The sequence below is a fragment of the Saimiri boliviensis genome, chromosome 3, assembly GCF_048565385.1.
Source record: "Saimiri boliviensis isolate mSaiBol1 chromosome 3, mSaiBol1.pri, whole genome shotgun sequence".
Taxonomy (NCBI): domain Eukaryota; kingdom Metazoa; phylum Chordata; class Mammalia; order Primates; family Cebidae; genus Saimiri; species Saimiri boliviensis.
Genome location: NC_133451.1, coordinates 165,967,568 through 166,255,925, shown reverse-complemented (window position 1 = coordinate 166,255,925; position 288,358 = coordinate 165,967,568). Strand labels below are relative to the sequence as shown.

Sequence of the window (288,358 nt, the reverse complement as noted above, 5' to 3'; positions counted from 1 at the left end):
TTAAAAAAATTAAAATTGAAATTGCATATATTTAAGATGTACAGTGTGGTGTTCTGATACACACATAGCAAACTGCTCAATGCAGTTAAACTAATACACTCAACTTTTTACGTAGTTACTGTACCTGGTTTTGTGTATGATAAGAACACTAAAGATCTATGTGTTAGCAAATTTTAAGTATACATACAGTGTTATTAACTAGAATCCCCATGCTGTATGTTAGATCTCTGGAACTAATCCATCCTGCATAACTGAAACTTTGTTCCCTATGACCAACATCTCTCTATTTCCCTGTATTTTTATTTCAGATAGGCAGTGAATAATTTTTTAAGACATGCAATATTTAGGACATACTAAAAATGTGTTAGTTAACAGGAATTCCAATTAAGCTGAGCAACCTGAATTATTTTACCCAGTACCCCTAAGGCTGCTCCAAGGTTTTAAATTTTGCATTGTGTGTCTCTGAAGGTTTGGCTAGCCATTAGAATGAAGACTGTTCAATACCAAGTTTTCCTGACTTGTGTAAGTTTCAGCTATAAGTTCCATTTACACAGCAAATCTGAGATATCTGCTTTGTAGCAGTCTTATATATGAATATAAGTTCTTACATATGAATATTGTATAATTAAACTTTATTTGATTCCTATCTACCAACCAAAGAAAATACGAATCTGTAAATGTTTAGCTAGAACAAGTAGACAAATGGTGTTTTCTAGAGGCATTCCTTACTAAAAAAGAATTGCAGTGGAAGCATTGATGTACACCAAAAACAGGGCCCCAAAGAGCAAGACATACTACTTTTCATAATACCCATTGAAAATAAAATTAGAAAATGTGCCCTCGAGTAGTACAAAATGTTTATGTTATAATCATCAAATTTTAAAGGGTTGAGTTTCCTTGGGCTCATATTTAGAAATTTTAATAACACTGATTTGAAAAGAAGTGTTCTTTTTGTACATGAACTAGTTCTGCAAATACATATTGTGAGATTTGAGTGAAACATAAGTTTTCATTACATAAAAACCTAAATTCAAACCCAGATTCCACTACTTACTAGCAGTATGATTTTAAAATAAAGATCATATACATTTTTGATTTTGAAATATTTTAAACTCACAGAAAAGTTGAAAGAAAAAAACTCATATACTTATCCTCCAGATTCACGAAGTATCATCATCTTGACACATGCACACATACATACACACACTGTCCTTTTGCCAAATCACTTTACTGTAGACCACAGACATCATGATATTTCATCTCTAGGTACCATGGTATGCATCTCCCGAAAACAAGAACACTCTTGTAAGCAATCATAATACTATTATTGCACCCAAGAGAATTAACATTAATTCAAGCCGGGCGCGGTGGCTCAAGCCTGTAATCCCAGCACTTTGGGAGGCTGAGGCGGGTGGATCACGAGGTCAAGAGATCGAGACCGTCCTGGTCAACATAGTGAAACCCCGTCTCTACTAAAAATACAAAAATTAGCTGGGCATGGTGGCGCGTGCCTATAATCCCAGCTACTCAGGAGGCTGAGGCAGGAGAATTGCCTGAACCCAGGAGGCGGAGGTTGCGGTGAGCCGAGATCGTGCCATTGCACTCCAGCCTGGGTAACAAGAGCGAAACTCCGTCTCAAAAAAAAAAAAAAAAAAAAAAAAAAAAAAAAAAAAAAAAAAAAAAAATTCAATGACATCATTCAACCTATGAATCATACTTGAATTTTTCTAATTATCTGAAAAAAATATCAATTACAGCTCCCTATCCCAGCCTCATACAATATCAATCAAGAATCATGCATTCAATTGGCTCTTTTTTATTTTTGGGGTCTCATTATGCTCTCTCAGTCCAGAACCACTCTCCTCTTCCCTTGTTTTTTCTTTTCACAACATTGAATTCTTTGAAGAGTCCATACCAATTGCCTTGGAAGATGGTACCACATTCTGAATTCTTCTGATTCTTTCTTTATGAAAATTTTCCAGCATGAACAGCACCATGCTAATATCTTACATCTCCCACGGCATCACATCAGGAGGCACAGAATGCTACGATGTCACGCTGTTCCACTACTGGCACTTCTTTATTATAGAGACACACTTTCCCTTTGGTAATTACTAAGTAATTTGTGGAGTGATCATTTGAGGTCATGTAAACATTATTTACCTCAATATATCCTCACCCCATGGTTTAACCATTTATTAATAATTTATGCCTGTATCAGTTATTATATTGCATGTTACAAAATGAGGATTTTCTAATCTTATCATTTCTTTGTACACTTATTAGCTGTCATTATACTGTAAAGAAGAGCCTTCTCTTTCTCCTCCTTCTCTCTTCTGATAGCACCATGAGTTTATGATTCATTTTTAAAAATTCAATGTGTTATAATTCATTACCATCATTTTTCTTTTTGATGTTGAAATTGTCCCAGATTTGGTCAGCAGGTAACACTTCATGCTGGCTCCTGGGACCTTTTGACATGACCTCATTAATCTTTCAGTACATCGTTGCTTATGGCACAAGATGTTCCCAGCTCACTTCGTACTTGTACTTTATTTGCCTCAGACCTAGAATCTTCCATTTCTCCTAGGATTCCTGGGTCCTTTTAATGGGAAATAATTTCTGCATATCAAGATCTGGATTCCAAGTACAATTACTACTGGGGTGTAATGCCTTTCTCTCTCTCTCTGTCTCTCTGTCTCTCTCTGTCTCCCCCGACCCCATCTCCTCTCTCTCATATATATATATATATATATATATATATATATATATATATATATGTATCTTAAAATCATGAGTTAATATGAATAGGCACAATTGGAATCCAATACTATAGGACTCTTTCTCATCATCTCCTTCTCTTCAGTGAATTGAAATCAACTGAGATTTCCAACAAAATTAAAATATTTACTCACTAATTTTATCCTAACAAACAAAAAATAGTCCCAGAACTACAACAGCAATACTACCACCAATGGCAAACCTAGTAAGTAAAACTGTAAAGTTACCTGCAACATCCTTATATTTCCTACCAAGCATACAGTCTAGAGAGTGTGCTTAAAAGACACTTGAATTAATTCTTTTCTGTGTGAATAGTTTGTTAATTTTACATACTGCTAAAATCATTTATTTCTGTTTAAATTCCATTTTAGCGCTTGATTTGTCATACTTTTTATTTAGTTTTATTTTTTGTATATCTATAAAATATTGATATATTTCACAAGTCGAAACTATATAAAAGGGTATACTCAGTGAAGTCTCATTCAAACCCTTCTAGCATCTTCTCACCATGGATAAGATTGTGTCTATCTGTTGATATGTATTCTTATCTCTCTATGTCTATCTATTGATACATATCCTAGTTTACATTCTTTCTTGCACAAAAGTAGTATACAATATATATATTCTTTTGTTTCTTACTTTTTTCACTTAACAATATATTCTAGATATAACACCATATTAATTCACAGAGAGCTGTAGATCATTGTTTATTCAACCAGTCAATCTTTTAAAAATGGGCATTTAGGTTGTTACAATATTTTACCATTACAAATAGTGCCGTAATAAATAAATTTGTGTCTATGTTGTTTTGAATTTGTGGAGCTGTATATTAAGGGTGAATTTTTAGGGATGGAATTCCTGAATCATAAAGTAAACACCTATACAGTTTTGTTAGATATTGCCAAATTCTCCTTCATAGGGGTTAAAACATTTTGCATTCCCACCAGCAGTGGATGACAGTTTCTTTTTCCCTAGCACCTGGTCGATAGAGCACGTGATCAAGTTGCCAAGCTTATAGGTAAGAAATGATCAATTTAAAAACACTTTAAATTTAGAAGTGTAATCACAGGCAAGTTACTGAGGCTGTCTGAGCCTTAGCTTTCAGTTAAGATAAATATGTCCATCTTAAAAGGTTGCTCAGATGACCAAATCTGTAACATATCAATTTATGGATACATAAAAATCTATGATTTGGCCCATAATAAATATTCAATATGTGATATTTTAGAATTAATATTATTATGTATTTAGTAGGTAATAAATTTCTATTGTATTTTCATAAAGAAGACTTGCTAACATGGAAAACTCTCATACCTATAATTGTAGAGAATAAGAGTCAGAGACCTTAAAGATCATTAAAGGCAAAATGTTTTGATCTATATTCCATTTTTAATTACTTGGTAGTAACTTCCAGGGTGCTATGTTAATAATGTTTCAATGACAAATTTTTGTTTAGCAGCAAGAGATTGACCAGTTATACCCACTACAGGCATGAATATAAATTTTACATACATGTTTCCTATCACTGATTTGGTTCAATCCATTTCCATTGTTTTTATAGTTAAGGAACTGAGGGCAAAGAGATTGTAATATTCTATAGATGATACAGCAAATTAATATCAAATTCAAGGTTAAAAATTAGAATTTCGAACAGTGTCATGTTTTTTCTATTATACCATAGCACATCCACTCTTTAACACACTCTCTCATAGCTCACTTTCTCTCTAACTTGGTCACTTGTTCACTCGCGCATGCATGTACACACACGTACTCTCATTTTTTTCTCTTAGTTAATTGTAACACAATTTAGCCCGCTCTTTCTGGAAGGAAACTCTACCCTAATAATGCATATGGATTTTACACCTGTAAAATTTAACTAAAATATGAATTAAGGTAAGGATTGCTTTATAATATTTAAGTTGCAAAAAATAGCATTTGAGCAAGAGAGATTCTTTTATGCAGACTATGATCACTTACCAATTAAGTTCCTTTTCATGGAAGAATGGTAAGCATCAAAGAAATGGAAAGGGTCCTCAAATTTAGGTCTGGCTGATTTAATGTGACTGAAAAACTGAAGAGTAAACAGTTTTTAAGTGGATAAAATATTGATCATTACAAGCATCTTATCATTGATTCTGTTGTTCATTTTTATTTTTCTAAAGTATGAGATAAGCAAAAGCAATAAGCCATCACTGACAGTGTGAGAGCCACATGGTCAGGGGAGGTAAAGGGTTACTTGAAGAACAATCTGGTTGCAGAGACAGAAAGTGAAAAAATGACAAGCATTCGTACAAAGCAATACATCAAGTGCAGTTTAATACACGGTTACACCTTATCAAGCCACCACTTATCTAACCATCTCAACTCTGGAACACAGCCTTAAATCCTGAATATGCAAAACAGCTGCTGAACAATAAAAATACAAGTTAGAAAATGTCTTCAATTTACCAGAAACAAGTAATTTAATACCAATATTGAATATTCTAAGCACTTTGTCTTTTATTCTTAAGAAAAGAAAGAAGGCATTGCAGGGTTTTGAGCAGAGGAGTGGCACTAACTAACTCCTTTTGGTGGGATCATTTTCTCTGCCATGTTGTGAGCAGACTGGTCGGGGAGGTGAGGGTCAAAGGTAGAAGCAGGGAGACCAGTTGGGAGGTTATTGCAACAATCCAGGCAGGAGATGACAGAGGACTGCCCTGAATGCAGAGTGTAGTCAGTAAAAATTGGTCAGATTCTGGGTACGTGTTAGTGGTAACTCCAACAGGATTTACTCTTGGAATAGATTTGGGGATTGAGAGATACAGAGGACAGAAGGATGACTCCAAATTTTTTTTTGCTGGGCAATGGTAAATATAGTATTGCCAATAAATGAAATGGGAAAGACTGTGGGAGGAGCAGTTTGGATCATTTGACCGTTAGGAAAAAGTTATATTCAATAGACTTGGCTATAAAAGGCAGAACAAATAGGTGACATATCATCACAGAAAATTTGCCTTTAAAATTAGTTTACTAACGATTAAGGAATAAACTTAAGCCTTTCAAATTTTCCCTTCTGTAGAATAGAGCATTCCTTCAAAAAACCTGAAAAATGAAGCAGTACGCTTTCATTACTAAGAACTGAGGGGACACAAAGTACAGGAATAATGAAACTTAACTGGGCTAATTTGGAGAAAGTCTTCAGGGGTAGTTAAGGTTTAATCCAGAAGAAAGATTTCCTAGAAGAAAGACAGACAGAAAGAGCAGGCAGCTCTGGGATCTTGTCAGGTATCTTAGAGACAAGTGGCTCTCCTACTTGCAGAATTCAAGAAGCCTCCTGCTAGAACCAAAGTCTATTGATTTAGAGACATAGGAGACAAAATTGATCTGTGAGACGCTCTGAGAGAAAGAGGAGGTTGAGACAAGGAGTCACAAAGCAAGAAAAAGAATAAATGGTTAGGCATTGGAAGTTTTGAGGCCCCACTCACTTGATGGGCAAGTGTTCATTTCATCTCCAGAGGGGTTGGCCAAATTGTGCCAAAAGCACTTTTACACCCCAATTAAAATTCTCAGATTTTAAATGAGACTTCCTCTTTAAGCCTGGGAAGGGGTTATTATTCAGAAGATATTAACCAACTGTTCATCACCTACAATAAGCACAGGATGTGAGGGAAAAGAAGGATAGGTTAATTCTAACAGAATTTATTGCTTTTTATTAAATCCCAGAATGAGGTCCTGAGAACAATCTGCCACCAGATTAATCTTAAGTATCACTTTGATTATGTCATTGGCCTTTGCCAAACTCCCATGGCTTTTTGTTGCTACCAACTCCAGTCTCACTTGCTCAGATTTTGGTGGTCTGGCCCCACTGTGTCTGGGCAGACTCATTACCCACACTTCCTGTCCCCATGCCTTAAGGTCCAGTCAATCTGGTTGCCCACCAGTCTTCAAATATGTAGTGTGCACAGTAGTAGCACCTCTCCTGGAATGTCTCCCACCTTGCTTCTCCTTGCCTGTTTCCTTCTGAAACCTAGTGTCTTCATCCATTTTCTGTTGCTTATAACATAATACTTGAAACTGGGTAATTTATAAAGGAAAGGAATTTATTTCTCAGTTATGGAGGCTGAAAAGTCAGAAGTCAAGGGGACACATGTGGTGAGGACCTTCTTGCAGGGAGGAAGTCCTAGTGGGGACAGGGCATTACATGGAAGGGAACTGAGCATGCTCACGGAGGCTTCTCTTCCTCTTCTCATAATGCCAGCAGTTCCACTCCCATGACAACCCATAAATCCATTAACCCCTTAATCCATGAAAGAATTAATCCATTTATGTACATAGAGCCCTCACGAACCAATCATCTCTTAAAGGCCCCACCTTATAATACTGCCACATTGGGTATTAAGTTTCAATATGAATTTCAGAGGAGACAAACATTTAAATTATAGCACCTAGTAATGCTTAGATCACCCAAGGCAAAGTGATCAACTTATGTTACTACTTATCTAACACTTATATCCTGCCTTGTGGCTTCATTAACTGTACACATTCATCGATCATTTCTGGTATCCTTAACATATCCCTCACAGTATCTTATTACAGCTTAGTGAGCTATGAACAAGGGAATGGGTATTCCGTTGATCCTTTTAGAAAATAAGACAGAATGATTTCATATCAGTCTTGGATAACAAAGTCCTGATTAAAAAGCAGGGAAGAGATTAAGAATATGCCTAATTAATGTTCACAAGTTTCCAGTTTGATATGCATATTAACTCTTCTTGTTGGGATATCTAACAAGACCAGTATTATGCTGTGATACATGCTGGTTAATTCTAGATACTGACTTTGATGAAGTCTGTTTTTGTTTATAGAACAGAAAATGAGCAACAATTTTAAAAAATCAAAAGCACAAAGTATGCTATTTTAGGGTATACATTTTTAATATATCCAACAAACGAGAATCATATGTATTAGCTAAAATTAGGAGTTGAGAGTGAGGAGGAAAAAGAAGAGAATAGGGAAGGAATGAAGAGAGAGGCAAAAACAATATGAAGTTCCTGAAAGACAGAAGAATAAATGATTTAGTGCCAATAATGAACTGAATCGGAAGTTTGCTCCTTTAAAAACCATGATTTAAAGTATGAATATATTCCTCAAACTTTGAGAAACATTTGATTAAAATTTGAGAAAGTACTCTTATTTCACTCTGGGAAGTAAAAAAAAAAAGAAAGAAAGAAAAAGAAAGAAAGATGGAGATCTTTGTAGTGAGGGCAAGGAAGCTATGTCAGGGAATAGTAGCAAAACACAAAGAATTTCAAATCTGTTCTGTAGGCAAAGTGATTGGGTTTATTGATTGTACCAATATATGCCTAAATCTGCATGGCAGTACGTATATTAAATTAAATTCAATTGGCCTGCAGCTAAGAATCCCTACACCAAAACACATCCAATCCCTGGAACATTTTGCATTTCCTCAGCACTGGATGTTTTATAAATCTCTGTGTTACTCTGGTCATTTACATTTGTGTTTCATTTATGATAATTCGCTGAGGATAGATGGTCACTCAGTAAAATCATCATGTTGGAAAAAACACTGATATTAATAACCTGATTTAATGTAGGAGAAAACAATGCCATCATAACATATCTCAGTGTTCCTTTCAAGTTTTGAATTCCTAACTCTATGTATGGAATTAAAAGAAAAAAAAAGGAAAGCTTTTAAAAGAAAAAAAAAAAGAGGAAAAAGCACTCACATATGACAATTGTTTTAAAAACTGTGAATTTCCAGCATTTATCTCTTGAAACTAGTCCAAAAATATTCTCATCACTTTTAGGAAGCTCTAAATCCCTAATTAAGTAAATGGTTCCATTCTTTATCTTCTTCTTTTCTTTCCATAAAGAAAAATCTCACTTGCTCAGACTTCTGTGGTCTGGCCCCACTGTGTCTAGGCAGACTCATCGCCCACCCTACCTGTCCCATGCCTAAAGGTCCAGTCAAGCTGGCTGCCCAGAAGTCTTCAGATATTTCTTCCAGAAAAAGAAGGTGAAGAGTTTTTTTTTTTTAATTTAATAAACTTTATTCTTATTGGTAGAAGAGGAAGGAGAAATAAAAGCCACCTACTCCACTCCTCTCAATAAATTAAATAACACATGACCAATTCCTGAAGTAGGAATGCATTTCTCTCTCACTCTTCCTGTACCCACAAGGAGGGAGGAAGAGACAGCCACAACTCTCCTTCAGAACTGTCCTCTCTGCTCCAATCTTTGAGGAACAGCATCCCCTTCTTCCTTTCCCTGGCCACTGCTACTGCACCCAACATCCTCTCTGGGCCTGGGACCCTCTCCACAAAGGGGATGTGGTCTGTGGTCATGACACAACCTGGTGGCAATAGAAAAAACTCCCTTTTGTGGGCCAGGCGCAGTGGCTCAAGCCTGTAATCCCAGCACTTTGGGAGGCTGAGGTGGGTGGATCACGAGGTCAACAGATCGAGACCATCCTGGTCAACATGGTGAAACCCTGTCTCTACTAAAAATACAAAACATTAGCTGGGTATGGTGGCGTGTACCTGTAATCCCAGCTACTCAGAAGGCTGAGGCAGGAGAATTGCCTGAATCCAGGAGGAGGAGGTTGCAGCGAGCTGAGATCACGCCATTGCACTCCAGCCTGGGTAACAAGAGCAAAACTCCATCTCAAAAAAAAAAAAAACTCCCTTTTGTGAAAGGGAAGTAGACTGGGCCATAAGGAAACAGCAGGACTGGCTCAAGTGCCCATGTTGCCCAGGCCAGTCTAGAACTTCTGAGCTCAAGTGATCAGCTTCACCTGCCTCAACCTCCCAAAGTGCTGGGATTTCTGGTGTGAGCCACTGCACCCAGCCTAGGTTGTTATTCTTAAAAGGATTTTTTTTTATGTCCTTGTGAGATACCATGTGTGTGTTTAAATTGATTTTTTGAGTTTTTGATGGTGGTGGTGTTCAATCTGCAGCCTAGATACTTTTCCTTGTTATCTGATGGAATAATGATAGAACTGTTAGATGCTTATGATATAGATACTGGATCATAAATATTATGCTAATCTCATAAGAGTGTGGTTTTATGTAAATAACATGTACAATTAAGTACACACAGTGCTTTACTGGATTTTATATGAATGAAAACGGTTTAGTGTCAGATCCCCCATCAGAATTAACTTTTCTCCCCAGTAAATTCCTGTGACACTTGAGTGTCTGATATGGTTTGGCTCTATGTTCCCAACTAAATCTCATGTGGAATTGTAATCCCCACATGTTGAAGGTGTGGCCTCGTGGGATGTGCCTGGAATGTGGGGATGGTTTCTAATGGTTTAGCACCGTCCCTCTAGTGCTGTCTTGTGATAGAGTTCTCACAAGATGCGGTTCTTTAAAATTGTGTGGCACTTCCTCCTTCAGTCTCTCTCTTTCCTGCTCCACCATCGTGGAGATGTGCATGCTTTTCCTTCACCTTCTGCCATGATTGTAAGTTCCCTGAGGCCTCCCAGTGATGCTTCCTGTTAAGCATCTTTTCTTTATTGTTACCCAGTTTTGGGTAGTTCTTTATAGCAGTGTGAGAATGGACTAATACAGTGTTCATCCAGTTTATATTACAGACTCCCTCATTTCCCAGTAATCTGTAAAGGCAAGGGAAAGGTGGGAAGCCCAAGTGGTAAGTAAGCCAACTCAACAGCTACTCAACCCAGAGACACTAAGCTGGGTTAGGAGTTTGATGCAACCTAGGTTATGTTTTCCTAATAAAAAGAAGAAAGATAAATAGAAATTTTTGTTCAGCCACAGCAGCTGACAGGCGTCATGCCAACTCAGAGGGGCCAGTAAAATTGCCTTTGCAAAGGGGAAAGAAGACAGAGGAAGGAGGGCAATGCTTAGAGGAAAGTTCAGCAAAGATGTTAAGAGAAAAGGGATGGGGAACAATGAGAAGAGGGCCTGGAGAAAGCCATTCTTTTCATGCACGTTTAAGGGGCATGCATTAACGGGGCCAATGCAAGTCAAATTAGATATGTATTCATTAATGTTAATTCTATAAATAAGATAAAAATGATCAAAGAATGAAAGAAAAAATTCTGGGAAGTGATGACTATTTTGTCGTTTAGATAATTTTATATGATTTAAGACTACTCCTTAGACAAACAGTATAGTTTTGGGAGAACCAAATTAGAAAGCTCCATGTTCCACCCATTTAAAAGCCTGATATTTATGGTGCTGGCTCAGCTCAGCCCTTAATTAGTAAGCCTGAATATTTGGTTCCCTCAGTGGAATGTGTCACTTTCATCTATTGATTCTGGCTTTGAAGCTAGAATACCAGATCCTGGGACGGATGTGCCTTTAAGTATCAAGGCTTTCAATCTTCTACATTATTATGACTGGGCTCTGTTGACTTAGTCTATTTAGGGAGATTCCTATTACTGATTTTTGCTCTCTCTACCTACATTTTAATTAATAGAGTGAACACCTTCTGCTTAGTAAGAACAGTCCTCACAGTAAAACCTAATTCTACTTCTCTTAATGAAAGTTTAATGTATATTCTATTACATCCTGTGACCCAACAGGGACAGAAACATTAAGAGTAGCAGGATGAGATAGAATGTGAAATACTGCAAGATGGGAATCAAGGAGTCATGCTGCAACTAGGGACTCAGATCCGACTCCAAACGACAGGAAATTCAGTCAAGAGATGGTGCACTGTATCCAGAGAAAATGGTTCTGGCAGGCACTGGTTATCATCAGAAGAAAGAAAAAATAGGGAAAGGAGAGTATTACAATCATTTGTATCATAACATTTTATTTCTTGCAAAAGAAAAAAGATTAATGCAAATACAGCAAAATACAAAAATTTGTTAAATCTGGAGAGTGGGAGGATGTACACATGTAATCAATCAGTAGTCCTCAAGATGAGATCCCCATATCAGCCTCATCAGCATCACCTGGAAACTTGTTAGAAATGCAAATCTCAGGCCTCACTCTAGACCTACTGAATCAGAAGTTCTGGGTATGAAACCCAACCATCTGTGTTTTAACAAGCCCTCCAGGTGATTATCATGCACACTAAAGTTCAAGAACCACTGTAATCAAGTATTCTCCGTACTTTTCTATATGTTTCTTTACAAAAAAAAAAAAAAATCACAGTAGTGATGAGAAAGTCCTGACAAGGGGAGTTTGTGGAGGGCAGCTATGGAGAGAGGTTCAATTGGTCTGGCTATCAGCAGAGTTTCAGAAATAGGACTTTGGTAACCTGCAGAGTGAGGCATGGGGTGGGCAAGGGCTGGGTTAGAACAAGTCAGTGAAAGGCAAGACTGTCGTCTAAAAGGAATGGTGCTGGACAAGTTAACCAAGACAGTCTCAAATACAGGATAATAAGGCAAGGACCTTGTTAGCAAAGGACATGCTGGTGTTACCAAGTGGGGTCTCACTTCAGCGCTGGACTAATAGCACAGCAAGGCTGACTTGGCGCTGAAATGCTTGGGCTACAGAACTCCCTTTCTTTTCTCCCTCCTTCTCCTCCTACTCACGGAACTCCCTTCCTTCTCTTTCTCCCTCCTTCCCTTTCCACCCAGGGCAAACCAAAGGCAAAACTGCAGGTAGGGCAAAGGTGTTTTGCAGCAACTGGCAGGTCAGACCAGCCAAGAGTAAGGTAAGCTGATGCCTTTAAGACAACACTTCTTCCTGTAACAAAGTTGCCCCTTTGCTTGTCTATTTCAGACCTAATCAACAAGAACAAAGCTAATATTTAACATAATTTCAACTGTATAAAACATAGTATATAGTTTCAAATGCACAGAGTAGGTTTTCCAACAATCATAACCATGAATTATATTTCACAAAACCTTCAAGTCTTCAGATTTGGCCTGAATTAACCCAGATGTTTTTCTCATATTTTGAGTTTCTCTTATGTTGCTATTCTTTAATGTACATCCTCTTTCATCACCGCAAGTTCTTAAAGCTCCTGGAGATTTAATGTGCTGACGCAGAGCTCCCTGCCAAGACATTAGTACTAATGGCCCAGGCTGAAGAGGTTGCTGTATTAAGACATCGGTGCCTGATGCTTGAGTCACATTTACCTTGCTCAAGGATCCCTTATTATTTCGCCTCAGCAGTGGTTGCTGAGAAGGAAAAAAACATGCAGAAATGCAGAGAGCCTGAACTCTAACTTTTTAAGATTGCTTTTGAATTTGGTATAAATAGCACATCATAAACAACACACTTACTGTTTCAACACACTCAAGTTTATAGAAACTAATTGCATTAAGTGTTTTGTGTCCTCTAAGAGTTACTTGGCACACCCTGGGAATGTTTGCATTGAAATTCTGTCATTTACAAAAATGTAGGAAAAACACCATATCTCCTCACAGGGATATCTAAAATCTCTAAGCTCTACTAAAAGGCAAATTAATATCATTATACAGTGTTTACATTATAATTGAGGTACTCATTTCAGTTTATTTCCTCTAATTCAGCAGTAAAATTCCCCAGGAAGCATGCCATGTGGAATTAGAGGATCTAGGGAAAGTGAAAATATTCCAGAGTGAAAATTCCAATTTTGTAATAATAAAAATTATTATTCTGAACACAAACAGCGATAGCAGGTGTGGTAAGCAGAATTAATGCTCCTGAGAAGATAGCCACATCCAGATCCTCAGATCCTGTAAATATGTTAGGTCACCGGAAAAGAGGCACGAAGGTTGTTAATAGGGAAACTTTAAAACAGGGAGAGTATCATAGATTAACCAGGTGGGCCCAATGTAATCACAAGGTTTCTTAAAGGGGAAGCTCTGGGAGGGCAGCAGAGTGAGATGGCAGGAGGAAGACTCAGCCCTAGGCTGCTGGCTTTGAAGGTGGGAAGGGCTATGAGCTAACGACAGTGGGTAGCCTCAAAAAGCTGGAAAAGGTGAGGAAATAGATTTACTCTTAGAACCTGCAGAAGGAACACAGTCTTGCCAACACCTCAGTTTTCGACCAAATGAGACCCATTTCAGACTTCTGACTTTCAGAACGGTAAGATAATAAATTCGTGTTGTCTTAGGTCACTGTTTGTGGTAATTCATAGAGTTGGTTACCCTACAAGAGAGAATTCTGGGGGAGAGTAGAGCTGGGTTATGGGGTAAAGTCTGAATACTGACTTCTTAATTTATAAACGAGACGTTTAGGTTACATCATTTCAAGAGAAAACCAGGTCTGTCTCTGAAGTGCCAGGTGGTATAATAAGAACTATATTGGGTTTGTCCCTGGTTCCTGGCGCAGAGCCCCTAAAACCTTTTAGAAGTTCCTGAGCGATAGGAGTGTCCTTTATTATTCACAATGAGTTCCTTTGGATCACCAGTGAATGTATGCTAATGAGATGACTTAGGGTGGGGCCTCTAGTTAGCCTCAACATGGAAATGGTTACCAGAAAGACCAAGCATTTAGAAGATTGGAATTTTCAGCCCTATTTACCTACCTCCAGGAAGGCACTGGAGATCAAGCTCCATAAAAGCTCTTTTTTTCTCTTTCTTTCTTTTGAAATGGAGTCTTGCTCTATTGCCCAGGCTGGAGTGCAGGGGTGGGATCCCAGCTGACTGCAACCTCCACCTCCCAGGTTCAAACAATTCTCTGCCTCAGCCTACCACCTAGCTGGGATTACAGGCATCCGCCACTATGCCCAGCTTATTTTTATATTTTTAGTAGAGACAGAGTTTCACCATCTTGGCTACACTGATCTTGAACTCCTGACCTTGTGATCCACCCACCTCAGCTTCCCAGAGTGCTGGGATTACTGGTGTGAGCCACTGCACCTGGCCTAAAAACTCTTGAAAAAGAGGCTTTGATGAGTTTTTACTTTGGTAAACTGATCAAGATGCTGGGAGGATGGCATGCCTGGAGAGGGCACAGAAGCTCCATGTCCCTTCCCCATACATTATACCATGTACCTGTTCATCTGGCTGTGTTCATTTGTATCCGTTATAATATCATTTATTACTGGTAAGTGTAAGAAAGTGTCTCCCTGAGTTCTGTGAGCTGTTATATCAAGTTACTGAATATGTGGGGTTGTGGGAACCCAAAATTCATAGCCAAGTCAGTCAGGAGTGTAGGTAACCTAGGGATGCACTACTTGTGATTGGCATCTAAAGCGGGGAGGGATGCCACTTCAGATGGGAGGGAGCACTGTACAACGTGTGGAGTCTACACAAACTTGGGGTAGTCAGTGTCCAAATTAAGTCAAATTCTAGGACAGCTAGTTGGTGTCCAACGAGAAATGGAAAATTCCTCAGTGCAGAAAACCTACACATTTGGTGGGTATCAGAAGTATGAGTAGAAAAACCATTTTCCTTTTATACCTTAATTCCATCAGTGAGATAAGGTTATGTACAACATGGATAGACTCAGTTACATTCAGGTTTTAAAAAGCCTCAAAAACATAAATCTGTATGTTGGTTAAAGAGTGAGGATTTTGGATATTCAACACCATTTTATTGTTTAAAAGGCCTATATTTTCCATATGAGAAAACATCTGAACTTGATTCATAATTCCTCAAACGTGGGGCTAAATTACAACCAAGAAAGAATCCAGGTGGTCAGTATATGGGTGTTTACTATACACTTAGGAAATTTGTATAATAAAACATTAAAAAAAGTATAACCAAGGAAGTTACAGTAGCATGCCTGGTTTTATGACTATGAAATGACTGGAGGAACAATAACTGCTAACGTAGAATAGGAGCTAAGGTTATATGTCAAGGTGAAGCTCAGCAGGATGGGATATCTTCCTAGAGTGGAGCACCGGTCTCTAGCTGCCCCTCACATGATTCTGCTTCTGAGAATCCACAGTGTTCTAGCTACTGAACTTACCGAAGAATGAACAAATGAGTGGATTCATATGCCAGCTTTTGACTGCTTGTATTCATTTATTCCGTGCTGTATAGAACCCAGCAAGGAAGTGGGAAAAGACAGTGGCTGTTGACGCTCAGCACATACCTGATTTGTGTTACTCCATCCATGTTTGTCCTATCATATAGAGAAGATAAAGCTGTCTCTTTGGAAAAACTGAAAATGTTGCTTTGACAAACATTCTCATACTAATGAGATGAAGTAGAGAGAATTCCTTCAGCATCTAACAACTAAAATCCGTTAACGTTTCTAAGGAATAATAAAGATTTTTAAAAGTCAATCCAATGAAAGTGAGTTTCTGCCTTACACTGAGTTGTAACAACATGAAAAACTGACTCATGATCTGCACGTGTCATCCTTGCATTTTTCTCTCTCTCTCCTTTCATTAACTCATTTTCCACTTAATTTTCTATCTGTGCAATTACCCAAGTTCTGATATCAGCTCATGTGTTATGAGTTTCTCCCAGTGGCCTTGTGTTTGAATGAATTAGGATTGGCTATCTAAAATACATCAACTAATTCTCTAAAGCATGAATGAGTTAGTTAATGGTTCAATGTATCCTCTACCATCTGAAACTAATATTACAGTAGCGATTGACCTGATGGAGTATCAGAAATAATAAGAGAAGAATATAGAGAACTAGTTTCCAGATAATAACTGCTAGCATATTTTTCCCCAAAGTACTAAGGAATTTTAAATAATTAGCTGAAATATTTCTTAAACAGAATAAGTTATTCATGGAATGTGCCTAACAACCTATAGTATTTAAAAGTACCTATTAGAAAGTTTTGGCCAAGTTGAGTGAAATAATACATTTCTTACTTTCTATTTCCCATGATGCTGGAATATTACCCAGGAAATAAACATGATTGAATCTGTTTGTTTCCTAAAGCCATGAGAAAAATGTGGACCACTTGGAAAGTTTTACTCAAGGGAAAAGGCTCATGCTGAGATCATTGATGCTGTGAACGTGTTTGGTTACTTTTCTCAAGAGTCCACTTCTGATCACTGGGTTAGGAAGCCTGTGGCCCATAGAGAAACAGCCTCATGTCCAAGGTCAACAGAGTTGGGAAAAAGGACTAAGCTTAAAAGATCTTCCAATGTCCTAGGATGTTGACAGTAGCAGAAATATTACACTCAGCCTTCTACATGTGTCAGCTCCTTTGAAAGGCATGAATTTTATATTTGAAGTATAATTTGTTTGATGCCTTCAGTCTAATAAAAAATTCACATTACATGTCTTTTTCCTACTCCCCAAGCTGCCTTTGTTTACAGTTCTGGCCTCAGCTTTCATAGAGTTAATTCTTTGTTTAGCTTGCTTACAGTCAAATTTATAAATAAAGTGGCAGGCCGTAAAGGATTTTTTTGGACAATTGCCATCATGAGAATAGGGAGTAGTAGACAGAGTCGGAAAATAATGGTGGAGGAAAACAGAAGGAGGAGAAAGGAAAGGGGAGACTCAGTGGCTGAGAGGTGTCATGAGGAACACAAGCAAATGAAAAACCCAAGACCGGTTAGGGGAATCAACAAGCAAAACAGGATATGGATCTTTTGCAAGGCACAGCAGAAGAGAGAGGGTATTGAGTTTGATTATTTTCTAAATATAGCTCCCATGGCCAAAAGGTCAGGAAACTGGCTGAGAAGTTAACTGGCTGAGAAGGCAGAACCTACAGAGGATAGTGAAAATTCAAATGAGATGTTTGCATTCTATTTTAGCATAGATGCTATAAACTTTGAATTTAAAAACTAGTGATGATGGAGTTAAAATGAATACTTACAATGCTTTCTTGAAAAAAAGAAAACCCTCAAAATCCTTCTTTTGAGAAAGCTGTGTTAGCTCCTTCATTAATTTCCTTGCTCCACATGAGACTGCTCTCTGAGTTTGGCTTTGTTTATTTGGAGCTTTTCACCTAGCTAGGACTGCGTTTGCTTTTTGGGGTCTAGGATCTTTCTCTTTAAAATTTTCTGGGAGCATGGGATCTTGATATGTCGCCCAGGCCAAAGTGCAGTGGCTATTTCACTGACAAGATCCCACTGCTGATCAGCATGGGAGTTTTGACCTGCTATTTCTGACCTGGGCCAGTTCACCCCTCTTTAGAAAACCTGGTAGTCCTGGGAGGTTACCGTATTGATGCTGAACTTAGTGCAGACATACCATTGGCATAGTGTACTATAGCCCGGAATGCCTGGGTTGAGATGATCCTCCCTCCTCAGCCTCCTGAATCCCTGGAAGTACAGGTGTGTGCCACCACACCCAGCAAGGCTCTTTCTATTGCACATTTCACACTTCATCTCCTATCTCCCTGTCTTCTTGCTCAGGTACTCTCTGCTTGCTACTGACTTTTTCATCCATAAAACATTTTTAATAACAAAGGCAAAATCGTGGCAAATCATGTTCTCTTAACAGCTCATAATGTTCAATAGCTCTAGAACTCAATTTAAATGTCATTATTTTTCCTAAGAGCCATTTGTTTTCCCTTAGGTGCCCTTTCTGCCCCTCCCCTCCAGCTATTAAAAAGCCCCTGAGTTTATAGGCCTCCTTGAGTTATATTTTTCTATGAGCTTCTGTATGTATTGAAATCAAATTTTGTCTCTTCTCTTGCTAACCTGTCAGTTTAACTCATATGCCCCCACACACAAAACTTAAGAGGGTTAAGTTTCTCCCCTCTAGCATGAAGCATTCAGTATGAGCTTTTTGTATGTCCTACTACCACACAGCCTCAAGACAGCTGTCTCTGCTCATCCACTGCTCCGTTCTCCACTGGTCTTGGCCCTCCTCCTCACCACTTCGCATGGGCCTCCCTGTATGCTTATCAACCTCTATTTAGGAAATATTTAAGATTTAGTCCTGAATTCTCTTTGTTTTTCCTTCATGGGTTAGCAAATTCTAACAGTGGCAATAGCTAACATCTCACTGAACACTTAAAGTTACCAGCCAGGCAGTGTTCCTAGTACCCATAGAGCTTAAAAAACTTGCCAGTGTGAAACCTCCAGAGCATGAAGGGCAAGTTTTCCTTTTACCCTACTGCAGAAATTAATACAGGCTGAAAATAAATGTGTGCGAAACAATCCAGAAAATACTACACAAGAAAAGTCCATTAGAAACCAAAGTGAAGGCAGCTCTGAGACCCAGCTGGTCTCTTCAGGGCTTCTTTCTCCCCTGGCCTCTCTGCTTCTCTCTATTATTAGCCACCTCATCCCCTTGCCCTCCAACAGCTGGTTCTATTTGCTTATTCATAGTCTGAGCCTATCTCATGCCAGGACCACCTCTGCATGACCTCTCAGGTTTCAGGGGTCACCAACACCTGGAACAGCGTCTCAGTCCCACAATTTGAAAGTCCCTGAAAAGCAAGCTGACTTGCCTATTCATCATTTCTTGCCCAGCTTTTAGGAGAAAAACCTATATTTTTTTCTTATGTTCCTTTGGAATAGTTTGCTATGTGTCCCTCTGAGGTGGAAAAGTACAGGAGTGACTATTTTCAGCTTTTTTCTACCCTTTAAATGTCCATTGCTGCAGGAGGTCCAATGTCTTAACTCATTGGTGAGATTATAAAGGACTTGGCTTCCTTGGGCTGATTAATAAGACCGTGCTGTGTCCCTCAAACCACCAGCTCTCTGACTCTATCCCTCTCTTTCCTTCTCCTGCCCCCTCATAAAACTGCCTTTTTTTCTCTTTTCTTTTCCCCTCGCCTTTATTCTTTTCTTCCCTCCCTCTTTTCCTCTCATACTCTCTTCCTTCTTTCTTCCTCCCTGTCTTCTCCTCCTTCCCCTCAGCTGCACTTAGGGAAGTAGACTTACCTTGTATATCCAATCTCCATGAAGTAGGCATACCAACGCACTTAGCTAGGGCTCCACTTTTTGGCTCCACTTTTCTGCCTACACCTGAGTCTAATAGATCTACCCTTTCTTAGGAGTGGATAATCTGCAAGGCTCCATTTTGGTTTCAGAGCCAAATTCTCTAGTTCACCTTTACCAGGAAGCCTGTGCTTTGAGAATTACTGAATCTATATAATAAAACTTGATCTCCATTGTATCTATTCTTAATTTGTTAGAATACAGAGAAAAGAAAGAGTATGATCTTTTTTCCTTTGGACTCCAACACAGACCACAGACCAGCTTATGCTTGGGATGGCCAGGAGTCAGGTGTGGCCAGGAGTCTGGGTCAGGTAGTCTTACTGCTGGGTTAACTCCACCTCCTGGTTTGCCAGCGACAATCCCAGTTTACAACTCAGGACCCTACATATTTATTATTACAGCCGTCTTTCTCTCAAAATAGTGTGCTAGTAAGGTCAATAAGTTATGTAGTCACCCTATCTTTTGCTCCCCTAACAAGAACTCTTCATCAGTCAAGTTCCTTCAGAAGGGAGCATTTGTGCAGCTATCACTGTAAAATATGTCAGTACAAGCCATAGGTTTCTCAATTTGGCATTACGGACCCTTCACAATCCTTTTCCTGATTACAGGCTTCCATGCTTCTGACACTTCAGCTAGACTAATATGCCTGGTAATTTTTATGATTACAAAATATACAAATTGTAGCATAGTCATACAATAGTGTAATACATTCAGCAATATAAAAAAACTACTAGTACATACAACATCATAGATTTATTTACATATTTAGATTCCACTTATATGAAGTTCTTGACCTGGTAAATCTATTCTATGGTGATCAAAATCAGAACAGGATTTGTCTATGTGGGATATAGATTGATACTTTTGGGGAAGAAGGGAATAATTAATACCTTGGTTTGGGTGGTCTTATTTGGGTATATATATTTCTCTACACTCATTGAACTGCACATTCAAAATACATGCATTTTGCTCTATGCAAATTTTAACTCAATTTAAAAACGGGAAAAAATGAGCGCTTTTAAAAGATAAAATATTTTCTTTTAAAACTTAAATCATATTATTACTTTCAGCCAAAAATACATCAAGTCTTCAATGAACTTTTTCTTTTTTTGCCATGCTGTCAAACTGAGAAAGTATGTTTGTTTGTTTTTTTAAATTTATTGCCATAGGTTATTGGGGAACAGGTGGTGTTTGGTTACATGAGTGAATGCTTTAGAGGTAATTTGTGAGATTTTGGTGCACCCATCATGCAAGCAGTATACACTGCACCTGATTTGTAGTCTTTTATCCCTCACTCCCTTCCCACTCTTTCACCCTGAGTTCCCAAAATCCATTGTGTCATTCTTATGCCTTTGCATCCTTATAGCTTAGCTCCCACTTACGTGTGAGAACATACAATGTTTGTTTTTCCATTCCTGGTTACTTGCTGCTTTCACACTATAGCAGCATAGTTGAGTAGTTGCAACAGAGACTCTATATCCTATAAAGCTGAAAGTGTTTGCCCACTGACCCTTTACAGAAAAAGTTTACTGCCCCCTGCTCTAAGAGATTAAATGACTTGCCCAAAATTATACAGCTTGTAGGACAAGATTCTGCAACTTGAATCCAGATCTATTGATTATCTCAGGCTTACTAATTAGAAGTCTCTTTGCTTTGTAGATATATATATATATATATATATGTATATATATATATATGTGTGTGTGTGTGTGTGTGTGTGTGTGTGCATATATATATATGCACACACACACACACACACACACACACACACACATATATGTAGACATATAGACCTATATATATGGAAAGGGAGTGAGGGTTAAAAGACTACATATTGGGTGCGATGCATAGTGCTTGCATGATGGGTGCACTAAAATTTCATCATCATTATTACTAATAAAAGCATTATTACTAATATATATATATGTCTACAAATCAAAGATACTTTAAATGATTCAAAAGCATAAAATCATTTAATGCTTTTGAATCATTCTGGGGACAGCCAAGATTCTTAACTTAAACTTCAATTGTAAAAATCTTTAATTATGGAGGAATAGTAAATGCAAAATCCACAAATGGAGCCTCTTGAGTGCAGCTGACATGAGTATCTCCTTCTCACAACTAATCAGAGAGCGTCACTCTTCTGTCCCAAGCTACACTCCAGCTGAAGTGTGTCACCTGCAGGATACTCATCTCTCCCAACAGTGCCATGATGGGACTTATTCGCAGCCTGACCCCAGCCATAATACTTGTCAAGAGTATTATACCCCTTGGTGCTCTTGTGACTAAGGAAAACCAATATAATATACTATCAGATGAAGAAAAAAATCATCACCCTCACATTATACCTTATTAGTGGCTTCTCAAAAGATTTTGGTAATGTTTACTGACAATATCTGTTCTGCATACTGTATATACAAGGAATGCATTGGAAACTCAAATATTTACCTCTTTTGCTTCAAAGCAGTTTTGTCAGATGGCAAGCTTACAATAACTTGGAAGATAGCCACCTGTTCTCAATAGGAAGTAAGTTGCTCAAAGGATTCGAAAAGGAGCAAGATGGCCAATTTGCGCAGTTTCCCAAATATTACTGTTGGTTTATGGTTATCTATTGTTTTCTTTTTCTGTATAAATTCACAGAAAGTTAATCACATCCATATCTAAAATTAAATATATACACATATTTCAAAAGTGAACTAATTTTTGCAACACTCTAAGTTTTGGAATAAAGCCCATTCTCTCTTCCCTGGTTGAGGGCTGATAGCCTAGAATTGAACAAGCTGTTTCTTACATGTTAGAAAACATGTGGATTTCACTCTATGTAATTTCTTTCCCAAATATTACATGGAGTACTAAGACCAATGATCCATTAGGTCTTCATGTACTAATAGCTCATGTAGATTACAGTTATTAATGGATTTGTCAAGAAAGAAGGCAAAACACACGTATACTACAATAAGAAAATCTCTATTAGATACGGTTATAAGGCAGTTTGTTTCATCATCATCATCATCATCATCATCATCATTGTTACTAATAAAAGCCAATTGGTCTTCCACTGGATGAGGATTGAAAAATAAAAAAATAAAAGCCAATAGGAATTAAACTGGGCTTGACTCTCTTCTGAGCTGTCAGGGAAACCTTTAGCAATGTAGCAATGTAGTAATCTAGAGTAGAGAGAATGAGTAGGGCATAAAATGCTTTATGTGCCAACCTAAAATGCAATAAAAAAAAAATGTCATCAGGTCATGGAGCCCTCCTAATGCTATGCAAACCAGTTTGCAATGTAGACTTCCACTGCAGGTTTTGTATCTTAGGTTTTTATTTGAAATACAGAAAAGTTGTAATAATTTCCATATATCCTTCACCCAGATTCTCCTAAAGTTAATATTTTATATTTGCTTTATTGTTGTTGTGTAATATAGAGATGGATAGACATAATTATGATTTTGCATCACTTGAGAGTAAGTTAGAGACACAATGCTCCTTTATCACTAAACATTTCAGTGTGCATTTCCTGAAACCAAGGACATTCTCTTGTATAATCACAATACAGTTATCAAAACCAGGAAATTAACTTTGATACAATTAAATCAGGAGACTAACTTTGATCTACAGATCTACAGACTATCTGTGATCTACAGATCTTTTAAATTTTGCTAATTGTCTCACAAATATCCTTTATAGAAAAAGAAAAACATTCTCCTCCAAGATTTCATCTAGGAGCACAAATTGCATTTAGTTTTCTTCTTTCTTTAGTCTCCTTTAATCTAGAATCTCCAGTCTGATGACCTTGATGCTTTTGAAGAGTCCAGACCATTTATTTTAAAGAATATCTCTCAATTTGTAGATCCTGATATTTCCTCATGGTTAGATTCTTACTATATGTTTTGGGCAGGAATATGGAGTGATGTTTGGCTCTTTCTCAGTGCATCAAATCAGAGGTACATGATATCTATCTGTCCAGTTACAGGTGCTATTAATGAACCTTGTACCTTGGTTAAGGTAGTATCTGCTGGGTTTCTTCATTGTAAAATATCTATATTTCCCCTTTGTCATTAATAAATATCTTGTGTGAGGTTACATTAAGACTATTTAGTAGCTTCTTTCTCATCAAACTTTCAGCCAGTAATTGTATCATATATTGGTGGTTTTTGCATGAAACAATTATCAATATGGAGATTACCAAATGTGATTTTAAAAATTTAATCATTTTTCTACACCAATTACTATATGGAGGGGCTTTTCCTTCCTGCCCATTTATTTATGTGTTCATTTATGTCAGAATAGATTCATTAATTCTAATTTGGTTAAATACATTTTAAAGTAGTACTGTCCTTTTTTCTTTTGATGCACAAATGGTGGAAGCCTTGCTGCCAGTCTCTGACGTGGGCAGTCGGTTAATCTGAACTGTGTCTTATGTAATAGTGCTGGCAGCACTGTAGAGGGTGCTTTAGAAACACAAGAGATAAGCGGTGGAGAAAACCATTAGGGATGAGCACTAGGTACAGAAAGGACAAAATGGATTTTAGTGATCTGGGGAAGCAGAAGCAGAGGATTGAAACCTGCATGTAGAGGTAAAGGAGAAATGAGTTTTGGCCTAAGTACCTGTGATGCCACAGGTAGAAGCAGAGGATAAAGAACCAGAGGCAAGTGTGCAAATGAAGACAGTGAGTTTTGTTTTAGAGTGTGAGTTAAAGTCTCCAAGTATACATCCATGTGTAAATGCCTAGCACAAGTAAAGGCCTGGAACTCAGAAAAGAAATACAGTAGTTCCCCCTTTATCCACAGGGGAGGTGTTCAAAGATTCTCTCATAGATGCCTGAAATTCTATGTGTGCTATGTTTTTTTGATCTGATAGCCAATCCGACTACAACGTGACTAGCAGGTAGGCAGTGTACTGAGTGTAGATATTCTGGACAAAGAGATGATTCACATCTGGAAAAGAATGGAGCTAGATGACATGAGGTTTCATCATACTACTCAAAAGAGTATGCAATTTAAAATTTATGAATTATTTATTTCATTCAGTATTTTTGGACCATGGTTGACCATGGATGACTGAAACTGTGCAAAGTGAAGCCACAGATAAGAGGAGACTAATTTAATGGTAAAGAAGTAGATTGATTTAGGAATTGTCAAAAACTGAGGCTTTGGAAGTAAATGAGCTCAGTTAGCAGGAGTGTGAGGCCAAAATAAAAGAAAAGATGACCTTCATTCTATTCAAATTTGACTCCATTTACTACTCCTTCCATTTGGAAATTATCTTTTATCTAGATTTTGATAATACATTAAAAAGCTCTTTGTGACATTCTTACTTTCTATAGTGCCTTTCCCTTACTCCACCGATCACATTTTAATTGTAGGTGTTCCCTAAGACTAACACTCTTTCCTTGTATTTTGCCTTCACGAGCCTGCTAAATGAGCTCATTTACTTCCAAAACCTTAGTCTTTGGCAATTCCCAAATTCACTTCTTTACTATTACAGTAGTCCCCTCTTATCTGTGGTTTCACTTTGCACAGTTTCGGTCACTCACGGTCAACCACAGTCCAAAAATATTAAATAGAAAATTCCAGAAACAAAGGATGGGATGAGGCCATGAACTTGACAATTAGAAAGCCAGTGTTATCTTTGAAAGAACTATCTCCATAGAACAGTGTGAACAGAAACCGACATATAGGTGAGTATGGTGAGTCGAGGAAGTGATAATAGTGAATATGATCCACACTTTGGGAAAGTTTGGCAGTGTGAGGAAAATAGAGAGTGCCTTTCGATGAAGCAGGAGCAAGAGGATTTTTCTTTGATTGGCAGGCCTAACCACTGCTTCATCCTAAGGGACGTAACACTGGACAACATCAAGAATGCAAGGGTTACTTTTGCAAAGCAGAAAGTGTTACCTTACCTGGACTGTAGAGAGAAGAATGAATGCAAGTATAAAGGAGTGAGGAGGCTTGAAGTGAAAGGAAAAGCTTTTGAGGGAAGATGCTGTTTGTGCTAAGTAACCCTGATTTTCTCAGTGTACTCAGAGTAAAAGGAAAAGAATAAGTTCAGAGATTTTTTTAAGAGTGAAAATGATTTTGGAGCAGCCATGGGGGGGAAATATACCTAAGAATAATATGGCAGCATTCTTTTTTATATAAGGACCCCTTTACATATAACACCGTGTCAGTGATGGTTGTGTACATGAACACCACAAATCCTCTATAGATTAGAGAATATGAATATCATAAATGTGTTAGGCTACACAAGAAGATGACGTCAATTCAGGATTAAAGATGCAACAGATTTATTTTGGGTTGGGGGAGGCTGTTGGGGGTAATGCCTGTGTATTAGTCTGTTTTCACACTGCTCATAAAGACATACCTGAGAGTGGGTAATTTATAAAGAAAAACAGGTCTAATGGACTCACACTTTCATGTAGCTGGGGAGCCCTCACAATCACGGCAGAAGGCAAAATGCACATCTTACTTGGCAGCAGGCAAGAGAGAGAATGGGAACCAAGCAAAAAGGGTTTCCTCTTATAAAACCATCATATCTCGTGAGACTTATTTACTACCACAAGGACAGGATGGGGGAAACCGTCCCCGTGATTCAGTTATCTCCCTCCAGGTCCCTTCTACAACATGTGGAAATTATGGGATCTACAATTCAAGATGAGATTTGGGTGGGGACACAGCCAAACCATACAGCCTGTGAAAGATAGAAGAGAGGGAGTCATGGGCAGGAGTGTGATGTGGATCTGACCCCTGTGAAGGAGAAGGGGAATTCTGAAAGCAGGATTAGGCAGGAAGAGCCTCAGTCTACAGTGCCATTCTAGAGTTTGACCGAGCCATAGGGGAATCTTTGAGCCAAAGTCATCTGTTAATGGAGGATTGTATCTTGCAAGAAAGGACCAGCTTTACTACTTCTACCGTGGGCAGTCACTGGCTGGAAGCAGCCTGTGGGAAGCATGCAGTGAGCCTGAGTCTTGATCCATGGGAAAAGCGGCAGTTTGCTCTGCAGCAGAGGATTTGAGTGCCACATTTCCATGGCTGTACAGTGGGCATGTAATAAATACATGTTGTGCAAGAAATATATATTTCTTTCTGGAAGAAAGAAAGTGACCTGAAAGAGTGTCCAATGGAAGTTCCAAGGATGGACCAAGCTGAAAACGGCCTGGGGGTGTGTGTTACTCTCTAATCAGTTGTGACACAGGACTAAAAATTCAACCATTCAAGTGCATAGATGAATTCAGGGAGTTACGGAAGGTTTGAAACGCTGGCTCAGAGTGGGGGAGTATAACCTAGACAACATTCGGCACATTGACTTATAGAGGCTCTGAAGACCTGACCTAACCACATTCGAATAGGCAGGCATGGAGTCGGGAAGGAAGTAAGCAAAGGTGCCTGAACAGTTGTACTCCTTAAACAGTAGTAAGAGTGCTGTTACACTGCGATGAAAAAACCGGATTTCAGTAAAGGTCTTTGCTGCTTTCCTGGAAAGTTTAACATTTTAAAAAAAAAAAAAAAGCTGTCATTTGCAAAGGCATTTCTAGGATTTCCAACTGCTGAAATTAGGGTGAGGTGAGTAAGGAAGGGTTGTCAGAATGAAGGGCTGGATCCTGTCTTTAAGATTTTGATACTTGGTGCATCATAGATTTTGTTTATCTACATTACTGAGGTTTTGGCGCCCCCTTAAATATTATGCCTAAAGTAAGCGCCTCACCCCAATGCCAACCCTGTTTCAATTTTGTAATCATTGTTTTTCTGTTTTTGATGCTGGAATATCTATCTCATGTGATGACAAAAGGTATTAGAAAGAGAAAACACCACTGGGGATGCATTTGGGGGAAGATACAAGGATCTCTCTTTCCCTCTCTCAATAGGCTTTGCTTTTTAGAGTAGTTTTAGGTTCACAGCAAAATTTAGAGGAAGGTACAGAGATTTCCCGTATCCCCATTGCTCTTACATGCATGGACTCCCCCATTAACAACATCCCCCACCAGAGCGGTACCTTTGTTATAGTTGATGAACCTATTGCCAAAACATTACCACCCAAGACCACTGTTTGCATTAGGCTTCCCTCTTGGTGTTGTACATTCTATGGGTTTGAACAAATGTTTAATGTCATGTGTCTGCCATTATGGTTTCATGCAGAGTAGTTTCACTGTCCTAAAAATCCTCCCTACTGTACATAATTTTAAAAAATTCTTCCGCATTTCTTAATGCTTCCTGACCAAATTTTGGATCATTTTGTGCTCTACATTAATAAGAGAAGCCATTTCCTGATAGATGAATAAAAAAATTGACTACAGCATTCAGGGTTCAACTGGGGTTGGATAAATTGGATTTTTAATAGTACCAGATAACATAATTATAGTAGCATTGTCAGAAACCTAAAGGCTATGAAGAAGAAGCAAGGAGGAGGTAACCTAGGATGTTGGTCATAGCCTCCATTTATCACTTCTCCTTTTATTCTTCTAGAAAGCCCTTGCTAATCCTTAACTTTGGGTTAATGTTTTAAAAAATTATTTTATTATTTACATGCTCCTGAACATTATAGCCAAGATGCATACTACAGTGTAGAACATTGCTTGGAACATACTAGGCACTCCAAAAGTATTTGTTGCATAAATAAAAATGTGTTCACTGAGATTTCATGAGACATCAAAGGTCATTTTGGAGAACAAACAAGAAAACCAATAAATGAAAACCTTTTTTTTTTTTCCTGGGTATTACAACTATAGAAAGCATCAGGTCACTTTCATTAATGTGTCACCTCTATTATATATCTTTGTTACCTGCACATGTCTTGTTGCTGTTATTACTATCTATTATAGATAACAGATGCCTCTACCTTGAAAGTTGCTAATTGAAAATATAAGGAAATAAAGTTATGTGACTAAAATAATTAAGTAAGTGACACTTCCTTAAACTATTCCTATGAAGATAACTTCCTCCTGGGTGGCTTCAATATATACAAAAATAAAAATCAGACTTCATTAATTTCCACATTTTCAGAATGACAATGTTGCATAAATGAGAACATTAATAAAGGCAAGACTGTTAAAAAGAGACTACTCCCGGCCGGGCGCGGTGGCTCAAGCCTGTAATCCCAGCACTTTGGGAGGCCGAGGCGGGTGGATCACGAGATCGAGAGATCGAGACTATCCTGGTCAATGTGGTGAAACCCCGTCTCTACTAAAAATACAAAAAAATTAGCTGGGCATGGTGGCGTGTGCCTGTAATCCCAGCTACTCAGGAGGCTGAGGCAGGAGAATTGCTTGAACCCAGGAGGCGGAGGTTGCAGTGAGCCGAGATGGCGCCATTGCACTCCAGCCTGGGTAACAAGAGCGACACTCTGTCTCAAAAAAAAAAAAAAAAAAAGAGACTACTCCCATTTTAATACGCAGTGTCCATAGTGCATGTAAAAGACACAGAGTTCAGTGGCAGACTGCAGCCTCCTGGGTCAAAACAATCTCTGCTCTGGTGATGCTTCCTCATCTTCTAAGATGTGAGCAAGAAGGCAGAGTCAGAAGACTTCCAATTTTAACTAGTGGGTTATGTGATTTTAGAATAAAGTCGGTTATTTTTCTAACTCAGTGTTAGACTTTACAAAGCAATTGCTCTGGACTCAGTTGTTCCGTTGTGTAATTTTTATGTGCTCAGCATTGAGAAGCAAATAAGCTGAATCCATAGAACTGCTATCGGTATGGCCTTGATCACACTCTGTAAAGGGTCACATTCAAAGAAGTGTTCTCCTATCAGTGCCCCCTCTCATCACTCCCCAGATGTTGGATTTTTGTTTTCAACAAGTGGGTACAGAACTCATTCGAAACTCATTTGTCAACTTGAATAAATATGATTAAAAAGAAAAAAAGCAGAAACTCTTCATTTAGAACACATCTAATCATCATTTAGAAAATTCTGTTTCCAAGTTTTTTCAGTAGACAGTTATAACATTTTTAAATGGGGGTCACAGTTACATCATTTTTGGTTGTAAAAATAAGTAACAATGGCAGCATTTCTGTATTTTCTTTATATCCATTTTCAAAATGCCTTCTCTTTCAAAAAAGATTTTTTTTTCTATTTCATTTTTTCAAACATCATCCTTGCTTTAATGGCGAAGACAAATCTTTTAAAAGATTTTTCAAAATAAATGCTTGTTAGGTATGATTAGATATAATAGTTTCAACCTCTTCAAATAACCTAAAAGCCTTGTAGTGCAAGGAAAAAAAGATTTGTCTCTGCCATATCCTTTTATTTACCTGTGCTTGCTATATGATTTCTATCTCTGATCTGAGATATCTTTGCAGGAACACTTTTGAGGTCACTTGTTCATTTTCTGAAAATTAGTTTTGTTAAAGTTAGACGATTGGGGCACATGTAAACTGAACTTTGCATGTGCTAAAAGCAAGCAAGTATGTGAGACTGTCATGTTAACCACTCCCAACTAATCCTATCCTCTCCTCAGGACATGTACTGTACCAGAACTGATATGACCATCTGACAGGCAGATGACATTAGAGTACCAGTCAATCTTCCTGTTAAGTAGCAGTAAAGCTTATTTTTTTCACTCTACCCACTGGGGATCTAGATTCTTCATGGAGTCATTTGTGGATCCAACCCTGTGAGGCCAAGGAAATTCCAAATATGAATCACTACAGGAACATTTAGGTCCTTCCAATCGTTCAGTATGAAGCATTATCAAGACAAACAAGCTTTCCTTTCCCTATACCAATATGCTCTCATAATATAACTTTGGTGCATTACTTTGCTAATGGAACTTCTACCTTTTCATTCTTACTTACTCTAAATACTCTGACTATGTAGGATCAGGTGGTAAGAAAAAATAAGGACTCTTTTTTTTCTGTGATTCCATTGGATGTCAGGTCCCACTTAGTCTGTGGCATGCATGAACCAAACTCAGCCTGGAAGGCCCCCTCTAACACTGACATCCCATGAATCTTCTCCTTGGTGAAAGCTACCTGTATTGTCTGGCATTGCCATTCCTGGGTGATGTGTTCATTTTCCAAGTCCTCACTTGCCCCCATGTGAACATGTCCCACTCTCTTTGTTGAAACACAATGATAGCTTCAAAAGATGAGACTGAAAAAGGATATTCATGAGAATTAGAAACAAATCACTGCAGGGAGCTAACAACATAGAAATGCTTCAAACTGTGAGGAACTGCAGCAACAGTTCCTGTTGTGATGTACACAATGGACACAGCATGTGGGAAGCTATAAAAAAAACACTGGAAGAAAAAGTGTGTCTGTGAAAAACAACTTAAAAAAAAAAAAAACTACAGAGAGCTCAAATTTCTCATGTGCAGAGTGTAACTACCAAAGAAAAGTCTCTGGGGCCAAGAGGGTAAATCTGTAGGCTAAGTTTAAAGTTTGAATCCCAAAGTTAGTCTTTACCAGACCTCATCTATCTTGTGGTGCCTATAAATGTCCTCTCAGTGCAACCAAAGGTCCTCCTGCTTCTATCAGCCCCCAGGAGCTTGTTTACAAACAAGATGAACAAGGTTACCATGTCCATTTTAAAAATCACTTAATTATATAAAACTATAGAGGAAGAAAAGTAATCCAGATTGAGTCCTCAATCTACAACAAGGTGTTTATTTCTAAACACATGTTTTAACACAGCTCAAAGTAGCTTGTGACTTGTTATTCATAGATGTGATAAATAAAATTAAATCGTCACCATATTACTTTTAAATATAAACCTACCCTAGCATCTCAAGGAAAAATTACTCTGACTTGAACAAAGAGTAAAAATAAAAGTATAAGTCCCAAAAATCATCATGTAATATTATATGTGACAAAAGTTATTTTCATATAAGGACGGCATTCCTCTGAAAAACTAAAAATAAAAGAATTTTTAGAAAATCATACTTAACAGATAGAGAGATCTATCTGATGGTGACCCAGAAATCCTCTTCAATCTGAAAGGAATAGCTTTTCCTTGCTGGGTAACTGAAGTTTATTACACTCAATCTGTTTTTACAATCATTATCTCTCGATTGTAAAGTCCAAAGGGCAATGACTGAACGTTTTGTTGAGTGATTTAAAGACCTTTCCCAGTTGGTATAGTATTAAAAAAGCAAGGAAATTTTGTATCACTTAGGATGCTTTCAGCTGGAATGAACAGAAAACACATCTCAAGCATTTGAGATACGTATTACTTTACATAACAAGTAGTCCAGAGTTAGGAGAAGTTATCAAGTGGCTTAATCACATTGTCAAACACCCAAGGTCTTTCCATCTTTCCATTATTCTACCCTGAGAGTGTCAACTTTTGCTTAGAGGCCAGCTCCCCTCATGATTGTGACATGGCCTCCAGTTCCTGGCATCATAGGCAGAAATGTCAAAACTTGGATAGAGTGGCCATGTCTTCCCATGTATCTCTTTCGAAAAGCAACATTTTCCAGGAGCCCTCTGCATTCCTTTCTTTAGGAACTGGGTCACATGACTACTATTAAATCATCACTGGTAAGACAGTATAACCCAATGATTAACATAGACTAATAAAAATTTAATTCTGAGACTCATGAAGGAAAGATGGACAACGATACCAGGTAATAATAAGTTTGGTTGTATGTAGCAGAGATCTAAAATAATTGAAGCTTAAATAAGAAAGGATATTACCTACAGGTAAATGTAAGTTATAGGCTAGGCATGGTAGCTCATGCCTGTAATCCCAGAACTTTGGGAGGCCAAGGCAGGCAGATCACTTGAGGTGGTTCAAGACCAGTGTGGCCAACATAATGAAACCCTGTCTCTACTAAAAATACAAAAATTAGCCAGCTGTGGTGGCATGCACCTATAATCCCAGCTACTCAGAAGGCTAAGGTGGGAGAATCCCTTGAACCTAGGAGATGGAGATTGCAGTGAGCCAAGATCATGCCACTGCACTTCAGCCTGGGTGACAGAGCTAGACTCCATCTCAAAAAAAACAACAAAAAAAATTTAACTAATAATATATTATTAATACTATTAATATGATAGATAATAAGTTATCTATCACCACCCAATGTCTTAACATAATAAGCCTAAATTTAGCTTATGAATTTGAGGGTCGACTGAGTGGTTCTTCTGATCTTGGCTGGACTTCCTCTGTGCATTGCAATCAGTGGTTGAGGCAGCTTCAGGTTAGATCTGTGGGTGGTGGATAGGTTTCTTCATATGTGAACTGAGAGAAGTAGGCTGACTCCACTCTATTCCACATTGTCTTTAAATCTGAAGTAGACTAGTTTGAGCTTATTCCTATGACTGAGGCAAGCATTCCCGAAAACAACCCAAAATATGCAAAGTTTTCTATTATGACATAACAAATCTCCCCAAAATGTATGGCCTAAAATGACAACCATTTACTTAGCATGTAAGTTTGCAAGTTGGTAATTTATGTTGGTCTCTTCTGGGTTCCTCCATCTGTTTATGTGCAGCTATGTCATGACAAGGTAACTGTGCAATCAGGCCTGGCTGGCCATCAGCTAGGACTCCTCAGCTCTCTTTCACATGGTCTCTGATCCACCAGCAGGCTAGCCAGAGCTTGTGCTAAGGGTGGGCGTAGGGGTCCAAGAGAGAAAGTGGGTGCATGTAAGGGTGCTTGAGATCAAGGCCTGAAACTGGCACATGGCCACTTCTGCTGCGTTCTCTTGGCCAGATGCAAGGTGTGAGGAAATAGACTTCGCATCTTGATGAGCATAGCAGCAAAGTCAAGTTGCAGGGATTATGGATTCAGCGAGGGAAATAGTTGGGGTCAATTTTGCAAACCATCTACCACAGCAGTGGCTCTGCTTCTTTCAGCTCACCACTCTGCTATGTTGAGGGTGAGTCGCCTTGTCCTTCTGGTCCAAGATAGCAGGCACTGTATCCACAATCCAGGCTGCAGACTGAGAAAAGGAATAAAGAAAAGTGGTGAATGGCATACGAGCTGTCTTTAAAGAACACTCTTAGAGGCTACAAAGTCAGTCTTTTGTTTACATTCCATTGGCCAGAACTTAGTCACGTGGCCACACATGGGAGGGTGGGAAATGCGGTCTTCATTCTGAGTGTCCAAGGGTGTTGAAAAAAAAAATCCTATTCATACGAAGGAAGAGGATAAGCATTTTGTCAGTAAACTGTCAATCTGCCACAACACTCAAAATATGTCAAGCAAGGAAGGGGAAAGGGATTAGATATAGATAGCCCAACCAGCAGTTATCTGATACAATTTCCCATAAAAGTTTTCAATTTATAAAAACAAAACCCTTTAAATAAAATGCTTTTCTTTTTAACAAACTACCACCGTGATTAGAAAAAAACAATCCACATTAATTTTATGACTGTCATTTTTCTTTCTCTATAGAGGTGGAAACTGCTCTGAGCTAAACTAGGAACAATAAAGAATCCCTTTGTACTCTGCTCCCAGCTCAGCTTGCACCCGAACGAACTGATGAATCTCCCAAATACCACTCGTAGCCACCCTGAAGAAGAGTGTTATTACATTACTTCTAAGCCAGGATGATAAAATTTGTCAAGAATCACATGAGAATTTGTTCCTATACTCTCTCATTCATCCTAGATTATTGACCCACATACGTCTTTGGGGGATAGAGAGAAGCTATGAAATTAGAGGATGTACTGGTCACAATTTTTCATTGAATCAGAAATCAACTTTGGTTAAACAGCAAAGGAATTTATTGAAAGAGATAAGATATATTCAGAGAATTAGTGAGAAGGCTAGAAACCAAGGATTAAGCAGGACTCAAAGGCGATAAGGCAAAGCTGAGATAAGCCTCAGTTATGGCTGCTTAGGAGTTGGCCTCTGTGCTAATTCCCCTGGACACTCTCCACCACAGAACTGGCTTCTAGACGTCATGGCAGCCACCTGAAAACCCTGTGACTGAGCCTGCTTCTCCAAGTCAGTTGTTTAAGATCCAGAGTTCCAGGAGAAGAATCTGATTGGCCACTTTTAGGTCAGATGCCATGCTGTGGTTGCCAGGGCAATGAAGAGAGAAATATCTCTCCCTCAGTTTTTATAAGAATAATTTAAGCTGTTTCTTTCCACCTGCCTTTAGATTTTCCACAAATAAGAATGATGTTTGGAAGCCAGTCAGCGCCCACAGAGGCCAAGGGTTAGTGCTAGAGAGGGAAGGAACTTCACTCAGCTGTGCAGGACATTGGGATGGTGGAGTGGAGACACAGTGAGCTAACATGGAGAAGATGAAATTCATTTTATGTGTATTTGAATATATGCTGATTATCAGAATTCCATGGGGGATATGTAAATCAGCTCAAATGATTTAAATATTTTGTATTTCAATATTGGAAACAAACACTCAGTTAAATGAGTAGTGCAAACATAATAGCATATTCTCACTGAATCTTTACATCTTTACATTTGGACATCATAGAAATGTTAAAATAGGGTAGAAAAGAATTGAAACTGAGGGCCCCTCACCAACAGAAAAGATTAGAAGATTAAAATGGAAATTTTCAGACACGCAAGCTCTCAAAATATGTTCATTTTTTCTACGCTTTTCAGGAAACCACTAGGGCATATATGACACTCAAACGAGGAAATAAACCAAGAAAGAGAAAGGCATGGGAACCAAGAATTAAGGTATTCAGTGTAGGAAAGCACTGTGAAGAACTCCTAGGATGAGGAAAAGAAGACCCCAGGTCACAGCTCTGCAACAGACGTAGCCAGCTACCAGCTCCTAGTGAGAAAAAGGATGGAGGACTGCAGGACTGAAGGCTCCAAAGAGTGGGGGAAATGGATACATAGGGGTAAGTGTATGCAGATATTTGATGGATAGATTGGTGATAGATACGTAAAATACAAAGCAAGTAGAAAATATGTTAATTATTAACTCCAGGGGAGATATAAAATTATATAAGAAAGAAAATAGAATCATAATCTTCTAGAAAGGTCTGTTGTAAATAATACACAGGGATAAAAATACCGACATTGAATATTGACCTCATAAGAAATCATGCTAAAAACCAGATGTCTGCGATTTGCTTTGAATTAGCATGAGATGGTGGGGAAAGGGGTTGGGGTGTGGATGGGGCAGGATTACCCATAGGTTAATGGCTATCAGGGCTGGGCGAGTACATGAGACTTCATTATATAATATCCTTCTGTGAGTATGTTCAAAATTCCCTGTAATAAAAATTTTTTTTAAATTCCATTTTATTTTATTAGATTTCTGCATCATGGCTGGGGTCCCTGCATTTAAAATTTTTAAGTTTTAAAATGACAATATAACCATATTGGAAGACATGGGGAGAAAAGGAGTAGGGGTATGAATGTAATAGAGTTAATCTTCGTCTTCCATAGCAGGAAATCCATAAATAGTGTCTGAAACTAAAAATTCAGGTAGTAGCTAAGCACACATGTGACTTAGAATTATGGATATAAAAACCAGATGGTTTTTATAAAATAAATTTAGAGAGATAAAAGAGACAAAATCAGGTTCCCTAGGGAGAAGGAACCAAAAATGAGGAGAGTGAGCCTGCTGTTTTCCATTGTTGACCTCATAGAACAACTTGGCTTTTAAAGCTATGTGTCTGCACATCCTTAAAATAAAAATTAAATCATTAACGTTCAAATAAAATAATTTTTTAAATAAAAGAAAAAGAAGTGTGTAGTGGCTGGGAGCAATGGTTCACGCCTGTAACCCTAAGCATTTTGGGAAGCCAAGATGGGTGGATCACTTGAGCCCAGGAGTTCAAGATCAGCTCAGGCAACATGGCAAAAACTATATTTTTTCTTCAAAAATTAGCAGGGCATAATGATGCACACCCATAGTCCCAGCTACTCAGGAGGCTGAGGTGGGAGGATCACTTGAGCCTGGGAGGTCGAGGCTGCAGTGAGCCGTACTTGTGCCACTGTGCTTAGACCTGGAAAAGAGAGTGAGACCCTGTCTCAGAAAAAAAAAAAAAAAGAAAAGAAAAGAAAGAAAGAAAGATAGAAATAAAGCAATGAAACTAGTTTGAAAAAGAAACATCTTGCTGTGTACCACCTCTCTAGGCTGAATAGCCAGAGCACCTGGAGGGAGCAGAGGGCAAGATTGAAATCAGGCATGAGGTAAACTCAGCCCACAGGGGAATTTCCCAGTGGCTACCCAAAGCATACATTAAAGGTAACAAGATGATTAGGTAATCACAAATATGCTCCTGGAATGCCAATTACACAAAACCACAAACTGTCCAGCTACTCATAAGCTGAATTTCTAGCTTTGAGATGAGCAGTGCTAAAGACTCCTGAGAGCTGTGTCAATGATTTTCTTCTGCCTAAAAGCAGGAAGTTGACACTGAAGCTGCCGTTCTTGCAACACGTCTTTGGGCTCTAGTCTGTCCTTTTCCTTGTGGCTTCTGCAGAAAATTTTAGCTTCAGCTGTTATCAAATATATTTAATAACTGATAAAGTATATGCCTTGATCAATTAGAAGGGACCCCAGCCATGATGCAGAAATAGAGTCTCTAGGCTGCCTGCCAGACCAGGCATTAATCCTTTATTTGCCAGACTGTAGGGAGATCCTGAGGGTCCCAAGGGCCATGGCAATGTTAGGGGACATACCTGAGGCTTGGGACATTAGCTCCTTACCAACTCTTACCAACATGTTTCAACATTTTTAGCAACCTTATCTGTTGTACTACAAATCAGCTGAATACTAGCCCTATTTCAGGATTCCCATCATTTGGCAGCTGGGCTGAGATGGGAATGATTATATTTTGTGCAGGTCTGAAGTTTGGATCTGCTTGAGAACAGATTTTAGCACTGTTACTAGGACGTAGCCTTGGGAGAAAGGGATAATGAACTCTGTTTAACACCCTATCTTTGATGTTTACTAGGTAACTGAGGCACAGTATCTTTTTTGTTTTTACTAGTTTGACATTTTTCTCCATCCTACTATCTCCTTAATGCTTACTTTTCATCTAATACCCATTATCCAGTTGTCTTGGTTTGTTCACTCTTGTATCCCCATTGCTTAGAATGGTGCCAGGCATGTAGAAGCCATCAATGAATGAACTGATGGCTTCTAGAAAAGAGGAAAGGTACCATGCACAGAGAAAAGAAGTGAAAGGAGATCTGAAGATCACTGGAACTTTGATAATATCCTGAGAGAGGGCAATTCATGTAAGGAAACTGTGCTAGGGAACAGCACCAAAGAGTCCCATTCTCTTCTCAAATGGCAAGACTATGCAAGAGTTAACAACCAAGTGTGTTAAGAAAAGGACAGTGAGTGATTAATGCTTTTGCATGCTTCTCAGTCCTATCTGCCAACAGGTCAGTTCACTTTGACAGGAAAAGGAAATTGCTTTGCTCTTAGATAAGCAGGACTGCCTTATTCTTACCCCTAACTGCTTCCTCAAAACCTGTCCAATTTGAAGGAGAACTTCTCCCTTACAATCTGAACATGCATTTCTCTTACTTTGCCCTCTTCAAATGCACTTGTCCTTGGATTTACAACTTGTTGAGTCATGTCGTGATTTAATGCTTTTTTTCTGCTTTATGTCCACATCCAACTGTCTTGTATTCTAAATTCCGGGAAAGCAGGGAATGAATCTATGTAACTGTAACATTAAACACACATGCAGTGAGAACGGCCCTCTGGTTTGCATGGGAGCTGGGTGACCGCCAGCTTCCCCCCACTTCCCTGACAACCTGTATGACTCAGCAGAGGCAGCCATAATCCTCCTAGGTAGATAACTCCAGTGACCTGGGAATCTCACCCCCATCCGCCACAGCAGCCACATAAAGACTCGCCCAAGGAGAGTCTGAGCTCAGCCACACCTAGCCCCACCCCCACCTTATGGTCCTTCCCTGGCTACCCTGGTAGCAGAAGACAAAGGGCATTTAATGTTGGGAGTTCTAGGGCCTTACCCACTGCCAGTCCCTCTCCACACTACTACAGCTGGTGCTATCTAGAAAGCACCACCTCCCGGCAGGATGCCAACCAGCACAAAAATAAACCATTAAACCACAAAAGCTAAGAACCCTCATGGAGTCCATTGCATTCTCTGCCACCTCCACTAGAACAGGCACTAGTATCCATGGCTGAGAGACCCATAGACAGTTTATATCATAGGACTCCATGCAGACAACCCCCAGTACCAGCCTGGAGCCAGGTAGACTCACTAAGTGGCTAGACCCAGAAGAGAGACAGCAATCACTGCAGTTCGGCTCACAGAAAGCCACATTCACAGGAAAAGGGGGAGAGTGCTATACCAAGGGAACACACTGTGGGACAAAAAAATCTGAACCACAGCCTTCAGCCTTAGACCTTCCCTCTGACAGAGGCTACCCAAATGAGAAGAAACCAGAAAACCAACCCTGGTGATATGGCTCTTCAACACCCCCCAAAAATCACGCTAGTTGACCAGCAATGGATCCAAAGCCAAAGTGTGGAACCCAGAATTACCTGAAAAAAGAATTCAGGAGGTTAGTTATTAAGCTAATTAGGGAGGGACCAGAGAAGGGTAAAGCCCAATGCGAGAAAACCCCCAAAAATGATACAAGAAGTGAATGGAGAAATATTTAAGGAAATAACTAGCTTAAAGAAAAAACAATAAAAAATTTAGGAAACTTTGGACACACTTTTAGAAATGAGAAATGCTCTGGAAAATCTCAGGAATAGAACTGAACAAGTAGGAGAAAGAAATGCAGAGTTTGAAGATAAGCTCTTCAAATTAACCCAATCCAACAAAGACAAAGAACAAAGAATAAGAAAATATGAACAAAGCCTCCAAGAAGCCTGGGATTATATTAAATGACAAAACCTAAAAATAATTGGTGTTCCTGAGGAAGAAGACAATTCTAAAAGCTTGAAAAATGTATTTGGGGGAAACATCAAGAAAAACTTTCCTGACCTTGCTAGAGATCTAGACATGCAAATACAAGAAGCACAAATAATATCAGGGAAATTCATCAGGAAAAGATCTTTGTCTAGGCACATTGTCATCAGGTTATCCTAAGTTAAGACAAAGGAAAGAATCTAAAGAGCTGTGAGACAGAAGCACCAGGTAACCTATAAAGGAAAACCTATCAGATTAACAGAAGATTTCTCAGCAGAAACCCTACAAGCTAGAAAGGACTGGGCCCTGTCTTCAGCCTCTTCAAACAAAACAATTATCAGCCAAGAATTTTGTATCCAGCAAAACTAAGCATCATATATGGAGGAAAGACACAGTCATTTTCAGACAAACAAATGCTGGGAGAATTTGCCATTACCAAGCCACCACTACAAGAGCTGCTAAAAGGAGCATTAAATCTTGAAACAAATCCTGGAAACACATCAAAACAGAATCTCTTTAAAGCATAAATCACACAGGTCCTATAAAATAAAAACAGAAGTTAAAAAGAAAAAAAAAAGTTCACAACAAAAAGCATGATGAATGTCATGGGATCTCACATTTCAATACTAACATTGAATCTAAGTGGCCTAAATGCTCTACTTTAAAAAATAAGAACTCACCAACCAACTCTCTGCTACCTTCAGGAGACTGACCTAACACATAAGGCCTCACATAAACTTAAAGTAAAGGAGTAGAAAAAGGCATTTTATGCAAATAGACACCAAAAGTAAGCAGGGGTAGCTATTCTTTATATATATATTTTTTTTTCTTTCTTTCTTTCCTTCTTTTTTTTTGAGATGGAGTTTCACTTGTTACCCAGGCTGGAGTGCAATGGCGTGATCTCGGCTCACTGCAACTTCTACCTCCTAGGTTCAAGCAATTCTCCTGCCTCAGCTTCCTGAGTAGCTGGGACTATAGGCGTGTGCCACCATGCCCAGCTAATTTTTAGTAGAGATGGGGTTTCACCATGTTGACCAGGATGGTCTCAATCTCTTGACCTCGTGATCCACCTGCCTTGGCCTCCCAAAGTGCTGGGATTATAGGTGTGAGCCACTGCGCCTAGACTTTTATTTATTATGATACTCTAAGTTCTGGGGTACATGTGCAGATCGCATAGGATTGTTACTTAGGTATACACACATGCTATTGTGGTTTACTGCATCTATCCCCCCATCATCTACATTAGGCATTTCTTCTAATGCTTAATCCCTCCCCAATCCCCCCACCCCCTGCTATTCCTCCCCTAGCTCTCCTATCCCCCAACGGGCCCAAGTGTGTGATGTTCCCCTCCCTGTGTCCATGTGTTCTCATTGTTCAACAACCACTTACGAGTGAGAACATGCAGTGTTTGGTTTTCTATTCTTGTGTTAGTTTGCTGAGGATGATGGTTTCCAGCTTCATCCATGTCCCTGCAAAGGACATGAACTCATCCTTTTTTATGGCTGCATAGTATTCCATGGTACATATGTGCCACATTTTTTTTATCCAGTCTATCATTGATGGGCATTTGGGTTGCTTTCTAGTGTTTGCTCTCATAAACAGTGCCACAATGAACATACCTGTGCATGTGTCTTTATAATAGAATCATTTATAATCCTTTGGGTATATACCCAGTAATGGGATTGTTTGACATGTCAGCTTGGCTAGGCTGTATTATTCAATTATTTAATCAAACACTAATATAAGTGTTGCTGTATTTTGATTTTTTTATAGATGTATGTGATTAACATCTACAATCAATTGACTTTCATAAAATAAATCACTTTCTATATGTGAGTGACTGCGCCTCATTCAATCAGTTTAAAGTCCTTAAGAGCAGAACAGGTTTCCCAGAGAAGATACATTGCCTCCTGACTGCAGCATTAACAACTATTTGTTGTTTCTAGCTTGCCAGCCTGCCCTATGGCTTTTGAACTTGTCAGCTTCACAATTGCATAAAGTAGTTCCTTAAAATAAATCTCTCTCTCGTCCTTCTTTCTCTCTATTGATCAATCAATCAACAGAGAGAGATATACAGAAAGATATCTATATATAAATATACCTGGATATCTAGATAAATATCTAGAAATAGATATACAGAGATACAAAGATGCCTATATTTATTTATGATTTACTAATATAAATATATAACTTTTATATTCATTTAAATATATAAATATAAAGGCCTTTATATAAATATAAAATTTATACAAATTTATGTTTATACAGAGACCTCTCCAGACAAAGAGAAAGTGAGAAAAATCTCTTTCCGCGCTATTTTTATATTTCATTTTCTTTTTTTTCTTTTTTTTTTTTAAAGACAAGATCTTGCTCTATCACACAGGCTGGGGTGTAGTGGTACAATTATAATTCACTATAACCTCAAACTCCTGGGCTCAAGTGATCCTTCCACCTCAGCCCCTTGAGTAGCTGGAACTACAGGCATGAACCACTGCACCCAGCTCAGCATCTTATTTCAAATCTCACTGCAGCATCTGCTTCTGAAGTTCCAGCCTGAAATAGTCGCTACAAAATATGTATCATATGGATTCTGTTTCTCCGGAGAATTGTAACTGAGGCAGAGTGCTTGAGGAACAGAAAGAAGGCCAGAATTACTGGAGCAAAATGGAAGTAGAGCAAGGAAGGGTAGACTGGTGGGAGAGTGATGTTCAATGAGAGCAAAGAGATAGGGAATGGCCAGGTTATCTTAGGTCTTGTAATTCCACAAAACAAGAATCTACAGATGTAATGACAAGTAACAGGTTAAGTGAAGAAGAACATCAAACTTTTACAGATCTGAAAATTGGATTAGGTGTCTTACCTATCAGAATATCAAATATCCCAAAGATTGATAACCCACTTTGTTGGTGAGGCTATAGGGAAACAAACACTCTCAAATATCTCTGATGGGAGGATAAAAGGGCATAACCTTATGGAGGGGGATTTGGCAATATCTAACAAAACTACATATGCATTTATCAGTTGATTAAGCATTCGCAATTCAAGGAATTTACGTTAAAGATGTGGAAGCATGGAAAACATTAAAGGTTATTTTTTGCAGCGTTGTTTGTACTAGCACAATATTGGAAATGACCTAAATGTCCATCCATAGGCAATTGGTCAATGAACTCTAGTGTGTGCACATTGTAGAGTTCCGTGCAGCTGTTGGAAAAACAAAAAAGAAGAAGATCCTTTTGTACTAATATGGAGTGCCTTCTAGGATGTTTGTTAAGTAAAAAGCAAGGAGCAAATGAATATAAGGAGAATGCTAATTTTAACATACGAAGGAAAGAGAAGTGTGTGTGTGTGTGTGTGTGTGTGCACGTGTGCACACGCACGCATGTTTATTTTTGGAAAAACAAAACTTCAGGCCAAAAAAAAAAAGGCAGGAATAAGACAATGGTTTCCTATGGAATGGAAATGAGACTTCCTTGAGGATAACTTTTTACACGGTTTTGACTTTACATAAATATTTCAAGTAATCTAAAAGTGAAAGTAAAACAATGTGGTCGATACAGAAATGTGCCCCCTGGATTCCCTTCAAGGAAGCACCAGCTGCCCAGATGTGGGGAGTGCAGACAGCAGACAATCCCCAGCTGTCAGCAGTTTCAGAGTGGCCTGGGCTGTAGAACTGTCTCATGCAAAGTCATATCCTTCCTGGAGACAACCACAAGCTATGACTAAGAGAAGCAGAGGCATGAGGCCCAATGCAGGACAACTCTGTTGGACAATATTCCAGAGCTCTCCACCAGGTCGGCCAAGGTTTTGTGTTGCCTACATCACAGTTGTCATCTCTCTTTTCCTAAATTGTGTATCCTCTGTCTTCTCTTCACAGGTGTTGATCTTTAATCTTGCACCCCAAAGTCCATTTCAGCATCTGCTTCTGAAGAACCTAGTCTGCAACATTTGCAGTGAAGAATAGGATTTCCAACCACCTGGCTGGCAATAAGGAACCCTTCGCTGATGGTTAGGGGGAAGATACACAGCCCCTGAAACAAGATGGTGGTCCAATTTTTCACTGGCTATGAGTTTGTTGGAAAGGTTCACCAGTGAAAGTAAATACACTAAAGAGTGCCTTGTATCTCCTGTCTTGAGAAGTACAAAGAAATAGTAGCTCTAAGGATAACAATATTGGATGGCTATCCTCAAGTGCCACTGATGCCTTAAAGAAAGATAGTGAACAGCTGAGGGCCAGTAACAGATAATTTAAAAGGTCTCTGGTAGCCAGAAGCCTTCTTTGTTTACATACAAATAAGCTTATCTCTTACAGCCAGGAGGGCAGAGAAAGTTAAAGTTAAAAGACTTAATAGTTGGTGGATGAATTTTAAAGAAAGTTAATGTTCAATAATGACAGGTCTGTTATACCAAGGTTAGAGTGGTGGTGGGGAAAATCCGGACATGGAAACATTTGAACCTATATCTTAAGGGTGCAAAAGAAATTGTGGTTTACTTTTGCATCAACCTAATATATATATATATATATATATATATATATATATATATATAGAGAGAGAGAGAGAGAGAGAGAGAGAGAGAGAGAGAGAGAGAGAGATACATAGTCAGGAAGGTCTCTGCAACACCATGGCAAGTAAACATGGTGATTTCTCCAGTCTCTCCATAAAGAGACATATGGCCATTTATTTCGGTAACTGTGCACCAGGGAAAGGAAATATCCAGACGTTTAAAGGACTAGTGAACCCATGATCTAGGCTGACATTGATATCTAGAGTGCTGATGCATCATTTTGGTTCCCTTTCAGAGTGGAAATATGTTAAGGCCCAGTGATAGAGTCCTGATGAGCAACATGCTTTCACTCAGATCTTTGAGTCCATATTCACACCCACTTGCCATTTCCCCAGTCTTGGAATTAGAATAGATATACTTGGTAGTTAGCATAATTACACATTGGCTTCTTAGCCTGTAGAGTAAGAGTGAAGACCAAATGGAAACCTCTGCAATGACCACCCCTTGCCAAGATAATAGATACAAAACACAGTACTGCTTCCCAGCAGAAATTAGTGTTGCCCTTAAGAATCTAACGGACACAGCAGTGGTGGTTCCAACCATTTAATTCACTAGTCTGACCTCTGCAGAAACTGGATAAATCCTGGAGAACAACAAAACTACCATAAGCTTAACCAGCTAGAACCCCTGATCACAGCCACCATGCCAGACATATCTTCCCTAGAGATGATTAATATGATGCCATATTGTATGGTATGTAACCACTGATTTAATGAATATGTATTTTTTTCTGCCCAAATCAGGATTACCTGGAACAGTTTTGCCCCAAGATCTCTGTTAACTTTCCCATTCTCTGTCATAAAATTCTCTCAAAGAGATCTGGACCATCTGGACATTATAGAACATCACTCAATCCACTACATTAATGGCATTATGTTGACACGCTACATAAGCAAGAATTGGCCGGCATACTGGAGGCCTTAGTAAGACACATGTGTTTGGAAGGGTGGAAGAGACACCCCGCAGAGTTTCAGAGGCCTGCCACATCCATAAAACATTTAAAGTTTCAGTGATCAGGGTTGTGTTGGGACATTTCCTTAAAAGTAAAAGAAAACTTATTGCCTCTGGTACCTTCTTCCACAAAACAGGAAGTATATCAGCTAGTAGGCTTTGGGTCATAGAGGCAACACATTCCATATCTAGTGTATATCTCAGTATATCTGGCTCATGAAATATTGTTATGTGCATTTGTAGTATTTATTTTTACTCTATTTTTAAGGTGCTTAAGAGGCAGAGTAGGGTTTCCAGCTCACCAAGATCAGTAACAATGCCACTGGGAATATTTTTAACAATTTCCCATCAGGTATCTATAATAACATTCCTTTGGGAGACACCCAGGATGTGATCACTGGGTCATAGGGCAAACACACACCTAAGTTACTATGAGCAAAGTGAGTTTCCAGAATGAAACTCCCACCAGCAGTGCAGTACTTACCAAAACTTGGTGTCATTCATCTTTGTAATTTTTTCCACTTGACAGCTTCATATGGCATCTCATTAAAAATGTCAGTTTCTTTGGTTATTAGTGAATTCAAGAATCTTTTAGTATGCATACTGGACACTGGGCTTCCTTGCCTGTGAGTGGTTATTTATGTCCTATGCCTATTTTTAAAATTATATCCTCACTTCAATTCTAACCTTCACTTCATTTTAAATTTGTTTATTGTTGATACTGATGATTTGTTGGTTTCAAATCTTGCAAATAACTTTCCTTAGTCAGTTACCTGTCTATTAATGTTAACTATGGTGTCTCATCCTGAACAGAAGCTGTTAATTTTTTCTTAATTTTGAAGTAATCAATATCCATTTTTCATCTTATTTTTTGTCTTTAGAGTCTTGTTTAGGAAGCTTTTCTCCAGTCATATATCACAAATATATTCTTTTGTATTTTCTTCCATTATCTCTATTGTTTACCTATTGTCTGTCTGTCTATTTAGATGGTGTAAGGTAGAGACCAATTATATATTTCTAATGAAGTAGTTAATTCACCACTGACAATAGGCACTTTCATTTCTCCATTGTTTTAGGGTGTAAATTTTGCATATCAATTTTTAATAGACACAAACATACAAATGTTATGTGTTCTGTTTCACTGGCCTACTTACTCATTCCTGTTCCAGCATCATATTGTCTTTTGCTAGTAAAGCTTTGATTCTGTCTTAATAACTGATAAGACATGCTTCTTCTCTTTCCTCTTATTTATTAAAATTGACAGTATAAATTTCTATTCATAAGTATAAAATTTATGAGTTTATCGGGTTTTTCTCAAAATGTCAGCAGAATTTATAGGAGGAATTGCCTTTAATTTATATATTAAATATGAGTCATACTATTCTAAACTGAACCATCATAAGCATACCTGTCTCTCCATTTACTCACATCTTCTATATTCTTTCAAGAAGGTTTACATTTTTGGTTAATGATTAGTTTTTGTTGGTTTTGTTAATGATATCCTATTTTCAATTACATTTAAAGCTGGAAGTGGTTAATAATAGCATTTTGAAAGGAAATTCATTTGGTAGTAAGTTGATGTTTGTAAAATGAAGACTTTTTTTTTTTTTTTTTTTTTTTTTTTTTAGACAGAGTCTTGCTCTGTCTCTCAGGCTGGAGTGCAGTGGTGCAATCTTGGCTCAATGCAACCTCCTCCTACTGGGTTCAAGCAATTATCCTGCCTCAGCCTCCCAAGTAGCTGGTATTACAGGCATGCACCACTATGCCTGGCTAAATTTTTTTTTGTATTTTTAGTAGAGACAGGGTTTCACCATGTTGGCCAGTCTGGTCTCGATCTCCTAACCTTGTGATCTGCCCTCCTTGGCCTTCCAAAGTGCAGGGATTACAGGCATGAGCCACCACACCTGGGCATGAAGACACTTTAAACCACTGTCTGCGTGTCTGTCTCCTTCCATGAGGAATCTCATACCCAATTGTATTTACTCACTTCCACCCTGCTTGGGACCACCATTCTAGCTTCTTTTTCCCCATTATTAAAAATATAATGTTTAATGAAATCAAAATATTATGGAGTCTGGTATAACCTCTATGTTTACATGCGTTTAAGATTTTTCTTTCATTCAAATCCTTTTCAACTTTGATTTTTCTTAACTCAGAAGATAAGTGCTTTCAAGGTGTTTTCAGACCCAGAAGTGACCAGCCTGATTCTAATATCTTACCAACGTTTGTATCAGCTGCTAGGGAAGTGATCCATTTATATAAACTAAGATGATTCATGCTATAATCTCTTGGTTTTTTGTAAGAATTACCATAATAATTTAGAAAAAAAATGGCTGTGGACTGCTTATGATAGCTGCATGAATGGGGGAATAATATAATTACATGTTATTGCAGTGGGAATTTATGGAGGAGAAAATATGATTATAGAATTTTTTTAAAGTATACACTAGAGTATTATATCTTTATATGTAGTTACAAAGATATTACTATATTTTGTTTTGATAAAGATGCTAATATTTTGAATTATGACTGACATTACTTAGTGTGAGCTCTAAAACTGCTGCTGATCTTAGATAAATTTGCATAAGGCAGAAAATAAGTTTTTTAGGTAGGAAAAAAATCCTCCTGTTGCTGAGAATTATATCTATTACTAAGATGTTTTAGTAATAATTCTATTGTAGAATGTCCCAATGTGAACCTGATAGTAACAGAAAAAGGTTTAGTTCCAGAATAATAAACTTGACCTTATGTGTAACTTACTGAAATATATTTTTCCTGTGCATTTGTAGAATAAAGAAGGTTAGGAACCTTTGCTGTCACTCAAGATATTTTGATTCTGATAAGCAGAAATGATGAGAAAATTAAGTAAAATTTAAGAAATTTGTAATTTTAGTTTACATACTTATTAACTTGTCAAAATTAGAATCAATGCTACAGGTTTTTTTTTGTTTTGTTTTGTTTGGTTTGGTTTGTTTGTTTTTGTCTAGATAAGCCCTCTCCTAAGTTCTCTATTTTTATTTTATTTTCCCTTTTTTTAAAATTGCATTTTAGGTTTTGGGGTACATGTGAAGAACATGCAAGATTGTTGCATAAGTACACACGTGGCAGTGTGATTTGCTGCCTTCCTCCCCTTCACCTATATCTGGCATTTCTCCCCATGCTGTCTCTCCCAACTCCCCACCCCACACTGTCCCTCCCCTATTTCCTCACAACTGATGCTAGTGTGTAGTGCTCCCCTCCCTGTGCCCATGTGTTCTCATTGTTCAACACTCGCCTATAAGTGAGAACATGCGGTGTTTGATTTCCTGCTCTTGTGTCAGTTTGCTGAGAATGATGGTTTCCAGGTTCATCCATGTCCCTACAAAGGACACGAACTCATCGTTTTTTATGGTTGCATAGTATTCCATGGTGTATATGTGCCACATTTTTCCTGTCCAGTCTATCATCGATGGGCATTTGGGTTGGTTCCAAGTCTTTGCTATTGTAAACGGTGCTGCAATGAACATTCGTGTGCATGTGTCCTTATAGTAGAACAATTTATAATCCTTTGGATATATACCCAGTAATGGGATTGCTGGGTGAAATGGAATTTCTATTTCTAGGTCCTTAAGGAATCGCCACACTGTATTCCACAATGGTTGAACTAATTTACACTCCCACCAACAGTGTAAAAGTGTTCCTATTTCTCCACATCCTCTCCAGCTTCTGTTGTCTCCAGATTTTTTAATGATCACCATTCTAACTGGCGTGAGACGGTATCTCAATATAGTTTTGATTTGCATTTCTCTAATGACCAGTGATGATGAGCATTTTTTCATGTTTGTGGGCCTCATGTATGTCTTCTTTGGTAAAGTGTCTGTTCATATCCTTTGCCCACTTTTGAATGGGCTTGTTTGCTTTTTTCTTGTAAATCTGTTTTAGTTCTTTGTAAATTCTGGATATCAGCCCTTTGTCAGATGGGTAGACTGCAAAAATTTTTTCCCATTCTGTTGGTTGCTGATTCACTCAAATAACTGTTTCTTTTGCTGTGCAGAAGCTGTGGAGTTTCATTTGGTCCCAATTGTTTGTTTTGGCTTTTGTTGCCAATGCTTTTGGTGTTTTCGTCATGAAATCCTTGCCTACGCCTATGTCCTGAATGGTTTTGCCTAGATTTTCTTCGAGGGTTTTTATGGTGTTAGGTCTTATGTTTAAGTCTTTAATCCATCTGGAGTTAATTTTAGTGTAAGGTGTCAGGAAGGAATCCAGTTTCTGCTTTCTGCATGTGGCTAGCCAGTTTTCCCAACACCATTTATTAAACAGGAAATCCGTTCCCCATTGCTTGTTTTTGTCAGGTTTGTCAAAGATCGGATGGTTGTAGATATGTTGTGTTGCCTCTGAGGCCTCTGTTCTGTTCCATTGGTCTATATCTCTGTTTTAGTACCAGTACCATGCTGTTTTTGTTACTGTAGCCTTGTAGTATAGTTTGAAGTCTGGTAGTGTGATGTCTCCAGCTTTGTTCTTTTTGCTTAGAATTGACTTGGCTATGCAGGCTCTCTTTTGGTTCCATATGAAGTTTAAGGTGTTTTTTTCCAGTTTTGTGAAGAAGGTCATTGGTAGCTTAATGGGGATAGTGTTGAATCTGTACATTACTTTGGGCAGTATGGACATTTTCACAATGTTTATTCTTCCTGAACATGAACATGGAATGTTTCTCCATCTGTTTTTGTCCTCTCTTATTTCGTTAAGCAGTGGTTTGTAGTTCTCCTTGAAGAGGTCCTTTGCGTTCCTTGTTAGTTGTATTCCTAGGTATTTTATTCTCTTTGTAGCAACTGTGAATGACAGTTCATTCTTGATTTGGCTCTCTTTATGTCTGTTATTGGTGTACAGGAATGCTTGTGATTTTTGCACATTGATTTTGTATCCTGAGACTTTGCTGAAGTTGCTTATCAGTTTCAGGAGATTTGGGGCTGAGGCAATGGGGTCTTCTAGATATACAATCATGTCATCTGCAAATAGAGACAGTTTGACTTCCTCCTTTCCTATTTGAATGCCCTTTATTTCTTTTTCTTGCCTGATTGCCCTGGCTAGAACTTCCAGTACTATATTGAATAGGAGTGGTGAGAGAGGGCATCCTTGTCTAGTGCCAGATTTCAAAGGGAATGCTTCCAGTTCTTGCCCATTCAGTATGATATTGGCTGTTGGTTTGTTGTAAATAGCTTTTATTATTTTGAGATATGTTCCATCAGTGCCTAGTTTATTGAGGGTTTTTAGCATAAAGGACTGTTGAATTTTGTCAAAGGCCTTCTCTGCATCAATTGAGATAATCATGCGGTTTTTGTCTTTGGTTCTGTTTATGTAGTGAATTACGTTTATAGACTTGCGTATGTTGAACCAGCCTTGCATCCCTGGGATGAATCCTACTTGATCATGATGGATAAGCTTTTTGATATGCTGTTGCAATCGGCTTGCCAGTATTTTATTGAAGATTTTTGCATCTATGTTCATCACGGATAGAAGTTTTCTTTTCTTGTTGAGTCTCTGCCAGGCTTTGGTATCAGGATGATGTTTGTCTCGTAAAATGATTTGGAAAGGATTCCCTCTTTTTGGATTATTTGGAATAGTTTCAGAAGGAATAGTACCAGCTCCTCTTTGTATGTTTGGTAGAATTTGGCTATGAACCCATCTGGACCTGGGCTTTTTTTGGATGGTAGGCTCTTAATTGCTGCCTCAACTTCAGACCTTGTTATTGGTCTGTTCACGGTTTTGACTTTTTCCTGGTTTAGGCTTGGGAGGAGGCAAACGTCCAGGAATTTATCAATTTCTTCCAGATTTACTAGTTTATGTGCATAGAGTTGTTTGTAATAATCTCTCATGATGGTTTGAATTTCTGTGGAGTTTGTGGTGATATCCCCTTTATGGTTTTTTATTGCATCTCTTTGGTTATTCTCTCTTTTCTTTTTTATTAATCTGCCTAGTGGTCTGTCTATTTTGTTGATCTTTTTGAAAAACCAGCTTCTGGATTTATTGATTTTTTTTGAAGGGTTTTTTGTGTCTCTGTCTCCTTCTGTTCTGCTCTGATCTTAGTTATTTCTTGTCTTCTGCTAGGTTTTGAGTTTTTTTGATCTTGCTCCTCTAGCTCTTTCAATTTTGATGCTGGGGTGTCAGTTTTCGATCTCTCCTTGCTTCTCATGTGAGGACCTATTGCTATATATTTTCCTCTAGAGACTGCTTTAAATGTATCCCAGAGATTCTGGTATTTTGCGTCTTTGTTCTCGTTGGTTTCGAAGAACATCTTTATTTCTGCCTTCATTTCATTGTTTATCCAGTCAACATTCAAGAGCAAGATTGTTCAGTTTCCATGAAGCTGTGCGGTTCTGTGTTAGTTTTTGAATTCTGAGTTCTAACTTGATTGCACTGTGGTCTGAGAGACTGTTTGTTATAATTTCCATTCTTTTGCATTTGCTCAGGAGTGATTTGCTTCCAATTACATGGTCAATTTTAGAGTAGCACCAGTTTTAGAGTAGTACTGAGAAGAATGTATATTCTGTGGATTTGGAGTGGAGAGTTCTGTAAATGACTATTAGATTTGCTTGTTCCAGGTCTGAGTTCAAGTCCTGGATATCCTTATTAATTATTTGGATAAAATTATTAATAATTTTCTGTCTTGTTGATCTGTCTAATATTGACGATGGGGTGTTAAAGTCTTCCACTATTATTGTGTGGGAGTCTAAGTCTCTTTGTAAGTCATTAAGAACTTGCCTTATATATATGGGTGCTCCTGTATTGGATGCGTATATATTTAGGATCATTAGCTCTTCTTGTTGCAGTGATCATTTTACCATTATGTAATGCCTTTCTTTGTCTCTTTTGATCTTTGTTGCTTTAAAGTCTATTCTATCAGAATGGAGAATTGTGACTCCTGCTTTTTTGTTGTTCTCCATTTGCTTGGTAAATCTTCTTCCATCCCTTTATTTTGAGCCTTTGTGTATCCTTGCATGTGAGATGGGTTTCCTGGATACAGCACAACAATGCATTTTGGCTTTTTATCCAATTTGCCAGTCTGTGTCTTTTGATTAGGGCATTTAGTCCATTTACATTTAGGGTTAATATTGTTATGTGTGAATTTGATAGTGCCATTTTGTTGCTAGCTGGCTGTTTTGCCCTTTAGTTGATGCAGATTCTTGATTGTGTCGATGCTCTTTACCATTTTGTACGTTTTCGGAATGGCTGGTACTGGTTGTCCTTTATATGTGTAGAGCCTCTTTCAGGAGCTCTTGTAAAGCAGGCCTGGTGGTGATGAAATCTCTGAGTAGTTGCTTGTTTGCAAAGAATTTTATTTTTCCTTCACTTATGAAGCTTAGTTTGGCTGGATAGGAGATTCTGGGTTGAAAGTTCTTTTCTTTAAGGATGTTGAATATTGGCTTGCAGGGTTTCTGCTGAGAGATCTGCTGTGAGTCTAATGGGCTTCCCTTTGTGGGTAACCCGACCTTTCTCTCTGGCTGCCTGTAGCATTTTCTCTTTCATTTCAACCCTGGTGAATCTGATGATTATGTGCCTTGGGGTTGCTCTTCTTGAGGAGTATCTTTGTGGTGTTCTCTGTATTTCCTGGATTTGAATATTGGCCTGCCTTGCTAGGTTGGGGAAGTTTTCCTGGATAACATCCTGAAGAGTATTTTCCAGCTTGGATTCATTCTCTTTCTCACATTCAGGTACACCTATCAAACGTAAATTAGGTCTTTTCACATAGTCCCACATTTCTTGTAGTCTTTGTTCATTCCTTTTTACCCTTTTTTCTCTATTCTTGCCTTCTTGTTTTATTTTATTGAGTTGATCTTCAACCTCTGATATCCTTTCTTCTGCTTGGTCAATTCAGCTGTTGAAACTTGTGCATGCTTCGCGAAGTTCTCGTGTTGTGTTTTTCAGCTTCATCAGTTCACTTATATTCCTCTCTATGTTGTCTATTCTCATTAGCATTTCGCCAAATTTTTTTTCAAGGTTCTTAGTTTCTTTGCATTGGTTTAGAACATGTTCTTTCATCTCTCAGAAGTTTCTTATTACCCACCTTCTGAAGTCTGATTCTGTCATTTCATCACACTCATTCTCCATCCAGCCTTGTTCCCTTGCTGGTGAGGAGTTGTGATCCCTTGTAGGAGAAGAGATGTTCTGGTTAAGGGTGTTTTCATCCTTTTTGTGCTATTTTCTTCCCATCTTTGTGGATTTATCCACCTGTTGTCTTTGTAGTTGCTGACTTTCAGATTGGGTCTCTGGGTGAACTTCCAATTTGTAGATGATGAAGTTATTTCTGTTTCTTAGTTTTCTTTCTAACAGTCTGGCCTGTCTGCTGTAGGACTGCTGTGGTCCATTCCTGGCCTTGCTTGCCTGGGTATCACCTGCAGCAGATGCAGAACAGTAAGGGTCGCTACCAGTTTCTTTTTCTGCTATGTTTGTCCCGGAAGGATACCCACCAAATGTTAGTCTGTTCTCTCCTTTATGAGGTGACTCCTTGAACATACGGGGGTTAGGGAGCTGCTTGAGGAGACAGTCTGTCCTTTATTGAAGCTCAAGTGCTAAGCTGTGAGCTCTGTTGTTCATTCAGAGTTGCTGGGCAGGTACGTTTAGGTCTGCTGCAGCAGAACTCATAAACTCCTTTCTTTTTTTCCCAGGTGCTGTGTCCCAGGGAGTTAGAGCTTTATTTATGAGTTTCCGTTGTGCTGCTGCTTTTTTTTTTCAGAGTTGCCCTGCCCAGCGAGGAGGCAGCCTAGTCACTGTCTGCCTGCAGAGACTTTGCTGAGCTGTTTTGGGCTCTGCCCAGCTGCCGTGTGATCTTCCCTGCAGTCCTGTTTATATGGGTATAGTTAGAACTGCCTCAGCAATGGTGGACCACCTCTGTAATGGTGGACTCTCTCTGTAATGGCAGGTTGCCTCAGCAACGGCGGGTTGCCTTGGCAATGGCAGGCTGCCTCTGCAGTGGTGGACTACCTCCGTAGTGGTGGAGTGTCTCGGTAATGGTGGACACCCCTCCCCCACAGAGCTGGACCATCCTGGGTTCAGCTGTGCTTGCTGTGAAACTCTCAACCCAGAGCGTTTTTAATTGCTGTTTTGTTTTTTTGTGTGTGTCGGGGTGGGTTCAGCTGAGCCTGATCATTGGACTCCCTGACTCAGTCTGTTTTTTTTTTTTTTTTTTTTTTTAGTTGAATGGTTGACTCTCTCCCAGGTGTTCCAGTCACCTGTTGAAAACGCGCCAGGATCTGTGTGATTTCCCATGCGGCGACTCACTGAACCAGCTGAAACAGTGGTGCTGAGATTTGTGGTGGTTTTTTTGCCCAGGATTCTCATGGCCTGGCTCCCTGTTTCAGTTCCTTTTTAAATCAGATGAATGGGCAATCTGCCTTCCTGGGTCTCCAATCGCCAGCTGAAAGGGCACCCAGACCAGTGTATTTTGTATGGAGAACCACCATGCCAGGGCACTGGCAAAACAGCCGCGCTGGCCAAAACAGCCATGCTGGTGACCCGTGGGGCTCCTCTGCCTGGGAATCTCCTGGTCTGTGGGCAATAAAAATCTGTCTGGAAATGTGGCGTCCACTTACCCTCTCTGCTTTCACTGGGAGCTGCAATCCTGAGCCGTTCCTAGTTGGCCATCTTGGGTCCTCTCCAGTTCTCTCTTTAAAATGTCTATCTCCTCAGTCACTTACACTCTTCCAGAAATAAATCACACTCACTTCCCCTACCTCATTTTATTGTGTATGAAAATTTCATCTTTCAGTTGTAATTGCATTTTTTAGTTCTCACTATGGAACATAGCTTCATTTTGAATTATAAATCTCCTTCGGTTTCCTTGCCATCATCCTGTTGTGGTTTCCTTCCAGAATTCCTCCTTGTTCAGCCTCCTGAGTAGCTGAGACTATGGACCTGCACTACTACGCCCAGCTCCTCTTTCATTTCTAATACAGGTAACTTGTTTCTTTTCTCTTTCCCCCCTTGGTTAATCTAGTAGAAGTTTAACAAATTTACTGATCTTTTCAAAGAGCCAATTTTTTATCTTGTTTATTTTCTCTGTTGTTTTCCTTTTTTCAATTTTATTGATCTCTGCTCTAATTTTTAGTGTTTTTTTCTAGTTGCATTTTAGGTTTGGGGGTACATTAGTGTTTCTTTACTTCTGCTTTCTTTCAGATTAAATTGATCTTCTTTGTCTAATGTCCTAAGATGAGGGATTAGAGTATTAATTCTAGATATTTCTTTTTTACTAATATATTTTGTTTAAATCTCTCAAAAGAGATTTTATTTTATTATCTATGTACAAAGTTGACTAATATATTACTTTAACATATTATAAATCTCCTTTTAATTATTGCTTTTACTGCATGTTACAAATTCAATAAGTTGTATTTTAATTTGCCTTTAATTCAGAATATTTTAAAATTTCTCTTGAGGCTTTTTCTTTGGCCCATGTATTATTTAGAAGTGTGTTGCTCATTTTTCAAATACTTAAGGAGTTTTTCAACGATCTTATTGATTTCTAGTTTAATTCTCTTCTTGTCGGACAGCACTCATTGTATAATTTTTATTCTTTTAAATTTGTTAAGGTATGCTTTATGTCTCAGAATGTGGTCTAGCTTGATAAATATTCTATGTGAGCTTGAGAAGAATGTGTGTTTTGCTGTTGTTGGATAGCGTGTTCTGAAAATGTCAATTAGATCAAATTGATTGAGCATGTTGTTCAGTCAACTATATCCTTACTAATTTTTGCCTGCTTAATCTATCAATTACTGAGAGAGGAATTCCAACTATTAGTTAATTTGTCTATTTCTCCTTTGACTTCTATCATCTTTTTTTCTTTTTATTTTTGAGTCAGGGTCTTGCTGTGTTGCCCTGGCTGGAGTCCAGTGGTGTGATCATAGCTCACTGTAGCCTCTATGAGTTCCATCACTTTTTGCCTCACATATTCGGATGCCTCCTTTAACCTTGATAATTTTTCTCATTCCGAAGTCTGCTTTGTCTGAAATTATTACAGTTATTTGAGCTTTCTTTTGATTTGTGTTAGCATAGTATAGCTTTCTCTCTTTACTTTTAACTATTTGAATCTTCATACTTAAAGAGAGTTTTGGCCAAGTGTCATGGTGCATACCATAGTCCTAGCTACTCAGGAAGCTGAGACAGGAGTATCACTTGAGACTAGGAGTTCAAGGATACAGTGGGAAGAAAGACCTTGTCTGCTACTTCTGCCTGTAATAGAGCTCCCATAACACAGGGCTTGGGGAAATGAAAAACAGCAGTTACCTGTCCATCTTTGGTCATCATAGTCCTAGACTGGGAGCAGGGTGGTGTGAAATAGATGGGATAGTAGGGAAGGAGAGAGGAATCCCATTCTTTTTGGTACCAATACCTGAAGTAAAGCTTTTATCATGTGTAGCTGAGGAAGGCCATGATGGAATAGTTTGTGGCTTAAATGTTCCAGCCTCTCACTTTTCTTACTCAAGATTTAGTAAATTCTCTTGAATGAATGTTTCTTCTTTTGCTGGGTGTCCTTAGTACAGTTCCAAAGATGGGAATGATTTTTTAAATTATTTTCATTAGTTAAATTGTTATTTTGCTGGGGAGAGGGCCCACTGAGCTCCTTAATTTATCATTCTAAAAGTCCTTCCCCAAACACATTTTTTAGCAGGTGCAAGGTCTGGTATGGTGAATTGGAATGTGGAGGAACAAGGTAGGACAGAGTGCAACAACGCAAGATCTTATCACACTATTCGGAATGGAACAAAATTTAAACTTATGAATTGTTTATTTCTGGAATTTTCCATTTAACATTTTCAGACTGGCTGACCACAAGTAACTGAAATTGCAGAAGGCAAAATCATGCATAGGGAAGGACTACTGTTTTCTCTTATCATGTCAATTATTCTTTAAAAGTGTTTTAGTGGTTACCCTAGAGTTTCCATTAGGAATCTCAAAAACTTTATGAAAAATGAGTATTATGAGAAAACTCTACATGGATTTAAAAAATTTCAGGCATTGAGATAAACTTGATAAAACATTTCTAAACAGGATCTGGCATGAGGGACAAAGATAAATAAGACATCAGTTTGAAACGAGCCCCTATCAAAACAACATAAATTTGTTAAAAATGAAGCAAGAAAAAGCATCAAATTTATGCTTAAGCTTGGGTGGGAAAATGGTGAAATCATTGATGCTTTACAGAAAGTTCATAGGCATAATGCCCTAAAGCAATTAGCAGTTTACAGATGGATAATTCATTTTAAGAAGGGATGAGACAATGTTGAAGAGAAGCCCATAGCAGCAGGACAACCACATCAATTTGCAAGGGAAAAGTTCATCTTGTTGTGCCCTAATCGAAGGGGACTAATGATTAACACTAGCCAATACCATTGGTTCCGCTTATAGAATTCTGACTAAAAATTAAAGTTGAGTAAACTTTCCACTCAATTGGTGCCAAAACCATTCATCCCAGAGGAACTGCAGAAAAGAGCAGAGCTTTCGATGGAAATTTTAAACAAGCGCAGTTGAAGCCCTGAAGCATTTCTTCAAAGAATCATAACAGAAGATGAAATGTGTCTTACCAGTACAATCTTGAAGACAAAGCACAATCAAAGCAATGGCTACCAAGAGGAGGAAGTGGTCCAGGCAAGGCAAAAGTGGGCAAATCAAGAGCAAAGGTTATGGCAACAGTTTATTGAGGATGCTCAAGGCATTTTGCTTGTTGATTTTTTGGAAGGCCAAAAAATAATAATACATGTTTATTATGAGAGAGTTTTAAGAAAGTTAGCCAAAGCTTCAGCAGAAAAAAAGCTTTAGCAGAAAAACGTCCAGGAAATCTTCACCAGAGAATTCTCTACCACAACAATCTTCCTTCTTATTCCTCTCATCAAACGAGGGCAGTTTTGTGAGTATTTTGATGGGAAATCATTAGGCATTCACTTTGCCATCTTAATTTGGCTTTTTCTGACTTCTTTTTGTTTCTTGATCTCAAAACGGTCTTTAAAGGGCACGTATTTCTCTTCAGTTAATAATGAAAAAAAGACTGCATTGACTTGGTTGAATTCCCAGGACCCTCAGTTCTTTAGGGATGGACTAAATGGCTGACATAGTGCTTACAAAAGTGTCAAACTTGATGGAGCTTACATTAAGAAATAAAGTTTTTATTTTTACTTTTATCTATTAATTTCATTTTCCATGAACTTTTTGTCTCCTCATCTGAACTATTTTAAGTCTACCTTTAAATAACACTATGCCACTTCACACATAGTATAGATACCTTATTACAGTATTAGTAATTCTTCTATCTCATTCTTTATGACATTGTTAACCAAAAAGGAAAAAACTGAGGTGAAATTAATATAAGTGGGGAGTTTGTTTGGACCAAACTTGAGGACTGTAACCTGGGAGCATATATTCAAGTTGCCCTAAATATATGCTCCAATTAGTGGTAGTTACAAGTGGATTTTCAGAGAAAAAGAAGAAGCAATTTCTGAGTTGCTTACCAAGAATTTTACATTAAAATAATGCAAGCGATTGATTGCTACGTATTGCTCTTTTTCTTACAAATTTCAGAATTTCCAGAAGCTAACAAGAAAAGCAGCTCATCAAGAACAAATGACTGTAAACAATTGCTCTCAGGCATAGGAGGGTGAGGTTGGGTAACTGAAGTCTCACAGTCTCTCTGGGCCTGATGAAGTTTGCATACCTCACATAACTAAGACTGCTCTGAGTTATAGTTCTTTTCTCAACATTACTGTCATTCTTTTTGTTTGTCTTATACTGTAATCACCTAGTACTATTATTAAAATTGTTGCTTTAAACAAAGTTATTCTTTAAATCAATTAAGAAGAAAAATATGATAAACACAAGCTTAACCAAGAAAAGAGAAAAATATAATTTCTTTTACCTCATTTATTCTCCAATGCTCTGTGTTTTTTTAATGTAAATCCAAGTTTCTGACTGATGTCGTTTTCCTTTTTAAATAATTTATTTTACTGCTTCTTTTAGGGTATGTCTGTTGGCAATGAATTCCCAGTTTTTATTTGTCTGAGAAAAAATATGTTTTTTACTTTTGAACTTTAATTTCTTTTGGATATAAAATTCTACATTTGTGAGATTTTTCTTTTATTAAGTATTTTATTCTATTCTTTTCTTGTTTATATGATTTCTGATGAGAAGTCTACTGTTATTCTTATCCTCTTACTTCTAAAGGCAAGTTGGGTTTTTTTCCTCTGACTTTTTTCAAGATTTTCTCTTTGTCTTTGATTTTCTGTAGCTTGAATAAAACAAACCTAAATGTAGTTTTTTGGTATTTGTTTTACTTGTTGTGCTCTGAACTTCCTGGACCTGTGGTTTGGTGTCTGTTATTAATTTTGAAAGATTCTCAGTCATTATAAATTTTAATATTTCTTCTGTTCTTTCTTCTTGTGTTCCAAATGCGTATATTTTACACCTTTTGAAAATGTCTCAGAGTTCTTTTTTTTTTCTTTAATTTTTTTATTGCATTTTAGGTTTTGGGGTACATGTGAAGAACCTGCAAGATTGTTGCATAGGTACACACATGGCAGTGTGATTTGCTGCCTTCCTGCCCCTCACCTATATCTGTCGTTTCTCCCTAGGCATCTCAGAGTTCTTGAATATTCTGTTCTGTCCTGTTTCATTCCTTTTTCTCTCTCTCTTTGTATTTCAGCTTGGGAAGTTTCTATTTACATATCTTCAAGCTCAGTGATTCTTTCTGTGGCTACCTGATGAGCTCATTTAAGGAATTCTTCATTTCTTTTACAGCATTTTGGGATTCTAAATCTTCCTTGTGACTCTTTCTTAGAATTACCATCTTTCTGCTTACCTGACCCATATGTTCTAGCATGTTGTCTAATTGACCTGCTAGAACTTTAAGATATTAATATACTTACTTAAAATTTCCCATCTGATAATTTCATCTTCTGGGTCAGCCCTGTGTTGAGAGTCTACATACAGCTTGGAGAATGATTTCAAGTCTGCTTCATGTCTTTCTCTGATTGCTCCTGAGTAGGTGCAGACTACTATGTGCATGTGCCTTTCAGACCCCGGAATTGTCTGTGATCTCAAAAAGGCTCTTGTTGGCCTTTATTTCTGGTTCTTTCTATTATGGTTGCTAGGCGATTTTGCTTCTACAAGAGTACCAGCCTCCTTTTAACTGTTCTCCACCAAGATAAAACCCCTAGGCATGGATGTTAGTCCCTTCATGTAGATCTGCAAAGTTCCTTGTCTTTATGGTCTGCCTTACCTGCTGGGCAGAACTCCTGCACCACTGCACTAAAGCTTCCTCCCCTCTCTACTTCTAATGACCACCCACTGCAGGGAGGGGGAACAGGCCTGGTGTTCTCAGCTTGTTCTTACTAGTGCAGAACCTTCTGCCTACTAGCCAGTAAGGGCTGAGGTAAATCGGAGTCCTAATATCTTCAGCTTGCCATACTGGGGTAAGGTTTTAGCCCTTGAGAGGAGGTTGTTTGTGAAGAGAGACCTTGTCTGCTATTCCTGCCTGCAATAGAGCTTCCATAACACAGGGCTTGGTGAGGGTAGGAGAAACACCAGCTACCTACCCATCATTTTTCATAGCCCTGGACTGGGAGCAGGGGTTGGTGTGAGGTGGATGCGGTAGTAGGGAGGGGGAGAAGAATCCCATTCTTTTTAGTACACATACCTGAAGTAGAGCTTCCATCATGTGGAACTGATGGGATCTGTAATGGAGTAGTGTGTGGCTTAAATGTCCCAGCCTTTTACTTTTCTTACCCAAGATTTAGTAAATTCTCTTGAATGAATGATTTCTCTTTTGCTGTATGTCCTTAGTACAGTTCCAGAGATGGGAATGATTTTTTTAAATGATTTTCATTAGTTAAATGTTGTTTTTCTGGGGAGAGGGCCTACTGAGCTCCTTAATTCATTACTCTAAAAGTCCTTCTCCACACATTTTTAACAGGTGTGGGAGTTTGGTATGGTAAATTGGAAGGTGGAGGAACCACAGGAAATAATTAGTCCTCACCATCTGCCAGGAGCCAGAGAAAAATGCTTTCCCATTTCTTTCCCAGATAGATGGTCTGGAGACACATTTTTTATAGTGTACAGTCAAGGAACCAGTCATACACAGAGGCAGCCAACTTCTACAAGTGCTGTGTTTCTTTCCTTGCTTTTCTTATTTACTTCCTGATCAAGCACTTGCTCTTAAGCCTATGCCTTAGGTTCTGCTTTCTGGTGAACTCAGAATAAACCCTATTCCATGCCTTTAATTATACTCCTTGCTTTTAAATAAATAAGCTTATTCTGCAGTTCTACAGTTTGTCAAAAACATATTTAAAACTTTTTGGGGGGGTGTGGGGACAGGGTCTCATTAAGTTGCCTAGACTGGAGTGCAGTGGCACAATCTCGGTCGACTGCAACCTCTGTCTCCTGGGCTCAATCAATCCTCCTGCCTCAGTCTCCCAAATAGCTGGGACTACAGGTGCACAGCACCAGGCCTGGCTAATATTCTGTAGTTTTTTTGTAGAAATGGGGTTTTACCATTTTGCCCAGGCTAACATTTTAATCAAACATATATGAAAAAATATGCTGCAATTAACAATACAGTTGTTTCTTGAACAACACAGGTTTTGTGGAAATTTTTTGTTTGGGTTTCTTTTTTTTTTTTTTGGTGCTATTAATTGTATTTATTCCTACAATCATTGTACCCAGTCAACTATGCCAAGCAATTGCATTTTTTAAAACTTCAAAACAATGTCAACATTCTTGTCTTTCTCATCAGTGTCAATATGTTTCCTATGTTGATACATATGCAATGGGTGCACATTTCTTTTTAAACAAAATTCCCATGAGTCCAGCAAATAAATACATTAATATTTTTAAAATACATTGGGTGGGAAAGTAATAATAAAATAATCATGAGTTGCTGGTTTATCAAATGTTTACTGTCTCAGAAATATGGGCCACTCACCTTTACTTTCACCCCATTTTAACTAGTTCTTAAAGACTGCTTATTATGAAAGATGATATGAAGTAAGCTGAGAGTTTTTTTATCCAGTTTTTCAAGTCTAGAAAATCTAGTATAAAGAGGACCTGGTAGCTTGAATGACACAAGTTTGAACTGTGTGGGTGCACTTATGTGAGAATTTTCTTCTGCCTCTTCCATTTCCTTGTCTTCAAGTAGAGTTGGCTGAGGAGGAGGAAGAGCAAGACCAACTCCTGTTTTTCCTCCCCTTCCTCAGCCTACTCAACTAGAAGACGATGAGAAGAAAGACCTTTATATTGATCCACTTCCACTTAATGAATAGTAAATATATTTTTTCTCCCTTATGATTTTCTTTTTTCTTTTTAATTATGCTTTAAGTTCTGGGGTACATGTGCAGATCATGCAGGTTTGTTACACAGTTATACACATGCCATAGTGGTTTGCTGTATCCATTCTCCTGTCATCTGAATTAGGTATTTCTCCTAATATTATCCCTCCTCAATCCTCCCATCCCTTGCTATCCCCCCGCTAGCCCTCTTACCCCCAATAGGCCCCGTTGTGTGATGTTCCCTTCCCTGTGTCCATGTGTTCTCATTGTTTAGCAGCCACTTATGAGTGAGAACATGTGGTGTTTGGTTTTCTATTCTTGTGTCAGTTTGCTGAGAATGATGGTTACATTTTCTTTCTCCTAGCTTACTTTATTTTAAGAATACAGTATATTCTCATATAACATAACATATGTATTAGTCGACTGTTTATCTTATCAGTAAGACTTCTAGCCAACAGTTAGCCTATCTTATCAGTAAGACTTCTAGCCAACAGTTAGGCTATTAGTAGGTAGTTTTGGGGGAGACAAAATTTATACATGGATTTTTGACTGTATGCCATCAGCACCCCTAACCCCTGTGTTGTTCAAGGGCCAGATGTATTTCAACTTTCCCAACTCTTTCTGATTACAATGGGTTAAACAAGGTACTTCTAAGTGAAAAGAATAATAAACATAATTCCTAGGCTGGTGCTGTGGCTCATACCTGCAACCCCAGCACTTTGGGAGGCCGAGGCAGGCAACTCCTTGACTTTAGGAGTTTGAGACCAGTCTGGGCAACATAGCAAAACCCCATCTCTACAAAAATAACAAAATGTGACTGGGCATGGTGGCCCACACCTGTAGTCCCAGCTACTGGGGAAGCTGAGGCAGGAGAATTATCTGAGCCTGGGAGTTTGAGGCTGCAGTGAGCTGTGATCATGCCACTGCACTCCAATACGGCTGATGAGTGAGACCCTGTCTCAAAAAAACAAAAACAAAAGACAAACAACAACAAAAACACGCCACAAACAAAACCCCCAAAACCAAAAACATAATTATTATCATTTGTGAAGTTTTGGTAAGTTTCTTTAAAATTAAATGACTAATAACTAGGCATAATCATTTGCAAGCAAAACTTCTGATTGATTTCTTTCTTTATTTTTTCTTTTTGAGATAGTCTCACTCTGTCACCCATGCTGAAATGCAGTAGCGCAATCTTGGCTCACTTGAACCTCTGCCTCCGGGGTTCAGGCAATCGTCCTGGCTCAGCCTCCTAGGTAGCAGGGATTACAGGCATGCACCACCAAACCTGGCTAATTATTGTACATATATATACATATATGTATATATATATAATTATATATGTATGTGTATGTATATATATATATGTGTGTGTGTGTGTGTGTGTGTGTGTGTGTGTGTGTATTTTAGTAGAGATGGGGTTTGACCATTTTGGCCAGGCTGATTTTGAACTCCTGACTTCAAGCAATCCATTCACCTTGGCCTCCCAAAGGGCTGGGATTACAGGCGTGAGCCTGGCCTGGTTATGATTGGGTTCTAATTCTTAGTGTTACAAGGTCCTAATCAAAAAAATAATTTTGATAATTTTGACATAATACGATTTTTAGCATGTAACTCTGAGGGAGTTTAGAGAATTAAGTAATATAATATTAGGTCCTATGCCAGACCTTGAATCAGAATCTGTATTTTAAAAGGATCTCTAGGTGATTTTTATGCATATCAAAGTGTGAGGAGCACTAGTGTACATAATAATCTCAAATGAATAATTTAGATGATGCAGTGGTAGTTAAGGTGTTTATTTTTGCTTAGAAAAAGTTGCCATTTGCTGACTTTGAGGCTTAAAATTAAAAAGTGCTGTCTAACTAGTACAAAGCCTCAAAAACACCGAATTCTTTACCTACCTTCTCCTTAACCTTGTCCTTCTGTCCCAATTTCTGCTGTGCCCTGGCCAAACAGATCTGTCAATTCCTTGTGCATGACAAGCTTTTGTTTCCTTAGGGCTTCTACACGTGTGGTTCCTGGAATGCTACTCCTCTCCCTCTTCACACAACCAATCTTAACCTAATCTTTCTCCTGCCTTTTTTTTTTTTTTTTTTTTTTTTTTTTTTTTTTTTAAGACAGAGTCTTGCTCTGTCACCTGACTAGAGTACAGTGGCATGATCTGGGCTCACTGCAACCTCTGCCTCCAGAGTTCAAGCAACTCCCCTGCCTCAGCCTCCCAAGTAGTTGGAACTACAGCCATGCGCCACCATACCTGGCTAATTTTTTGTATCTTAGTAGAGATGGAGTTTCACCATGTTGGCCAGGATGGTCTTGATCTCCTGAGCTCATGATCCACCTGCCTTGCCCTCCCAAAGTGCTGGGATTACAGGCATGAGCCACCATGCCTGGCCTCTCTCCCTTTTATAAAAAGATATATTTCAACTTTTATTTTAGGTTTGGGGGTACATGTGCAGTTTTATTATAGGAGCATATTGCATGATGCTGAGGTTTGGGGTATGAATGATCCAGTCACCTAGGTACTAAGCATAATATCTACTAGGTAGTTTTTCAGCCCTTGCCCATCATCCTGTCTTTCCCTCTCCAGCCTCTAGAAATGCCTAGTATCTATTGTAACCATCTTTGTGTCCATTGGTACTCAATGTTTAGCTCCCACTTATAAGTAAGAACATACAATATTTAGTTTTCTGTTGCTGCATTAATTTGCTTAGGATAATGGCCTCAATCTGCATCCTTGTTGCTATAAAGGACATGATTTCATTCTTTATTGTGGCTGCATAGTATTCCATGGTGTATATGTACCACATTTTCTTTATCAAATCCACCATTGAAGAGCACCTGGGTAGATTCCATGTCATTGCTATTGTGAATAGTGCTGTGCTGAGTATATGTATGCATACCTTCTTGGTGGAATGATTTTCCTTTTTTGTAAATATCCAGTAATGAGATTCCTGGGTCAAATGGTAATTCTGTTTTAAATTCTTAGAGAAATCTCCAGCTGCTTTCCATGGTGGGTGAACTAATTTACAATCCCACCAACAGGGTATTAGGGTTTCCTTTTCTCCACATCCTTGCCAGTGCTCATTATTGCCTGGATTTTGAATAAAAGCCATTTTAACTGGGATATCTCATTATAGTTTTGATTTGCATTTCTTTGATGGTCAATGATGTTGAGCACCTTTTCATATACCTGTTTGCCATTTGATATGGTTTAGCTGTGTCCCCACCCAAATCTCATCTTCAACTGTAAGTCCCCAAATTCCCACAGTTGTGGGAGGAACCTGGTAGGAAGTGATTGAATTATGGGGGCAGGTCTTTCCTATGCTGTTCTTGTGATAGTGAATGAGTCTCACAAGATCTGATGGTTTTAAAAATGGAAGTTTCCTTGCACAGCTCTCTCTTTGCCTGCCGACATTCATGTAAGACGTGATTTGCTCCCCCTAGCCTTCCACCATGATTGTGACCCCTTCTCAGCCATGTGGAACTGTAAGTCTGTTAAACCCTTTTTCCCGTATAAATTACCCAGCCTTGGGTATTTTTTTATCAGCAGCATGAAAATGAACTAATATACCATTTATATGTCTTCTTTTGAGAAATGTCTATTCCAACCTTTTGTCCAATTTTTAATTGGATTATTAGATATTTTTCATGTAGAGTTGTTTGCACTCCTTATATGTTCTGGTTTTTAATCTCTTGTCAGATGGGTAGTTTGAAAACATTTTCTCCCATTTTGTGGGTGCTTCACTGTTGATTATTTCCTTTGCTGTGCAGGAGTTTTTTTTTTTTTTTTTTTTTTTTTTTAACTTGATGTGTTTCCATTTGCCCATTTTTGCTTTGGTTGCCTAGGCTTGTGGGTTATTACTCAAGAAATCTTTGCCCAGATCAGTGTCCTGTAGAGTTTCCCCAATGTTTTCTTTTACCAGTTTCATAGTTTAAGGTCTTAGATTTGTCTTTAAACCATTTTGACGTTTTTCTTGTATACAGTGAGAAAAAAGAATCTAGTTTCATTCTTCTATATATAAATATCCAGTTTTCCCAGCACCATTTATTGAAAACACTGTCCTTTCCTCAATGCATGTTCTTGGCACCTTTGTAAAAACTGAGTTTACTGTATATTTATGGATTTGTTTCTAGGTTCTCAATTATGGTCCATTGGTCTGTGTGTCTGTTTTTATACCAGTAACATGCCATTTTTGTCACTATAGCTCTGTAGTATGCTTAAAATCAGCTGGTGTGATTCTTCTTCTTCTTCTTTTTTTTCTTTCTCAGAATGGCCTGGCTATTCTGGGTCTCTTGTGTTTCCATATAAATTTTAGGATTTTTTTTTTTTATTTCTGAGAAGACTGTCATTATTATTTTGATAGGTATTGCATTGAATCTGTAGATTGCATTGGGTAGTATAGATATTGTAACAATATTGATTCTTTCTAATTCATGAACGTGGAGTATCTTTTCATTTTTAAATGTCTTCTTTTTATATGCAACAATGTTTTATAATTTCCATTGTAGAGATCCTTCACTTCTTTGGTTAAAGTTTATTCCTAGGTATCTTATTTTATTTGTAGCTATTGTAAACAGGATTGTTTTCTTGATTTCTTTTTCAGATTATTCACTTTTGATGTATAGAAATGCTACTGATTTTTGTAAGTTAATTTTGTATCCTCCTTTACAAAATGTATGAGTTCTAAAAGTTGTTTTTGTGGAGTCTTTAGTTTTTTTCCAAATAAAAGATTTTGTCATTTCAAACAAGAATAATTTTACTTCTTCCTTTCCAATTTGGATGTACTTTTGCCACAGTAGAATACCCACATTGCTTGGGTCCAAACCCTGAGCCTCTAGCAAGTTATTTAACCTGTGTTTTAGTTTTTCAATTTGCGAAATGGAGATAAATGGGGATAATGAGAATAGCCTTCACAGGATTTGAGGAAGATTAGTCAAGAACCCCTGCTAAACACTGTTTACTATTGCTAGTATACTAGTGTTTTCCACTTTTCTCTCCGATAGTTTGTACATAACAGGTGCGCAGATAAATATCTGCGACATGCCTCTAATTCCAAGAAGTCTTTGCCTTGGTTCACTCGCTAAATAATATTAAGAGCCTTTCTCTTTAAAAATAGAGATCAGCACGTTACTTTTCATTAATATCATCCACATAATAATAGATTTAGTTGAGAGATTCAGCAGGCAGCATTTCACACCATCGAGACTCCTTTATTGATCATATCATAAAAGCATTTCCCTCGATTTCGTAAGGCCTCAGTTAACGTCCTACACCCATCTGATCCTCGTTTTTCGTTAGCCTTCTTCTCCTAAGTGGGCTTATCTGTCTCCTGGTATCAGGAAGGAACTAACTTTTCCTTCGGGTTGGTAGAGTAGCAAAACGATTTCCAAATTCACAGTTCTGGTTCGATCTCCAGCTCAGGGAGGAGAAAACGGGGCGAGGCGCCGCCGGATTCCTGGGCGGAGCTTGAGTGGCGTGCCTCGAGGCGCCGGCGACGCTGGCGTGTGACGTTGCCGCCTGACGCAGGCGCAGTGCCGCCCGGCCTCGGTTGGGACCCCACCCCTCCTCCTCCGCCCACCTGGGTGTCGGTGGCTGCGGCAGGGGTCTGGACCTGGGCGGCGGGCCCGGGCGGCGGGGCTGGAGAGTGTGGGCACTGGCAGAGCTCCGCAGGCTGCATCCGGCTCGGTGCTGCTGCCGCCGCCGCCGCCGCCCCTACCGCCGCCCAAGGCCCTCGGCGTTCCCCAGAGAGAGGCCAGAGCGATTCCGGGCTGCCTCGGCGCTCGCCCAGGTGAGGGGATGGGCCGGGCCAGACACGGTTGAGGTTGTCCGCACCTTTTTCCGGTGTCTCTGGAACTCAGCCTGGTCGGAGTCCGAGAGTTTTGGCTTCGTCGCGGCTGCCTCCTGCGGCGACGACTCATTTCTTTGCCATCCTTACCTGCGGCGCGGGCATCTATAGACCGGGTGTTGGAGGTTAGTGGGAAGGTCTGGAAGGGCCATGGCAGTCGGATGGCTGGGGACTCGGATGCAGGAGCGGTTCCTGCGGGTGATGGTAAGGCGCTCCACTTGCTGGCGTGTAGACTCGGCGGAAAGGACCGTGCATCCGCGGGCTCGGACTTCAGCTTTGCCCGCAGCACTGGGTTGTGGTAGACAAGATGCTGCTTAGGATAGGGTTGGTTGACTGGGGACGGGGAAGCCTTGGAACAACCCCCGCTTTCTTCTCCAGGATGGATGTGTTTTGTGTTCTGAATTGGTGCTTGCTGCACTGCCCTCTGGAAGAGTACATTTCAGCACAATTTCCTATTGGTCAAAGGAAGGTGAAGAGAAGTTGACTTTCTATCTGGAGAGTATTAGTTGTTGTCGTTTTTTTTTTTTTTTTAACCTTCCTGTTGGCCTTAGTGTTGACGTTAGTTAAAGGTAAAAAGTTCATGTAAATTTTCTCTTTAAGGAAATCGTGGGCTTTATAACTGTCTAAGCACTTGTGTCAACCGGTTTAGTGTTGCTACTTTCACCCTGGGCCGTAGCAATAAAGTTGTTATATTCCAAGTTAAATATACAAAATATAAAAATAGGTGAATAACCAGAATACTTTTTTTGTAACTATTGAGTGGTACATATAATTATGTGCATATATTATCAAATTTAATAATCCTAACAATGCTATAAAGTCTATTATTCCCATTTTCTGGATGAAAGAACAAAAAGTCCACAGACCTAGAAAATAACATGTTCGAAGTCAGATCTGTGATTCAAACCAGGTAATCTGACTTGTTTGCGGTCCCTTGGTCAGTAGGCCATACAGACTCCCAAGCACCCTGTGATTTTCCAAGATTTTAATTTGATTAAAAAGTATGCCAAGAAGGACATTTTGGCCCTGTTCTTGCCAGCAAGGACCCAACAGTTTGAGAGAAAAACTTTTTCAAGGTCACAGTTTGAATATGTTTTAAACATAGGATTTGATCTCTAGGACCTTTGATTACCAAACTCATGCTCTTGTACAGTGGTTTTGGAACCTTTAGAAAGCTTTAGTTTGGAAGTTGTAGTCTTATTGTAGACTTAGGAGCATTTCTTGTTTGGAAACTTTAAACAGGGAAATGTAATGTAATGTTTCCTCCTGTTTGTGCATGAGTAAGTAACCAAATCATGTAATCAGAAATGGTTATGCTGCTCAGAAAGCTAGAATACCTTGTATGATTGGTTAAAGTGCCATTCTTTTCAGATTTGTTAAGATGAAACACTGCAGAAGGGCCGTCTGAAAAAAGGGAGAAGGAAAAACAACATTGCAAACTCTGGAAAAAAAGTTGGGTACGTATTTTTGACTAAGTTTTAAAAAGATCAAATTTTCAGTTAAAGCTCAGAGAAAAATCTTCTGACTTTCTGCTTCACTTGTGGTTTAATCTGCCTGTATTGCTAGGGAATGGGGGTGGGGTGGTGGCGGCGATATGTAATGTAACCTGTTAATCATTTTGCCTGGCGTTTGAACTATTGATATCTGATTGACAATTAAGTCATGTGCTTAGTCTGTGCATTGGCAGGAGAAAGTAGGGAAATCCTTTGCTTATCAGGTGTCAAAATTCTTTTCTCTTTTGCTTGCTCTTTAATCTACCTATGTTTGTAAAGTGTTTTAATAAGAAATTAAGGAAATGAAGAAAAGTAGTTGACTTTTGGTTTGTTCATAGAATGTTGTGTATGGCTGAACTCAAGTATAGTTTTTATTGTGAGTTCTACAGAGAATAATAGAAGACATCATCAAAGGTGATTAAGAAGCAGTGTAATTCACTTTATAATCACAGATAATAGATACATAGTAGATACATAATAGATAGATACTCTATCTATTGAGTATCATATGTTCACGTTATTCCAGGCTTCTGGTAATAGAGTAATGGTCTTCATGGCGCTGGAGAGCACTACAGTAGTGCATTTTCTCTTAGAAGGTAACATTTTTGTGAACTAATTATTTTCTTTATTTTATAAGCAAGTATGTTTTTGGTTTATGTAAAAGACCAGGAAGTAACCATTACTCGTATAGTAAGTGTATTTGTAATAAAAAATTTCATATTGTTTTGGTGATAAAGTAGGATTCTCTGTGAGTGCTGCATTAATGTACAGTGGGAAACCAGGAAATTTTTTTTTTTTTTTTTTTTTTTTGAGACATTGTTTCACTCTGTGTCCCAGGCTTGAGTGCAGTGGCGCAACTGGGCCCATTGCAATCTCTGCTGCCCAGGCTCAAGTAATTCTTGTGCCTCAACCTCCTGAGTATCTGGATTACAGGCGTGTGTCACCACACCCAGCTAATTTTTGTATTTTTAGTAGAGACAGGGTTTTACCATGTTGGCCAGGCTGTTCTCAAACTCCTGACCTCAAGTGATCCGCCCACCTCGTCTTCCCAAAGTGCTGGGATTACAAGTGTGAGCCACTGTGCCTGGTGAAACTGGGATTTTTGTAGACTTTGTTTTAGTATACTACATTTCATATTAAAGATAGTGACAGAATTTTAAAATTTTATGGGAGCTTAGCAAAATTAATTTTTTAATTGAGAAAATTTGGGGGAAATTATGTAGAAGATATATGGTCAGATAGGCAACTGTTTAGGTGATGAATTGGAGGGAGGTGAGTTTTGAAGATTGGTGGTCAGTCAGAGGCTATCATAATTCTCCAGATGGGAAATGAGAACTACAGTGCAAATTGTAATTAAGAAATGGAGATGGACTTAATAGATGCAGAGAAGGTTGATGGATAGGATTTAGTGAGCTTGAGGGAAAATGAAGTCAGAGTAGTTTCTAGTCACCATCATCTTCATGCATGTATTAATGTTTAACAAATACTTTTGGGATGCTTATAATGAATTATCTGGCTTGGGAAACTGAGTAGATTCCTGGGCCATTTACTGAGGGAGAAGTATAGGAAGAGCAGTAGATCAGGGAGCATGAATCAGGGAGATGAGTTCAGTTTGGTCCGTTAAATATGAGGCATCTGTGACTTTTAAGAAATGTCATTAGGCAGTTGTATATATGGATCTGAGTTAAGAAGAAGACCCAGCTTGAGCTGTAAATTTTGGAGTCACAGTTTAAAGATGATAGTTACAAGCAATGGCAATGGATGAGATCACTCACAGGAAAATGTAGAGTGAGAATAGAAGAGAAGAGGATGGAGAACAACAGCATTTAAGGGTAAGGCTGAGGAAAAACATACCTCAGAGGAGTAGGCCGGGATGTAGGGTTTGTCAAGAGAGTCACAAAAGTCAGTGGCAGAACTGAGTTTAGAGAAAAGGAGTATTAGACATCTATAGACATCAAATAGGATGAGGGCAACTAAAGCATCCATTGGATATATCACTTAAGAAATCCTTGATGATCTGAGCAAGAGCAGTTTTACAACTGAGGCTAATTCACGCTGGGTAAGAGATTATGAATATTGAAATAGCTAACGTGATTTACTATTCCAGAAAGTTTAGTAGTAAATGGAATAGAGAAGGATGTAGCTAAAGCTGTGAGTTTGAGAGAAGATTTTTGTTTTTTAAGGTATAAGAGATGTAAGCACATGTTTATTTGCTGAGGATAGAGAGTCGTCAGAATGAAAATCTGAAGATATAGGGATGAGGCAAAATAATTGGTGAAGCACTGAAAAAACTGGAAAGGATGTAATACAAGGGTTCAGGTCAAGGGTACTTCAGGTAGACTTCTACGGAGACAGGGTGGAAGGAGATTATGATTATGTATACAGGTAAATTTGTAGGAGGCAGAGTAGAGGGCTACTCTACAAAGTTTATGCAGGAGACTCCAGTTTATGGTGGAAAGAGGAAATGGTTCACCCTTGTCATCACTAGCTTTTTTGGTGTGGTTTTGCTGACTCGTGATCTTATAGTAGGGAGGAGGAGAGTAAAGTAGTTTAGCTTAAGATGACGTATATGAATCATCAAGTTATAGATACCTTGAAGATCTCTTGCAGAGTTACCCTTCTCATACTTCGTATTAATATCTATGACTAAACAACAAATGATCCCAGAACTTAGGGGTTTAAACCAATAAACGTTTATTAACTCAATTTCTGTGGATCAAAAATTTGGGAATGACTAAACTGGGGCTCAGGGTCTTTCAGGAGAACGCAGCAAAGATGTAGGCTGGAACTTTAGTTATCTAGGATAGTGTTCCTCTACCGTTTTGGCACTAGGGACTGGTTTTGTGGAGGACAATTGTCCATGCACCTGATGGGGCTGGGGTGGGTGGGGGGATAGTTTTCAGGATGAAACTGTTTCACTTCAGATCATCAGGCATTAGATTCTCTTAAGAAGTACACCACCTAAATCCCTTGCAGGTGCAGTTCACAATTGGGTTTGTGCTCCTGTGAGAATAATGCCACTGCTGATCTGACAGGAGGCAGAGCTCAGGCAGTAATGCTCCCTTACCACCTGCTGAGCGGCGTAATTCCTAACAGGGTACAGACCAGTACCAGTCTGCAGCCTGTGGGTTGTGGACCTCTGATCTAGGGGCTCGATTGGGGCTGGAGGGTTTACTTCTGTGATGGCTCACTAGTTAAGCTGTTGAATAGAGGCCAACAGCTTTTTTTGTCATAGTCACATAAAAGTTCAATTTCAATTATAGTAATATTCTTGGTTCACAGGAATTGGCTGTTATATGGATCCCCTGGGCTCTCTCCTTAGCAGCACCCTAATTAAAAAAAATATTTCCTTTGACCTTGATATGATGAGAATATTGGTAAACACATGTGACCATTTTCCTCCTCCTTTTCTTCCAAGTTCTTGTTTTGTTGGATGGGTAGTTTGAGTATGTATCAAGACTGGAAGATGTGAGAAAAGCCTAATTGCTACATTGGAGAAAAGAAATAGATTTATTTCAAAAACCTTCAGAATTTTACTTTACTGATGCTAGCATTTTAGTGTTATTATTTAGTGTTTTAGAGTATTTTAAAGAAAAATGGAAGTGAGAAATTTAATTGTTGATTAAAAGAAACTTGCAGAATATGTTTTTCAGACAATATGAAAAGCATAAATGAAGCTCCATAACTAATTAATTTATGGTATGAAGACTAACCCTTTCATTCATGGTAATTTCTATTGATCTCTTTGTATTGCTCGTCAAGGAGTATTCTGAAGGTAGTAATTACCACTAAAGTATTACCATTAACAGTAGATAATGTTTAAAAGTCATGGTTTCTTCTAGATTTTGAGAGATTGTAGTTAGCTCTTTTTACCCTATTAGTTGATATGTTTTCTACAGCTTTTTAAGAGTTTTTGAAAAAAAATTATTTTGGTAAGTATTTAGGTGAACCAGCATAAATTTCTGGCTGAGAAGGTGAGGTTTGCTAAAATACAGCATTTTTGGTTGTATGATATGACTTCTTAGATGTTCAAAATTCTTCCATATATAAACATGAAGAACTATTATTATAGCCTAGATTATAATATTAAAAATTACCTTTGTTTAGTTTGCTGATTTATAGTGTTTGAATCATCAGTCACCATACCTGAATATTTCTTCTGCCTGGTATTTGATTTTCTTCTAACAATCATGCTCACTAGTACTTGTGGAACTATATCATTCATATTGATACTTTCTTGTTATTTGTGGTAACTAATTTCATTTGGTTATAAATATAAATTGTTATTAAATATGTTTTTCTTTTACGTATTGTAAGGAGTGAAATACATGTTAATCATTGTTTACTGTCATGCATTTTCTTGTTTTTTAGCTTTCATTTTTTTTGTTGTTGAATTGATTTTTTTCTTAAAGAATATTAATAGGCTGGGCGTGGTGGCTCATACCTATAATCCCAGCACTTTGGAATGCTGAGGCAGACAGATCACAAGGTCAAGAGATTGAGACCATCCTGGTCAACATGGTCAAACCTTGTCTCTACTAAAAATAGGAAAATTAGCTGGGCATGGTGGTGTACACCTGCAGTCCTAGGCACTTGGGAGGCTGAAGCAGGAGAGAGAGTTCCTTGAAGCCAGGGAGTCCGAGGTTGCAGTGAGCCAAGATTGAGCATTGGACTCCAGCCTGGTGACAGAGTAAGATTCTGTCTCAAAAAAAAAAAAAAAAAAGAGTATTAATAAAAGTAGCTAAGCTACTACTGTGAAAATGTTTTTTGTCAAGTGCTGTGCTATGAGTTTTATGTTTGCTTTATGTTTTTAATGCCTTCAGCATCTCTTCAAAGAAGAGATGGCCATTCTACTACTTGGAAACAGGCTCAAAAGCTAACAAAAGTATAGAAGGGACAAAGCCAGCTTTCCATTTCAAATCTAGTTTTAAAGCCTACTTTATTTCTAAGATAACAGAAAATTTTGTTATTTCTGATTGAATGTTATTTTACCACATAATTCTGTTGGGCTTTAGAATTAGTTAACAGGTGAAGCTGTGTTTGTTGTATAGAATCCTGGGGTTGAAAAGGACCTGGAGTGACCCTTCCTAGGTAGCAAAGATTACACCTAATCTATTTGACCTAAGAGGATAATTGTTTATTTTGTTTGCTTAAATAAACAGAATGGGACATTGTATAATTTCGGTTTATGTGCACAAAGATGCTGGCCCTAGCCAGAATTGTGAAGGAGGCTAAGTTTGCATTATTGACCATTTCTTTTTGAAGATTTTTCCCCGTCTTCAGGAATCTTAGGCTTTTTGCAATATTCATAGGTCCTGCTTGCTAATGAGAAAAGCACTCTACTGAATCATTTTACACTAATATTACATGGTAGTCATGAATGGTAGGTATTTTTGAAATCCCATAAAGTTATTGTTGAATTCTTAAAACGATTAGTTAGCATTCTATTTAAATAAATGGATGGTATAATTTTAGGCCTTGTTCTTTCATGGTGGGAGCAATTTTTAGGCAGAGAGGGCCCTACCAATCATTGTACATGTAATAGGTAATGCCAACATTTTTATACATTCCAATACTATCTTAAATATATAAAGTTTACGTAATTATTTTAAGTGAGATATTCAGTTGCATTAAACACATACTTTGTATACTTCATCTGTGTAGCATTATAGACTTGGGAGGAACTTCACAAAGTTGTTTCAGGCCACCTACCTGAGGCTTGGTTAGTGCTCAGACCATTTTTGTCACTTTATAAACAGTTTACATAAATTAAACACTTCTTGAAACTTTGGATAAAAATGTTGTATGATGTTACTTTTGTTTTGGGATCTCCTTATGCCATGGGAAAGATAAACAATCTGTCCAGGCAGATCTTTTGTTTTAGTATTCACTGTGATATTTGGATCAATGACTTGGTGTTTTAATTGTTAACTAAATGTCTTTAAAATTGGTAACCCTACACATAGTATCTGACGATAATTTGTTACATATGTACAGAAACCAATCAGTTAAAAGTTTTAAATTTTTCAGTTTAAGCGTTTGCTGTTTAACAATATTGACCAGTAAAGTTTGGTCTATGGGTAAGCAATGTAGAAATGTGATTTTATAGAGTACGTAATTCACAGAACTTCTAGTATACAGTAATGGTGCTATGTGCTAATAGGTACTTAATCTCACTTGGTGATGAAGTTAGTGTATGTTGGTGGCGTTCAAAGGAGAGCTATAAAGTTGGTTTATTTTCCAACCCTTAAGGAACTGTGATTAAGTTCAGAAGACTTCAGTATAATGGTCTGAAGATTTGTGAATGGCTTATGTACAGTGATTTTGATTTCATTGTTGCATGAGGGATTTGGGTATGATTAAAATTTTTTTTTCATTTTTATTCTATTTGGAATTGGATTGTTGAAATAGTGAGTATTCTGTTTCTTTTTTTTTTTTTTTTTTTTTTTTGGTGGGCCAGTTGTGGGGGGCGGGTGAGGAATACTATATTGAGATCTCTTTACTTCTTAGCTCCAGCAAACGAGAACCAATTTTTCATGTTGTTTTGTTTTGTTTTGTTTTGTTTTGTTTTGTTTTGTTTTGTTTTGTTTTTGAGACAGGGACTTGCTCTGTCACCCAGGCTGGTATGCAGTGATGCAGTCACAGCTCACTGTATCCTTGAGCTCCCAGGCTCTAACATCCTTCCTACCTCAGCCTCTCCAGTAGGTGGGACTACAGGTGCTTGCCACCACACCCAGCTAATTTTTGTATTTTTTTTTTTGTAGAGATGGGGTTTCACCATGTTGCCCTGGCTGGTCTCCTGGGCTCAGGTGATCTGCCCACCTGAGCCTTCCAAAGTGCTGGGATTATTGGCATGAGCCACAACACCCAACCAGAGAACCAAATGTTATTGTGGTAAAAAAGATAATTTGGGAGTGTCTTTGGCCCTGAATACATTGGATATACTTATGTATCTTTGACAATAGCTCATAATGATGTATTTTTTATAGTGATGCATTTATTTTATTCATTTATGAAGCAAATATTTATTGAAAGACTGCTCAATACCAGGAACTTTGTTGGATATTGCATACCCAAATGAGCAGGGCAACCTTATCCTTAAGGAGCAGCCATTAGTGGGGGAGATAAATTTTGAAGCTGATAGTTACAATATAGTGTGATAAGTACTAAGATACAGTAGTCATTCAAGCAGGATTTATTTAGCATTATCTATATTGTCAGACATTCTACTAAAGATTATAAATATTCTAAGTCTTAATATTTAGAATTTCTGAGCCGTATGGTAGAATTTTTAAGCCCTATAAATATTTATTGAATGGATAAGCAAAAACACATAAAAAAGTTATTTTGCATTTTCTATGTTGCTCTAAATAATCAAAATTAAATATACTTTCCCATGACAGTGCTAGGGTAAGCTATAGCTCTTCCCAGCCTGGTCTTTTCAGGTGATAAGTAATCTTATATAGACATATTCCAGCTTAAGCCTGATAAAGGAAACCCTTATTTCACACAATTCTGTTCAATGTATGGGATATTTGTTTTAGAGGAACAATCCCCTGGAAGGGGATTAACCAGTGCACTGAGCTTTCTTGAGGAACTGTGGGCAGGTGCGCAGATGGGAATTGGGAAAATTGTAATGAACCAGTTCTTTCCAACTCTCCTTCTTTGAGTTAATCAAATCTTGCTGCGATGGGATCGAGTTGGGGGATTTGAGTCAAGCTGTGGTGACAAAAGTCCTCTCATCCATAATTCCTTTCAGCTATTATCCTAGGGCCATCCTTCTGCTAGCTGTTATTAACACAAATTAAATGTTAAGAAAAATAGAAGAGGAAAAGGGATAGTAGAAGGCAAGGGGGTTACAACTAAAAAAAAAAAGTAATAAGAAAAAGGATGAAATAAAAAAGTTTTTAAATAAATATGAACTTGACTCATACTTTAAAAATGTATAGAAGCAATCAGAGTCTGTCATTTTTTTTTTTTTTTTTTTTTTTCTTTTGAGACGGAGTTTCGCTCTTGTTACCCAGGCTGGAGTGCAATGGCGCGATCTCGGCTCACCACAACCTCCGCCTCCTGGGTTCAGGCAATTCTCCTGCCTCAGCCTCCTGAGTAGCTGGGATTACAGGCACACGCCACCATGCCCAGCTAAGTTTTTGTATTTTTAGTAGAGACGGGGTTTCACCATGTTGACCAGGTAGGTCTCGATCTCTCGACCTTGTGATCCACCCGCCTCGGCCTCCCAAAGTGCTGGGATTACAGGCTTGAGCCACCGCGCCCTGCTGAGTCTGTCATTTTTTTCTCTACAGAATCTCCTTACATTTGGATTCATTCTTTCCTCTGTTCTTCCTGTTATGATAGAGGAAATGTTCTTCTTTCTGTCAGAAGCTAGTTCCTAGACATACGTGTGCTGTGGATTGAGATTTCAAAAATCTTACATATTAAATATTGTGTGCTCTAAATCATATGGTTTCATGGTATCTTCTAAAGCACACAGTCATGTTTCTTGTGAAGAAAATTTTCCTTAGATTTGATAGGCCTAGTTATAAATAATAAAAACACAGTATCTTGTTTTGGATTTCCTGAGAAATCTGAGATAAAGATTCAAGGAAATATAGTTGATCTGGGAAACGATCATAGGAAACACTGGTAGGAGTGGGGAAGTAAGAAAAGGGATAGAAGTGAATAAAGGGCATTATTCTGGCAGTTACCACTCTGGACATCTGGAGCTCATTCACACTGGGGACTCTGTGGACATCTGGAGCTCACTCACACTGGGGACTCTCGAAGATCAAGTAAACTATCCCTCAGAGTTATCTCAAGCCAAGAAAGAGCAAGGACAGTTTGAGTGTTTAATCCACCAGCTTCTTACCCATCGACATTAACCCTCTGGCATTTCTGGCTTGTCTCTGGAGTGCAAGCTGAGCATGTCCTTACAGTTAGAAGCGGCCTCAGCAGGGTATCACAGGTGTTCATAACAGTTTTCCTGTGTTGAGTTGAGTGCCAACAGTATATGGGCAAGACACCAATAGCATTGGCTGCCAATAGCAAACATTTATAAAATGCAGTATCTGTGATGTGCTGGAAGTTCTAATGCTTTACATATATCAACTTAACAATTTTCGCAATATAACTCTATGAGACAGCTACTAGTAGTGTCCTCATTTTACGTATGAGGAAACAGAGTACAGCAAGGTTAGGTACTTTGCCCGCAATCACACAGCTGTAATTTCAGAACTGACGTTTAAACCCAGATGAAGCATGGTATAGAGTCTGCTTTTAATCCATATAGTGATCTGCTTTTTTAACAATATATAGTCTGAAGCAGCATCTTTTGATTCCTCTGTTTTTCCATAACTGCCTTCTCTTTTTCCCTTCCTCTAATCTCCTTTGTTTTAGTGTTCTGTACCCATTCCCTAGTTGGTAGCTGTCTCCTCCCCTCCCTGCAATTCTAGAACATTGTAGGCATTCCTCCTTCCATTTTACACTCAAGGCTGTCATATCAAATAATTCTTGCTAAGGTATTAACTGATATTTCTGAGTTTATGTGAAGGCCTCAGAGTTTGATATTGCTTAGTATCTACATTATAATTAAAAAATTCAAATGTTTAAGAACCATGCAAAGAAAGATGTGACTATAGAGTGACAGATGACCAGGTTAGAATTTTAGGATTGGGAGACACCTACAACCTTGGCCATGGTTATAAGGAGAGGCCAAGAAATGTGTGCTTAGACCAGAAAAAAAAAGCCCTTTTCCCAACTGCAGCATCCTGTCCTCCAGATATCACTTCGTCTTTTTCTTCTTAAATTATGGAAATATTACATGCCAGGTGTAAAACAAACAATATGTGAGTGCCCAGAATAAAAGTGAAAGTCTGGTTTTGCTGCTGCTTCATTTTCCTCCAGAATCTCCTTCCACTGATTAGATTAGATTCAAGCTATATGCATCTTTGGCAGGACTATCACAGAAGCGAGACTGTATTCTTCTGTTAGGAGGCTCACAGTTTTGACTCACCCTCTCGCTGCTGGTATTTACATTGATCACTTAACTTGCCTTTCTCTAAGTCCCTCTTTTCCCCTTTGTCATTCGTAAGTATTTTTCGGGGGGTGGGGGAAGTGTTATTTTGATGGGACTATTTTATTATCCGTCAAAATTTGATTATATTGGTATGGACTCAGATACCTGTTTTATTAAATGGGTAGTAATCCATTACTATTAATTATTTTTATGCTTAGTCTGTCCTGGGTTTTTCCAGTGGGAGCCTCTTTAAGCTGGCTTAAGTGTCCTTTTGACATGTTTGTGTCATTCTTTGAGTTTGTCTTTCCCTTCTTGGAAAATAAGTTTTATCTTTACTTTCTCTCCCTTAGTTGTGGAATCAGCCAGTTTTTCAAGGGGCCCTGTTTCCTCTTAGTATAAAATGGTTTTTAGAAGCAAAGTTTTCTGCTCCTTTTTATTGAGGTGTTGTTGCTTAGCATCTGTTAGTGAACATACGCATGCACATATATAGTACATAAACACATTTACAGCCATATTTGTTTTTATAGCCATTTATATTGAAAACCATAGCTCTGGTACCTACCTGCCATTTTAGGTTTCATTCTAATTTTCTTCCTTTACGTATCTCCAACAGTGAGACATTGTAATAATGGCTCCCGTTATTCTTAGTATGTTTATTTGCTTGGTTAGCCTCCCTCCCTAATACTGTGCATGGACCATCTGCCAGGTGTGTCCTCCTTATCCTACTTCTGCTCCAACATATTTTTCAGCTTGTTCTCCTGCATGGAAGCCCTACTTAGCTCTTTTGGGTATGGCACCTTTCTCTTGGGCTCTGACTCCCTATGCCACGCAGTCTTCCTGAGTACGTTCTCTTTTCTCTCTGCTCAGGCTCTCCCTCTCAGCCTCTGAAACCTTAAGCTGAGTGCTTTTCCTGTGCCACCTCCAGCTCCTACTGGCCATGGCTGCTTTTCTCCTTCCACCTAGGTTCCCGCATCCTATGCCTGACTTCTCCCCTACAAGTGTATGCCCCTCATCTCACTTTGGTTTTGATACCCTTAAGTGCTGCCACTGCTCCATAAGCCTGTCCATCATGCCAGTGGATACTTCATTTATTCATATCAGGCTCCAACATCCTGCTCTAGGCTGCTGAGACTCCTCTCTCTTCTCCATGTGCAGATGCATGTTTTACTCTGCTTCACTTTACAGCTTTTAGATTGAATTGTTCAGGAAGTTTAGAGGAAGAGGAAACAACCACTTTGTATCTTGTTCCACCATTTGCTGCATGAGGATTTTCTGATAGGTTACCATGAGTCTCCAGTCTGTCACTGTTAAGAAATTGGTGATATGCTACTTCATGTGGCTGAGCATGTAACAACATTTTCATTTTGATTCTGTGTCCAGTGTTGCCTTCTTTTGTTTATAACAGAATATCTACTTCTTACTTTAGGGGTTTTATTAAATCTTAGCCTTTGTTTCTGTACTTGCTCAAAATATGTTCTTTTAAATATTGAGCCTTTATCTGTTGATTTCTCTTAAAGGCTTTGCATTACTCTAATATTTGGAAAATATTGATTGAAACTTGTTTGATACTGTAGGGTTCTGTCTTTACAGCTTTAATAACCTCTTTCCACATTCTTTTTACCTATGGTTTGTTACAGTAGTGGGTCATGATTATTTTAGATGAGGTCCTTTTGGTGGATAGCTCATTTCCCCTTGGATTTGATTAGAAACAGATTTCCTTTTTAATATGGAGACCTGAATGCTGGGACATACCTCTCATGGAACTTCTCCTCAGAGTCTTTTCCTCCTTAGTGTTGTAATGGCTAGCAATCTGTAGAATGGTAAAAATGTATGAAATAGAAGCATATGCTATTTTATGATATGTAAACCATTATATAATAAGTGAATATTTGGTTTTAGATTGTTTTTAGATAGTTTTTTTCAAAGTATTTGCTTCCTTAGGAAAGAAAGAGGAAGATCATGTTGTAAAATGAGCCCCCAAATTTTAAGGTGCTGCTGGTTGTCAGGGATTTTTCAAAGCTTTGAAAAATATGAGAGCATTTTTTTCTCAGTTTCTATACTATGGGGAAAAAGGATTATTGAAAACCGAAAACATTTTCTTAATCTTCTGTAGCTCTTTTGCCTTTAGGTTTTCATATCACTATTAATAATAAACCTTCTGTTATTGAGCTCTTTATTATTTTCTTGAGATGTTTAATTTGCCTCTATAAATTATAAGATTTCAACAGTGTAGAAATATGAAACATAATGTGTTATAGATTGTGTCTGGCAATGCTGTCCCATCCAATTTTTGTTTATTTATTTATGAATAAATGAAAGAATGAATGAATTAAGAGATCTCTCTCTCTCTCTCTCTGTCTCTCTCATCCAGCCTGGAGTGCAGTAGCATGATCATAGCTCCCTGTAACTTTGAGCTTCTGGGCTCAAGCAGTCCTCCTGTTTCAGTCCCCTGGTTAGCTAGGACTACAGGTGCACACCACCATGCCTGGCTAGTTTTTTATTTTAATTTTTTTGGCAGAGTTGGGATCTCACTATGCTTCCCAGGCTGGACTCTAACTTCTAGCCTCAAGAGTTCTTCCCACCTTTGCCAACCAAAGCGCTGTGATTATAGGTTCCCAGCCTCACTCAATTTTTACACTTGTTTTGTGATCTCCAAAGATAAGATTTTTGGTGAATAAACAGAAAACAGATTTAGAAAGTTAAGTCAGCTGTACCAAATTTCATTTAGAAAGTTATCCTTCTGTATTCTTTCCTGCAGAAAAAATGTGCTGTTTTTGTAGTTTGTAAAAATCTCCTCTGCTGTTTAGTCTTAAAGTATTATTAACTATGTAACTCTCTTTGTGATTGAATCTAACTTTTTTTGCTCTTTCTGGTTTACTATGAGATAATTTCATTATAGGTAGGTTGGGTTAGTCATATGTTACTATGATATTGAAGGAATATTTTTCTTGTTTTTTGGATCATAAAATGTGAACATTTATTCCTTTTTATTCTTGGTACATATAAATATTCATATTCATCCTACTACTGTGTGTTTGCATATATACACACATATCTATGTACATACGTATGTATATGCACACATAATGGGTATGCATACAAATAATTTTCAGAAGTTGGGTCACAGTTTGACAGTAAATTGTTCTTAATCCTAAGCATCTGATAGGAGGTCTCTTTACTGTTCAAGCTACCTGGAGTGAGTCTGAACTAGGAAGATTGTTTCTCCATGGGATAGTGGAGAATATATAGATGTGATGGAGGTTAAGAGGGATTTTTCTAACTTAAGGTACAAATATAACAATATTAAGTGGTGGCTTTGGGGGCAAGTCTAGATGAATTTGTTTAATGTGGATGGCTAATACTTCTGATTGTTGAGATGTTTTTGATTAAAGAATAATCACATTCCTCTTATTTTGAGCCAGGGTATATAATTGAACCTTAGTCAGTCCTTATATTTAGAATAGTGACATCAGGACATCACAGATATGATCCATTCTCTTACATGTTAGTAGACATGTGGGTATTTTTGTTGTCATATTTTTGCATTTTCCTCATTGAAGGAAACAGGAAAGTGATTTAATTAACTTGGTTTATTAAATTCAACCTTTTTTTCTCCTTACATGATTTCTGTTGCAATTTTATAAATCTCCGATTCTAAATTTAGCCTTCTACCTCTTTTAGGCCTTTAGATGCTGTTCTGGAAAAACTTTAGTAATGGATCAAAGGAAGAATGAAAGTATTGTCCCTAGTATTACTCAATTAGAAGATTTTCTTACAGAACACAATTCCAATGTTGTTTGGCTCCTTGTTGGTAAGTGGAATATTTGTCTTCTACTTTATTGTATGTTAAGTATGGATTAACAGTTGCCAGATTTTAAACAGTGGTTGACTGAAGTTGGAGCACTAATGCTACCATTTATTTATTTTTAGGAAGGAAGATTGTTATTTATATTTCTTGAACATTTGTTCTGGAAACAGCTCTGAAATGCTCTACTTTTTCTTAGGCTGCCTTCTCATCTGACTTAGGGGAAGTGGAAAGAGAAGAAAAACATTGCACTTAGCTTATTCTTTCCGGTTTCAGGTCACCTCCCCTACTTCTTAACTCAGCACACACACACACACACACACACACACACACACACACACACACACAGATACTTTTATTACAGAAATAATAAATCCTTAAATACAATTTTACTGTAAAAATAATTCTATTTTTATAGTAAAATACAATTATATGCCTAATCTTTTAATCTCTTTCCTCACTCTCTGTGCACTTGGCAGTGAGCTCTGCTATTAATAATTTTTTGTCATAATCTAGCAGTTTTCTAGGTATATACAAATAGTTCAAACTAAATAACAGAGGGAGATAGGAAATATGAGTGAATGCATGAATGAATATGAATGAATGAGAGGGAGAAATACAAAAATAAAACAAGGGAAGGGAGAAATTATTGTAGGCTGTTTCTGCTCAGCATGTTTTCATGGGAGAATGGTGTTTGACTTTAATTTTGGCATAAGAATAGGAAACAGAGAGAGGAAATTAGAAAGGGTTAAGAGAGGAAAGGAAGGGTAATGATAATTTGCTGAGCATCTTCTGTATGCTAGATACCAGTTTGTACTTATGTTGTCTCACTTAATGCTTAGAGCAGCTTTATGAAGGTAAGTTTTTATTCTTTTCTTTTTAATTCCCTGTTAGGGAATTGAGGCCCATAAAGATTAAGTATTTTATATGGGTTACACAGGTGTTTTTTTTTCTGAGGGTATACTTATGCTTCTTTCATGACACCCAAGGATGTGGGTAGGAGTACGCATGAGTAGAGGTGAAGTGTCTGTTCCCTTTCCTGTCACCTAGAATTTTTCAGACTTTTTCCTTTCTAAATACCTCCTTTAAGAAAAAAACAGCAATGGTAACAAGCAGTAAAACACTGAGCAATTGTTTAAACCCTATGTTTTACTATGAGGGTAGAAGGGCATGATATAATTAAAAGACTACAATTCCTGGCTTGTTTAATACTAAAAGCATATTTTCTCAGCAAATGCCTATCGCCATTCTGAAGGACTCACATAACAAACTACTGTTAATACAATGATTTATAGTAAAAATTTATACAAAATGACTTTAAACTTGAGATATAATGGCATATCATCAAATTAACTTTTCAAAATATTTTTTCTAGAAATTTTTTGTTTATGGGCAAATCATAGCACTTGGCATGTCAAAGCTATTACCATCAATCTAAGCTACCCTGGGAATAGTATTTTATGTTGACTCTCAATGATCGCTTTGCTTTATCTATGATACGTAATGGTTTAAAAGTTAAGGGCTTAACGTGATGTTACTAAAGGGTTATACAGGTTAAGTTGCTTTACATAACTTTCTCATAATTTAGAAGTATTTATACTTTTGAAAAGGTAAGTAAGAGTGAATTTATTATCAAAACAATGTTTTTCTGTGTTTTGCGTTTTGTATATTCATGGACTATATTTTTTGAGAATATGAATTTTATAAGTAACTAGACACTTTAATTGAAGAAAAAACCAAATTTAGAATATCAGTTCCTGTAACATATTCAATGACATTCATCATAACTTACTGTTTTACCTTTAACAGCAAAATACCTAGTTACAGGTGGCCTATTTAATATGCCTTTATACTGAATGTCGTCTTCTTTTATTTGTTTAAAACACAGCTTTAAAAAGCAGAAGGTTTTTTTAAATCAGAGATTTAAAAAATCATTATTTTTCTTTCTTTACAAATGGCTATAGCTTGTTTCAGAAAATAGCTTGGGAATGAACTTGTGTATAAGATGAGATTTTGGCCTAATAAAGGTGGATGTGTTTCAGAATATTCAGAAATACTGGCTTTCTTCTCCCAGAACGTTTTTACATAATGTTTGATAACTAAAACAGTACAAAGCAGTAATAAGTAAACAGAAAGGAAAGCAGCCATACTTGAAACATTGCTCTAATGGCTCTGATTGGAATTTATGCTTTTCTGGATAATGAATGATGAAGAGGAAGAAAGTTGGATAAAGTATAATCAGCCTCTGGTTTTAAAATTCCACGTACTAAATTGTAAGAGGACACATTGCTACGTAGAAGTAAATCCTATTATTTCTGATTTATTTTCCTCCCAACAGCTACCATTTTGTCCTGTGGATGGATTATTTACCTCACGTATTATAATTCCCGGAATGTTGGTCTTATTTTAACACTAGTTCTTAACAGATTATACAAGCATGGCTATATCCATATTGGTGAGTTTGAGTTACACTGAATTTTTTTCTTCCTTATAATCTTGATACGTTGTCTTACCATTTTCTGTTGCTATAACTGAATACCTGAGACTAGGTCATTTATAAAGAGAAGTAATTTATTTCTTACAGTTCTGGAGGCTGGGAAGTCCAAAGTTGAGGGGGTGTATCTGGTGAGGACCTTCTTGCCAGTGGGAACTCTGCAGAGTCTTGAGGTGGCACAGGGTGCCACATGGTGAGGGGGCTGAGCTTGCTTGTTCAGGTCTCTTTTTCCTCTTGTAAAGCCACTGATGCTTCAACATCATGGCCTCATTTAATCTTGATTACTTCCCAAAGGTCTGACATCTCAAATACTGTAGTCGGATTCCCCACTCTTCTAACACTGTCATAATGAGAATTAAGTTTCATCATGAGTTTTGGAGAGACAAACATTCAAACCATAGCAGATGTATATTATAAATTTATATTTCATGAACAGATAGTAGCATTAGAAATTTACCTTGGTTTCTTAATAGTTAGAAATAATCTAACTGGAATTTCTCTGACATAGCACTCCATGACTCTATGATAATATCCACTTGGTTATGTTCTTTACCCCATTATTTATTATTCTTTAAGTGTTTCTAGTAACCTTTTTTTTTAACTTATAAAAGATGCTCATTAAAAGAATTTGAAAAACTTGGATATGTATAAAATATAGAAATAGAAATTTCTTAAGAGTCCACCTTTCAAAGAAAATGTTTAATGTTCATTGTAGTTTTTATTATTATTAAAACCCATACTTTAAAAATCTGTAAGTTGGAATAATCTTGAATGTTTCATTTTATGGACTGCTTTATTCAATTTTTTGAGTACTTAAAAGTGGGAAGTTTGAGTTGGGTATGGTGGCTCATGCCTGTAATCCCAGCACTTTGGGAGGCTGAGGCGGTCAAATCACAAGGTCAAGAGATTGAGACCATCCTGGCCAACATGGTGAAACCCCGTCTCTACTAAAAATACAAAGATTAGCTAGGCATGTTGGTGGATGCCTGTAGTCCTAGCTACTCAGGAGGCTGAGGCAGGAGAATTGCTTGAACTTGGGAGGCAGAGGTTGCAGTGAGCCAAGATCGCGTCACTACACTCCAGCCTGGTGACAGAGTGAGACTCCATCTCAAAAAAAAAAAAAAAAAGAAAGACAAGGAAGAAATGAAAAAAGTGGGACGTTTGCAAGTAGGTAGAAGGGTGTATTAGGAGGCTTGGGTACTTTGAAAGCCCTAAACTAGTGGGAGAAAGGGGTTGGGAGAGATGACTAGAGAGAACCATTCTAACCCTGCCTAATAGTTGAGTACCTCTTAATTGACACAAAACTTCCCTCAAACATAAATAGTCTTTCATTAATTTTAGGCAATGGCTGGTTCCTGCAGTCACTCAAATTACTAAAGAAAAGTGGTGAATTAGTCACTACTTTGGGTTTATTTAATGGCTGTGCATAATTAAGGGAATTATTCATACAAAGCAGTTACTTAAACTAATATCCTCTTCTGGTTATTTAGTAGCTTACTTCATAGTGTTGATATGTGTATAGCACTTTTTGTTTTATTGGGGAAAGAATAATGGAAAATCAGTAAGGCTATGAGGATATCAGGAAGGGAGTGAGAAGAGATGCTTATTGAATAAATTGAGTGCTAATGTTATTTTAAACTTTAAGGGCTCTACTGTCTGTTAAAACAGTTACATTAATTGCTGTTTTTTCCTTCCTGTAACAGGTTCCTTCTCTTTCTCTGTTCTTTCTGGAAAAGTCATGGTTCGTGAAATCTATTACATTACAGAAGACATGTCTATTAGGTAACAAAATTAAAAAATTAAAAAGGACCCATCTTAAACATACTTAATACAAAATATATTGTTAAATATATACAAAAATATTGTTAAAATGTTATATTACATTTTATTTAATGTTACTTGCTTCTTCAAATAAAACTATAAATTTTTTTTCCAGCAAATCATACTTGGTGAATTGATGTTTTAAAATATTTTTGTCAATGGATTAATTTAGAAAAGAATTAATTTATTACATAGCAGTTTATAGAAATGAATAAATCATTCATTTCTAGATGAAAAAGCGAACCATTAAGTTGCTTGACCATTTTATATCATAGAGTTTATAGTAGTTGTTTGTTATATATAGCAAGGTTTAGAGATGTTAGTAGCTGTCATCCATTAGCTCCTTATTAGAGATAATAAGTTTACAGAATTGTTTAGCATTTGGTAGCAACTCTAATTTTATTCTAATAAGGAAACACAACTGTGAATATAATAAGAAAGGATATGATTGAATTGTTCTTTCTTCTGTGAAGTCTTGAAAGAAAAGCCTATTCTATTTTTGTGATTTTCTTAAAATTTGTGACTTAAGTAGAATTCAAAGTTTTGAATTAATTGAGAGGTGCTAGAATTTGGCGATACTCACACCTCACTTAAACCTATAGAAGACAAGTTCTATGCTAGTCTAAAATTATTTCCAAATCAAAAGTGAAAAATTAAAAACTAAGAGACTATAAGTCCATCCTTTTGGGGCACAAGATAATAGGTTCTTTATGAGAAATGAAGGAACATCTTTAAAAGTTTCCCCTCAGTGTGCTAACTTCCCCCTTTCAAGATTTGGCTATTTACATATTTTTTTTCCTCTCTCCTGTAGACCTAGGTATTTGTAATTTTTATACTTTTAGAAAATACCACTTAAAAAGGAATGCATTTCTGTTAGTACTTCATTTTCCTGTTACCATTAATTAGAAGATTATAATATTTCAAAACATGTTGTATATGGTAAATACATACAATTTTTATTTGTCAAGAATTTTTAGCTATGCAGAGTTTCTTTTCCTTTTTTATCTAGAAGATCTAAACATACTTCATAAGTCTTTGTTCACGAAAAGATGTGTGTTTATATATGCCAACATTCCTTTGAGGATTTTCTGTATTTCCTTACTCATTATGAATTGCCTGCTTTTTGCAGTAGCTAAGAAGTAATTGTTACTTAAATTCTAATTTTTTAATCTGCCTTTCCTAGAATTCAAGATGGGTTTATTATTTTTCGGTGGTGGAAAATGTATAACCCAAAACAGAAGCAACATGGTGAGTTTTCATTTTTTATGTGTTTAAAATGTTCAATCATATAATCAGGATTTTATGAAAACTAATTAAAATTAGACACGACCAGTAGGAAAAGTTTAATTTTTAGGCCAGGAATGGTGGCTCATGTCTGTAATCTCAGCACTTTGGGAGGCTGAGGCATGTGGATTAACTGAGGTCAGGAGTTTTGAGACCAGCCTGGCCAAAATGATGAAACCCCATCTTTGCTAAAAATACAAAAAATTAGCTGGGCATGATGGCAGGCGCCTGTAATCCCAGCTATTCAGGAGGCTGAGGCAGGAGAATCACTTGAACCCGGGAGGTGGAGTTTGCAGTGATCCCAGATCGTGCCACTGCACTCCAGCCTGAGCAACAAGTGGAAAACTCCATCTCAAAAAAAAAAGAAAAGAAAAAAGAAAAGTTTAATTTTTAAAAATGAGTGAAGAGAATTATTACTAACTTTTAGTAGCATTAGCTGTGATTTAAATGAGAGGTATATACCTTCAGTAAGGTATCACGTTTTACCAAAGTTAATAATTTGAATTATTTGCAAGAATATATCTGAAATGCAAAATACTCCAAACAAAGGTAAATTTTAAACCAACACATTAAAAGTATACTACCAGTCATATTTTAAAAATAAACTAAGGAAAATGAATCAGCAACATTTACTTTCACTTTGTAGTATCTTTCACATAGTAATACCTTAATGAGTGATTTACTTGTTAAACAATTTTTCAGACAAATTCTTTTACTTCTACTCCAGTCTAGGTTTTTTCTCTTATTACTTCCTAGGATAATTGGGGAAAAAAATTATAAAGGCCCAATCCTTAAAAAAACCAGATATTTAGAAGATATAATTTTCCTGATATTTTATGGTAGTTCTCTGGCCTATGTTCTTTCCTATTTCCTCCTATTTATCACATGACTAATAGCTAAAATAATCCCTAAGCTGTTATATCAAGCATTTCATTGCCTTTTCTTGCTGTAGTTTAACTTTTAAAATAAACAGATTAGGAAACACAGCGGTGTTTTAATGTGTATGAAGCATTCTAGGACTTGATAGTAATAAACCAGTTTTAAACACATTAAACTCTGTCATTCACTAGCGTTAAACCTTTCCTCAGTAATCATCCACGTTCACTCCTCAGATCGCTAGGGCCAAATATCCAGCAGTCTACTCAGCATCTCCAATTTTATGTGTAACAGGTTTCTTACACTTGAAGTATCCAACCAAACACCTGATCTTCCCACCCAAACCTACCCCACAGTTAATTTCCATCTTATCAAGAGCAAGTCTATCTTTTCTATTGCTCTGGCCAAAAATCTTGACTGCTGTCTTTTGTGTCCCAGAGGTCATCATCGAATTCTGTCAGCTTTCCTTTCAGCCTGCAACCAGAATCCAACTACTTCTCACCACACTGGCAAAAGTCACCATCATCTTCCACCTGTTTTATCACATAGTCTCCTAACTAGTCTCCCTGCTTCTGTGCACTTGTTCCTCAACCTACTCTTAGTACACTGGCCAGGTCTTTTAAAAATCTAAGATCATGTTATTACTCTCTGTTCCCAAATTTTCCAGTGGCTTCTCTTGTCATCTCACTCAGAACAACACCAAGATCTTGTAAGTGACCTGTAGAATCCTAGAAAATTCCTAAAAATAGCGTATAAAATTCTTTATTCCTATAAATTTTCTGTATAATTATTTCTACCTCCTGATCATCTATCTTCCACCCCACTCCAAATAAACTGGCCTGTTGGTGTTGATAATGAAAGTGCAACAGAGCCACCATGAAATAATGGCCCCTGGATATTCACAGTAGTCATTCCCATATTTGCTTGGTGGTTCTGTTGAGCTATCCTTTATCAGTGAAGCTTTTCCTGAGTAGTTTTGTAAAGCAGTACCCTCCCCACAAAGTAGCACTTTCTGTTTCACTAACCTTGCTTTTTCTTTAGTGTTGTATTTTCCTCATGTATGCCTTGATGCTATATATATATTTACTTGCTTATTAATGGAATCTCCCCAACTTGAATGAAGCAAGCTGTAAGGGATGGTACTTGTTTTATACTCTATTATATACCTGGCATCTAGAAAAATGTTTAGTACATAGAAGAACTCATTTGTATAAAAGAGTAACAGAGCATCTTTCTACTAGTCATACTCCTAAGTAAAACAGAACACTGAGAACACTGAGAAACAGAACATCTTTGAAAACCTAACATGGAGGCATATAAATCTAAAATAGAATAATTTTTTTCCCAGATCTATACATGTAGAAATTAATTCTTTTTTTTAAAAATATATTTTATTGCACTTTAGGTTCTGGGGTACATGTGCAGAAAATGCAGGATTGTTGCATAGGTACATTTATGGCAATGCAGTTTGCTGCCTCCATCCCTGTTACCTCTATCTGGCATTTCTCTCCATGTTATCCCTCCCCAAATCCCTATGCCCTGCTTTCCCTCTTGTAGTCCCCTGCCAAAAGACCCCAGTGTGTCAGGCTCCCCTCCCTGTGTCCATGTGTTCTCATTGTTCAATACTCGCATATGAGTGAGAACATGTGGTGTTTGGTTTTCTGTTTGTGTGTCAGTTTGCTGAGAATGATGGTTTCTAGATTCATCCATGTCCCTACAAAGGAAACAAACTAATCGATTTTTATGGCTACATAGCATTCCATGGTGTATATGTGCCACATTTTCCTTGTCCAGTCTATTATTGATGGGCATTTGGGTTGATTCCAGTCTTTGCTATTGTAAACAGTGCCACAGTGAACATACATGTGCATGTGTCTTTATAATAGAACAATTTATAATCCTTTGGATATATACCCAGTAATGGGATTGCTGGGTCAAATGGAATTTCTATTTCTAGGTTCTTGAGGAATCTCCATACTGTCTTCCACAATGGTTGAAGTAATTTACACTCCCACCAACAGTGCAAAAGTGTTCCTATTTCTCCACATCCTCTCCAGCGTCTGTTGTCTCTGGATTATTTAATGATCGCCATTCTAACTGGCCTGAGATGGTATCTCAGTGTGGTTTTGATTTGCATTTCTCTAATGACCAGTGATGATGAGCATTTTTTCATATGTTTGTTGGCCTCATATATGTCTTCTTTTGAAAAGTGTCTGTTCATATCCTTCGCCCACTTTTGAATGGGTTTGTTTGTTTTTTTCTTGTAAATCTGTTTTAGTTCTTTGTAGATTCGGGATATTAGCCCTTTGTCAGATGGGTAGAATGCAAAAATTTTTTCCCATTCTGTTGGCTGCTGGTTCACTCTAATGATTGTTTCTTTTGCTGTACAGAAGCTCTGGAGTTTAATTAGATCCCATTTTTCTATTTTGGCTTTTGTTGCCAGTGCTTTTTGGTGTTTTAGTTGTGAAGTTGTTGCCTATGCCTATGTCCTGAAGGGTTTTGCCTCGGTTTTCTTCTAGGGATTTTATGGTGTTAGGTCTTATGTTTAAGTCGTGAATCCATCTGTAGTTAATTTTAGTGTAAGGTATCAGGAAGGGGTCCAGTTTCTGTACATGACTAGTCAGTTTCTCCAAAACTGTTTATTAAACAGGGAATCCTTTCCCCATTGCTTGTTTTTGTCAGGTTTGTCAAGGATCAGATGGTTGTAGATGAGTGGTGTTGCCTCTGAGGCCTCTGTTCTGTTCCATTGGTCTGTATCTCTCTTTTAGTATCGGTACCATGCTGTTTTGATTACTGTAGCCTTGTAGTATAGTTTGAGGTCAGGTAGCATGATGCCTCCAGCTTTGTTCTTTTTGCTTAGAATTGACTTGGCTGTGCGGGCCCTCATTTGGTTCCATATGAAGTTTACGGTATTTTTTTTTTCCAGTTCTGTAAAGAGGGTCATAGGTAGCTTAATGGGAATAGCATTGAATCTATAAATTACTTTGGGCAATATGGCCATTTTCACAATATTGATTCTTCCTAATCATGAGCATGGAATGTTTTTCCATCTGTTTGTGTCCTCTCTTATTTTCTTGAGCAGTGGTTTGTAATTCTCCTTGAAGAGGTCCTTTACATTCTTTGTTAGTTGTATTCCTAGGTATTTTATTCTCTTTGTTGCAATTGTGAATGGCAATTCATTCTTGATTTGGCTCTCTTTAAATCTGTCATTGGTGTATAGGAAGGCTTGTGATTTCTGCACATTGATTTTGTATCCTGAGACTTTGCTGAAGTTTCTTATCGGTTTCAGAAGATTTTGGACTGAGATGATGGGGTCTTCTAAATATACAATCATGTCGTCTGTAAATAGATACAATTTGGCTTCCTCCTTTCCTAATTGAATACCCTTTATTTCTTTTTCTTGCCTGCTTGCTCTGGCTAGAACTTCCAGTACTATATTGAATAGGAGTGGTGAGAGAGGGCATCCTTGTCTAGTGCCAGATTTCAAAGGGAATACTTCCAGTTTTTGCCCATTCAGTATGATACTGGCTGTGGGTTTGTTGTAAATAGCTTTTATTATTTTGAGATACGTTCTGTCAATACCTAGTTTATCGAGAGTTTTTAGCATAAAGGGCTGTTGAATTTTGTCAAAGGCCTTCATTGCATCTATTGAGATAATCATGTTGTTTTGGTCTTTGGTTTGGTTTATGTGGTGAATTACATTTATAGACTTGCTTATGTTGAACCAGCCTTGTATCCCTGGGATGAAGCCTACTTGATCGTGATAAATAAGCTTTTTGATGTGCTGTTGCAATTGGTTTGCCACTATTTTATTGAAAATTTTTGCATCTATGTTCATCATGGATATTGGCCTGAATTTTTCTTTTCTTGTTGAGTCTGCTGGGTTTTGGTATCAGGATGATGTTGGTCTCATAAAATGATTTGGGAAGAATACCCCCTTTTTGGATTGTTTGGAATATTTTCAGAAGGAGTGGTACAAATTCCTCTTTGTATGTCTTGTAGAATTCAGCTGTGAACCCATCTGGACCTGGGTTTTTTTTAGTTGGTAGGCTATTAATTGATGCCTCAACTTCAGCCCTTGTTATTGGTCTATTCAGGGTTTCAACTTCTTCCTGGTTGAGTCTTGGGAGAGTGCAAGTGTCCAGGGATTTATACATTTCTTCCAGGTTTACTGGTGTATGTGCATAAAGTTGTTTGTAGTAATCTCTGATGGTAGTTTGTATTTCTGTGGAATTGGTGGTGATATCCTCTTTTTCATTTTTTATTGCATCTATTTGATTCTTCTCTCTTCTTTTTTATTAATCTGGCTAATGGGTCTATTTTGTTGATCTTTTCAAAAACCAGCTCCTGGATTTATTAATTTTTTGAAGGGTTTTTTTTGTGTCTCTATCTCCTTCAGTTCTGCTCTGATCTTAGTTATTTCTTGTATTCTACTAGCTTTTGAGTTTTTTTTGATCTTGCTCCTCTAGCTCTTTTAATTTTGATGATAGGGTGTTGATTTTAGATCTTTCCTTGTTTTTAATGTGGGCATTTATTGCTATAAATTTTCCTCTAGCCACTGCTTTAAATGTGTCCCAGAGATTTTGGTACGTTCTGTCTTCATTCTCATTGGTTTTGAAGAACATCTTTATTTCTGCCTTCATTTCATTGTTTGTACAGTCAACATTCAAGAACCAGATGTTTAGTTTCTATGAAGTTGTGTGGTTCTGAGTTAGTTTCTTAATCCTGAGCTCTAATTTGATTGCACTGTGGTCTGAGAGACTGTTTGTTATGATTTCCTTTCTTTTTGCATTTGCTTAGGAGTGATTTACTTCCAAGTATCTGGTGAATTTTAGAGTAGGTGTGATGTGGTGCTGGGAAGAATGTATATTCTGTGTATTTGGTGTGGAGAGTTCTGTAAATGTCTATTAGGTTTGCTTGGTCCAGATCTGAGTTCACGTCCTGGATATCCTTGTTGATTTTCTGTCTTGTTGATCTGTCTAATATTGACAGTGGGGTGTTAAAGTCTCCCACTATTATTGTGTGGGAGTCTAAGTCTCTTTGTAAGTCATTAAGAACTTACCTTATGTATCTGGGTGCTCCTGTATTGGGTGCATATATATTTAGGATTGTTAGCTCTTCTTGTTGCATTGATCCTTTTACCATTATGTAATGCCCTTCTTTGTCTCTTTTGATCTTTGTTGGTTTAAAGTCTATTTTATCAGAGACGAGAATTGTACCTCCTGCTTTTTTGCTCTCCATTTGCTTGGTAAATCTTCCTCAATCCCTTTATTTTGAGCCTATGTGTATCCTTGCATGTGAGATGGGCTTCCTGGATACAGCACACCGATGGGTTTTGACTTTTTATTCAATTTGCCATTCTTTGTCTTTTGACTGAGGCATTTAGCCCATTTATATTTTAGGTTAATAATTGTTATGTGTGAATTTGATACTGCCATTTTGTTGCTAGCTGGTTGTTTTTCCCATTAGTTCGCTGTTTCTTTATTGTTTCGATGTTCTAATAATTTGGTACGTTTTTGGAGTGGCTGGTACTGGTTGTTCCTTTCTATATTTAGTGCTTCTTTCAGGAGCTCTTCTAAGGCAGACCTGGTGGTGACGAAATCTCTGAGCAATTGCTTGTTTGTAAAGGATTTTATTTTTCCTTCACTTATGAAGCTTAGTTTGGCTGGATATGAAATTCTGAGTTGAAAGTTCTTTTCTTTAAGGATGTTGAATGTTGGCCCCCATTCTCTTCTGGTTTGCAGGGTTTCTTTCGAGCAATCTGCTGTGAGTCTCATGGGCTTCCCCATGTGGGTAACCTGACGTTTCTCTGGCTGCCCTTAGCATTTTGTCCTTCCTTTCAACCCTGGTGAATCTGATGATTATGTGCCTTGGGGTTGTTCTCCTTGAGGAATATCTTTGTGGTGTTCTCTGTATTTCCTGGACTTGAATATTGGCCTGCCTTGCTAGGTTGGGGAAGTTTTCCTGGATAATATCCTGAAGAGTGTTTTCCAGCTTGGATTCATTCTCTCTATCACATTCAGGTACACCTGTCAAACATAGGGTAGGTCTTTTAACATAATCCCATATTTCTTGGAGGCTTTGTTCATTTATTTGCACTCTTTTTTCTCTAATCTTGCCTTTTCATTTTATTTCATTGAGTTGATCTTCAGTCTCTGATATCCTTTCTTCTGCTTGGTAGATTTGGCTATGGAAACTTGTGTATGCTTCATGAAGTTCTCATGCTGTGTTTTTCAGCTCCATCAATTCATTTATATTCTTTTCTAAGCTGTTTATTCTCATTAACATTTCGTCAAACCTTTTTTCAAGGTTCTTAGTTTCTTTGAATTGTGTTAGCACATGTTCTTTTAGCTCTGAGAAGTTTGTTATTACCCACCTTCTGCAGCCTGTTTCTGTCGGTTAATCATAGTCACTCTCCATCCAGCCTTGTTCCCTTTCCGGTGAGGAGTTGTGATCCCTTAGAGGAGGAGAGACCTTCTGGTTTTGGGTGTTTTCATCCTTTTGCACTGGTTTCTTCCCATCTTTGTTGATTTATCTACCTGTGGCCTTTGTAGTTGTTGACTTTCGAATGGGGTCTCTGAGTGGATGTCCTTTTTGTTGATGATGAATTTATTTCATTCTGTTTCTTAGTTTTCCTTCTAACAGTCAGGCCCCTCTGCTGTAGGACTGCTGGACTTCTACTCTAGACCCTGCTTGCCCTGGGATCACCTTAGGTGGCTGTAGAACAGTAAGGATTGCTGCCAGGTTCTTCTTCTGTTATCTTTGTCCCAGAAGGATACCCGCCAGATGTCATCCTGAGCTCTCCTTTGTGAGGTGTCTCTTTGGGTATATGGGGGTTGGAGAGCTGCTTGAGGAGATAGTCTGTCCCTTATAGGTGCTCAAGTGCTGAGCTGTGGGTTTTGTTGTTCCATTCAGAGCTGCTGGGCAGGTATGTTTAAGTCTGCTGCAGCAGAACTCATAACCACCTTTTTTTCCCCCAGGTGCTCTGTCCTGGGAAGGTAGGGTTTTATTTATAAGTTCCTGACATGCTAATGCCTTTTTTCAGAGATGTCCTGCCCAGTGAGGAGGTAACCTAGTCACAGTCTGCCAGCAGAGGTGTTGGTGAGCTGCCCTGGGCTGTGCCCAGTTGCTGTGTGAACCTCCTTGTGATTTTGTTTATGGAGGTATAGTTAGAACTGCCTCAGTAATGGCAGACTGTCTCTGTAATGGCGGACTGCCTTGGTAATGGTGGATTGCCTTGGTAATGGTGGATTGCCTCGGTCGTGGTGGACTGCCTTGGTAATGGTGGACGCTCTTCCCCCCATGAGCTGAACCATCCCAGGTCCAGCTGTGCTTGCTATGAAACTCTCAATCCAGAGTGTTTCAGATTGCTGGTATTTGTTGGGGCCTGAGCCACATCACCTGGCTCCCTGTTTCAGCCCCCTTTTTTCAGTTGAATGGGTGACTCTGTCTCCCAGGCGTTCCAGGTACCAGTTAAAATGGCTGCCCTGATTTGTGTGACTTTCTGTGCGGAGACCCGCTGCACTGGCTGAAACAGCTGTGCTGGAGACTCGTGACACTTTTCCGCCTGGGAATCGCCTGGTCTGTGGGAGTAAAAACTCGTTTGGAAATACAATGATCACTCACCCTCTGCATTCTCACTGGGAACTGCACTCCAGAGCTGTTCCTATTCAGCCATCTTGGATTGTCCCTATTTCAAAATTAATTCTTACGAGATTCTTCAAGGCCATCAAAATTTACCAGAAAACTCATTTAAATTATTAGTTTTCGAATTTACATAAGCAGTAGTTTAATCATGATACCTGAATACAAATGTCCTGATTATTAGGCATATGCTTTAAAGGCCAGTGAGTGAGCTGCAGACCTGGACCTGCCCCTAATTGGATCAGCTGTGATGAATAAACAAATGGTGACTATATAAAAATGAAAACAGGAGTACTCTCAAATCCATCTCTAACTTGCTGGACATGTACAACAGATTCTCTCCTTTTAATATTACAACTATGATAAGATACGGTTTCATTAATCGAAGACACCAAGACATAAAGATAAACGTATTAATTTCTGAATGTATGTTGACAGCACTGATAAACACTAAATACTGAATACTAAAATATTTTCAAGCTCCCTCAACATTCCTATTTTTCAGCTTTTATTCTTCCATTATCTCATTTATTTTATTAATTATTGTCGCCTCTGCAACCAGAATGCACTCTTCTGCACTAGTGAAGAATTTTTCCTATATTCACTGCTGTATCTCTGGTGCCTAAAACAGTGACTAGTACATAGAAGATGGTGAATAAATAATTCTTAAATTATTAAATAAGAATAATAAATAGGTTTTAAAATTTTAAGTAAGATTAAACAAAATACCTAAATCACTTTTTTCCTTCCAAAAATCGCTTTAGAGAAGTATTGAACAAATAGCAAGTCTATAAGCATTTAAAAAGCACCTTTTGAGACCAGGCATGTTGGCTCATGCCTGTAATCCCAGTGCTTTGGGAGGCTGAGGTCGGGGATCACTTGAGCCAGGAGTTTGAGACCAGCTTGTACAATATAGCAGGACCATGTCTCTACAAAAATTTTAAAAATGAGTTGGGTGTGGTGGTGTATGCTGGTAGGCTTAATTACTTGGCCTGAGGTGGGAACGTGCCTCAGCCTGAGTTACAGTAAGCTATGATCACTCCACTGTGTTCCAGCCTGGGTAGCAGAGGAAGACCTTGTGCCTAAAAAGAAAAAATAAAATAAAAAACACCGCTTGGTCTCATATTTTAAAAGAGAAACATTGTAGCTCAGTTCACACCCCACCTTTATTATCTTGTTTCTATTTATTTCACCCGCATTAATAGTATTACAGCTAGAGACCTATATGATTAAACAGTAAATCAGATCTCTAAGCTTGGGTTGACCTCCAAGCTTACATGGCCTGTATTTCGTCAAGGCTTCTGTCCAGGATCTTTTCGTTTTCAATATTCCTAGCCTTCTACCATCCTAAGGAATATTTTATGTGGCAACACTCCTTTCATCCTCTGTGCCTGTATCGCAGTGTTATACACTTAGATACAAAGAGATAGATTGCCTAAAAGCATACCCGTAGAACAGAAACACAGGGAAAAGCACACATACAGAGAGGCATATATGTGCACACAGAAATGGGCCTGCACATATAGGTACACTTATGTACAGAGAAACATTTTCAAAGATGAGTGCATACATGCACACACACTCACACAGCCATATATACATGCACACAAGTGCTAATACACTCATTGTATTCCCCTCACAGAGATAAATACACACACAGAGGCTGCTTGCAAAGGTATCCTCCCTGCCCCCAACATATAGACAGGGGTACCATCCCAGTTCAGCAGAGGCATATCCCCAACAGAGAGCATGTCCCCTCATAAACAAGTATCCTTCCAAATGATAGGCACTTATTCCAAAGGCATTCATCTCTCATATACACATGCACACATGCGTGTACACACACACACACGAACACATGGCTTCTTTTTAAAAAAAAGTAATACATTGAGAATGGCTGCATTGGATTCTTCAGGAACTGGACAAAGTAGGTAAATAAATAGTAGAAAGGATATAGGATATGATCCCTGTAACATTATTTACTAATATTGCGACTTAAGAATTTTAACTATTCTGAGCTTCATTTTTTAAATGTATAAAATGAGAACTCCTCCACTTACCTGTAGGATTGCTGTACAAAATAAATACTAGTTTTTTTGGCTTTGAAATCAGATTCTTACTAGTCACATATATATCTGTTTTCAAGTTATTCTCTTTAGATAATCTTTCATTTCAGAATGTGATACAATGTTCAGAATGATAATAAAGACAGCTCAGCTCTATTGCACTCTTGCTGTGTTCCAGGCACTCTTTTAGGCACTCTGTATACACACTTTTATTTAATCCTCACAACAACCCTAGTGATTGTAGCCCAAGATTTCACAACCAGCAAGAAGTAGATTGAAACCCAGATTTCTAAATACTAACCTCTTCACCACAAAATAAAAGTATTTATCAATTATGTTAATGAATAATTACTATTTCAAAGCAAAAATGTTATTTCCGAAAATATTAAAAAAATTATTTCTTCATGAGAAATTAATCAATATTCAAAGCTTACATGCAATATTTAAAATCACTAGGTTCTTTTAACACTAGATTTCTCACTGACTTTTCCCTCTGCAGGGCATTTTGAAAGCAGTTATTTTTGTTTCATTCACGATGATAGTACTGAGAGTAAAAGTAAAAACTTCATATATAATTTAAGAAAAGAGTAATCAATCGACTCTTCTAAATGTATTCTCTACCTTGATTCCTCTGTCTTTGAAAGCAGAGATCTTTCCATCCTCCTTATCACTGAACATGGTAGCATTCACATAGTGGGCTCCTTCCCTAAATATTTGTTAATGAAATACCCAGTAGATAAAAGCTATAGCCAGGTACAGTGGCACGTGCCTTTTGCCCTAGCTTAGGATGCTGAGGTGGGAGGATGGTTTGAGCCCAGAAATTTGAGGCCAACCTGGGCAGCTTAGTGAGACCCCATCTCTAAAATAAAAATTTAAAACTTATAGACATAAAAAAGTCTTAACAAGCAGTTAATTTATGGAGAAAAAAGTAAAAGTAAATGCATGTTGTGGAACTGCTTAAGCCTTCTCAACAAGCAGCTAATTGAGACTCCTTGTTTTCCAAAGAGAAATTAGAAAAAAGATACTTATTTAATTTTGTAATTGGGAACATGCTATTTGTAGTAAAAAAAGGTAAGGTGCAGAAGTGCTGCCAAGGCCTTGTAATTCTTAGAATCAATACTTGATACAAAGACAAAACAGTCCACTGACCTTTTAAAAACTGCTCAGGGTTTTCTATGTATGTAATTTATTTAACTCACAAGATTTAGATGTAACAAGTTTTAAATTATTATAATATAGTAGGCTAAAACCTCTAAATAATAAAATAACAGAAAGGGACATGCTTTACCATCATTCTTTCATTTCTTGTTGTAAGACTTTCTTATGGTTAAGAAGAAAGCATGACTATTTAGATCCGTATTTATTTAAACACTGTGATATATCATTGCCTGTTAAGAGTCAACTGGTCCTACAGTTTAATTATTTTCCAAAAGACAGTCTTTCTCCTAAAAACAAAATAAAGATTTTTGACAGATACAATTGTTCTTTAGCTGACAATCATCTATAGCAGATCACTAATTTTATAACCTAGGGAGTATTTACAAACATTCTATCGTAAACAAATTAGATGTGTTTTCTCGCTTGTTTTAAAGGACTGTACTGGATAACTGACAGATCTAAATGTGCTCCTGGTATAGAATTTGGGCACTTGAACACCCCTCTTTTATCCTAATAGAGCAATTCAAAAACTTACTAATAAAAATCTTGGCCCTACCTGCAGACAGACTTTGGTCCATCTTCTTGGAACTCTGAATGGACATCCGTCTATCCAGGCATGTGCCCCAATTAGGCTTCTAATTTTTCCATCAAGAAACATCAACTTCCTTCTTGGTTAACTGTGGAAGCATATGGATTTGCCCTTAATCAGCAAGAAATACTGATTATAAGGTCTTGTTAGTGAACATAATCTGTTTTAATATTATATATAATGATTATATACTCTACTAATTTTGTTAGACTTTTACCAAAAAAAAGCTTAGTTTCCAGCCTATTCAATTCCTCTGTCTACTATAGTCCAAATTCTTCCTGAGTAATGGTAGACAAATAATGTACTTAAACCATATTGTTTATTCCTACGTTACTATTTGACATTATGTCTTTACTTTTGAAGGATATGACAGTGAGCATGTTTTTAAGAATGTCATTCTTCATGCTAGAGAATTTCCTTTAAAAAAGCACAGGGAAGAAAAACTTAATTGACTTTTCACCAAAGTTGTGCTCCTCTTGATGAGAATTAAATGTCACACTTTAGGTAAAATTATGGGCAAATTATTAGTAATTGCAAAAGTAGTAATTGATAACATCTATCAACCTCTAATATCCCTGTAAAATAGAGGTGTGGAATCTTTTTTTCTATTGAAAATTGTCGCCATACAAAAAATTGAAAAAGAACATTCAAGCCAAAAACAATTTAAATATTCTTAAATGTTAAGAAGAACACAGAATATCCAAAAATTATAATATTTCTGTTCTAGATTATGGGCAATTACAAAGAGCAAACAGAGACACAGCAATTCAAGACACTGAAAGAAATTATGGGAGAGAGCCATTCAAGGGAAGGCCAATATTTAAGCTCTTCCTATTAACCTGAGGTGTATGAATCTAAAGTAGTGGCTACATTTTGCTATGTTTTTCAAATAAGTTAAATTTATGGCACTCTCCAGCCCAATAACCTTTATTGGCCATGCCTGCTAGGTCTTCGGGATCCTCCATACACAGTTTCCAAATCATGCCCTATTACCCTGTTACTTTAAATTTATCACCAGATTGAATTTCTAAACACACTGCTTTTTATTTTAAACTGTACTTTAAATTCTGAGGTACTTTAAATTCTATGCAGGATTGTTGCATAGGTATACACATGCCATCGTGGTTTGCTGCCTCCGTCACCAACACCAGGCATTTCTCCCACTTTTAACCCTCCACAACCTCCCTATCCCCCAGCTGTCCCTCCCCTAGCTCCCCAGCCCCCAACAGACCCCAGTGAACATACCCATTTTCTAACCTCAGTGCCCTCCATCTGCCATTCATTCTGCTTTCTGAGAAATGGGCAGAACTCTAAATATTGTCAAACCATGACCCTATTGGGACCACACCAAATGGTCTATATCAAAGTTAGAAGTTCTCAGTGTTTTTCCTCCAATCACATTCACTGCTCCCTTTCTCCTTTAATTGTAATTGTTTATATGCATCTGCTCCACCAAATAGATTCAAGTAGCACTCATTTCCCTCTTTCTTTTTTAAATTGCCTTCCCAGCTTAGCACAATGATTAATAAAGGCAATGCCCCAAATAACTGTTAAGGATTTTTATCAAAAACCGCCTCTTTCATGAAAGACATTTGGATCAGTTATTCTTGACTTAATACATGTATTCTGGTGAATAGCAATTTCATTTTAAAGAGATGTAATATTTCATGATCAAATGAAGTAACTGCTTTCCTCAAAAAGAAAAAATGCTGGATTGGGTGAAGTGGCTCATATTGGTAATCCCAGCACTTTGGAAGGCCTGGGTGGGAGGATTGCTTGAGCTCAGATTTGAGACCAACCTGGGCAACATAGTGAAACCCTGTTTATACAAAAAATACAAAAATTAGCCAAACATGGAAACATGCATCTGTGGTCCCAGCTACTTGGGAGGTTGAGGTGGGAGGATCACTTGAGCTATGGAGGTTGAGGCTGCAGTGAGCCATGATCACATCACTTGCATGCCACCCTGGGGGACAGAGCTCAAAAAAAACTGTAAACAGTTTATGATTGTAGTCTTCATTCTGTACTCTAGAAATTATTTAATCAGAGAATTTCTGAAATCGGAAAATTCTAAAGTGGTCAAAGTCTTCAGGCTTACCTTTAAACTGTCAGTTCCTTCTGAATACTGCAGGTGTCTTCATCCTTTCGACACGCTGCAATCAGTATTTATGATAAGAATTTCCAAGGACTTATTTGGGCCCCAGTTGATAAGGCTGTTTTATAATACAAGGAGCACTGGACTGGAAGTTAGTAGATTAGGTTTTTGCTCTGACTCTACAAGTTAAAATTAGAGGAATTTCTCTTTCTTAATCAGTAAAATGAGAGGTTTTGAAAGTATTAGTTATTTCCAAATCGATGAGGGGTTTTGAAAAGATCAATTATTTCCAAATTTTGTTGTTTGGAACAAAATTCTAGGGCAAATAGCATGGGATGTTAGTTCAAATGGACCTCCTCTACTTTCTAACATCACTGTCGCCCTATCGCTTTATTTGTTCATACTAATATCCTAAACACTGAAAATAATTTAAGAATAAAATATCTAATATAAATATATAAAGAGGTATATTTTTCTTTCAAAATCATAAACCAACTATATAAACAAAGACTTTGTTTCAGCTCCACTGTAATCTTGTTAACAGTATGGCTTATGTTAACTAAATATGTCAAAAAGAAAAAGTTTATTCAAGAGCAAATCATCTAACAAATAGACTGCAAGATTAATAGAAGCATGACATGTAGGGGAAAATATGGACCTAAAGTAAATCTCTCTAAGGAACAAACTAGATAGATTTTACAAATGAAATGAAAGGCAGAAATATTGGACCTGTTCAAACTTAAGTGAATGTATCAAAAGCCAAGACTGAAAAGAACGTGGCTGTAAGGAATACGTTTAGCCATCTCTGCAGTATTAGTTAATAAGATAACTTAAATGCCACCCAAAGTTATTCTTCAGATAGTTGATAGCAATTGTTAAGGAAAATAGTAGGGCTGGGCATGGTGGCTCATGCCTGTAATCCCAACACTTTGGGATGTCAAGGTGGGCTGATCACCTGAGGTCAGGAGTTTGAGACCAGCCTGGACAACATGGTGAAACCTCATCTCTACTAAAAATACAAAAATTAGCCAGGCATGATGGCGGGTGCCTGTAATCTCAGCTACTTGGGAGCTGAGGCAAGACAATCGCTTGAACCAAGGCAGCGGATGTTACAGTGAGCCAAGATCATGTCGTTATACTCCAGCATGGGTGACAGAGGGAGACTCCATCTCAAAAGAAAGAAAGAAAAAAAATTTTTGCAGCAGTTGCTAGGAACAAAAGGTAAAAATGCTAGTTTAACAACTGGTACTGTAAAATCACAGTCTAGAGACTCATTAACATACTGCCATTCTAAGTCACACATGAGAAACTCCAAAATACCCATTTCAAACTCTCAGGATATATTGTATGACAAAACTTAGCCATTGTTCAAACTTACCTAATGAACAGCTGCTCTAGCTGTTGGAATACATTTTCTAGACATGAAGTCTACCCCTAATATTCTACAGATGCCAAATACTAGCCCATTTATGCTAGTCCCATCAGGGAAGAGTGTATCATATAGCACATAAGGTGGGGGAAAGCTATGTGCGGCAAGAGAATGATAGCAAAACAATAGAAGACTAAATATTAGTGAACTAATAGTGAAATCTAAAGAAATTTTGGCTGGCTCAAACTTGTAAGTTTAAACCTATTTTCCTGTAGGAATAAAGTTATAAATGACAGTAGATTACTAGGTGAAAAGAAAGGATTTTTCAACCAAGTGATGATAAAATCAGTTTTGTAAACTCCATAATAGTTTTCAAAAACATCTATTATAAAGTGAAAAACATTTAAATATCCATAAATGTTTGAATTTGTTCAATAGAGATACAAATGGATAAAGGGTATAAAAAAGAGGTGTCAGAAAACACAGGGAATTCATTTGATAACAAAAGAAAGCATTGACTGTGGTACCTTTGGATACAAATGGATAAAGGTTATAAAAAAGAGGTCTCAGAAAACATGGTGAATTCATTTGATAACAAAGCATTGACCGTGGTACCTTTCTTCTATGGCACTCTTTGGTTGACATGTGGTGCGTTGTTTTAGATTATTTCCTCAGTAGAAACAAGTACCTCATCCATCACTTTATAGATGGATTCATTAATCACTATTGCCATTTCTACTTAATGTAATTATGTCTTTTATTTGAGAAGATTGAAGTCCACAGTTCATAAAACCTATGTTTTAGTAGCATGTATGTTTGAATAAATAAGTATTTATGAAAAATTCTAGTTTCTTTGATGCAAAAGTTCAAATACCAATATGATAGTTAAATAAAGCATCATACTTTAAACATTTTACTGCATATATTTTGGTATAAAATTATGGCTATATTAGGGTAAAGGTGTACTTTAAATGTTACTTTACTGCTCTTAACATAAAAATCTTTTAAATTTTTTTCAGTATAGAGCCAGAATTTAGAAAATAAAGTTGTTTTTAGAATGCTAAATTAAAATATAAGACTAACATCAACTTTTTTCTTTTTTTGGCCTGTGTTTTGTATTTATTTTATTAATATGCTTCTCTATATCATAGAATTCTATTTTAAAATAAATTGAATTACTTTAGCTGTGTAAAAATGTTTGAGTAAAAACTTTGAAGTTCTTAAAAAGTTGACTAAAAACTTGTTTTGTAATTGGTGTCTTTAGATCCAAAGGCAGAAACCAGGTTATACATCACAGTCAATGACTTTGAATTTCATGTCTATAATCGTTCGGATCTTTATGGACGCCTTCAAGAGCTGTTTGGTTTGGAGCCAACAATAATTCCACCCAAGAAAGAAGATGATAAAACACGGGAAAATGGAAGAACAAGAACCCAATCGAAAATTGAAAGGTTCTGTGTCATACTTGAATTTTATTAATCTCTAGCATTTAAACATTTGCCTTTATTAGAGTATCATTGAGGCTCTGCACCTAAACAGAGTATAATGTTACTTTGCAAATTAACTCAAACTTTTAGTAACATAAATAATTATGTAAGTATTTTGGAAATTGAGATAATATAGAATGTGTAATCAAAAAAAGTCCTGTTCTATTCGCTGCACACCAATCCTACTTTTCTCCATATTAATACTGTTACCAATTTAACTTTTATCCTTTTGAATGTATGTACATAAACATACACATACATATTTCAGGTACATATATAAATATATGATTTTGTTCTGTGTGTTTCTAAACATTTATGTTTAGAATATGTGCTTCATATAGTGTGTATTCCGTAATTTGCTTTTCATTCAGCAGTTTGTCTGTAAGATCGTTTTGTATTTGTGTATGTAGGTCTGCTTTTAAAAGCACATATCTGTTGTATATGTAGGTCTACCAACAAAAATATTCTAGAACAGGATCGGCAAACTTAGACCTGTAACACAAGTCTGTCTGTTTTGTAAATAGAGTTTGATTGGGCCAGAGCCACACCCACTTATTTGTATATTATTTATCTATTTGGTGAATTGCTGTGAACTTTTTATTTCTTAATATTTTTGTACTTTGTATATGGCCAGTTTTCTTAGTCTTGGCTTACCGTTTTCATTTCATTAAGGGAAAATTAATTGGCACAAGGCATTTGGGTGAAGGAAGGAAGAGGAACAACTGGATTATTTTCAGAAGTGCTTAAAACAGTAGAAAATCACCAAAGGGACTTGTACCTTAATCGTTTATGTTTTAAAAACAACTTTGCCTGTAATCCCAGCACTTTGGGAGGCCGAGGCGGGTGGATCACGAGGTCAAGAGAGCGAGACCATCCTGGTCAACATAGTGAAACCCCATCTCTACTAAAAATACAAAAAATTAGCTGGGCATGGTGGCGCGTGCCTGTAATCCCAGCTACTCAGGAGGCCGAGACAGGAGAATTGCCTGAGCCCAGGAGGCGGAGGTTGCGGTGAGCCGAGATCGCGCCATTGCACTCCAGCCTGGGTAACAAGAGCGAAACTCCGTCTCTAAAAAAAAAAAAAAAAAAAAAAAAAACAACTTTGGCTGTCTTATAAAATGTCATATAGTTTTATAATGGACAAAATGGTAGATGTAATGATAGCATATCATCCCTTATAGTTTTGTCATTCTGAAAATATAGATTTGTTATTATAGCTTGTCCATCTAAAATTTGATATGATAGAGTGCTCCAGTAGACAGCTTTAGGAACGTTAGTATTCCTTCAGATGATCATTGTTCTGTTTACTTGAAGTAGTCGTTATATGCATTTGGAAAGGTACAGCTGATATTAATAATACATGTTGTGAGGAAGTGAACTATGTCCTCCTCAGTTATTTTTTTTCTTATTCATGTCAGTTTTATTGTTTTCTTGTTAGAGTTAAAGTAAAAACAGAATCTCAAGATCCCACATCTTCATGGAGATCACTTATTCCAGTCATAAAGGTCAATGTGAGCACAGTAAGTAAATTCTGCTATAATTACTGTTACATGGGGTAGTAATATAGAACTTTTAATTTTTGCAAATGTGATTTTAATGTAAGAAAATTAAATAATTTTGTTGGTTTTTTTTTAGTTCCTATTTCTGTAAAGTGTGAGTGAAATAATTATTTTAACATCAATACTGTTTTCTGACAAATTCGTGTTTAAATTTAAGTACTTACATTTTCTTTTAAGTACTGGTTTAAATTGACCAATGGAATAATTTAAATAGCACCAGTCCTAATGTAGAATCATTTAGCCATTGTTTGAACATGTTATAGTTTATAAAACAGATTTACAAGAAAAAAGCCCATTCGAAAGTGGGCAAAGGATATGAACAGACACTTTACAAAAGAAGACATACATGAGGCCAACAAACATATGAGAAAAATGCTCATCATCACTGGTCATTAGAGAAATGCAAATCAAAACTACATTGAGATACCATCTCATGCCAGTTAGAATAGTGATCCTTAAAAAATCTGGAAACAACAGATGCTGGAGAGGATGTGGAGAAATAGGAACACTTTTACACTGTTGGTGGGAGCGTAAATTAGTTCAACCATTGTGGAAGACAGTGTGGCGATTCCTTAAGGACCTAGACATAGAAATTCCATTTGACCCAGCAATCCCATTAATGGGTATATATCCAAAGGATTATAAATCGTTCTACTATAGGGACACATGCACACGAATGTTCATTGCAGCACTGTTTACAACAGCAAAGACCTGGAACCAACTCAAATGCCCATCGATGATAGACTGGACAGGGAAAATGTGGCACATATACACCATAAAATATGCAGCCATCAAAAACGATGAGTTGGTGTCCTTTGTAGGGACATGGTTGAACCTGGAAAGCATCATTCTCAGCAAACTTACACAAGAGCAGAAAATCACACACCGCATGTTGTCACTCATAGACGGGTGTTGAACAATGGGAACACATGGACATGGAGGGGAGCACTACACACTGGGGTCTGTTGGGGGGAAATAGGGGAGGGACAGCAGGCGGTGGGGAGTTGGGGAGAGATAGCAGGGGGAGAAACGCCAGGTATAGGTGATGGAGAGGAAGGCAGCAAATCACACTGCCATGTGTGTACCTAAGCAACAATCTTGCATGTTCTTCACATGTACCACAAAACCTAAAATACAATAAAAAGAAAAGAAAAGAAAATGTTATAGTTTAGCTAAAGAAAGAAATATGGCCAGAATAGCATGATATAATACCTTTTATCTGGTTTTTTTTTTTTTTAAGGGACGTTTGGCCTTTGGAAATCATTACCAACCACAAACTCTGTGCATCAATTTTGATGATGCTTTCTTAACTTATACTACAAAACCACCTTCAAGTCATCTTGACCAGTTCATGCATATTGTGAAAGGAAAGCTTGAAAATGTTCGAGTCATGCTTGTTCCTAGTCCAAGATACGTTGGTCTTCAAAACGATGAGTAAGAAAATCTTATAAAAATAATAAAAAACTTATTATAGCTAATATAGATACATCTAGAACCTTTAACATCTTTTTAATTTTTTTGCTACAAGTTGTACAAAAATTAGTATATTTCTGTATTTAAGCAGTTAACCGTGTAGTCCTTGTTTATAGGATAAATGGATATGCTATCCAGTGATTAATTTTAAATATTTTTTTCTGCATGATTATAACTATAATTTTTTTACCGTTTTCTCTTAATTGTATTTTGGAAACTTATTTTGGGCAGTTAGCTTCTGTTTGTATGTTAGGAGATACATATTACAGGTACGTTTTTGTTTCTAGAAGACATGAATAAAGAATAAATTGAGGCTGGGCGCAGTGGCTCATGCCTGTAATCTTAGTACTTTGGGAGGCTGAGGTGGGTAGAGTGCCTGTGCTCAGGAGTTCGAGACCAGCCTGGGCAATATGGTGAAACCCCATCTCTGCTAAAACGTACAAAAGAAATTAGCTGGGTGTGGCGGTGTGTGCCTGTAGTCCCAGCTACTTGGGAGGCTGAGGCAGGAGAATTGCTTGAACCCTAGAGGTGGAGGTTGCAGTGAGCCGAGATCGCACCACTGCACTCCAGCCTGGGCAACAGAGTGAGACTCTGTCTCTAAAAAAAGAGTAAGCTGAATAGTTTCATTATGGTGGAATACCATTTTGAGTTAGTAAAAGTTGAAAATTGAATTGAAATTACTCTTGAAAAATTTGGTGAAGTTCAGATGGTACAGTTTTGAGACCCACGTGACATTTCTTTAAGTTACAAACTGTCAGTTTTCCATCTAACTTTGCAGATTTTTTTTTCCTTCAGTGAAGTAGCTGTTTGTATTTATAAGACTCATTATAGAAATGATGTACACTAGACTGACTCAGTGTGGTGGGGTGCTAAGTGGGAGAATGATGGGCTCTGTGATTTTTATGTTTTTTCTCAATTTTTTTTTTTTTTGTGTGTGTAACTGATACTCTGGTTGAATTTATATAGTTTTAGTGTTCATATGGAGAGTTTTCAGTACGGTGTCTCAGCTTTTTTCTTTGTGTATAGGCATCTTACGAGGTTATATTTGAAACATGATTATTTCTTTTTAGTTCTAACTCTTGGCTGGCCTGATGTTAGATTTTCCAGGACTTGGCTAGAAATAGAGAGAGGGTTTTTACTTTATGAGTATCATGATGACTATGGGTCAACTTGGCCTTAGATCATGGACTTGGTTAAGCATCTTCTGGAATGTGGACTGTGTACACAAATCTGTACGAGTAAAGGAATAATACTGAATACGTTGGGATTTTTGGGGGAAAGTTATGGAGAGTAAGACGGAAAACTGTCTTGCTATTAATAATTTGTGTAAAAAAATTTAAAATTGTATTTTTCACTCATTAAAAGTAAGTGTGGAGATTACATGATGAGATTAAACATTAACCTTTGTGATTTAATACCTATTTAGAAAAAAATTGCTGAGGTTTTGCATTTAATATTATCTAATGATTGAGAAGTTAATTTTGATATGCAAGAAGATGTGTGACAAAGAGAAACGTTGTTTAATCAAAGCAAGCAAAGATTGATGGTTTGTGGGAAATTATTGATGGTAGAAAAATGTTCATTCCAGAGTCAAGAGTTCATGATGTTTGCTTTAGATTTATTTCAAGTTGATTAAATATTTGTGAAAATACATAATACGAAGATAAAAATGACAACATTTTTTCTTGATGTGTTTGAATGGTTATAGTTTATTATACAGATAGATAAAATGATACTTATTTAGTTTTTTAGTGTTATTAATATAAAATCATCAAATTTTATTTTAGTTTTGTTGTAGAATGTAGAATATTATTTTATTCCAGTGATCATCTATTGTATTTAAACTTTGTTTTAAATCAATTTTTCTTATTCAAAACTGAAAAGGAAAAACATAAAACCAAATTTTTTCTTCCCCAATTTTTTTCTTCTTGAACTAATTTACTGATAAATTTTCAGTATCATTTTATTATTGAGTCTAATATAGAATAGAACTGTGGAACAATTTGGTAGGATGGTTATTCATGTGAAAGATGTTTTTCTCTCTTTTCAGGATGCTACTTGTTATATACTTTTTAGTTTTTTTTTTTTCTTTTTATTTTCACCTATTGCAACCATTAACTAGTATACTGTACATTTTATATTCTGGAGATTTGTTTAGTTTGCTTTCCCCTCCACCTTTTTATAGACCACCGAGATTAATGGGAGAAGGTTTTGTGGTGATGCAGTCAAATGATGTTGACATCTACTACTACATGGATGAGCCAGGTATTGTTGTTTTTGTTGCTATTTTTTTTAATGTGACAGAGTCTCATTCTGTCACACAGGCTGGAATGCAGTGGTATGATCATAGCTCACTACACCCTTGACCTTCCAGGCTCAAGCAATCCTTCTGCCTCAGCCTCTTGAGTTACTAGGATGACAGAAATAATGCCATCATGCCTGACTAATTTTTAAGGTTTTTGAAGAGATGGTATTTCGCTATGTTATCCAGGCTGATGTCAGATTCCTGGCCGAGATCCTCCTGCCTCATTCTCCCACAGTGCTGGGATTGTAGGCATGAGCCCACAGTACCTGGCCTGTTTTTTTTTTAAAAAGTATGTTTCATAGCTACAATTCTGTTTCTTCTATGAAATGCTGATATCTAGTAATATTTTAAATCTTGCTTAGGCATCAGGAAATGGTAAATGTAGATATGAGTGAAAATATCTGAAAAATATCTGTGTCATTTCTCAAAACTTGAATATTAATTTAGTATTATAGACTAAAAGAGAACATTGTTTTTTTCAAATTCGGTTTTCATAGATATACCTCAAAAATTGAGAATGCAGATGATCATGAGTGAAAATTAAAGAACAGAGTGATAGTTAAGGTAGTTTATCTTAGCTTAGATACTTAGTATGTTAGATTTGAGACTTAAAGTTTAAAGATTGAAATCCATTTAGTTAAAATTCTTGACAGGTGACTTCCATTTTATCAAAGTATCTAAGCATTGGATTTTAAGCTCTTTTTTCATACTTCTCTTTTTATACGTTTCAGAGTATAAAAGTATTTAAGGTCAAAGTATTTTGAAAGTAAAGCTAGGTTGTTATTTGCCTTTTCACCCTGTTGACATTTGCGCTAATGGTGCAGTGCAATGGTGGGTAAAACTGTTGTTGCTTTAACACTAATCAAGGCAGTGTTTCCTAATTGTACTAGTAGTCATTGAATTTTTCAACTGCCACATTCACAGTAAGACAAAATGTCAATGTCACATAAAAATTTCCTTGATTAAACAGTAGAAATTACTTATTTTATCAAATGTTGACCTTTGAGTAAAATGTTTCTAATATCTGGTGTGAGAAAATGGGAATTACACATAAAGCACTTTTGTTGCATACCAAAATATTCTGGTGTCTTGAGGAAAAGCACTTGTGTGATTGAGTTTCAAGCTGTACTAATTGCTTTTTTTTTTTTTTTTCCCCATGGAGTACCAGTTTTATTTGAAAGAGAAATTAGAGACAAACTGTGATTCTGAGCTTTCTTGTGAAAATTAGAACTTTGGAAAATTTGAGTCTGCTGTTACGAGCTTGACAGCATCCCAATAGTTAACAGCTTTTATGATGAGACTACCAGTGATAAAGCAAGTGTGATGTTTTTAAATGTTTAGTAATGAAACATTTCCAAACATTGATCAATGTTTGGAAAAAAATCTGCATTACTCAGTGAACCGGTATTTCCCGAATGAGCAGTGCATGATGTTATAAAAGTCATGCGTAGATTAAAAAATGTATTCAAAGTGCAAGATAGACCAGTAGATTTTAAGATAACAGGGTATGAAAGGTTTAGTGATATAGCTTCGGATTCCACGTTGCAATTAACCTTTAAGAAATTTCCACATGTTGAATTTTGAGGTAGTATCAAAGAAGAGTATCAAATTATCTGAAAAAGCTATTAAAATACTTTCCGCTTTTCTGTCTACATATACGTATGAGGCCAGATCTTTTCCAAATCCTTCAATAACAGATTGAATGCTGAAACAGCTATGAGAATCCACTTGTTTCCTATTAAGCTAGATATTGGAGATTTGCCAAAAAAAGGTCTAATATGTCTCACTTAAATTACTTTGTTTTAGAAAATAGTTATTTTTCATTAAAAATGAGATTAAAATTTCATTTATTTTTTATATATTACATGCTATATTTAATTACATTAAATATTTTATGATGTCAACATGAATTTATTTTAAAAATAATATTTTTAAAAATTACTAAATTTTAATTTTGAACACAGTATTTTTAATAGACATAATACAATATGAGAAAAACCTCTTTTGGGTTCTCAGTAATTTTTAAGAGTGTGAAGGTTTTCTGAGGCCAAAAAATGTTGGAACTGCTGATCTAAGGAAACTTTTTAATGGTCATTTAAAATAACTGCCTTTATATTGTATGTTTTGGAATATAGGACTTGTTCCGGAAGAAACAGAAGAAAATATTGAAGGAGAAATGAGCAGTGAGGATTGCAAATTACAAGACTTGCCTCCATGTTGGGGTCTGGATATAGTTTGTGGTAAAGGAACAGATTTTAATTATGGACCATGGGCTGATAGGCAGAGGTACTTGAATATATTATATTTCTAATAAGTCTTCTAGATGTCTTGAAATGCCTGTAATTTTAAGTAAAGACTAGCTTAAAATTTTTATAAACTGTTTTATAATGACAGAGGAAGATGTTACTGAACACTTTGATCCATATAATAACCTGCTTGTGGTTTCTCCACAAGCAAGTTCATGCCAAAGGTGGAGCTGATTCATTAGAAATATAGTGAATGAGGAGCATATTTGTTGGTTCATTTGTTTTTACAACAATGATTTCTTTTTTTAAAATTTTTTTTATTTTTTTTTTAATCTTTTTTTTTTCTTTTTTGAGACGGAGTTTCACTCTTGTTACCCAGGCTGGAGTGCAATGGCGTGATCTTGGCTCATCGCAACCTCCGCCTCCTGGGTTCAGGCAATTCTCCTGCCTCAGCCTCCTGAGTAGCTGGGATTACAGGCACGCACCACCATGCCCAGCTAATTTTCTGTATTTTTAGTAGAGACGGGATTTCACCATGTTGACCAGGATGGTCTTGATCTCTTGACCTCATGATCCACCCATCTCAGCCTCCCAAAGTGCTGGGATTACAGGCTTGAGCCACCACACCCTGCCAACAATGATTTCTTTATTGATCCCCTACTATATGCCAGATATTGTTGGCACTATGGGAATTCAGAAATAAAAGACGTGTATCTTTCAGTTTTAGTGGGAAGGAAAAAACCAAAAGACTAGTATTAGGTGCTATAATGGAGGTAAATAAAGGGTCTTGATGAAGAACTTAGAAAAGTACCGTGCTAATTTGCTAGTGCTGCCATAATAAAGTTTCACTAATAATGTGGCTTAAGCAACAGAAATTTATTTTTTCACAATTCTAGAGTCTAAGAAGTCCTCCAACAAGATGGTGGCATGGTTGGTTCCTTCTGAGGGCTATGAGGGAAGGATGTGTTCTAGGCCTCTCTCCTTGGCTTTTGATGGCTGCTGTTTTCCAGTGTCTTCATGTGGTCCTTTCCTTGTACAGTTCTGTGTTTAGATCATACTGTCCAGGCATATTAGATTAGGAGAGCATACTCTAATGACCTCATTGTAACTTAATTACCCTTCTGAAGGACCCCATCTCCAAATATAGTCACATTCAGAGGTACTGGGAATTAGGACTTCAACATTTAAATTTTAGGGGTTAGGACTTCAACATATGAATTTTTAGGTTACTTGGTATTCCTAGTATATAGTATACAGTATATAATATATATTAAAGTTTAGGGGAGAGAAGAATTGGGAAAGACTTTTTGGTTGAGGTAACACGTAAATTAAGTTTTGAAAGATAAGTGAGAATTAGCTAGGGAAAGAGGAGGGTGAATCATTGAGGCAAAGGAAGTGTCTTATAAATTCATGAGGACAGTGGAGAATTGTCCTATATAGTCTATAGTAGTTATGAAGTATAGATTTTATAATGGCGGTTATATCTGTTAGTCATTTTATTAATTTTAAGGTAGTTTTAATTTTTAATATATTATGAACATTTTTCTACTTCTTGAATTTTAAACAAAGGGGACATTTACCATTGATTATGAGGGAGCATCTCAGTTTTTATGTACAAAATTAGACATTGCCTAAAGTTAGTTTAGTTTTTCTATTTCTTAACAAGCTTTTTTGAATAGAGAAATACAAGCCAAGTCATTTACATGAGCAGATATTATAAGGCCATTGATAGATTAATGAAAGAGTGCTGATACTGACTTGATGTATTGACTTTTTAAATGCTTTTTAAGAAAGTGCTGTCTAGCTAGACTTATTAGAATAATTATGTATTTGTCAAGTAGTATATTGTATTAATCTTGGTTTATTTGTAGTATATAGGAATACCTGCCTCATTAAGTAGCTAACTAACAATTACATGGTAAATGAATAAGCTTGCTATTTGAAAATTTTTGCATTAGGCTAAAACAATACTTCATTAAATTCTGCGTTAGGTCATCTGTTAACCTTTAAAGTAAACAGACCATAAAATTTCAGGTTAGAAAGAAAGTACTTTTCACATTATTGGAATTAAATTTTCCTCTTGTAAGTCATGCCATATTTGACCTGCTGGAGTTGAAAATGAGAGATTTTACATTTCATTAATTAATAGAGCTATGTCTATTTAAACTCTATTCGGAAATCTCAAGAAAAGTATTTTGTTTGGTTGGCAGAACATTTATATATTGTTTGAGGAAAAAAATAATGCTTTAACATAGGCCCATGAAGTATTTTTGCATTTTTTAGCACTTGAGTAAGGTGTGATTCTTCTTAAACTATTTTTAATTTTACTGTATATTTTTAATAAGTATTGGGGTATATTTACACAAAAACCCAAACTAAAATGCAATGGAAAAATGACACTGAAGATGGAAATTTGCTTTAACAACTCCTTTCAAGTAGATTTTTTTACTGCCAGGAGAGAAGAGCAAAGCATTTCTAACCTGGACTTTAAAAAACCACTCAGGTTTATTTAAAAAGAAAAAAAAATGAATTTTTCACGTGTATTTAATTCACTAATGTGAGCAGTATTGTCTTTTCATTTACATGTTCAAATGGTCTTATGTAGCTATTTCTTCTTCTTCCCTGTATTGAATTTCTGCACAACGATTAGCTGTAATCAGCAATGAATAGTAAGGTCAGTTTTCTTAGCAGCCATCTATTAACATAAGACATAAAGGAAGAAATCTCAGCTGTTTTGATACTGGTTAATTCACTCAGCATTGTGAGAAGTTACTGATTTCTGACATAGCATGGTTTTAGCCTATAAATTTTATAATCATAACATGATTTTAGTTTCTAGGTTTTGATGTCATTTCTACTACCTTTACGTGATTGAATATTTAAGATATTATTCAGTTTTTACTTCTTATTTTCTTTTTATGAATTAGAATACTGATTTTGGTCCCTTATCAGAGGGAATAACATGTCATTATGCTTTCTACCTCCTTATGTAGAGATTGTTATTGTTTGAATAACATGTCATTATTGCTTTCTACCTTCTTATGTAGAGATTGTTTATGGAAGTTTTTCTTTCCACCTGATTATCAAGTTCTGAAAGTTTCTGAAATTGCACAGCCTGGGAGACCAAGACAGATCCTTGCTTTTGAATTACGAATGAATATTATTGCAGATGCTACAATTGACTTGCTGTTTACCAAAAATAGGGTAATTATCATAATAATATAGTAGAAAATAGTGTTTAAAATTTGAACATTATTTTTCAGAGTTTTTTTTTCTGATGACTAGTCTCATACTAGGATTAATTTATATGAGCTATTTTCCTTTCAAATAATTGTACGTATTTTACTTTCATTGTAATTTTATTAAATGTCAAATAATGGAAAGAAGTTAATAGTAATAGACCTTAGGCTATATTTTGGCTCATTTTCTCTTTTATATCTGGCTAATTTGTTTTAGTATATTTTTGGTAAAAATTTCAACTTTTGTTCTTAGAACTTTTAATACTTATTTAACATCATCAATAATTTCTTCTGTGATAATAACTGAAAATTAAAGATGGGAGATATAATTAATGTTTTATATGAATTAATTTTTTCTTTTGGTAGGAAACAAATGCTGTACATGTAAATGTAGGAGCTGGCTCATACTTAGAAATTAATATTCCAATGACAGTTGAAGAAAATGGTAAGCTGCAACTGTTACTTTTTTAAATGATTAAAGAAATAATAATACAGTTTGTTATCATTTTAGATTAACAATAATAAAGTTTTCTATTTCAGTTTTTTATTATATTTTGATGTGCCTGTAGTCATTAAGGGGAAATATTATGTAATTGAGCATTTAGAGAGAAGGGAAACATTTTCTAATCAAGTTCAGTCTTACAATTATATGCTTTTATTATATTCTATGCATCTATTTTGTAGGATTGAGCATAATTTACTTAATGTGTAGTTTTCCAGTTAGACTGGTGTACTATGAGAGTAGGAGCTGTTTTGTTCTTTAGTGTATTCTTAGTGCTGAACCCTGTACCTGATATTTGGGCAGTACTTGATTGGTTGAATACAAGGCTTGGTTTTAGGTTATATTGTTAGTAGATTTTGTCAGGGAGTAAGCTGTGTACTTTGAGTTGCAGAACTTTAATAAATCAGAGCATTTCACAATAAAAGTGTTAGTTTCATCAGAGCTGAGATGGTCTAAGTTCATTATGCATTTGAAATATGGGCACTGACACAGTTAATAATTTGAATAAATACTGTTAAATGTATCAAATTCTTATAACTTCATTTTGCTTTCTTTCTATTTTCTTACTACATTTGTAATTGAGAGCAGTTAAGATGAAATTCTGCTTTATTTACTTTATTGAGAGTAAAGAGTAGCAACTTGCCAACATTTTAAATCAGTTATCATCAGTGTTTCTGTTGCTAAGTTTACTTCATTTTTGTGTAATTCTTAGCTCTTATTTTTTGGTTCTGTCACTTATTTTGCTGCTGTAAGAGGTACCATTCAGGACTGCCTACTTAGATAATCAGTGAATTGCATAGTGTATCTTTTTACCATAACATTGGGACTATTTTAATGTAGAACTAACCCTTATCTACTTTATAAAAAACAATCTTATTAAGACTTGAAGGAGATGCTTGAGATTGCCTAGGACTGCTGATTCAGAGTATGTAGTTGGAAAGAAGCATCTTTTAGAAAAGCCTTACTTACAAGGTGTATGTTGGGATATAAAGGTAGTTGGGAGTTGTACAAAACTGATAATATTTCAGTTAAGGAAGTGTTTCCAGCTTTTCACAATCGATGATACACGTAGGAAATAGCATTTTTACTGTTTTATGCTGTATTATACAAATATGGGTACACTGGAGTAAAGGGATCACCTGAGGACTGAGGGATCAATATCTTGAGCATATCTATTATAAAGTTGTGGCAAGTACCACAGAATACTTTTTGTGTAACTCTTGAGTTAAGGGTTTAAGGAAAGCCCAGTTAGGGTTTGAGTATAGAGGTTAGGTGGCTTTTAAGATGACTGTCAATGGGAAGATGGACTTAGGTTTCAGGCAAGAACAATATATAACAAATAAATTTAAAACTTTTTAGAGATTCAGGTATTTGAAAAAAAAATGCCCAGAGCAGGATGCAGGATGCATGTGGAACTAGGCATATAATAGTGACCACAGAAGTAGTATTCATAGAAAGATTTCTTCAAGAAAGGAAATGCAATACTCTAAACCAGGCGTTTTTTTTTTTACACAGGGGGCCAGTTCACTGTCCCTCAGACCGTTGGAGGGCCGCCACATACTGTGCTCCTCTCACTGACCACCAATGAAAGGGGTGCCCCTTCCTGAAATGCAGCGGGGGGCAGGATAAATGGCCTCACGGGGCCGCATGCGGCCTGCGGGCTGTAGTTTGGGGACGCCTGCTCTAAACGATTCAGCTTTTGTTGAGAATGGGCTATATTGCTGAGAAACTGTCATTACCTGAGGGGAATAGCTGTTATTTAGTAACTGTCATTATATAGGAGTAGTTGAGAATGATGAAAATATGTACCCTTAAGTCAGTGGAAGAAGAAAAGGAGTTGTCTTCTGTAACCAAAAACTATTGTTTAAAGAATAAACTCGTAGTTTTTCAAACTACAAAGGAAAGAAAAATGAGAATAGATATTATATGGAGTTGGAACTTTGTTCCTTTAGAGCAGCCCATATGAGAACGATCACCTATTAAGTTAGCAAGCCCCCTCTCACTGAGGTGTGTTTAATAGTGGCTACCAATTTTCAAGGATTCCTAATTTGGGTGGTAGTAGGAGTTGGTTCCAGTCCAAATATGTTTCAGTTTGTAATTTTTTTTCCTGGTTCTTAATTTTTATGTTTGTATTATTAGGTTATACTCCTGCTATTAAAGGACAACTCTTACATGTGGATGCCACTACCAGCATGCAGTATCGGACTCTTTTGGAAGCAGAAATGTTAGCAGTAAGTCTGTATATGAGGATATACATACTTGTATGAAAAACAAATTTGATTTTAATTTACTTATATAAAGTTTAAGTAATCAGGAAATCATCAAATGACTCATCTTCTAGTTTAAGAATAGCCAGATGCTCTTGACCCTGTCCTAGGGAAGAGTAGTGGATTCCCAGTGCTATGGACTCCTGGTGGCACCTCTCTCTTGCTCTGCTTCTAGTATGAGGGAAGTGAATAAAAGGCAATGATACATATGTTTTTGTCCTGTAAAATATGAGAAATTGTTAGAATATTGTTTTTAAAGTTCATTAGGTGGCTGTACTAAATCTCTTCTAAGTTGTAAGTAAGATAATTCTTTAATATATGTTTTCTAGCCCCACTGGATTGCTTTCCCAGGGCTTAAATAATGTAACTTATTGTGCCTTTTACTTGATGAGTAAGGTAAAGCGAAGAAAATCTTATTGATGCACTGGATTATTCCACATTAGAAAGAGAAACAATATGGAAATGCCAGTGATTAAAATTGCAGATTGTGACTCATTAATCAAGCAGATTATTATTATTATTGTTATTATTACTGTCAGGGACAACAATACTAACAATAACAAAAGCCATGATGTAAAATGGTTAATATGCAGAGATTCTTTCATATAAGATGGTGCCATTAGGTTCTTAATTACTTGTCTTAAGCATTTTACACATATGTAAATTAAGACAAAAATTTTGCAGTTACCAAGAATATATCAGAGACCGTAAGTATATTTTAAACCATGATATTCAGTATTTTAATGAATTCTTCATCTACTGCTGATAAATAGTGCTATGTGACAATGCTGTTTTTAGGCAGGCAGCTTTTGCCTTTGCAGAAATGCCAGACTGGGCTGGGCATGGTGACTTAAACCTGTAATCCCAGCAGTTTGGGAGGCCAAAGAAGGCTGATCACTTGAGGTCAGGAGTTCGAGACCAACCTGGCCAACATGGTGAAACTCTACCTCTACTAAAAATACGAAAATTAGACAGGTGTGATGGCATGCGTGCCTGTGATCCCAGCTACTTAGGAGGCTGAGGCACAAGAATTGCCTGAACCTGGGGAGTCTGAGGTTATGGTGAGGCGAGATTGTGCCACTGCACTCTAGCCTGGGCAATAGAGTGAGATTCTGTCAAAAAAAAAAGGAGAAGAAATGCCAAACTGCAGAAATACTAATGTCACTTTTGTGACAGTATACATTGCACTCTATCTTCCTTCACACTGAGCCTGTCTCTTAACAGATAAGGCTTAAGGAGAAATTAGGGGTGTTAGCTGTTACCCAATTGGTTTATTTGGAGTAGAGTATCAACGCTGTAACCTGATTTGTTTTTTTGGAAGTTTTTTGACCACATCTTGGCTTAATATTTTAAGGAGCTAGATGTAGCCATGTATATTGACCTACAGCCACAACAATAGTAAAATCTCAAAGGGACCTTCTGTTCAGCTCAGTAGGAAAATAAGTTTTAATTACTCACTAGTGTGTGTGACTTCATTTCTAATGCGGTTCACACAGTGTCACATTTTAAGCTCTAATACTTTTACCTAACATTTGTTTTGCAGTTCCACATCAATGCCAGTTACCCCCGAATATGGAACATGCCACAGACATGGCAGTGTGAATTAGAGGTTTATAAAGCCACCTACCACTTCATTTTTGCACAGAAAAATTTCTTTACAGGTAATTTTCTAATAGGTATAAATACAGTGAGATTTACTTGTTTATATTTGATAAGTTTTAAGTTCAACATAGGGATATGATGACATGATTCAAACTTTCTTTAACATTTCATTTTGGGCTGAAAATATCAAAGAGAAAGTTTAAATATAGACATTTTGCATTCTTTTCTAACCTAAACAAGAAAATATAAACCCCCAATTGAGCTTAGAAGGAAATGAAAGAACTCAATTTAGGCTGGTGCTTTGTATCAGTCTATTTAGGGGATAGGATAGAGACGATGAATCAATTTCTCTCTCTTCCCAAATTAGGCATCAGCATGGCTTCATTATTTTGTTTTAATAATTATAATCCACAACAGTATACGCAAATAGCTAAAAGTTATTTTTGAACTTGGAGCCCTTATTTAATCTTTTCTGTTGGCATGGATAATTGAGTTGATGCTGTCATTAGTTGGAAAAAACATTCTTTTATTTCTTGCAGCACATTTTGATAGCTTTACCTATTTTGTGACTATAAGAACATGTAGTGTCGATCTATGAATAGCATAAATATTACTAAATTAAAATAAGTGGCATTTATGGAGTCATCTTCTAAAAAATTTAGCCCCATAGAGTTGGTCTCATTTTCCAGGGCCAGTGGCTGTTCCACAGAAACCTAATCTTTACTTGACTGCTTGCTACATTTATCCATCCATCCATCCGTCCATCCATCCATTTGTTTAATAGTCGTTTTATACAAGCATCTAGTTGATGCTGCGTACTATTAGATATTTGGTGGTATAGTGGTGTTTAAGGTATACATAGGTAGTCGTCTACTGACAGTACTACTGTATAATGTTGTGTGACTTCACTGTTTAAATGACTTCACTGTTTAAACTTCAATTTCCTTATTCGTGAAATAGGGTTAACAATTTCCACCCTAATTCTGCTGTTTGTAGAGTTTTGGCCTTTTAAAATGCCTCTTACTACAATATGTTCAATCGTAAGTCTTTTATATTTCTTTTCTGGTTTGTCTGGGAGCCTTGGGGGACTAGATAGACTGCTTCTGCTTTCCTGGAGTTACATACTTCTCCAAGGCTTGAATCAGTGTATGGATTGAACCAGTAGTGGAAATTTTACCAGAGTCCCTGGCAAGTTAAGCTTTAGCTAGTGAAACCGAGCACTGAATGAGTATTTCTCAGTTCAAATTTATGAAAAAAATTATAGCTAAAACTTACAGTGTGTATCATGTGTCTGGCTCTGTCCTAAGCAGTTTGCGTGGTATTAAATTTTTGAATCCTCACAATAACTGTCAGGGGTCAATATTATTATCTTCCTTAATTTTTAGTTGAGGAAAATGAGCTATAGAGGTGAAACAATATATGTCCATGGTCACACAACTAGTTAGTTTGTTGAGCTCAAATTCTAACTCAAGTAGTCTGGCTCAAGAATCTGTTATACTACTTATCTCTGACTAGCCTTTTCTTTCTTACTTAAGATTTTGTGTTTTTTGGTAACTTTACTAATTGTTTAAAATAGATACCATTGTCAAGTATTTAATCCTTCACATTACTTTTCTTCCAGGCATTTCTCATCTTTAGACTCTTGGAGTGCTAAGAATAGCTGTAGTAGAAGTATAAATTCTTCATGATTTAAAAATATTATTTTGCAGTAGCACTTTCATTTATGCTATTTTATTAGTTACACTGAAACAGCTAAGTATGCATTTCCTAAGTTGCAACTGATTTTTCTTAAATGATTTTCTTTCTCTAATTCTAATTTGTATGCTTTCTTTATTGAAATTCGTTATTTTGGTTATTTATTTTTTTATAAAATTTATTTGGAGAAATTTTAAACATAGATACAAAAGTAAACATAATGATTTTACAGATTTAACAACTGTAACATTTGGTCATGTTCTGTTATTTTTAAAAGACATACAGCATAACAAATAACTGTAGAGTCCTTTTTAAACTTATTCTCTAAAAAGGATGACTACTAGAGAATAATATTAGTTTAGTAATGGAATGAGCCTGCTTGGTCATAGTGTTTGGATTGCTTTCTCTATTGTCAGAATTCTATAGAAAAGAAATTATCTCTCTACTGTGAGGGAATGCCTAATATTTCTCAGCAACCACTCTCATACCACTTATTAGTAAGGTAAAATTGTTCTTAAGAGATTTCAGTGGGGACAAAGATAGCCTTATGACAAATACAGAGCCTCAGAAATGAAAGCTTATTATAAAACAAAAACAGAAACTGAATCCTCTTCTGGGAATAATGAGATTGACTTAGATTTCTCTGATAAGGAGGAGAAGAAAATAACATAATGGCATTGCAAAGTTCTAGTATCAATTGATTGACGTTGTATAGGGTGTTTGCCCAACAACTAATGATAAAGTGAGTTGTTGCGTTTTTTCAGAGTAACATTTAGCTTGCTATACCTTTTTAATTTGTTGTACAAATGAGTAAGGCAGTCATCAGGAAAGTGCTTAATTTTTCTAATCAAATTATTCGATAAGAGCATCTGGTAATGAGAAACAACTTTTGGTTTAATGACAATGCATATTAAAAAGTTGTTGACTCTCCTAATAAAAACATTTTGTCACCATAATTTTTAATATTTATCAATAAATATATAGAAACTGGTAGGAAAACTATATTATAGAATGACATGTTGAAATTTGAAATAAGTCATTAAAGAAAAAACTGATTAAGTTTTATTAAAAATAGAAATAGACTAATAGTTGTAACATTTCATGTGAGTTATTAAAGAAGAAAGTAATAAGATTTGTTAAAATATATTTGGGTAATAACTTTATATAATTATACTGGTTTCCTGAAATAAGTAGTAGGTAATCTGAATTTTTGTTTAAGTTTTGTTTATCTCATTGGCAATTACATCTCAATCTTTTGACTAATAGAAATATAAAGTAGATAAAGTGCAACCAGTATACATTGTAAGTCTTATACATGAATAATGATTCAAAGCAAACATTAAGTATGATCTCTGCCTTCACTTATGAACATTTCTTGTTTTGTATTATTTGTCTCAAGTACATTGGCATGTGTACTAGACAGAGACAAATGAAGCAATACCAGACAGTATATGTACTGAATGCAAGTGTAAAATAAATGCAAGTGTGAAATGTGAAGCTGACAAATGCATGTGAGACATGAGTACAGAGGAAATCACTGTCATCTGAAGATGATCAGAGAAAGTAAGGGAAGACATTAAGGTCTGAAATGGTGTTTTTAAATGAACTCAGTAATATTAACTAAGATCTGATAGTATTTTGCCATTTACAAAGCACATTCACTTGTCTTATCTTCACATAACTCTAAAATAGGATAGCTGTTATTACTGTTTTTGAGTTAACAGTGAGGAACTTGGGGCATAGAAACATTGAATGACTTGGGCAAACTTAGGAGGCTAGTAAGTGGAAGGCATTTAAGAACAATTTTCAGACTGCAGACCCTGTGCCTTCTCTGTAGCATTATGCTGGCAATAAAGATGGTTAGTTTTTCCTTAGCAGAGAGGATATGAAAGACAGGAGTTTGACCAAAAATGCTGAACTATGAATGTTATGAGTGAGAAAATCAGCCTGATGAATGATGAGTATGTATTGTAGAGTTGCTTAAATTCAGAGATGATTTTTGGGCATTTTCCAAGTGTTAGACACGGTGCTGAAGACTAAAGTTAGAAAGTATGGAGTCAGGCTAGTTCGGTAGGGTGGCACTTAGAAGTAAAAGATGTGAGGTAAGCATAGATTATGTAAAGTATGATGAATCACTGTGATTGTTAAATAAAAATATGTTTAAAGTAAATTTGATAAGTGGAGTTTTCCATTCTCTATTAATAGAACAGGTTAATAGCCATATGCCTTTTATTATAGATATAGTAAAACTCTTTATCTCATTAGTATTAATTTGTGATTGACATTTGACATTAAGTATGTTATTCTGCCATTTTAGTAAGACAAGAGTTTCTAATACATTTGTGCTGTGTTTGTATGTGGCAGCTAAATTTTAAATGGGTTCATATGATATTATATAAGATAAATTTACTCTGAGTTCATTATTGAATCTTTTTGCTGTTTAAGTATCACCTTCAAAATAAAAAGAAAACTACTTTAAGTATTTTATCATTTTACCTATAATCTTCCTTAGGATATCTTTAGTAATAAATGCTACCATTTGTGGAGTCCTTACCCTGTGCCAGTTACTTTATTAAAACTTCACATAAATCATCTGAATTATCATCATAAGTCTGTGAGGTCGTTCTTATTTTGTGCAAGAGAAAACTGATAACATTTAAATTACTTTTTTCAAGATTGCGTAGCTAGTAAAATGATAAATCCAGAACTTAAACCCAAAACTGTCTAGTGTCAAAGTCTATGCTATAATGATACTGTTTCCAATTGTTTCTCTCTCTCTCTCTCTCTCTCTCTCTCTCACACACACACACACACACACACACACACACACACACACACAGAGTTCTAATTTTGTATACATGGCACTGTGTTATGCACAGTGAGTATACAAAGATGAGTCTGACACCTCTAGGAGGAGCCCTTTTATTGAAAGGCATTGCTGGGAGTGTACAATGCATATAAAACATTGCGGAGGCCAGAAGATAAAGTTGTGCAAACTGCTATGGTAGATCAGTGCTAATGTCTTTAAAGAGCATTTATTTATTGGGATTTAAAAGAATTAAAGTACCAAAGGGTAAACAGACAAATACATGAATGCAGTTTGAAAAAGCAATTTAAACATGCAATGAACAAATATGATTGAATTATAATTCTAAGAAAGTCAAGTCTATGTTACGTTTACCATTGTAGTTCCAGAGTCTAGAACAGAGCCTGACACACAGTAGACACTCAGTAGATATTTGTTTAATGAGCAAAACAATGTGAAAAAATATTCAGCCATGCTTGTAGTTAAGAAGTTCAGTGGAAGTGAGATACTGTTTTCCCGTTGTTAAATATCAAGTAAAACAAAACAAAAAAAACAGAAATAGAATGCAGGAAAAGGTTCAGTGAAATAGGTAGTCAGGCATACATTTCTGGTAGGAGTGTAAATGGACTCACTTCTCTTTGAATGCAATTTTTAAATTTATAATAGTTGTGAAAAATATTCCTAAATTTTGACCCAGCAGTTTCACTTCTAGAATCTATACTGGCAAGTAATCCCAAATATGTAAAATACCTTTTACAAAAATATATAGTACCTGGTAATATATGTAACATAAAAATTTGGAGTCTAAATATTCAACGATAAAAAATGGTTAAGTAAGTCCTGACAAATCTCATTAATGAGCTATTATATAAAATTTATGTAAACGTGTGAAATAACACGGAAAAATATTTGAGTTCAGTGAAAGAAGCAACACATAAAAAATGTACATATAGGATAGTGTCAGTCTATGTAGACAAATAACTGGAAGAAAATGTATCCACAGTGTTGGCTATTTGGGTAGTAGAATGTCAAGTGATTTTTTTACTTCCAAAATTCCTTTAAAAACAGATATATTAAATATATAAAATTTCTCTTATTTGGAACTATGATTAATAAGTAAACATCTGTTTACTGTCAAATTATTTAAATACGTCTTAATCACCTTTTAAATATTTCAGTATAAAATTTTTTTAGTTACATAAAAGAAAAATTCATTTTTGACTGGTGTTAGAAAATCTGTTTTCTTTTCCGAGTTTCAACTAACTTTACAATTTCTATTCACTACCCCAATAATTTTAGATTTAATTCAAGACTGGTCTAGTGACAGCGCTCCAGACATTTTTTCATTTGTTCCATATACGTGGAATTTTAAAATCATGTTTCATCAATTTGAAATGATTTGGGCTGCTAATCAACACAATTGGATTGACTGCTCCACTAAACAACAGGAAAATGGTAAGGCACTTAAAAAATTAGGTTAAGCATTCCTCTCATTAAGGCAAATACCAATTACGAAAATTAGTATAGATTTGATAGTTTTAACAGATAGTAGAAGTTACTTTACCCTATTATCTTTGTGAGACTCTCAGAGGACTGTTTCAGAGTTTGTACTGGACTAACAATTTTATTTAGTTGTGCATTTTAGGCAGTTTTATAATTGAAACTTTATTGACATTAAAAGTAAATTTACTTTTTCTTCTTTTTTTTCTTTGTAGTGTATCTGGCAGCTTGTGGAGAAACACTAAACATTGATTTTTCTTTGCCTTTTACGGATTTTGTTCCAGCTACGTGTAATACCAAGTTCTCTTTAAGAGTATGTATAATTGAATGCATTATTTATTCCACAAGATGTATTAGTAAGTTTGATTTCCCAAAGCTTGTCTTTACTCTCCCCTACCCAGTCCATTGCCACTCTAAGGTATTTTAGCTTTCCTCCAATGTCTACTACCTTTAGTGTCACAGAGTTCCTGCTACTTCGTTTTTGTAGTTAACTGCACCTAAGACATTGGGCAATTAAAAAATATCTCAAGTTGATTATTTTCTTAGAGTTCTTTTCTGATCTATGTGGCTAATCTATATGTTGGCCCTTCTAGCTCTAATGTTTACTAATTCATGTGAAATAATTTTATACTTCACTTTGATTCTTAATTGTAAACATGAATTCAAGGAATAACCACAGTACCTTTCTTCCTTTTATCTGAATGCCAGCTCTTATGTACTTCTAAGCTCAAAATTTTATGGAACATATTTTTTTGGTATGGGCAACCAGTAGTATTTGTAGTATTAATGGTGGTTATACTGGTAAAGTTAGCAAGATAATAGAAAACAGCTAACATCTATTAAACATTTTCTGTGTACTACATAGACACTGTTCCATGTGTTTTATGTAATAACTCATTTAATTCTCAGAACAACCCTCTTAAAAGTATTATTACCTGCATTTATATATTACAAAAGTGAGGAACAGAGCTTTTTTAGAACTCTTCATAAAGCTAGTGAGTTATTGAGCAATATAGCTTAGGGCTCCATTCTTTTAACCACTGTAACTTGCTGCCTGTTAAGAAACTAGTCATCAAGATGAACAAAGAATAGAAGAGCTACAAGGAAAAAAGTAAAGCCAAATAAAGATCCTTTGATTTGCCAGTTCCGTATTATTAAAAGCCAGCTGAGGAAACAAGACATACTAGAATCAAATGAGACAACACTATTTTAAAAATTAATAAAAATATGGAACATAGTCTACCTGAGCTTATAGCTTATAAAAGCTTTTTAAAAAACTGAACTTCATATAAAAGATCTATGAATACCCATGGAAGATATTCTTTTTTTTTTTCTTTTTTCTTTTTTATTCTTTTTCTTTTTTCTTTGTTTTTCTTTTTTTCACCACTTTGTTCTGGAACCTGGGTGACAGAGGAAGACATTCTTTTCACTGTTTGGAAACTATGCTGTTTCTCTGCCTGATTGTTTTGTTGTTTTTCAATACAAATTTAGTTTTAGTCAATGTAAAATCTTATTTGTTCTTTTCCTGACTGTTCAGTGTGAAATCTGTCATTTCAAATTTGTTTATCTTACTTGTGTAATGCCAACACTTTGGGAGCCTGAGGCAGGATGGTTGTTTGAGGCCAGGGGTTTGAGATTAGCCTGAGCAACACAAGAAGACCCTGTTTCTACAAAAAAAAGTAGCACATTCCTCTAGTCCCAACTACTTAGATTTACTTGAGCACAGGAATTCAAGGCTTCACTCCAGCCTCAGTGACAGAGTGAGACCACCAAAAAAAAAAAACAAAAAAGATAAATAATACAATAAAATAAAAAGTAATAAAATTTATTTTCTTTCAATCGTTTCCAAGATTGTTGTAGACAGGTTTGCCCATAAGTATTAACCAACATATTTATTCACTGATTTTATTACTTTGGATTATTATAATTATTTTTTTAGGGAGAAGATGTTGATCTTCATTTGTTTCTACCAGATTGCCACCCTAGTAAATATTCTTTATTTATGCTGGTTAAAAATTGCCACCAAAATAAGATGATTCATGATACTGGCATTCCTGCTGAGTGTCAAAGTGGCCAGAAAACAGTTAAACCAAAATGGCGCAACATTACTCAGGAAAAGTGAGTACATAAAATTAGTGACACAGGCCGGGCACAGTGGCTCACGTCTGTAGTCCCAGCACTTTGGAAGGCCGAGGTGGGTGGATCACCTTGGCTAACATGGTGAAACCTTGTCTTTACTAAATATTCAAAAATTATCTGGGCATCATGACACATGCTTGTAGTTCTAGCTACCTGGGAGGCTAAGGCAGGGGAATTGCTTGAATCTGGGAGGCAGAGGTTGTAGTGAGCCAAGATCACACCACTGTACTCCAGCTTGGGTGACAGAGAGAGACCAGTCTCAAAAAAATAAATAAATAAGTAAATAAAATAGAATTATTGACAAGTATTTTGTACTTATATGTGGAGAAATAATTCTTTCAAAAAATAATAAAATTTGAATATCTGCAACTGGTATCTGTACAATTAAAGGAATAAGCATCTGACTAGAAACTGTCTGTTTTACTATTCAAAGGGCTGGTTGGGTTGAATGCTGGACTGTCCCAAGTGTCATGCTTATAATTGATTATACATGGCATCCAATTTATCCACAAAAAGCAGATGAACAGCTAAAACAGTCATGTAAGTGTTTTTATATAATTTGTACTTTTATACAGCTGCAGTTATGATTGATAATTATGAAAAATAAAAAGCAAATAAAATGGAAACACATCTATTCTCACATAATATAAATATAATCTTTAAATATTTTAGAGTAATTATAGTTACATTTTGAGCATTTACTATGTATCAAGTATTGGGCCAAGCAGTTTTCTGCCTTCTGTTATCTCATTTAATCCTTACAACAACTCTGTGAGAAAGAGATTATCATTATTTTTATCTTAAAGTTGGGAAAATATGCTCAGAGAAAGCAGATAATTTTCTCAAAGTCTGCCAAGCTAGAAGCTGCAGAGCCTGAATATGAAACAATGTGTAAGTGGATCTGTATATTTAAGCTGCATGATTTTGTGAAATGTTAGTTCCTATATGATTTATAGTTTCCTGAAAATTTGCCATATTACCTGGGTCCAAAAAAGAATTAGAATTAGAGCTAAATGATGATGTTTTCTTTGTATGTTTCTAGTGAGCTAAGTTTCAAAGGATAGTTTTCATAGTTGTTTCCTAGTGGCTTGATAACATCACACTGTATTTAAATAGCTATTTATGTGAAAAAGCGTTGTAGTTTAGTGCCCAAGAATAGTTAAGGTCTCAATGTGACCCAAATTTATATTGCAGTGACTCAATAAGAATGTTGTTTATGTTAACAGAAAGTTTTCGTTTATTCTCTGCAGGCTGATTTATGTGTTTCTCTCATATTTCAATGATATTTATTATTTATTTGCTTTCTTAATTACTGGTCTTTTAGGTCTGTTTTTATTATTATACATTATGCAATGATTAGTTGATGTCATATCTGTAAAGTAAAATTTCTTAGTGAATATTTCCTTGAAGATCTTCTAAGAGGTCTTTTGTCCCCCACCCCCCCAGACATTAATCTTTTTTTTCTTAATTTATTCCAGTGTCAGAAATGGAAGAGACAATGCTATCTGTATTAAGGCCATCTCAGAAGGGATCAGACAGAGTTGTTTCTTCTCCCTCTACTTCTTCACGCCCACCTATTGATCCCTCAGAACTTCCACCTGATAAACTTCATGTAGAAATGGAACTTTCTCCAGATTCTCAGATAACTCTCTATGGACCTCTACTAAATGCCTTTTTGTGTATAAAGGTATGATTCTTAAAAACAACTTCCATATTTTTAAATATAGACAAAGCAGTTAAAATTTAATTGAAAATTGAGACCATTTGAAATAGCCAATTAGATTATTTAAAGTGTTGAGGATATACCAGATATCTTGACTGGAAGTGGGGTACTAGACTCAATTACAAAATTATTTATTAAAAATAGTACTCCTCAGTTCAGCATTCTTTTGTGCATTTAGTATGTTCTAGGAATGGTGCTAGTTGCTATAGATAAAGATGATGTAGCATCTGTTCTCAGGGAGGTAACCTAGAGGGATAGCTAGGATAGATAGATACATGGACAAATTTTAACACATTATAAGTAATATAGTAATAGAAGTACTGCATATATCTGAGAATAATTGGTAATGGAAAAGGCTACTTCAATGAATCCGTTAAAAATAAGTGATAATGTTTTTTAAGTAATGAGCAAATATTTGTTTGGTGCTTTATTTGAAAAACTGTAGCAAATATATGAAAATAAGTTTATTTCAGAATATATCAAAATTAGGTTCTGAAGAAATATGCACTAATTCTTAAAACAAAGAATGAATTAAGTGTTTACTCGTTTTGGTATAATTTTTTCCACTGTAATTGTGTGATTGCACAGTATGACAGCACTTTAAAGTTGATCTCTGTAGAATGATTACAGAGAGAGGCTATTTTTGGATAAATATTTGAGGAGTTCATCAGTTTTCTGGAGAGCACTGTTATTCTTTTGATATTCAACTCATAAGTTTTAAATGCCCCCAACAAATTATCAACAATTCTTGTTGATTTAATCTTTTTTATGGTAACTACTGTAATCCCTCTTAATCCTCACTTATCACCTTTGCCTGTGATTAGAGGAGTTATCCAACATCACTTTCAACAACTTCAAGAAATTTTGCATTTTTACAGGATCTGGCAGATTCACTTTGGGTATTGAATATCTAGGTGACAAGGAATCCTATAATGTACAGTGATAAAAGTAGTTAATTCTGGAGAGGGACTAGGATGTTCAGGGTTGGTCAGGGTAGCACAATCAAGGTTTGTTAGTAAAGGCTCTCTGGAGGAAGTGCTGGCTGAACTGGATTTGGAAGGTATATAGCATCTCAATATTTGAGTTATTATATTGTATTTACTAAAAACCACCATAAAGCATCAGATGTTGTAACTTAATATAAAAGGTGCAAGGGAAAATGTGGTTAATATTTGTAGATGACTAGAGTTTCTGTTGGTAACACACACACTTTTCTTCCTTCTTGTGACCATCGTTTGACCTAAAATGTATGTAAAATATTTCTCCCATTATCTTACTTTCTTGGGATTGCATGTGAATAACTATAAAGGATTTAAAAGGCAATTTTCAAGCTATAGTCTTCCTGAAGAGGCTGCATTATATTTTACTTAAATATAAGTAATGATTTAATTAGTAGGTGAGGGTAGTCATAGTGGTACAGTATCAGTTTTCAAATACTATTAGAGTGGTAATAAGTTCCATTTTTGCATTACTGTGTACACATGGAACCTCAGTTTATTTTTATTTTTAAAAAACTGATAGGAATACATATTCACCAAAAATAAGGGGACTCTAACAAACAGAATACATTGAAAGAAATATATGCCTTCATTTTAGACTTCCTTATAAGTTCTACTCCACAAATGTAGCCATTGCTGATAGATTATTGTTTTCATACAGACTGGTGTGCGTTAAAGGCTTTATAACAACTTTTTAATGGATTCAAGAGTTTGACTTGCCCTAAAGATTGTATTAGTATTTACAGTCATCTAATTAGCTTAGAACTTGTATAAAATATCTATTAAAGCAAATTATAAAATTTTAAATTTTGACGTTTACTACATATATATGCAAATTGTAAAATTTTAAATTTTGACATGTTTACTAAATATATATATCAAAGACATGACAGGCAAAAAATTTGTCTAGCCCAGTGAACTCTATGCTTCCTTATATAAAAAATTTATGCAATTCTTTAAGTTTCTGGTTTTGTTTTTGTTTTGTTTTTTAAGAGACAGGGTCTTCCTTTGTCATTCAGGCTGGCGTGCTGTGGTACAATCATAACTCTTTGTAATCTGGAAATCCAGGGCTCAAGTGATCCTCCTGCCTCAGTCTCTTGAGTAGCTAGGTCTACAGGCAAGCATCACCATACCCATCTAATTTTTGAAGAAACAGAGTCATGCTGTGTTGCCCAGGCTGGTCTCAAACTCCTTCCTGGCCTCAAGCAATCCTCTCACCTTGGCTTCCCAAAGTGTTGGAATTACAGCTGGGAACTACCATGCCTAGTCTGTTTGCTTAACTATATAATGTGTATTTTACTTGATATCAGTATTAGGACTTTAACACTTTTTGGAAATTCAAAAATATATATATTATTTTTATAACATTCAACTTCATATATGAAATTTTCTTGTTCATGCATTTTCACGTATACATAAAAGGGAAAATGGGAGTTTAAGGTAATATATAAATTCATGTAACTGAGATTGTGTTTTTTTTAGTTATCAAAATTAAACATTAAGAAATTATAAAGAATAAACTAAGAAAAGAAAGAATCACTGTATTTGTTTGGCCGCATATGAAAGACTGCTTTCCAAAATCTGTGGAACAAACTCAGCCTGGGATTATCATTATAAAGAATTATAAGAAGAATATGTCTACTGAATATGCATTAAAATGTATGAGGACATGTATGGAAATGGGAGGACTTCTGCAGATGTAGACAATATAGTAACTCTAAGTGTCAGCCCAAAGTCATGTCAGTCATATTATAACTTTGTCATTTCTTCTGTTGTGGATATAAAGTTGGATAACAATACACTTATATTACTTTTATGAATTGACTTCTCTTAGTCTTATTACACTTTGGTTAATGAAAGGAAATCTTTTTATAGCAATAACATGCCATTGGTAGCAGATAACTAGATTATAGGGTATATATGGATATATGTTTTTCTTATTAAAAATAATTTTGGGCCGGGTGCAGTGGCTCATGCCTGTAATCTCAGCACTTTGGGAGGCCAAGGCGAACAGATCACGAGGTCAGGAGATCGAGAATACCCTGGTCAACGTGGTGAAACGCTGTTACTACTGAAAATACAAAAATTAGGTGGGCTTGGTGGCGTGAAGGCTGAGGCAGGAGACTTGCTTGAACCTAGGAGGTGGAGGTTACAGTGAGCCGAGGTCGTGCCACTGCATTCCAGCCTGGTGACAAAGTGAGACTCCATCTCAAATAATAATAATAATAATAATTTTAATATTCTTGAACAGAAACCTATTAATTTTTCTTTTTTTAAAAAAAATGTAATTTTGGATACAATACTTATAGACTTTTCCTACTGTTTCTCTGATTTTATTAGCTGTCATCTTTTAACCTATTTTTTTTTTTCCATTTTGAGAAATGAGCATCATTGGATAAGTATAAATTTTTAGCTAGGAAAAACATGGCAATCTCTTACTTGAAGTAGGTGACATGATACTCATATACCAAAATATCATTATGAAAAGAAAATTTTGGAGAATTCTTAAGTAAATTGAAATGTAGTTTATCATTCTTAAATTCAAACATTATGCAAATTTGCAAAAGAACACGTTTTCTCTGTTCTATAAGCGAATGAATTTTTTCTGTGTTGTTTGGAATTTATTGTAAAGGTAGTTTAATTTTCCATGCCACTTACTATAAAATGAAATTGAAAGTTTTATTTGTGTTTGTAAATACTTGTATACATTTATTAAAGTATCATACAAATTTGTCATAATATATTACCACCTACCTTACACTTTAATCAACCTTTTTGGTAATTTTTTTTCAGTAAATTCTTTTTTTTGTTTTGAGACAGGGTCTCACTTTGTCACCCAGGCAATGGCATGGTCACGGTTCACTGCAGCCTTGACTTCCTGGGCTCAGGTGATTCTCTCAGCCTCCCAAGTAGGTGGGACCACATGCATGTGCCATCACAACTGGATAATTTTTGTGGAATGGGGTTTCACGATATTGTCCAGGATCATCCTGAACTCAAGTGATCCTGCCCACCTCGGCCTCCTGAAGTGCTGGGGTTAAAGGCATGAGCCATTGCGCCTGGCCTTTCAGTTAATTCTTAAGAAATTAACTTACAGATTTGGAATTTATAAATTAAGAAAAACCCTTGAATCACATACCCAGCATTAGACATTTAACATTAGACTAAGTTCTTAAAGAAGTTATAATTTTAAAAGTACATTTTATTGATAATATTCAGTAACTACAAATATTTCAGCTCATGAAAGCATCCTGGTGTTTTATAATTCCTTTAGAGCAAAGTCACTGACACTTTTAATAAAAATTAGCAAATGTTCTCTATGTTGTGCATTCATTAGTCCCTAAGGAATTTGATATGAATTATTTCCATTTCAGATAATTAAGCAGAGATTGCTTTAGTAGCAAATTGAACAATAGACCCAATGGAATCTTTTTTCTTTTTACTGTAATAATCTACAGGATTCTAATTTTTTTTCAAGATTTACAGTTATAAGAGACTACAAGGGAATTTTTTTTTAAATAAGAGATCTCTTGGCTACGATTATTAAAAATGAGTTAAAATGAGTGCTGGTAACTGTTTTGTTTCATTGGTACATGTTAGTTTGCTGAAACCTAATGGTAGTTGAGTCCTTAGATCAGGTGTCCCCAAACTACGGCCCGCAGGCTGCATGCGGCCCCCTGAGGCCATTTATCCGGTCCCCCCGCCGCACTTCAGGAAGGGGCACCTCTTTCACTGGCGGTCAGTGAGAGGAGCACAGTATGTGGCAGCCCTCCAACGGTCTGAGGGACAGTGAACTGGCCCCCTGTGTAAAAAGTTTGGGGATGCCTGCCTTAGATCACCTGTTTGGAGAAAAGGTGGGACAGAAATGATTTTCTGGAGGCCATTTACAGATGAAAGTACCAAAGAAGTTTTTCCACTTTACGCTTGACTCTGGACTCTGCCTACTGCATACTTTCTGAACAGTCACCAGGACTGAGGTGAAATGTGTATTTTGTAAAGGCTTCTGGCGGGGAGAACTACTGCTCTGAACGTCATTCAGTTTGCTTACATTATTTCAATTGTTTTGGGAAACAGGTAGTTTTTGGTTACATGGATAAGTTCTTCAGTGGTGATTTCTGAGATTTTGGTGCACCCATCACCTTAGCAGTATACGCTATACTCAGTGTGTGGTGTTTTATCCCTCACCTGCCTCCCACCCTTCCTCTCGAGTCTCCTGAGTCTATCATATCATTCTTACGTCTTTGCGTCCTCATAGCTTAGCCCCAACTTACGAGTGCAAGTATATGATACTTGGTTTTCTATTCATGAGTTACATCACTCCAATTCCATCCAGGTTTCTGTGAATGCCATTATTTCATTCCTTTTCATGGCTATTATTCCACAGGGTGTGTGTGTGTGTGTGTGTGTGTCACATTTTCTTTATCCACTAGTTGGTTGGCTGGCATTAAGGTTGTTTCCATATTATAAGGTTGGTTGTGAATTGTGCTTCTATGAACATGCATGTGCAAGTGTCTTTTTCATATAATGACTTATTTTCTTTTGGGTAAATACCAAGTAGTGGGATTGCTGGATAAAATGGTAGTTTTACATTTATTTCTCTAAGGACTCTCTGTACTGTTTTCTATAGTGGTTGTACTAGTTTACATTCCCACGAGCAGTGTAAAAGTGTTGTCTTTTCATCACATCCACATCAACATCTATTATTTTTTGTTTTTAAATTATGGCCATTCTTGCAGGAGTAAGGTGGTATCACATTGTGTTTTTGATTTGCATTTCCTTGATCATTAGTGATGTTGAGCATTTTTTCATATGTTTGTTGGCCATTTGTGTATCTCCTTTTGAGAAATGTATGTTCATTTCCTTTGCCCAGTTTTTGATGGGATTATTTGGTTTTTCTTTGCTGATTTGTTTTCATTCCCTGTAAATTCCATATGTCAGTCCTTTGTCAGATGCACAGTTTGTGTAGATTTTCTCCCACTCTGTGGGTTGTCTGTTTATTCTGTTGATTATTTCTTTTGCTGTGCAGAAGCTTTTTAGTTTAATTAGGTCCCATTTTTTATTTTTGTTTTTGTTGCATTTGCTTTTGGGTTCTTGGTGACGAATTCTTTGCCTAATCCAATGTCAGGAAGAGTCTTTCTGATGTTGTCTTCTAGAATTTTTATGGTTTCAGATCTTAGATTTGTCTTTGATCCATCTTGAGTTGATTTTTGTATAAGGTGAGAGATGAAGATACATTTTCATTCTTCTATGTGTGGCTTGCCAATTATCCCAGCACAATTTGTTGAATAGGTTTTTCTTTCTTATTTTATTTATGTGATGTATCACATTTATTGACTTCTGTATAAACCATCCCTGCATCCCTGGTGCGAAACCCAATTTTGCCACTTTGTTTTGCATGCTTTGTCGATGATCAGTTGGTTGTATTTTGGGTTCTTTATTCTGTTGCATTGGTCTGCATGCCTGTTTTTGTATCTGTACTTTGCTGTTTTGGTAACTATAGCCTTGTAGTATATAGTTTGAAGTCAAGTAATGTGATGCCTCCAGATTTGTTTATGTTTTCTTATTTTGAGATGGTGTCACGCTCTGTCACCCAGGCTGGAGTGCAGTGGTGTGGTCTCGGCTCACTGCAACCCCTATCTCCCAAGTTCAAGTGATTCTCCTGCCTCAGCCTCCTCAGTAGCTGGGATTACAGATGCTGGCCACCACGCCTAGCTAATTTTTGTATTTTTAGTAGAGATGGGGTTTCACCATGTTGGTTAGGCTGGTCTCAAACTCCTGACCTCGTAATTCACCCACCTCAGCCTCCCAAAGTGCTGGGATTACAGGTGGGAGCCACTGCGCTCAGCATATTTGTTCTTTTTGCTTAATCTTGCTTTGGCTATGCGGGCTCTTTTTTGTTTTAGTATGAATTTTAGGATTTTTTTTTTCTAGTTGTGTGAAGAATTATGGTGGTATTTTAATGGGAATTGCATTGAATTTAAAGATTGCTTTTAGCAGTATGGTCATTTTCACAATATTGATTCTACCCAACTTGTTGAATAGGTTTTGGTTTCTAATTTTGTTTATGTGATATATCACATTTATTGACTCATTCCTACATCCTGATATGAAACCCACTTGATCATGGTGTATAATCTATTTGATAGCTCTTAGATTCAGTTAGCTAGTATTTTGTTGAGGATTTTTGTGTCTTTGTTCATCAGGGGTATTGGTCTTTAGTTTCCTTTTTTTAATGTATTTTTCTGGTTTTGGTATTTGGGCAATACTGCCTTCATAGAATGATTTAGGGAGGGTTCCCTCTTTCTCTATCTTTTGGTTTCAGTGGTATTGGTTCCACTTCTTCTTTAAATGCCTGATAGAATTCAGCTGTGAATCTATCCACTCCCGGGCTTTTATATGTTGGCAGTTTTTTACAATTACTTTTTCTATCTCACTATTTGTTACTGGTCTGTTCAGAGTTTCTGTTCCTTTCTTGTTTAGGAGGGTTGCAAATTTCCAGGAATTTATCCATCTCCTCTAGATTTTTCAGTTTGTTCTTATAAAGATGTGCATAGTAGCCTTGAATGATTGAGCTTATCTGGATCTTCTCACTTCTTTTCTTGGTTAATCTCACAAGTGGTCCATTAGTTTTTTGGTTTTTTTGTTTGTTTGTTTTTTGAGATGGAGTCTCGCTCTGTCGCCAGGCTGGAGTGCAGTGGCACGACCTGGACTCACTGCAACCTCTGACTCTGGTTCAAGCGAGCCTCCTGCCTCAGCCTCCTGAGTAGCTGGGATTACAGGCACATGCCACCACACCCAGCTAATTTTTGTTTTTTTTTAGTAGAGATGGGGTTTTGCCATTTTGGGCAGGATGGTCTTGATCTCGTGACCTCATGATCTGTCCACCTTGTCCTCTCAAAGTGCTGGCTGGGATTATAGGCAGGAGCCACTGTGCCCAGCCCAGTTTTTTTTTTTTTTTTTTTTTTTAAATCTTGTCAAAGAACTAGCCTTTTGTTTCATCTCTTCAAGGTTTTTTGTTTGTTTGTTTTGCTTTTTTATGCTTTAAGTTCTGGGGTACATGTGCAGAACGTGCAGGTTTATTACATAGGTATGCATGTCCCATGGTGGTTTGCTACATCCGTCCCCACCCTGTCATCTATAGTAGGTATTTCTCCTAATGCTATTCCTCCCCAACCCCCCCCCATCCCCTGCTATCCCTCCCCTAACCTCCCCACCCACTGACAGGCCCTGGTGTGTGATGTTCCCCTCCCTGTGTCCATGTGTTCTCATTGTTCAGCACCCACTTATGAGTGAGAACATGTGGTGTTTGGTTTTCTGTTCTTGTGTCAGTTTGCTGAGAATGATGGTTTCCAGCTTCATCCATGTCCCTGCAAAGGACATGAACTCATCTTTTTTATGGCTGCATAGTATTTCATAGTGTATATGTGCCACATTTTCTTTTTCTTTTCGTTTCTTTTTTTTTTTGAGACAGAGTTTCACTTTTGTTACCCAGGCTGGAGTGCAATGGTGCGATCTCGGCTCACCGCAACCTCCGCCTCCTGGATTCAGGCAGTTCTCCTGCCTCAGCCTCCTGAGTAGCTGGGATTACAGGCACGCGCCACCATGCCCAGCTAATTTTTTGTATTTTTAGTAGAGACAGGGTTTCACCGTGTTGACCAGGATGGCCTCGATCTCTTGATCTTGTGATTCACCCGCCTCGGCCTCCCAAAGTTTCTTTATCCATTGTATCATTGATGGGCATTTGCGCTGGTTCCAAGTCTCTGCTATTATAAACAGTGCCACAATAAATGTGTGTCTGTGTCTTTATAATAGAATGATTTATAATCCTTTCGGTATATGCCTAGGAATGGGATTGCTGGGTCAAATGGCATTTCTATTTCTACATCCTTGAGGAATCGCCACACTGTCTTCCACAATGGTTGAATCTAATTTACACTCCCACCAACAGTGTAAAAGCGTTCCTATTTCTCCACATCGTCACCAGCATGTGTCTCCTGATTTTTTAGTGATCGCCATCTTCACGTTTTTAATGTTGATTGAACTCAATTAGACACTCATGTTATTTTTAAAAATTTAATGTTGGAACTTAAAATATAACCCAGTGTTTTCTATTGTATTTGTGCTTATATTTGTCCATGCTTCTGAATTGTATTATAAAGACAGTGATTAAGATTTCAAGCAGGTTTCAAATGGAATCTGTAATTAGGAGGTGGACAGCAATAGAGAATAGAGGAAAAGCACTGGTTTTGTGAGCAAGTGGATTTGGGATTTCAATATTAACCCTCCTACCAATTAACTATATGACTTTAAGCCCTTCAACATTATTTCCTATAAAAGATATTATGTACTGATGTCCATAACTTTAGTCAGAAAATAACTTTGTCAATAACCAAAGTGCAGAATTTACCAAAATACTTACTTGGTTCTAATATTTGACAGATATGCTAACAGTGTTAACAGGAATATTTAACAGCTTTTATTTACCACTGACAGATCAAATGACCACAATTTAAATTTAGAATCAATGTGAAAAAAAGAATTTAAATTCAAGCCAAATTTCGATTTTCATGCAAAAGAAAACAGCAGTTGAAACACTTCTGCATAAGAAACCAGGATGAACTATGTGAAAGGAGGTTTTACTAATTGTTGGTAACACGTGTCTTTATCTCATCAATAACCAAGATTGGATATTTTTATTAAAGCTGTTAAAACATGCTTGATAAATATTCCAATAGGAATATGTGAATTGTACTAGTTTACCTAATTGAATTTAGCCAGACTAATTTTCAGTGAACTGCTTTCCCCAAAGGATGTCCCTGGGTATTGCCTGAGAACTCTTAGGAGCAATAATTGAAAACTGTTGAACCATGCAAACTTTCAGAGGTCTCTCAGGACCTAAATTAGAAGGTTTTGCTGTAACTTGGGCAATGTCATGAAAGCTTTACTATAAAACAAGCTTCTGTAACTTTTTGCATTTTTTGCTATTGAATATTTATTTGCCAAGTGTCTACGTGTAAGTCTTAATGTATACTTTCTTTTATATTTTAACACAATAGACCTGATAATTTTTATTAAATATACTAGGTTAAGGAAATGAATAATTTACAAATTTAGGCTCAGAGGTGAAAATATATTTACATACCTCTTTTGACAGCAATTTGTGTTTTCTTAATATTTATAGGAAAACTACTTTGGGGAAGATGACATGTATATGGATTTTGAAGAGGTTATCTCAAGTCCTGTTTTGTCACTGTCAACATCATCCAGCTCTGGGTGGACTGCTGTTGGAATGGAAAATGACAAAAAGGAAAATGAAAGTTCAGCCAAGTCAATTCATCCACTTACCTTACGTCCTTGGGATATTACCGTTCTTGTTAATTTGTACAAAGTTCATGGGCGTCTTCCTGTTGTAAGTGTTTATATATCAAAGTGTTCTAGAATATATTATGACACCCACCTGTGGGTAGATGTGAAGCATGCAGCACACACTTAGAAAAAAAAAATCAGATTCAGAAGCTTCTAAATTTATTCTTTTACTGTTATGAAGCTCATGTGTTTTCTTTATAATATGATTACTTGATCATTGGTAATTTTACTTTCTGTTTTTCTTCTAATTTAACTTAGCTCCTTCTTTGCTGTTCTATGTAACGTCAGGACATTGTATCATACCTCAAGCTGTTGGGTTTGTAATTAACCTGATGAGTATTTAACGACTTCACATTTTTTTAGCTTTTATGTCCAGACCCCAGATCAGTTTGAGGCCTTATGGTGGACCTGTTACAAAATCAAGTTTCTGACTTGACTCTGAAGGTTGAATTGTGTGGTTTGGATCTAGCACAGTATCCTGGGTCACTCTAAGGACAGCCCTTAGACCTGTTCTGGTTGACCTGGTATTGAATGGTATTAAATTGCTCCAAGAACCCAGATACTTTGGAGCAGGGCCAGATGAGGTGTGTGTCTGTGTCACAGTGGGGTGGTGGGCGAGTGGCCCTCTGGTGCTTAGTGCAGCTAATGATTCTACTGGGGTACAGAATAGTTATTTTTGTCAATAATCATAGTTTCTCCATTTAAAAAATCAAATTCTCTTAATCATGAGAAATGTAATTTTTTTCTTTTTTTCTTTTTTTTTTTTGTACTTCCTTACTTTTTGCTTTTTCTGCATTTCAACTGTGCTATTTTGTTTGACTGCAGCATGGAACTACTGATGGCCCTGAATGCCCTACAGCTTTCTTGGAAAGACTGTGTTTTGAAATGAAAAAAGGATTTAGGGAGACTATGCTGCAGCTTATCCTGTCACCCCTGAATGTGTTTGTCAGTGATAACTACCAGGTAAGGTGAACTGAGATATGCTAGAGATATAGAGATTCACTATTAATATTTATTGAGTCAAAACAATGTATTAGTTTCTGTGCACAGACTTTGTAGCTCTTTAAGTCAGAGACTTTTAAGTTAACTATATTAAGAAGTTTTGTATGTATGTTTATGTGTATGAGAGTTGTTTTATTTCCAAATGTTACATTGGTTTGTCTCCCTTGTACATTCTTTATTCATAATATAAAAGTGCTGTAACTGGGTGGTCCTTTTTAAACAAAACATTATTTGCAAAACAGAGGGTATTATTTGTTTTTAAAGCTTTTGTAAATAAAGGCTTCAAAAATGTTTTCTTATAAAAAAAAAAGAATCTCAATTTTATTTTGCTGCTCCCATTTCTGTGATCCCAATTATATTTTATACCTTTTATTATTATAATAGAAACAGATATAAATACTTTCTCAAATATTTATGGAAGGGAAAGATTAACTATGTAAAATTTTGGTAGGTTCTGTTGAATATCACAGCATAAATGTTAATATTAACCAATACCATAATGTTTTAAAATGTGTGTATCTACATGGTCAGTGATTTATTCTTATTCATTTAACATAAGATACTTTGTTAACTCCTTCACGATACTTATGGGCTCTTTTAAAGGAGAACCAATGACATTCATCAAGTGAGAATTTGAGAATTTATTACATTTCTGGGTAGATTATCACTTTATTTTTTTAATGGCAAATGACTTTCCATAGCACCTATCACTGCTTTGTATGTCCATCTTACTTTTAGTCAAATTGTGTGATTTAGAAATATAAATGGAACTTAATACAACACAAAGTAAAATTATAAATGGGAAGATGAATCTGACACCCGGAAATCATCAATGAATGAACATTTATTATGATTATTTGCAGTTGCTGATCATCTTATTTAAAATAGCATACCCCCTTTTCATTCTTTTGCCATTACTGATGATATTTTTCTTCATGGAATTTTAATTTGTTTTTTCTTATATACATTTGACATATATGAGATCACATCAGCTAAAATTTAATATGTGCTAGGCATTGTTTTTGTTTTGCGACAGAATGTGTTTCTTGTTTTAAACTTTTATTTTGAAATAGTTACAGATTCACAGGAAGTTTCAGAGATACTATAGAGCAATATCTATGTACTCTTTACCCAGTTTTTTCTATGGTAAAATTATTTTTTATAATTATAGAATCAAAATAAGGAAATTGATACAATGTGTGTGCATAGCTGTAGGTTGTCTTATCACATGTAGATTCATGTAACCACCATCAAAATGAAGATACAGAACTATTCTGTCATCACAAAGATCTCATATAACACTTTATCTTGCCATATTAACCTTTAAAAAAACTCTTGTCCTCCTCTATATAATTAGTGGGTCATTAGAAGCAGTTACTTTTTATTCTGGGAGGCAGGTGTGTGGAGAGGAAGCCTATCTCCCTTTTTCACTCTATTAAGGAAATTAATAAAGGGGAAAGGGAAAGTCTTCTATGGATGAGTTCTGAGAATCTTAGATGAATATGCCTGGTTTCTTATGAGTACCTGGTAACACTTCAACTTTTAATCACTGCACTTTTTTAAAAGGCTTTACCAAATATAGAAAACATTTTATTGGGCTTATTATGAATGTTCACATTAATTCTTATTATAGAGGTATGGCAAACTTGTAAAGAGACTGAATTATAAAGTATGATTTATTTGGGGATTTGAGAAGGAGTTCATGGAGTAGAGAAATCAAGGTGGAAGTGGAAGTACTAGTGATAATTTGTTTCCTAGATAGTTGACAACTTACCCAAAACACAAAAATATCATATATATCCTCTTGGAATTTGCTTGTCTACTTACCTTGTTTACATTCTGTAGTGTTGACACAACTATTCCTAAGAATTTTTTTCTTCATTTTTCGTTATACTCTCTAGTGTTCATACAGTGAGAGGCTTTACACTGTGTCTACTCCCAAGGCTCAAACCTGGGTTACCCACTTGTAGTTTATCCTGGATAGCATCAGTCTTAACTCAGGGTTTCAAAATGAGGGATCTCAGGTAACTGATGGACTGCTGCATCCCATTATGAAACTATGCACTTTTTATTTTGTGGTCATCTTATGTATTAATTTCATAGGGCTGCCATAACAAAGTATCGTACACTAGGTGACGTAAAACAACAGAAATTTATTTTCTCACAGTTCTGGATGTTCAAAGTCCTAAATCAAGGTGTTGTCAGGGTCACATTCTCTGAGCTGTAGGGGAAGATCCTTCCTTGCCTCTTAGCTTCTGTTGTTGCCAGCAATCCTTGGTGTTCCTTGGCTTATAGATGAATCACTGAGATTGCTACCTCCATCTCTACTGGCTGCCACACTCTCTGTGCCTGTGTGTCCCACTTTTTCTCCCTTTATAAGGACACCAGTCATTGGATTAGGGCTCACTCTCAGTGTAACCTTATCATAACCTACTTACATCAGCAGAAATCCTGTTTTCAAAAAAGATCATATTCACAAGTTCCAGGGCTTAGGACTTGAACATACATTTTTGAGGGATGCCATTCAACTTACACATGATGCAAACGGCAATAAAATTTAGAATATAATGTTTATTGGCATATCATGTAGGCTGTACCTTAGGAAAGGTCAAGATCCACACGTAATTTTGTGATTGAAAAATTTCATAAAAGTTTTATACTAAGAATTATTGAGTCTCAGTTTCACAAGATAAATTTCTTGACCACCCTCCCCAGTTCCCTCAGTAAAAAAGGTAAGAGAATTAGTGCCTGGAGAAGTAAGGTGATTTAATATAAAGTCACACAGCTTGGATGAAAATAAAATGAAAAATTGTATCAGAAGAGCTTCTAGAATGATAATTGTAGTCACAATTTGAAATTAAAAAAAAAAAAAGTCTCAGGAATTATAGGTAACCTTATCCTTAAAAAAAAAATTTTTTTTTTAAGAATGTGTTTCCCAACATATATTGAAGCAAGGAACGCTAATCCCATGAGATAGCCTAGACATGCACTAAGAAGACTACTGTAATAAAATTAGGTTGGGGAATATCTATGAACTGCCTCTATGTATACTAGTATATTGAAGGCTCTGTGAACACTTGCTGTGAAGAAATCTGTCTAGTCAAGTCAGCAGCATCTACTTTTTATGGTCACTGTTAGGTGCAGCGATACTTTGTGCATAAGACCGAAATTATCCATAACCTGGAGAAGAAGGTAAATATTGAGAAAATTAAAATTAAGATAAATAATTTTAAATGTAAAAAGTGCTGCAAGGTGAGGTAGGCAGTGGTCTGGTAGCATTTAATGGTCTGGAGGCAAGGACAGGATCCAATTTGTATGTTTAAAAGATCTCTGTGATTACTGGTAGAGTATGGAGCAGAGAGATGTAAAAAGTTAACGCCCTGAAAAGGTCCTGGCAAGAGGTGATACTATTTGGACCAGGATGAAAAAAAAGTCAATGAATTCATGAGAGATTGGGAGGTAAATTTAACAGAAATTGGTGACTAATCAGTAGGGCATTTCCAAACTTATTTGATTCTTTATTCTTAATTATGTGTGGGACTAGTCTTCATGAAATAATCTGTTTTATGACATATCCTTTATTTCTCTGAATATATGTTAGAAATTTTCCCTTTGAAATACATGCTGCCTTTTAGTAGTGAGTATAAAATTATTCTCTGTAAGAGAAAACTGTCTTTGTTTTTACATAGTCCTCAGAATCTATATGGAAGTTGAGTTTTCCCCACAGTTCTTCATTTTTTGGTCTTAATGGTCTTTATTCTTCAGTGTTACGTTTCTTTAAAAAAAATTTTTAATCTCATGATCCTTAGGTTTCCTACAAAAGATTGGTCGCTTGTATTCCCTGTCAGAGTACTACTGTAGTTTCTTGTTATTCATAAAGACAGTTACCAATCAAAGATCTGTGTATTTTCTAGGACTTAGCTATCTTGCTTTTTATAATAGATGGGCTCTCATAGGTATTGTTCATTAAAGATGCTTAGCTCAGACTACCTCTTTGGCTACAAGTATTAGGAGCTTGTGGATTCTGAAGCCTTATACATGGCATGATTTTATTGGTCATCTCTTCAGGGGGCATGGGGGAAACAACTAGAAATTACAATGTGATTTTCTTACACATTTTACAGTCTCATCATTATTGTTTTCAGCAGCGACCTCCTGTGGATGAAGTACTCAGGGAAGGTCACATCAATTTGTCAGGTCTCCAGCTGAGAGCACATGCTATGTTCTCAGCAGAAGGTCTTCCTTTGGGAAGTGATTCCTTAGAATATGCATGGTTAATTGATGTGCAAGCAGGAAGTCTTACAGCTAAGGTTACAGCACCACAGGTATGGTTTTCAGAGTACTATCTCCTGACTTATTTTCTTTTTCATTTCTTTACTTACCTTCTCAAGAATAACTTGTATGCCTGTTTGAATGTTCATTGCATTTCCACTGATGGCATTCTGATGGGAGTCATTCTTGCCATTCAAAATTTTAGTTATAGGTGAGTCAGAGACAAGTTTCACTTTTCGGAGCCACATATAATTTATTGAGTGTAATATATGTCGTTCTTTGTAATAATACAAAGAATTTGAGACTTTCTTTGGGAAAAATTCAGGATGAGTACTGTTCTAGAAATCAAGTTAATTATTATTAAAATTATATTATTTGGTCCTCCATTGTTGGAAAAATCTTAAGTTTTCTACTATATGGAATAATTTTCTAAGAACGTTGTTTTCTTCAAGTAGGATTTGAAAGTAGCCCTTATGATGCTAAGGATTAGGTAATAAGTTTCTTTACTTATCATGTCCCAAAGCAAGATTACATCATTTGTACCTGCTGTTAGTGATGTGGAAAGTAGTATCAAAAAATAAAAGTGAATTTACTGGTAAGTAAATCTGGTCTAGAATTCTAGATGTGATCCTTTTGGATAAATTCTCCCCCATCACCCCTTCCACTTAATCCTTAGAAGGTGCAAAAAGGTTTACTATGTTATTTGTTACTAAATGACCACTGAAGTTTAGTTGAATTGCCATATTATTGTAACATTTCACCTGAGTCATATATTTATTATAATATGAATGCTTATCTTGGCATTTCAAAAGACTGAAATTTGATAGGAATGTTACATACTCAATTTTGATAAAAAGTTATAGAATGGGTATGAAATATATAATTTAGAGGTAGGTAGTAGCAACAAGAAAGTAATAAAGAACCTAGATGCCCTGTATACCTGGAAGAAATTTTCAGAGGGTAGCAAAAATTAATATTCTAAAAATGTTGGGGAAAATGAATGGAATTAAAAAGGGATACTTTAGAGTTGAACATCAATTCAATATAATATCGAAATGTATAATGATATTTATAAAAGTATATGAAAAGAAATGCATAATGGAATGTGTAAAAATGGATGAAAAGCTATAGTCATTGCTCACTGGCCTTGTAACTGTCCTCTCCTTATTGTCTCCCATTTCTCGTCCCTAAGTATACAAGTAAAAACTGAAGCGTATTCTAAAGCAGCTTGACCCCTAAGAAGGGAATAAAGCCATACTGACCCTGCAAGACTGGATACAATTCCTTTATTCTAAGGACTGCTAGAATCTTACATGTTTATAAATTGCCTTTATAAGAGGAAACATTTCTCCTGCATAAAATCTTAGCATCACTGTTTGCAGTTCATGAATCTGTAGATGTTTTTATGTTTATTCCATTCTCTGTATATTTTAAATTTATGTTTTCCAAGAGTTTAAATTATGTACTTATTTGGGGGATAATGTCATGTACATCTATCCCTCAACATTTTTAACAGCTCTAATCAATTATAAAATTGTTTTTTTAAAAAAAAAAAACTCAAGATTTGAAGAATTATAATATGTGCTTACTTAAGCTTCTATTTACATAAACAAAAGTTCTTTAATCATCAAAATACCTTATTTTTAAAAATTGTAGCGCAATGTGTTATTTAGATAACCAAAGATTTCACATGAAAGTTTGGTTTATGATTAGAGAGTTTTAGGTGCTTTTCTATGTAGAGGATTTCAGTTAGCTGTATAAGAGAAAAGATATATAACCTTGAATAAAAGGATTTGCTTTTAAAGTTGCTAAAGTGAAATTTTTCAGTTGAAATGAGTTTTCATTTTGACAATACATTTTGTCATTCATAAAGGAAAAGTAACATAAGCATATTAAGTATATAAAGGTAGAAAAAAATCATTGACTAACAAGTTGCTTATTTAGCAGAATTTTTAAGATAGTATTTGGCTTCTTTCAAGCTGTGTTAGTATTCTTCAGAAGCTTTTGAACTGTGAACACTTGTTTAGAATGCTAACAGTGTTGTCAATTTGTCACTTACCATATGTAGCTGGCATGCCTCTTGGAGTGGGGACAGACATTTGTTTTTCATGTGGTATGTCGGGAGTATGAACTGGAAAGACCAAAATCAGTAATAATATGTCAGCATGGAATTGATCGTCGGTTCTGTGAATCTAAGGTATGTTACATATGTTAGCAATATTATAAACATTTATGAATTTTTAAAAATGGAATATTGAGATACCAGCTTTAAGTCAAATACACATAGCCATGAAGTAAACTAGTTTTTTCAGTTAACAAAATTATTTTTTAAATTCTTAGCCATTTTAGTTTTAAGTTTCTGAAATATGAGGTAATTATTAAAACATACAAATTAAAAAATGAATGGAGATATAAAAATTGTATTTTGCTTATGTTTTTACTGCTAACATTCATGTCATATTGCGTTATTTTACTAATTTGTTGGGATGTGGCTATATATGTAGAAGATTTAGAAATTGAAGCAAGGACATGCTTTGCAGACCACTCTGGGCATGCCAGTTCTCCCATAACGTAATTGGCAAGGGTGGTCATTTGTCAGGTTTCCTGATTCCAAATCTTACGCTCTTTTCACAACATTGTGCCACCTTCATTAAGGGTTATTACAGTATCTTCAAAAGGGTTGCAAAAAGTAGATGGTAATCCCTAAAACCATACGCAGTGGCAATGAAATGCAGAGTATTACTGTGCAGTTAATACTCTCCCTTATGAATTTGGTGAGGCCTTTAGGTACCTCTCCCTCCTTTTTCTTTTTTCTTTTTTTAATAACTTAAAGTTTTTATATTGCATTAAAGTTTTTAAAAGTAAGTTTTGTTGAGGCATAATTTATATACAGTAAATTCATCCTTTTAAAGTTGTACAGTTTGAGTTTTGACAAATGCTGTATATATGTGTGTAACCATTACCACCAGTGAAGATACAGAACATTTCTTTCACCTTAGAAAATTCCTCTGTGTGTCTTTGCAGTCAGCCCCTGCCTCAGGTAACTACTGATCTCCATTCTGTCACTTTAGTTTGTTTAGGGCTCTTTTTGTCCAGAGGAAATAGATCCTTATAGAATATTGACTACAGTATAAGATGCCTGTTCCTGCTTCTGGCTCTGCCACTAATGAGCACTTACATGCTATTGGGCCAATAATTTGCTCATGGCTGCCATCTCAAGAAATTTATTGATGTAGGTGATATGTACATTTTCTTCTAATGTAAATTTTATAAAATTCTGTGTTTTGGGAGTAAAAAAAGAATTAAATGTATGTGGATTGTCTTAGATATCATTATAATATTTACAATAAATATATTTGTGTGTATGGAGTACCTATAAGAAAATCTTACAACTCTAAACTTACATAATTCTTGTAAACCTGTGACACAGTTTACTTATTACCTATCTTTTTTGAATTTCAGTAACAAATTGTATATGTATTATCTATTAGACTTGCCACTTGCCCCTTCTAAATAAAAATGGTACATGCTTACTTATTGTTTTCTAATATATAGTTTTCTAATTGACAATGCTTTAACTGCTGGTTTTATTATTATAAAATAATGAAATTAGACCAATTTTTAAATAATTAAATATATCAATAACTGTATTTTTTGTGTTTATTTTGAGAAGATGACTTAAGTGTCCAGCTAATAAGTTGATGGTTGTGATTTACATGTACAATCCTTTTTTATTTTAGTTGAGTTGTATTCCTGGGCCTTGTCCAACTTCAGATGATTTGAAATATACTATGACTCGTATAGCAGTAGATGGAGCTGATATTTACATTGTTGAGCATGGTTGTGCTACAAATATAAAGGTAAGTGTTTTGCTTGACAAGGGAGGTGCTTTTTCCTTTTTACTAAACTAAACCTCTATTTCTTGAAATAAAATACACATTTATAGTTTGTCATTTCACAGACTGCCGCAAAATTTTAGGAGATAGCTTTCTAATTGTTACTCATCCATGTTCTTTTCCAGTATTATTTTTTTAAGGCATACTTTTATTTACTCTAACTGAACTTTTATAACATTGCTTTATGGCAGAGATATAAAATAGTAGGTTGTTTTTATGGCAGGGATATAAACTGGTAGTGCTTTTAAATAATTTGATTTTTGAATGTCTTTAGGATTCATACATTTATATTTTCTGCCTGGTTCCTGAAAACATTCATTTCCCACTGTTTTATGGATTGTAGTGTAAAATCAAGCCTTGTTAAGTTTCTATGATTTTTCATTATTTACTTCTCTTATGTGCCTGAGGACTTCTGCTTTTTTCCTTTTAACCTCTTTTAAAAAGATTATCTATTTTTGTTTTTATTGTGTTTAACTTTTCTATTCCCTTTATGTCCCTTTCCCATTTTTTCCTTATTTCTTTTTCCTTTATTTTCTCCTTCCACTTATGTTTTACTCTATTTGAAATGATCTGTAGTGTAGGCTACTACTTAAAAATAGAGAAATTACAGTTTTGTTTCATTTTCTTCATTCAATTTTAGATGGGTGCAATTCGAGTTGCAAACTGTAATCTCCACAATCAGTCGGTTGGGGAAGGAATCAGTGCTGCAATTCAGGATTTTCAAGTGAGACAGTACATTGAGCAAGTAAATAATTGCAGAATTGGACTTCAGCCTGCAGTGCTACGGAGGGCCTATTGGCTTGAAGCTGGGTCAGCCAATTTAGGACTTATTACTGTTGATATTGCTTTAGCTGCTGACCATCATTCTAAACATGAGGCACAAAGACATTTCTTAGAAACTCATGATGCCAGAACTAAGAGGTAAGTGAAAATTTTAAGAATGGTGGCAATCTCCTGTTCAGATGAAAGCAACTAGATAATTACAGAGGAAATTCTACTGAGAGAATGGGCTAAGAATATTTTAAATAAAGATCTAATCTGATTGTGCTATACCTCAAATAATATATAAGGACCTGATATTTAAGTAAATATGTATCTTGTATCTGGTGGTGGTGCAGTTGTTGGAAATAACGTTATTTTCTGACATGTTTCTAAGTGTATACCATGTATGGCAACAGTGAAACAAGTTTAAGTTACTGGTTCCTAAATAACAGTTTTTAAAGCACTACATTTTCTCTCTCACCCCAGCTCTTAACTTTCATGTCATCATTCTTTCCTAAAATGATGTACTCCACAGTACTACTACCATCTACTATATAAAACTCCTTTTATGGGCCTTCAGAACTACAGAGAAGACTAAACATACTCAGGCCTATTTCCTTGATCCTTAGGAAATGATTGTACTTATGTTTTAAAAAGTTACCAGTGCCTCTTACTGAATCACTTCCATTTAAAATGACAGTATGACTTTTTCTATCCCCATCTTGCCCCATTGTATATTTAATATGTGCTAATTCTAAAAATATAGGAAACTGTTAAGAAACAAAGGAAAATAATGATCATAACCTTACCACATGAAGTTTTATCATATTTCTCTCTAGGATTTTGCTGTATTTTTTAAATGCTAGAAATCATCCTGCATTTACATTTTAAAATTCTGCATGTTTGTATTAAACTTATATCCAAAGCATCAGGCCACATGTTTAAACATTTTATAAAGATACTTTTAAACAAATGATAATACATTACCAAAAAGACACAACATGTTTTATTTAGCCATTGCCCTTATATTAAATATTTAGATTGTTTCTAAATTTCCCATTATGAATGATAGTAAGAGGAACATTTTGGCACATAAAATATATTTCTATGCTTTCTGGCTGTTTACCTAATTTTCTGGAAGGGAGTATGAATGAGTTAAAAATTAAGACTTTTCATATGCATTCCCAAATTACTTGCCAGAAATTATTTCAGTTTGTATCCCCAATAGCTTTTTAGATAGTCCCTGTCTTTGCCCCTTTGCGACCTTTTGAGTGTTTTCTAATAAGTGAAAGGTGGCATCTCTTTATTTTGCATTTATATATTTCTGAAATTAATACTTTAAAAACCACGTTTGTTAGCTGTTTCAGTTTCTTTGCTTGTGAATATAATGTTTATATTCTGTGTACATTTACTTACTGGGGTCTTGGTGATTTTCAATTTTTAAGAGGTTTTTAAAGACAGTCACCCTTTTTGTGATCTCTGTTGCTAGTATTTTACAGTTTGTTTTACCTTTTAATTTTGTTTTTATTTTCCTATGTGACTTTAGTTTTATACATTCAAATACGTCAGTTACTAATTTGAGAAAACCATTCTTTTCCTAGTAATCAAATAGCATCTGTATTTTTTTTTTTTTCTTTTTCTTGTTAACATATAAAGCCCAAATCCATCTGGATTTTATATGGGGTGCATGTGTGTATTAGTCTAGGTAAGGAGGTAAGTTGCTTTTTCTGCAAATACCTATTCGAATACAGAGGGAAAAATTTATACCTAACACATATTAATTTCTCTGTTTTACAAAATGATTAGTTATTATCATCTGTTAACTTTCCCAAGATAACTTGAGGACAATTTTTCTAGTTAAAAAAAAGAAACGGTTGAGATTTTTATTGATAATACATTAATCTTTTAAATTAATTGAAGAAGATTTGACATATAGCTGAGTATGAAAGCTCATATGTGAAGAATATCGTGTAAAAGAAATTGGATTTCTTTGTTATTTTATTGCTCAGGGAGCCACTAAGTGTGAACCAAATGCCTGTCTTTGATTAGGTTAGGTGGTAGAGCAAGGTGCTAATGGAGCTAAGGAGGTTGCTTCAGGTGACTCAGGTTGCTCCAAGTAACTCACTTAGGTTGGTTTCAGTGCTGTAGCTTATCAAAAATTGTGAAGTCTGGGGTTTTTATCTTTCTTACAAGTTAACAAGTTAGCCTGTTACAATTTCGTGGGTGCTGGCAAAATACACAAAACTTCTCTGATCAGAGATTGTATTACTCACAGCAAGAGTGGTAGCCAGTCATGTGTTGGTAGGTTGGTTCTCTGTGCCCCCCAAGTAGAGTTGCCAGATAAAATACAAGATGCCCAGTTAAATTTAACTTTCAGATAAACAACAAAACACATTTTAGTATAAGTATGTCTCCCATATTGCATAAAACAAACTTATTTTTGTTTGTATTTTATTTGCTAAATCTAGCAAACGTTTCCCTGAGTCCTGTAGGGGATAATGTAGTTCCCGCTACTCAGGAGGCTGAGGCAGGAGAATTGCTGGAACCTGGGAGGCGGAGGTTGCAGTGAGCCAGGATTGCACCACTGCACTCCAGCCTGGGAAACAAGAGTGAGAATCAGTCTCAGAAAAAAAAAATAGTCCATCAATGATGAATACATGCATAAAGTAGGTTACGTTAAAAAAGAGGAACGCTGAATTTTTAGTGAATCTTTCCATTTTTATCGTAAGTGGAAGGAAGCCTATTCTTTTCCAGAGAGAAACATTATCTCAATCCTCACAGTTGCTTGCTGCAAACACAGCCCTGAGAAGTGGCCTGGACAGAACTTGCATTCATGGCATACCCACCAGGAACATGTAGGGATTCTTAGGACTCATGATAAATTGCCTCTCCTATATGGTAACTCATTGACCTTCAGCTTTGGCTGCCTTTTTGCATATTGGATTCCCAGGAGTTTTAGAGAAAAGTGCCATGCATTCTACCAAGCTTTTGCTTTGCAAATGAAGTAAAAAAATGTCTATTATATATATAAGTTATTTTATTTTGGTGGTGTTTTAAGATATCTTTGCTGCTTGACTTAATACTTTAAAGTTCAGAAGTGATTTGAAATGGATAACACCTGATTGAAGTAATCTCAAGTGCTTCCTCATCTTAAGGCCTACTCATACATTTTTCTGTCTTCTCTAGATAGGTGTTCCACTTCTAAGTTGTCCCACCTCATCTTTAATTTCTCAAATGTTACTTTTTAAAAGATTCTTCCTATTTTCTTTGTCACAACACTGTTTACCTCATAACATTTAATACAATTTATGATTAGTTATTATTTTTTTGTTTATTGTTTGTCTTTGCCTCTGTATTATAAACTTCATATAGATAAAGACTGTATCAGTTTTGCTTAGCCTGGCACTAGGCACTTAATTGATATGTTCAAGAAATACAAATTAATGGATGTATAATGAAGGTGATAATACCTATTCTGTCTCCCTGTGAGGGTCTTGAGAATCCAAGGAGATAATACATGTAAAAATGCTTAGAAAAATGGACTGTAAATATGAGGGAATTTTATTAAAGTAAAAAAGGAATAAAGATATATCTCATAGATTTCTATTATATAATATTTTTTAAGAAAGGAGGGTAGTTAATAACGACTGACAGATCTATGAGTCACTTATACAGAACCTGAAGTTTACATACATTTTTAATGCTTTCTTTGTAGTCCTTATTACAAGGGAGTAGACCTGGATATTGTTTTTCTCCAAAATGCGGAGTAGTTCATTATTTTAATATTATTGAGAAAAAATTTCTTACTTGCTCCATATTTGTAATTTTTTAGTGTTTTAAATTTGCAATGTGAAATAGGCCCTGAAATGCTAAAGGTAGTGAGCTGTCAGGCATAATCTATACTAATAGTTTTGTCTGTTTTTGGATTAATGTCTTAAAATTTTAGTCTTTTTGAGAATGTTCGCTACATTATAAAACTGGATTTAAATGTCTGATTTTTATATTTGCTTTTTTTAAAAAAATGCTTTGGGCTTTTTACTGTGTGCCAAATCTCTATTATTATTGATTCTGCTTATTTCCATCTCACTTGCTCTGGTAAGACTGTTTTTTTAGAAAGGCAAATGATTTAAAAAAAGAAACCACAGTAGGAATAAACCTTTGTGTTTGTGTTTACCTTGCCTTTTAAAAATATTAACAACTAACTTTAATTACGTACCAAAAAGTTTTTTATTTCTTAATGAGTTTGTTTTTTTTTTTTTTTATGTAGTTGTTTTTTGTTTTCTTTTGGGTTCTGTTTAGGTTGTGGTTTTTGTGGCCAGATGATATCCTGAAGAATAAGAGGTGTAGAAACAAATGTGGTTGTCTCGGTGGCTGCAGATTTTTTGGTGGCACAATAACTGGCCTAGATTTCTTCAAACTTGAAGAGTTGACACCTTCCAGTAGCTCTGCATTTTCAAGCACAAGTACAGAGTCTGATATGTATTATGGACAGTCTCTGCTACAGCCTGGAGAATGGATAATTACTAAAGAAATTCCCAAAATTATAGATGGTAATAAGATATTTCGTCACTTCTGCTAATTGTTGATTTTCTTTATCCCTGTGCCATTCTGGAAGAAACTCAGTGTTACTCTGCTCAACTCAATTTATTTTGTGTAGTCTTATGAATAGGGTTTAGTATAATCTGCCTTTGTTTTGCATATGACTTAACTGCAGCCAGATAAAACTAGTGATTTTCTCAGAGTTACACAGGGCAAAAGTAGGTCTGCTATTCAAATCTGTTGTTGATGTGGGTGGCTTGCCTCAAAAAGTTTATTCTAAATATTTCCTTCCATATTGTTATTTTCCTGTAACAGAACATTCAGATGAACACTTAGTAATAGCTGTGCTTCAAGGTAACAAGTTGTTTGACCATTGCTTTTATAGGAAAACTTTTCAATAGTAATATTTATTCTATTGGCCCCTGTGTTACCAATTATTTTTGCAAAATAGTTTCCTTATCAGTAAAATTAAACATGTCAAGAAAAGAACTCCAGTCTTTCCTTAGAATCTTTAGCATAACTCTGCAAATAACTCCAGTTTGGTACAAGCAGTGAAGAGTGGCTTTAAGTGTATTATATTTAGATTTACCTAGGGTCTTTTCTCCAGAGACTTCAGAAACAGATTTTCCTCTGGATTTTTTTTTGTTGTTGTTATGTGTTCCTACAATTCAGTGCAATATTTACTTCTTAAGTTGCCATGCTGTGAAGGTGTTAAATGTAGAAAAGTCTTGATACTTCATCAGTATTTATTCATTTTCCCTTAATTAATTTAAAAACATTAATTTATGGCTGCCTTTTATCAGTATACAAAAAAAGATAGGAAAGGAGTAATTTTACCTTTAAGAGTTTATCAGATTGCTTTCCCATTTATAGGAACTCTTAGAGGAAACAGCCGGATTACATATGCTAAATTCCTGTTTAAATGATTTTTTACTAAGTAGTAATAAGTGTGCACATTTTATTTTAAGATCATTTTACTTCCGCAGGTTTGCTAGAATGAGAGCAGATTATCTTATAAAATCAGCAAACCAAAATTTCTTGGCATTTAAGTAATAAGATAGATTTTAATAATTTAGCTGTCTTCTTATGTAACTTTTTTACATTTGAATATGTTCATTTTTAAAGGTTTACACTGGCATTTTCTCATTTAATCCCCAAGCTATCATGTAAGGTAGATATTATCCTTGTTTTGTAGTAAAGAAACAGGCTTGTCACTGAGACTGAGTTGCATGAAGTAATAACAGCCAACTATGGCTGAGAAGAAACTAGAATCGGGGCCACTGAAGCCACTTTCTTGTTCTCTCTACTGTGCTATAACTGGCAGTAATTATGAAGATTGCTTGATTTTCAAAGATTTACTATCAGAAACTCAAGAAAGAATATTTGCAGGAAATTTTTACATGGTGTGAAAGGAGGAAAATAGTAAATTCTCTTTCTAACATTGAAGAAAGTAAAATTCTTATAATGTATAATAGGAAGTGTTGGCATCACTTGGTGATTCTCTTAGTAGCGAGTTGTAATTGCTGAATTGCGTACAGTTTCTTGTCCTTATCGACAAGAAGAATGAGAGTAATTATGAAAACAATTTCAGAATGAGAGTAATTATGAAAACAATTTATGGAAGGTTGGGAATAGCCACTACATATGTACCTGAGTTTCTGATTGTTGAGTCATCCAGGGATGGAGTGTAGATGCAGTGTCAGGATAAAATCAAGGAGGGCATATGTGTAGAATTAAGGATCTACTTGGAAGGTCAGTGAACACTACGTTCCTGTATCTCTTAGAAGTGAATCAAGACCATTTTTCTTTGACTTTCATTGCTCTATTTTACGTTTGTGGTACTAAAAGTAAATAGCATTCTAAGTTTACGACTCTTACCCCTTGAATGCCACTAGAACTGCATTCTGTTCAAGGAGATGTTTTCTCCATTAGCAGGTTTCTTTTTCTTGGATATACAGGGATGGTAGGAGGTGAGGGGAAGTTGAGCAAGAGTTAAATATTGTGAATCTAGGCAGCCATAGTATTCTCTTTTTAAAATTTCCCCCAGCCCCTCAATTTATGTAACACTTCACGGAGCTCTTTATGAAACTCTGAAACAGTGGTGCTTCACTCTGGTCCTAAAGTCATTATTTATTCATTCACAGAACCATTTATTGAGTGCTTTCTGTGTATGAGGCATTGTTCTAGGCACTAGAGGTACATCAGTGAATGAAAAATGATACAGTTCCTGTCAATATTGAACTCTTAGAGCAAAAGGGGAAAAATATAAAAGAAGTAAATCTAAGTAGAATATATATGGTGTTCTTTGTACTATTCTTGAAAGTTTTCTGTAAATTTGTAAATTTTCCAATAAAAGATTTAAAAAGAAGAAAAAATTCACTGTTTATAGACCTGGGATCTATACTTAATGTAGAATATTTAACAAATTGCTATGTGAAATTAGATACTTGGCTTTTTAAAAATGATTATACTTAAAAATGGAATTAAATTGCCATGTTTTTCATAAGTTGCTTTTGAAATTTGTATGTTCACTTAACTCACCCTTTTTTTGTTTAGGTAATATGAATGGCATGAAGAGGAAAGAATGGGAAAACAAATCAGTGGGAATAGAAGTAGAGAGAAAAACTCAGCACCTTAGTCTTCAAGTACCATTACGATCTCATAGTTCATCCTCTTCCTCAGAAGAGAACAGTAGCTCTAGTGCTGCACAGCCTTTGTTGGCTGGTGAAAAGGAAAGTCCATCTGTTGCTGATGACCGTTTGGTTCAAAAAGAGTTCTTGCATGGGACAAAAAGAGATGATGGCCAAACAAGGTCAGTATTCGCTTATTTAGAATCCTGATCATAAATAGGATTCTATGTTTAAAATTGTGGCAAGAAAAACTTCTTCCCTGTCCATTTCCCCACTTTAAAAAATTGTTTCCCTGTGTATCTGAACATATTTTGAAATGTTAGTTTGCTCGTCTTTCTGATTATAAAAGCCAACACATATCTTCTTTCCAGATATGAGGAAAGTACAAGGAAGTGTAATGAAAAGTGGAAGTTTCTTGTCATCCTACCACTCACAGTGAATCGTTGTTAACATTCACATATTATCCTTCTAGTCTAATGGATACCTTTTTTGTTCCTCCTTTTGGCACCTTAATAGTTGGCCACTCCGTTCTTGAATCAAAGTTTCCTCTTGGTTTGGTAGCATTTTTCAAAATTTCTTCCCACCTCCTTGGCTGTTCCTTCTCAGTCTCCATTGTCATGTCTTCCATTTCTTCCTCCTTTCTTTTTTCTTTTCCTTTTATAGCTTGCCCTTTGTTGAATGTCTCTTTTTTCTCCACTCATTCTGTACTATTTCCCTAGGGAGTCTAAGTAACTGCTTTCAATTATGTTCTCTAGCTAACATCTTTTAAATGTAAAACTCCAGCCAAAACCTTTGTTCCTAAGGCCTAGACACCTTCTTGATATATCTACTTGGATGTTGCATGGAGACTTCAAATTCAACGTATTAAAAATGGCCATATTCCTATCATTCTTCACTTGTTCTGCCTTACTAAATGGCACTACTATATCAGTTGCTGAAGTCAGAAACACTGAGGTTATGTATAACTTCTTCCTCCTGTCTCCTTTAATCAAATGCCCCTGGTATATTTTACTGGACAATATTTTAAAGGATGTGAAAGAAAAAGAAACCTTTATAAATGCATTACTGTCCATGGATTATGGATAGAAGGTTGCATTCTGGAGTTTCTTTCAGTTTTCATTGTGTTTTAAGCTACCTCAAAAACTTTTGGAACTAATGGGGGTATGAACACATATTGTACCGTTTTGTTACTTTGAGTATTTTATTGTAAAATTTTAGATTTCTTTTTTTTTTTTTGAGATGGAGTCTTGCTCTGTCACCTAGGCTGGAGTGCAGTGGCACGGTCACTCACTGCAACCTCTGCCTCCCAGGTTCAAGCAATTCTCCTGCCTCAGCCTCCTGAGTAGCTGAGATTACAGGCATGCGCCACCATGCTTGGCTAATTTTTTGTATTTTTAGTAGAGACAGTGTTTCGCCATGTTAGCCAGGCTAGTCTTGAACTCCTGACCTTGTGATCTGGCCACCTGGCTTAGATTTTCTTTTATTTGTAAAATACATGATTAAAATTACTAAAAGAATTTTTAGTGGTACTTATTTTTATGCTTAGAGTAAATTTTATAATGTATAGAAAATGGTAATAGCTTTTCTTTCTGTTTTAGTATCCCTACAGAAATTTCAGGAAACAGCCCTGTGTCTCCTAATACTCAGGATAAGTCAGTAGGTCAATCTCCTCTTAGATCTCCCTTGAAACGGCAAGCCTCTGTCTGTTCCACCCGACTTGGAAGTACTAAGAGTCTTACTGCTGCTTTCTATGGGGACAAGCAGCCTGTAACAGTTGGAGTCCAGTTTAGTAGTGATGTCTCTCGAAGTGATGAGAATGTACTAGACTCACCAAAGCAGAGGAGAAGTTTTGGTTCATTCCCGTATACACCATCAGCAGACTCTAATTCATTTCATCAGTATCGATCAATGGATTCCAGCATGTCAATGGCTGATAGTGAAGCCTACTTTTCTGCTGCTGAGGAGTTTGAACCCATTAGCAGTGATGAAGGCCCTGGAACTTACCCAGGTAGAAAAAAGAAGAAAAAACAAACTCAGCAGATTGACTACAGTAGGGGTTCCATATATCACAGTATAGAAGGACCACTTACTGGACATGGAGAAAGCATTCAGGATTCCCGAACTCTGCCATTCAAAACTCATCCTTCTCAGGCTTCATTTGTTTCTGCATTAGGTGGAGAAGATGATGTTATAGAGCATCTATATATTGTAGAAGGTGAGAAAACAGTGGAGAGTGAACAGATTACTCCGCAACAACCCGTGGTGAATTGTTATCAGACTTACCTTACTCAATTTCAAGTAATTAATTGGTCAGTTAAGCACCCAACAAACAAAAGAACCTCTAAGTCCTCATTGCATCGTCCCCTTGATCTGGATACACCAACCAGTGAAGAAAGTTCATCATCATTTGAACAGCTTTCTGTTCCAACTTTTAAGGTATAAACCAAATCATTAGTTTCCATTGATGCATTTATTTAGAAAAATAGATTTTTAAGACATTGTTTTCATAATTACTCTCATTCTTTTTAGCTACCTTTCTAAGAGATATACTTTCTGAAGCCATGGCTTTATGTATCACAGGTCACAGAGTTATTGATGAATATTAGAGATTTAAGTGAATTAATTGAGGAGTGGTTTATGAGTTGATTGCTACTGCTTTAATCTAATCAGCACGTATCCTATGTCTGAATTGTACTCTAAGATTAGGATCAAGTCTCTCTGAATTAATATTTTCTATGTTTTAAAAATAAAATTTTGAGGCTGCTTTTATTAATGTTCTTTTTATTAATTCATAACTCCTTCCATGCAAAGCCTTCCTTGTCCACTTACTTGACATTTGAGTTCTTATAATTCAGTATGAATATGGTTATTGGGCATTTCTGTAATGTATTCTGAAAATGCGTTACAGAATTTTTTAGGTAAACTAAAAATACCTCAAAATAAATTTAGTGGTTATAGCCAATATGAAATACCGTACTTATTTGAAGTGTCTAAATGCTTATTTAATTATCCTTAATTCAGATAATATGTACAATTGTGTACAAGGCATTTGATGTACAGTGGTGAGGGAAATGGAAGTGGAGCTTGTGGTTTAGAGGTGGAAGACTGACAATAGATAGATAGATAAATATACAATTACAAATTGAGAAGAGTCTATGATGATTAACCAAGGGATGTCGGGATAGAAAATAACAAGGGGTAGGGCTACCTAGATTATATTGAGATGAAAAGTCTTATCTGAGATAATATTTAAACTGAAATTTGAAGCATGAGGAGGAATTGAAGATAGGAGGACCTAGGGGCACTGCATTCCAGGCAGAGGCAACCGCCTTCCTACAGCCCTGAAGAGGGTACGAGGTCAGCATGCCTGAGAAATAGTGAGTGGAGAGACTTGCTCATAATGAGGCTGGAGACCTAAACAACAACCAGATCATTCAAAGCTTATAGACCATGGCATCAGGAGTTTGAATTTTATTTTCATTTATTAACTCTTCAGGGTTTTAAGGAAATATGATATGATCTCATGTACTTTGATACTAAGTAGAATTGAATTGTCATTAAGCAAGAGAGGAATTGGGGTGATCACTTAGGAGACTGTTGCAGTAGTCTGTGCAAGAAACGACCAGGGCTTGGACTTAAGCTATTAGTTATGATGGGACATGATACATGGAGTTGAATTTTCTTATAGATTATCTAGGCATTTGAATAATATGTATTGAAGGAAAAAGAAACATTAGTGACAGTTACAAAATTTTGTTTTTAAGATTGTGCTGTTTTCTTATCTTGCCCAAAACCAATCGCCTGTGCTAAGATTTCAAAATGTCCTTTTTAGTCCATGTGGAAATATGTTGGTATATGAATTTTCCAGTTCAAAACTGAATGGTACTTAATGCAGAATAGTACCTGAGAAGATGTAGTTATTTCAGTATTTTAAATAAATCTTTCTAATTTGATTAGGCAGGCAAATCTCTAGAGAAGATAGGTCAAGGAATTAATATGTTTAGCTTCAAAAATAGAACATAGACTGTTATCAGAACGACAAAAAATAACATGTATTGGCGAGGATGTAGAGAAAAGGGAACCCTTATGCACTTTTGGTGGAAGTGTAAGACAAATTAGTATAGCCATTATGAAGAATAGTATGGAGATTCCTCAAAAAAATTAAAAGTAGATTTCCATATGATCCAGCAATCCTACTACTGGATAATATCCAAAGGCTATTAAATCAGTTTATTAAAGAGATATCTGTACTCCTTTGTTAATTAAAACACTATTCAAAATAGCTAATATATGGAATCAACCTAAATGTTCATCAGTGAATGGACAGATAAAGAAAATGTGATAGCTATACACAATGGAATACTCTTTAGCCATAAAAAAAGAAGGAAATCTTGTCATTTGTGGTAATATGGATGAATCTGGAGGGCATTATGTTAAGTGAAATAAGGCAATAAAAGACAAATACCTCATGATTTCACTCATATGGAATCTAAGCAGGCTTTTATAGATGGAGAGAGTAGAATGATGGTTACCAGAGTAAAATGTCTGGAGTAGTTGGCGGGTTGGCAGGGTGGGAAGAGTAACCTGGGAGGTAAGAAAGTTATTTTTCTCCATTAAGTCTAAATACTGACTAGCATTTATAAAGGTTCAATTTGGTTAGGTTCATTTGTTTATTTTCCTTGTTATCATTTATGGATATAAAATACAAGACTAGTTATTCCTATAGTTTAATGTTTCTGTGACTCTTTTTCCCCACTTAAAAGTTGTTTGTGCTAGGAGAAGACTAAAATTAGCTTGAGAAAAAACTCAGTTACTCAATTTAGAAAGGAACTGTGGAGAAAAGACATTTGAAACACTTGCTTTTAAGTTTTAGTTGTAGTATTTTACTCTCACAACCCTGCTCTGCCATTTGAATCAACAAAGTGCAACTGACAATTGAATGTATTCTTTTATTTCCTCAATTTGTCTGTTAAACATTTATATCAAATATAACAAAATCATATTAGGTAATTCAGATATTTACATTTATCAGTTGATATTATAAAGTTAGAGAAATATTAAAAATCTAGACTATAGTATTTTATATTCTAGGTTATCAAGCAGGGGCTCACGGCTAATTCTTTGCTAGACAGAGGCATGCAACTTTCAGGATCAACTTCAAAGTAAGTAAAAATAACATGCTTTTGAAGTTATTCTTCCTTGATTATGAGATGGATAGGGTTTATTCTGAGTAATAATCAATCATACTTTATTTGAGTATGGACTTTATATTAAGAATAAATTACCGAAAAACTTCAGCTCTTTGTCTGCCATGGCTTTGGCTACATTTATAAGTAGTCAGTAGCATTCAAATAATATGTATTCAACATGCTATAACTTGGCATATCAAAATTGGTGACTAATAAGAATTCAGTATCATGTTTTTTATAATTTAGAAAAGGAGTATCAGATAAATATATCAAAAAAGTTTTCTCATTTGATGTATTAGCCATATTTGATCAATTGACATTTTAATACTTCTTTTGGCCTGTCTTTGAAAAGTCTTTGGTACATAAAATGTCAAGTCTAGGCCAAGCATGGGATTCACACCTGCAATCCCAGCACCTTGGGAGGCCATGGCTTGCAGATCAGTTGAGGCCAGGAATTTGAGACCAGCCTGGCCAACATGGCAAAACCCCATCTCTACTAAAAATACAAAAAAAATTAGCCAGGCATGGTGGCACACACCTGTAATCCCCGCTACTTGGGAGGAGGAGGTTGCAGTGAGCCAAGATTGCACGCACCACTGCACTCCAGCCTAGGTGACAGAGTGAGACTGAAAAAAAACAAGTCTAATTCCATAAAATTTTCAGTTATAATGAATACGTTTGTTCACTATCTTAAGGAAGCCCCAACTTCTAATTCATGGTCTTTTTAATGTATGATTTGCTTGATAAATTGTACAGTACACCATATACTCCGTTGGATAAAAAACTCACTGATAACACAGATGATGAAACATTAACAGAAGAGTGGACCCTGGATCAACCAGTGTCCCAGACCAGGACAACAGCCATAGTTGAAGTAAAAGGAACTGTTGATATCGTTTTGACTCCCCTGGTGGCTGAAGCTTTAGACAGGTATTGATTTTGTCTAAAAATACAGTTATTGCTTTATACAGTGGTTACTCTGTGTGATATGATGCGTATATGTAATATGGTATGTTCATATAGAAGATTGTTGAGATTTACAATTATATGTGACATCATTATGTTCATATAGAGGATGATTGATAGCTGTTTTGATTGAATAAAGATGAAAATATCTATGTTTCAGTTAGTTATCATTTGCTACTTTCTCAGCCTAAATAATTACAGTCGTTCCTCCATATCTGTCAGATATCGGTTCCAGGACACCTATGGATACCAAAATCTACAGTTGCTCAAGCTGCAAGTTGGCCCTGTGGAACCCGCAGATAAAATGTCAGCCTTCTAGCCGGGCGCGGTGGCTCAAGCCTGTAATCCCAGCACTTTGGGAGGCTGAGGCGGGTGGATCACGAGGTCAAGAGATCGAGACCATCCTGGTCAACATGGTGAAACCCCGTCTCTACTAAAAAAAAAAATACAAAAAAAAAAAAAAAAAAAAAAAAAATGTCAGCCTTCTGTATTGGTGGGTTCTACATCCCACAAATACTGTATTTTCAGTCTGCACTTGGTTAAATGTGTGGACTTGGAACCCACAGATATGGAGAGCTGACCGTATATTCAAATTTATTGTTATACTGCAATAATACAATATACATTATATGAAACTAACATGAATAAAAATGAGAATGAAACATAATGAAAGTGGTGTGGAAACAGTTGAGAAGAGAAAAGGGGTTCAGTGAAGATGAGCTTTCATGAAAATCTTCCTTTTCCTGCAAAAGCACATGGTTTTCTTTGATAGTTTACACTGTTAAGATTCTTATGAGATATTGTATAAATGACAAACACAGGAAATCTTATTCAGGAGTTTGTTAAAGAAAAGATCATTGCCCAATCTGGAACACTTCATCTTGGAGTGAGGGAAGTAATGGTAGGGATAACCTCAGAAATGTTTCCCTTGTATAATTTCTAAATATGTGGCTTAGACATTCTCATTTCAATGTTGAGCGATTGTTGTACATATTCAAATGGTGCTGCGTTTCATGATATGTTTACATAAGCTAAGTTGTAGGATTAGTGACATTTAAATATTTCATTTACTGTTTTTTCCCTCAGATATATTGAAGCAATGGTTCATTGTGCTAGTACCCGACATCCAGCTGCAATTGTAGATGATCTTCATGCTAAAGTTCTCAGGGAAGCGGTCCAAAATAGCAAGACTACCTTCTCAGAAAATGTAAGAAGTTTTTAATTTACTGCGCATAGCAAATTGGGTATTTATCATGTGTACAGAATATTCAAACTTGAAAAACTTGAATGGATCAAAATTTTCGTTACAAGTTAAATCAACATATATAGACATGTTCTAAAAGCCTTTAGATGTCATTGGCTCCATAAAAGATAGGACATATAACTGTACTGTGGACTGAATAGTAGTAAAAACATTTACTTAAAAATATATTAAATAGCTTTGTTTCTTTTATTTCAGAAGCAGCTTAGTTCCAAGCCTTTTCTAAAGAGCTTTAGCCCTAAGTGAATGAATATTCTCTTGAACTGACACCTTGCTTTTCTAAGACAGCTGCTTATGTTTTGATTTTCCTCTATGATTAGATGACTTGTATCTTAATACTACTTTTGAGATTTTCCTCGTTCATTTCAGTGAATCAAGCCAGTACCTCTCATTGTGTGATAGTCTACTTACATTGTGATTCTAGCCACGCACGAGGCCAGTTGCTTAGCAGTCATATCCCAGTGCTCTTCCAGAGCTTCTCCATTTGATGTTCAAATTTATCTTTATTATATTTGGAGTAGGGACTAGAAGAGAGGTGAAAGTGAGACTGATTATTTTAGTGAACTGTTTGTTTAATATGTATTGACATTTCATGTGATAGAGTAGATGAGTGAAAAAAAGAAATCTGAAAATATTCCTAGCCAAAAACGGGCCAATTATCAGAAACCAAGTTTCCTTTTAAGTCAGTAGAGTTTAATGATCTTAAAAAATGCCTATAACTACTGTATCATTTTTTATAGCGAAAAAGTATGTATTACTTTTCTCAACCCTCTGCTGTCAGTCTATTTCCTAGATTATCAAAGGTTTGGATTTTAAGGTGGGATGTAAAACTAGGACACAGCTGGCACATAGATGGGCATAGAGGGGCAGAGTGAATAAGTGAGTTGCTGTTGTGGATGATGCGGAAGTTATGAAAAGCTTTTGAAATAATTTCACTTACAATCTTTTTAGTTATCTTCCAAACAAGATGTTAGAGGAACAAAAATTGAGCACCCTACAATAGGAACGACTAACCAAGGACAAGCGCAGACCAATCTTACAATTAAGCAAGATAATGTAACAATTAAAGGACTTCAGACTAATGTTAGCATACCAAAGGTAACCATTTATATTTAAAACTTTTTTTCTGAAAGAGGAGAGCATTTTGATGGTGTTTGTCCTTTTTAGTTACCAACGTGAATAATGGTAGAACAGTGCATAATATTAAAAAATGTTTTATTCCTGTGATCTAATGTAGATTTAATGTAATCTAGATAGTTTAGTTAAGCAGAATATTAAGTAATAGTAAAATGTTCCACATCCATCCAATAACAATTTAATTAGGATTTTTTTTTTTTTTTTGAGACGGAGTTTTGCTCTTGTTACCCAGGCTGGAGTGCAATGGCGCGATCTCGGCTCACCGCAACCTCCGCCTCCTGGGTTCAGGCAATTCTCCTGTCTCAGCCTCCTGAGTAGCTGGGATTACAGGCACGCACCACCATGCCCAGCTAATTTTTAGTATTTTTAGTAGAGACGGGGTTTCACCTTGTTGACCAGGATGGTCTCGATCTCTTGACCTTGTGATCCACCCGCCTCGGCCTCCCAAAGTGCTGGGATTACAGGCTTGAGCCACTGCGCCCGGCCCTTAATTAGGATTTTTAAATGAGAATCTGTATTCATAAACTTCGTCTTCACTGACAGATACATAGGTATTACATTCTTAACGTAGTTTTTCATTTTTATGCGTATTTTATGTTTGTAATAACTTTTCACTTGTGAGTTTTGAAATTTTGTGTGTGTGTTAGGTAAACTTATGCTTGTTACAAGCCTCAGTGGAAGAATCTCCAACTACAGCTCCCAGTAGGAGTGTGACTCATGTTTCTCTAGTGGCATTGTGTTTTGACAGAATTGCTACACAAGTTCGTATGAACAGGTAAGAAAGATTTTATTAATCTGAGCCATATTATCTTGCTGGATGTAAAAGCAAGCCTTGATCATCTTTTTAATACTTTTCGAAGAATGTAATGTTAAAACTCAAAACTGGTTTTGAAATTTCAAATATTAATTTATAGATTAGTAAAGTATGTCTTTAAAAATTTTTTACTGTTTCTATTCATAATATCTTTCAGTAAACATTGAAGAATTTTTTTATTACTGTTGGTAATAGTAGAGTGTTTTTTTTTTTTAAAAGCAAACCTTTTAGCTAAATGTTTTCTCTGAACCGTATTATTTAAATGTTAAACATTTATTCTCTTTTTTTTTTTTTCATAAAGAGGTGTGGTTGAGGAGACTTCAAACAATGCAGAACCTGGTAGAACATCGAATTTTGATAGGTATGTTCACGCCACAAAGATGCAGCCTCAGTCATCTGGATCTCTCAGATCAAATGCTGGAGCAGAAAAAGGAAAAGAAATTGCAGCCAAGTTAAACATTCATCGAGTTCACGGGCAACTTAGGGGTCTTGATACAACAGGTAGGATTCTAGAACAAATATGTTTTTCCCTGGCATATGTAAATGTAAGATGATTTTGCAAAAGAGAATATGGTTTTTTCCTTTGAATATTGCTACAATTTGAGTATTCTACAAGAAAGAGAAAGATATTTCTCCCTATATTGAACACATGGTATTTAGCTACTTGTCACTCATATTCTGTACAGAATAGAAAATAAACTTTGGTAGGAAAGTCAATTGGTATGACCCAAATTAGGAACTGTTTCTGTCTCCCATGTGTTTTTTTCATGCTATTTGCTTGCTCATTATAGAACAGAGAGGACATGATCTTTATAGTCTTTCTTATTTCTTTAATCATTCTGTTTATAAAACAGTGTTAGAATTAATTGTAATATTAATCAAAACCAGAGAGTCTGTAAAATATAGCAGCAATAAGGTGACGCATTTCTCTTGAAGTTACTAGTGAGGTAAAAGGAAAGTAGAGTGGTTTGTTATATATCATTTAAATATTTTTGACTCTTATTTAGCACATTTTCTCATTTAGATGCTTAAATGATTTCAGAATGTCAGAGATTCAATTCAGAAAAAATTAGATTTGTTAATTGTGTTTGAGATGATTGCTCTTTATGTGGGACGGGAGCCCAATCCTGAATAAACAAATGAATTCATTGAGTTTGCTTACTGTATTTTATAGGTTCTGACATTTCCATGATTCTGGTCTGCATTTCTGGGTCTGTGTAACTATTTTTTCACTTTCTCGGGGCTTTTTTTTTTCATCCCATGTGTGAGACTCAAAAGCATTTGACCTGAGATTTTCAAGGAACTTTTCTTGACTGCCTAAGATCTGTCGTCCTAAAACTGGTAAAAGATGTGGTGGCTTGAGTGAGGAGACATTTATCTGCTCTGTAGTTTGCACTGGTAACCAGTTTGCACTTAGGTATTATACAGACCATAAGCAGTATCTTATATAATTTTGAAAGGCATTATCATGAAGAAAAAACTCTCATCGAAGACAAAGCTCCTAACAAAATTCCAAGGTGGACATTTTTGTAAAAATGTGACAAAAATGTAGATGTCTTTGCTTATATGTACATTCGGTATCTGCCTAAGGATATTTAATAACCTCATATTTATTACCCTCATAGGGAGGCAATCTCCATGTCTGGTTGTGGTGTTAGAGGCTTTTCATTGCACACTTTTTCATAATTTTTGGAACTTTGATAAATCTGAATAAGTATGAGATTAAAGACAAATACAAAAAAACTAAATAACTAAATGAGAAAATTATAGGAAAATGTAGATGAATTACTCTCTGAGGAATACTTTTTCATTATAAATGCAAAGAATGGCATTTCCATAGGATGGAGTATTATATGGCTCTTAAAATGATATCTTTGAAGGCTGCTGAGGCAGGTGCGGGTCACAGCAGCGCTGCTCTGCAGGGCCAAGCTGGGCTGGCAGCACTGGCGCCTGGCAGTGAGGGTGAGCTCCTGTGTGGCCCCCGACTGAGGGTGGTGGAACTAGCGGCTGAGCCCAGGATGCTGGCAAGGCAGCACAGCGGCTCCTCACTCATCCACGATGTTGGTCATCTTTCTCAAGTAGACTTTCCATGGCCTGAACATTTTCCGAAAATCATTTTGAGCAAAATATCTGTTTAATAACAAGATAACCACATCCAGGTGGTTGGAAAGCTGAAGCAGAACTTACTATTGGCACGTCTGGTGATGTTCTGTGACAGTGTTTTATTTGGGCCCGCATGCCATGGAATGCCATCACCAGTTAGAGAAATGCAGCCAGCCAGTCAAATCAGAGAGCACAAGGGCCACCATAAGAACTGGCCTGGACCTCAAAGCCAACAAGACCTTTGCCTATCACAAAGATATGTCTTTAATATTTATTGGAGGTGTGCCTCGGAGTGGAACCACACTCATGAGGGCCATGCTGGATGCGCATCCTGACATTCGCTATGGAGAGGAAACCAGGGTCATTCCTCGAATCCTGGCCCTGAAGCAGATGTGATCACGGTTAAGTAAAGAGAAGATCTGGCTGGATGAGGCCGGTGTTACTGATAAGGTGCTGGATTCTGCCATGCAAGCCTTCTTACTAGAAATCATCATTAAGCATGAGGAGCCAGCCCCTTATTTATGTAATAAAGATCCTTTTGCCCTGAAATCCTTAACTTACCTTGCTAGATTATACCTCAATGCCAAATTTCTCCTGATGGTCTGAGATGGCTGGGCATCAGTACATTCGATGATTTCTCGAAAAGTTACTATAGCTGGATTTGACCTGAGCAGCTACAGGGACTGCTTGACCAAGTGGAATCGTGCCATAGAGACCATGTATAACCAGTGTATGAAGGTTGGTTATAAAAACTGCATATTGGTTCACTATGAATAGCTTGTCTTACATCGTGAATGGTGGATGAGAACACTCTTAAAGTTATTCCATATTCCCTGGAACCACTCTGTACTGCACCATGAAGAGATAATTGGGAAAGCTAGGGGAGTGTTTCTGTCAAAAGTGGAGAGATCTACAGACCAAGTCATCAAGCCAGTCAGTGTAGGAGCTCTATGAAAATGGGTTGGGAAGATAGCACCAGATGTTTTGCAAGACATGGCAGTGATTGCTCCTATGCTTGCCAAACTTGGATATGACACATATGCCAACCCACCTAACTACGGGAAACCTGATCCGAAAATTCTTGAAAACACTCAAAGCGTCTATAAGGGAGAATTCCAGCTACCTGACTTTCTTAAAGAAAAACCATACTGAGCAAGTGGAGTAGCAGAACCAGGAGCCTCTTCCATACCTGAGGAAAGAAGGCTGCCTTTTCAGTGACGGGAAATTTCTGGGACTGGCTGCCCTCTTCCGAGTTTCTGCACCTTGGCTGCATCTCCTCTTCGTCTTCTCTTCTTTTGCCAGTTTCCTCCCACTGAGAGGATGGAGGTGTCCACACACCTTTGGGCCTTGTGAGGGATCTGCCTCCTGAGTAAAGAGCTCTTGATCCTGATTCCATGCACAACCCTGTGATGTGGAGCCCAAAACGGACATGTGTTTCCTGTTAAAACTGCTCTTGTCCTCTTTTCTTATCAGATTATGAAGTTGGTGTTCAAGGGGAGGGTTTAAAAATGGAATCCTGTAAGCAGACTTCCACAGTTTCTTTTTGAAATAGGTTGTCTTTACATGTTCTAATGTTTTGTAGAACATGTGTGCCTGTTTAAATGCATTGATGCGGGTAATATTAAAAATTATTTAAATGATTCATTTTATTGTTTCTAAGAAGTTGGGAAATTACCATTATACTTTACAACTTAATGACTTTTGTATTTTATTTTTCAAAATAAAAGTTTTCAATGTGAGGAAAAAAAAAAGATATCTTTGAAAAACTTTTAATGAGCTCAGGAAATTATCATGGTTTACTGTTGCATGAAAAATGGGAACCAGAGCTGGATTTGCAAAGTGATCTCTAAAGGGCTAGAAGGCAGTGTACTTTAAATATAAATAAGTTATCTTTGAATGGTAAATTTACATATGTTTTTAATATTCTTTTTAAAAATTATTCATTAGTGATAATTAGAGAAAGAAATGAAAAAAGTAAGATAAAATAAAACTTCTCCCAGGCACTCGGGTTGTTAATTTCCATGGTGTATCTGTAAACAATGGAACTGTGACAAGGTCTGTGATAAATTGTAGTTATATAAAATATGTTAGTATAAAACAGTCTTTTAGTAAAAGCTATAATTTGCCTTGAAAATAATGTTTTTCCTAAGGCTTGGTAATTAATTGAAATTTTTTTTATTCTGTGAGATGAAAGTATTTAAAACTACTATGAAGATTAACTATTTAGGACATCTTTAACTTTATATTTTTTAGAGTATCCTATTATCATTCAGCAACAAATTCATACTACCTTTAAGCAACTTGTTAATCACGGAATCTTCTTCCTCTTAGGCAGCATTATTCTAAAAGTTAGTTAATTTGTTTATTTTTCTATCTTTTTGACAGAGTACTAAGATATCTTAAAGGTAACCAGTGTGCCAGATGTCCAAATGTTTGTTTGTTTATGTAAGCTTATGTCTTTAAAAATGGCCATTTTCCTCTCTTGATAATAGACATTGGGACCTGTGCCATCACTGCTATTCCTTTTGAGAAGTCCAAAGTTTTATTTACTCTTGAAGAGTTGGATGAATTTACTTTTGTGGATGAAACTGATCAGCAAGCTGTTCCAGATGTAACTCGAATAGGTCCCAGCCAAGAAAAATGGGGATGGATAATGTTTGAATGTGGACTTGAAAATTTAACCATTAAAGGCAAGCATTTTTTATTGAATTCTGCTTAAGTAGGGGACAAATTTGCCCTGTACTGTAGAAATGTTTTGAACAATCATGGCTTTCAGTAACCTGAATCAACATAACAAAGTGGGAAGTATGGTATCTGGGATTATTTACCAGGGGTGAGCACCCCATACCAGTTGCTTAAGTATGTGATTTCAAAACTAGGTAGAGCTTGAACAGAACACTGTGTTATTCAGAAAAAGTTCCCAGATAAAATATAAAGCCACCCAATTTTTTGAAACTTTGTATCTTTGAAAACTGGATCTTTCATTAGTAGTAGTATGCCATATAGAATATAAAAATGGTAAAGTCTTTAGTGAAAAATATCTACGTATAATTATATTTACTTTCCTATATATTATTGAGTCATATTTCAAAAAGGCAGGTTGCAATGTCCATAACACTTTTTTAGATTTAGTCATAGATAATGCAGTAACTACTATACGTAGTAGTAATTATATATACCTACAATTATTTACCTGATAATTCAATGTTACATTACTTTTATAGATAAGGGTAAACACTTGGTAAAAAAAAAAAAAAAGAAATAGCCTTTGTGAAATTTTATGCCAGATATTGTAGAGTACAGCATTAACACACTTATTGACTATTTATAATAAATACTTTTTTATTTTTATAGGAGGAAGACAGTCTGGTGCTGTTTTATATAACGGTTTTGGAATTATGGGTAAAGCTAGTGACACAGAAAGGGGTGGAGTGCTGACATCCAATAATTCTTCTGATTCTCCAACTGGCAGTGGCTATAATACTGATGTCTCTGATGATAATCTTCCATGTGACCGGACAAGCCCTTCCTCAGACTTAAATGGAAATTCTGTTTCAGATGAACAAGTCAGTGACTTTCTAATAATAATAATGATGCTTTAGAAAACTAACAAAACTACATTCACAATTCAAAATTAGTTTCTGGAGTATATTTGCCTATCTTTTCCTGTTTTGGATTTATGATATCTGCTTAAATGTTAGTCAGAATATGTTGGTGAATATACTACTAGAATATGATTTCTGAAGTATATCATAGATACATTTATATTCATCATAGTCCTGGCATTATGCCTTGCTCGTATTAGATAATAAGTATTTGTTGGAATAACAAATTAATAAAATTTAAGAGAAGCCCACCTATAGGTTTTAGAGATTTTAGCAGGAGTCATTTTGGTATTGGTAATATGTTATGTCAGTTCTAAATATTTTTGTCAGTATCTGCTTATTTCAGTTAGAGTTCTGATTAATACCTTATATGCAACTTATTTTTTATTTTTATTGTGGTAGAATTACATGGGTTATATTGAGTACAGTGACAGCAACAACAAAAATATTCCAAATTTGGGGTTGAAGAAATGTGCCATGAACCGGTGACCTGGGGCAAGTTCCTTACCTTCTCTTAAGTTTCTTTACCGGTAACCGGGAGTATGGTCTTGATATTGACCTTGCAGCATTGTGAAGATTGAAGCAGACAATACATATGAAGGGCTTAGCTTAGTATCCAGTACATAGTAAGAACTTAGTAACTGTTGTTCTTATACATACATATATTTTGGATCACTTTGAAAATTAGACCAATTGGAGAGGAAAAACTTCCAAAGAAACCACCTTTTAATTAGGAAATGTAGTATGCTTATCTAGTAATCATGGGGGTACTCACCTTTACCTGCCAGATTCCTAGGGATTTCTTTTTAAAACATTTGTTTTTATTTAATGTATAATTTAATGAGTTTAATCATAGTTTTATTTGGAGGTCTTTGGAAATGTTTGGGGGATGGATTATCGCTGTAATTAAGGAAATTTAAAAATACAATAGCCACTCACTGGACAAAAGAGCTGGGAAGAACTTAGCCATTCTTTCCCTTTCCTTCAGCTGCTAAAATATGTGACAGAATTCATGCATCTTTCTTGATATCTCAGATCCTGCTCTCCTTGCTGAAAGTCCTCCTTGAATTTGCTAACATTACTTTCTTTAGGTTCTCTGACTTTATTGGTCCATTTCCCTGTGGAATTTTTTCATCTTCTTAAATGTGGTATTCTCCCCATGTTCTGTTCTTGGCTCTTCTTATTTGTCTACTCCCTGACAAATTTCATTTTCTAAGCCATTTCCATAATTTAATGACACTTCTCCTTCCTACTGGCCACATCTTTAGCACTACCTTTTCACCTGAGCTCCAGAATTGTATCTGGTGGCCTTTTAGACATCATCATTTAGTACTTAGAAGAGTTGTGAAGGACCCTAGGTCCTGGACAACATTTCTAGACACACCCTGGGCCAGAAGGGAACCCACTGCATTGAAGGAAAGGACCCAGTCCTGGCAGAATCGATCACCTGCTGACTAAAGAGGTTTTGAGCCCTGAATAACCAGCAGCAATACCCAGGTAGTACATCATGGGCCCTGGGTGGCACTCTGCTATGTGCTGGCTTTAGGTGCAATCCAGCACATTCCTAGCTGTGGTGGCTGTAGTGAGAGGTTCATTCTGCATGAGAAAAGCAAAGGGAAAAGTAAAGGCGTCTTGCACCTTAGACGGCAGCACAGCCACAGTGTGCAGAGCACTAAGCAGGCTCTTGGGGTTCCTGATTCCCGGATGTGGCTCCTGGATGGCATTTCCGGGCTGCCCTGGGTCAGCGGGGAGCCTGCTGTCCCGAAGAGTGAGTTTCAGGCCTGGCAGCATTCACCACAAGCTGACTGAACAGCCCTTGGGCCTTAAGTGAACATCAATGGTAGTCTGACAGTACTCCCCATGGGTCTGTGATGGTGGTGGCCATGGGGTGAGGGCTCTCTGCCTGTGGAAAGGGAAGAGTGGGAAACTGTGTCTCGCGATATGAGTACCAGCTCAGCCATGGTAGAATAGAACACCAGGTAGATTTATAAGGTTTTTGTCTCCAGTTGTTGCCTCAAGGATAGCATCTCTAGATCTGCCCAGAGCCTTGGGAACTCACCACTCTGAAGGGAAAGACTCACACCTGGCTGGCTTTTCCACCTGCTGATTGTAAAGCTCTAGATCTGTGAGCAAACATAGATGGAAGCCAGGTAGTGGTTACAGCAGGTCCTGGGTGAGACTCAGTGCTATGCTGGCTTCAGGTCTAACCCTAAACAGTTCCAGTGGTGGTAGCCACAGGGTTGCTTGTGTCACTGCTTCCCCAGCTCTAGGGTGCTCAGCACACAGAGAGAGGAACTCTGGGAGAAACTAAGGGAAGAGAATAAGAGCTTCTGCCTAGTAATCCGGAGAATCTTCTGGATTTTATCCAAGACCGCCAAGGTGGTACCTCTGTAAGTTGCAAGAACAGTGTTACTGGGCTTGGAGTGCCCCCTAATGCAGATTTGACTGTGCTGACCAATAACTAGTAACACCAAAGTCCCTTTGAATACCTGAAGAGCCTTCCCAAGAAGGATGGGTGCAAACAAGCCCAGACTGTGAAGACAACAGTACACATCTAACCCTTCAATGCCCAGACATTGATGAACATACAGCCAGCAAACTGTGACCTCACCAAATGAATTAAATAAGGCACCAGGGACTAATCCCGGAAAAACAGGTGTGTGGCCCTTCAGACAGAATTCAAAATAACTGTGTTGAGGAAACAAAAAAATTCAAGGTAAAAGACATAAGGGATTCAGAATCTTACTAAATAAATTTCACAAATTTAAATAATTAAAAAGAATCAAGCAGAAACTCTGGAGTTGAAAAATGCAAGTGACACAGTGAAGAATGCGTCAGAGTCTCTTAATAGCAAAACTGTTCAAGCAGAAGATGGAATTAGTGAGCTTGAAGACAGGCTGTTTGAAAAAACACAGAGGAGACAAAAGAAAAAAGGAATGAAGCATGCCTACAATATCTAGAAAATGGCCTCAAAAGGACCAATCTAAGAGTTACTGACCCTAAAGAGAAGGTAGAGAAAGAGATGAGTAGAAAGTTTATTTAAAGTGATAACAGCAGAGAACTTCCCAAACATTGAGAAAGATACCAATATTCAAGTACAAGAAGGTATAGGATACCAAGCAGATTTAAACCAATTAAGACTACCTCAGGATATTTAATAATTAAATTCCCAAAGGTCAAGCATAAGGATCCTAAAAGCAGCAAGAGAAAAGAAACAAGTAACATGGGATGGAGCTCTGATACGACTCGCAGCAGACTTTTCAGTGGAAAACTTACAGGCCAGGAGAGAGTGGCATGACATATTTAAAGTGCTGAAGGAAAAACACTTTTAAAAGAATAGAATATCTGGCAAAAATATCCTTCAAACATGAAGGAGAAGTAAAGAATTTCCCAGAGAAACAAAAGCTGAGGGATTTCATCAACCCTAGACCTGTCCTACAAGAAATGCTAAAGAGAGTTCTTTAATCTGAAAGAAAAGGATGTTAATGAGCAGTAAGAAATCATCTGAAGGCACAGAACTGAGTAATAATAGTAAGTAGACAGAAAAACACAAAATGTTATAACCCTGTAACTGCCATGTAAACTACTCAAGTAGAAAGACTAAAAGATGAACCAAAAATAATTACAGCTTTTCAAGACATAGTGCAATAAGATAAATAGAAACAATAAAAAAGTTAAAAAGTAGAGATGAAGTTAAATTATGGAATTTTTTTTTAAATTTTTTTATTATGCTTTAACTTCTGGGGTACATGTGCAGAACGTGCAGGTTTGTTACACATGTATACACGTGCCACGATGGTTTGCTGCATCCATCACCCTGTCATCTACATTAGATATTTCTCCTAATGCTATTCCTCCCCTATCCCCCAACCCCTTACTATCCCCCCGAGCCTCCCACCCCCTGCTAGGCCCCAGTGTGTGATGTTCCCCTCCCTGTGTCCGTGTGTTCTCATTGTTCAACTCTCACTTATGAGTGAGAACATGTGGTGTTTGGTTTTCTGTTTTTGTGTCAGTGTGCTGAGAATGATGGTTTCCAGCTTTATCCATGTCCCTGGAAAGGACATGAACTCATCTTTTTTTATGGCTGCATAGTATTCCATGATGTTTATATGCCACATTTTCTTTATCCAGTCTATCACTGATGGGCATTTGGGTTGGTTCCCAGTCTTTGCTATTGTGAATACTGCTGCAGTAAACATATGTGTGCATGTGGCTTCATTCCCTGGGATGCAAGGCTGGTTCAGCATACACAAATCTATAAACATAATCCATCACATAAACAGAACCAAAGGTAAAAACCACATAAAATATAGAAAATACTGTCTTATAAACCGTTATTTTAAGATAACAACTTACCACTGCTTGCATAAACAAACAAGCAAAAAGAAAACTAATAAAAATTCTAATCATGATGCTATCCCTCCCCCATGCCCCCACTCTCTGCTATCCCTTTCTTTGCCCCCCACCCTCTGACAGGCCTCAGTGTGTGATGTTCCCCTCCCTGTGTCCATGTGTTTTCATTGTTCAATACCCAGTTGTAAGTGAGAACATGTGGTGTTTGGTTTTCTGTTCTTGTGTCAGTTTGCTGAGAATGATGGTTTCCAGCTTTATCCATGTTCCTGCAAAGGACATGAACTTGTGTACACTGTTGGTGGGAATGTAGTTTAACCCCTGTGGAGAACAGTTGGAAGTTTCCGCAAAAACTAAAAATAGAGCTACCCACAATCCAGCAATCTCATTGCTAGGTACATACCCCAAAGAAGGAAATCAGTATATTGAAGAGATAGCTGCTCTTACATGTTTATTGTAGCACTGTTCACAATAACCAACATTTGGAAGCAACCATCAACAAACTCATGGATAAAGAGAACGTGGTCCATATACACAATGGATTACTATTCAGCCATAAAAAAGAATGAGGTTTTGTCATTTGCCACAAAATGAATAGAACCGGATGTCATTATATTCAGTGAATAAGCCAAGCACAGAAAGACAAACTTCACATGTTCTCACTTATTTGTGTGGGCTAAAAATGAAAACCCTTGAATTCGTGGAGATCGAGAATAGAAGCATAGTTACCAGAGGCTTGGAATGTTAGTATGTGTTGTGGAGCTGGAAGGTGGAGATGGTTAATGGTGCAAAAAATAGAAAGAGTAAGATGTATATGCTGGCACAAGGCGGTGATTATAGTAAAAAATTTAATTGCATATTTAAAAATAAGAGTATAATTGGTTTATTTGTAGCAAAGGATAATTGCTTCAGGTGATGGATACCCCATTTACCCTTATATGATTATTAAACATTGCATGCCTGTATCAAAATATCTCATGTAACCCATAAATATATACACCTATTATGTGTGAACAAAAATTAAAAATAATTAAAAATAAGTAAGTTACAAGTCTTTTAGGATAAATCTTCAATTTGTCTTTGAAGTTTCTAAATATATGACAACATTTTTATAAAGTATATATCAATTGATAGTGTTTTGACTTCTCATTTTTTATCAAGAAATTATGTAACAAGGCAATGTGGTGGTGTGACACGTTTAGGATTTGGAATAAAAAGAAAAAAACTTGTTTATACTCAAAAAAATTGAGCTTCTTACCTTCTTGCATTCTGCAGAGTGGTGGCTACACATTTCAAAAGTATTCCTACTTCTCAATACAGATTCAGAATAGTAGCATATTAAATAAGAACTTTAAACATAATCCATCGCATAAACAGAACCAATGACGAAAACCACATGATTATCTCAATAGGTGCAGAAAAGGCCTTTGACAAAAATCAACAGTCCTTCTTGCTAAAAATTCTCAATAAAGTAGGTATCGATGGAATGTATCTAAAAATAAGAGCTATTTATGACAAACCCACAGCCAATATCATACTGAAGTGGCAAAAACTGGAAACATTCCCTTTGAAAACTGGCACAAGACAAGGATGCCCTCTCTTACCACTTTTATTCAACATAGTATTAAAAATTCTGGCCAGGGCAGTCAGGCAAAAGAAAGAAATAAAGGGTATTCAATTAGGAAAAGAGAAAGTAAAATTGTCTCTGTTCGCAGACAACCTAATTATGTATTTTGAAGACCCCATCGTCTCAGTCCAAAATCTCCTTAAGCTGATAAGCAACTTCAGCAGAGTCTCAGGATACAAAATCAATGTGCAGCAATCACAAGCATTCCTATATACCAATAACAGACAGAGAACCAAATCATGAGTGAACTCCCATTCACAGTGGCTACAAAGAGAATAAAATACCTAGGAATACGACTTATCAGGGATGTGAAGGACCTCTTCAAGGACAACTACAAACAACTGCTCAAGTAAATAAGAGGGGACACAAACAAATGGAAAAACATTCCATGCTTGTGGTTAGGAAGAATCAGTAATGTGAAAATGGCCATACTGCCCAAAGTAATTTATAGATTCAATGCTATCCCCATCAAGCTACCACTGACTTTCTTCACAGAATTGGAAAAAATTACTTTAACTTCCCTGTGGAACTGAAAAAGAGTCTGTATAGCCAAAACAATCCTAAGCAAAAAGAACAAAGCTGGAGGCATCATGCTACCTGACTTCAAACTATATTATAAGGCTACAGTAACAAAAACAGCATGGTACTGGTACCAAAACAGATATATAGACCAATGGAACAGAATAGAGGTCTCTAAAATAATGTCACACATCTACAACGATCTGATCTCTGACAAACCTGACAAAAACAAGCAATGGGGAAAGGATTCCCTATTTAATAAATGGTGTTGGGAAAACTGGCTAGCCATATGAAGAAGCTGAAACTGCATCCCTTCCTTATACCTTATACAAAAATTAACTCAGTTTGGATTGAAGACTTAAACTTAAGACCTAAAATCATAAAAAATAAAACCCTAGAAGAAAACCTAGGCAATACCATTCAGGACGTAGGCATGGGCAAACACTACATGACTAAAACACCAAAGCAATGGCAACAAAAGCTGAAATAGACATGGAATCTAATTAAAGAGCTCTGCACAGCAACAGAAACTAACATCAGAGTGAAAAAGCAATCTAGAGAATGGGAGAAAATTTTTGCAATCTATCCATCTGACAAAGGGCTAATATCCAGAATCTACAAAGAACTTGAACAGATTTACAAGAAACACACACACATATCAAAAGTGAGCAAAGTTCACTTCTCAAATAAAGGCATTTATGCGCCAACAAACATGAAAAAAAGCTCATCATCATTGGTCATTAGAGAAATGGAAATCAAAACTACAATGAGATACCATCACGTGCCAGTTAAAATGCTGACCATTAAAAAGTCAGGAAATAACAGATGCTGGAGAGGATATGGAGAAACAGGAACACTTTTACCTTGTTGGTGGGACTATAAATTAGTTCAACCATTGTGGAAGACAGTGTGGTGATTTCTCAAGGATCTAGAACTAGAAATACCATTTGATCCCCAGTCCCATTACTGAGTATATACCCAAAGGATTATAAATCATTCTACTATAAAGACACATGCACATGTATCTTTATTGTGGCAATGTTCACAATAGCAAAGACTTGGAACCAACCCAAATGCCCATCAATGATAGACTGAATAAAGAAAATGTGGCACATATACACCATGAAATACTATGCAGCCATCAAAAAGGATGAGTTCATGTCCTTTCCAGGAACATGGATGAATCTGGAAACCATCATTCTCAGCAAACTAATATAAAAACAGAAAACGAAACACTGCATGTTCTCACTCATAAGTGAGAGTTGAACAATGAGAACACACGGACACAGGGAGGGGAACATCACACAGCAGGGCCTGTTGTGGGGTTAGGGGGCTGGGAAGGGGATAGCATTAGGAGAAATACCTAATGTAGATGACAGGTTGATGGGTGCAGCAAACCACCATGGCACCCATGTACCTATGTAATAAACCACATTCTGCACATGTATACCAAAATTTAAAGTATAATAAAAAATAAATAAAAAATAAAATTTTGAAGTGTTATTTATTTGAACATGCTCTACATTAGTATTTTTTATTGCACCTTATTTGGAAGTTGAAATATTCTAGTAAAATGGAATGGAAAGCAGATTACAGTGGGAAGCAGAAGTCCTTAGTTCTGTTACCTGTGTTCCAATTTAATAGTTATCGAAGCCCCGGGAAATTGCAGATCTTTCTCTCACTGTCTTTACCTTGACGAATTAACACTCAAGATACCTTAACAAATGTGATTAAATGAAGTGATCAATTGAAGCCTTTTAGTTCTTAGATCTTTGATTCTGCTGAGCAAGCTTTACATTACCTGTTTGATGTAAGGGTATTAATCTGTAGAACTTGATTTGATGAAAAGGTGTTACACTTAAAGCATTAGCCTCTGTGTTAGTGGTTTTAAGGTGCTGTATGCCAGTAAGTTTTTGGCATTCTATTTTATACAGGATGAAGGAGTAGAATCTGATGATTTGAAAAAAGATCTCCCTCTGATGCCTCCTCCTCCAGATTCTTGTAGCATGAAGTTGACCATTAAAGAAATTTGGTTTAGTTTTGCAGCTCCCACCAATGTGAGATCTCACACGCATGTATTTTCTAGGTAAAGAGTCTTTAAAATACAGTATTATCCCTTGATATTTCTTTATTTAAAATAGCATGCAATTCTGTTTTATATTTTTTTAAATTACTTTTCTGGTATGTATAGTATTAAGGTTGCTACTTTTTCATCATTTTTACTTCATATGTTCTGTAGACATTATTCTCACCTTGTTTGACCCAATTTCTTTCATAGTACTTTAGTTTTATTTTTACATGTTCTCCTTCCTTAGAAATGTTTACTCTTTTTATCTCTGACAGGCTTGTTTTTTCTTTCTTTTCTATTGTCCTTTGTTTTGTTATTTTTACATCTCTTGTTTATGTTTCATCATTTATCAGTGCTCAAAAAGATAAGAAAGTAATTCTGTCTGAGTAAAACATCCACCAAGCACAGTAGGTGTGGGAGATTATTTGAAATACAAATTTTGACCCTTGTTTTTATAATTTTTTATTTATGTTAAAAGGCAGCTGAACCTTTTAAGCACTGCAACGCCAGCTGTTGGTGCATGGCTTGTTCCTATTGACCAACTCAAGTCATCCTTAAACAAATTGGAAACTGAGGGAACCTTGAGAATTTGTGCTGTTATGGGATGCATAATGACAGAAGCATTAGAGGTATGTCTTTAAATAATGTTAGGTATACAAACTTCAGTATTGAAAATGACCCCTTATTGTTAATTGCTGTTGGAAAATACCAGACTTACAAGTTATTAATTACTGAATTATCTTTTATTTGTAGGCTCTTTCATACCTATCACTCTAAATCTATTGTTGTTGTTTGATTTTAGAATAAAAGTGTACATTTTCCTCTAAGAAGTAAATACAACAGACTTACAAAAGTCGCTCGTTTTCTCCAAGAAAATCCTTCATGTTTACTATGTAATATACTACACCACTATCTGCACCAGGCAAATTACTCCATCATTGATGATGCTACAATGGTAAGTTACTGAAACTACATTAGTTTGAAGGAGGCTTCAATTCTGTTGGTGGACCACTGATAGATACACAGGGTTTAAGATGTATGTGGGAATGGTTAGAAATACAGCTCTAAGGGCTGGGCCTGGTGTTTCATGCCTGTAATCCCAGCACTTTGGGAGGCCAAGGTGGGTAGATCACCTGAGGCCAAGAGTTCAAGGCCAGTGTGGCCAACATGACAAAACCCTGTCTCTACTAAAAATACAAAAAATTAGCCAGGCATGGTGGTGGGCACCTGCAATCCCATCTACTAGGGAAGCTGAGGCAGGAGAATCTCTTGAACCTGGGAGGTAGAGGCTGTGGTGGGCCTAGATTGCACCATTGTATTCCAGGTTGGGCAACAAGAGCGAAACTCTGTATCAAAAAAAAAAAAAAGACACTTCTATAGACAAGAGTGTGTTCAGATTCATGATCTGGGAGTTGCCAGCATAAAGGTGCTAGCAGAAGCTGCAGACATGGATGAGATTTCTAGGAATGCTATGTTGAGTAAGAAACTACTCAGGGATGGAATCCTGAAGAATGCCAAAATTAAAGGGGATGTAGGTGGTTGGAAAGGGGTACACAGTGATGAAAAGGGAAAGAAAGAGGTAGGAGAACCAGGAAAGAGTGCTGTCATGGAAGCTAATGTTATAAAGAGTTTTTAGGCAAGCCAATAATTACCAGAGCCAAATTTCACATATAGTTTGATGAAACAGGGACCAATTGACGATTGAGGGGAGAATATATTATTGCACAAAATAAATACAATCCATGTCTGCCTCTAGAAAAGCAAATAACATATCATGATTAGAGTTTTAGAACTTTTAGGGTCTCTCTTCTCTTCAAGCTGCTGGCCAATAGGGCATACACAAGAATCTTTAGTCAAATTAGGGACCAATGTATCAGTATTGTTAATTGCCAGTCAAGCCATTGGTCAGGCAAGTCAAGAATCTCTAATAAGTGTTGGATATGAAAAAGACACTTAGACCTAAGGCTGGCGTAGTACTTTTTACTCCCTCCCTATGAATTGAAGACTAGGAAATCTACAGATTAAGCCTAACTTGCCTGTGTAGTTATAGGTAGAGAAGCATGAACAGAGAGAATGGCAGGTGTTCCTCATGGGTGGATGCTCTGCCAGATGTGCTTTCCATGTAAGAGGAAGAGGCACGACATGCTCCAGTACGAGGCTAGGAATGAAAGGACAGGCTAATGGTATTGGTGTTCCTCAGATAGTAAACGGGGTGATTCCTGCCCGCTAGTAAATGGTGCTCTTCAATCAAATCAGCCATTTATCCTAAAATGAGGAATAGTAGGAAATAGGATGGAGAGGAGTTAGAGATTTTCTCTTTAGGCTAAGGCAAGGTAATTAGACTAAGGTAATAGGAAAAGAGCCAAAAGTTTCTTACAATTATCACCATGTGAAATAAAGTATATTTTAAACTATATAATTATTACTGATAATGCAGTTAACTTTCAAGGCAGTTACAAATTCATCTACGTCTAGCATACTACGTAAGTTATAGTAATTTATTTTTTTAATGTTAAAATGGTTATAGTTACCAAGTCTTTGCAGGAAATAATTGTACTTCCTCTTTGCTTATTGAATATTCCAAGTAGCTCAAAATACATTTTGATTTTTCATTTGGGCAAAAAATGTAGATTGAATGCTTCTTAAGGAAAACTCCAATTTTGCATCCCACATCTAGTGTCATATTGACCTATGCTATTGTGTTGTTTTATTACAGAAAGATGAAATGTTGTGTCTAGAGATTAGATTCTATATTCTACTGATAACTGAAATCCTGACTCTCTTGGACAACTTTGGACAAATTACTTAACATCTAAGTTTTAGTTTCTTTATCTTTAAATGGAGATTATGAGATTTGAATAAATATATGCAAAACAAATAATAACTGTTGTTATTACATTAGATTATTTATAATCACATCATTGTTGTTACAGAGTGATGGACTTCCTGCTTTGGTAACTTTGAAGAAAGGTTTAGTTGCACTGGCAAGGCAGTGGATGAAGTTTATTGTGGTGACACCAGCCTTTAAAGGAGTTAGCTTACATAGACCAGCTCAGCCTCTGAAACCTCAAATAGCTATGGACCATGAACATGAAGATGGACTTGGATTGGACAATGGGGGTGGTCTTCAAAGTGATACTAGTGCTGATGGCGCAGAATTCGAGTTTGATGCAGGTAGTTTTGTAAGCCTCTATTGAGTGCTTTCTTGCACTTCACAATTAGGGTATTTTCTTACTCAACAAAATTACTGTAGTTTTTTTTTTGCTTAGATATTATGCATCTTCTATTGATAAGTTAATATACCTCTTTAAAAATGTCGACACCCTTTCTTTTTCCTCACAGTTATTAATAAATTACTAATAGGAGATTTTAGATATTACATACTTGTTAACATGCTACTTATGATAATTTTAGTAATTTGTGTCCCAAAGTAGAAAATGTCATGGCTTAAATGTACAAGGATGATTTTTATTGGCCAAATACGTGGTAATGATTAGGAGTCTTCATACTGACTTGATTTTATAAGTTTAATTTTGTGAAATACAGTAGACTTCTCCTAATCTATTCAGGACAAAAGTATCTTAATATATGTAGAGTTTTTTGAATGAAACACATAAACCTCTATTTAAAATTTTTATTTGTCATCTTCCCTATGCCACATTATTTTCCAGGGGCCTTTGTCTTTTTACCTGATGCCTGCTTGATCCTGGGTTTATGTAAATTTGTGGGCCTGCACTCAGCCTACAGTTTTGTCAACACAATGGTCATGTCAGAACAGATATGCATTTATGAAATGTACATGCATACCTTAATGCTTTGCCAAACGTTAATTTTTATTATGACCTATAATATTGACTGAAAATGCATGTTATGATGGTTTTGAAAAAAATATTGAAAGAATAGTCTTAAAATTAGAGATTTTAGAACACTGATATGTAAAACTTTGCCAAGCTTAGGTTTAAAAATAACATGATATTTAACAAATGGGTTATGAGGAATAGTGTAGATTTTATTTATTGTTTATTTTGAAAAATTTCAAATCTACACAAAAGCTGGAAAACCAGTCCACTGAATATCCCTTCCCTTCCCATTGTCTGCAAATCCCTCTGTTAATCTATGAGCAGTCTGCTTTCTTGAGCTTAATTGAATTGAATTTTGGTCTGGGTATCGAGTATGTGAAAGACTGAATAAAAGCCATTTGTTCCTTTCTTGAAACTGAGTGATAGTATCGGGGGAGGAATAACAAATATTTGTCAAGGAATATGAAAGTTGAATGTTGTTATGTAACTGGAAACATTGGGGCTGATGTTTCAAGAAAATATCTGATAATCTATTACTCATTTATTCTTTTGAACTGTTACAGCCACAGTCAGTGAGCACACAATGCTATTAGAAGGAACAGCTAACCGGCCCCCACCTGGTAGCTCTGGACCTGTAACTGGAGCTGAGATAATGAGGAAACTTTCTAAAACTCATACCCATAGTGACTCTGCATTAAAAATAAAGGTATATTATTGCAATTTTTTGGTTAGAGCTATTTAGACTTAACAGGGAAAGACTTAAATCTCAAATTTAAATGTTAGATGTCTACCCTCAATATTCAGATAGCACTTTTGTGTCGAAATTTACTTGATTTGTAATTTCAGTCTAAATATTTCTTTGAAAATTATATCATCAGTAACTGCTGTTGATTAAGAACCACTATAACTACTAAGCTTTAGGACTGTCTTCAGTTTATTGAATACTCTATTCAATAAAATCCAAAATTGAAAATGTTGATAATCTTATAATTATCAGTTTTAATGAGAAGACTTTTAGACAGTGCATGATCATTAGGTGGTTTCGGTTAGACTATTTTATGGTTTAAATTTTTTTGGTTTTACGAATTTAATAGATGCTTGATAAGAGACATATATAGCAAAGTAGTTAGACTGCCACCTTGGAAGCGAGACTGCCTTGGTTTGAAACCTGCCCCTGCCACTTAGTTGCTCTGTAACTGAACAAGTTTTAACTGTATGTTAACTGAATGTTTTAACTGTATATCAGTTTCCTTGGTGTAAGATGGAGATTATAATAGTAACCTTCTGAAGAGGGTTGTTGTGAGAAATAACTAATTCATGAAAAATGCTTAGAACAATATCTGACCCTTGATAAATTATTTATTGGTGGTAGTTATTCATTTTTTGCTAGTTCACCTTTCTGAGCACTAAAAAAGTTAAAATTTTAACTTTCTGGCCAGGCGCGGTGGCTCATGCCTGTAATCCCAGGCATGTTAGAGCAAACCGAAGTTTAAAGGAGGATTGCCTTACATCACTTGAGCTCAGACCTCTGAACCCTGCGTTTCACTCCTGATGTCCTCTTTTTGAGACACTAATTTTTTAAATACTTATTAGCTCTGAAATGTATTGCAGATTTTGATTGCAGACAGTATTCCCAGGGTGAAATTAAACCAACTATAGGCCTTTTTCTTGGGATGATTTTCTAGTCTTAAGGTTTGCGACATTATAAACTTGAGTACATTTGTTGTACATAATTGATATTCCAAATTGTATGTATGGGAGGGAGAGGTGTTTTAAGCTGTAGGCTTTTCTTTCTGCTGCATTTATAGAGATTTAGCTTTAATATTTTTAGAGATGTAAAACATTCTGCTTTCTTAGTCTGGCTTAGTCTGAAACATTTTTATTCAATAAAGATTTTAATTAAAAGTTGAATTTGTGTGTGTGTGTGTGTGTGTAGCAGCAGTAGTAATAGTAGAAGCAGCAAGTTTTTCTAGGGAATATTTTGTGTAGGGGATATTGTGTCTAGGTATCAGTTTGCTGGTTCAGTAAATAAGCAGTGATATAAATATTTCAAGCTACTGTTTTTCTTTGCTACCCATATGAATGTTCTTTGGCACTTCCACAAATACCCAATGTATAACTTTCTGAAATTTCAATATTCTATTTACTGCTCCTTCGGTAAGGATAGTGCTTCATTTCCACCCTCTGTTTGATATACTGTGCTATGTGGTTTTATGTCTTGTCACCAGACTCCCTCATCAGATTAAGAAGGGAATTAATGGCCAGGTGCGGTGGCTCACACCTGTAATTCCAGCACTTTGGGAGGCTGAGGCTGGCAGATCACGAGGTCAGAAGTTCGAGACCAGCCTGGCCAACATAGTGAAACCCTGTATCTACTTAAAATACAAAAAAATTAGCCGGGCATGGTGGCAGGTGTCTGTAATTCCAGCTACTTAGGAGACCGAGGCAGGAGAATCGCTTGAGCCCAGGAGGCAGAGGTTGCAGTGAGCCGAGATTGTACCATTGCACTCCAGCCCAGGGGACAATGTGAGATTCCATCTCAAAAAAAAACAAAAAACAAAAATAAAGGGAATTAATGATCCATGGTTAAAGTAAGTGAATGTGCTTCATTATAATATTCATAATAAAAGTGGCCCATTGTCTTATACTATAGAGTTATAAAGCATTTTTACATGCATTTAAGGATGTATGTAAAAAGGATTCACCACAATCCTAGTAGACATGATCAGTTTGGTATTAATGTGCAAAATAGCTAACAGTTATAGCAACAGTAATAGTAATAGTAGTTGTAGTTATCAGCAGTCATTTTTATATACATAATAACCCTAAGTTACACTTTCTGTAGGGAATTCATCCATATCATTCTCTGAGCTATACCAGTGGAGATACTGCCACTGATTCTCCAGTGCATGTTGGACGTGCTGGGATGCCAGTAAAGGAGAGTCCAAGGAAGGAGAGTCTACTCAGCTACCTGACCGGAAGCTTCCCAAGCTTGCACAACCTCCTGGAAGGGACTCCTCAGAGAAGCAGTGCTGCTGTGAAAAGTAGTTCCCTAACGAGAACAGGTACATCCTCTAGATTTGACAATTACATGTTTGTATTTATGGGGGAATTGAATTGAAACAGGACTTAAGTTTAGTTAGATATATACTTTGGCAGTACAACTAATCTCACATATTATATCTTATCTTTGAGAAAATATTTTAGAAATCCATTGTTCTGTTTGTAACTTTTTGGAGTCTTCATGCCCTTACTTTGCATTTTTAAATTGCAGCACTGACTAATGTCAATGTATGCGTCTAGACCAGCAACGTAGAATTTTTCCCTATTATAATAAAAATAAGCTTTTTATTAATGCAGTAATATCCAAATGCCAACATTATGCAGTGAGAATTTAAAACCATCTGCAAACATATATTTTAACCTGGCGTTTCAAACATAGTTATGTAAATTAAATTTTTTGGGGGCTCCTTAGTATATAAATAATACTAAGAAACATTTTATTTTCAGGAAATACAGTAGCCACTGATATGTTATCTGAACATCCCTTGCTATCTGAACCATCATCTGTGAGTTTCTATAACTGGATGTCAAATGCTGTGGGTAATCGAGGAAGTGTAGTACAAGAATCTCCTGTTACAAAATCAGGACACAATAGTCTTCCAACAGGTATTGAGTTACCACATTATGTTGCTTAACTGTCTAAGGGGAAAGTATAGCAAAATCTTATTTTTCAGAGGATGGGTTAAAAATCTCAAGTACATTCGGTTGAAATTGTTCCATTTATGAATGCCTTTATAATATTGTAATTGAGAGAGTAGTAAGTAGTCACTCAGTGTTCTTGTTGAAAGGTAATTAAGTCAAATATGAGATTGTGTATAAGGAGTTTAAAGCTTTCTTTTAATGTGGCTGGTTTAATTTTCAAAACATCAAAAGGTGGTAAACAAAAAACTGAAAAGTATAATTAAACATCATATACTTAACGTTACAGAAAAAAGTTTTAGTTTATCTAGATCCCTCAGAGACATAATAACTATCATTCTAAACCTTTTAGTTACTTAACAAACACATAATTAAATGCAAAAGAGTAGGTATGTGTAAGGATACATAAGGAGGACATGTCTTCTGAAAAGTTAATTTCATTTTCCACGAATAAATCGTGTGTATAAAATAAACTGAAAGTACGAATTACTTTTTTTCCTTTCAGTTTAAACAGTCTAGAATGGTACTACTTTACAGGCTTCAAAATTTCTATATGCCTTACTATATGTCTTTATGTGTTTCTATTTCCCAATAATTTACATTTTATTCTTAAAAATTTACTCCTTTAGGTGTTGCACCCAATCTTCCTACAATACCCTCAGCCTCGGATTTCAACACTGTTTTGTCTAGTGACCAAAATACTTTAGATGGCACACATTCTCAGCATAGCACCAGTCAGGATGATGTGGCAGGTGTAGAAGAAGCAAATCAAGGGTTTCCTGCTGTTCAGCTTGCTGATGCACAGGTGAGCCAGCCTGGTTTTTTTTTCATAATTATAATAATATCTCATTAGGCAGTGCTTAGCAACTGGAACCATCCAGTAGTATGCATCTTGGAATTCCAGTGAGGATATTCCATACCCATCTGCCCACACCCTCCATGCAAAACAAGAGGAGCCTTTGAAAAATACATGGGTTAATTATAAATGCAAATTAAGTATCTATATGTAGTAATTAAATAGAAGAGTCTCATGTAGCAACCTTTTTGTCATTTGTAACAAATTGGCTAAGCAACATGAATAGAAAGTTTAATTATACCCTATGGTTTTTAGTGCCACCTTAAGACCTTTTTGAGCGAGAAGTGGGAGGCATTGATTTCAGAGAAGAGGAATAAAATAACTAAAACTATAGATGTAGAAATATTATATGAGTAGCAGCTGTATTAAATTGATTGAAATAGAGAAACTAGTGGTGAAAAGATGATTTTTTTTTTGAGACAGAGTCTTGCTGTGTCACCAGCCTGGAGTGCAGTGGCGTGATCTCGGCTCACTGCAACCTCTGCCTCCCAGGTGCAAGTGATTCTCCTGCCTCAGTCTCCCAAGCAGCTGGGATTACAGTCACACACCACCATGCCCAGCTAATTTTTTGTGTTTTTGTATTTTTAGTAGAGATGGGGTTTCACCATGTTGGCCAGGATGGTCTCGATCTCTGGACCTGGAGATCCTTCCGGCTCCGTCTCCCAAAATGCCAGGATTACAAGTGTGAGCCACCATGTCTGGCGAAAAGATGAATTATTGAAATAGTTCACCCAGTGGTAGTGAGATTCTAAGCTTAGATGTTTATGGCTTTGAAAAGGCAAATGAAGATATTGTGAAGGTCTTATTTAATTGATTAAATATGGAGAATAAGGAGTGAAATCCTTTAAAACAACTTTTTAGTTTGAGCGGCCAGAAGACAAGTGTGAGAGTGGGACATGGGTGAGAGGACGCATCATTTTTTCATGATAAAGGGATCTTGAGCATATTTACATACTGCTGTCCCTGAATATCTAAGGGATTGTTTTCAGGACCAACCTCCTGTCCACCCTCTGATCCGCCACCCAGGATACCAAGATCTGTGGTATGCTTAAGTCCCTTATGTAAAATGGCATATATTTGCATACAACATACATACATGCTTGTGTATTTGTTAAATCTTCTCTAGATTACTTATAATACATAATGCAATGTAAATACTACGTCAATAATTGTTATACTGTATTGGTATTTTATTTGTATTTTTAAATTGTTACATTGTTATATGTTATTGGTTTTTTACTCCGTAGTATTTTCAATCTACAATTGGTTAAATCCTTGGATGCAAAAGCCTTGGATATGGAGGGCCAACTGTACTTGAGAAATTAGGAAGCTCATGATCAAAAATAGATGAAAGAAGGGTTAGCAGATGGAGCAAGATTAGTAGAAAAATGAGAAGTATTGGAATTTAGAGTCAGTTAAATAGAGAGCTATCTTCCCAAGCACACACACAAAAAAATGAGGTGACCTAGGACAATGGGAAATTTAGGATTGGCTCTCATTGTGTAAATGTCACTTGTCTATTTAGATGAGGATTTTTTAAGCTTCAGGAAAAGATCACTAAGGTAGAATGCGTAGTGAAAGAGTTCGAAGGCAGCTGAGAAAGCACTGGATAGCACCTGTATTTAGGATGTGAAAGCAGGAAAAGGAACCATGTGGCAGAGGATGAGTAGTCAGAGTGATTTTAGTGCTCTGGCATTGAATGCATGTAGTTCTTTCTGTTCCAGTTAGTGCTTAGTGTCCGAAATCCAGTTAATTAGAGATTAAACCAGAATAATGTATTTCCATCAGCATGTGTGATACTTAAAACGTAAAGAAGTTCTTTGAAAATAAATATTAAGCCACTTGGCTTTCCTATAATGTTAAAATAATTAATTAATTAATTAATTTTTAAAAATTTAAAAAACTTTAAAAAAATTAAAAAAAATAAAAAAGAAAATAAATGTTAAATGACTTTTATAACCAAGTGCCTCCATTTAAAAATAGGTCAGATATTTGTAACATTTGTAATGTTGTATTAACACAGGAAGTTGAAAAATCAACTTTGTAAACCTAATATATACTTTTTTTTTGTAAATGGAAACATAATAGAAATTCATGCCTGTTTTAAAAGCAAGAGGTAGAATGATTTAACTAATTCATAATTTTATTTTCTTTGTACTTTCAGACACTCAGGTAGGATCAAGGAATCTGTGTCCTTATTTATTAATATTAATTTGAAGATGAGTGGCCTATAATTGTTACTAAAAATATTAAATTTTAAGTAAAATTAGTGCCAATTATACGAGACAGTTTTTTGCTTCACACTATGATAATAATATGTACTCAGGTAGGGTAAGAAATAAAAGCTACATTTTTCTATATGTAATTCCTACAGTAGATGATAAAATATAAATAGAGCTAATATGACTGTTTATGTCTTTTAGGTTGTTTTCAAACCTCTTCTGAGTCATACAGGGATCCAGTCACAGGATACAATGCCACTATGCTACCGAATGTACTTTGGAGAACACCTTTCATTTTCTGGGACTTTGGACTGCCTCAGAGCAGATATTGTGGATTCAGACACAGCCAAAGAGAGAAAAGGCAAAAGAGCAAGAAGGTATCTTTTGCATTTTTGTGTATAATTTTGTTCAAGAATTATAATACTTGTTTGTTTTTTAACATTACTTTCTTATAATCCAAATGAGAAAGTAATTTTAATGTTAATAAGAAGATAATTACCTTTTTGTAAAAGTAGTAGCCACATTTTCTTAATAACTAATTGCATTTATCAACAGAGTATGAGGCCTATTTTTAGGCATATTTTTGAACCATGTTAACATATAGATGAGGGTCATATATATTGCTATATATAGCACTTACCATTTATTTATTGGCTTTTGCAATAGTGGAATTTTTATGATCTTAGGGGTTCTGAATTGACTCGTGTCAGGTAGTATTTTGTATTAGAAACAGGTGGAATTCCTATTGAGAGTCTAGCCATCAGAAGCAAATAGAAATGTAGCATGGTGAAAGTTAAGAACCATCTTTTGCTGTTATTTTATATTGCCATGGTTGGTTCTTCAGTTTCTTTAGTGTTTACGTAGGAAATAATATACTCACTAATTGGATCTGAGTACTATTTTGAGAACTTGGAATTTTAGTTTGAGTGGGACTTAAATAGATAGGAATAGAAGAATATAGAGATAAATGGCACTTATGACAAGAGGTTTCTGTAGTATTGTTTCTTTCATCCTTTTTGTGTTTTTGCAAGATGGTAAATTAAAATACTTGTGTCTGATATATAGCTAAGTAAAACTTATTTTTCATTTGAAATATTTCTATTTAAATTTTACATAATTTAACAAAAGTTCCTGCTTTTCACAATAATCTTTTACCATAACAATGACCATGCAAGCTGAAGCTGCAAAGCAGTTTTAATAATCAGTGGAAAAAATTACTTTTGTGACCTTGACAATATCAAAACATTAAAAATATAATTACTATTTATTATAAATAGTGAAATAAAAAAGTAAAACTAGTATTTAGTACATTGTAATTTAAAATGTAAGAAACACTGAGAATTAAACTATTTTATTTCTTTTTAAAAACATATCAAAGGGTAGTTTGAACACTCCTGTCCTGATCACTTATAATGCAGAACAAGCAGCTTTTGTGTGCCTTGGCAAAATGTCTTACTCCTTTGTATATAAGGATCAGTTTTCAACATTTTATTCTTTGCACTTCCAGTGTCATGAAATAATCTTTGATTTGCTTTTATTATGCAGTTTTTTGTCAGCCTCACTTCCTCTGGGATATCTTCATCCTTTTTGTCACGGTCACTTTCCTCTTTATGTCAATAATTTTGCCTCCACTGAGTTTTTCTGGCTGACATTTAGAGTGTCTCAAACAATGGAAGTAACAACATTTCCATGGTCAGCTGTTTCTTCTGTAACATCATTCAATTGATTTTCCCTACCAGTATCTTTGTTTTTACTTTCTTTGCTGCATTTTCATCTTTGTTGTCCAATTTCCTCATTTGATTATTCATTTTTGGAAAATGTTATGGGGATTTATTACAGAGAGAGAGAGACAAGGAGGCAGCACAAGTAACTACATGCCATGCTTTCTGTGCATGCACTGAACAACAGATATGCTTCAACTAATCACTATCATTGACACATTTTGAAGTGATGTGATTAGTCAGCGATCACGAAGCACATCTGTTGTTTTGTACTGAGTTGTGGGCTGAAGAACTAGTAGTAAGTTTGTACTTTATGTAGTTTTCACAGTAAATCTTTGTTACAAATTTGTATCACATTAGGAGACTTGTTATTTAAGTAAACCATTTACAAGTAAAAAATTTATAAAAAATTAAGTAACTAAAATTTTAAAGTATTGGAGCCATCAAATCCAGACCCAAAACATTAGCACTTACACACACTCTAGGGTTAAAATATCTGAGCTAAACTTGTATTTCTATTTGCGAAAGCCAGCTTTCATACAAATATATGCATTCATATATAAATATTTATATATATACACACATACAGTATATAACTTTTCAAATATCTAACTAGGGTATATATAATTCAATTAGATATAATTTATTTGTAGTAGGTTGTATATAAACATATAGATTATATAAATAAAATTATAATTGTAGCCTATTATTGGCCTAGTGAATGCCATATAATACTGCCACAGACTAGACCTTCATTTGAACACACAGGTCTTTTTATGTTCCTAGAGAGATTATTTGAGTGATTCTCTGAATTTTATTGCCCTTGGTCTAGCTGAACTTGACATTCCTTTTAATTTTTCTACTACCACACCAGCTCCAAATGCTCCACATTCTTACAGCTAAGTCATGATTAGCTTTTATTTCTCGGATCTCCTGTAATTCCATCTTAAGCTCTTATTTATTTGGAGAGCATCACCACAATATACTTTACCCAGCTGTTAATTTTAGTATTGTCTGTGTTTTTTGTTTGTTTTTATAGCAGATTGTTTATTCTGCTAATTGTTGTACATTAGTTTGGGGTTACAGTTTCTTGTATGAATATATACAACTCTCTTACTACTTTGTAAAGCCAGGGCAGTTATTAAACAGCATAGAGTCTGGCGTGTAGTAAGTCGTCATAAATAATAGGTTCGCTGTCTCTAGTAAAAGTAGCTGCGTGTATCAGGGACTTATATTTTAAAATTTTAATTATAACTTTGGCTCTGCAGTGCCCATGTCAGGCTTTTAATTGTCAGGCAAATTATTATTATGGTATACCCATTTTCTTTTTCTCCTTTACTTGAGTCTCCTCTCTTTAAGATTTTCTTACTACCCTTACGTGTTTTAGATTCTTGTTTTTGCAATTATGGATTATTTTCCTCTCTTTTTAGTTTTCTCTCTCCTCTCTGTTTTAATTCTCAAAATCAAGTTTTTCCTTCTCTAACCATATGCTTAGTTTGCATTGATTATACACTTCCTGTGAGTTTGTGCATTTACATGAAGTACACTACAATGAGGCATTTTTCTTATTAATTAAGAAATACTAGTATTAAGGAATTACTGTTCTCTAGTTATAAATTCTTTTAATTAAATGGAAAATATCAAAGCAACTTTTGATTTTTTTTTCTTTCAGAAAAAAACTCCCATGTTTTATTTGACCTATGTGTCTGCACATTCATAGCGTGCATGGATGATGAGGGAAAAATACCGTTTTACAGTTTTGGTGCTTGGGGTTTATTGTTATTATTTGTAGTTGGTTTCTAGAAATTTGAGACATTTTTGACTTTCATTAAAATTTACTGTAATAGTCTTAGATGAAAATCTTTAGATAAGCAGGAGGAGTTGCCAAAATAATTTTTATATCAGATTTTACCTTTTTTGTGTGTGTGTATTTCTTATTTTTTTTTTCAATTGCTTTTCCTCTCTTTCACCTTAGCATGAGGTTTTCCATTCTAATAGCAAATAAAATTATGTTAGATATCTAGTAAATTAGACACATGGTTATATCTAATAAATATCTAATTTAGTTAGATATAACCATGTGTCTAATTTACTAGATATTTAACATAATTATATCTAATTTAGTTAGATTAAGGGAAGGGATGGTTAAATGAAGTATCCTAATTGATCTGTAATTGAGTCTACATTCCAGTACTCTATGGCAATACCATCAAATGACAACAAAACTTGTTTTATCACTTCAGTGAAATCATTTCTTAACATAAGAAGACTGATTTTGACTTGTTAGTTTTAGAGTAAGATAAAAAAGGAAGACCTTCAAACTCATAAAAATTCTGGCCTAGTGGAAAACATGTTCTACTTGTTTGCATGCTTAAAATTATTTAAGACTTATATTTTACCTTGGAGATAAATTTGCTTATACATTAATAAAGATATATAGTGCTAGAAATAAAGAAGAAAATCTTATCTTTTTTTTCCCCCCCACATTTTTAGGCAAGGCCATGTGAATCTTCCTCCACTTGAGTTCAAACCAGCATTAATGTTGGGAACCTTTAGCATCAGTGCTGTTGTAATGGAAAAGTCCGTGTGCACCCCTCAGAACTCTGCTAGTGCCCTTTCTTTTCACGATCTCAGCAAGCGGTATTACAATACCTTTCACTGCAACTTTACTATTTCCTGTCAGTCAATAAGCCAGCATGTAGATATGGCTTTGGTTCGTCTTATTCATCAGTTTAGCACAATGATAGATGACATCAAAGCAACTCAGACTGATATTAAACTTAGCAGATATACGGCCGGATCTGCTTCTCCAACACCTACCTTCAAAACCAGAAAACATCGGGACTTTCGTTCATCTGACTTTAGCCGCAGTTCTAGAGGAAGTCTTAATGGTGGCAATAGAGTAAATAATGCAAAGAACAAACGGACCAACAATGAGAATAACAAAAAGGAATCTCGAAACAAGAATTCATTAGGAAGATCTGAAAGAAGAACATCAAAAGTGTCTAGGAAAGGTTCAAAAGATGTGGTGGATCACATGACTATTCATATGGATGACTCTGATTCAATTACAGTGTCAGAACAAAGTGAACCTTCAGCTGAGTGCTGGCAGAATATGTATAAATTGCTTAACTTCTATTCACTTATCTCTGATCCAACAGGAATATTGGAAAAATCTTCAGAAACATTTGGACCAGCAGGTAACAGGCATTTTTATGTTTCAAAATTTCTGTTTAGTGTAACTGTAATACCAAAGAAGCAGCAGACTGTTCATCATGTTTTCTTAATGTTGTAAGTGGATAATTGAAATAGAGAGAAATTGTCTATCACCAGGGCCCTAAAATGGTAATGGAATTTAGGTATCTTGCCACCACATTTCCCATCCCTTTAAACCTGTACATGGTATGTTCTTAAAGGATTCAGGCAGACTTGATTTAAAATATCTGGCTCTACTATTCACTTTCAGTAGGAACTTGGAAACATTTGGAAGAAATTTTTAATCATTTTGTTGGAGAACAGAAGAAAGATGACTGGTTGGGAATGTGAAGCAAAGAAAGGCAATGTTTGGAGTGTCCTTCCATTTTTCAGTCTTCCTATCTAAAATTGAATATTTTCATTTACTTATAAAGGAGTTCGAAGCCCTACAGAGCCAACATGTAAAGTTGTGTTTGAGAATGAACAAGACAACAACAGTTTGACTAAGACACAGAGGAAACGTAGCTTGGTAACTTCTGAACCTCAGCATGTTACTCTAATAGTGTTTGGGATTGGCATGGTAAACCGCACACACTTGGAGGCAGATATTGGTGGACTAACAATGGAATCAGAACTGAAGAGGATCCATGGCAGTTTTACTCTTAAGGAAAAAATGAAAGGTATGAATGATTTTTCTAATAAAGTGCTATGTATACATAACAATTAGTGCTACTTTTCAGAAGAAAACCAATGACATGTCTCCAAAATTCCTACTTGGCAATTTTTTTTTCCAGAAAAATTAGACTTCCCAAATTCTGAGGTACCAAGAACTTTGTTGTAATTGAATATCGCTGAATTGAGGCAGTTTTGATGTCTAAACATTGTAGCACATAAATATTGAGCTAATGTATCTACACTCAGTGACTTTTATTCTTTGACTGTCTTTTAATATCAACTAGTAAGGTATCTCTAAAGGTGAAAATTTTACCAAATTAAATTTATGAAAAATTTGCTTTTGTTACTACCATAGAAATCTTAGAATTTAATACTAAGTATCTCTATAAAAGAAGTCCCTTTAGTTGATACAAAATTTCCTAGGTTAGTGAAAACATACCATTCATCTTAAGAATGATTACACAAGGTATGATATTTTATTAAATCCAGTTTGAAGATGCACTATTATTTTATGTATCACAAAGAAAAAAAATACCATTGTCAGGTATGGTCAGATGCCATTGATTATAAACTGCATCCCACTTTCAGAGATGCTAAAATAAAAAAGCAAATGTTTCTTAGACTTGGTGGATATAGCAATAAAGTTGCAGAGATTCCCTTGCGGTAATGATTCTATAAGACCGGTGGTTTGTTTTTTTGTGTTTGTTTGTTTTTGTTTTTTTTCTGTTTGTGAAAATAACCTGACAGATTTGAGAAAAGGAAGTTATCAATCACTATGTGTTTTTATTGTTAGTTTTATAATTTACAAATATGTAAGGTCTAATCAAAACTTATTTTGAACCTACTTTTTGATGTATACCCTTCATTTTGTACCCCGAACATTTATTATTTACTCAAAAACTAATTTTAAACTTAAGGATTATGTACTTGGGATTGACACAGTGAACACATGGTTCTCTGATAAAATTAGATGGACTGACCTGCAAATTGCTTAGAAAAATACAAACACATCAGCCTTCCTTAGATATATCACAGAGGACATAATACACAAAAGTTCAGGTGGCTAAGTTGATATAAAAAAAAAAAAGTTGTTAGTTTTTTCATCTGTTTAACAAAAGTTAAGAATGACAATACCTATTTTGGTGAGAATTAGAGAAATGGACATTTTCATTCACTTCTAAATTGATGTAAATTGGTTTAACCTTCCTAGAAAGCTATTAGTTTAATAGCTTTTATCGGTAGTCTTTAGAGCACATTTATCCTTTGACTCAGAAATTCTAGGTCTGCAAACCTAGATAGAAGAAATAATCAGAATTGTGTGAAAAGATATCTGTACAAAGAAGCAGCCAAGTGTCTGACATTTAAGGAATTGATTATTTTTATAAACAAACATAATACCAGTTTACAATTTACCCATTAAAATTATATTGCAGAATTTATTAACATGAACAATAATCCTAAATGAAAAAAGTAGGCAAATTATATATGTGATTTCATTTTTTTTAAGTGATTAAAATATTTATACCCTCCAATAAAATCACAGGAATTAAATGAACCAAGAGTACTGGTTTATGTGGTTTCTTTTTCAGATTTTTAAAAAATTTCCAACTTTTCTGCATTACTATTTTTGAGATTTAAAATGCCATTTGGCTAGGTAATGCCAGCAGACTAATGCAGGAATGGCATATTGAAGTGTATATTTTGCATTATTTCAATTTTGATGTTTAATATGTGTGTATTAAATGCAGAGAAGTAAAAAACTAAGGAAATGTTTTAAAAAGTAGTTCTGAAATAGTTGATCAGAATTTACCAGAACTTTAAAATTATCTTTTGCTACTGAATATATTATGAATTAAATGCAATTTTAATATGAAATGCAGATTTCTTATTTCCAGAATTCAAATAAATATTTTTTTTCCCTCATACTTAAGATGTTTTACATCAAAAGATGACTGAGACTTGTGCTACTGCTCATATTGGTGGGGTTAATATTGTGCTGCTTGAAGGGATTACACCAAATATACAGTAAGTATGTCAGTTTTTATTTTCTTACAGTTTTAGACAAAACTTGAAACTCCTTGGATAAACATGCTGAATTTTGAGGTGTGTATATACAGTCTCAGTTCCCAAATACTGAGAATTCTGTCATTAAGAATGTCAGCAGATAAAATATTTTAGAAAAATACTTTTTGTCTTTCTAAAATTGGTGGTATATACTTTCATTCCTAACTTCCATTTAGCAAAGCAGTCTCATGTTAAATACAAAATAGTCTTTAATAATTTAGGTCAGATTTTTAGAATTTGCTCTTTCTTAATAGTATGACTAGTCAATGTTGTGCTACTGTTACACTATAACACGTCCAACATGACTAAATAGAGGATCTGGTTCAGTGTTATAAAAATTAAGTATTAGTCCTAGATTGACTAAGAATTATGATATGTTACAATGCTAATACTATTTTTTAATCTGAATAATGTGATCTTGGGGAATATTTTCTAAAATTGTTATTTATTAATGGGCTGTAACTTTCTGCAGTGAATTTTGGCTATTATCAGCAACCTCAGACAGAGCCCATTCTCAAGACTTCCTGGAGACTCAGGTTTAGTTTGGACCTGTAAGTGTAGAACCAAAGACTGTATATTTCATAATAGCTGCCTACTATCCAGATCACATTTCCTAAGAAGTCTTTTCAAGAAAGGCCAAGAAATTCCAGTGGTTAAAAGAGATGAGATCTTTCTTTCTTCGTTCAGTATAGGAGGGATTATTACTGTATGTTAATTACAGTATTTTAAAATGCCTATTGTGGGCCAGGAGCCTCAACTAGATTATTTTATTTAATCCTCACTGGAATTTTGGGACCTGGGGTGGTTTTATCCACCTTTACAGAACAATAAATTGAGGTTCAGAAAGATCAACATAGTACTTAAAATATTTAATATGGTCTGTAAGGAGAGATGCCTGAATCTGTAGTCCTTCCACCTTATTTTGGTAGATGCTTCCACCGAAAGTCATAGACCATGGATTCCATGATTCCCTCATTTACTCTAACTTTGAAGTACCATGGGTACATTACCTTTGGAAAGTAAATTAAATATCTTTAGGTGTCCCATGTGTTTTATTTATCTTCCTAGATCTCTTCTCTTCATTTTCTATTATCTCTTAAGAGAAGGGCTTCCCATAGTCTTTAACCTTGCAAAACATAATGTTTATGAAAGAGATTTTTGATAAAGTAATATATAGCTGATATTTCTTGCTCTTTTTTTTCTCCCCAAGTAAAGATCCCTTAACTGTTTTATTTGAAAAATAAAAGTTATTTACTGGTTACTCCCAAACTCATAGTATATTCTTTGGTATTATATTTTCAACGACAATTAAAAAGAAATGGAATGGGAAAAAATAGTTCAAATGGTACTTTAAAGGAACATTTTAAGAGTAGGAAATTAGAAAAGCTTTCCAGATGATTGGTCATATTGTAACTGATTTGTGCATGAATGTTTATTTGCCTCCTTTTTTTCCCCTGCTTTCTCTTGATTCTTCATCTGTAGACTGGAGGATTTTCCTACATCTCCTACAAGTACAGCCAAACAAGAGTTTCTGTATGTCATACTATTCTTTTTCATGGTTTTGTGATTGCAGTAGTATTGAATAGTTTTTAAAATATTTAAATTATTTTCATGGCTCTGAATTATGTAGTTATTGTTTTGTAGCTGTAATATAGACCCTTTTATATAATAGATTAAAGCTTACTGGTAATCAAGGAAAACACAGGTAAGAGCTGCTTTTTGATAATTTATAGTTTGTCTGTTGTTGACAAGTTTTAACACTGTAGTTGTGTGTTGCTTGTGTCTTTTCAGATGTGTTATTAAAATTTCTATGATCAAGGTACTTAAGTTTTGATGTGATAATGGAAGCTTAAAATATTCACTTTGCAAGAAAGAGTTTTCACTAATTGTAGAAATAATTATTAAAACACAAATAAAACATCTGTACGTCTCAACCTTCTAATTCTGTTTTTAAGATGGGGAGGGATGCCGGGCGCGGTGGCTCAAGCCTGTAATCCCAGCACTTTGGGAGGCCGAGGCGGGTGGATCACGAGGTCGAGAGTTCGAGACCATCCTGGTCGACATGGTGAAACCCCGTCTCTACTAAAAATACAAAAAATCAGCTGGGCATGCTGGCGTGTGCCTGTAATCCCAACTACTCAGGAGGCTGAGGCAGGAGAATTGCCTGAACCCAGGAGGCGGAGGTTGCGGTGAGCCGAGATCGCGCCACTGCACTCCAGCCTGGGTAACAAGAGCGAAACTCCGTCTCAAAAAAAAAAAAAAAAAAAGATGGGGAGGGTTGATTGCTCTGTTGATAGATTTTATCCATGATCTTTACTATATATAAATGTGTGTTTAGTTTCATTCAAATGATGAGTGCTATTCACATCTACAGAGCCATTTGCATGTCAGCACCATCTGGATATGTTCTGACCTGTGTTGAAACTGAACTTGAAATATCACTGATTATTAAACAATGATTATTATAATGTTAGAAATGATTCAAAATTCAGTAAGTAGTCAGCATTCCAGAGCCTGCCTTCATGCTGACTAGCCAGTTACATAAACTACTGCCTCCACCCTCTGGTGATCATCTCTGAGAAAGAGTGTCTTGGGGAAGAAAAAAGTAAAGTTATCTAGTAATTGGTTTTAATTTTTATATAATATCTAGATTTTACATTTTATTATCAAGACCTCTGATAGAGCTGCTGTTAGGCTCTTTGAGGTTTATCCTAAGAAAAGTTAAATGTGATGAACTGGTTCTTCATTTCCTTGAGACTATAGGTAATTAGCCAATTTTCTGTAGCCCAGCAGAGATTAATGTATGTAAATCGGCCTGTAATTAATATGAAATGTGCATTTTGTGTATTTTACCAAATTTACTGATTGTCAAGAATCATTTGCCCATTTGAAGGCTCACATTTATATTAGAAGTTATTGGAGCCGAGGTGGGAGGTTTTCTTGAGGCCAGGAGTTTAAGACCAGCCTGAGCAACATAATGAGACCCTATCTCTACAAAAAATTTAAAAACAAATTAGCTGCACATGGTGGCAAACCTCTGTAGTCCCAGCCACTTGGGAGGCTGAGGCAGGAGGATCACTTGAGCCTAAGAAATCCAGGCTGTGGTTAGCTATGATAGTGCTACCGCATTGCAGCCTGGGCAAAAATAAGACCCCATCTTTAAAGAACAAATACGTGTGTGGGGGTATGTGTATGTGTCAACGACTACTTCATTATGGCTTCTATGTACATGTCCTATCACATGCTTCTATGTTACATGGCCTATCATATCTGTGGAATTCCATAGTTGTAGTGGTAGAAGTCATTCTTTTGCTTTTTTTTCTGCTCTTTCATTTCACAAATACTTGGCAAGTGTCTGTTGTCTTCCAGGAATTGTTCTAGGCATTGGAAAGTACAAAATAAATTGAGAAAGATAGTATCTTTGTTTTATATCTGTACTAGTAATTAAAGCATACCAGTTCTTAACTAAGAGCAATAGCCTTGCTCATTACAAATCACAGTTTTATCATTTCTTCACCACCCATTGAAAATGAAAAGCAGAAAATGCAGGTTATACTTCTTCCTTCCTACTAATTTCATATAACATAGTGGATGATTGTTATTCTAATTTCTTTGACTTCCTAATTAGATTTTTAAGAAGTATAGTGAATATTTTTTATACTTCTTCCTTCCTATTAATTTCTTATAACATAGTGGATGATTGTTATTCTAATTTCTTTGACTTCCTAATTAGATTTTTAAGAAGTATAGTGAATATTATTTTTCATTTTATATTCAGTGTCTGCATAGTGGTTATACCAATCTCTAAAATAAGATAGAGAATAAAAGGGTTCTGAATGGGGGTAGAAAAAAAAGTGGAATTTTATGTGTCTGTGTATGTAATATAATGTATCTTATTCATGTTTTTACTTACATGTGAGCATATACTTATTTCCATAGATTCTTACTATTAAAGAAATTAAATAGTATTCAGTGCAAATAGTATAAAATAAATACATTACTGTTTTTAGATAACATTGTTTCTTCAATATATGATCTAAACACATGAAAATTTTTAAATTGTTTTAGTTCATTCAATTATGAGGGGGCTTCAAAAACTGTGGAAAAAATGGAATAAAAAAATAAAAAATATAAACTCTTATTTCCCAATGTAAGCTCCATCAAGTTCAAGACACTTTTCTAAGCAATGATACCAGCCATTTATTCCATCACTAATGAGTCCCATGACAATGCAGTCTTTTTTACGTTATTAACTGAAGAAAAATGGGTACCCTTTAATTTTTTTTTGAGATTAGGAAACAAAAAAGTCAGAAGGAGCTAAATTAGGACTATAAAGTGGATGCCTACTGATTTTCCAGCAAAATTCTTAGAGAATTGCTGTTCTTTGACAGGAATGAATGAATAAGAGCATTGTTGTGGTGAAGGACTGTTAAAACTTTCCCAAACATTTTCCTAGTAAAGCTATGGCTACCTTTCTCAAAACACTCTCATAATAAGCAGATGTTATCATTCTTTGGCACTCTGAAAGTCAATAAGCAAAATGCCCAAGCATCCAAAAAAAAACTGTTGCCATGACCTTTGCTTTTGACTGGTCCACTTTTATCTGCCGCCCATGCTGGAGTGCAGTGGTGCAAATCTTAGTTCATTGCAATCTCTTGTCTCCTGGGTTCAAGCAATCCTCCCACCTCAGCTTTCCAAGTAGCTGGGACTACAGTGTGCACAACTACACCCAGCTAATTTTTGCGTATTTTCTAGATATGGGATGTTGCCATGTTGCCCAGGCTGATCTCAAAAGCAATCTGCTCACCTCACTTTCTCAAAGTGTTGGGATTACAAGTGTGAGTTACTGTGCCTGGCCATGACTGGTCCACTTTTGATTTGATTGGACCACTTCCACTTCTTGTAGCCATTGCTTTGATTATACTTTATTTTCAGTATTATAATGGTAAAGCCATGTTTCATCTCCTATTCCAATTCTTTGAAGAAATACTTCTGGATCTTGATCTCACTTATTTAAAATTTTCATTGAAAGCTCTGCTTTTGTTTGGAGTTCATCTGGGAACAATGGTTTTGGCACCCATCGAGTGGAAAAGTTTGCTCAATTTTGAATTTTTAGTCAGAATTGTGTAAGCTGAATTAGTTGAAGTTGTCTGTGCTGTTGACTGTTATTTGTGCTTTTAATTGTTGGTCCTCTTCAATTAGGCACAAAGGAGATAAAATTTTTCTTTGCAAATTGATGTTCGGTTTGCCACTGTGGACTTTATCAACATTGTCTTGTCCCTTCTTAAGTTCCATTTGTAAACTGCTAATTGCTTTGGGATAATGTCCCCAGAGCCTTTTTGTAAAGCATCAGTGATTTTGTTATAATTCTGCCCAAGTTTCACAACAAACTTGATGTTTTAGTAGAATTCATGTTGTTTTGATAGGGGCTCTGTCAGACTGGTGCCTTGTCCTTGTTGGTACATTAAACAAGATTCTGTTCAGATGTTTTAACAAGTTAATATGAGTTTATTTTGGTGCAAAATATTCTAATATCTACACATAGCTTTTTTTATAATATAATTTTCCATGAACTTTTTGAAGACCTCTCAAATTTATAAGTATTTTTCTTGCTTTCAATATTTTTTCAAAATTTCTCTTTACTTGGCTCTATGTTAATGGTCCTCTTTCTCTCTATTGATAGAACTGTAGTGAAATGTAGTATTGCCAAGTCCCAAGCCCTCTACAGTGCCCAGAGAGGGCTGAAGACAAACAATGCTGCTGTGTTCAAAGTGGGAGCTATCAGCATAAACATTCCTCAGCACCCTGCCACCTTGCATAGCATGATGGTTCGAAGTTCTCACCAACTATCTAAACAAATCTCAGACCTAATCAGACAACCTTCTACAGCGTAAGTTATTTTATTTGTTAACTTTCTGTGATTCCATATACTACTTCAGGATATTCTTTGCTGCATTAGCAAAAGTTTGGAGGGAGATAAAGAGTTACTTCTAAGTATCGACCATTATGGACAGTGGAGCAAGTGGAGACTAGCCAGTCATGATCATGTGAGAATGACATTTGATAGCATTAAAGTACAGTGTCATCAGTGCAACTGTCAGTGTTCTATATTGCATAAACAAAGCTTAAGAGATCCTAAAGATTTGTGTGTATTACAACAGGTACTAATAAAAAGCAAATTGATGAATTCCAGGATCATATCAATCCTTGTTTACTTTGAATTCATTGAAATTTATGACTGCACAGGTTTAAGAAAGTGTAGTAGTGGTCATTTATGCCCCAAGGGAGCATTTGACCATGCCACATAAATATTTTAAAGGACAGTAAATTTGAGCATTAACCTTTATTCCCTGGGTTTATAGCCTTGTTCATACATCTTCACTGCTGAGCCTTATTCCTGGTCTCCAAAAACTAATAAATATACGTGGTAGCAGGTGCCTGTAATCTCAGCTACTTGGGAGGTTGAGGCAGGAGAATCACTTGAACCCCTGAGGCGGAGGTTGCAGTGAGCCAGGATTGCACCATTGCACTCTAGCCTGGGCAACAAGAGCGAAACTCCATCTCAAAAAAATAAAAAAATGCATATAAAAGGTTAAAAACTTGTCTTATATTTTATTTCCCACATCCTGTAATGTGGGAAAACATTAGTGTGTCTTTTGAGGGTGTCTCAAAGCTGATTTTTTCAGTTGTTCTATCTAAATCTTTAATTCTGATATAATGTTAAGTCATGGCTTAAGTTGACTAAGTAGTAAAAAGTTAAATGTTTTTCCTCTGAACAGAAATATGGAATCTAGACTGTTTACTTAAAGTTTAGTTTTAAAATATTCCGAGGAACTTTTCCTTACTATAACATATTGTCAGTAGAGTAGTAGTTGAAAAATCAGACCCTGGAGTCAGACTGATTGGGTTCAAATCCTAGTTTCACAAACACTTTCTAGCTAGACTTTTTCATTTGCAAAGTTGAGATAATAGTACCTACTTAAAGAGAGATAAATGAGACAAAGCACGCAATGCACTAAGAAGAGTACCTGGCACTCAAATTATTATTATTATTGTAGGGGTTGGTGTTGTTATTCTTAACAGTGGTAGAAGTAGTGATGATAATATCAATAGTAGTGTGTAATGGCTAAGACACAGAATTTGGAATCAGACAAATCTGAGTTTAAATCCTAGTTTTGCAATAATAATATAAATTGCCTTGGCAGTATAACATTCTAGGAGTATTATATTGTTACTACTTCTTCTTGAATACTTTTCCATATCATCATTGTTCAACAGCTGTTTTAGAAAGTATGAATATGATCTGATACTAGAAAGAAAACATCTATTCACAGTATATGTTTGCTCTTTTTCATTGAGAAATCCAGTGATTTTCTACAATAAAATGGTAGCTCTTGTGTTTTTTAATTATTTTTTTGCTTTCTAGCCCACAGCCTGTAAAAGAAGATATTGCAACCCCACTACCTTCTGAAAAAACCCCAACAAGCGTTAATCAAACTCCTGTTGAAACAAATGAATTTCCTCAGCTACCAGAAGGCTTAGAAAAGAAGCCTATTGTTCTTAAATTCAGTGCCATGTTAGATGGTATAGCCATTGGAGCAGCACTTTTACCGTCTCTGAAAGCAGAATACAAGATGGGAAGAATGAGAAGTCATGGAATGACAGGTAATATTGAATTCAGAATTCAGTCTCAAAATTTATGACTTGTTTGAGAAATTAGTAATATTTTGATAAAAAGGTAAATTTGGCTTTATAGATATTATAAGTAATTTTGATTACAACATTTAAAGTTCATTAATGATGTTCTCCAGTGAAGCAAGAATATTGATCCCCCACCCCAATACCTTGAATGGCCAGAATGAACTCTTTTGAACTTTATAAAATTATTCAACTATGGAAGCCATTTCTCCAATTTAAACTTAAGTTGAATAAATTAAACCATTTCTACATCTGTTAAGTTTTTAATAGACTGAATAACTTGGCTTATTTTCACATCGGGTTCATTTAGCTCAAGTCAGAGGTAGTTTGATTTCTTCAAAATAGCTACTTCTGTATGGTTTTGTGACCCTTAGATTAATATATCCTATCTCAAAATTCCTTGCTTTTAATACTTACGAAATTTATCATATATACAAAAGCATGTAAATTATACTTGCACATTTAAAAAAATAAGTACTGTGAACTCACCAATCCACAGTACAACCTAGAATTGGCACATTACCAATACTTTGAAGCCTTCTTTGGCTGGCGCAGTGACTCAGAGCCTGTAATCCCAGCACTTTGGGAGGCTGAGCAGAGTGGATCACCTGAGGTCAGGACTTCCAAGACCAACCTGGAAAACATGGCAAAACCCCATTTCTACTAAAAAATATAAAAACTAACTGGGCATGGTGGCAGGCATCTGTAATCCCAGCTACTCAGGAGGCTGAGGCAGGATAATCACTTGAACTCAGGAGGCGGAGGTTGCAGTGAGCTGAGAGCATGTCACTGTACTCCAGCCTTTGTAACATAGTGAGACTCCATCTCAAAAAAAAAAAAAAGAAAGACAGTCTTCACTTCTCAGGGAATTACTATCATAATGAATTTTGTCTTACCCATTCCTTTGCTTTCCCATATAGCTTTACCATATATGTATATACTCATAAATGATTTAACGTTTGCTTTTAGCTGTTTTGAACTTTATTTTTATGGAATCTCACATTTTTTTTCTTTTTGAGATGGAGTCTTACTCTGTCGCCCGTGCTGGAGTGCAGTGGCATGATCTCAGCTCACTGCAACCTCTGCTTCCTGGGTTCAGGTGATTCTCCTGGCTTAGCCTCCCAAGTAGCTAGGATTACAGGCACCTGCCACCACACCTGGCTAAATAATCTCACATTTTTTAACTAGGAATTTTTTTTATTTGATTAAGAGCTCCTGACATGTTTATTTACATAAAATACCAGTTGATGGTTTTTTTTTTTTTTTTGCTTGTTTTACCATTGAGTCATTTGTATTTTTCTTGATTCACAAGAATTCTTCAAAAAATTCTGTATATTAACTCTGTTATTATATGTTTATATGTTGTCGCCTAGTTGGAGGCTATCATTTAACTTTTTCTTTTGATCAGCAGATATTCTTCATTTTGATGTAATTGAATTTACCAGTATTTTTCCTGTATGATGTGTATTTTTACGTCCTGAAGAAATCTTTCTCTTCCTAAGATAATAAAGATAATTCTGTTACACTTTTTTCTTGAATGTTTTGAGTTTTGCTATCCATATTTAAGTTTTTAATCTAGCTTAATCGATTATTCTTAGATTTGGCATGGGGTAGTATATAACCAGTGACCATTGTATATAACCAGTGATCTCAGCAGCACTTATTGATTATTTTATTCTTTTTTTCAGTGATACATAGTTCAAAAATTAGTCACATATTAAGTGTTGTTTTTAATGTGGGAGTCTACTTCTGAGTTTTCTATTCTGCTTCATTGATCTCTTTGTACCAGTATCATGTTGCTGCTTGACTTTTTCTTTTTGAGGAATTGTCCTGGCTCTTTTTGGTTCTTTGCTCTTTCATATACATTTTAATTTTTTTTTTTTTTTTTTTTTCGAGATAGGGTCTCACTGTTGCCCAGGCTGGAGGGCAGTGGTGTGATTACAGCTCTCTGCAGTCTTGACCTCAAGTCATCCTCTAATCTCAGCCCTGTGGGTAGCCGGGACTATAGACATGCACCACCATGTCCAGCTATTTTTTAAATTTTTTGTAGAGATGGTGGGATTTCACTATGTGTGCCCAGGCTGGTGTCGAACTCCTGCCCTCAAGCTGTGTGCCTGCCTTGGTCTCCCAAAGTGCTGGGATTACAGGCATCAGCCACTGTGCCTGGCCTCATAAATATTTTAGGGTTAGTTTGTTAAGTTCCCTGAAAAAGCCTGTTTAGATTTTTATAGGAATTTAATTGAATCTATAGATTTATCTGAGGAGAAATGACAAAAAATACTCAACCTTCCTATTCCTGTCTTATTTTTCTGTTGTTTAGATCTTCTTTAATTTTTTTATGCTGTCCTTTTAAATTTTAATAAAATAGATTAATTTCATATTACATAGAGAGCAAGTCCATCCACTCATCTGTGATAAAATTTTAGAAATTTTTTTTTTTTTTGAGACGGAGTTTCGCTCTTATTACCCAGGCTGGAGTGCAATGGCGCGATCTCGGCTCACCGCAACCTCCGCCTCCTGGGTTCAGGCAATTCTCCTGCCTCAGCCTCCGGAGTAGCTGGGATTACAGGCACGTGCCACCATGCCCAGCTAATTTTTTGGATTTCTAGTAGAGACAGGGTTTCACCATGTTGACCAGGATGGTCTCAATCTCTTGACCTCGTGATCCACCCGCCTCGGCCTCCCAAAGTGCTGGGATTACAGGCTTGAGCCACTGCTAGAAATATTTTTTATAAAATGTTTAGTATTTGATTGGAAATGAATCCAGTATAACATGACTTCTACAGATACAGCATTTCCATTCTCACTCCCATTCCTATTGAGAAATTTTAAAAATACAGAAAAGTACAAAAAATAAGACAAGATATCCATATACCACAATCCAAAATCAATCAGAATCTTCTTATATTTACTTGAAGTCCTTCTAAAGAGAAGTGGATGTTTATATGAAAAGCTCAAGTCCCCTTTAACCGATACCCACCCCACCTCCCACACTCATTACTTTCCCTTCTCCACTCTTCACAGGTGACCGCTATCGAGAGTTTGGTCTGTATCCTTCCAACCCATTTCAACAACATGTACATACATATATGCATCCATTACCAACAGACAGTACTGAGTATTGTGAGGGAACTTTTCATTCAAATTTACAAAGTCACTGTACTACCTGCATCCTTCTGCAACTTGATCCCCCTTCAACACTTCTGGGATCTTTCTGTGAATACATGTGGATTTCATTGGTTGCATGTTATAGATATATAGTATTACATAAGAATTTCCCATAGAGTTCCTGATGGGCATTCTCAGTTGTTTCTAATTTTTGGCTACTACAAGTCAAGCTGCAGTAAATATTCTAGTACATATTTTCTGAGCATTCATAGTCACAAGTAGAACTGCTAAGTATTTCCGAAGTTGTCAGAAGGAATGTTTCCCTGTTCCCAAGGTCATATTGCATGTAGTATACAGCTTTTCATATTTCTGTTTTTAATCTCTGGATTTACTTTTGCGTGTATAGTTCATGGTCTATTTTTCTCCCTTGGAGAACAAATTATCTCCACTTAAAAAAATAGTCCCATTATTTCCTCACTTCCTGATGCTGCTTATATCATATTCCAAATTCTAATAAATGCATAGGTCTTTTTCTGAAATCTCTTCTGCTCTGTTCATTTAATACCACAGGAGTCTTAATATTATTTGTAGATGACCATGTCATCTATTTTTGTCTGTTCCTTTCCAATATTTACAACTTTTTTGTTACCAGCAAAGATCTCCAGATCTGTGGTGGTAGCAATAAAAAACAGACATCCATTTTCTGTTCCCATTTCTCGTGAAACTGTGCCTAAACTTACAGCATGATCGCTGCTGCAAGTGTCTTTGCTGGACATAGGCTTTTTATCATATGCATGTCTTTCTCTGCAGTACAAATTTTCTGGTGTCCCTTAAGTTTTTAGAACTTTAGTTAAAGTTGACCTCATTCGTGGTGCTTTGCTTCAGATGGATTATTTCTGATGCATGATGAGGTGCCCATTTCTAATGAAAGCTTTCCCACTTTCAAAGTATTCATAGGGTTTTTAGTGAGTATGAATTTTCTGGTGTCTAATGTGGTGTGACTTCTGGCTGAAAGCTTTCCCACATTTGCTGCACTGATAAGGCTTCTTACCTGTGTGTATTCTCAAGTGCAGAGCAAGGGTTGAGAACTGAGAGAAAGCTTTCCCACATTCGTTACAACCATAGGGCTTCTCACCTGTATGGCTTCTCACATGCACAGTGAGAGATGAGCTCTGAGAGAAGGCCTTTCCACACACATTGCATTCATAAGGTTTATCACCCGAATGGATTCTCACATGTACAATAAGTGATGTTCGCTGAGAGAAGGCTTTTCCACATTTGTTACATTCATAGGGTTTCTCTCCAGTGTGAATGTTCTGATGTTTTATGAGGTACTTCTTCTGGCCAAAAGCTGTTCCGCATTCACTACATTTAAAAGGCTTCTCTCCAATATGGAGTTTCTCATGCTCAGTAAGGTTGGATTCTTTAATTTTTTGTATAAAATTTAAAATTTTTCTACTTAAGGTTTTTGTGCATCTTTTGCAAGATGTATTTATTTATTTTGATATCTAGGTATATTGTTTTGTAGCAATTACAAATGTTATCTTTTGTAAAATTGCGTTTTTCTAAATTGTTGGTAGTCTGTACAAATGTGCTTGATGCTTTTATGTTAATCTGATAATCAGCAACCACATTAAACTATTATTACCAATAAGTTGTAGATTCTTAGGAGTTTTATCTATAGACAGTCATACCGTTTAAATAGCGAACAATGATACTTTTGGTTTTTTTCAACTTTTATTCCTTTTTCATGCCTTATTGTGCTTGCCTTGTCCCATTTTCTTAAAGGACTCAACGTTACATGAATGAATCTGATGTCTGTTGTAGGTTTCTGCCATCAGGTTAAGAAAATGTACTTATTTTCCCACTGTCTAAGAATTTCTATGAAGAATTATTGGTGAATGTAATCAGATACTTTGTTCTGTGTCTAATGAAATGAAAATATATTTTCTCCTTTATTCTGTTAACATAATTTAAAAATATATATACATATATGAATATATACACACGTACATATTTATATAAGTTGTGTATACAGTAGTCCCTGCTTATTCCTGTGTTTGTCTCTTCACGTTTCAGTTATCTGTGGTCAACTGTGGTCCAAAAATATTACATACAATAAGATATTTTGAAAGAGACCATATTTACAAAGATATTTATACAACTTTTGTTATAGTATAATTTTGTTATTATTGTTGTTAATCTCTTGTCATGCCTAATTTATAAATTAAATTTTATAGGAATATATGTAGAGGAAAAAACATATCATTTATAGGGTTTGGTACTATCCATAGTTTCAGGCATCCACTGGGGATCTTAGAACACATCTTCCCCAAATAAAGGGAGACTACTGTATATGTACTACTATCCCTAGCATTTTAGGCTCTCTTTTTTAAGAGCAGTATTTCTGAACATTTAGACCTTTATATTACCAGAACCAGAAGCATTTTAAAGTAAGTTTCCAGATTTGACGAGAGTCAGAAGTCTTAGGCCTTAAGATTAGAGTCCAGGGCTGACAATAAATTAAACACATTTGGCCATTTATTCAGGGCACCCATGATACAAGGATCAACAGAAGCAGCAAGTCAAAAGCCAGATAGGCAGTTTAGGATCCTAGAGTTAAACGTATTGTTAAATATCCAGAGAAGTAAGAACTCAAAATTCGTATTGAAATTGAAGGAAAGAGATAAAAGCAGTAAAAGAATTACTGTACTAGTAATAAGGGATGACTCAGTAACCGAGGCCTAGGATTACTGCAGTTTTGGTGGTGTGCTAGCAATAGTAGTGGTGGTAGCAACAGTGGTAGACAATCTCCACCCCTTGCAGCTTGTAAATGATAGTCAAGGAGTCTCCTGGTTAGAGTAGTAAGAAGAGATCAGGGCAGTCATGACTCATCTGGCCATTCACAGATGCCCCAGTTGGTGAATATTTTTCTGTTTTGGCTAACTCATTCCAGGTGAAAACATTACAGTTAATAAATGTAGTGAATGTCACATATAAGAGATGATCCTTGATTAGTATTTTGAAAAAAGGAGAATTATTTCTGGTTCAGTTGAGAGCAATAGAAATATATAATAAATTACATATGTAGGCCAAATAGGCAATTTGATACGTTTAAGTGGAGAGAATTCGTAACCTACAGAAGAATATCAGTAGATTTTGTTGGTTTGAAAGGAGCATGTGTGTGTATATTACCTGTGTAAAGGGCAGTAACAGATCTTGATTTTAATAAGGCTTCTCTTCATGCCCTCATAAACAGTTGGAGAAATATGGACTGAATAATAGTGAAGATTGTATATTTATATTTGTTTGAACAGTTATGTGCCAGATTATTAAGTGTTTAAGGTCAATAGTAAACTAAAATTCATAACATATTATTTGATATATAGTCCCATGAATAATTATTAAGGTCAAAGAGGCATGTTTGTATAACTTTATACTTAACATTTGAGTAAGTATCATTTAATTGATTTGGCAATTTTTGCTATTTCCACACTGAGTCAGGATCAGTAGACACATTGTTAACTACTAACTATTCTCTGTGAATAAAGCACTGTATATTGGGAAATTTTTTTAACTTGATTAATTTTCTCATTACAATTCTTCTATAATAAGGGCACTTTCTGTTCTACCGTCTATGAAATAAAGAACATAGGTATTTTTCTAGTGCCTAACACACTGCCAGTCTTAATAAATAATGCTGGCTTAATAATACTTGCTGATTGACTTGCATATTTAAAGTTAGGCAATATTTTATAAGCAACTTTAAAATATCCTTTCATATATTTCAAGATAAGTTTGGGAATATCCATGCATTTTTCTTAGATACCTTTTTGTGAAAAGGGGAGGAATGAATGAGTAAATGAACACTAGCATGAACAATAACTTCTCATTTCTTACAGGTGCACAGACAAGATTTACATTTGAGCTGCCAAATCACAGATTGCGTTTTACTTCAAAAGTTTCTGCCACAGATATGTCAACCATTCCTCCTTCTGCCAGTCTTAACCTTCCTCCTGTTACCATGTCAGGAAAATACATAATGGAAGAACATGATAGTTATTCGGATCAGGTGTGGAGTATAGATGAACTGCCTTCTAAACAAGGTTACTATTTACAGGGAAATTATCTACGTTGTGTGGCAGAAGTAAGTTTATTTTAAAATTTTCTTACTCTTTGTAATTTAAAAGTCTTCAAGATTTAGATATACCAAAATATATAGTAATCCAAACTTTTAAGGTAAAGTCTTAAAATCATTTGTTTTCACTGAAGAATTCTATAGCAAATCAAGTCTGTGTATGGGTGTATGTCTGTTTTTGTTTCTTGTTATCTGACTACCCTGTAGTTTTATTTAAACGTGCTTTTAAAAATATGTATTAGTGATATTTGAGTTTATATTTCTTACATTGGATTTAACTTCCATCTTTGCAATATTTTCATAGTTTAAATGATTATAAAAAGCAAATCACAGCTAACATTCATTATGTGCTTTACACACATTGACTTCTGCAATGCTTAAATCAATCCTATGAGGTAGAAATATTTGTTCTCATTTTTAAGTGAGGAAACTAAGCCTTAGCAAGGTAGCATAATTCATACAGATATACGTAATGATTAATGATAATCTAAAGGTTATATTGAAAGATAAAGTAGACTTACAGACTAATTTCTTTACTAAGGTTAAGTTGAAAGTAGCATATCTAATTCCATCATAATTTTTTCACTTTTTACTATATAGCTGTCAAAAGTTTAAAAAGCATTTGGATACATTTCTCATTTGATTTGTGGTAAGCAGCTCATCTATTATATTCCTAATTGGATATAAATTTGAAGCGGAGAAGTAAACACTTTTCCTTAAGTCTCCTAGCTATTAATTGAGAGATGCAGGAGCCACACCTCAGTGGTCTCCCACCAGGCACAGTGTGCTGTGTGTCTCAGCTCACCTTGTCAGTTTGTCAAAAACAGCTGCAACCTTATGAAAAAGCAATGTGCTATTTGTTTTGTAAATTTTGTTATCAAGAACTTGAAGCATCTGTAAGAATGCTTTCTGGGGTCTCTGATAGAAATATTATAACTTAAAAAAAAAGACATATTATAACTGTGGGGGACATATTTAAGTCTGACTTACCTTCTTAGGCTCTGCTTGCCCTGGAACCTCTGTAAGAGTGGGATTTCTGTAGGTGAAAAACAGTGTACAAAAAAAAAAAAAAAATAGTGTTCAGATCTAACAAGTTAAAGACTTACTTAAAATATTTTAAAGTATATTCCATTTGTGCTTTCTACTCTGAAAACTGAAAGCCCCAGGCTCTAGTTTAGCAGTACTATTGTTAATGTTCCATTTAAAAGAAAATACACTAATACAGTGTACTGTATAATTCCTTGCTAATACTAGGTATTAGAAAGGTATACGTTTGTAATGAGGCAGAACACAATCCCAAATTTAGTACAAAATGTATTTAATTTTAACCATTTCAAAGAATCTAAAATTGCATTCCTCTTAGAGTTGCCTATTTTACTATGGCCTGAAATAAACACACCTGAAAATAGTTTCTGGCCAGTTAGTCTAACTGGCCAGAAACTATTTTAGTTTATTAACTAACTTGCCAGAAATTTAATGCCTTGTACTAATCACAGGGCATAAATTATATTAAACCTTAATTGGGTATCTCTGGTGATTTGCTAATTCACTCAAATGTAAGCCTGAGACCCAGAATTTTGTTGATTTTTATTCATAGCTGTATCCTTAGCACGTAACATGGTACATAGAGTAGATGATCATTAAACATATATTTGATTAAGTAAGTCTATTTTTGGCTGGGCACAGTGGCTCACACCTGTAATCCCAGCACTTTAGGAGACCAGGGCGGGTGGATCACTTGAGACCAGGAGTTTGAGACCAGCCTGGCCAACATGGTGATAGCGGTGGGTGCCTGTAACCCCTGCTACTCAAGAGGCTGAGGCAGGAGAATCGCTTGAACCCGGGAGGTAAAGGTTACAGTGAGCCGAGATAGCACCACTGCACTCCAGCCTGGGCAACAGACCAGGACTCTGTCTCAAAAAATAAACAAATAAATAAATAAATCTATTTTTACTTAACTTGCCTATGATTCTAAGGCCAGAAAAGTGATCATTAAAAATAAATTTTACTCTAGGAGAAAATTTAATTTCAAAATTAACAAGTTAAATGTGTAACTTTCATTTGCTCCCCTGACATCTCACACCTTATTAAACTACTGTTATTAAAGAACGAAAAACATTTTGGGTGTGGCCCATAACAGTGGCCAGTAATGTATTAAGAACTTTGAATATTTGTAACTTTTCTTCAGTATATTGATTTCAAATCATATATAGATAATTATATCTTTTTCTTCAGTTTTGGATGATTTATGTAAGAAAAAAGTGTAAAGCTAATATAATCAGTATTAATCTAATATGATTTTGTCTGGCAGGTTGGTTCCTTTGAACATAATCTTACAACTGATCTTCTAAACCACTTGGTATTTGTACAGAAAGTGTTTATGAAGGAAGTTAATGAAGTAATACAAAAAGTTTCTGGTAAGATGATCTAGTACCTTATAGCATAGTTGTAGGTTTTCATTCTCATTGACTGTGTGAGGTCCTGTGTGTCTGTGGTATAAGTATTGATCATAGCATTTAGATATAATTGTCAAATAACTCCTAAGAAACTATGCATTCCTTTTCTGGTTTTTCCAGCTACAGTCTTTGCTTATCATTTTTGTCATGTGTAATATATACATTTAAGATTCATAAACTTTAGAAAGCTCCTTTATGTTTCACCCTCAAAAAAGAAAAGCTTACAGTATGTCTATTAACCAAATTAATCATACTCATTTGGGAACAACAATTAGCTAACTACTAAGATTTCAGCCTTTCATCTATACCAGATGATGGCTGTATGCTGGCTGTATGGTAAATTGTCTGTAGAAACCCTTGTTATATTTTTGCTATGCCTCAAGAATAGCTTACAGTTGGGCTTAGTCATTGCTGTACATTTTTCACAAGATCAAGTGTTAAGAGGAATTGGGGTGAAAAGTTGACTCTGTATAATAATTCTTCATGCTGAGTATTTTCAGTATGAATGTTACTATGTTAAAAGAATATTTAAGCCACAATCATAAATTGGCATCAAAAAGAGTTTTCCTTTATGCTCATGGATTAATTCATTCATTTAACAAATTTATTATGTATCCAGGTATTCAATTACAATTTTGATGAGTGCTGTGAATGATAAGAACAGGGTGTTATGAGTTTGTATCATAGGAGAAACTAATCTAAAGAATCAGAAAAGGCTTCTCAGAAGAATTCATGTCACAAATCTTAAGAATAAAGTCTAGTTTGGCAAGAAAGGAAAGGGAGAGAGAATGCAGGCAGAGCATATGTACCAGTATTTGATAAGGCTGTGAAGGAGGACCGTGTGCCTTGGATGCAGGAACTAAATTATGTAGCAGCTATGTGAAAAAAAAGGTTTCCTTGGTTCTGGGCTGGTTCTGGTTGCATTTGAGGTTAATGATCATACTGAAAAAGCCCAGCAGAGCTATGGAATTTTACAAGTTAAGTCTTAAAAGATGAAATCATTGGTAGCCGTGGAGTTTTTCTGAAAATGGTTGAAGAGATAAATACATAGTAAAAGGAAGAGATAAATATATAGTAAAATTCCCCTCTGCCACTGAAGAAGCCTTAACTTGGGGAGCATACACAAGTTTTGATGTGACCTATTTACCTGGTTAAAATCACATTATGACATTTTTTTTCTGATAGGAATGTTGTTAAGAATATATAAAGCTGGTAAACTTAAGAGTTCTAAAGAATATTTTCAAGATGGTTTTATTACTGAAAAAAATATATAATTAAAAAATAAATAGACTCTTACATGAACTAATCTTGTATTTCTTACGGTAAAAAACAAGTGTTGTAGAGTTCCTAGTATCAGCCTGTCAGTTGGTAAGCCTCTCTTAAGGTAGTTTTGATTAAAGAGAAAGGCTTTTCTTAACCTTTAGATTATAGTCAGGAGATATACAAGTATATCTCAAGGTCTATGGAGAATAAGATGGAGAAAGAGGATTGAAAATTAATATTTGTAACCATGAAGACTTGCTATTCACTCTTAGAGAATCAGATGGATCTGCCCCTTCAACTATTTCTTTTTGACTTTAGTGACAGCCATGAACCTCGAGAAAATAGCTAAAGTGTAAATCACATAGGATTTACCGGACCACAGAGCCAGGTAGAGCATAGGTATTCTGTTATTCTATCAAGGCCAAAGAACATAACAGAATATCGAGAGGGAATACTTTGAACCCTTGTAGCTTTAATTTCTCAGTATTCTGATCTCTGTATTGCTTCCTCCCTCTCCCATAATCTTTAGTTATTTTCTTATTTTTTGTTGTATTCTTCTTCATGATTTTCCATCATGTTACATTTAGTGTTGGGATGTTTTCTATTACACAGGAAGACTAATGTTCATAACAGTCATCAAGTTTGTTAGGAAAATACTTTTTTGGAAAAATTAATTACCTTATTTGTCCATGAAGGACTTTTAGGAATGCTTGGGTTTCAGAAAGATGTAAGTGAGCACTGACTGATCAAGTAAACAGAAGAGACCTATTTCTGAGTATGTACAACCATCTTAGAAGCATATAAGGAAGTTACCTTCTTAGAATTGGGCAAGATATATATTTAAGTGATAAAGACATTAAAAAAAAAAAAACCTGTGGAATTAATGTGACTAACATAATAGTGTCTGATGGTTTCGTAAACTAAAATTATTGTGCATTATGTTTTGTGAGTGGTTGAGCTTTTGCTTTGAAATTTTAAACTTTTCTTTCTGAAACTAGATAAAAGGTATTCAGGGTAGTGATAGACAAACACAAAATAAATAGTCCTTTAAGGTATGCTCATTCATCAACAGTTTTATCATTAGAGATGGATTATCAATTGAATAGACACTAAGCCATTATTTTCTTTTTTAAAACAATTTGACTATAAGAAAAATTAGACAGATGTGAATCTTCACAAAGCTCTAGATATTTAGAGTATTAATATTACAGTATACAAAGTGAACGTATGCTAAACAATGTAAAAATCTAAGATATTTCAGATATGTTAAAACATTTATTTGTTTAGCAAAATGATTTAAGAGAATATGAAAAAGTGAAAGTACATTTAGACTATCAGAAGAAAATAGTATGTTAAGCAAGTATACTGTTAGGTAATATAACATGAAGATTTTACTCAACTTAGGTAAGTGAAAATTGAAAAAGAATCTGCTTTTAACCAAATGAAAAGAATTAACAAAAAAGCAAGAATATTAAGAAAATGGAAATTGATGGCCAGGCGCGGTGGCTCAAGCCTGTAATCCCAGCACTTTGGGAGGCCGGGGCGGGTGGATCACAAGGTCGAGAGATCGAGACCAACCTGGTCAACATGATGAAACCCCATCTCTACTAAAAATACAAAAAATTAGCTGGACATGGTGGTGTGTGCCTGTAATCCCAGCTGGGCATGGTGGCACGTGCCTATAATCCCAGCTACTGAGGAGGCTGAGGCAGGAGAATTGCCTGAACCCAGGAGGCGGAGGTTGCGGTGAGCCGAGATCGCGCCATTGCACTCCAGCCTGGGTAACAAGAGCGAAACTCCGTCTCAAAAAAAAAAAAAGAAAAAAGAAAATGGAAATTGATGAGATATTTGCCATTTTATGAGACTAACTAGAGAAATAATAAGCCTGTCCAACCAACTTGTATATAAATTTACAGGTCCAAATGAGACACATCCAAGTTATCTGAAAGAACTAATGGAGGATCTCTTGGTACCTCTGAGAATGTACTTCAGTAAATCATGGGAATCAGGAGATGTACCCAAACACAGGAAAATTGTGGTATCTAACTTAAGGGTAGGAAAGAAGCCTAAAGAAACTAATACCCCAAAGGCTAATCCAAAGAAAATGCCTGATGTTTTTTACTTAGTATAGTCTCCCTTAGGAAATGAACTCTTTAATAACACTTCTTAAACTTAGTTTTTGTTAAGTCATGCTAATACTTTTCAAAAAAATATCAGGCTAACTATAGTTTCAAAATAGCTTAAGCAAGTTAATAGCTTAGTCAAGTATACTGGATATGATGCACTTAAACTTACATATTTATGCTGTAATATGAAATAAAACTTGATTGACACAAAAGTAAGAGGGTGGACCAAGATGGCTGATTAGAAGGCTGTGGTCCACGACTCTCACAGAAGAATGGAAGAATGAAAATGGTGAGTTAATTCTGCACTTTCAACTGATGTATTCAGTTTCTTGAATTGGGAATGACTTGCATTGGTACGGATTAGGCAGACCGCTCCACCCATGGAGGGGCAGCAAATAGCCAGGGAGCCCCCACCACCAGGCAAGGGAGGCTGTGAGTGATTGTGTGACCCCTCCCAGGAAACCAGGCTTTTCCCACAAATCTTTGCAGTCCAAGGATCATGTGATTCCCCCCATGAGTCCACACCACCAGGCCTTTGGTTGGAAGCACAGAGTTGTGCAAGTCTCAGTGAAGTAGCCGTTTGCCACACAGAGACACAGGAGTTTTGCATACTTCAGCCCTGGGAATTCCAGCAAGGCAGGAAATGTATCTACGAATTCTCCTGGGAAGGAGGCTGAATCCAGGTAGCCAAGTAGTGTCATTTTACAGGCCCCATTCCCAAGGCAACTCACAAGTTAAGAACCACTGGCCTGGACTTCCAGCTGGCCAGCAGCAGAAGGCTGGAGACTGCCTGAGACAGACTAAGTTCCCAGGGGGAGGGAGAGCCGCCATCTCTCCAGTTGGAGGCAGCAGTTCTAGCCTGCCTGCTCCAGGGATTCTGGGCAGTCCTGACTGGGAGGAGTTCCCCACAACACAGCTGCTATGCCAGATTGTGGTCAGATTGGTTCTTTAATTGGGGCTCTGGTCCATCCCTCCTCACTGGGCAGGGCCTCCCTGCAGGAATTTCTGCAACTCCAGCCAGGGTTATACAGGCCTAACTCAAAGAACTCTGATCTCTCCAGGGGACAGAGCCCCTGGAGGGCAGGGCAGCTGCCATCTCTGCAGTTCAGCTGACTTAGCCTTTTCAGCCTGCTGGCTCTGCAGAGTCCCACTGGTTTGGATGAGGGGAGTTTTTCCCAGGGCAGCACTCCTGATCTTCCAGGGGACAGCCAGACTGCTTATTTAAGCAGGTCCTTGACCCTGTTCTGCCCGACTGGATGGACCTCCCAACAGAGGTCTCCAGACACCTCTTGTAGGAGTGTTTGGTCTAGCATTAGCTCAGTGCCTCTCTGGGGCAAAGGCCCCAGAGGAAGGAACAGGCTGCCATCTTTGTTGTTTCACAGCCTTCACTGATACCTCCAGGTACAGAAGGAGCTGAGAACATTAGGGTTTGGAGTGGACCCCCGGCAAACTCCAGCAGCCCTACAGAAGAGTGGCCCCACTGTTAAAAGAAAAACAGAAAACAACATCATCATCAACCAAAAAGCCCCACAAAACCCCCTTTCAGAGGTCAGCATCCTTAACAACTGAAGGTAGATAAGCCTACAAAGATGAGAAAAAAATCAATCCCAAAATGCTGAAAACTCAAAAAGCCAGAGTGCCTGTTCTCTTCTAGATGACTGCAACACCTCTCCAGCAAGGGCACAGGACTGGGCTTGGGCTGAGATGGCTGAACTGACAGAAGTAGGCTTCAGAAGGTGGGTAATAAAAAACTTCACTGAGCTAAAGGTGCATATTCTAACCCAATGGAAAGAAGCTAAGAATCATGACAAAACATACAGGAGTGGATAAGCACAATAGCCAGTTTAGAGAAGAACATAACTGACCTGATGGAGTTGAAAAACACAACAGGAGAATTTCACAATGCAGTCACAAATGTCATCAGCACAACAGACCCAAGTGGAGGAAAGAATCTCAGAGCTTGAAGACTATCTTTCTGAAATAAGACAGGCAGACAAGAATAGAGACAAAAGAATGAAAAGGAACAAACAAAACCTTTTATGTAAAAAGACCAAACCTATGACTGATTTGGGTACCTGAAAGAGACAGGGAAGATGGAACCAAGTTGGAAAACATACTTTGGGATATTATCCAGGAGAACTTCCCCATCTGGGCAAGATAGGCCAAAATTCAAATTCAGGAACTGCAGAAAACTCAGCAAGACACTCCGTCAGAAGGTCAACCCCAAGATACATAATCATCAGATTCTCCAAGGTCGAAATGAAAGAAAAAAAGTTAAGGGCAGCCAGAGAGAAAGGCCAGGTCACTTACAATGAGAAACATATCAGCCTAATAGCAGACCTCTCAGTGGAAATCCTACAAGTCAGAAAACATTGGGGGTCAATATTCAACATCCTTAAAGAAAAACATTTCCAACCTACAATTTCATACCCGGACAGAGGTACAAAGAAGAGCTCATACCATTTCTGTTGCAACTATTAAAAAAAAAAAACGAAAAGGAGGGACTCCTCTGTAACTCACTTTATGAAGCCAGTATCATCCTGATACCTAAACCTGACAGAGATACAAGAAAAGAAAACTTCAGGCCAAAATCCCTGATGAACATTGATGCAAAAGTCCTTGACAAAATACTGGCAAACTGAATCCAGAAGCACATCAAAAAGCTTATCCACCACAATCAAATAGGCTTCATCCCCGGGATGCAAGGTTAGTTCAAATCAATAAATATGGTTCATCACATAAACAGAACTAAAGACAAAAACCACATGATTATCTCAATAGATGCAGAAAAGGCCTTTGCTAAAACTTAACATCCCTTCATGTTAAAAACTCTCAATAAACTAGATATTAAAGGTACATACCTCAAAATAGTAAGAGATATATATGACAAACTCACAGCCAATATCACTGAATGGGCAAAAGCTGGAAGCGTTCCCCTTGAAAAATGGCAGAAGATAAGGATGCCTGCTCTCTCACCACTCCTGTTCAACATAGTATTAGAAGTTCTGGCCTGGGCAGTCTGGCAAGAGAAAGAAATAAAGTATATACAAATAGGCAGAGATGAAGTCAAATTATCTTTGTTTGCAGATGACATGATTCTATATGTAGAAAACCCCATCATCTCAGCTCAAAAGCTTCTTAAGCTGATAAGCAGCTCAGCAAAATTGTGCAATGTGCAAAAATTGCTAGCATTCCTATATACCAACAGCAGGCAAGAAGAGAGCCAAATCATGAATGAACTCCCATTCACAGTTGCTTCAAAGAGAATAAAATACCTAGGAATACAGCTAACAATGGAAGTGAAGGACTGTTTCAAGGAAAACTACAAAACACTGCTGAAGGATAGTCGATAGATGATAGATAGATAGATAGATAGATAGATAGATAATAGTAGATTCATATTTTCTTCATTTTTTGATTCTTATTAGAGAAAATACTATTTATTATTTAGTTGAACAATTAGATAAGACAGCCAGCTTTCAAAATCAGAATCATGTAGTTCTTACTTGATTACCTATTGTTTGTTGTATCTCATGATGACTCCTAGGTAACCTGAACCGGCTGGGCATGGTGGCTCACTACTGGAATCCCAGCACTTTGGGAGACTGAGATGGGCAGATCACGAGGTCAGGAATTCAAGACCAGCCTGACCAACATAGTGAAACCCCATCTCTACTAAAAATACAAAAAATTAGCCAGGCATGATGGTGCACCTGTAATCCCAGCTACTCAGGAGGCTGAGGCAGGAGAATTGCTTGAATGTGGGAGGCAGAAGTTGCAGTGAGCCAAGATTGCACCACTGCACTCCAGCCTGGACAACAGACAGAGTGAGACTTCATCTCAAATAAATAAATAAATAAATAACCTGAACTGTGGTCTTGCCTATAGAGCCAGGAGAAACTAAGAACTCTCCTAGCTTAACTTCACGCATCCTGTTAGAAAGTGTCAAGATATACATAGTCATAAACAATTTTTAGTGGCAGTATTCTAACAAGTCCTCAAAATGTAGACATTGTTTTATGTAATATTTTTCTGTCTAGAATGTAAGTCATTCCTTATTTCAGAGTAGAAATTGTCACTGTATCTTAAAAAACATAAAATAAGATTCTATAATCCATTCCATAGTTATCACAACTTTAAAAACATATGACCCCCAAGTAAGTGATGAGCAACTTACAAAGATAAGTGAGTAAAAATTATCACACAGAATTTTTACTTCTGTTAGGAACATTAGGTATTTGAACATATAATAATAGAAACATTTAAATGAATTTTTGATGAATGAAGAAGTTAAGCAGTACAAATATAAGAGAAAGAGAACACTTCATGGGTAGACTTATTGAGGCATGGGAATGATTTGAACTGAATGAATCCACTTTTTGGTGATTGATGGCATTTCAAAAGAGAGGGACAGTTTGATGAAACAAAATAGCAAGAAACTGGGACCGAAAGACACATTTATTTGTTGAGAATGAGATGAGAGTTGTGGGAGTATAAGGAAAATTATAAAGACTTGCAGTAATTGTTTTGTGTGTTGGAGAAATGACAGAAGATGAAGAGTTGGAACGCCAAGCAACACAGATGCTTTATAATTGTGTTCAGGAAAACACTGAGGGTTTGCTAAGGTACTGCTTGTTAGGATCTGCATATATATGGCCCTTCCCTTTAAGAATTCTCTGATTAGGGAAATAGCTATGTAGATAATATAACGAAGATGTGTATTTCTTGGCAAACATCAGATAGGAAGGAAGGACCAAATGCTGATGAGGGTGTATCAGAAAGAGTATGAATAAACAAAATGTGTTAAAGGACTTAGAAGAGCACTTGGCACTCAGTAAGCACTTAAATATTAGGTATTAGAATTTACACATATCTACTTAGTTAAGAGTAAAAAATGAATAAGAACAGAACATAAGTGAGTGGATAAAGTCATTTAAGAAAAGTGAGCTTAAGGAACAGAGATGTGTAAGAGGGCTGTGGTTTAGAAGTCAAACAATAAAAAGCAGAGACAATAGTAGTTTAATGTTTTGGGAATAGCACTGAAAAGTAAACTAAACACCATCTACTACTGGATCAAAGGAATGAATGAATGTGAGATTTCCAAATGATATGGCAACAAAAAGTCATATGTAAATGAAATTATAAAATCAGGGAAATGAAAAGCAAAATGTAAGACAATGGAAACTGCTGGGTGGTAGATGGAAGATCGAGACAGCAGGGGTGGGAAGGGGTAGTTGATAGTTGGGTGGAGGGGGTAATATTATATACACACGAATACATACATATATGTATATGGCCGTAGGTAGGGTTATCAGTGATGAGGCTTAGGTAAGGGATGATTGTAGATTTTAGTTAGGAGGCTGAGAGAAATACTTAATTATAAGTTGAAGAAAAGAAAATGTAGTCTGTGTGCTATATATTTTAGAGAAGGATAGCTCAGAGAGGAAAGATGCAAGCATGCAGGCAGGTACTAAGTGTACAAAGACACATACAGTCTATTCTTTCAAAATACAAATACGTGGTTTTTTGTTTTGTTTTGTTTTTGAGTCAGTCTCTCTGTCATCTAGGCAGGAGTGTTTTGGTGCCATCTTGGCTCACTGCCACCTCTGACACCTGAGTTCAAGCAGTTCTCCTGTCTCAGCCTCCCGAGTAGCTGGGATTACAGGTCCCCACCACACCCAGCAAATTTTTTGTTTTTAGTAGAGATGAGTTTTCTCCATGTTGGCCAGGCTGGTCTCGAACTCCTGACCTTATGTCATCCACCTGCCTTGGCCTCCCACAGTGTTGGGATTACAGGTGTGAGCCACCATGCCTGGCCCAAAAATACGTTAATTAGTATGTTGTGGTATAACCAGTCCACAAATCCTTAATCCTTTACTTCCCATCTCTTCATCCATATCATTCTTTCTTTCTCTTTCTGGTGTATTCATTCATCTTTATGTATAAAATTCCCTTTGAGTGGGCCAAGTTATGTCCTTGTCCATCTTTTCTCGTTCTTATCTTGGATGTACCTTCTGTGGACTGCTGCCTCTTTCTATTTTCTTCGTATTTTCTGTTCTAGTAGAAAACTAAAATATATTTTTATCATAGTACTAACTGAATAGATTTTGACCCCTAAATTTCAAATGCCCAAAAAAGATTAATTTCTCTTTTAAAACAAAGCAAATCTGCTTTTTATCTATTTGGTTCTTAGTTCTTTTGATAACATCTGTGGTCCCTAATAGGGAAAAAAATTCCGTCCTACCTATACAGACTCCCTGGGATGATGAACATATGTACAAAAAGATTAATCATTGTCAGATAGAATATTTGAAAGATAGGCATGCAGAATGTTTTCAAATCAATGGAAAGAGAAGTGGAAATAAAAGTAAGATATTGAGATATCAGAACATTATTTTCTTTATGCCACATTGCCCAGGCAAAAAAAAAAAAAAAAAAAAAGAAATGTTGTGTTAATGTCATGAAGTTAAGGAACTTCATGACCAGGGCCCCTGCAACAAAAGTCACACTATTGGTTGAAGAAATTGGTCCAGTTTACTTTTTGCCTTCAAATGTGTTTTCTGAGATATATAAACATGTGTTTTGGTTCAATAATATATACAGTGTTTTAATTAAATATAAAATGTTAATAAATGTCTACATATGCAGAATTATCCGTGTCTTTCATATATCTGCCTCACCGAAATGTAACTTAGCTAAACATCTCTGTGTCAGTGGTCAGTAAAAATAAAATACCTATTTTTGTGAGGATTTTTTTAAATACACAAAATAGTTATTTTTTTCTTTTTTAAAAAAATTGTCCCAAACCCTTCTTTTATTTAGGTGGAGAGCAGCCTATTCCTCTCTGGAATGAACATGATGGAACAGCAGATGGAGATAAGCCTAAAATTCTCCTCTATTCTCTAAACTTGCAGTTCAAGGTAACATAAATAATAATGATACTTCTATAAAATGTTTTCTAATCAGTTAATACATGCTTGTTATAGAAAATTTTTGTGACATTAATTACCAAACAGAAAATAAAAATGATGTATAACTCCCATCCACTCAGAGTAAAAGCTTTAACAATAATTATTTGAGTATGCTTTAGAACTTTTTTCCTATTAGTATTTTTATATATGCATATATTTATGCATTTAACAAATCATTGAATACCTTTCCATAGTAGAATATTTAGATCAGTTTTATCTTCCTGAACATCTATGTATATTGTACACTTGTAACAACTTATTCAGCTACTCCCTTCTGATGAACATTTTGTTTTTCTTCAATTAATACTGTTATAATTTACTCTGCAAGAAATATTTTATTCACTTTTCCAATTATATTACTTCTAGAAGGCTGAGGTAGAAGGATTGCTTGAGCCCAGAAGTTCGAGACCAGCCCTGGCAACATAGCAAGACCTTGTCTCTACAAAAAATTTTTAAAAAATGACTAGCTAGGTAGGTGGCACATCCCTGTAGTCTCAGCTACTTCAGAGGCTAAGGTAGAAGGATTGCTTAAGTCTGGAAGTTCAAGGCTACAGTGAGCTGTGGTTGTGCCACTCCAGCCTGGGTGACAAAGTGAGACCTGTCTTAAAAAACAAAACAAAGACTCTATTATTTTAATAGAAAATTTAATATTTCTAACAGTTAAGATACCAGGGTTCATAAAAATAGTAAATCATTCTTACTACCTAGTTACTTAATTATAATTAATGTATTCAATCCATTGAACACTAAATTTTAAATACAAAATATCAAAATCAAACATAATGGCTAAAACATTGCTACTAACATGAAAAATTAATGTTGCCACTTCTGTCAGTTCATTAGACATATCCTATACAGCATACCTTGTTTTATTGCACTTCACTTTGTGTTGCACATGTATTGAGTGTTTTTTACAAATCAAAGGTGCCATTTTTCCGATAGCATATACTCACTTTCTCTGTGTCATATTATAGTAATTTGTAATATTTCACTTTTTTATTATTACTGTATTTCTGTTATAATGATCTGTGATCAAAAATCTTTGATTTTGGTATGGTAATTGTTTCGGGGCACCAGGAACTGCACCAATATAGGACAGCAAACTAAATCATTAAATGTTGTTGTACCTCTCTCACTTTCAGTCAAAAGCTGGAAGGTATGTCAACAGCCAAGACAGACTGAAAGCTAGGTCTGTTGTGCCAGTTAGCCAAGTTGTGAATGTAAAGGTAAAGTTCTTAAACAAAATTAAAATGTTACCCCAGTGAACACAGGAATGGTAGTAGAAATGCCAAGCGCTTTATTGCAGATAAGGAGCAAGTTTGAATGAATAGTCTGGATAGACCAGCCACAGCATTCCCCTAAGCTAAAGCCTAATCCAGAGCAAGGCCCTAATTTTCTTCAATTCTGTGAAGGTTGGGAGAGGTGAGAAAGCTACAGAAGAAAACTTGGAAGCTAGCAGAAATTGGTTCATAATGTTTAGGGAAATAACCTGTCTTCATAACATAAAAGTGCAAACTGAAGATCAAGCTAGAAAAATTGATGAAGGTGGTTACACTAAACGACAGATTTTTCCATGTGACCTTCTATGGGAAGAAGATGCTAGCTAGGACTTTCATAGCTAGAGGGAAGTCAATGCCTGGTTTCAAATGGCAGGCTATCTCTTTTTAGGGAAAAATGTAGCTGGTAACTTTAAGTGGAAGCCAGTGCTCATTTACCATTCTGAAAATTCTAGGGCCCTTAAGAATTATGCTAAATCTCTGTCTGTGCTCTGTCAGTGGGACGACAGTCTAGATGACAGCACATCTGTTTACATCATGGTTCACCTTATATTTTAAGCCCATTATGGGGCTACTGCTCAGAAAAAAACAATTCCTTTTAAAATATTACTGCTAACTGACAATGCACCTGATCACCTAAGAGCTCTGGTGAAGATTTACAAGGAAATTAATGTTTTTATGCCTAACGCATTACTTCTGCAGCCCATGAATTGAGTAATTTCAAATTTCAAGTCTTATGATTTAAGAAATACATTTTATAAGGCTACAGCTGTCATAGATAAGTGATTCCTCAGATGGATCTGGGCAAAGTAAATTGAAAACCTACTGGAAGGGAGAACATTTTCATTAATGAGAGGTCAAAATATCAACATTACTAGGATTTTGGAAGAAGTTGGTCTAATTCTCATGGCTGACTTTGAGGGACTCAAAACTTCAGTGGAGGAAGTAAATGCAGATAGGGTAGAAATAGCAAGAGAACTAGAATTAAATGTGGAGCCTGAAGATGGGACTGAATTGCTGCAATCTTATGATAAAACTTGAATGGATGAAGAGTTGCTTCTTATGGATGAGCAAAGAAATTTTACTTTCAGGTAGAATCTACTCATGGTGAAGATGTGATAAACCTTGTTGAAATGACAGAGGGTTTAGAATGTTCTATAAACTTAGTTGATGAAGCAGTGGCAGGGTTTGGAAAGGATTGTTCTAACTTTGGAAGAGGTTCTGCTGTGGTAAAATGCTATCAAACAGCATCACATGCTGTAGAGAAGTCTTTCATGAAAGGTACGAGTCAATCAATGACACAAACTTCATTGTTGTCTTATTTGAAGAAACTGCCACAGTCACCCCAGCCTTCAACACTACTACCGTGATCAGTCAGCAGCCATCAACGTCAAGGCAAGACCCTCCACTAGCAAAAAGATTACAACCCACTAAAAGCTCAGATGATAGTTGTCATTTTTTAGCAATAAAGTATTTTTTAAATTAAGGTATATACAACGTTTTTTTGGACATAATGGTATTACACATTTAATGGACTGCAGTATAATTTAACTTTTTATATGCACTGGGAAATCAAAAAGTTTATGTGACCCACTTTATTGCAGTGGTCTGGAACCAAACCCACAATATCTCCAATGTATGCCTGTTCATGGTTTAAAACACAACTATTTATCAAATACTGAAAGACTGCATTTGAGTAGGTATACGTTGTTGATTTAAAATTCTTTTTTTTTCCTAACATACACTCTGCTAGGGTATTCAAGTAACGGCCACTACTCCATCAATGAGAGCTGTAAGATTTGAAACTGGATTGATTGAACTGGAACTTTCTAACCGACTTCAAACCAAAGCTTCACCAGGAAGTAGCAGCTATCTGAAACTATTTGGCAAATGCCAAGTGGATTTAAATCTGGCATTAGGACAAATTGTCAAACATCAGGTAAGTACAGAATACGTTGATGTTAGAACTATGCCTTTTAAATTTTGCACATCAATTTTAACTACTTTATGTGTTAGTATTTACAAAAATATTTAGTTTAAGTTCCTAAAGTTTCTCATTATAAATTAAATGAAAACTCATTTAAGAAGGGCTTTACAATTTTACCTTGGCATTTCATTGAGTATTGTAGCAGCATATTGTTACAGTTTAGTGCAGATGCAGTCACATGAAATTTAATCCAGTATCTTCATAATCATTTGCTTTTAATTTTTTTATTTTGCTAAACATTTTTTATTTTGGAGTCTTGTACTAACATTAATGAGTTCTTTAAATGTTAAGTGTATACCTTTCCTGTAGAATATTAGCAAGTTCTGCCTATAATAATGTTAATATATAAAGTTAAAAAACAGCAGTTAGATTCTCTGTTTTATAAAAATGAACTTTGACAGCTTATTTAAGATTTTTTGTTTTTATTTTACCAAAAATTATTATGTAGATTTTAATCTTTTTTCCCTCTTTGGTAAGAATGCCAATCACAGTTTTAAAACTGAATTGCTGCATTAAAGATATGAGGGGGAAAAATGAACAAATATTTCTTGTCATCCCTAGTAAAAAAGTAATTTTTTCAAATGGAAACATTTTTAGAGGTTCTAGTTATTTTGAAGTATTTAATACATTGCCATTTAGAATATGAACCTTATGCTAACTTTTATATAAAGTTTATTTGTGACTTCATGTTTACCTCTTGCATGGCTATTTTGTATATTAATTTCAAATGTCTTTGGTACTGAGTATAAGGAATAAATCATTAACAGCTGGAATTGAGAAAAATGTAGTATTTTTTTTTTTTTTGGTGAACAATACCATTAATAGTGGGGTTTTTGTTTTTTGTTTTTTTTGAGACAGAGTCTCGCTCTGTTGCCAGGCACCAGGCTGAAGTGCAGTGGTGCAGTCTTAGCTCACTGCAACCTCTGCCTCCCGGGTTCAAGCAGTTCTCCTGCTTCAGCCTCCTGAGTAGCTGGGACTACAGGCGCGTACCACCACACCCAGCTAATTTTTTGTATTTTAGTAGAGACAGGGTTTCACCATGTTGACCAGGATGGTCTCCATCTCTTGACATCGTGATCCACCAGCCTCTGCCTCCCAAAGTGCTGGGATTACAGGCGTGAGCCACTGTGCCTGGCCAATAGTGTTTAGTTTTTATATTGAAACTTTTCCAATATTTTATTTTATTGAGTTTTAATTTTATTTTAGGTTTATGAGGAAGCTGGTTCTGATTTTCATCAAGTTGCCTATTTTAAAACCAGAATTGGATTAAGAAATGCCCTCCGAGAAGAAATCAGTGGTTCTTCAGATAGGGAAGCTGTGCTTATTACTTTGAATAGACCAATTGTTTATGCACAGCCTGTGGCCTTTGATAGAGGTAAGATAAAGTCAATCACTACTAACCTCTGGGATTTAGGAATGTTCTGTTAATGCTAATAAAATATCTTGTAGTTTACTGATGTAAATGCTTGACAGCTAAATGCTTCCTAAATCTGAAATGTGCGTATCAAAAAAAAAAAAAAATTCTTGCTTATTCCCTTCAGTTTTTAAAAGTTATTTTACATTGTAAAGTTATTTTGCTTTCTGCATGGATACATAAGAGTGTCTGATTCAGATTATTTAATTGTAATGCTCATTTTTTTGGTTTTGATAATTAATGCACCCATTTGTGTTATGGCACTGTTTATTTTTATATTCTATAAACATTTATCATATACTGTCTAGAAGCAGAATACAAAAGTGAACAAGATCCCTGCCCTCAAGGACCTTTCAGTCAAGTGGAAAAGAAAACAAAGTAGACTACACAGTGGAGTTAGAGACGTATTGTTTGTTCTGAGGAAGTCTCTACCTTTGCCTGTACTTCTCAGAGGAGAAACTAATTCTTCAGATTCAACTTTGAATTAGGAGTTCACCAGGGAGATAAGGAAATGAAAGTATCTCTTATTTACTTACATATCCCAGGACCTAGGACAGTTCCTGGCGTACAGTAAGAACCAAATAAACATCGAATGAGAGAGAATATGAATGAATATGTTTGAGCACATAAGTCTAAGAAAATATAGTGGTAGGTTTCATAAAAGAAAATAATGGGAAAGTAGCTGAACAGGTAGACAAGGTATAATTAATGTAGATTGGGCAAATATGTTTGAACTGTATTTTAGAAGTAATGAGGAGCCGTTTAAGATCTCTATCAGTGATGGACATAGGCTAGTAATAGAATCCTGTTAGAAAATTGCCCTTTTGACAGTGTTACAGATAACATTTTATTTTGCTGAATCCCATGTACATGTTTTTCAGTTCTCATTTTACTGACCTCTCTTCAGCTTTCATCAAATCCTTAAAGTATTTTGTACTCTTGGTGTCCTTGACACAATACAGGTTGAGTATTGGTTCTCCAAAATAATTGGGACAGGAAATGTTTCAGATTTTGGATTTTTTCAGATTTTAGCATATTTTTGGATACATAATGAGATATCTTGGGGCTGGGGCCCAAGTTTAAACATGAAATTCATTTACATTTCATATACGCAGAGCCTGAAGATAATTTTATAAAATATTTTTAAATAATTTTATGAATGAAACAAAGTTTTGACAAGATTTTGGCTGCAGTCTCACATGAGTTCAGATGTGGAAGTTTTCACTTGTGGCATATCAACATTCAGAAAATTAGGATTTTGGAGTATTTTGGATTTCAGGTTAGGGATGCTCAAGCTGCATTTGCTTCTTCTCCTACTTTTCTGGCCTCTCCATCTTTATGTCCTTTTAAGAAGCTCCTCCATCTATACACTGTCTTGAAATGAAGGTTTTCCTTAAGGTGTATTTCTGCTTAACAAGCTCAAACATCTTGGACCTATCTCTGTAAATCAAATCCTTTTAATGGTATGTTCTTAGCATTATGTACCTTTCCTTAAAGAATTTTAAAAGTGGTAACAGTAAGCTCTACAGATGAAGTGAAGTACCATGTTTGTTTTCATTTGTTCTTCCATCCCAGTACCTAGCATATAAGAGGCATTTCACAAATAAGTTAGAGTGAATGAACAGACCAGGATTTTCTTCTTTTTTCTGCCATTATGTGGTTGCCTGCTTTCTGTTTTATTTTTTCATTTGTTATTATAAAAATCGTGACTATATGTCCTCTTTGATCTTTCCTAATTCTAATGCCACAGTTTTCTGGGTGTAATTTTTATTGAGCAACAGTATTTTGCAGCTTTTGAGCTTTTCTTAATATAGAGATTTACAATGCTAATTTTAATTTTCTTTCTGCCCTGCCTTAATTGCCAAAAGCTGTGCTGTTTTGGCTGAATTATAAGGCTGCCTATGACAACTGGAATGAACAACGAATGGCTTTACATAAGGATATTCACATGGCTACAAAGGAAGTAGTAGATATGCTACCTGGTATCCAGCAAACATCAGCCCAGGCCTTTGGGACTCTTTTCCTCCAGCTCACTGTCAATGATCTGGGAATTTGCCTTCCTATCACAAATACTGCACAGGTACAAAAAAGTCAAATCATATTCCAGGATTAAGAGCCAGGCATTTCTACATAGCCATTTCTAAGTATCTAGAGTATAACAATACATTTTTCAGGATAACAGTTTATAACTGTTTACTAGGTGGGAAGTAAGATTGAATTCCTTCAACCATTATTTATCTCTTATTAAACCTGAATCTCATGGGACTTTTCTCTGAAGCACTCTGATATGCTTCAGAATAGTGAGAAGACTGATACCCACCAGATAACTCTTAAGTTTTTACCTTCATAAATAGAAGCTTAGTTTCAGAATCATTTTATTGTTTTTTTTGGTTTTTTTTTGTTTTTTTTTTTTTGTCAAGGAAGTCATTGGTATGGACTTGTTTATAAGATAGAAATAAAAGGACATTTAGGAATACTCTTTAATAAACTTACCTGTAATAGAGTAGGGAATTCCAAAATGCTTTTATACTGTAATATTTAATGGTAATGAAACTTGAAAGCACTGTGTACATTAAGCAGGAATTTTCTCCTTGCAATTTAGGACCAGTTCTCAGGAATATGCAATTGCATGCACATGTGTGTATGAGGGAGAGAAAAGGCTATGAACACCTGTCAGGCCAAGAAGCAACAGTTATTAACAGTAGAATGCAGAGATTTTACTGTTATAATTTACCTTAACAACTCATAACCAGTTGTTGAATTAATTTATCTTTTAGGATTCTGTTTGGTAAGACAGCATAGAAGAAAACTTTGGGTTGAGGATGGGCAGCATTGGTCTGCTTATGTTTCAGGAACTGAAATATAGTGGTTTTTTAGTAGCATGATAAGCAGGGCCTAAGAAGGCCATAAACACACAGGTGGGTAACATAGTGAGAGCATCTCCCCACAACTAAAAGAGAGGCTTGAGACAGAAATGTAGATAGCCCTTTGTACATTAAGTAAAGAAAAAATGCAAATGGCAAGAGCAATTTAATTTTTTTTTTTTTTTTTTTTTTTTGAGACGGAGTTTCGCTCTTGTTACCCAGACTGGAGTGCAATGGCGCAATTTCGGCTCACCGCAACCTCCGCCTCCTGGGTTCAGGCAATTCTCCTGCCTCAGCCTCCTGAGTAGCTCGGATTACAGGCATGTGCCACCATGCCCAGCTACTTTTTTGTATTTTTAGTAGAGACGGGGTTTCACCATATTGACCAGGATGGTCTCAATCTCTTGACCTCGTGATCCACCCGCCTCGGCCTCCCGAGCAATTTAATTTTTAAAAGGTATCTTTCCAAGGTGCTCTTTAATGAACATAACTAGGCTTGACTCTTTCTAGATTTCTGTTCCTGTGTATCCTGTGTAGATTTCTAAGTTTTAAAAATTGTCACCTTTTGTCTTATATCTTCTTTAATGTATTTTGCAGTCTAATCATACTGGAGACCTTGACACTGGATCTGCTTTGGTATTAACCATTGAAAGTACCCTCATCACTGCTTGCTCTTCAGAATCTCTGGTTAGCAAAGGGCATTTCAAAAACTTTTGTATCCGTTTTGCTGATGGATTTGAGACATCATGGGATGACTGGAAACCAGAAATTCGTGGGGATTTAGTGATGAATGCTTGTGAGTGTTTTTTATTTGTATATGTGGTTTAGAAATTAAAAAAATAAAACATTTTTAAAAAATAAAACATTTGTAAAATTAAAAGATGCTTAGATATAGCAATGTTTTTAGACTTTGAGAAAGAAGGGCTTTTTCTAGTTACAGGTAACAAACCGTATTTGTGAAAAATTACAGCTTTGAATAGTTTTGGTAAGTAAACCAACCAGGCATTCTTTTTTGTAGTATAATATTTGAATGTTTGTACACTCCCTGAATTTTCCTGTGATTTATCCATGTTTGACCAGATAAAAGCGTCTTTGTCCTATCAGAATCTTGAAAGAAAATGATAAATATGTAATATCCAACTCAACATAAAAACAGAACAGGTTGTAAATAGCCAGGACCAGGAACTCCAGCCTTAATATTGACATAAATAAATCGACATGTTCAAATTTGTAAAGTGCAGAGTATAATGTGAATTCCTTCAATCCCATAATTTTCAAGGTTGGGTTTAACTAAAGCTGTGTTTATAAGCCATATGAAGATATAGGGGTTTATTTGTATATATTTTTATATTTTAAATATTATATCAGAGTTAGTAAAGCATCATTAATCTTAATAAAGAAAAATTATAAATGAGAAATTAAAAGGTTGTGAACTGAAATTCCTCAATCTTAGACTAAATAACTTTAGAAAGTCAGAGCCCATTGTTTATGTGATTTCTTCCTCTCTCCACTAGAGGGAAATCTTTCTAGTTCCCAGTCTTTGAAGAATGGGAAAAGTTTCCATTATTTTTACACCAATAATCTAGTTTTAGCATTCAAAAATTATAGGCGAAATTCTTGGTTTTAATGTGTAGGGAATTAAAAATATCTTTTTCTACTACCCTTTTAGGTTATATGCTGGGTCTTATGTAATAAAAGACCGATTAATAAGAGAAAAGCATACAGGTTTATTTAATAGGAGGATTTTTTTTGTGACATGGAGCCATCATTAGGAAATGAAGATCCAAAGAAATGGCTAAACCTTACTATTTTTGTACTAGGTTTGATGAAGAGTAGAAAGTTGTAGAGCAATAGGAGAAAACAAAAAGGGGTATGAGTTCAGGGTAGTAAACTGGGGAAAACTAACCAAGACCTGTTTGTTCAGATTGCTCTTAGTGTCCCTCCATTTTGGAGGTGAGGATGCTCCTTTCCTCTGGGTTGAGGAAGTTCATTTCTCACATGTGGGTCATATGACCTGCTTCAGAGGAAAATCAAAGTCCTTCCTGCATCTGCTGCTTCTCAAATGCCTTCAATTTAAAATACCTTCCACATGGCAAGGTGCCATTTTTGGGACAGTGTGTCCTGAACTCCCGCAAATGCTTTGCATTAGGTAATTATAGTTAAAATAGCAGGATTTCTTTGAAATATTTCTGGTTACTGAGAAGACTTGATACGGAAATACTTCGTGCCTATTATCCAAAAGACCAATATTAGCCTACAACAGAAATCTTTATAGATTTTTTATTTTACACAATAGTTACATATATTTTTTTAAAAATCACTAAAACATATATTTTTTTAATAAAAGAAAAATAAATTTAAAGTTAGTGATTTTTATTAAGATGACAGCTTTACCATCATTGTATTTATTAAAATAAGTAGAATATATTTGGAAAAAAAGGAAGTAAACCATCTCCCTAACAGTTTATCTTAAAGGGTAAATGCATAAGAAATATAAAATGAGAAATATGCTGTTACTCAAAATTGGAAATACACATTTAAAAGTGAACAAATAATTCAGCATCTCAGTATATATTCTGATAATACAGAACACTAATATGCTGGTAATCATGAGGATCAGAATAATTTATTTTGGGTTTAAGAGGGGACTTAGTGAAATAATTCTGTAACATGCTTGTTGTCTGGGTTTCTTGGGAGGAGGCCAAAAGGAGGTAAGGAGAGTAGTTATGTAATTGACATATTTATAAAATTTCCAAATGATAAAATGGACAAAGTTCACTAGTTTATAGTTTGTTTTTTGTTTTTGAGATGGAGTCTCGCTCTGTCGCCCAGGCTAGAGTGCAGTGACACAGTCTCAGTTCACTGCAACCTCTGCGTCCCGGGTTCAAGCAATTCTCTGCCTCAGCCTCCCGAGTAGCTGTGATTATAGGAGCTCACCACCATGCCCAGCTAATTTTTGAATTTTTAGTAAAGACAGCGTTTCACCATTTTGGTTAGGCTGGTCTTAAACTCCTAACCTCGTGATCCACCCACCTTGGCCTCCCAATGTAGTTTTTATTATTAGTAAGTATACCTCAATATTTTTGAACAAGGGTGATGTGTATATGGCAGAGAAGTAAGGAATTGTAGGGTTATGCCTTAGAATTTTTTTTAACAGATCATTTTTAAAACATACTCTAGCCAGGCGCGGTGGCTCACGCCTGTAATCCCAGCACTTTGGGAGGCCGAGGCTGGTGGATCACGAGGTCAGGAGATCGAGACCATCCTGGTCAACATGGTGAAACCCCGTCTCTACTAAAAAAATACAAAACATTAGCTGGGCATGGTGGCGGGTGCCTGTAATCCCAGCTACTCAGGAGGCTGAGGCAGGAAAATTGCCTGAACCCAGGGGGCAGAGGTTGCGGTGAGCCCAGATCGTGCCATTGCACTCCAGCCTGGGTAACAAGAGTGAAACTCCGTCTCAAAAAAATAAAAAATAAAAAATAAAACATACTCTAGAAAAAAGGTGGCCCAGCAAAATTTCCTCTTGATAATGTTTATTGAGAAATGCATTAAAAATTAGCAAGCACAATCTACAGGAAAAGTTCAAAGAATGATTTAAGTAGATGCTAAATATTAGGCTAATTTCATCAGTGTGTTTTTAGACAGACTAAACCATCAGAAGTTTAGAGGTCGACAAGCTCTTTGTTAAAACCTGGGTAGCATTTGTCATCAGAGCAGAAAGAGTTACCATCCTAGATTCAGACTAATGGTTGGTCCAAGTCATCATTCTGTCTGTGATACAGAAACCACAGATATTATGGGAAGCTAGTTGATTTCTTAGTCCTCATTTTCAGGATCCAGATCTACTTCTAAAAATCTTAATATTCCTTATTAATTCATCATGGCTGTATATTCTGTGAGTTTTATATATTCATTTTTTAAGCTTAATTTTTTTGTTGTTTTTTTTAGAGACAAAGTCTTGCTCTGTTGCCTAGGCTAGAATGCAGTGGTGCCATCATAACTCACTGAAGCCTTGAACTCATGAGTTCAAGCAATCTTTTCACCTCAGCCCCCCGAGTAGCTGGGACCACAGGCACATGCCACCATACCCAGCTGACTTTTAAATTTTCTGTATAGATGGAGTCTCACTATGTTGCCCAGGCTGATCTTGAACTTCTTGCCTCAAATGATCTTGAGTCCTTGACCTCCCAAAGCACTGGGATTATAGGTGCTATAATCCCACACCTAGCCCTTAGGCTTAGTTTTAAAAAATTCTCTGCTACTTCTTAGGATAGGAAATCCTAAAAGTTACTCCCTTTTTATTTACTATTTCTTCCTTTCACTTGGCCTCAGTTATGTTATTCAAATTTCAAAGGGGTTTATTTTCCTTCTAGCATTCTTGGATTCGAAAGGCTAATGTTGGTCTTACTTGTTCAGATTTGAAACCATGACTACAAAGGTGAATTGGGTGATATTTCAAAACCAGATCTAGTTCTTTCTTAATTAGAATTTGTATGTGAGACACAGGTACTATACAGTTCAAAGATATAATTTAGATGTTAAACTTGTTGGCAGTCTTTAAAAAAAAAAAAACACCACCACATAACAGATAGATCCTCTCTCACAAACTGAGTTATAATATTTCTAATTTGGAAGGATATTTCCCTTTTGAAATGTTTCAAAGACAGAAATGTAATACCAGAGTTCCTAGAAAATTAATAGCAAGCTCAAATTTAAGTAACATTTGAATACCAATTTAGGATTCAGAGTGAGTTGCAAAAGGACATTAAAGATATATGTACTCTCAAGTTTAGATTGATACTTCTTTTCTTCTAAGGATTACTGAGGAAGGTCTTATTAATTCTATGTTTAGAGTTTATTTTGTTTAAAAGTGGTTTTACCTTTTAATGTTTAAAATTGTTGAATTAACAATTATAATTATCTTTTTTGAAGCTGAAGTTATCAGATTAAACCTAGATAGTAGTAAATGTTTCAGAGTTAAAGTAGATATATTCTGGAGATAGATCCATGATCTTGAGATTGACATCATGGCCTTAAGCCATTTTTTTGTTCTAAAATGTTCCATGTCAAAAGAGAAGGTAATGACTGCTGAATCATGTGTCTAACCTAATGTGGCAGCTCTTAGTTACCAAAAATTCTTTTTTAAGTCATTTGCATTCTCATGATGACAAATTGTCATAGCATCCTGGATATTGGTGGAAAAACCATCTAGTGTGTCACAGCAGTTGGCCAGATATTGTCACTCAAATAAGGAAATCACATGCAGAAAATAAAACTAAAACTGCAGTTAAATTGTTTAAATCATAGAATAAAATATTGTGAAATATGGAATAGATCTTATGAGTCATTAAGATAGCCCTTTCATTCCAGAGATTAAGAACTAAAATCTAGAGAGGATAGTAATCCTCTTTGTATTTAGATAATAATCTTTGTGTGAAAAATTAAGAGTAGAATATATAATCACAGATGTATTTTTATTGAAAACTATTTTTGGGCTGATTTTTGTACAGGTGTAGTTCCAGATGGCACCTACGAAGTATGTTCAAGAACTACAGGACAAGCAGCAGCTGGTAGGTTCACATTCAGCATTATTTTGCTATCTGTGGTAGATAGAATTCTGCCTTTATTTTAAATGGCAAGAGAATTTTTTGGCTAAGGTAATTCTGGTGTTCACTAATTTAAAAAAACCTTTGTATTAGCATATTTGTATTTATTTAACAATTATTAATCAGATACGTGTGTGTGTGTATACATATATGTGTGCATTACACACACAAGATGTTTCAGAAAAGATTAAAATGAATAAGATACACTTTCTATCCTCTATACATTTAAATTCTTAAAATGTATATAAAGCACATGCAGCAAAATTACATGGAAGTAAGTGACAGGTATAATAAAACATAAAATTCCAGTTGCTAATGCCATTGAAATGTCTAGAAGGAAGATAGTATTTTCAAATATGGGAGAATACTGGGATCAGAGAAAACTTCATGGGAAGGACAAATATTTAAACAAGCACTCATATGTATGGGAAAAAATCTTTCTTAAGCAAAAACTGGGAGATGTGGGCCAGAGAAAATTAAGGCAGAGAAAATAATATAACATGCATCATGATGTTAAAGCACACTATCTATTCAGAGTTCTCCAATTTGGCTAGAATAGAGTTAGATTAAAAAATAAGACAGAAAAATCTTAAATGCCTAAATGAGGAGTTTAGACTTGATTTGTTGGGCAGTGGGAAGGCTGGCCACTGAATGTTTTTGAACAAGAAGGCAAATGACAACACTATCAAAGGAACACTTTCAAAGATTAGAGGGCAAAAAAGCCCAGGAAACCAGTTTGGAGGTTAAAAGTGATAATGTATCTTGACTAAGATGGTAGCACAATGTAATTTTTATTATGTTACTTGTTATAAGGGTGAGCTAAAGAGATATTTATTTAAGGGTTCTTAAAATGTTGAGAGGGTAGAAATTGATTAAGTTTAGTAGATTTCCAGTCTCTCCTTGCCATTCTGTTATCTTCGCAAGTCTAGCCTTATTGCTCATCCTGAGTTACCTTATTGCTCATCCTGAGAAAGCACCAAGTCCTAGAGTCTGACAGAGTACTGAAAAGGTTAGGGAATATTCAGCTGAGGTCACAAATAAGTCTTTGTCAAGACTTTTGTTTTAAGTGACAACAACCCACTCAGGCTAGCTTAACCAAAAGGGGTTGTTTATTAAAAGAATATTTGCAGACTACAGTTAAACTTAGGAATAGCTATTTTAGGGAAGAGAAGGAACCAGGTCAATTCAGAAGCCTTCAGGAACTATTAGAATGAAGATCCCGTCTGTCACTAAGACTCTCTGTAGCTCTTGTCTTTGCTTCTTTGCTCCCCTCTGGCTGCTGTTTTTTTCTGCTGCTGCTTCTTCTAACTGAAAACCTCCTTCTTATACATAGCAAGAAACATGGTGGAGTCTTGTATCTTTCTTCAAGTCCAGGCACAATATCTTATTTTTCCAACTTTGACCTTCACCTGGATCATTTACCTACTTAATTCTGTTTAATGAGCTAAGGTCATGGCAATTCCTACTATAGCTATGGGATGGTGGATCATCTTGGGGTCAGGGAGGGAACCTGTAGTTCATAGGAAAAAAAAAAAGGAGGGTGCTATACAGAGGAAACATTAGATGCACACTGTATATACATAGAGAAATCAAGCCTGTAGTGTGATGTTTCTGACAAGTCTAGCTGTGAAAGAAATTAGTTATTGCATGTGGCCAACATCCATTTTATTACTTTGTACAGTTATTTCCATTTCTATACTCGGGACTTACCAAAAATGCAACTTCTTTATTTAAACAGAAAGTAGTAGCGCTGGAACCTGGACACTCAATGTATTGTGGAAAATGTGTGGGATTGATGTCCACATGGATCCTAACATTGGCAAAAGGCTTAATGCTCTGGGCAATACTCTTACAACACTGACAGGAGAGGAGGACATAGATGACATTGCTGACTTAAATTCAGTGAACATAGCTGATCTGTCAGATGAGGATGAAGTTGATACTATGTCTCCCACTATCCATACTGTAAGTAAAGTCACTGTTAGAATTTTTCAGGACTAGCTTTTACCCTGAGATGGAGATATTATTTATTCAGTGTTATTTAGTATATTATAGTGGGTATTTGTGGAGGAAGAGAAGGGAGTGGTGATTTGCTGTGTCTACATTTCATAATTAACTCAATTAACTGTCTTTTAATCGAGTTCTGTGTTACATATTGACCATCATCCAACTCGTGCTTTAACCTGCAGGTAACATAATCATATTAAAAGTGAAATGCAGACCACTCTATATAGATAGAAAGTAGATTAGTGGCTGCCTACCACTGGGAGAGTAGGGAGAGGTGTGGTGGAGATGGGGGAATGGGAAGAAATTGCTAATAGGCATGAGGTTTCTGAGTGATGAAAATATTCCCAACTATTTTAATGATGGTTGTACAACTTTGTGAATATACTAAATGGGTGAATTTTATGGTATATGAGTTATGTCTCAGTAAAGTTGTTCAAAATGAATTTCAAAGAAAAGTGCATTTACAAAACGAAGTTATACATTTTTAAAATATATATTTCCATATATACTATACATTCTATATTTTCAAGTTATTTTGTGGTCAAAAAACTTATTCTTTGATTCATTCTAGTATTAATTTTTAAAAATTATTTTAAATATCTTTTAACTATTGTACCATGAAATAGTTTTGTTCTTGGGAAGAAATTTTTTTAAAATTAATATTATTGTTTATTATTTAGAGTTCAGATGGAAGTTCAGTAAGTGGAGATGGCCACAAACTCACCTTTGGGCAGCGACTTGTAAATCACCTACTAGGCCTGACACCCCCAAATCAGCGCTATTCTGTTCCTGCAGATTATCTGTGTGACCCAGAGATGTGGGGCTCCCCTCAGTCTAGCCAATCCCATTTGAAAGCATGCAGAGCACACTCATGGGGAAACGTAGGTAGCAACTAAATAGATTCCTTACGAAAATGAAGGGATTTAAATCAGTGGAGAATCCCAGTCTTGATATAGATGGCTTTGATTCTTGCATGCTTACTTTGATTTAAGGTGTTAATTTTGTGATAGTATAGATTTGCTGTGTGACTTGAGGGTGGTATTGACAGATAAACTTTTGACTTTTCAGGAAGCCACAGATTATCGAAGACAGGCAGCATCTGCTAGCCAGCCAGGAGAACTTAGAGGAAGAAAAATTATGAAGCGTATAGTGGATATCAGAGAACTGAATGAACAGGCCAAAGTAATAGATGATCTGAAGTATGTATACTGATTTTTAATTTAATATAATGTTTCCTAATTTTAGAATCATAAGATGACAGAAGTGGAAGAAACTGTATTTGGGCTAATACAAACTCTTTAGTTTATCTGTTGTATCACCAGGGTCCAGAGTTGTTTAATAATTTGGCCAAGATCATACACTCATTAGTCATAAAGTTAGGCATGAGGCGCTGTGGCTCACATATGTAATCCGAGCACTTTGGGAGGCTGAGGCAGGTGGATTACCTGAGGTCAGGAGTTCAGGACCAGCCTGGGCAACATGGTGAAACCTGCCTCTACTAAAAATACAAAATTAGCTGGGTGTGGTGGTGTGTGCCTGTGATCCCAGCTACTCGGGAGGCTGAGGCAGGAGAATCGCTTGAGCCTGGGGGTAGGAGGAGGTTGCAGTGAGCCAAGATTGTGCCATTGCACTCTAGCCTGGGCAACAAAATGAGAATCTGTCTCAAAAAAAAAAAAAAGTTGGACATGAAATCCTAGTGCTTTTTCATAACTTATTTCTTATGGTTGACTTTATATCACATATATGTATCTTTACCTGTGTATTTACTCCTATATGTATCTTCACATGCATATATAAATAAATATACTAATCTTTATCTGTTGCCTGCTGGATATTGCTAAATAATGCTTTCTCTATTACAGTAAATATTCTTCCTGCTAAAGTTTGCAATTTTATTTTCCCAAAAGGTAATGGTCATGCCTCATCTTTTCTAATCTGCCTACACTTGTACTGATGCTTTTTTTTTTTTTTAACAATCAAGGACCTTACATAAATATATGCATTTTGTACAGCAAAAGGTATTGCCTAACACTTGTCTATAAGTTGTCATGCAGTGATTCATATTTTCCTGTTGACTTAGATTACAATTTGAGTTTTGTTCTCAGAGGGAAAAAATGACATAAAGCAAAATATACTCTTCCTCCAAAATGTTACCCAAGGCTTATATTATATGTAGAATTTTACATTCAGACATTTTTCTGCAGAGTGGGCCTGTGGTTTTCATGAGATTGCCAAAGAGACTCTTGATGGAGCAATGGATAACACAAATTTCCTCAAACATTAGAGAGACGTGTTTTTGTTTCCTTAACATTCGCCAAATATGACTGTTAAACTTATTGAGGGTTTTGGCTGGTCCATGCATAATCATCTTTGGTATTCTGCAAAGTGAAAGCATTAAAAAGGAGCAAGTAAAAATCAATGTAACTTTGTTATTTTTTTTTAAATACATATTCTGCTTATGTAACTTTGTTATTTCTTTACAATAACTGCTGTATTTGTTTTGCCTCCAGAAAATTAGGTGCAAGTGAAGGAACCATAAACCAAGAAATTCAACGTTACCAACAGTTAGAATCTGTGGCTGTGAATGACATTAGAAGAGATGTTCGTAAAAAATTACGGAGGTCCAGTATGCGAGTGAGTGCTCTTTGTTCTTTCAATGCTGGTGACAAAACCACCTGATTTTTTCCTATCATATCTCCTGTGTACCAGGCACCATCTAAAGCACTTTACATTTAGTAATCCATTAAAGGCTCACACAACCTTAGGAGGTAGCTTGTGTTATTTTCCTATTTTAAAGATGAGGAAACGGAAACAGGTGAAGTAATTTGACCAGTTATATAGCCAGTAATGCTGGGGGAGCCAAGAGTCCAACCTAGGCTTTAGGACTCTATAAATCTATGCCCTTGGACATCGTGTTTTGTCTTTCACGAAATCATTTTTGCTTTTAATCTCTAATCTGAACTCTGCAAAAAATGTTAACTTTGTGAAATCTTTTAAGACGTCTGTTCTTTCCCTATCCCCTTTCCCTTGGTCAGAATTTACCTCTCAGCTACTGTGCATTGTTAGCACTTTATAATCTTTCTTTTTTGCAGGTTTAGTTAGTCCCATTAGAGTTTGAGTCTAGGGGTAGAAAACTTTTTTTAAAAAACCGTTATGCCCTTTTTTTGCTTCAGTTTTTAAATTAATGATAACTTTTTAGGAGTTATCGATTCACAAGTATACTTGGGCCTGGTGTTTTTGTTTTGTAAAGTTATTAATGCAGTTCTTTAATAAATGTAGGCCTATTCCCGATTATCTCTCTCCTTTCTCCATTTTGGAAAATTGTGTGTACATTTCATCTAGGTGATCAAATCTGAGGGCATAGATTTGTTCAATGTATTCCTGTATTCTTGAAATAGCCATAGGGTCTATGGTTATATACCCTCCCTTATTGCTAATATTAGTAATTTGTGTCTTGCTTTTTTTCTTAGTTATCCTGGCTAGAGGCTTACCAATTTTATTGATCTTTTCAAACAGCCAGCTTTTAGTTTTGTTGATTTTTCTCTATTGATTTCCTGTTTTTTTTTTTGTTTCTACTCTGATTTTTATTATTATTTTTCTTTTGCTTAATTCAGATTTAATTTGTCCTTTTTTCTAGTTTTCTAAGGTAGTTTTGCTTAATTCAGATTTAATTTGTCCTTTTTTCTAGTTTTCTAAGGTAGAAGCTTAATTGATTTTAGATCTTTTCTAATGTATGCATTCAGTGCTATAAATTGTCCTCTAAGCACTGCTTTTGCTTCATCCCACTAATTTTGATGTGTGTTTTCATTTTCGTTTAATGTAAATATTTTAAAATTTCTCTTCAGATTTTTTTCTTCAACTAATGCTATTTAGAAGGGTGTTATTTAATCTCAGTGCATTTGGGATTTTCCAGATACCTTTCTGTTGTTGATTTCTGGTTAAATTCCACTATGGTCTAAGAGCACACATTTTATGATTTAGAATTTTTTTAAATGTGTTAAGGTATGCTTTTTGGTCCAGAATGTGGTCTCTCTTCATGAAAGTTCCATGTGAGCTTGAGAAGAATGTGTATTCTGATGTTGTTAGATGAAGCTGTCTGTAGGTGTTGATTATATCCAGTTGACTGATGGTGGTGTTGAGTTCAACACTTGATTTTTTTTGTATATTGGATGTCCATTTCTGATAAAGGGTTATTGAAGTCTCAAACTGTTATTCATTTGTTTCTCCTTGCATTTCTCTTAATTTTGGCCTCACATAGTTTGACACTTATTTGTTTTGTTTTTAAGAGATAGGGTTTCACTCTGTTGCCCAGGCTGTAATGCAGTGGTACATTCATAACTCACTGAAACCTCAAATTCCTAGGCTTAAGCAATCCTTGTGCCTCAGCCTCCCAAGTAGCTGGGACCACATGCCTTGATCACTTCTAAACTCCTGGAGAATATAGTTTGAATACTGCTCTCCAATTTATTTGTCACTACTTTCTGATAGCAATAATGGATAGTGATATCTGTAACATATAATTTTCTATTTTAAATTTTTGCTGTCTACACAAGAGTCATACAATATAATTAAAATATTGTTTGTCCACTGTTGCATGTCATATTTGGTCATTGACATTAAAAATAAACTAGAGAGAATTAGAAAGGTTGTTAAAACATCTCCATTCTTAACATATGTCATTCCAAATATTCCCCTTAATTCCCTTTACCCGTCTTAGACTCCAAACCTCCACTGTATTAGAATCTTTTAAATATCTAGTACTGTCACTAGTTTCTAGAACAGGGATTTAGAGACAGTGAGAGTGTTAAGTCTTTAGCACTCTTACTTTCCTTTGTTGTAATGAAGAGTCCTACAACAGGGATGCCCTTGGAGAAAAGTGGTCTTTTGTCCCCCTGCCAAGAACCTAGCTTTCTTCCAAGACCTTTATTTCTCATTTTCTTTCTCCATTCTTACTTTTTAAATCATTTCCTTTCTTCTCGCCTTGTTTCTGTACCCTCATCCCTGCCCCCAAACTTTCTCTTTTCTTCTTTTCTCTCAGGTCAGGTGGTGGCTCATGTTTTCATTGTGCCTCCTAGTTGGTGTTAGGACCAAAGAATAGCTGATTCCTCCTCTACTTTGAACTTATATTGTTAAGTGACAAGAAAGTCCCTTAGGGAAAACAAGCTAACTTATTTAATAGTATAATATTTTCTTTTATTTGAAGTCAAATATTACAACAATAAATAATCACCTGTAGTCACATTTTTTTCTCTACCATTTCATTAGGCTGCTTCCCTAAAGGATAAGTGGGGTTTGAGTTACAAACCAAGTTACAGCCGATCAAAAAGCATTTCTGCTTCTGGAAGACCACCTCTAAAGCGAATGGAAAGGACAAGGTAATATATGTATTTCAGTCAATGAAACAATTAATAAAATTGTTGACTCTTTTACCAAGGTCAACTGCTTTTTTTATGTTCTAATCATAAAACTAAGATAACAGAAATTAATTTTATTAGTAAAATAGCAATAATAGTGGATATTATCAAACTCAGAAGTTATTTAAGGAATCCCTCATCATATAACCACAGTACAGTGTGTGCTTTTTAGTTATGAAGCACACTGCTATTTAGACAAGTTTTTTATTTACATAAAACTGGTTTCGAAAGATAGACAAGTTTTATGTGTAAACTTACAGATTATCCAAAGGAATTAGAACATGCTTACTAGTAGCTACTGCTCTAAGTATGTCAGTTTAGAAAAGATAAAGTCACATAGACATTTAGCATATGAAAAAAATGGAAATTTCACATTTATTGAAGTGAAATCAGTTTTAATAGTAGTATATAAGCACTATAAGAAGTACAAATTCTTTTTATATGATTTAGTTTTAGAAAAATTTTAAGTTAACCAAAACATTGAGTCTTTTTTATGGTATGCTAAAGGTTAAGAGAAAGTTCAATCCTTTGATAAGGTAAATATTTAGAAACAGAATGGTATTGCCATTAATCAGACTTTTATAAAGTCCAGGAATATTTTTACATGAGAATATTAGTGTTTTATAACTTTATATTTTACTTGCAGTTCTCGAGTAGGAGAAACTGAAGAGCTCCCAGAAATCCGTGTGGATGCAGCATCTCCTGGACCTAGAGTAACTTTTAATATCCAGGATACAGTAAGAGATATATAATTTGTTAGAGATACACATTGCTAAATAGTTTTTACAGATTACAAAATTATGGTATTATACTGTTTCAAAATACTGATTTCTGACTACAGTCAAAGTATGGATTATGATCATTGAATTGTCTGTATATTACCAAGTAGTGGGCACTGCCCTCGTAACATCATCTGAGAGCCATGCAGCAGGTGTTAGTGTTTTACATTTTACATGCACAGTAAAGGCTCCGTAACTGCTTTCTCTTAAGTAGAAAGGTTTTTGTTGAATAATTTTTCTTTCAAGGGAGAATCCATATTGAACTACATCTTACACAAATATAAATGTAGAATATTGGTACTCATTTATGTGTTTTATGTATCGATAGATAGTAGCAGAAATTGGAAGATCAGCTTCAAAGTTGTATTCTAATTTCATACCATAGTAAACATTATATTAAAATGTTTCTTTTGTTTTTTGTATATTTACTTTTAAGTCATTGTTTATTATTTTTCATGAGTTTTTGTTTTTTCTTTTACTTTTCTTATTGTTTTAATTAAGTTGAAAAATACAGTATGGGGAAGTACACCACAATCCAGCAGTCCTGGGGAAGGGTATTTTCAGGTATTTACTAAAAACAACATCAATTTTGCTTTAAAACTAATCAATCACATTGAATATCTGCCTGCTTTCAAAATATCTTCCTTTCATTTCAAACTAAACTTAGACCTTAGAAATATTTTAGATAATGGTTTAAGACTGTTTGAATTTTTTTCATCATGTACATCTCATAACTTCTTACATGCAATTATTTTAGTTTTTACTTCTGTGTAGTTTAATATTAAAAACTAAAAGACTATCTCAGATAATCAAATCAATTCAACCAAATCATAAATAAAAAACTACAGTTTGTTATTTCCTAATCTCTAAGTGAAGTAGTTTTTCCTTATATTCAACAAAATGAATTTTTTCATAAACAAAGATCAGTTAACTAGTTCAAACTAGAATTAAATTTAATCCAGAACAAACAATAATTGAACATTCTTTCTTTTGAGTCACTGGTGTAAAATAATATTGATTAAACTATCCATTTTTTAAATTATTATTTTGTTCAAAACAATGTAGAGGAATGATGTCTGGATCGTTTTGTTAAGGTATATTTAAAAATAAGCACTCATCCAAATATTTCTTTTCCCTTTTGTCACTCTCTTCAAGCTTCAGTCTCAACATATATCTCATAGTTATAGTGAATTTAGTTGAACTGGATTTTTTTTTTAAGAACTATTTAATTGTAATATAGTGAGCTTAACATGTTCTTTTTTTATGAAGAAAACTTAGAAAGAATTTACATGAATGAAATGGGTTCTACTAGCTAGGTGATTCTCAAAGGGATTAATATTTGAAGTGATTCAAGTCTCATTTTTAATTAGCCATGTACTATAAAAAACTATATAAAAATCATAAATTATATGAGATTAAATATTGTATTTTATAATCATAAATTAGAAAATAGGTAAGGCATGATTAAATATAAAATGAAACAAAGAAATATTTTATCTACCCTCTCTTACCAAAGTTTTAAAAAGTGGATGTTCTAACAATCTGATTTACTTGTTAACTCAGTAACACGTATACTATATAAAATGAACACCTGGATTTCAAATTTTCAATGTAGGACTTAACTGTGTATTGAATAGCAGCATCTAGTAGTTTTTAATAATAAATTACCTTGCACATTAAACTTCATAAAAGCTTACTGCTCAAGTAACTCTGTGACTCTGTGAAGCTGGGCATCAAAATTAGGTCATAGGAAGGTGTTTTGTTTTTCTTTTGTTTTGTTTGACCTATTTAAATGTAATGGCCTCAAGGTGAAATCCTGAGTTAGTGACATAGTGTTTATACAAAGTATAGTCAGCCCTCAATATCTGTGGGGGATTGGTTTTAGGACCCCCATGCAAACCAAGATTCACAAATATTTGAGTCCTTTTTATAAAATGGTGCAGTATTTGCACATAACCTACGCACATCCTCCTATATACATTAAATCATCTCTAGATTACTTACAATATGTAGTACACTTTAAATGATATTGTAAATAGTTGTTATATCTTTTATGTTTGTTGTTTTTTTATTGTTGTACTATTATTTTATTTCCCCCCAATATTTTCTGTCTGCACTTGATTGAATCTGTTGGGGTTTACAGAGAGCCAACTGTATTTACCTCAAAATACAGCATTCTTCACTTTGACTGTATTTTGCACATTTTTCTTTAACTGATGTGGGGCTCATTTTTAAAAGATACATCCACAAAAAGCATCTAGTAGCATGATGAGAAAACAATAAACCTTGTATTGACACTGCATGCTCTTCCGTCACTAATTGCTCTTGCCATTCTGATTTACAGTTAATCATGTTTCTTTTGCTTCCATGTTTAACTTCTGCTTTAAAGAATTACAGTGTTTACTTATTAATACAGTAATATGTTTATATAAAGTAAAATTTCATTCTGATTTTTAGTGTGTCAGTAGTATAACTTTCTGAGGTTGGCCATTTTGCTTCCTTCCTTGGGGTACCATTTCATATGTTCTTGATTCTGACCTTTCTTTCAGTTCAGAGTGAGGAAATTCAACTCTTTGAGATAATTTTTAAATGTTTAAATTTATATATTTTTTCTTTTTTTAATTGAAATACGAATCTGATTTATGTTTTTTTCTTTTTTACAATCAGTTTCCAGAGGAAACAGAACTTGACCTTTTGTCAGTAACCATTGAAGGTCCCTCCCATTACTCATCAAACAGTGAAGGGTCATGTTCCGTGTTCAGTTCTCCCAAAACTCCAGGAGGCTTTTCAGCAAGCATGCCTTTCCAAAGTGAAGAGGGCCGACGGGATGACAGCTTATCTTCTACTAGTGAAGATTCTGAGAAAGATGAAAAAGATGAAGACCATGAGAGGGAAAGGTTTTATATTTACAGGAAACCCTCGTGAGTAACCTCATTTTAAGATCCTTAGGTAGTAGAAATGAGCATAAAATGTTACATATAACTCAACTTTTACAAAAAAACATTTTAAATGTGCCTCACGAGTAAGACTGAGTCTCATTAAAATAAAATTTAATAAAATATATCACATGGTTTATTAATGTGATATAGCTCCATATAGTATTTTTTTTAATTTAAATGGGTTTTTTTCAAGTCACCTAAGTGTAATTATCAAAAACAAAATGGAAATAAAGGTGTGGTTATGAGTAAATTGAAGGAGAGAGCTGTATTCCCATGGCATTAAAGATTGCAGCAAGGAGATCTGTAATAGTGTAGGCTAGTTAGAAAAGTAATAAAGGGAAGTGGTTAGCAATGGATGAAAGACTTCAGCAAATTCTTAGGAGAAAGAAATAAGATGAAATGGTGTTAATGAAATAAATGATGTATGTGAAACTTTGCTATGAATGTGCCCTCAAGAGGAGCTGCAAGGATCTTTGAAACTGCTCTTTTTAAACCAGCCTCAAGTGAGGCTGTGACAATAAGAGTAAGAGTTTCTAATAATGATAATAAATTGAGCTTTAGGGATTCTTTCTTCCCTTTCCTAGACTGAAGCTACTGACTCCTGAATCCCATAAGCTAAGCATATTTGGTTTTATTCCCTCATTTTTCTGGAGTACGTTCTCAAATAACTTTCTATGAAAAGTTGTTATTGCAGATCTACTTCATTTTTTGTGTATTCTAAAGTAGCTTTACTGTTGCATTTATTATTGGGTTGGGAACAGAATTCTAGTCTAATATTTATTTCTTCTCCTAGGTAAGATAAACTGCTCTATTATCTTCCAGCATTCAGCTGGTTATCTTTTTCAGTTCTGTGAATGTGACTTGGAATTTTTTTGGTATTTTATATCTGTTTTTACCTAGAAATTTTTAGAATCTTTTCATTGTATTTAATTTCATGGTAGTCCAGGTTTGAGTCTTTTCTAACAATTTTCTAGGTATTTTGGTATTTCTTAAAACATAATATAAATTTGATTATAGGAAATATTACTTTATAGTTGTGTGGATTAATTCTACCCTCTTTTGTCTTAATAGTAATCCTGTAAGTTGCACATTTGCCTTCCTGGACAGATGATCTGTATCTCTTTACTTTTTTGTTTTACGTTACCTTTTTAAAAAATATTTTTATTTTTTATTGAGATATAATTTACATTAATGTAACCATATTTTCCAGATGTACAATTTGATAAGTTCTTTACATACTTTATTTTGGTAAGATCACTTAGCATGAGATCTACTCTCTTAACACCTTTTTGTGTGTGCAATACAATATCGTTTAGTTGCAGGCACAATCTCTAGAACTTCTAATCTTGCATAACTGAAACTTTATATGATTGCTTAGCAACTCCCAACCTCTCCCTGACCCTTAGCCCCTGGCAACTACCGTTCTATTCTTTACTTCTGTAAGTTGGGTAATTTTAGATAATTCATGTAAGTGGAATCACGCAGTATTTGTCCTTCTTTCATGGCTTATTTCATGTAGCATAATGTCCTCAAGTTCATATATAATGTCACATAGTACAGCATTTCCTTCTTTTTTTTTAAGGCTGATAATATTCCATTGTATGTATGCACCACATTTGTTAATTCATTTATCTGTCAATGGATATTTTAGGTTGTTTCTACATCTTGGCTATTGTGAAAATGCTGCAGTAAACATGGGAGTGCTAATATCTCTTTGAGATCCCAATTTCAATTCTTTTGTATATTCAATTCTTCAGTATATAAACTATACCATATATGCTGGAAAATGAAATCTTTTCCAACATACATGGTATAGTTTATATACTCATATAGTTTATATAAACTATACCATATATGTGTGTGTGTGTGTGTATATATATATATAGTTTATATAGTTTATAATATATACTATATAGTATATATGGTTTATATACTGGTTATATAGTTTATATAAACTATACCATATGTGCTGGAAAATGAAATCTTTTCCAACATACATGGTATAGTTTATATACTGATAATCAGACTCCTTAAAAGTGTTGATTACATCTGTGTCCTCATCACCTAGCACATAGCCTGGCATATAATAGTTATTCAGTACATAGTAGCTGAATAGAATGTGACTCCATTAAACTCCCTCATGTGAATTTATAAAATAGTAAAATTTATTTACAGACTATTGCTCACTTAACAGGTTAGAAAGTAGTTTATTACAAGGAACTGTCATTTTACTATAACGTAATGATCAATTGTTCTTTCTGTAGACATACATCTCGTAAAAAAGCAACAGGCTTTGCTGCTGTTCATCAGCTATTTACAGAACGCTGGCCAACAACACCAGTCAATAGAAGTCTTAGTGGCACAGCTACAGAGAGAAATATTGACTTTGAACTTGATATACGGGTTGAAATTGATAGTGGAAAATGTGTACTCCACCCAACCACCCTTCTACAAGAACATGATGATATAAGTTTGAGAAGGTAAGAAATCGATTGAAAAAGGATACATGTAACTTTATTAGAAATACTATTCATATTTCACTGAATTATAACAAACTTCTCCATTCCAAAATGCAGATTTGAAGTGTAAATGTAATTATAGTTATAATGGTCAAGTGGTTATTTCTTACACAGTTTCTTATAAACAACTGTATAGTATTTTCTGGCAACTAGAAATCGATGTCTGATTGACAGCGTAGCATATTTTTTAATTAAAATAATTGTATCTTTGGAATTCTTTTAACACACATGAATTTGTCAGTGTCTCTCCCTGCACTGTGCATATTTCAGTTTTAAAGAACAACAAAATGCTCAGAAATACCTTGGTTATTGAGAGTTTTGGTGAGTTCATAAAGAAATAAGAAAGACTGGCAGATAGTTACACAGACTTCAGTAGACTGAAACTGCGTTCAGGATATAACTGCAGCTTTACTATTTGTTTACATCACTAAATGATGATATAAAGAGGATTAACATTATATTTTTTTCTTTAAATTTTGTTTTTCTTTTCTAATCTACATGAACTGTAAAAAAATAGTTATAATTGAGTGGATGGGTGGAGATGTAGATCTAAAAAGAATGTTGATGCTAACTGAAACCTGGTAATGGGAACATGGAAGATCATTAATGATACTATTCTTATTACTTTTTTATATGTTAAAAAATTTCCATAATAAAATATTTTTTCAATTGTCTGAGGCTTTTATAAAATAAGAGAAAATAAAAAGGTACTATAAACAATTAAAATCTCTTATAAATGTAGTGATGATAAAAAGAATTACTATTATTTTTGATTGAACCATAATAATCCATAATAAATTGCTAATATTTAGCTGTATTTTTACCTATATAAAGGGCAGTTTCATTTGGTTCAACCAAATACGTTCAAGTCAAAGTCATGGCCCTAGGAAAGAATAAAGGTGACTGCCCTGTATAGTTAAGGAACATACAACATTTACATCACTCATGCAAGGCATTTAACCAGTCTAGCTAGAGATGTTGTTGAACTTTACTTTTTTCAACTTCCTTAATGAAGGATTACATTCCATTTAGTGTAATGATAAAAGTTTGATTTTAAACAAACAAAAAGTGTCCTTTCTTAAAAAGATAAGAACATTTTTCTGTTCACAGGAGTTATGATCGAAGTTCTAGGAGCTTAGATCAAGATTCACCTTCAAAAAAGAAGAAGTTTCAAACTAATTATGCTTCTACCACCCATTTAATGACCGGAAAGAAAGTGCCATCATCTCTGCAGACAAAGCCTAGTGACTTAGAAACAACAGTATTTTACATTCCTGGAGTTGATGTAAAGGTAAAAACCTAATTGTCTAGGGTAAGGAATTAGATTATTGGTAGCAATGTTTATTTTCTATCATATATGTTCATCTTTTTCTCATTATATTAAGATGAGACTTAGTGACTCTTTTGTGTAATATACCCATATTCTTCTGGACAGAAGAACATCAAAACTGCAGGTTCCTATTTCATTTATATAGCATTTTCCATGAAAGTTTGATGGAAAGAAGTTTGGTTTTTTAATGAATTAATATTCATAACAAACTTCCTAAACCTTGCCTAGTGCAACTTCATTAAACAGCCATTTTTTAGATTCTAGAATTACAGAATCGTAGAGTATTCCATTGGAAATGACATTAAAGATTATCTGAAATGACCTTTTTATTTTTAAAAATGAATAAAAGCAAAGAAACTTGCCAGGATCACAAAGTTAACTTTTAAAAGTTAAAAGTCTTCTGACTTCCAGTGTTCTTTCTACCACATTTTTCTATACTTCTTGATTTTCTTTATCTTTATAATTTTGTTTCAATACAGTTGCATTACAATTCCAAGACACTAAAGACTGAATCACCTAATGCCTCCAGAGGATCTTCCTTGCCAAGAACACTCTCCAAAGAGTCCAAGCTGTATGGTATGAAAGATAGTGCAACATCTCCTCCTTCTCCTCCTTTACCTTGCACTGTCCAGAGCAAGACTAACACCTTACTTCCTCCCCAGCCCCCACCTATTCCCACAGGTATTTAAGGAGTATATACTCTATTTTTTGTCATTTTTAAAATTTTTAGTTATTACCTACTTGCTCTTTTGAGACTTTCAAATGCACACGTTTAAGAAAAAAAAAGGACACAGACTTGTCAATAATGACTATACAAAATTTGTATATGGAAGTGTGGGCCAACTATTTTTGGCTGCTTTTGAAATTGACATTAGAGTATACCAAATAGGTTAATTACTTAAATCTTTAGGTCTAGGCATTTAAAAAAAAAAAAAGAGTTTTATGTAACAAAAGAAGAGTTTTCATTCAAATTTGGGGGCTTATGATCAAATGCAAATATCAACCTTAACACATTTAAAAGAGAGTAGTACATTTGGCTTAACCACATTTATTACTTCTCTGTTGTATAACAGATTACCCAGAATTTAGTGCTTATAACCTCAAACACAGGTTCTGTTGATCAGAAATGCAGGCACAGTTTGGCTCAGTGGATCTAACTCATGTTCTTTTACAAGATTGCAGTCATGACATTGGCTAGGGCTAGAGACATCTGAATACTTGACTAGGGATGAAAAATCTGCCTCTAACATATCCCAGTCATATGACTCAGTAACTGGTACTTCAGTTTCTTCCCATGTGGGCTTCTCTACTGGGCCTCTTGAGTGTTCTCACGATATGGCAGTTGACTTCCCTCAAAAGAAATGATCCAAAAGATACCATGGATGAAGCTGCAATATATTTTATGGCTTAGCCTTTGAAGTCACATGCCATCACTGCCACAGCTTTTACTCATCACACAGGTCAGTATGGGAAGAAACTACATAAGGGCATGAATACTAGGAAGCAAGGATCCTTGAACATCATCTTGGAATCTTGTGCTACCATAGCACATTAATGATACCGTACATACATGGCAGGATTTCCAAAAAAAGGAGTATCAGACTAGACAAGAATTATTTGAAAAGGTTTTATTTAGGAGACAGAACTTGATATATAAACCTTTTAAAACAGTAATCATGCTGATAATGCCTAATACCACCTTTCAGTTAACAAGGCATGTCTATGTCCAATAAGTGGATGGCAGATATTAATCCATTTTATAAATGAGTTAAGGCTTATAGAAGTTGAATGTCTTTCCTAGATTTGCACAACTAATAAATGTTAAGAGTTGGAAACCTTAGCCAAAGCTAGCTAAGATGTTTTACTCATTCTCCTGAAGCAGAAATATTTAGTTAGGTAGAAGGAAAGACAAATGGCATCCCATATAGGGAAGCATTATAAATATGTACAAGCTAAACATAGGAAAGCCTGTTCTCTATATCTTCTTAAATGGACAGGACTAATGCTAATGAGAGGTTAAGCAAAAAATAAAGCTGAAAAAGTGGACCAAAACTTGTGACATGGAGCAAGTAGGAATAACCATCTTATTATATGTTATTAATCACCTTTGTATTCTAATGTATAATTCTTTTCAACCTGCTATTTTTATTTCTTGTAAGGCCTTAAATATAAGGTGCTTTACCTAATTAAACTTTAATTCAAATTTCTCACAAAGTTGTCTTATGTTAAATTGAAACTTTTTATAAAATCCATTAAATGGAAGTTATAAATGTTCTAGCAAAAGGAAAAGGAAGCGGAGGAGTAAAAACAGCCAAGTTATATGCCTGGGTAGCACTTCAGTCATTGCCAGAAGAAATGGTTATCAGTCCCTGCCTATTAGACTTTCTGGAAAAAGCTCTGGAAACTATCCCAATTACACCAATTGAAAGGAATTATACAGGTAAGCATCCTTCTTATATACCTCCCCATCACTTATATTTTGGGATCTTGTATATAAGGTTTTCTTAATGCTGCTATACATTATTACATATGTGCAATTATAAATAGTAAAGAATTATAAATTGTAAAAGAACTGAGAGATCATCTAATTGTCATTTACAAATGAAGAAACTAAGTCCTGGTGAGGTTACCTAACATTCTCATGGCCACAGCTAGTTAAGGACAAAATTAACATCCTTAGGTTCTACATCGTTAGGTTCTACATCGTTAGGTTCTGCATCCTTAGTTTGTCTCTGGGACTGGAATCTCCTTGAGGGCAAGGGTATAATCACTAGTATCTTGGTAAAGTGTTTGGTATAGCAGTAGGAAAATTCGAGTTTGGGGGAATGAGCAAGAGGTGTGAACAGGGAAAGAAGTACAGAATGAAGGGCTACAGAAGCAGATATTTCTGGGTGTTCATACCTCTCTTCTCACATAAACAATAAGGATCTTTTAATAAATAGTTTGCCTTTGACCTAATAATAAAACTTAACCAAATATTTTAAACAGCTGTCAGCTCACAAGATGAAGATATGGGACATTTTGAAATACCAGATCCTATGGAAGAGTCAACAACGTCACTAGTGTCATCTTCAACATCTGCTTATTCTTCCTTCCCTGTAGATGTTGTGGTTTATGTACGAGTTCAGGTGATAGACTTCATTTTTTTTCTTTTTGTTTTAAAGAAAAATGTTTTCCTTAAGTTTATTTAACATTTCAAATTATTACTATTTAAAAGTTTTCTTAATCTCAGGTTCATGAACCATTAGTATGTTTATGATGGATTGGAGGTTACCTGAACATCTGTAGTATATGTAACATTTTAAGTGTATACAGTCGCTCAAGTTACAAAGCCATTATGTTCTAAGTAACCCATCATAAACTAAATAGCTTAAGTCCATAATGGATTTAATACACCTAACTTACCAAACATTATTTAAGGTAAGCTTTCCTTAGACTAGCTTACCTTAAATGTGCTCAGAACACATTAGCCTTCAGTTGGGTAAAATCATCTAACACAAGCCTTTTTTATAATAAAATGTTGAGTATCTCATTAATTTATTGAATGTTGTACTGAAAACGAAATGCAGAATGGTTATGTGGTACTCAAAGTACAGTTTCTACTGAATGTGTATCATTTTCACACCATCATCAAGTAGAAAAATCCTAAATTGGAGATCATCTATATTCACTTTTCTACTAAAAAGTGTCATAGATCTTTGGGTTTTCAAAAATTGAATCTCATATTTCTGTGGCAAACAAATTGATAAGTTGATACCCTTTTTTAAATATTTTATGCCTTTATTTTGAGACCTTAATTTCTTGTCATTATAGTTCTTCTAGGCAGATATAAAGTGTAATTGAGATATAAAGTCACAGTAGTACCTTTGTTAAAACTTTTTCTAAGAGTTACCTAGTTTTTATTTAACATTTTATTCTAAAATTCAATGCTACCAGTAGGCCTTTGGGAGTATATGTTAGCATTTAATTAAATATGTTTATCAAGTTTTGATATTGAAAACTACTTGTATCAAAACTTCAGGGTTCAGTTGATCCTCAATTAAAATCTGATCATCAATCTTAAGAGTAAAAGAAACACTAATGGTCATCTGTTCCAAATATTTTCCATAATAGTAATGTGGCCAAAAGAGCTTCAGTCTTACATTCTAGAATTTTTAGCTAGTTTTTTCAAAGGTCTGATGGAAACACAATGAATGAGGGCTTGAGGGTTATAAAACCTTTGGGCTGGGTGCAGTGGCTCACACCTGTAAGCAGCACTTTGGGAGGCTGAGGCAGGTACACCACTTGAGCCCAGGAGTTTTAGCCCAGCCTGGGCAACATATGGAGACCCCATCTCTGCCACAAAAAAAAAAAAAAAAAAAAAAAAAAAAAAAAAACCTAACCAGGCATGGTGGTCCGCGTCTGTGGTCCTAGCTACTTGAGAGGCGGGGATGAGAAGATTGCTTGAGACTGGTAGGTCAAAAGCTGCAATGAGCCATAATTGTACCACTGCAGTCCAGCCTAGGCAACAGAGTGAGTCCCTTGTATACTTAGGAGATTGGCTTTAGGACTACCCCTGCCCTCCCCACCATGTATACCAAAATCCGCACATACTCAAGTCCTGCAGTCAGCCCTGAGGAATTACTAAAAAAGAAAAGAAACAGTCCTCTGTATATGTGGATACAGAATACTGTATTTTCGATCCATGTTTGGCTGAAAAACTTGATATATTAATTGGACTAGCACAGTTCAAACCTGTGGTGTTCAAGGATCAACTGTCATATTGCCCAGAGATGGCTCCTCAAATACTTAGCTTCTTAAAAATGGTAGCATTTTGTTTATACATTTTGATTTTTATATCATGCTTCTGTTTAAAAAAGCTAGGACAATAAACACAAAATCTTAAGTATCAAATGAGTAAACATGATCAATATATGTAGACTGAAATGAAAATTAAATGTAAGCTTTGAAATTCAGTTTTTTAACTTCCCTGTAGATACTGTGGTTCAAGTATGAGTTCAGGTGATATACTTCATTTCTTTCTGTTTTTTTTAATGTTTTTCTTAAGTTTATTTGAATATTTCAATATTATTTCCATTTAAAACTTTTCTTTTATCCAATTCCTAGAAATCTTTTGCTTTCTGTTATTTTTAGCCCTCACAGATCAAGTTTAGCTGTTTACCAGTATCAAGAGTAGAATGCATGCTAAAGCTGCCATCCCTGGACTTGGTGTTTTCTTCAAACCGAGGAGAACTGGAGACTTTAGGGACTACGTATCCTGCAGAGACTTTATCCCCTGGAGGTAATGCTACTCAGAGTGGAACAAAGACTTCTGCTAGCAAAACTGGAATACCAGGTATAGATAATGGTCTTTTATTCCTCTAGTACAAAACCAAATACTATTTTTAAATCAATATTTTAATAGTAATTAATATATATATTTTAAAACACATTTGGAAAAGGGGAATATTTGAGGATTATTTATAGAAAAAATCTATAGTAGACCAATGTGTTGAGTATATTTCATGTGTTACCTGAACTTGAGTACCCTTTTTTTTTTTAGCTGAATGGCAATGAAACAGCATTTTAAATTTGGCTTGAATGTACACACTAAAGCACTATGACATAAATACTGTATAATAATCCACACATTCAAGTGTTTTTGAATTTTTTTATATTAAGCTCTGTTTGACATTAAAGAGTAATCAGTGTTGCAAATAGAAAATAAGAAACATAGTGTTACCTTACAGGAATTTTTTTCTTATACTGACTGAAAACTGTATCAAGTAGCAGTAGCATATGTATTTTTAAATGGCAAATTTGGTTTTCTATGTGTTTCATAAGTTTTTAAAACATAATTGACTTCCTGAGATTATAGGTATTCCTCACTATGTTAATGCTGGGTACCATTGACTTCCTGAGATTATAGGTATTCCTCACTATGTTAATGCTGGGTACCATTTCTGCCCTAAAAATTGAATAGAGATCACACATGCAAATGGTAAATATTTTTATTGAATACCTCTAAAAAAGAGACTAGACTGAATGAAAACTGATAAGAAAACTGGAATATCATTAAAATAGTGGTTCTTAACCAGGAGCTATCTTGCTGGCAATTTTGACAGACAATTTTTATAGTTATTACTGAGAGGGTACAGCTGGCAGCTACTATGGAAGCCAGAGATGCTACTAAACATTCTATAGTATATATGACAACCCCCTCCACTGCCAAAGAATTATCCAGTTGAAAATGTCAATAATATCAAGGTTGAGAAGGCTTGCATTAAGAGGGATAAAAAAATAAAATCCTAAATTCTATTTTTGAGAGAAAACAGTGGAGGGGAAAATACTTTTCTGATTTGTAAGGAAATACAGCATAGGTTTTGAGTGCTATGTTTTAAGAGTCATCTTAGAGTGAAATCTTTATTCTAATAATTTCATCAAATATCAGTTGGAAAAATCATTACAGACTGGCTTGTGAGAAAGCATCCCAAAATTCTTCCAGTATTTACTTGTATTAGTGGGGAAATGGTTATAGGAATGTCATTTGTTTTGCTCTGTTGAAAGTTTTCACAAACAAAAAGGTTGATAGAAAGATTTTGCTAATCTGGTCACCCATTATCTACTACTAAGTTCCAAAATATTGCTGTTGGAGTGGTGTTGTCAACAAAATATTATAGTGGTAGTGCTGGTTTCTGATTATAAAAGTTAAACCCACTATTCATTATAGAAAATAGTACACTAAAGATGTACTGAAAGTAAGAATTATCTCGATCTATCATAGAGATAACCATTGTTATCTCTGGTAACACTACAGCATTTCTATAGTGATATAATCTTTTTCCAAAGCAAAAATTGAAATATGGCCTCTTCTGCTATGTAACTTTTTAAAATTTAAAATATCATAGTTATTTTCCTATATTATTAAATATTCATCTCTAAAATTAGTGGCTATATGATATTCCATCATTTTGATCATATACTTGAGATTCCTGGGTTATTTTGCTTTTAAAATAATACTAAAATCAACATCTTTGTATGTAAATATTTTTAAACAAATACATATTCTTAAGAGAAATTCTTAAAAGTAGAAATTTCTAGGTTAGGAAGTATGAACATTCTGAAAGTGTTTTGATACATTTGCCTTCTGGTAAGACTAAGATTTCTACACTCTCACCACAGTGTATATGGACACCAGTCCATTGTGTTCTTCCCAATACTGTTTTTAATTTTAGTCATTGTCAATGGGATGGTTTAAAATTGGATTTTTTTTTGTTTGTTTGTTTTTTGAGACGGAGTTTCGCTCTTGTTACCCAGGCTGGAGTGCAATGGCGCGATCTCGGCTCACCACAACCTCCGCCTCCTGGGTTCAAGCAGTTCTCCTGCCTCAGCCTCTGAGTAGCTGGGATTACAGGCACGTGCCACCATGCCCAGCTAATTTTTTGTATTTTTAGTAGAGACGGGGTTTCACCATGTTGACCAGGATGGTCTTGATCTCTTGATCTTGTGATCCACCCGCCCCGGCCTCCCAAAGTGCTGGGATTACAGGCTTGAGCCACCGTGCCCGGCCTTTAAAATTGGATTTTATTATTTTAATCTATACTCTATTACTTATTAGCTATTTGTTGGGAATGGTAAATATATGTCCATGTTCATTTCTCTTTTGGAATGTTAATGTTTTTCTTAATGACAAACTTGTCATAATGTCCTAAATTATTAGAACTTAATTTATTATAGCAGTATTGTGCACCATGCTAGGAATAAGTAGTGAAAGGAATATGAAATGTGAACCTTTTTTATGCCCAACTTTTATCATTCTTTAGAAAACAACAGAAATGAATAGCAATCCTCATTTTATCATTATAGAATATTCAAGGAATGATGATGAGAATATACAGGCTGTGACAATATCCATTCTTTCAAAGGATCTTTGTAGTCTGGGTCAGTGCTAGGGGATAAGAATAGTGAACTTAGGGCTGGGTGCGGTGGCTCACACCTGTAATCCCAGCACTTTGGGAGGCCGAGGCGGGTGGATCACGAGGTCAAGAGATCGAGACCATCCTGGTCAACATAGTAAAACCCCGTCTCACTAAAAATACAAAAAAAATTAGCTGGGCATGGTGGCATGTGCCTGTAATCCCAGCTACTCAGGAGGCTGAGGCAGGAGAATTGCCTGAACCCAGAAGGCGGAGGTTGTGGTGAGCCGAGATTGCGCCATTGCACTCCAGCCTGGGTAACAAGAGTGAAACTCCGTCTCAAAAAAAAGAATAGTGAACTTAGCTAATAGATATGGTCCATACTTACTAATGTAGAACCTAAACTGAATGTGGAGGAGCAAATAATAGCCCAGCAAACAAGCTTATTTTAAATGGAAGCATGAAGTGAGTATGAGTTAGCTAAACAGAGAGTTCAGGGAAGGAACACCGGGAGAGAATACAAAATTCAACAAGAAGAAACAGTTTGGCAACTCAGAATAACAAAAAGGAAGAAAAAAAAGCCATTATAAGCATGGAGACTTGCATAAGAAAGGTTTAGAGAGAAACTCGTGTGGGAAAGCCACTGAAAGGTTAGCAAGGGAGTGGATATGATTCATGTATATACTTTTAGAATACCAGTCCAGCTGCAGTGTAGCAGTTGATTCGAGTAGGACAAGGCAAGGAGAGACATTTCTGTAGTCCAGACAGAGTTAACGATTGCTTAAGCTAGGATGGCAGCAGTGGAAGGAAATGGACAGAGTTTATTTACCTGAGATCCTGAGATATAGAAATTATGAATGATAAATTGCATGACAGATAGGAGGAGGAAGGATGACAGGTTTTGGCTGAGCTATTTACATGGAAGTATCCCTTACTAGTAATCGGGAACACCAGAAGAAAAACAAATTCAAGGAAAAAGATCAAGAGTGCAGTTCAGTTTAAATGCCTGTGACCCATTTGAATAGGAGGTCAAGTAGGCAGTTGTAATATATAAATCCAAAAGAAGTCTGGTCTGGACATACATTTTGGAATCACCAACAAAATCATTTAATAATCTGTTCAAATGGTCTCGTATTTTTTATGTTTTTGGAATTTACATGTCCTCCCTAGTAAATGTTACCTACAAGGACACTTGGCTAACAGAGATTTTTTTTTTTTTTTTAACTTTCTGCATGTGCATACCTTGTTCTGTTTCCACTGTACTTACTGAAGTGTCAACTCCCAAGTATATGATACGGATTTTTTACAGTATGTTCTCCTCCCCCTTTGCTTGAGTCCAACTATTATGGGCCTCTTCCACTGCCTGCTTCTAGTAGTGAAGGAGAAAAGAAATAGGAAACCATGCAGTAGGCCAAACATATATATAAGTAACTGTTTTAAGGATAAACAGAGTTTTCAGCCCTTGTGTAAATTAATTGGAAAATACCTCTAAGTCCTTATTTTAGTTTTAAGGATTAAAATATATTGATCTGTTAATGTTTGAGTGTTTACATTTTATTCTGAGGTCATGTTTGGTTTTTAAGAACATATTATTGACTGACCTTTTTTTCTCATGGCTTTATTCATACTTTGAATTTCTTGTGTTCACTGTAGGTTCATCGGGATTAGGCAGCCCTCTTGGCCGAAGTCGACACAGTAGTAGTCAGTCAGATCTGACCACTTCCAGCAGCAGTTCATCTGGCCTGAGCTTCACTGCATGCATGTCTGACTTTTCCCTTTATGTATTTCATCCATATGGAGCAGGGAAACAAAAAACTGCTGTTTCTGGCCTTACAGCTGGATCAGGAGGATTAGGTATACTTTGCGTGTTTATTCTTTTTCAGATCTGTAGCATCTTTTCAAGCTTTCTTTTCATAAATCATAAGGGACATAGACAAGATTGGATACTTTTTATATTTTTCCTCTTTGATAATACCTATCTCAGCTTTACATAATATGTAGACATATACAATAATTATACAAGAATTCTAATATTGAGAATATTTTCTAAGCAATATACATAGCACAGCAATCTCCAATATTCAGATTATGGAATATCAGATTACCTATCTTATTGAAATGTTTAAATGTCTTAATAAATCACTGTCCATTTGTATAAAAAATTGTATAAAAAGTAAAATTTTAAATTGAATAGGTCACATTTGTTAACTTAAAAAGAGACTATTAAGTCAGTCATTTAGTGAAATTAAATTTCATTGGCACTTTGAAGTGAGACAAACCACTAAAATGCATAAGAGCTTATTATTAGTAACTATCTCTTGACTTATATTTAAACAAATGATGAAAATATATATTCCATGTCAATTCTAGCTTCTATTGTTGGAGAAGGGTTGTAAAAATCACCAATTATGTTTATGGGTTTGAACCTCTTAAATTGTTGTTAGGAATGCTAATACTCATTAGATCATTCTGCTTAAGTTTTTACCTCAAGTGATTTTAATTCATGCCCTATTACAGTGTATTAGATAATTTTCACTTAACTAGAAAGCTGTGTGCATTCATATATATATATAAATGTGGGGATTTGTGTTTGTTTGTTTTAAAGGGAATGTGGATGAGGAGCCCACTTCAGTCACTGGTCGAAAAGATTCACTCAGTATAAACCTTGAGTTTGTAAAAGTGAGTTTGTCACGGATCAGGCGTTCAGGAGGTGCCTCATTTTTTGAAAATCAGTCTGTAAGCAAGTCTGCAAGCAAAATGGACACGACTTTAATAAATATATCTGGTACTCAATTTTATAGTTTTTAAATTAAAATATTGTTTTCCAAAATTAAATAATGGCCTCTGTTTTAATAGTGTTTAAATATTAAGTCAATTAATGTTAAGCTTTTCAGTGATAAGTTGGGTTTAAAGGAGAGGAATGTCCAGCCTATGGTACTGTCTCAGTCCAAGTAATCAATGTTAGGAATATGATTTCTAGATAAATAGACCTATCCCCCAAGGGCCAAATATACCTAATTAAATCAATAAAAGTTAACTTCTTTTCTTTACTTCTTCTCAACGAATTGTTACAGTTTTGTTTTTTTCTAATTTTAAGTGCTTAAAACACTAAAACGGGATGAATGTTTAAAAATGTTTACTTGATGTCAGAAAACCTTGAATTGTTTGCATGTGTATTGCTGGTTTTAAAAACAGCTGTACAACTATGGGCAAATCACTCATTTACTTTACATTGTGATTTGAATATTTAAAATTAAATGCAAATAGAACGTTCTGAAGAATTCAGAATACTGAGTAAAAACTTTCATAATTATGAACCAAATAAATACGGTATGTTCACTTAACCCAGTATTCTGCAAATATATTAAGCCTACGTTTTAGAGTACACCTTTGTCAGAGATTGCTGGGTGATTGAGGGGAGCAGGCATGAATTCAACAAGGTCTTATGTGTAGACAAATAAATGAGTCCAGGATAATAAATCCTATAATGGAGCTTTATATAAAGAGGAGGAAACAATAAATTCTGTCTTGTATGAGAAATCAGAAAAGGCTTGACATGGGAAATGTTATTTGGTGAAGATTCTGAAAAATGAATAGGAATATTCTTGGAGGTAGCAGCATGGTATTCAGTGGCACAGAAGCATCAATATGCTTCTAGATCATAGTTTGATTTGCTGTGGCTGAAGCATAGGGTATAAGTGAACATTTAATTGATCGTACAAAGTGGATGGAGCTAGAAATAGGCTAGAGGTAATGTTGATAAAATAGGACCCGATTATAGAGGGACTCATCATATGCTGAAGAATTGGGTTCCGACCTTTTAGGCAGTGAGAAGCCATTAGAGGTTAAGAAACAGGGTGATACTTCAGAATATGTTTTAGAAAGAGAGTTGATGGTAGCATGAAAGATAGGAAAGAAAGATGCTTGAGGAGACTGTTGAAATAGACCGTGCAGTAGTAGATGAAAGTCTAAACTGGCAGTAAAAAGAGAAAGGGGAATGAGGAGTGGGTTTAAGAGAGATATAAGAGAATCCATAAGCTTGAGTACAAGTTGTATTAGGGGCAGCAGAGGAGACAATGTCTCAAACTTTTAGCTTAGATGACTGAAGGAGCAGTGAAGCCATTAACGTAGAAAATAAGGAAATGTCTATAGGACATTTAGGTGGAAGGTTCTGGTAGACAGTTGACTTAGGGACTATGGCTATGTAGGTATGGGCTCAGACAAAAACAGAAATTTTAGCTTTGGAAGACATTAGCTTGTAAACCCTATAGAAACTATGGTAGAAGAACAGAAGAGCATGTACAACAGCAGCAGCAGAATGCTCCAGAGCAGAACTCTGGAAAAAGGCCATCAGAATGTTTTTTGTCGAAAGTCACTGCTATTTGTCTGATAGGAAAATAGTAGTCCCTGCCCCACAGCTATTTGGTTTACACTTCCTTTTGAGAAAATTTGTATACCAGCTCATCCTGATGATTTTCTGTCATAGAGAAGACTGCTGTGTTAAAATTGAAAGCTGGCTATCATACTAATCTTTAGAACTTACCTGAGGATTTCATGATAAAGTGATAATAGAATTCCAACTTGCCATCACCTCAAAAAAGGAAAATGGTATTAACAGTGTTAGAATGTGCTGTTTTTGTAATGTGTGGAAGAATATATCACTTACTAATCATAATATGTAACTTAAACATAATTCAGCTGTATAATAACCCTGTCTTATATCTATCATTGTGAAACACTAAGGGTTTTAAAAATCTGTACTAACGAATGTTATTTATGTATCAGCTGTTTGTGATATAGGGTCTGCCTCCTTTAAATACGATATGCGCCGACTCAGTGAAATTCTGGCATTTCCAAGAGCATGGTATAGGAGAAGTATTGCAAGACGTCTATTCCTCGGAGACCAAACTATAAATTTGCCAAGTAAGCTTGTTATGTAATTTTAATTTTGGTTACAGTAGCAGCAAGACCTAATTGATAACACAAACTTGATCTACTTGGTAGGATGTACCATGTGATACATTCAGTCATTCCAGAATGTCCACTGGGCACCTCTAATATGCCAACCACAGGGGATAGACATTAGCACTCAGGATATATCAGAGAACCAAAGAGACAAAAGTCTTGCGTTCTTTGAGATTACATTCCAGCTGATTTTTTATTCTGTAACTGTACTAACAAATTAGTAAACTTGTAAATTAGTAACATTGTTAGTACATTTATTCTATAATGATTACTCTCTAATCCTTTTAAATATCCAAGTTAATTATAGTTAGTTAAGTATGGGAAACAGAAGACATTGGGAACATGTTACTATCTTGCCTGCAGTTGTCTGCTAGATTTAGATATTGTTGTAGGTTAACGAAATCAAGAGATTTTTGGAAGTTAAAAGTAGGGTCAGTTACATACAGAGGCAAATATGAGAAACTCTAGGTCTTAGTGTATTTTCTTACCTGTAAACTGGGACCAGAGCTCCTGTTTTGCATTTTTCATGGAGTTTAAACAAAATACTGGAATGTTCTTTGCAAACTGTACATTGCTGTACAGCTGCTAAACAGAGAACTAGAAGGAATACATAATGTGATTAGAAATGGATGGGTGAAATTATTTTATAACATAAGGATTTTACCCTGTTAATTTGGATTTTTTGTTTTGTTTTCTACTAGCATCTGGCCCAGGGACACCTGACTCCATTGAAGGGGTAAGCCAACACCTTTCCCCTGAATCATCAAGAAAAGCTTACTGCAAGACCTGGGAGCAGCCGAGTCAGTCAGCCTCTTTCACCCACATGCCTCAGTCACCTAATGTGTTCAACGAGCATATGACAAACAGCACCATGTCACCAGGGACAGTAGGACAAAGCCTAAAATCCCCAGCTTCCATAAGATCAAGGAGTGTATCTGATTCTTCAGTTCCTCGAAGAGGTAACACTGCTCTTTTTGTTATCAGTAGCCCTCCAGTGATCTCAAGATAAAATTTTAGTTACTCTCAGATTTCAGCCCTAAGTATAGAAAAATCTACTCTTGAGGTTTTTATGATACGTTTTAAAAAAGAAAAAAAAATCCCCCAAAACAACAAAACAAACATTTCAAAGTATTGCCAACAACACACCTAGATGGCCAGTAGATAAGGGGAGAGGAATTAGTATATTGTTAGTGTGTTCCATATGGCCTTGGCCTTGTACTTGTGCCTGATTGTATAAAAACGATGTAGTTCTTATCAAAAGATTAAAATAATAATGCAGGATGCAAGATACATGCTAAGTTCGTAAGAACATAAAAGACAGGAACCCCAACCGGCGTCTGCATTTCAGAACTATTTCTGCCTTTGAGTCCTCTATGTGGCAACAGTACCTTATGATTTTCTTCTTACTTAAACAAAATCCTGCCGGGCATGGTGATGTGTGCCTGCAGCCCCAACTACTCAGGAGGCTGAGGTGGGTTGTAGTGTGCTATGCTGATTGGGTGTCCAAACTAAGTTCAGCATCAATATGGTGACTTCCCGGGAGCGGGTGACTACCAGGTTGCCTAAGGAAGGGCGAACTGGCCCAAGTTGGAAATGGAGCAAGTCAAAACTCCTGTGCTGATCAGTGGTGGGATTGCGCCTGTGAATAGCCCCTGCACTCCAGCCTGGGCAACACAGCAGGACCACATCTCTAAAAAAAAAAAGAACAAAAAAATCCTTGGGTGATGCATGGTCTGTGCTGCTATATCCCCTGCACACAAGAATTTCCTTATATAAAATGGGGGTCATACATAATTTTATGAGCTTTCAAGAGGTAAGGCTGCCAGCACTTACTAAACATCTAGTAAATGGTAACTATTATTATAGAGGCAATATTAACTATTAAACAACAGATTCTAATACAAGAATATTATATTTTACTTTTTGGATTATACTGATAAGAATAGTTTTTGATTTGTAACTAGCTTGGTATTTATGTAAATCAACATGTATTTGATTTTTCTGTTTTTAGATTCACTTTCAAAAACATCAACTCCTTTTAACAAATCAAACAAAGCAGCAAGCCAACAAGGGACCCCATGGGAAACACTAGTCGTGTTTGCTATCAACTTGAAGCAATTAAACGTTCAAATGAATATGAGTAATGTAATGGGAAATACAACGTAAGCTATTCAGATACAAAGGAAATGTTTTTAATCATTTTTGTAATTTTTCTTCTACTGTAAAGATATTCAGAACCTTTTTTGAATGCTGAAATATTTGAAAAAGATAGTTGATTAAAGATATGTTTTATCTTGAAAATGGCTTAATTGTAAGGATTCTGCAATATAAAATAGCATGAAATATATGTTCTATAAAAAGGGAATCAATTACAAGGAGAATAGGCTAATTTTCCGGCTAGGAGTAAAGTTTCATTATCAATGTTAATTCAAGTATTTACCACACAGTTTTTATAAAAAGTATGTTGTCTGTCAAACTTGACTGTCAAACTTGACCTTTTAAATAATCTGATTTAACTCCTTTTGAATTTAAATCCTGTTGTAATTCATGACACTGGAAGCTGTATATCTAATTAATAACTTTTTTTCCTTTAGTTGGACAACTAGTGGTTTGAAGAGCCAGGGCCGTCTGTCAGTAGGAAGTAATCGTGATCGAGAAATTAGCATGTCTGTTGGTCTGGGAAGATCACAATTAGATTCTAAAGGAGGAGTAGTTGGAGGGACCATAGATGTCAATGCTTTGGAGATGGTTGGTATGTTGAAATTTTACAACTGATCTAACATATCTTTAAAATATATATATTACTTTGGAAATTGATTCTGAATGAGTTTTTCCCATGAACATTTCTGTGAAAGTTAATTATTGTTTCTGTTCTAGCACACATTTCCGAACATCCAAATCAGCAGCCCAGTCACAAAATTCAGATTACTATGGGTTCTACTGAAGCTCGTGTTGATTACATGGGCTCAAGTATCCTCATGGGCATCTTCAGTAATGCTGATCTTAAGCTTCAGGATGAATGGAAAGTAAACTTGTATAATACATTGGATTCAAGCATAACTGATAAAAGGTATTTATTAAGGATTACTTTTTGGACACTTTACATGACTACTGTCAACATGTTTTCTACCATCTAGTGAGAAAACAGCAGTTTTTCCTACAAAATTATTATTATACAATTAATACAAATTAAAAGCTAGGGGGAAGAAAATGTTTCTTGTATTTTTTGAGTATCTTCTGTAAGACATATGACAAACATTCTGTTTTATATTCTAGTGAGATTTTCGTCCATGGAGATTTGAAGTGGGATATTTTCCAAGTAATGATATCAAGATCAACCACACCAGATCTGATAAAAATAGGAATGAAGCTCCAGGAATTTTTCACACAACAATTTGATACCAGCAAACGAGCGCTGTCTACTTGGGGACCAGTTCCTTATCTTCCACCAAAGACAATGACTAGCAACCTAGAAAAAAGTTCACAAGAACAATGTAAGAATTAGAATTAAGCTTTTATATATACTGTATCTTTCACTAAATATGTTACATTCTTAATTAAAAATAATAATCTATATGCCCTTCTTACACAATAGCCCACAGGCTTTTTTTTTTTTTTTTTCTTTTTGAGACAGAGTCTCACTGTGTCGCCAGGCACCAGGCTGGAGTGCAGTGGCACAATCTCGGCTCACTGCAACCTCCACTTCCCAGGTTCAAGTAGTTCTCCTGCCTCAGCCTCCCGAGTAGCTGGGACTACAGATGCACACCACCACGCCCAGCTAATTTTTGTATTTTTTGGTAGTGACGGGGTTTCAACATGGTCTCGATCTCTTGACCTTGTGAACCACTCGCCTCAGCCTCCCAGAGTGCTGGGATTACAGCCGTGAGCCACTGCACCCGGCTGCCCACAGGCTCTTTATCCCACTCAGTTAGCAAAGGACCAGATTTTCTACCTGCCAGTGGAATTAGAGGTCATCATTTAGGAAGTTATCATGTATCCCTTCCCCTGCTGCAGTGCATCTGCATCCATACCCACTCCATGCTCTGGAATACTGTTTATGACAATACTATGTTCTGGTTTAGAATGTCTGTGGAGTCAGAATATCTGAATTTGGATCTATTAGATGAGTGATAGTAAGATCATCCTTATTTTTACTTAGTAATTCAATTGCCAAATGTTTATTAAGCTACAACCATGTACTTTAGCACCATTCTAGGCACAGGAAATCTAGTGGTGGACAGAATTACTACCCTCTTGAAGCTTAAACTATAATGGGAGAGAAAGACCATAATAAATTTACTAACTAAATATATAAGATAATTTCAGTAAGAGAGAAGTCCTAAGCAAAAGAACAAGAACAGAGGAAGAATATAGAGAATGATTAAATGTAAGGATAGCTATTTTAGAAAAGGTGATCATTTAGGCCTTTTCTGAAGTGACATTTTAATGGAAATGTGAATGAAAGAATGAGGCTAAGATGAGGGAGAAGAGAGTTCCAGGCATAGGAGGATACTTAGTCCAAAGTTCCCATAGTAGGAACAGACTTGGCTTAAGGATCATTAAGGTTGCCACCGTGGCTGGAACAGACATGAGCAAGGACAAAAACGCTGAACGTGAATTCACAGAGGTACACCACAGATAAGATTTTTAATATGATGGTTAGCTATTAGAGAGTTTTAAACAGATTTGATATCCGATTTACCTTTTTAAAAAATACTCCCTTTTTGAACAGTAAGAACACATGGACACGGAGAGGAACATCACAAACTGGGGCATGTAGCGGGAAGGGATAGCATTAGGAGAAATACCTAATGTAGATGATGGGTTGATAGGTGCAGCAAACCACCATGGCACATGTTTACCTGTGTAACAAACCTGCATGTTCTGCACCTGTACCCTAGAACTTAAAGTATAATTTAAAAAAACAAACAAACAAACAAACTCCCTTTTAAAGCTCATTCTGGCTACTCTGAAGAACAGACTATAGGTAGTTAAGAATGGAAGGAAACAATTGCAATAGTTACCATTACCATTGTTACATACACAGTTACATCATTATTGTAAGGAAGCCACTGCAACACTCCAGACAAGAAATGGTGGCTTTCACTAGGATGACAGAGGTGTAAGTAGTGAGAAGCAGTCAGAATGAGGAGAGCTTTTTAATAACTCTGTTATCACAGAAGCAATGCATGTACATTGAAAATAAAAAACAGAAAATACAATAGAAGCAAAAAATCATCACATTCCACTCAGAAATCACTGTAAACACCTTAAAGCATATACTTCCAGATATTTTTCTATGTATCTATATATATGTGTATATTTTATGAAAATATCAAAACCCATACCATTTTGTATGTCATCTCCAACTTTGCATTTTGCTAATTACTTACCTCCTTTAGCTTTCAAAACACATTCAGATTTCTATGATTGACCTAAAAATGTCCTCTATAATGGGTTTGTCCAAAGCAGTTTATCCAATCCAAGATCACAGGTTAAATACGGTTACGTTCCTTTACCTTCTTTTAATTTAGCATATTTTATTTTTTGTATGAACTGACTTGTTGAGGAGATGTAGCCAACTGTCCTAAGGAATGCCCTACCTTCTAGATCTTTTTCAGTTACCTCCTTGTGGTATCCTTTATCTTTTTCCTCTAGTCCATGTATTTCCTTAAAACTAGAATTTATATTAGGCATATACAAATTGAACCATCTTCTGCAAAATGCCTGGCCTGGATTCTTCAAAAAAAAAAAAAAAAACTCCTTGTCACAAAAAACAAACATAAAGGCTTAGAGAACTTTTTTAAGGAAAACATGCCAGCCAAATACAATTCATGGTCTTTGCTTTGGATCATGGGTGAGAGGTATGAAAAACAGATCATTGGAATAAATGGAAAGTATACCTTGCATGTTTGATTAGTGCTTCTCAAACTTTAATATGCATCAGAAACCCCTGGAGATGTTATTAAAATACAGATTTTGATTTAGTAGGTATAGGTAGACTTAAGAGTCTGCATTTCTAACAAGCTCCCAGGTGATGCTGATTCTGCTGGCCCTCTGACCTCACTTTGAGTAGCAAAGAAATAGAAGAGTTAAAAAGCAGTACTTGAAATAAGGAGGTCTGCATTTGATCTCTAGGTTTCCCAGTTACTGGTTCACTTAACCTCTTTGTTCTGCTTCTTCACTTGAAGTCAGTTAAGATGATTTATGTAGTTTACAGTTATTATGAGAATTACACAAAATGTTTTGCAAGTACTTTTAACTCATTAAGAATTACAGATATATTAGGAGGTTTTGGAGGGGGTTGTTTGTGTTTGTTTTAGACAGGTTCTCACTCTATCACCCAGGCTAGAGTCCCGTGGCACAATCTCAGCTCACTGCAACCTCCGTCTCCTGGGTTCAAGCAATTCTCCTGCCTCAGCCTCCCAAATAGCTGGGACTACAAGCATGTACCACTGTGCCTGGCTAAATTTTATATTTTTAGTAGAGATGGGGTTTCACAATGTAGACCAGGCTGGTCTCGAACTCCTGATCTCAAGTGATCCACCCGGTTCAGCATCCAAAGTGCTGGGATTACAGGTGTGAGCCACTACACCCAGCCTCAGACATACTAGTTTTAATTATTATTAGCAAGTGACTACTTTCTTTAGCTATCCTCATGCGACCTCTTTTCCTAGAATGTCTTTATTAGCTACTGCTTAATATTAAACAGGCACTGGACACTGTTTTCATCCCTTTCCTGAGATTGTAGAAAGTTGCCACGTGCTGCCTTACTCTATCCTATTCGAGGGTTCTCATTAGGCACTTCAGGATATGTGTTTTTTTGTTTTCTTGCAGTGCTTGATGCAGCACATCATCGACACTGGCCTGGAGTACTGAAGGTGGTATCTGGATGCCACATATCCTTATTTCAGATTCCATTACCAGAAGATGGAATGCAATTTGGAGGATCAATGAGTTTACATGGAAATCATATGACACTGGCATGTTTTCATGGTCCAAACTTCCGTTCAAAATCTTGGGCTCTTTTTCATTTAGAGGAACCAAATATTGCTTTTTGGACTGAAGCTCAGAAAATCTGGGAAGATGGTAAACTGACACATTTCCAGCTTTTACTTTCTCCTTTCTGTTATGACTGTAAATGACAATATTTCTGAAGTCCATCTCTATTTGTTCTCATGTATCTGACATGTTAAGGAGTTCACTGCCAATGAGTCAATATTTATAATGTCTGGAACACGTTAATTTCTGAACCTGCCATCTTAAAAGTTGCTGCTGCTGTGGCTAAACATAGTCATGGTAATAGTTACTGTAATCTTGTAAAAAAAAAAAAAAAAAAGAAGTGAAGGCAACATAGTGGTAGTGTGAGGAAATTATTTGCCAGTCAAAACTGTTCTATCAAATATATAGACAAGGATGTGCTTTTACCTCCACAGTGATAAACCCGTTTACTTTGAGCTTTACTTTTCTACTTGGTGGTTTCTAAATTATGAGGGAAAAAATGTCTGATGCTCTTCATCTTACTACGGACAAATCCAATTACCACTAATAGAAGAAATATTTGTTAATTATTTGTTTTTTGTCCTCCTAGCCTTCCTATATATGACAAATGAATATATGCCTCTGAGGCCACAATTATCATCTTGAATCTAAATATAATTATTTCAAAAAAATTTTTATTTTGTTGTAGGCTCCAGTGATCATTCTACATATATCGTACAAACACTGGATTTTCATCTGGGTCATAACACCATGGTTACCAAACCATGTGGTGCTTTGGAAAGTCCTATGGCAACAATAACCAAGATAACAAGGCGCCGCCATGAAAACCCACCCCATGGAGTAGCAAGTGTGAAAGAATGGTTCAATTATGTTACAGCCACAAGGAATGAAGGTTACAATTTTGAGTCTTTCAAGAGATTTATTTTGATATTTCCATTTTGGGTTCTGTTGACTGTGTTTAGAATTTAAGTAGGATGGTGTTTTCATTTCCTTAAACAATTTTCATTTTAATCTTGCTGGTTGACACACGTCATAACTGTTTAATACCGTCCTGGTAATGCAGCATCTCATGAACTCAAATCATTTTAGATGTAACTGAAAACATTCAAAATAAGATTCTTTAAATAAAATTAAAGTTTACTATATTGAGAAACATTTTAGAAAGTTTTGGGAAATCATCCCAGAAAAATATTTTTGTAGTATTGCTAAAAAATGGAGACTGGGCCAGGCGTGGTGGCTCACGCTTGTAATCCAAGCACTCTGGGAGGCCAAGGCGGGTGGATCACGAGGTTAAGAAATCGAGACCATCCTGGCCAACATGGTGAAACATTGTCTCTACTAAAAATACAAAAATTAGTTGGGCATGGTGGCATGCGCTTGTGGTCCCAGCTACTCGGGGGCTGAGGTGGAAGAATGGCTTGAACCCAGGAGGCGGAAGTTGCTGTGAGCCGAGATTGCACCACTGCACTTCAGCCTGGTGACAGAGCAAGACTCCATCTCAAAAAAAAAAAAAAAAAAAAAATGGAGACCTAAAAATTTCTTAAAGGAGAATAAGAGAGTGTATCAGAAGATTATATCAGTATTGACTGTTTAACCTTTCAAATAGGAATTTGGGGGAAGAGGGATTTTTATGGCTGGAGTGTTCTAAAGTGTCTATTAGCATAATGAAATGTTGTCTGAAGAAAAATACTAATTGTTATAATTCTAAGATCTACAAAAGATCTTTATAAAACTAAGATCTATATTTAATCATAGCATATATGTTGGGGAAAATCAGTACTTTCAACTGACTTCAAGATCAGGATCCTATTTAATTTCAAATTCTGTAAGAGTGAAGTCTTCCATCTATGGAGACCTTTGGGCTTAGTGAAATTCTAACTTCAGACATGAATTCAGCTAAGAATAATATTCATTTTAAAATCCCAGAAACCAAAACTAGAATGTATTGGGTTTATACAAATACCATTATAAAGCTTTGGTCTTGACAACAGTGATATACAGATATCAATATCGATATACTACATACATATATATGTGATTTTTTCCAATTTTTGAAATAACAGTTCTGTATATTATAGTTGTCTTGAAAGCTATATAGGCTTGTCAATGCCTATTGTTTTAATAATTTGACTCTGTCTTTATCATTATGCACGTAGAGCTAAATCTGCTTCGTAATGTTGATGCTAACAACACTGAGAATAGCACGACTGTGAAGAATTCTAGTTTGTTGAGTGGATTCAGAGGAGGTTCTAGCTACAACCATGAAACAGAGACTATCTTTGCATTACCAAGGATGCAGCTTGACTTTAAATCCATTCATGTTCAAGAACCACAAGAACCTTCATTACAGGGTATGTAGAAAAACAATTTAAAGTTAATAAAATTCTAAAGAAACTTCAAACTACTGCTGTCTTCCCATGGATTATTTTTGATAATTTCATTAATATCTAATGAAACTGATTTTCTAGGCAAAATTGATTTCTTTTCTTACCAGCTATATGATCTCTGGAAAATTATCTGACCAACTTATACCTCTCTCTCCTCAGTAAAATGAAGAATAACTGGACTTCATTTATAGGACTACTATGAGGAATTAATGGCATATATAGGTTGAGCATCCCAATCCAAAAATCTGAAATGCCCTAAAATTCAAAACATTTTGAACACTAATATGACACACATAGACCTATATAAATCCTTAGAAGATTACTCATTTTATTAAATCTTTTACCATATTATTGCAGATGCCAACCTGAAGCCAAAAGTAGAATGTAGTGTGGTGACAGAATTCACTGACCACATTTGTGTGACAATGGATGCTGAGCTCATCATGTTTCTTCATGATTTAGTGTCAGCTTATCTTAAAGAAAAAGAAAAAGGTGGGTGGAATATTCTTTTCTATCAAGCTGCAGCAATGGCAACTATCAATGCCATTTACATTGATTTTTACAGTCTAGTGAGAAAATGAGTGGAATATATATCTCCTTATATGAATTGAAGATACCAGTAAATAGCGCTAGTAAGACTATCACAGACTTTCTGAATACTTGCTATACATACAGCACCAATGGTGTTTTATACTTTACAAAGTGTTTCTGTATACATTATCTTATGTACATTTTCAGCTAGACCTTATAGGAGATTCTTGAAAAATAGAAAAATGTGAGGAAATACTGCAAATCAAAGTGAAATGACTAAAGAAACAACTACATAATAAAGAAGCATGAAATTACTTACCAAATTGTGAAAACTGAATTAAGATGATTCATGTTTAGAATGCAGAGAACATTTTCTTTTTAATAGATAAGTTATTTAGATCTCTGTGGTGGTATTTTGTGTTCATGAGCTTGATAACATTGGTTTACTCACTAGTAACTTAAATGTTTACCCATTAAGAAATGTATGGCGGGGGGTGTGGCTCACATCTGTAATACTAGCACTTTGGGACGCTGAAGAAGATGGACTGGTTGAGCCCAGGGGTTTGAGACCAGCCTGGGAAACAAAGTGAGACCCCATTCCTACAAAAGATGCAAAAATTAGCCAGATGTGGTGGCACATACCTGTTGTCCCCACCTGCTTGGGAGGCTGCGAAGTGGGAAGATCACTTGAGCCTGGGAGGTTAAGACTACAGTGAGCCGTGAGCCATAATCACACCACTGCACTCCAGCCTGGGTGACAGAATGAGATCCTGTATCAAAAAGAAAAGAAAAATGTATGACAACCCTAATATCTAGATTTAGCTAATATATTATAGTACTCTGTAAATGTTTAAAAGAATGGGAGAGTTTGAAATGTAATGATTTAGAATGCTTACAAAACATACAGATATTTATTCATTCAATAAATATTTATTGCACCGTTATGAATATACAATGGTAAAATCACAGATGTTTCTTAATAAATAGCTTGGTATAATGTAATTTGTTCAGGTCACACTATAATACTGTTTCATTTTCTTCATGTGTTAAAAACATAAAATTTATATTTTAAAAATAGATTTATCAAAAGACTATGTTGAAAGAGTGCAAAGGTAGCACAGCATAGACTGAAATGCTCTTTTATTAATATTCAATCGAGATGTGCCCAAAATTCAGTGAGAGAGTAAAATCAATGATGATGTCTGGGAGAAATCTGTATTACCTCAGTAGAAACTTCAGGTAAAATGTAGAAACTTCAGATAAAATGACAAACTATGATAGGCAATCTTATATATAAGTAGATAAAATCTTCACATACAGCCCCAACAGATAACAGTCACTGGTAATCCTTTTGTTTTTGTGCTTTAATATTTAAACTTAACGTAGAGAAAAACAGATTTAACATAAACCTGTAAAGTTCAGAATTATTTTCTAGTCTACCTAAATTTGAAAACCTGGCAAATTTGTTTCTCTCAGGTATATTGTGAAACATTTGTCATTTTTTGAAATACTGTGTTGGTCTTGGTTTGCCACAAGCTATGTGTAATTCTAAAAAACAACAGAAAGACCGTTTATTAAATATAAACTGTTAAAAAACATTTCAATAGGAAAAGGGGGTGGATTTACAATAAAGTATATCTGTGAGGATTTCAATTATAAATAAAGTTATTACAAATAACAAGCAATTCATTTTGGCTAAAATACTCAAAACATACCTGAGAAAATTCTTAACAGCATGTCAGACTACACCAGAATCAACATTTTTAAAGAATATCAAAATAAATTGTAGCACTGTAACAACAGCACCAATAGTGAACAAAAACCCACCAACTGAGCAGGCCTTAACTGAAGGGGGCATCTGTGTTCTTACATAGTGGGTTACTACAGCTTTATTTTGAGGCTCATTCCCAATCAAGTTATAACCAGAGCTATATAACACATATCCTAATACCTAATTAATTATTTTATGTCCCGTTTGTGTATTGTATCTAATGCCCTAAGAGGAAAGCTGTATTCATCAAATAAGATCATATGAAAGTATTAATGGCAAAAATTGCAATTACTTTTGCACCACCCTAATACCTATGTCTGATTCCATTTTATATTTATTTATTACAGCCAATTAAAAGACTGAAAAGTCTGCCTACATAAAAATCTCTTTAGTACCACTGTTCAAATATATATACATCTATCCACTAACATAAAAAAACCATTGATTTACACAGCTTAAATAAATGAATGGTATGGTCTGTGAATTGTATCTCAAAGCTATTTTTAAAAACACCACCTATAGCTATCCTTTAGGAAACCTACAACTATCAATTTCAGTGCCATATGCTTGCTATATCAAATCAATGATCTCAGCATTTTTATCATTGATGTTGACATTATCTCCAAGAAATATCACTAATTGACACTTATTTATGGCTTATTTAAAAATATTTTTAAGAAATGCAGTTAAATGAGTCCTTGGCCAGGTCACAGATACAATGAGAGATGGAACCAATTCTTCTGTTCTTATGGTGATTTAAGATAAATGTATAATACTAATCTATACATACACATATACATATATAATACTGATCTTTTCCTTATAGCCATTTTTCCACCTCGGATTTTATCTACTCGACCAGGACAGAAAAGTCCAATTATTATACATGATGACAATTCCTCTGATAAAGATAGAGAAGACAGCATCACTTATACTACTGTGGACTGGAGAGATTTTATGTGCAATACATGGCATCTAGAACCTACTCTCAGGTAAGTAATGAGTATATGCATTTTACCCATATGCTAAGGGATAAAATGAGAAAAAGTTATGAATAATGTAAGTTACATATGATTATCAAAAAATATATTCAGAAGTTAGTCCCTTGTAACATCCATAGCTTCTGTGTGCTAGCTTTACTGTTTCTTTCTACTTTTGTGTCTCTAGGTAAGGTGAATGATGTACAAACACTGAGAGCAGCTCAGCACCAATGAGCTGTCCAATGGGTGACATTCTGTCAGTCACTAAAATATAAGAATACTTATCCTTCCCCTGTTGCCCTTAATTTTTCACCTTCTCTCCAAGCTGTTATTTTCAGGGTTTGAGGTAGCTACTGTACATTGTTTTGTTACTTAGTATGGCAAGATGTAGAAGTCATATTTAATCTTTAAGGAGGTGCTTTAGTTTCTCGCTGGATATGTCCTAACACTGTAACAAAACCTGCAGTGTCACAGTACCCTTCTGTTTGCATACCAAGCAATATAAAACCATGCCTGAAATCTCGAATGCCCAAAATCTCAAATTTAACAAACTATCAGATTAAGGTTCCCTTACTGAATCATATTCTACCACAATCATTATCCCAATTAAATCACTATCCCAAAGTTTCAAAGGTATTTTTTTTAGTTTCAGTTATAATAATTTCTATATCTAGTGATACTTACTTTTTGTGTCCTTGTTTGTGATTAACACTAACAGCCTTCTGTTTTTCTCCATTCCTGTCATCTCTTTGTTAATCCTGTTGTAACTGTCTGAATCCTGAAATAACAGTTTAAAAAAAAAAATCCATTACATCCCAGGACAACATTCTGCAAGATGATACACATTTTATTTAGATAAGGTTATTATTCAGACATATTTATGAATTCAAAAATAAAACCTCCATTATGCAGTGAGAACTCTTGTATAGGCAGAAAGTAGTGACTTTGTGTGTTAATAAGTAATTGATATGCCGTAAAATTCGTTTTAACTAAATAAGCAAAACACTTTGGTCCTAATAGTGCATATACCCATGAGAAATATTAAGTGTTAAAATACTGCAGAGGTCCTAATGCAGAAAACTATTTATAAAATCTGTTTTGTATTTGCATATTTAAATAATTTATTTAAATTTAATACAAAATGAATTTCGTTTCACGTGAGCATAAAAAATTACCATATTCCTTTTTTTTTTTCTTTTTTTTTTTTAAGCAAACAAGAGTAACTAGAGTTAAGTAATGTGGTGTAGTGGTAGAGAACATGGTTTAAGAGCTCTGGCTGTAAGCCCAGCTCTTTTGCACAGTAGCTGAATGAGCTAGGCCAAAAGACCTAGCCGCTCTGTTCTCTCTGCCTCGATTGACTCATGAAAATTTGGAAAATGGTATTACCTACCTTGTAGGATTGTTACACTGGTTAAATGAGTTAATAAATCCAAAATGCTTATAACTATTTGAGTTTGAAGAGATCAATGCCTAACCACCCCCAACTCCCACCCTTAAGTTCAGAACCAACTGAAATAGTGGGAGAGAAGCATCTAGAAACCAAAATGACAGTTTTAATATGAATAAAGCTGATAACAAAAAATGTGGTTTAGCTGTATAGCAGCAATGGCTTTCTACTAAAGTTCAGGTTTGGTCTTTCCTACAGGGCATCTATGCAGAACTTAACTGGGGGGAAGGGCAGAGTGGGAGGGTTGCTGGAGTTGTACAGTCAGCTGCTCTGTGTATGTACTCAGCCACAGATAGCATGGAATAATAAAAGGCTAACCTGTTTAGGGGCTTGCTCTTGAAAAACCTATGGCATGAAGGAACAGATCAAAATGAAGGGCTCCCAAGAGGGAGGAGAGTACTGAACTATGTTACTCATTTCCTCTGTTAATTTTGCCAATTGGATAAATTGCCAATACAGGGGCAGAATGTGGCCAGTAGTGTTTAATAGCTTTTCCTCCACATATAAGGAAATAGTCAGAATAGGGAGAAAAATGACTTTCCCTTCAAACACATTTAACACATACCACTCAGTAAATTTTAGCCTTTTTCTCCCATTATGCCATATGCTTATGAAATCTATTAAAATTAACCAGATTTTCTTTTATATGATTAAGATAACTGTGTAAAAGACCTAAAATATATTATTCAGGATGAAATACAGTAAACACTATTGCTGTATTTAGGTTGTCAAAGATACTTATAATATATATGTTTTTTTTTAAATGCTATTATTATGGTGAATCCAGGAATTATGGGCTCAAATATACAAATGTACCTACTGAAAATATTTTGTCTTGAGTATATTATAGAGGCTTAGTGGTGTTCTTTTTCTACCATTAGAACTGTGCTCTAGGGCATTATATTCCTTAATAATAGCTAATAATAACTGTAATTTGTATTTTAGATTAATTTCTTGGACTGGAAGAAAGATTGATCCAGTAGGTGTTGATTATATTCTTCAGAAATTGGGCTTTCATCATGCTAGGACTACTATTCCTAAATGGCTTCAAAGAGGAGTCATGGATCCACTGGACAAGGTTCTGTCAGTTCTTATCAAAAAGCTCGGTACTGCACTACAGGATGAAAAGGAAAAGAAAGGAAAAGACAAAGAAGAACACTAAAAAAGTAATTTGATCTGTGAACAAATTATGATTGTGTCCGTTAAGTTTTATTACACTGGAGTGTTTTTTTAGTATAATAATTTTAAATATAACTTTAAAATAATTCTAAATTTGTGGCCATTTTAAGTTTGTAAGTTAATCTGTTTATTCTAGTTCCATCATTCTGTGTACAGTAAAGTATTGCATGATAATGTAAATTTTGTGAAAAACTAGATTAAAATATATAAATCTGCTTGTTAGGATTTATAATTACATAATGTGCAATATGATTCCTGCATCTTTAAAATGTTTGCAGAATAACTGTGAATTTTTCTGTTATTGGATTGGCCGTAACTTTCAGAAAAAAAATCTTGTTAATAATGTGATTTTGGGGAGGTCATTATTTGTGTTTCTTTTTTTAATGTAGACTTGTATAAATACCTGTATATAATTTGAGTAATTGTGATATGATTGTATACCACTAAAATATTGTTAACTATTGTAATAAAATCACAATAATGGTTTCAGTCTGTCGTAATCTTTGAATATTTTTTCTACTTTTTATAATTAATAGATGCCCTTCCTGTGTCACAGCAGATCAGATACTTTCATAGAGGATTTATACCTATATTACAGTTGGGCCATGGGTTCCACCTCTGTGGATTCAATTATCTGCAGATCGAAAATATTCAGGAAAAAAAAAAATTCCACCAAAGCAAAACTTACCAAGTACTACATTAAGTCCACATGAAAGAAGTGATGTGTAGGCATTGTATTAGCTATTGTAAATAATCTGCAGATGATTAGATTACTTGCCAGGAGAATGTGCATAGGTTATATGCAAATACTATACAATTTTATATGAAGGACTTGAGCATCTATGGATGTCCTGGAGCCAATCCCCCATGAACACAGAAAGATGACTATGTTTATAAAAAATTAGCTCAAGAAGGATGCAATTAGGGACAGGCACACAAGAGGCTTCAGAAATATTAGGTATTGTTCTTTCTTATGCTTATGGTAAATTCACAGCAATTAATTTTTATTGTATTCCTTAAATGTCTGTATATATTATTTTGTGTTTGAAGTTACATATAATGTATGTTATATATATTACATGTAATATATACATATATGTATAATGTACACATGTAAGTATAAAAATTTTAAATAGCAAGATCTAAAATAATATTCAATGGTAGCTATAATGTTAATTGCCTCAAAATCTATTCAAGTCAGTATGGCCATTTTAAACGTTGGGTAAACAGTAGAATCGAAGAGCCAGAGTTAGAAAACACCTAAAGAAAGCCTCTGGTGCAGACTCTTGCAGTTAGGTAGATAAGACAGTTTTATTTCTGACAGATTAAACAACAAAAAAATTCCCAACGAGCTGAGGTATTTAGCCAAGGGTATAGATCTAGTAAATGTCACTAGGGGAATTAAGATTTGCTATCTAATGTCACACATCAACTTAATCACAACTAAAACCCTAGTGTTAAAAAGTCCCTTGGGAGGCCGAGGCGGGTGGATCACAAGGTCAAGAGATCGAGACCAACCTTGGTCAACAAGGTGAAACCCCATCTCTACTAAAAATACAAAAAATTAGCTGGGCATGGTGGTGCATGCCTGTAATCCCAGCTACTCAGGAGGCTGAGACAGGAGAATTGCCTGAACCCAGGAGGCGGAGGTTGCGGTGAGCCGAGATCGTGCCATTGCACTCCAGGCTGGGTAACAAGAGCGAAACTCCGTCTCAAAAAAAAAAAAAAAAAAAAAAAAAAAGTCCCAATTTTGCATTCTTTCTACTAGGCCATCTTCGCTGTCATCTGTCTGATCTCTGAATACCACCCCCACATCTCACTCCTACCGTGGGTGCCTATAAAATAACAAGTATAAATTTACCCTAATTCTGGCACTTACTGTGATAATGTTATAAAGAGCAAAAAGGCAAATTAAATCTGTAACTACTTAAAATTTCTACGACTCTGTTGGACAAAGCTATGAGAAAACTAGCACTCTACTGATGAGAAAGTAAATTGATAAAAACCCCAGGAAGGACAATTAGGTAACAACTATCAAAATAACAAAGGCATATAATTTTTACTGGACATACAGTACTTTCATGTGTGTGAAATAATTATACAAGCATGTATATTTGCAGTATTCCTTGTAATAAATTGTTGGAAACAATTCAAATGTTCATTAGTATAAGATAGAGTAATTAAAAAATTAATTAATTAATTAATCCATTCAGTGGAATAGTATGCAACTATGAAAAAGAGGGGAAAGATGCTAAGATTTATTCCTAAATAAAAAGATGTGGTCAGCCACTTAGATTACAAAGCTTCTAAGTGGTCTATTAACATTATTTTTTTAGTATCATGTATGTTGTTCTATTCCAGTAAATCACATGGTGCATCTAGATAGTTTGTAAAATTTCAATAACACATAAAAAAATACAAAGGATTTTGCTCTCCTTTCTGTAAACATGGTACTTCTATTCTAGGCTCACTAGAGGTCTACGATTTGCAAACTGTCTATGGTGAAGAACGTTTTTTAAAAACAAGTTCAATATGATATAAATAATCTTGTAAAATATAGTAACTCAAAATGGAAAAAAAATACCCCAGAATACACAAAGCACAAATTTTCAATTATTGGGTTTGATTTATTAGATTCGTATGTTCCATCAATTGCTATAAGAATTTCTAAACGTAATCTCAATTTCTGTACTTGTCACAGAACAGTAATAATGTATGGGGTATCCTCAGTCCATGAATTACACTTTAAATAGAATTGCTTTAGCATGTTCTCCATCTTCACTATAGAGTGATACCTTTTAAATTTTAATAGAAGAACCTGATGACCTGTGTGGACTGGCCATTTTCTATGCCAGTTGATAGTGCCATACCCAGAATGCTTGTGCCTTTTGCACACAGAGCTAGATACTAACTCATCTTTCTGTTTCACTAGCACATACTCTAAACAGTCAAGGAGGGCCTCTATTTTTTTTTCATGTGGAACTTCAGGCATAGAGTATATTTAGCCAAAATTGTCAGACACATGGCTACATGAGCACTAAGCTATACTCAGTAAGTTTTGGTTTTGTGAGTTTTGTTTGCTTCACATGTTTAGGTCAAAGAGTCAAGCAATTCAAAGTCAGAAAAGGGTTTGCACTCAAATTCAAACAACTTGTTCAGCCAATGATATGTAACAAACCTTTAGGAAAACTCTCACAGAACTATCAGATGTTGGGAAGCATTTCTGGAATAAGGAACTGTTAAAGCACCTAAAAAAGCAAATGCTTCCAGTTCTAACAGCAAGTAGACCTGGGTTGTTAGGTGTATACCTAGTGGTCTACATGAGGGGAGTGGTCTTAAGAGGTAATAACAACAAAATTGGGCTCTCAGAATGAATACAACTTGGCTGGTCATGCACCAAGTGAAATGGTACAGGACAGACAAAAGTTGCTAAACTACTACTCCCTGATAAGCTCCTTCCCTCTGACCTTATGTTTCCATTTGGAGGGACTTCCACCAAAATAACAATGCAATTTTTCTCCAAATCCCTTACTTACTATTCCCCAAAAGTGACTTAATCTACTGATCTGAGACAAAAAAAGGTCTCACCACTTTTCACCTTTTGAAACAAGCCTGCCTGCAAGGAGGATGCCCGCAAGGAGGATACAATTCTGATTTCTTGTATTTGTTTAAGGAGCAACAGGATTTCTCTAGCTTGCAGTGAAATTCATCTGTTTAGAAAGCATCAGCAACCCCATTTGGCTACAATTCTGAGCCACATCTTCCAATTTAGATTATTTAAGCATTAAAGGTCTTTTTTTTTT

The 288,358-nt window shown here is 35.7% G+C and overlaps 1 protein-coding gene and 1 pseudogene across 10 annotated transcripts; both read left to right on the top strand.

Annotated features, from left to right (window-relative positions):
- Positions 1-67,594: 67,594 nt before the first annotated feature.
- BLTP1 (bridge-like lipid transfer protein family member 1) lies at positions 67,595-285,044 on the top strand. 10 transcript variants are annotated; one of them, XM_039479082.2, is made up of 88 exons: positions 67,595-67,854; positions 69,283-69,368; positions 83,098-83,227; positions 85,560-85,676; positions 87,419-87,497; positions 88,720-88,784; positions 105,882-106,068; positions 107,543-107,624; positions 108,904-109,097; positions 111,322-111,401; positions 113,577-113,727; positions 116,735-116,891; positions 117,293-117,371; positions 119,568-119,659; positions 121,239-121,356; positions 127,098-127,253; positions 127,514-127,611; positions 129,238-129,416; positions 129,871-129,977; positions 130,916-131,124; positions 141,340-141,567; positions 142,350-142,487; positions 146,672-146,851; positions 148,867-148,995; positions 150,539-150,658; positions 151,335-151,615; positions 155,756-156,006; positions 158,552-158,807; positions 160,224-161,061; positions 163,717-163,787; positions 164,571-164,744; positions 165,867-165,987; positions 166,993-167,139; positions 167,826-167,953; positions 168,294-168,493; positions 172,588-172,785; positions 173,450-173,661; positions 182,131-182,282; positions 182,743-182,893; positions 183,067-183,219; positions 185,198-185,438; positions 186,628-186,770; positions 188,910-189,129; positions 189,575-189,733; positions 190,396-190,571; positions 193,046-193,221; positions 197,059-197,765; positions 198,195-198,440; positions 200,367-200,460; positions 201,982-202,032; positions 206,183-206,389; positions 207,926-208,164; positions 215,208-215,452; positions 217,755-217,860; positions 228,111-228,208; positions 231,290-231,475; positions 232,730-232,898; positions 234,806-235,017; positions 236,399-236,597; positions 241,315-241,374; positions 243,149-243,375; positions 244,098-244,298; positions 244,486-244,616; positions 245,928-246,051; positions 248,683-248,792; positions 249,478-249,568; positions 250,112-250,174; positions 252,278-252,531; positions 254,814-255,029; positions 256,179-256,359; positions 256,878-257,079; positions 258,677-258,838; positions 259,387-259,526; positions 261,532-261,733; positions 265,947-266,147; positions 266,899-267,078; positions 269,079-269,216; positions 269,960-270,217; positions 271,270-271,420; positions 271,853-272,010; positions 272,136-272,328; positions 272,535-272,752; positions 276,096-276,347; positions 276,949-277,152; positions 278,417-278,611; positions 279,005-279,139; positions 281,776-281,941; positions 284,322-285,044. In XM_039479082.2, the coding sequence occupies exons 3-88, from the start codon at positions 83,131-83,133 to the stop codon at positions 284,536-284,538; spliced, it is 15,279 nt and encodes a 5,092-aa protein (XP_039335016.2). In that variant the 5' UTR covers positions 67,595-67,854; positions 69,283-69,368; positions 83,098-83,130; the 3' UTR covers positions 284,539-285,044. The 10 variants fall into 10 exon arrangements, with proteins under 10 accessions (XP_039335016.2, XP_074253039.1, XP_074253042.1 ...); XM_074396938.1 differs by having other exon boundaries at positions 67,612-67,854; positions 146,675-146,851; XM_074396941.1 differs by having other exon boundaries at positions 67,613-67,854; positions 256,878-256,974.
- On the top strand, positions 170,158-171,846 carry LOC104652691 (protein-tyrosine sulfotransferase 1 pseudogene; annotated as a pseudogene).
- Positions 285,045-288,358: the final 3,314 nt, after the last annotated feature.

What these genes read in the sequence shown, in the direction of transcription:
- BLTP1 (XM_039479082.2), top strand. Translation starts at nt 83,131, where the DNA reads ATGGATCAAAGGAAGAATGAAAGTATTGTCCCTAGTATTACTCAATTA. An exon ending in TGCTGTTTACCAAAAATAGG is followed by an intron (nt 116,892 to 117,292) that starts GTAATTATCATA and finishes TTCTTTTGGTAG; the next exon opens with GAAACAAATGCTGTACATGT. An exon ending in ACACAATAGTCTTCCAACAG is followed by an intron (nt 189,734 to 190,395) that starts GTATTGAGTTAC and finishes TTACTCCTTTAG; the next exon opens with GTGTTGCACCCAATCTTCCT.